The sequence below is a fragment of the Equus asinus genome, chromosome 5 (assembly GCF_041296235.1).
Source record: "Equus asinus isolate D_3611 breed Donkey chromosome 5, EquAss-T2T_v2, whole genome shotgun sequence".
NCBI classification, from domain to species: Eukaryota; Metazoa; Chordata; class Mammalia; order Perissodactyla; family Equidae; genus Equus; species Equus asinus.
In genome coordinates this window covers 42064003-42352360 of record NC_091794.1, presented here as the reverse complement: position 1 = coordinate 42352360, position 288358 = coordinate 42064003, and the positions used below count along the sequence as shown (strand labels likewise).

Genomic DNA, 288358 nt, shown 5'->3' with positions numbered 1-288358 from the left:
AATATGAAAATGATTATAAACATATTTTATGTAAGCTCAGCAAATAAAATTGCACAAGGAAAAGGTAGTGTATGTATGTTTATTATTCATTGCATCACCCTGCAATGTTCTTAGCCAAAAATCTTAGTGTAATTTTGAAGCCCATTAATCAAGACTGAAAATATAATTAAGTAAAAACAGTCAGATTGGCACATTGACCATATTGCTTAAAGATAGGATTAAGGCCCCTGGAATTATTTTCCTAATAAAATACATAATTAGATATTGATCGCTTGGCTAAAACACCAGCTGCAATTTAAGCAGTTATGACCAATTCTGTCAGCTCACTGTGTTACCTTAAATGTTATAACACATAGGACAAGTGCCTGAAAAGCTAGTGATATTTTAATTTCAAAATTATGCTGTAGAGGCTTTTAAGCAAACATTGTCTTTACTTCTGTCTTAAAGCAAATTTAATCTGAGTTGAAAATATATTTGTTTAAGGAAAAATAACAAAGCAAAGGTGATGGTGGAATACAATGATCAACATAAAAAGGTCTTTGAAATTGTTAATGGGAAACGAATTAAAAATGGGTAGAGACTATGAATATAAATTTTAAGAAAGAATGCAAATGATAAATAAATCAAAAAAGAACAGAAATAGTAAATAAACAAATGAAAAATACTGGTTTTCATGATTAATTCAGTTTAACATAAGACATGTTTGCTTAAGGACTAGCAAGGATTTTTCCTAAATGATGATCATGCTGGTAAGTGTAGAATAATCTAGCAAAGGCCAATGCAATGTGTACCAAGTGCTTTACACAGTAACTCAGGTAATCCTCAGAGCCACCCCCTAAATTCAGTGCTGTTATGGGAGGCATTCTAACAATGTTTCACTAAAAAAGAAACTAGGGCCCAACATCATACATACTAGTTGGAAGTAAAGCTGGTATTTGAACCCAAGCTCTCTAGTTCTCCAGTTGTCACTTCCAAACACTATGGTATTGGTGCAATGATATGGACTCATTCATACTCCTCTGGTTTCAGAGAAAACAATACATATTGTGAGCTGAGGACAAGCAAAGAGGGGGAAAGATGGTCTCCATTGATGTCCTCTCCATCTTAACTTCTTCCAAGAAAATATATTTGCTTATTCCACAGCTTGTCCTAGACCAGTGGTAAATATGTTTTCAATGATATTTTTAGAACAATATAACAAAAGTCTTGCCAAGGCTCATAACAGCACTTTCTCGCACGTCAGAAAAACTACTACACAAATATACTGTGGCTGTTCCCAGGTTTAAGGTCAGAAGAACAATCACAAATTAAAGGTACAGATGGGGTTTTTGTGTTGATATACAAGAAAGAAGAGGGACAAGTATTTACTGAGGATCTGCCAAGTTCTAAGAGCCTTATATGTGTTGACTCATACTGACCTCCTAACTCCATGAGGTGAGTTATTATCTCCACTTAAAAGATGATATATTTAGATCATATTGGCTGAGTTATTGAAACTTAACCAAGCTCACACAGCTAGAAAGTGTCATAGCCTGATCTTAACTCAAGTTTATCTGATTCCAAGATCTCTGCACTTCCCAGTAGACAGCATTGCCTCCTATATAAGCAGTTGTTATCTCAAGTTTGATCTCTATATCATGAGGAAGTGGAATTCTTATGTGTGTTGTTAGGAGCTGGGTACAAAATCTGGAGAGTGTGAAAGAAGGAACAAACATGAGAGCAGGAAAGGACACTTGAGCAGAAAAGTGGGAGGACAGCCTGGATAAACACTGGGATCAGGAGCTGGGGCTCACAGTTGATTTTATGCTCTCCTTTAGCATGACATGTGAGGAAAGCAGATTAAAGAGTTGAAGATAAGACACACATTGCCTAAAATTCATCATTAACCTATTGGGAGGCAGCATGGAGTGATCCATATCATGTGAGCCACTCTATGTTTACACCGCTGAAACCTGATGAAAATATGCATCAAAAACACCTATGAAAGAGAATATAGATCAATACCTGGCCACCAGATAGAGCCACAAAGAGGAGCAGGATGCAGAATCTCAGGAAGGGGTAGGACTCCAGCATGTGGTGAGAGATGGCAGCATTAAGAATTTAAACTAATGATGGAAATCCTGCCTAGGCAGTACAGCTGGGAGGTTGACCCAGCCAGCACTCAGTGCCAGATGGCCTGCCATGAGCAGACAGGGTCCCAGGATGGCAAGAACTCAGACCCAGAGGAGCAGAATAAGACCCAGATAGAGGTAAATGAAGTTCCATGCTGATTTTTATGGTTCTCTTAAAGTGCTTTACCAAGCTCTGTCTTTATACAATGAGTGTCTAGACACATCTCTCCCACTAGACTAGAAACTCTTTGAAGGCAGATGCTATGATTTATATATCTTTAAATACCTAGACCCTAACATTACAGATTTTAAATAAACAGTTTATGGAGGATGGATAGATGAATGAAAAGAACTTAATTACGTGAGTTTAATGAAAATCCACTTACTCTAGTTGAGTCACACGAGCCCAGAATAGGCTTAGCAGTCAGGCTGACGTACTGATGAATCACAAGAGTGACCAAACCAGAGCTCCTAAGAGTCTGTTGACAAAGGTCAGAACTGTCCCAAGGGTCCTGCAGGGCTGGGTCCTCAGGTAGGGCTGCTGGGGCCACTGCAGTGGGACAGGAGGGATGTGAAAGCAGGGAGCCAACTGAGTCAACCCAGCATATCGAATTTCACCAGTGCAAAGCATTGCCCTTGACTTTGGACTAACTGGACAAATTGGAGCATGTCCAGAGAAGTCAGGGCAGAGCGGAGAGAGGACAGGTATCCCTGCTGGAGATAGAATTATGAAGAAACCGGGCTGTCTCACTGAAAGAGACAAGAACTCATAGGGACATGACAGCTGACTTCAAGCAGATTTTTTTCTGTATAATATTCTAGGGCAGAACTGAGACCAATGAGTGTAGAATAAGCAGGTTGACTTCACTTGCTAGTAGCGTAGATAAGCCCACGTCAGGGAAATTATGGGAATCATTCTCACCAGACTGGAATTGGTGAGATTGAGATATAGAACCACAGGACCTCCAAGTTCTCTTCTAATCACCTCTTCTGTGCCTCTGAAGTCTCGTGTTTTGAGGAAGCTCATCAAAACCTCAGAAGGACAAAAATCATGCTTAGGAACTGGAGAGAAAACGAGAGGGAGAGAGAGAGAGAGAGCAGTATATGGCACCCAGAGCTGATGTGTCTTTGTGTAGTTTTCAATCTAGAGTCAATATCTATTGGTAATGTTCTCTTTCTAGGCAACACAACCTTCTCAAGGCGTCGTGCTACCTCACTGAAATAACAAGTTGCTGGTTATCATGTCCCTCATGCACTCTTTACCCTAAGGATCCTGAATCACAAATCTCATCCACATAGTAGTCTTGCTTTCACTTTTGAAATATTAACTAATTTGCTTTAATGATCATACTCATTACCCCCTTAGTTCTATGAAATACTGTCATACAAATTAATTAGTTGATCCTCCCATGACAAATATCATCCCCTCTCCCTCAATTTCAAAGCTAATTTTAATTGTCCAGAGTCAGACTGTGAGTCAACAGCAGACCCAAAACGTGAACTTGGAACTCTGACAGTCCAAAATGGACATCCTGCCCTTTAAATGTAAGGATGATGTCGTGTGCCTGCTGACAGCAGGAGATGACTTGGTGACTTTTGTTTTCTTTAGATGATGAAACTGTATAGAATCACCAGCGCTCTCTGACCCAATCGTTCATTCATTCATTTATCCACTATGCTCAGCAAATGCAGGCTCAGCCTACCCCCCCGGAACCCAAAAACCCTTCCCAATATTTTTTTAAAATGGCCAAAATCATAGATTGAAAAGTGGGTAAAAACAGATTTTTCTAAGTGGAGGAGCACCTAGCACATTACTAGATACATTTGACAAAAATGTCTCACTTGAACTACAAGGCCCTGTGCTGACGTTAAATGGGTGAAGATGGAAGACTGAATTAGTTCCCCAGCACATTCTGAATCATTAATAGTGTGAGGACCTTTAAATTGCATGGGATATGAAGTTCTTGAGCTTTAATGGACACAACTTTTCGGTTCAAACTAGTTTTGAATTTTTATTATGTGCTGGGCAAATTTGCATGAGTGTCACTAAATCCCCAAATAACCCATAAGGAATGTACTTTCAAGGAATGCCTGAGACTCCAAGAGGCAACTACCGAACGGCAGAACTCATAGGACTGAAACCCAGGGTTCTGGGGCTTCAAAGGCCGTACTGCCTTCACTTCCCCAAGCAACTCCCCTTTCAACAGGTGAACAACAATTAGGGGATGGATACCCTTCATGAGGTACTTGGGTAAAATGCTGCCTGGTTGTAGCAATTAGTAAGCTTAATTCTGGAGACCCACTGGGAGTGTGCTCAGGGTCTTGGAGCCACACTAGGGGAGGATGTATGCTTGTGCCATCAGCACAGCAGCCAGGTTTTACCAAGGGCTGCAGGAGAGGGTGAGAAGGAGAGTATTCACTTTGTATTGGTCCATAGGAGACCAAGGCATCCAACATCTTTACAGCAATCTACAATCAGAGGGGAGGTGTTTTATTGAACACCTTTGAGTTCTGTAAGGTAGCACGATCCTGTAGAAACAATGAGAGCAGGTCAAGGGGAGCAGCTTCAGCCAGCAGTCAATGAGCTGGGTGTCAGTCAAGCTCTGCTCTGATGGCGACCCGCTGTGAGCTGATCCTCATCCCTATACTGCAGTTTAGCACAGCAGTTCCACTACACTGTGCTTCAGGTTACAAAATGGTCCTAACTGCCTGGGAAGGATCTGACAGCACCTTAAAGTAAATATGAACAATGTGAATAGCACTATACAAACCCTAACGCATTAATTTTCTTTTAATATTTTCAGACACCCTTTGAAAACCAAGGCTTGTTAAGATGCCCGCTCAGGAGGGTCACTGGCATATCCCAGATCTAGACATACATTATACTCTGCGTTGCAGCCCACCCATCTACGTCCAAATATGCAAAGCTCATAACTAAGAATAAGATTTAGTTATCAGTATTTTCCATCTGAATGCATAATTATAAGAGTTGATTAGAAAGTCTCTTTTTAGCTCATTCATATCTCCAGGGTAGACACAGAATTAGGTGACTGTAATTGCAGAGGCTGGAGAAACTGGGAGGATTTGAGTTGGCATATATAAAATGACAAGGAAAAAAAATCCAAAAGGTGTCCAGTCAAATGAGGGTAAGTTTTTGTTCACTTGTTTCTGATTCTCCATTACAGCCCTGGGGGCTCATAAACAAATTTTTACATAGTCTACTTTTTCTCTTTCTCTCCATACATGTATTAGTGTGTTTTGACATAAAGGTGAATTCTCACAAGCCACTATTGATCTCTTAATATGTATTTATTCCTAATGCAATAACTGGCTAGAACATCGGAAGATTATTCCTGAGCCATACAGTGTGAACAAGTTCACATACAGAAACCTAAATCCTGTAAAAATGAAATCTTGACATCTAGAAACTTCTCTCAAGATGCAACTGGAAGAATGAAATGTGGCCCAAGAAGCATAGCAAGTCCTAAGAATGCGGCAGAATTTGACCCCATTTTATTTTTGCTCATACTTTATAGATTAAAATATTATTTTAACTTGAAATAAACAAATACATGTATCTTTCTTATTTCTTCCCATCCCCCCAAAAGATAAGAGCAAAATAAAGTTATCTTTAGTCTGCAGCTGCTACCGGAACCATCAAGAGATAGCACTGGTAAATAATGTAGCCACATAAAAGCTTTGAAGCCCACAAAGATGCTCTTCCTTTGCTAGAGGTGGGGCAGCAGCACTAGGTGAACAAAATGAGAAACAGGAAAGCCCATGATATTCCTAGTGACAGTCTCTGCATGTATCCACGTGAGAAGGTGCTTTGAAATATGAATGCCATTATTTCAGGTTACCCTGTTCACAAAGAAATCATTAATTTGGCAAATACAGATAAGGGTCTACTTCGAATGAGGGAAGCTGTGTTTTAATAGCAATCCGAGCTCGGCAGAAGCAAATACATCTGTCCAGGTAAGTCAGGAAAGGTTTGTTAAAGGAAGTGGTATTTCATTTGAGCTGGGTCATCAAGTTGATGAATGTGGACACTTACTGCAAGCAGAGGGAACAAAAGAAGCAAAGTCTTGAAGACATGCAATCTCATGGCAAACTGAAGTAATGGTTAAAAAAATCCAGTGGGGCTGGAGCATAGGGTACTTACCAGGGATGGGTGGGAGATGGGGCTGGAGGAATATATGGGGTCAGATTGTAAAAGCTCATATAGGAAGCTAAGAAGTTTGAATCTTAACTTAAAGCTGTGGAGAACCATTTGGGGTTTCTACGCAGGCAGGTGACATAATCAGAACAGTGGGAGTTTTATTTTGTTTATTTTATACATTGTATTGAAATATAATATAGACATAGAATAAGTGTACAACTTGTTGGATTTCACAAAGTGAACACAGCCATGTCACCAGCACCCAGGTCAAGAAACACAACATTGCCAGCTCCCCAGAAGACCCCTCCATACTCCCTTCCTGTCATTAATGCACCCCTTCCCCAAAGATAACCATTATCCTGACTTCTAAAACTGTTGATAAATTTTCTCTGGTTCTGCATTTCACATGAATGGAACACACTGGTGTGTGTGCTTTGGCGTTTGGCTTCTGCTCACTGTTATGTTTGTGAAATTCATCCATGTGTGGTAGGCTTCTGCTCACTGTTATGTTTGTGAAATTCATCCATGTGTGGTAAAGTTGGAGTTCATTCGCTCCTGTTGCGGTGCAGTATCCCACTGTATGAGTATACCACAATTTATCAGTTCTACTATTGAGATGGACAGTGGGGCTATGTCCAGATTTGGGCTATTAACAATGTTGTTATGAGCATCTCATACTAGTCTTTGGGTGCAGATGTGTATTCATTTCTGTTGAGTACAGTAGGAGTGGATTTGCTGGGTGGAAGGGCTGCTCTTCACCTTTAGTTGATACTGCTAAACATTTCTCCCAGGACCTGTTCCCATTCACACTCCCACCAGCAGTCTAAGAAGTTCCAGTTGCCCCACATCCTTGCCAACTTCGGTATTGTCTTTTTCATTTTAGCCTTTATCCAGGTATGTGGTAGTATCCTGCAGTGTATTTTGAACAGTGTGACAGCAAAGCAAGACTAGAGGTGGAGGACCAGTTAGAGAACTGTGGAGATAATCCAGTAATGAAGTATTACAGGCGTCAATCCAGGACCATGCCAATAAGAAAGCAAGCGTCCATATTTGTCACCTATCATACACACCCAGTAAAAAGAGCATATGCAATAATATTGAGAGCTTGTATGAAATTTCTCATCATCTCATACATACTTGCATTTTTTTCCTTTCGATAAAATGATTTCCATTTTTATGGGATTCTTAATCCCAAAGTCCTTTCTAATGAAGCCACAGAAATGCAGCCCAGTCCTGGCCAGTTAGCAGAAGAGAGACAACAAAAGGCCTACGTGTGTCTCGGGCTCTGCCTTGTCGGGGGCGGGGTTGGAGGCTGGCCCGGCGGTGCCCCAAGCGCGGCTCTCAGCGGAGGTCCCAGAAGGTGGCGGGGTGCAGGGAGCGCCCCAGAAGCCGGCCTGATCCGCTTTCCCAAGAGGGCGAGAGGGTGTCTGCTCCTGGCTCGCGGTGAGCCCCTTCCGCAGGGCCGCCTGGCAAGGACGAGGGACTCAGAGATGGGTGGCAGGCCAGCCAAGGCACCTGCAAACGTTTAGGAGAGGAGTTTTCATTGTCCTCTGTATAGCTAATTGAACTAATGATCTTCACTTGCTATGGGAACAAAAAGGATTTGGGTTGTGAATTTCAGCCTTCAATCCCAGGTGTTTTAAGACAGTTTTCAGAAAGTTGGCAGGCCATACAATTTAGGGGACCATTTCTGAGGGCAGGGTGTGTGAGGCGTCTGGGAAGCGGTATGCCCATGGCTTGCACCCTTGGCTTCCAGTCCAGAGAGAGGCTGCAGCCCCTCCCAAACGTTCCACACTCCCCCTGCCCCTCCCTCCCTCCGCCTCGGAGGAAACAAGTCCTGCTGAGCAGCTCTCTTGAACACCCACCCACAAACCCTGCATTCCGGAGCATGTCTCTGATGCCAGGCGTCCGGCAGGGTGCGCTTCTTGGGAAGGTCTCAAAGCCAGGCGAGTTGGCGCTGAAATGGTGAAGAAAGTTTATAAGGGAGGTCCTTCCCCACTGAACCATCTTATCGCATTGCAGTGCGTTCTTTTTTTGAGGCAAGTAAAAAGTTCCCCTCTGTCTCTCTCTCTGTCTCTCTTTTTTTTTGGTTAACTTTCTCTTTTAAAAGTCTCTCTCAGCCCATCAATGTGTTTTTAGCCTCCCTTGTGATCCCTAAGTAAGTCGGACTCTGGAGTCTGCACCTTAAATTCTCTAAGTAAAGCATCTTCTTTCTCAAACCCACTGTTTCTTCTTTTAGTCGCATTTCCTATCTCTGCTAACAGCATCATTTATACCACCAGTCATCGGTTCAGAACCTTATGCATCTTTGACTTCTGCTTCTACTCCCACCCTGCCCACACACTAAGTCCTGTCATGTCCACCTCTCACAGCACCCTACTTCTTACTTTCCTACTTCCACCATCCTGGCTCAAGTCCTCTTGCCTGGAACCTTACTAGTCCCCAGCCTGGACGACAGCTCACCTCTACTCACCTCTAGCATCACCGTTCTGATGCATCCCACACTGCACTGAAAGTTCAACCTTTCTCAAGTATATATATCAAGTATATATACTTGTGTGTATGCATACATATATGTATATATGTATATATATCAAGAATATATATACAGCCCTTACTTCCAAATTCTTATATTTTTAAACGTCCAAGGTTATGCAATGTCTGCAGAATAAAATGTAAATTTTTAAATAGGCATTCAAAGCTTTCTGAGTAAACATTCTCCCGCTCCTCCTCATTGGTACTTTGCTGTCTGGTCCAGTAGATTTCAAATTGTATTTTTTGGAACCCCAGTATTTATGGAAATTCTATAGAATCCATGTCAGAGACTAAAGGTAGGGAAGGAGATGCTGAGCAGGTAAGCCCTTGCTCCTAATATCATTATATATATTATATTTTATATTTATATAAATATTTATATTATATTTAATATATAAATTTATTATATTTTCATCTTATATACAAAAGTTCCACTGTTTAAAAGATAGTTATGAGTTTTAAGCCCATTGCTCTCTTGTAACTGAAAACTTTTCTGAGCTCTGAACATTTGATCTTTCTCTTCTATCCTTCTCAACTGGCTGAACTGTCCTTTCAATCTTCCCATGCATTTCAACATTTCCAGATCCAGCGTGCCTTCCAAAACCACCCTAAATGCACATCTCCATCACTAACCCCAGAGAGCCCCTTTCTGCCTCCACCCTGGAGCCAAAGTTCTCTTTTCCACCCTGAGGGAGAGGGCTGAAGGAAAGCTCTGTGCACGTTGACAGGGCCTGTTGATCAGCAGGTTTCCACTGTGGTGCATACATGGACCAGAGACTGTCAGGCTGGCGAACCTCCAAAAGACGAAAAATTACCAAAAAGAGGAAAGACTTCTTTGAGGCACTCTGCCTCTCATTTAGACCTCTCGACCTCCTTCCAGCGAAATTCTCATGTTTCAGCTGAGAGGCAAACCGAGAGGCTGTGGTGAGAAGGCTCGCTCATGTGGCCACTTGGGGGAGACACGCTCAACCAATCACCTGGATTTCTATCCCTACCCAACTTCAGCTCCCCCTACCCACCATTGCCCTCTTGGAGGAGTCACTCCTTGAAAAATGATTCTCACCTTGATTACAAACTTTCCCTGTGTGTGCTCTCAACTCTGGCTCCCTCCACTCATGTATCCAGCAATGTCTCCCACCCACCTTCATCTTCCAGGAATGTACCAAAAACCCTCCCTCTCAGTGTTTGAGCTGAAAGTTCTCAAATTTCACTGAATTCATGTTTTTGGTGCAATAGGTTCAAAGACCCAAGCATTGTTTTGGATTGGGGAAGATATCTGAGGTCCAAATTGGCCAAGAGTCAAGCAAGTTCAACAAGATGAAAAGCATTGGGCAGGAAACTAAATGAAGGGCTAAGAGGAAATGAATCACATCTGAAAGTGTTGGACAAAATTGAAGACAAAGAAAGCAAAAAGCCTCAAACCCAGGTGTTCTGGCTACCGAGACAGTAGCATCAGAAAGAAAAGACAAAGATCTGAGCTTCATGCTAAAATTGAGGCAGCCTGGCCTTAGTCTTTCTTACAGTTCTTCTGGGGATGAGCAATCCTTACCAACATATGTTTAAAGGAAGGCCAGAGCCATATTTACCTATGGTGTGACCCCAAATGTGGTAGCAGCAGGAAGTTCTATAATTCTCATGCTACTTAAATGAAAAAATTATTTCCTTCAGAGGCAACATATGATGTGATTAACTGTGTTCAGATTGTGTTCAGATTTTGCTGAGACTCTTTATACAATTTTGAAAACAATGAGAAAGGCAAAGATATTTTCAACATGCAGCTAAAGTTTTGTCCATACACCCAAACCAATGTGATGGCTTTTACTGGTAGACCCATTGAGGTCAAGGGGGAAAAAATGATCACTTCATTTAGCAAGCATGCACTGGTCAATTAAGTGACCCCTTAAGAAATAGTCAATTCAGTAAAAAAAAAAAAAATGGTTGAAATTGTGTGCATGTGTGTGTGTGTCGGGATGGGTATGTTCTCAACCAAAAGTAGGAAGTATCCATAAAAGAAGAGCTTTTGTTGTCACGGCCACCCATAATGCACCCAGAATGTGCTTGCTCTCTGATTTCTAATGACCCTTGGTCTTGAAAACAACTGAGCAAAGCAAAGATTTGTTTCCATATCTACTCTTAGGAAAGATAATGAAAATAACACAGTCTGGAAAAGATAAAACACTCTGTGAGCATACGTGTATGTGCCTGTCCCATCGAGGGTAGGAAGACACAGAAGCTCAGGAATGAACCACCACCTCTGGGCCCAAAGCGCCTGCAGCCTTTGGGTCTAACTTCATTTCCGTGGAAATGAGGCAGTTCAGCCATGCACAGAAATTAAAGTGTACAGGGAGAAAGTGCTAAACCAAATATGAATTGTAATGAAATCTAAAATGCCAGTGGTTCTATTATTGTGTGCTTTATGTGACCATGAGGCAAAACAGCCCGGGTAATGAGAGGTCACGACGGCTAAAAATCAGAGCACTAATGGCTCTAACCCACTGGTGAGAAGCAGTGAGTTCAATAAAACACAACACTAATGGAAATCACCCCGTCAGGAAAGACTGACATCTGTATTACAGGAAAATGGAGAGAAATAGAGAAACTTTCTCAATCCACCTAAAAATCTATTGTTTCAGCAAATAATGCCTTTTTAAATCAGTTGGGAAATTTCTTCTGCCAGTCCTTGCTTCTAATGCTTCTCCTACCTAGACTCCAATCTTCTAACTTTCCCTTGGGTGAGTGAATCAGCCAGCTATGTCTATCCTGTTCTTAGGAACATTCTTGGAGATGGTGAATAGGACCAACACAGCCATGATGTGAGAGGCCTGTGGTTAAGTAACGTGTAAGGAGACTGATGAGGAAGAAAAGATGGCTCATCAGTTGGGGCCAAGTACTACCTGAGGCTTAAAACTATTCACTCAGCCCCTAAGCCTCCCACCAGAGCCAAAACAAAATTGGGAGAGAACCTCCTTGCTTCTGTACAGCCACTGCTGGAAGATAACCTTTCTTTCAAAGCTGCCTTTTAGTTTTTTTGTTTGGGACTGGTTTTTACCTGTTTTGATAGAAAAGTGGCAATGATAAGGGGAACCCTACTTGTACCACTTTTTCTGTCTAATTAGAGTTCTTACATGATATTCTACACATGTTAAGCACCTCGAAGACCAGGATGGTTTCTTAACTTTTTACAAAATTATCCCTTATAACTCTTAGTATAATGCTCTCCACACAGGAGAAAGATGGTGAATTGAACATGAAACCTTATCATATATCAAAATTTCTGAAAGCTCAGGGAACCGTGCAGGGAACAGGGACTGCACCATGGGTACGTAGGGCAGTGGGCTGTGCAGTGTAGGGGAGAAAGACATTTCCTCTACCCGCTCTGGGTCCTTCTGGCCAGAGAACAAATTAAATCCACATGAGACAGAATAAGAGGAGAAAATTTAAACAAAGCTTTATACCATGTATACATGGGAGAGGCTCAGGCAAACTGAGCAACTCGACACATGGCCGAGGCTGCCTGTTTAAGTATCTCCAGCTGCAGACAAGGAGGAAGTTTGGGGTAGTGATTTCTGGCTTCAAAGCAGGGGAAGGCAACCCACATGGAAATGGAAAAGCAAATGTTTGGTAAATAGAACTTTGATAAGAGTGGGCTTAGCAAGGATCCTCCCAGTCTACAGGAACCCAGTGTTATGTATGATGATGGCCTGTCCTGGGGACAGGCCTTTATTTTAAGTTTCTTTTAGGCAGTTGGGGGGAAAGGTCGAATGTTCTTGCTGAGTCTGAGCCTTTATTGTCTTCAGCTGGAAATAATCCACATACCACAGTGGCACATCTTGGGGCAGCCTGCCCTGAGCCCCATCAGCAGAGTGAGGCTAGAGAAGACTGTAGGGGTCATTCATGGACCCACTTTATTATTCTGAGGGCACCGAGGAAGCACTGGGTTTTAAACAGAAAGGTGTTGATCCCATGGAGACTTAGGAAATCATTTTAGTGGGTGGGATGGCTTGCAGTGGGAAAAGAAAATGAAAGGCAGAGAGCTCAGGTCATCAGTGTAAGTGTCCCTGCCCGCTTTGTTCCCAATGCCAGATAACATGATCTTCCTTTGCCCTCTGGCTGTAGAGATCAATTTCTTTGGTCTCCTGCCTCCTCTTGGCTGGGTATCAGGCTTTGGTTTAGGACTGGGGATCTTAATTTATATTAGAATTCTACAACAATGTTTCCCAACCAGGTGTGGTCAGGAGCGGGGATTATGTTTGGAAGGCGTCACTGAAATTTTCTAGCAAGGAGGTGTCAAACTACATCAGCCACCGGACTGTGCCCCCATTCTCTACTCTCCCACACAGCCTCCACCCCAGAAATTCTGAAGCCTCCTTTGGAGGAGTCTGTGTACTCTCTGCCCGACAAGGGAGGGGTCCCTGCCATGACCAGCTGCATGAATCATGAAAGCACGCCATTCCCCATGGTATGAATGAAGGAGGGAAAAGATTGAGAATCAGTCTGCTAGAATGTGGGCTGATGTTGCTTTGCTCCTGGTTTTTGAAGCCCAGAGAATGATTTATTCCACCTGGGCTTTTTTCCTTCTCCCACTTAGAACACAGCCTTTTAAGATTTGAGGAAGAGGAGTTGAAGAACTGTTATCACTGGTGAACCAGTGGGTGCTATTAAGAGAGGTATTAATCCTTGTTGCCTTGCCTTTCAGTAGCTTGTGAAAACCACAGGGGAGCTACTAGAGTAATTCACAAAACTAATTTGCCTGCTTTGACTAACACTCCATTTGTAAACCAATTCATTTCCTGTTTCTGCTTCTTCTCTCTCATCCTCTGACTAGCACTCACTTTTAGTTTTCCTTTTTGGTATCCCTTCATCTCATAACCTCATCTTTCTCTTTCTCCATCTCTGTTCTTCATGTTACTTGTCTTGGCCTCTTCATCCAATTTACTAGTAACCATTTGAATCAATTACTAATAAATATTAAATAAAACAACAAATGAAATTTCCCTTTATCTATGTGAAAATATCATTCAGACTAAGACTCTAGAAAACTCTGCCTACTTTGAGATAAATTGAATGTGTTCTCATTCTCTCAAGGAATGAATGATTGAATAAGAAATGAGCTTAGTGTTTGCCTCCCTTCATGATTCCACAGATGGCAGAATCCTAGGGGATAGAAGGATTTATTCTCTCTTTTCTTCCTGCCTTCATTTTCTTCTACTCTCTTGTCTCTGCACTTATGTGAATATTTCACCACGTTTTAAAATTTCCTGATTTCCCCTTTCCTTTTCAATTGATCATAATATGTAACTAAAAATATGTATTTCAGCAATTTTAATATATAATGAGTTTTTTTTTTTTTGAGGAAGATTAGCCCTGACCTAACATCCACCACCAATCCTCCTCTTTTTGCTAAGGAAGACTGGCCCTGAGCTAACGTCTATGCCCATCTTCCTCTACTTTATATGTGGGACGCCTGCCACAGCATGGCTTGAGACGCAGTGTGTAAGTTGGTGCCAGGGGTCCAAATTGGTGAACCCTGGGCCACCGAAGCTGAGCGTAGGAACTTAACCACTATGCCACCAGGCCAGCCCCCTATGATGAGGTTTTATATTCAGTACATCATCTTTATCCTGTGTGGAGAGCATTATACTAAGAGTTACAGGGGATAAATTTTTAAAGTGTAGACTTTTGTGGAAGTCTTCTGTGTCCTCTGTAAGATACCGTTTCCCTTCCCAGGCCACCACACTGTCCTATCAAGATTCTTGACATTATTCTAGACCTAGCTCAAGTCACAATCCTCTAGGAAATGTCCCTAATTCTTCAAGTCAGCATTGATCTTTTCTTTCCATTTATTTTCATAGCACTACAGACTTACGTTTTTTATTCCCTGTTTCATCCAATCAGTTCTCCATTCACTCACTGTTATGGACTGAATTGTGTCCCTCCCCGAATTCGTATGGTGAAGCCCTAACTCTCATTGTGACTGTATTTGCAGATGGGACCTTTAAGGAGGTAATTAAGGTTAGATGAGGTTGTAAGGATAGAACCCTAATCCAACAGGACTGATGATCTTAAAAGAAGAGGAAGAAACACCAGGCGTGCAGTCACAGAGAGAAATGGCCATGTGAGCACACAGCAAGAAGGGGCCATCTGCAAGCCACAAAGAAGGGCCTCAGGAAAAACTAAACCTGCTGACACTGATCTTAGACCTCCAGGTTCCAGAACTATGAGAAAATAAATTTCTATTCTTTAAACCTTTTAGTCCATGGTATTTTGTAATGGCAACTCTTTTAGCAGACTAAAATACTTACCAAACTTGTATTGCAAGCCTGCTATGTGTAAGGCCTCTTCATCATGGTCCCTACATAACACAGCCTGCTCTGGGTCAGTTATATTGATGCATGAGGCTTCTCTCTGCCCAAAGGGAAGTTCTTTGTGGACAGGCCCAGCTCGGGGCTGCTCACAGGCCTTCGGTAGAGTAAGGCTTACTCATCTGCTGAATTAAAATCAAACTTTGCTCAAGCTACACATTGGCCCCAGGGACGAGGAAGGCATTTGCAGTTTGACAGATGACATTCCCTTTCCTTAGGGCATATTTCAGCCTCTCCTTGAGCAGTCAGGCTGCACACTTTTGTCTCACATTTTCTGCCTGAGCCCTCCTGACACCTGAACTAAGAAGCTTCTGAGCTCAGGGAATACAGTTCATGATGAGCTTCTGGGCATAGCCATGGCTACTGGATTCGCCACACCACCCAGTCCACCAGGAGCCTGAGAAGGACAATCGTGTTTGTACCCACTGCTTTTCCTCTCATGCACATCCTGCTTTTCTTTGTACTAACACCTCGGTCTGTTTTCACATTTGAAAGAGAAGAAAAGAGAAGCATAAAACTCTCCACCCCCTTTGGCTTTTTACAGTTGACTGCAAAAGATGGTCCAAGTTCAGGAAAATTGATTTCTGCCATTTAAATAATCTAATCTTCACAAACCTCTTAACACCCAAACTAAAACCATTTAAGGCACAGCAAGATAATTAATTTTGAAAATAGTCTCCACAGGGGATCTGCATACCTGTGCCCACATTTTCCATTCGGAGAAAGTATCTAGCTTGTCGTTTTAAGTTTATGGAAAGGTTTACCTCACCAAACATGAATTCTATTTTAATAGGCCTTTCCTTCCACATATTTTACAAATCGATTAACTTAAGTGGTCAAATACTAATTAAAAATGCATTAGGAAGTGGTTTGTATTCAACAGCTTCACTAACGTTCTTGTTGACGTTTTCAAAGCCTGTTGAGTCAGAAAATCAACACCATGGAGTCTAGGTCTCTGCCATAGCCTCAAACACTAGACAGACTCACTGGTGCTGATGGGAACTGCACTGGGAGGAGACAGCTGAGGCAGGAGAAGGGGAGAAGTCATTATCTAAAGGCCAAATGCCACCACAGTCATGGGATGCATAATGACATTTCTGTCAATGATGTTTCAGTCAGCGACGGATTACATATATGACAGTGGTCCCATAAGATCAGTACTATATAGCCAAGGTGTGTAGTATGCTGTGACATCCAGGTTTGTGTGAGTACACACTATGATGTTCACACAACGATGAAATTGCCTAACAATACGTTTCTCAGAATGTGTCCCAGTCGTTAAGTGACTCATGAGTGTATTAGCATTGCAAGCAAATTCAAGATGTGCACGAGCATAGGAATATCCATTCTCCTATTATTCACCTTGACTTTTGTGAATTGAGAGCATTCAATGGAACTGGAGTTAAGACTGAGAAAAACCCTGCCTAGTGAGAACCCCCTGCCCCCTGCAATCCTGCAAACACTGCTCATTCCTAACCTCTCTCTTGCTGCGAAAACCTTCCCCCCTCCTAAGAGCCGGTTTCAATTACATCTGTCCCTAAGGCAGGATTTCTTGCTCTGAGATTCACAGACAGGCCTCTGGAAATCTGTGGATCTCCTGAACTGGCACTGTAGGAACATGCTTCTGGAAAGAGGATGCATAACTTTCTAGAGATCTTTGAAAATATGCATGACCCCAGAAACATCAGCAACAAGAATTATGTTTTCACTCCATTCGATGCCACTCTCTCTCTCTCTGTGCTCCAGTCACACTGGCTCATTGCCTTTCTACAGGTGGACGGTGGCTTCTCCACCTCAAATCTCGGCACATACTGTGTCCTATGCCTAGAATATTCCCCAGCTCCACTGCCTGATTCTCTTACTCCTCCTTTGGTTGTTCGATTAAATGTCATTTTGACTGCCTGCTCCTCCAGACTACTCCTCTTAATAATTTTATTTCAAGGCACTTATCATAGTTTATAATTTAATATCTGTGGAAATAGGTGATGAACATTTGTCTCACATTAGATTGTAAGCACCATAAGGATAGGAAACATGTCTGTCTTCTTCATCATTTTATCAGAACCCAGAACTTTGTATACAACTTAAAATATTTGCTATGTCGATGGAAAATGCATGAAAATAAATGAATTAATGAGTATCCCAAGCCCTACTTTCCATAACTCCTCCTACAACTAAATTGGCTTGTACTGTCCTCTTAATTTTCTGAAATTCTAAATTCTCAAGCACATAGAGAGTGACACCAATCATTTGGGCACTGTTTCTTGTTACTTGGCTATGTCATCTAAGTAAGCCTTGTATACTCAGCTGACCTAAGAGCAATTTGGGACAGAGATGGGTCTTACATTCTTTTCATGGCTCCCATCTCACTTAGCTCAGTGATGAGCACATGTTAGGAAATAATCAGATGTTGTCTAATACCCCGCCGCAAGTCAGCCAACTTTAGCTCAGTCTGTTCCACACTAATCGACAATAATTGATAAGGTGTTAAGTATGTGAACTGCCTCACAGATTGATCATCAGCTCCCTGAGAACCTGAGTCTTCCTTCTCCCCTAGGCAGTATCGGGTGGTGCAGGATGCTCAGCAGATTCAGTCAGTGCTCAGTCAGATTCAGACGATAACGTGCAGAACAGGGTTAGGCAATCAGTAGCTCTTTTCAGCTCCATAAGACCTGAAAAAAATGTATAAATGGGAAAAACTTCAAGACTAATTTGAGTTTTTTAAAATCTCCTTTGCTTTCCATGTGTTGTAACTTTCCCTCTGCAGAAGACTGAAGAAAATCACGCTGATCCACACTGGGCAACCTGAATGGGCATCCATTATGGCTCCTGCCTCCACTTCTTACAGCTGTATTTTGACTGAGTCACTTTATATCACTCCATCCTGATGTCCCAACAACGTTTTCTTCTCAGTTAGAAACCTGCAATATGAACTACAGGGATAGTCCATATCTTTTTCATTTACTTCCCAACTGCTGTTCACCTTTAGGACAAGCCCATACACTTAATCAGACATTAGCCTGACTGATGGGTAAATTTTGGACAGGTTAGGATGGGGAGGATCAAGATGGATTACTGTGCCTGGATGCCCAGAAGCTCAGACAATGGGCATATTTCATAACTCAATCAACAAAGACCTGAAGGCAGCATTTGTCCTGTATCATTATTTATGATCAAGAAAGCAAGAGCAAAATGCATGGAGTTTGTGAACCAGAAGAGATCCTATTTAATATCCTGGAAAGAAACATTATTATAGCAACTATAAAATTGGTATAATTCTTGTGGCTTAGGATGCACCGTGCGTTCAGAGCGAGAATATGGCAATGGTACGCCTCCTTTTGGGAGGTCATGAAATTAAACTGCTTGTCTTTATATTAAGGTTGGCCACAATTCTATCTAGGAGAGCAAATAACAGCAGATATCAAAAATCTCCGGGTAGAACAGTGTGCTCTGTCACAAAGTTGACCTCGTGTAAACCCCTTGTGTTAGTTTGCTGGGGCTGCCATAACAGAATACTAAAGACTAGGTGACTTGAACAGTAGAAATTTATTTTCTCACCGGTCTGAAGAAACTATGGCTGGAAGTCCAAGATCAAAGGGTCAGCAGGTCCGGTCTCTGAGGCCTCTCTCCTTGGGTTTCAGATGACCACCTTCTCACCGTGTCTTCACATGGTCACCCCTCTGTGTGTTGTCTGTGTCCTAATCTCCTCTTCTTATAAGGACACTGGTTATATTGGATTAGTGCCCACCCACACAACCTCCTTTTACCTTAATTACCTCTTTAGGGGACCTGTCTCCAAATGGTCACATTCTGAGACATTAGGGGTTAGAATTTCAACATATGAATTTGAAGGAGACACAGTTCAGCCCATAACACCCTTCTTCCTTGGACTAATGTTATCTCCTCCTAACCCGTCTCTCCACGCTTCCCGTCCTTCTCCCTTCTAAATCAAAGCATGGCCAGAAATCCTTCTTAAACACACTTCTGACCCCATCATCCTCCTGCTTAAAAACTAATTCCAAATTGCCTACAGATTATAGAATAAAGTCCACATTCTAGCTAAACACACAAAACGCTTTCTGTTTCTGGTCTCTTGTGTCTCTTCCATGCCCAAACTAATTGAACCCCTCCCTTTTCTCTATACAGGTCTCTCACTTTACAGCCTGTGGGCCTTTGCTTGCAGGCTTTCTTCTGCCTGGAATGCACTGCTCACCTCCATCTCTACCTCCACCCGAGACACATCTATCCCAACCATTCCCCAGCTATCACCCTCCAGCACTGCTACCATCAGTTCCATCTTTCTAAATTCAAATCCTATTCATTTTTAAGAGGATCCTTAAATCCTTCTTCCTCTAGAAAATATGTCCTGATACCTCCAATAGAAAGCAATCTCTCCTTCTTCTAAACTCCTATTCTAACCAAACTGAAGGCAAGAATATACTATAAAAAGAAATATGTTCTCTTCCCTGGAGACTGGATCTATATTCGTTTCCTGAGGCTACCATAACAAATTACTACAAATTTGGTAGTGTAAGCAACATAAATTTATTCTGTCACAGTTCTGGAGGCCAGAAGTTTGAAATCAAGGTGTTGGCAAGGCTGCGTTCCCTCTCGAGGTGCTAGGGTAGAATTAATTTCCTTCCTCTTCCAACATCTGGTAGCTGTTGGCTTTCTTTGACTTGTGGCCACATCACTCCAATCTCTGCCTCCTCTTCTGCCTGTGTCAAGTCTGCCTCTGCCTTCTTCTCATAAGGACACATGTTGGATTTAGAGTTCACTTGAATAAGCCAGGATTATCTCCTCATCTCGAGATTCTTAATTATATCTGCAAAGACTCTTTTTCCAAATAATGTAACATCACAGATTTTGGGAGTGAGGACGTGGACGTTTCTTTGGGGGGACCACCATCCAACCTGCCAAAGAATTCTCAAGTCTGATCCATCTTTATATCCCCACTGTGTCTAACAGTGTCTTACAGAGTAGATGTGCAACTGATATTTGTGGAATGGATGAATAACAAGTAATCTGTTAGTCCAAGTTTAACTATTGACAGATTGCTGAATGAACGAACTGTTAGTCTGAAAGAATACAATTAGTGGATTGCTTTGGTGTTGCCAAGGTAAAACTTTTAAGCATTGCTGATGCAAAAAAGAAAGGAAAATAATTGGTGGATTTCTGGTATAAACCTCTAAGCCAGATAAATTACTTATTGATAATTTTTAGATCCTTTTAAATTCTTTACTTAGACACTTTTCACTTTTTAATCAAAGAGAATTTTTTGCATGTTTCCATTAAGATTCTCTCTCTGTTTCAGTGTATTCTAAATACTTCACTGCCAGGAGTGCTGAAATGACTGACGGCATTATTCTTATACAAAACAAAATAAAATTGACTCATATTAAGATTTAATTCCATATGTTTGCAAACATTTCTTGAAAATATCAAATTTGTATATTCCTAATAGTAAAGTGTAGATCATTAGTTATTTAAAATATGGCATCATTTTGCATGAAATTGTCATTAATTTTGAAGGCAGAAATTGTAAACAGCATATATTACAGCTTGTAGTAGATATTAAAAAAATAAATAGACCTACTTTTATTTTAGCATATACATTTTTGCAATATAGAAAAGATCTTTTTAAAATAGTACCTTAAGAATAGGCAGAATTTCATACTCAAACTGTATTTCCATGCTACTTTATCTTATTAAATCACATAACAACCCTGAAAAGAAGGTAGAACTCACTTTATTCAAATATCTAGACACTGGCTGGGTTCTTTATAGAATATGGTCTTGTAATGATCAATAAAATCTCTTTTACAGAGAGTAAATATTTATCAGGACCTATAAAGATAGAGAGCTTTTTCTTTCTACAGAGCTTGTTAAAATCCAAGGTCTCTTTATTCTGTTTCAAGATAAAAAGACATGTGACCTAGAAAAAAGCAGTGGAAAGATTTACCTTTGAAATAATTGAATAATGAATTTTAGAGTTGGAAAGAGTCTTAGAAACTCTGTAGGGGTCAGACTGAGTTGAGTCTCAAAGGAGTTAAGCGACTTTTCCAAGGTCACGAGTTCCTGAAGAATCAGGACTAGAAGCCAAGTCTCCTGATTCCCAGCCTTGGAAGGATACAGTGACAGAACTCTGTCATAGACTTTGAGGTGCATCATCAGTATGTCACATGGAGCAACGCGGGTCACCTGATTTTGCAGCTCTTGTGTGTCATTTGGGTTCAGGAAAAGGGAAAACCCAGTGGTGTGCTGGGGGCAGCTGCCACCTCCTGCAGGAGCCACTTATTAGTATCTCTTCTCAGCTGTGTGTTCGTTGACGTCACACTGGTAGTTTGAGTGGCCAAGGTGGCAGAATTCACGCCATGGAAATCAACAAACGATACAGATGACGCCTTTATTGGTGGGGTGAAGTTAGCCAGTTGTTAAACATTTACCAGCATACCACTAGTAAACCCCCTCCCACCCTCCTCAGTACGAACAGTGTTCACCTTTGATTCCCCAGACACACTGGGGAGTGACAGGCCTAAAAATATTATTTTTCATGCTTTCATATTTGAAATTACACGCTAATAACAACATCAGCAACTATTCATTAAATGCTTACAATGTACCAGGCACTATATTTGGGGGTTTACTCTTTAAATAACAGCCCTTGAAGGTGGGTATTCTTCTTGTTCCATTTTACAAATGAGGAAACTGAAACTCAGAGTTGATACATAATTTACCAACTTTTGCTAACAGTAAGTGGAAGAACCAGAATTGCAAACTAGATCTTGCTCCAAAGTTTCTGCTCTGTCCCCAATATCATGCTACCTCTGAACTTAGCTCTGTAAACCATATTCTTTGAAATAACAATATCTACTAGTTACTGTGTCTACTAATGCCAGATGTTGTACTAGGCCATATAGAGACATAAATGATTTTGCAGAGTGGATGATATTATTGTCGTTCATTGTACTGATCAATAAACTGATGATCAGGAAGATGAAGTGATTTGCTCTCGGCCACAAAGACAGAAAGTGGCAGGTGGGATCCACACCAGTCCTGCCCATCACAGACCACTCCTCTTCCCAAGCTGCCTTAAGCAGCCTTGTGAACTGACAGCAACAAAATATGATGACATTTGGTGAATATGACTAAGATGCTATAGTTGTCACCTCTCCCAAAGTGTCGGCTTTTGGTTTTTGTTTTCCATGTCATAGGCAGTTCTGATGGATTTTAGACTCCTGTAACATAGAGGTAGTAACAAGATATGTATCCAGATCTTGAAATAAAGAGCTGAACAGAGTGACTGAGACCATCCCACTTTCAAAACCCAAGCCTCCTAAAAACCATCATTGTCATTGAGAGGCATTTATTTTCACTTGGAATTATCATGAAAGCAAACTTTTTCTTTTGCCCATTTAGAGAAGGCCTCAGTTCTCAGACCAAGAGTCAAAATGATTCTAAAACTCTCAGACTCCCAAACAGCTTTTGAGGTCCAAATTGCATAACCCAATAAAGCAAATGATTTGAGCTAGAATGAAGAGAGAAACTTTATGCTTATTACCTGTTACTGTTTCCTGCCTTACTCTACTCCAAACTTTTTGTTGTTGTTGATATTTTTAAAGTGAATTGAAAGTACCAAATCTAAACAAAATATGATAGAAGATGTCAAAAATGATTGTGGTTGGTAAAAATAAATAAAACTGATGTGACTAGTTAGAACACAAAGAAAGCCCTATCAGATTTAAGCCCAATATAAGGCATTAAGTGTGGACAGTGGAACTCAAATCCACCTCTCTAAACTATTTCAAGCACCTGGACAATTTGCATGCTTGTATTTAGCCCCACATGGTTTCCCAACACTGTGCTAGGTACTAGGGAATGGATGAGAATATGAGGGAAAGAAAACTTTCCATCGTAACATATTACCTATCTACGGAGATAAAGCCAATATCAGTGAAAGCATCACGGAATAATGACACATTAAATGGTATAACCTTGACTCTAAGTGCCTTCATATAAGAGAAGAGATCAGTGTGTGCAGTTGGTGTGGGCTGGAGTGGACTGCAAATGTTTTAGGGAAAAGAAGCAGAAGTAAGAGTGGGCGAGGATAGAGTTTGACTGGGTCTTTCGTGATGAGTGTCATTACATAAAGAGTGAGGAAGCCACTCCAAGTGGAAGAGAAGGCAAAACCAAAATCCTAGATGGGAATGAACCTACTATAGTCTGGGAACATTTCTCAGATGTTCTTTTCAAAGTGATAAATAAATGTAAAGAGAGAACATGGGTCCAATTTGAAGGTCCTTCCTGGCCACTCAGGGGAGCTTGAGCTTAAAGTAGAAGGCATCTGTGACTCATGCCAAGTCTTTGAGAAGGAATAACATGATGGAAGTGGTGATTTAAGAATACTCACCTTCTGCCTCTGCCACCCATGTCTCCACATGGGGGTCTCTCATTGCTTCACTGCAGCTCCTGAGCCAATCTCGGCTGAGTCAGTTCTCAGGAGCTTCAGCAGCTAGAGCAACCATATCCTTGGCCCAATCTATGGAGTTCAGCAACATTTTTCTTCACATCCTTAGTACTTTAACACTGAATTTTCAAATCTTTTCCTAACCTGCCAAAAGATGTGGGTATCTGCTGAAGACTGCTGGGTTCTTGTGTGGCCCTTCATCCTTGGGGTGCCCACTAGCTACGATTCCTAAATGTCTCATTTTGCCTTGTCATTCCCACTCTTCAGAGTTAAAATGATGTTTACCTTACAGCTCTTTTAGTGTCCAAGGCCCTGCAGCTTCTTTTGCTACATCTTGGTGAAGACTGCCTGGACTCACCACCTCTGTACTCCGTCCACCTGCTGGACCCCTGGCCTTTCGACAGCTAATGCCTGTCATATACCTGTATTATGACTACAACCTTTGTGTCCTCTGAAATAGTCCTAGCCTACTTGGCTGTATCTCAACTATTATAGATCACTTTGTCCATCAGGTCTGGAATTCCAGACCATCCCACCTGGAATGCCATTTTGTCACCACGTTAGTCTATTAAACATCTACATATTCGTCTCCCAAATCTTGGCTCAAAAAGCCTTCTCTCTCTCTCTCTCTCTCTCTCTCTCTCTTTCTCTCTCTCTCTCTCTCTCTCATACACACACACACACACACACACACACACACACACAAGCCCTCCAACATAGACTTCTTGTCCTCACTATGCCCTATAAATATTTCCACCGAGTCAAGAAAGGTTGGACTGCAAACTTGTTCAATATCTATCTCTCCCACCAGACCATTCAGCCCCTTGAGGGCCAGGACATGGGAGTCTTCCCTGTGGCCTTGGCATGTCACACAGGTAGAGGCAGAGGGTAGAGGGCAAATGCCTCAGTGGGTGGGTCAGAGTCAAGTCATAGCTCTTTCCTCCTCTCTACCTGCTCTGGATTGATAGCTGAAAACAGTCATAAGATAGAAGAGTTTGTCCCCAGCCTTGTGAAGGAACAAAGGAAAATAGATATTCTGGGGCAGCAGGGGACCACATTTTACACGGTGCATTCCACTCCACTCAGGTGTGAAGGAGCTAAGAAATGGCATGAGACGGTATGTGCTTGCTCCTATGTTAACATTTATCACACTGTATTATAATTTAATCACCTGTCTTCTTATTAGACTGTAGTCTTCATGGGTTTAGAACCATGTCCTATTCATTTCTGTGTTCCCAGACCCATCTCAATACCTAGCCTTAGGAGGGGTCCTGAGCCATCAGTGGCTCTGTGCTGAGGGCCACTCTCCACCTCCTGCCAACATCATGCACTTACTCTCTCCCTCCACCCTCAGAGAATCAAAGGGAGAAGTATCAGGAGGTTTTGAGGGAAGGAGGGCTAGTATGGATTGATGGAAGTGTGCCCCAGAATTGAGATCTGTGCACTCCCTGAGACATAAACTCCAGAGATGGCTGACCTCTTATCTGTAGTCAGCATCTGGAAGCTTATATTTGATTTTAAGAGGGGAACAGCATCTTGCAAAAGAGATCTGCTAACTCCAAAATCCCAAGTTTCCAGTGGCCACAGAGACAGGAGGGTGGCAGAAGGGGAGGGGGCAATCTAAGACGTCGCCTAAAAGAAAAGAATATTTGGCTCATTTCCTGACTTCAACAAACACAAAACTCCATCAGCCTAAAGAAACATTAGAAGTTTATGATGCAGAAATAAGTAGCTTGTGCGTGACGCATTTGCAACTTACAGCAAAGCGGCTATTAGCATGGAATGCTCTCCAATGGATGGGACCAGATTAGACTCCATTGCTACCAGCGAAACAGGGCTCAGGAAAATTGGCAATTGCATGCAAATGGCAAGTGATTAGTATTACCTCTGCTGTTAGACTCTTCCCAAAGGGAAGGTGACAGAGCACTGGTTTGCAATAGACTATTAGAAAAAGCAGACATGTGTCTGGATTGTCTTTGAAAGATGTTGCTTTGTCTCTCTATCTTTCCTTGAATAGTCTTAATTTATTTATTCATTCATTTATTCAGCAACATTAATTGAGCACTTCCTAGTTCCAAGCAAAGTGCTCAGACTTGTAATTTAAAGATAAATAAGAAGACCCTTACCCTCAGGGAGTTTACAGGCTAGTAGGGGAGAAAGGTGAATAAACAACTAAAAATTACAATAATGGAGATATGCTCAGATGCTAGAGAGCAAAAAAGATAGGACCAGCTAAATAAGACTTTGCTTTTTGTTGGTGGGAGCAGGAGTGGAGAAATAAGGAGAACAAACCCGGAAGGTCAGGTTTCCTGGTGGAATCTGTTGTTACGGTGAGTCCTGTAGTGTGCGCAAGGGTTAGCCAGGCGGCGGGAGGTTGGTGCGCCCAGGCATGAAGGTGAGAGAGTGGATGACGCTGCAGGAAAACCACAGCTCTTCAGTTAGGATAGGGGAACAGAGAGGCCTAGGGCAGGGGAGAGGCAGACATGAGCTGGCTCAATAATCCAGTCCAGAGCCTCACTCTGTTGAGATTTTTAATTTTTAACCTAAAGACAAAGGGAGTATTTGATTTATTAATAACTCATTATCAATCTAACTGCCTGAGTGTGGAATTTCTATCTAGGTTATAGTCTATTTTTACTCATTTGCTTTGTTTTTGTTGGGGAGAAGGGAAATGGATAGATAATATTTTTAATCCCTTTAACTATCAGTGATTCTAATCTCATAGACATCAGAGCTGCAAGGGACCTTGAAGATTGTTTAATTCAATCCCTTTATTTTGCAGATGAGGAAACTGATCTCCACAAAGGTTAAATGACTTGTTCAAGGTCACATAAATAATGAAAGCAATAGAAGCCACTTCTCTTTAATTTCAATTCCTTTGAGTATGCGAGAGAAATTTAGGAATGAGCCTGCTTTTCTCAGCGTGCATCACTTCTCAGAAAGCTAACCTCGTCCGTTAAATCTCAGTTTACAAGCTTTCACTTCAGGTGCTGCCCTTTGCCTAAACTCTTCTTCATATTGCAGGGTTATGGTCCCCTTATAGGCCATGAAACATCTCCTTCCTCTCCATACCCTCAACCCCACCCTGCCAGATCTCTGTGGCATATGAAGAGCATGGAAATAAATCCTTGCCCACCGAGGCATGGCTCAAAGGTGCAGTCTGCCAAGATGTTGGCGTGGTGTGGCTATATGCACTTCAGTCCTCATTAAATTATTTTGCTGGTTTTTTTTTTTTTTTTTTTTGAGGGGGATTAGCCCTGAGCTAACATCTGCTGCTAATCCTCCTCTTTTTGCTGAGGAAGACTGGCCCTGAGCTAACATCCGTGCCCATCTTCCTCTACTTTATGCTTGGGATGCCTACCACAGCATGGCGTGCCAAGCGGTGCCACATCCGCACCCAGGATCCGGGCCGGCGAACCCTGGGCCGCCAAAGCGGAACGTGCACGCTTAACCTCTGCACCACCGGGCCAACCCCTATTTTGCTGATTTTTTAAAATAACATTTAAGCAAATGTCTCCGATTTAAACATTCTCTGGAAATATTAGACTAACAGACCCCAGAAGACCTCTGAATCATTTCCAGCACCAGCCAAGGATCTTATCCTTCTCTTTGGCCCTCACGTCTCCAAAACTAGAGATTCAATATTGTAAAAACGCAAACATTTCTTGATCTGGTTTTCCTCATTTCATAACTTTGGGGGCATCCTTACCAGTCCTTGTAAAATTTGGTACTATACGATAGTCATCATTCAAAGTGAGCCAAAATACTTTTCTTTTTATTTCATAAATTATATTTTATGGAAATGATTCAGATAATGGAAAATTTCAACCAGGCTGTCTTCCCTTGACATATCGCATATCAGAACCGTGTTCAATAACGGAGTCTAAAGAAACTCTCCTGATGTTGTGAAAATGTCCTTGTTTCCTTCAAGAAAAGTGACCAGAACTGTAGTATGCACATCGCTCTTAAGACGGTAGCTGTGAACTTAACCCTGAAAAGCTGACCACTGCCTTCACCAAGTGATCCCAGTGAGTGAAGGCTGGAGCAGAGTTAATAGCTATCCATGTTTATGCAGCAACTTGGGTTATTTCTTCAAACTTTACCTAACACATAGCAAGTAATCAAAGAGTGTTTGTAGAATAAATGAAATGAAGAGTAAAAAGGAGACTTGCCAGGCTTGAATTCTCCTGCCACAGAAGTATAGCCTAATCTTACATATGTGTTCCTCTGAGACTGTATTTCTGTACAACATGTCTCTTGAGATCATGGTGTAAAGTTGTTGCCTTGAACTTCTCAGCCATATTCACATCAGATGCAAGAGGCAAAAATCTGTGGGGGCAACTACACAGATGTTGTTTTCAGGTCTGTTGCCCACAGTGGCCCCCCAGGAGAAAATGTGGTGCTGAACGTCAATGTGCTCATGCTCCTCACCACTGAGACTTCCATCCCTGCTTTAAGAAAGTCCTCTGGGGAAAACAACTGCCAGCTCCTTGGATTAGCTAATAAAATGGGGTTCTTTTGAGCTTTTCCTTTTAGGCACTAAGCTTTTCCCTTAGGCACTGTGTTCAAGAAAGCAGGTACTGATTAGGCAGTTACTTTGGAAATGTGACTTCCAAAACTCCCAATGAGGAAATAATCTCTTGCTTGGAAGATGTTACTTTTTTTCCTACTGATGACTGGATTTAAATCTTTAAAGCCAAGATCTAGGCTTTCTACCAAGTTAGAGACTTTCTCAGGTCATCCTAACATTAAAATAATGCAACTGTGCATGGGCATACAGATATATATAATTTAACACAGGATAGCAAGTAATACAATTTAATGCACTATGGAGTACCTGTGTATATTTGTGGAGAGTAGGGGTGGGGTCGGGAAAATGGTGGAGAATGTGGATGAACCATTAGGCTGGTATAAGATCAAAAATGGCCTTGAAAACCTCATAAGGAATTTAGGATTCACTACTCCTGCCTTCATACCTTCCCTGTTCCTTAGTCAGCGTCATCAGAGTGTCTATAGCACTGTATAGCTCTGATTTATTTATGTCTGTCTTTCCCTACTAGACAGTGGTAACAAGAAGGCAGAGCCTATATCTAAGTTGTCTTTTTTTCTCCAGTGCTAGCAAAGTGAGCAAGGTAACATTCCACAAATATTAGATGATGTCATTATTATTGTTGTAAAGTCTCGAAACAATGATTGCTTTTGAATAAAATCAAGAGTGAATGAATGAAGAGTCTGAATATCTGATGGGGTGGGATAGGATTAAGTGTTCCTCATAGTGCTATACGTCATTCTATAAAAATAAGCCAGAAAGAGAAATTTCACTGACCTCAAGCTACTCTGACACTGTAAGTACTTCTCTTCAGTTATTTAGGTGTACAGCAAAATTCCATACAGTAAACAGCATTTGCTCATTGACTTTTACATTAAAATTAGATTAAAATAGGAGTTAATAGATTCTGTTGCATCGCTTATATTAACCACCTCCTGGGGAGTGTCAGTTTGGCAGATTAATCCTATGGGTAAGTGTAAATTTAATCCACGCAATATTCTGAATCGAATTTCACTCCCTATACTGGCATAGGAGTCTCTCCTACCTTATGAAATAAGTGCATAATTTATAGACTCTCTCCCTTAGGAAATGTTTAATTGCCAACTCAAAACAGAAATAGCCAAGTTCTATGACTTTTCCATATTTGGAATTTTTGCCATCTAATAAAAAACTATAATAATAACAATAAGATAATAATGTTACAACCACTTTCAAGCATCTTTTGTGCATCAGGAACTTTGCTAGGTACTATCGAGTAAAATTTATTATTCCTATTTTCCAGATGAGAAAGCTGAGTCTCAAAAAAGTTGAAGTATTTTCCTAAGACCAGCTAGTAAATGATAGAGCGAGAAGTAAATCCCTCAGTCTGTTCTGTTCCAAAGTTTGAACTCTTTTCATTATGGCACTTCCTTTTTTACACACTTTTATGTCCTTTATAACAAAGGGCTCTATTCAAGTCAACAAATGTAGCCAGTATGCCATGTGGGTCAAATCTCAATGAGGATACAGGAAAATACACAGGCCCCCAGCAGAAAGGATCTTGGTATGACCATGATGAGTGAGCTTGTTTGGGGTGATATTATTATGAAGTTATGTGAGCGATTTGGCTAAATTGAATTTAAAAGAGAGCTGAAGTTTGAGAGAAACAAAGAGGCACACAGAAAAAGAACATGGGCTTTCTTTGGTCCTGCTTATAATTTACAAAAGGCAATGATCCCATCAAAAGGAAAAGTAAACAAATCTGCCAGTATGTACAAGACAAACGGCAACCTGAGAATATGTGTTTCATGTGATAAGCTCTAATACACATCCCCTGACAGAGAGTAGGAATTGGGATTGGGGGAAAGGAGAGAGGTGTGTGTTTGTGTGTGTGTGTGCCCGCATGTATGTGTGTGTTTATTTGCGGGGGGCGAGGAGGTGTGTGTTTCCAGCATGTTTACATGGTTAACAGTAAATACAAAGAGGACGTCATCTATGAAAATCATATTAGTTGAGGATTTGAAGCCAGAATCAGCTCTTCATAAATTAAGAAACCCAATCGCGTTAATAAAAATTTCTTACATTTGTCCCAAGTTCTACAGTTTTTCAATATTCCTTCAATTTTCTCATTGCTTTTTACTCATATTTAAATTTCTTCTAAGTAATTTAACCTAAAAAATAATTTTTGACAAAGAAGCAGAAAGTAGGCAAAAAAGCTCAGAACACAAGTTCAAGAAACTTAGATTCAAGTTCTTGCTCCAGGGCTTTCTACATATGTGACCTTGGGAACTTAGCTTAGCCATTCTACCCATCATTTTTATTCTTTCTAAAATGAGGTTATATTGGAGATTGGACTGGAGGTTACCTTTGGGGGAGGGGAGGGAGGGCAAAAGGGGTGATTAGGGTCACATGTGAGGGGATGCACTATAATTAGGGTTCGGGTGGTGAACATGATGTAATGTATACAGAATTCGAAATATGATGTACATCCGAAAAAATAAAAATTAAAAATATAAAATAAAATAAAAATAAATAAAATGAGGTTGTTGTAACGTGTGATAGGCTCCTGATTGATTAAATAAGTGAAAAGATAATCAAACATATTAGATGGCATTTTTCTATCATACAGTACTATACAACATTAAGAAATTATTTTATTTATTATTTAAGATGAGAGACGTTAATCACGCCTAGATTAGAAATATCACTCCCTCATTCAATAAAAGGACTTAAGTGATCCTATAAATCATTCATGGGGATTTCAACTGGGTTTTCCATATCATCAGAACATTAGCCAAAAAGGCAAAAATTAAGTTATAAAAGCAAGTCTCTTATACTGGCACAACACCTTTTAGGAATTCTTCTCCCATCCACTACCCCAAAGAAGCGGGGTGAGGTGGAACTATTTCTAACGAGATTCTTAAAATCTTTATCAAAGAGTCGTCAGAATTTCGATTTAAAAAACATGTTTAATTTTCATTCAGTCTTTAAAGTAATAGGAAAACTTTTAACTGTAAGTTAGCCACTGAAGTTCCTTAGTTTTTAAATGTCTAAATGGAATAAACTTTGAAAGGGAGATAGCGTAGGATGATATTTAAGGCGTACGATTTAAAGGATCTCAAGAAAGCCCCAACTATCCCTCTGTCCTTACCCAAATGTTCTCTCCTATTCTACTAACTTTTTAGTGTCCAGAAGTCATGTTTCATTAAGTATTGTGCTCCACCACAGTCTTAGCATAAATCTTAGCAAAATCTCCAGGAGGGCCTCACATTACAGCTCATTTAGGGGAGCTAGAAAAAGTCAACCAGTCATTTGACAAGGGATGACAATGTATTTTTAACTTGCATTTAATTAATCATTTGGAAATACTGCCCAGAGCCCCATGTTGAAAATGACAGTAAAGCCAGACATTGGTTCTGCGGACACTAGATCCATGCCTGATCCACACTGCCCAGCATGGACATGGGACAAGGGAGTGGTGATGTGCTTGTCAAGTGCTGCTGTCCCTGTTCTGACACTCTTATCTGGCAAGTGAGAACACCTTAGCCCAGACCACCAATGGTTTGCCCAATGCCGCTTGGCCAATCTAGAGGTCAGACAAAGAAATTAAAAGCAAAGAGTATCCAGCTTTTAAAGCTGCCAATGCAGTGCTCTTCTCCTCTAATAGATTCATTCACATCACAATTTGGTTTCATTTTATTACTTTTTACCACGACCGTATGAAAAGGAACACTAAATAGTGAAAAGGAGTGAAGGAAAAAATGGTAAAACGTCTGACGTTTTGGCCAAATGGTTTTGTCTAGACTTGGTTGACCCAATGTCATTTTAACATACTTTATTTCAAAAAGAAGACAATGAAATTCTAAAATACCCTGAACCCTAAGACAGACGTGTAAACTATAGATTCCCATAGAATTTCATATCCTGAAATGATGGAGCAATTTGTGTACGTAATTTAAGTAAATACAGAGAAACGTCCTTATGGCATTTCCTAGACAGCTGATCTATGTGATAAGCCAGAAAATAAGTGAGAAATATTGCATGCCTCTGCTGTGCTGTCAAAAAAGAAACATATGAGAGGAAAGTGTTATGAGCAAAAGAAGGGGAATCCCTGTATCTGCATTTCATAAAAATGGCTTATTATCGATGTACACATAAAGGGCTCCTATCTACCTTCTCTGCATGATTAGGTACATTAGCTGATTTTGCAAGATAGACTCCCATGTCCCATAGATGAGAATTAATTGACTTGTCCTATTTATTTAACAATAGCCATACACTTAATCATCTACAGGCCTGACTCAGAGCTTTTATAAGTGGCACACATTTATTCTGACTAAGAAAATCACAAGTCCTCAGTTTTCAAATAGCACTTTATTTGCCTCCCAGAACCATTCCTAAGACTTGCTAGAAGGAAAAACGGGCCCCTGTGGAGATGTTTGATTCGTGTATTGTATCAACTCTGAGTAATAAGTGACACAGGAAGACAGCCTCTTTAAGTGCTTTTCTAAAGATGATGCCCCATGCTCGGCACACCCAAGCTGGGCACCGGGACAGGACAAATGTTGATGGGTCACCCCAGTACAAGTGCCTTGCTTAATGACCTGAAGGGAGCTTTTACAAGGACAAAAAGTGGATTAACTGGAAGAAAAAAAAACAAATTTTCATATGCAATATGTTACATACAATCTTTTAGCATTTAAGCATAAGCATAGCAAACGCAGCAACATGCCCAACACTAATATTTGTTAATTTGAAATGTCAGCTGAAGAACAAATCACAAATAATATCATAGCTTGGTAGGCTTTTATAGTAAAATATGGGTTTAATCCAGGTTCAGTCACTAACTAGCTGCGTGAGCATAGGGACATCGCTCAACGTCTGTGAGACTATTTTTGCCTCTCTAATACCTACCATGATAAGTAGTTATAAGTGTAGAAATAGTAGAAGTATATAATGTGAGCTCACAATAGGTGCTAAATGAATGGACATTATTGTTACCATTATGGTTGCAATAGGATGCCAGTGTTTGTGTCGTTCCTACAGGATGCGGGGGGGGGGGGGGTGTGTGTTGGTCTTGATAAGGCAGGATCCCTTTATTCTTTTCTTTTCCAGCTCCATGCCTCCTTGAGTTCAATGGAGTCTTTCTTGGCTTTGATCTGACACTGTTCCAGTTCAGCCTTCACAGTTAAGCAATGTTTGACTTCAACTATATAACTGCATTTCTATTTTCAAAAACGTTAGCTGTAGGTATCTTCTCAGACAAAATCTCAGTATAGATCAAAGTAGAGCTGTTCTACGAAGTCTCCTCAACCCCAACTTGCTCTCCTCAGTGTTCTCTACGACCCAGCCAGAACCCCTCGCACTTTTTGAAGTAAGTCCAGTGGTTCTCACCTAAGGTGATAGCAAACCCCCCAGGGACATTGGGAAATGTGTGTGGGCCATTATGACTGAAATGGGTGGAGACGCTTTTGGCAGTGGGCAGGGAACAGGGAAGCCAAACACCTTGCAAAGAGAGGAACACTCTCTCGCCTCAGAGAACTCTCACTCCCCAAATGCCATTGACGCCCCCAGTGAAAAACCTCGGAGCTCTATCTGCTCCTCCTTGTTCTTGCACGAGTTTGTGCATGAGGTAGGTGGATCACTCTGCGCTGCCTTCCACAGAATGCCCTCTGCTCAGCTCTGCTTTAATGTGTATCTCCTTGACTTTGGCCTGGAACAAAAGTCTATCTCCTAGGTCAAGTAGCACCTGTAAGACTCTTGTAGCCTCAAAATGGTGACAGTCATAGCAGGGCCAAGCAAAAGTCTGAGGCTGAGAAAGATTATGTGTCTGTCCCAAGGTCACACACATAAGACAGAGGACCTGGATCTATTAGATTCCAAAGACTATTTTTTCACACTCCAACAAACTGCCCCTCAAGCAAGTGATACTAATCTCCGTGTCATCAACAGGTACTCTATCCTAAACATTATGGAAAATGCAAAATAAAGTGAAGGCACAGTCTCTACTCTCAGGAAGCTCACAGTCTGGTTGGGGCTAGGGACTGCAATTCCAACACCAATTCTGATGTGTGGGTTTTTCCCCCAAACCAAGAAATTCTCTGAGACCAGCCAGGTGCCCTACAATTCAACTCAATTCTGACACTATCTACCTAGAGATAGCATCAAATTTCACAAAAGTTCAGTCTCACGAGACTGCCTGCCCCTACTTCAGGTGCCAATCACAAGTCCAAGTTGTTACCTGTGCTTCTGACCAATGGGCTATAGACTGGAGGTTCCAATGACCCTCTCCCCTTGGGTTTGGTTAATTTGATAGAGCTGTTCACAGAACTCAGAGAAACATTTTACTTACTGGATTATCAGTTCATAATAAAAGAATACAACTCACGAACAGCCAGATGGAAGTGATGCATAGAGCAAGGTATGTGGGAAGGGGCACAGATCTTCCTGTTCTCTGAATGCCCATTCTCTCCAAATTTCTATGTGTTCATCAACCTGGAAGCTCTCCAACCCTGTCCTTTTGGGTTTTTATGGAGGCTTCATTACATAGACATGATTGATTAAGTCATTGACCATTGACAATTGAACTCAATCTCCAGCCACTCTCCTCTGAGGGGTAAGGGGGCTGTCGTACTGAAAGTTCCAATCCCCTAATCACATGATTGGTTCCCCTGGCAACCAGCCCCCATCCTTAGGTGACCTAGGGGCTTTCCAAAGTCATAGCAAAAGACATCTTGGTTCTTTCATCACTTGGGAAATTCCAAAGGTCTCAGGAGCTCTGTGCCAGAAATGGACAAAAACCAAGCATATATACTTCTTATTATAAATCACAATATCACAGGGACATAGACCTTGGAAGCACAAATGCCTGCACAGGAAAACTGCTGTGGCCCGTCAGTTCAGAGGTTGGAGGGATCAGTGAGGGCAGGAAGCATCCAGAGAACTCTAGGACAAGTTCGTATTTTTTTCTACCACAAAGATCATACTTTTTTAGTACAAGGAAAGGGTTGGATTAGAAGGTCAGCAAATTTTTTTCTATAAAAGACCAGATTGTAACTATTTTAGGCTCTGTGGGCTATGCGATCTCCATAGTAACCACTCAACTCTGCCATTAAGCAGTTGAAGCGTAATAACAGCCATTGATTATATGTAAGAAAACAGCCATGGCTGTGTTCCAGTAAAACTTTATTTATAAGAATAGATGGTAGGCTGAATTTGATCTGAAGGCTCTACTTTGTCAATTCTTGGATTAGACTATAGATTTAATTACAAGCCTCTTAGTCTGGCTTTCAAGGCCTTTCCAGTTGGGCTGAAATCTACATTTTTCACTATGTCTATACTCCTCAATAGGTAAAGGATATTAAGGAAGGAGTTCCACTTGAATAAAGCAGTAGAGGCAAGAATGGGAAGGTCATGACCTCCATAGAGAGAAATCAGCTTGACTAGAACAGAGAATGCTGATAAAGAGTAGAGAGAGATTGAAACATAGATTTGAGTCCAACCATGGAGTGCCTTGAGAGCTAGGTTAGGGGATTTGTACCTTAACCTATAGGCAATGGAGAACGCTTTAGACATCTAAGCAGGAAAGATAGAGATTTTTATGCAATTAATATTTTTGAGATCAAGATTTTTCTTTAAACCTTATAGAGGTCAGTAATACTATATTTGTGGTAGATGCGGAGATGCACCGCCCAGATATCCCTTCATGGGAGGAATCATTGTCCAGATGAGGAATGTTGTCTGCAGCCAGCCTTCAGCTGTCAGCTGTCAGCTCTTGCCCTTACTCAGAAAGATGCGTCACCAGAGGCCGAGCCCCTCCCAGCCAGCACACACCTGACGACTGGGTATAAAGGCCTCCCAGAGGGACACTTTTCGATGGGCAGTATTTGTTCCAATGCTCACTGCTAGATGGTCTCTCAGGATTTGTGGGCCCTGCATCATAGTTTAAACTCCTTCTTTGCCCAATGCTGCTTCTTATACCTTTCTCTCATAGGTATACATGTTGTATCCCTTATGGGTTGAATTGTGTCACCTCAAAATTCAAATGTTGAAGCCCTAACCCCCAGTACCTCAGAATATGAACTTATTTGGAAATAGAGTCATTTCTGATATAACTAGTTAAGACGGCGTCATCCCGAAGTAAGGTGGACTTTAATCCAATATGACTGATGGACTTAGAAAAGGAGAAACTTGAACACAGACACACACAGAGGGAGAATGCTATGTGACAATGAAGGCAGAAATTGGGATGATGCTGTTACAAGCCAAGGAATGCCAAAGATTGCCAGCAAACCACCAGAAGCTAGGGGAGACGCCTACAACACATCCTCCCCTCACAGCCTCAGAAGGAGCTCACTCTGCCACACCTTGATCTCGGACTTCCAGCCTCCAGAACTACAAGATGATACATTTTTATTGTCAACCACCCAGTTGGTGGTACTTCATTATGGCAGCCCTAAGAAACTGACACATACCCCAAACTCCATGTGTGTTTACTGCCAGAGAAGCCAACCTGTGACAGTATTATTTTAATAAAAAATTAACCTGAAAATATTAAACAATAATGTGGCATGCCCTGAAGCAAAGAGTAAAAAACAATCTTAAAAAAGGTTTCATATAGACTTTTACATTCATACATCAAGTATAAAACCTTCAAATTATTTTTATTTACATAATAGAAGGTTTGCATGTGTGTGTGTGCTTTTTTTTAAAGAAAATAAGTAAAACAGAAAACAGGGGCTGGAACAGAAGTAGAAAAGCAGCAGCAAAAATGTGGGAGGATTATCAGCAGCATAATAACAATATTTTCCTAAAGTATCAAAAATGTGGGTTAATTTGGTAACAGGAAATTGCTGATCATGCTGAGTATCCGTAATGTAGAGAGAAAGTAAATGTTCCAGATAATAAATTCTGCTTTGGTCTATCTTTAGATAGAAATCATTGTGTTCCAAATTGTTTAATATATTTAAATTATGAACGTTCTACTAAGCTTATTCTGCTAGAGGCAATAGCGAAAGATGCTTTCTTTGTTCTAAAAGATATCCAGATTAAACCCAATGCGGCAAACTTTTTTCCCATAACAAGAGAATGTCTTCAAAAGTTTTATCCATGGCTTGTACTTGCATTTCTATTACACGGCAGTGACAAAGTTTGTTATTACCATGGTACCCTGGTTCCGAAGGCCTGAGTTTACTCTACATCAGCCACACTGATCAAGGGTTAAAGTGGACAGAAAAGCAGGGTGTAGAGTGCAGCAAATTAAATATGACTGTCTGGACTCCATCTCAAGTCAACCTTAAATGAGCATGTGGCCTTGAGTAAGTTACTTCCTCTCCCCAAGTGTCCATTGTCTCATTTGTAAAATTGAGGGTTGAACCAGATTACTTCTAAATTTTGGTGGTGCTAAGATTTTGAAACAGAGGACAATGAGCCAGAAAAGAAAAACAAAACTTGTGCAGGATTTAGGAGAAACCCTTGTAGAGCACTGGTATACAGCTGGAAGCCATGCCCCTCTACAGCCCATCACAAGCACTCATGCTCTGGCGTGAGAAGTCCCACCCTCGGCACACACAGAGTGAACTAGACTGCTGATTTCACAATAGTCACCTCCTCTCATCCTCCTGTGATCATGTTCTCCTCTTTCAAGGGAACATAATGGAAAACACAGAATCCTTTAAATAAAATAGATCTGGACTCATGTAGTACTTTTATGATAAACAAGAGGTTCCTTTGAGAACATAAATTTTGTGAGATTTTTTATCCTTACTGAGAAAAGGAAAATAACAATGTGAATTATATATCAATAAAGAGGATTTAAAAAAACAAAGATGACAATGCCTACCATAGAGGTCACCGTGAAGAGTGGCCACAATAGGTGCAGAAAACCAGTGCTTAGGAGGGACTCAATAAATTGACAGCTACTCTCGTGATAACACATGTTTCTGTGGGCATTTTAGAGTTTGCAATTCTTTCACTAGCAATTGCTTGTTTAATTTCTTCAACAGAATTAATGAGTCTAGAAAGCAAATAATAAAGCTAGGGAGACTTCCAAGAATTTTCCCACAGAGCACATGAAACCATGAAAGTATCTTCTTTCCCCCTCATGCCTCAGCTAATTAGGGAAATAACGAATCTTTGGTAAACACTCCTGGCATCAGATGATATTTCCAAGTATTGTACTATGCCTCCAAATGTCTGTGTAAGTTAATTATCTTCATGAATATTGGTAATTATTTGGAAAGTGTGCTCCTGAATTTACTCATAACATCACTGAGTACTCAATTAGGAGGGCAACAGTCTATTCGCACCCAAAGTGGATCTGAAATAAGTAATTTATCTGCTATATGTGGACCCTAATCTTTTCACAGGGAAATGGGGTGGTTGGTAAGGACTGCAGGTTCATGTTAGTGAAGGATTTGGAGGTCTTTTAAAAATCATTGAGTTTTAGACCTGGAGGAAAATTTAGAAATACAGTAACTTAGTCTACTTCTCATTTTTATTGGAAGTAACTGGCACATAGAGGGGTTAAATGACTTACCCAAGGGCACAGCTTTGCAGTGATGCAACTCAGACTAAAATCTGTATGGCCTAACTTCCAAATTAGTGTCCTTTCCACATACTACCCTGCTTCATCATGACAAAATAAGACAGGAGGAAGGATTGACACATACTTCATGTTTTCGGGCCACATTGAAATCTGGATGTATAATCTTATCATATAAATATTTATATTTCCTTTCTTCCTCACCTGGATCCTAGAGAAAATGAGAACAGACCGGAAGACATAACCATGACCTAAAGAACCACATAGTATCACGGGAAAAACATGAGATTCGGCTCCAAGAGGATATAAACTTAAATGATAGCTCGTTGTAACTTTGAGCTAGTTGCTCAACCCCTATGAACCTCCACTCCCTGTGCTTCCAGTGAAATGGAGATAATACGTGTCTAGAGGGCTTAACAAGGAAGCAGAGATTTAGCAGGTGTTCAGTAAATGTCAATTATTGTTAGTTCTTTTGGTTCCCCAGCATCCACACAAGGCAATGTGAGAGGATTGAGAACATCAGATTGAGAAAAAGCTTGGACTCAGGTCTAACTGCCACCAGCTGCCTGTTAGTTAAGAGAGGCAGGCCTTGCTTTAGTCTCCCCTCCTGTCTGTAAATGGGAGCTAAGTTCTGTTATCTCCACCAGGCTGTGAGCTACTCTGGGGATACTTTTGTTTCCCTACTGCGTTTCCCAGGGGCTGACAAGAATCTCAAGTCAATCCCTGAGTGATGAAAAGAGAAGAACACGAGACAGCCTGGCCCACAGGTGAGTGGTTGAAGTTCCACATGCTCTGCTTTGGCAGCCCAGGTTCGCAGGTTCGGATCCCAGATGCGGACCTGCTTTATTCACCAACCATGTTGTGGTGGTGTCCCACATATAAAAAAGAAGTAGAGGAAGACTGGCACAGATGTTAGCTCAGAGCTAATCTTCCTCAAGCAAAAAAAAGAGGAAGATTGGAAATGGATGTTAGCTCAGGGCCAATCTTCCTCAGCAAAAAAAAAAAGAGAGAGAGAGAGACAAGAACATGAGAGAGACATCCAGAGTGGGGGAGGCCTGCCTGTTCTGTCTCTCCATTCTGTCTCTGGAAGGCTTCTCCAGTAGGCGTTCTCCTAACCACCCTGAACACCCTTACTCTGAGAGGTCAGGAGCTTTATTCTCTTCACTTTGCTCTATTTCCCACACATACACCCTGCACAGAATTCCACAGCCCTCATGTGTGCAATCTCATCTGAAAAAGTCACATTTTCTCAAGAAAACAAAGAAGTTCATGTGCTTATGTAATAAAAATATCTTACTTGTTTACTCACTTCCTCCTCTGTTCCAAGACCCCATATTGCATGCCTTGGTGTGACTTGAAAAAGCTGTTCTCAACGACTCCTCCCCCTGTCATCTCTTCGTTCAAAATACAGCATGACATTGCTAACCAAAAAGACATCTGCCATCTGGCAAAGTCCTATTTTTTACTGTCAAGAAAACCAAAGTATTAATTACCTTAAAATAGTTAACACCTTCTTTTTTTGTTACTGATCTTCTTTTGTAAATTCCTCCAAAATATTATTATTTGTCAGAATCTGTGTCTGCAGGGTATTTGAAACTAAGCGAGGGTCACCCAAACACAAATGGCTGTGGATACGCCTGAAATTTAATTATGACCCAAGTGTTTAAATAAAATAAAAGCCCAAGACAGTGTTTAGAGATTCAGAAAATAAATGATAAACGTGGTGTTGAGATTTACATAGAATGGACTTTCTAACTTCTATGCTGCTATTAGAAAGTCTAAAGAGTGAAGATTTTCAGCTATTTTATGCTTTTCAAGAGATTTGAAAATTTATACCATGAGCACCTTTAAATATTTCTCATCCTAAAAGGTGGAATTTGTTTTTACAAATAAGGATTTGAGTTCTCCAAAACAGTCAAGAAATACTCCTAACAGGATAAACCCTACCTGCTGAAAAATTGTATCTTCAGCTCCTTCATCGTTATCATCACCCTTTATCAAGAATTTACTATGTATCTAAAACAGTTGAAGAGCTTTATATGTAGTAACATTTAATTTTGACAATAACTCTACAAAGGAGATAATGTCAACCTTTTTTCAAAAGTGGGGAAACTGAGGCACAGAACAGATCGTTTCCTGGTCATGAAACTAGGACATTGCAGAGCCATAATTCAGATTCTGATGAGCCTGGCTCTCATCATGACTTTATCCCTCACTCAGGTCTTGATGTCTGTGATTGACAGATAATATCTTCTAGACTCTTAAGAATTCAGCTATAAATTAAATATCCATAATTCATTTGTTAACAAAAGGAACTAATAAAATCATGAAGCCCCATGAAAATCATGACATTTTTCAACAGATAATTAAAACATGATATTAATAAACTTGTTGAGAGTCTCGGGTTTAAAAAAATTAACTAATATGTGCTTTGCAAACTCACTGCTTGGTGGGGAGGCGTCTCTAGCTCTCAGGGGCTGGAGATTTCCTGCCGCTGATGTTTGCCAACACACCAGTCGGTCTGCTTAGGAACACGTTGACAACATTAAAGACAGCTGAAGGTACTCATGGAAAGATAAATATTAAAAATGAGCTGGAGGAAAGGAGGGAGTTTTGTTTTGTTTTAACACATGTCATTAGGCAAACAAATGATGCAGTTTCCTGTTGCTCTGTTTGTTTCTGAAACAAAAATGGTGGTAGATGGAGGGAATCACGTCCCAGAGATCAGCAGCTTCAGAGTCAGGAACAGATCATTAAAATCCTCAACAGGCATCAAATGCTTCACTCAAAGGACAGAAACAGAACAGACAACGCTAGGGTAAAGATTTTTTGCTTCCTTCTGATCAAACTTACCATGAGAAAAGAGATTTACAGAATCAAAAAGACACATTTGTGGATTGCAGCCTTGAAAAATACAAGCGCCGGCTTCACGTTGCTCCTCAGTATTAAACGAATATGTGACAATATGAAAACGTCATCATTCATTAAACTTTTGGATTATTTCAACAAAGGAAGCCTCTTGTAAGTTGTTGAAGGTGGAATTAGGGTACTTCAGGCTGATTCTGGTCACAGACCCTCTAGCATCTAGTCCAAGGCAAAGGATAGTAAATGCTAGAGGTTAGCATGAGGTAATAAAGGACCCTAAAGTTGAAAGGGACTTAGTCTAGCTCTTCTCCTGTCGATGAGCACACGAAAGGCTATGCCTAGTTGTTACTGGGAAAAACTTCCTCATTATAGCTTCATTCTAACCTATTCACATAGATCTTGTACTTATATACTTACCTTCATTCATTCCTTCAATTAATCATTCATTAAATATTTATTGAGCAGCACCACGTGCCAGGGACCCTTCTGGGTAATGAGAATACAAAGATGAACAAGATTTTATCCGTACCTTCAAGCAGCTCACATTCTAATTCTATCCAGTGTGATTAATGAGCCTTTAACAGGAGAATGTACAAGATGCAGCGGAGACAAGCACAAAGGATGTAACTCTCCCCAGGAAGGTCAAAAAGGGCTTCACACAGGAGTGAGGCTTCAGCTGAGACCTGAAGGATGAGGAGCCGCTCAGCAGGCAGACGAAAGGGAACAGGGCTGTCTGGGAAGAGAGTGAGCTTAGACAAGATAGGTGGTGCAAGGCACAGAACCTTTATGAGTAGTAAACTGATGGAATTACTTAGACAAAAGATGATAGGGGCTGAAAATCAGGATGTCCTTAAAATATTTTGAAAACTTTCTAAACAAGTGACAAATAATTTTTTATAAATGGGATTAAGACTGGTGGGGGTCTAGCATTCACCTTTTAGATAACTGCACGCTCCTGCATCAAATTCATCTCCGTGGCTCCCATCAGAAAGAGTAAAAGCCATCTTAACCCTCTGCAAAAGTAATCAGGGTAAGTGTCCTAAGTAAATATTTATAGGTATTTAATCAGAGACAGAATCCTGAGCCGAGAAGACCCCGGGGCTCCCCATGCTAGTCATCCAAAAGCCTGTCCTGTTCTCCCTCTAAGAGGAGTTGCACCTTCGGGTTTGCTCCATGCCACCTTCCTGTCATGCCCTGCTGCACTCAGCTCGCCTTCTAGCTGCAGTGCCGCATTGCTGACTCACAGGCAATCTGATAACTACCCAGAACCTCACTCCCTCTTTCTGCCTCCTCACACACAGGTCCTTCCCCCCATAAATATGGGCACATTTGGGCCTTCTCCCCATCCTGTGTCTACCTCTGCTCCTCGTGAGACAGAACTTTATTGCATCTGTTCCTGATCTCTTTTCTTAATCACCAAGGTCACTTTGAATTCTGAATCTATCTTTTATCAAAGCAATAGAATCCAGTTTATACAATCTTGTCATCGGTACATTTGAATAACTTAATAATCTCATCGAGCTCTTTACTATGTCGTTGACTGAAATGTGACTTACCCTGGTCCCAAGACTTCTTCCTACTGAGCATGTCTTGTTACGTCCCTGGGCTACCATTTATTTTGAGGGACCATTTCTCTGGTTATATTTCCAACCAGATGTTAGAAACATATCTGGGAAATGTGCATGTTCTTAGCTATATTTCCATAAGTGTTGATATTGTGTTACAAAGATAAATTTAAAAACATGACCAAGGTCAAAGGGAATGACATCTACAGGAAGCAAAACTGTCCTCCTGCCCTATATGAGATTAGGTTTTTCTCACAGAGCTTGATCTTGATCAGCAATAACTATAATGCTAACCAGCATTTGTATGGTGCTTTAGAGTGCTAAAAGGACTTTTACATAACTGAAGCTAACAGCAACTCTGTGAGGTAGGTATTATAAGCCCCATTTAATAAATGAGAAACTTGAAGCACACAGAAGTTGAGGGGCTTGCCCTGACTTGCGTGAACAAAGGTCAGAAGTCAGATTTGAAGGCAGGTTCTCATAGGCCAAATCCATATCAATTCCATGGTTCTGGAAAAATGAATTTTATAATAGTTTCCTTGGTTAAAAAGTTAGGGTTACAGCCTGTAATTTCCCATTTAAATCACACTTGTTTCCAGACTTCTATTAATTCTCATTAATTGAGCTAACACCCCATCGACAGCAGGCAACCATTTTAGTGTCCTGGAATGTAAGTCAGCACAGCTTTTTTGAGACAAGAAACATAACCAGAGAATGATCTTTGAAAATAAATGCTAGCCCAGGGATCTGACAAGTGATGTTCAGTAGAATGAAGTCTTGTGACCAGGGTAAGTAATGTTTGAATCAATAACATCTCAAAGAGTTCAGTGAAGAGATCTATAACATTTTTACAAATCTTTCTTTGAGCTTATCTTTACTCCATTGTTGTTTCTACCCTGCCGTCTGCTCTGTCTGCCCCTTTTCAAAGAACTAGTCTGTATTGTTTTATCATGTTCGCTTTTTGGTATGTTGGTCCTAAAACACCAAGGAATTAGGACTGAAAAAAGCCAATACAGGAACGAGATCAAAGTCTGTGGAATTTTTTAAAAAGCACTATTATAGAGCTTGGATCTTTTTTTAAGATGAAAGAAACAAATTAGCCCCCAGTACTTTGATAGGTGTAGCTTGTTGGCATAAAATTTATTTAAGGTCATAGTGAAAACAAATGTCTGCCCTAGGTGATGAAGAAAGCAGCTGAGGGAGTGGACAAAGGCCCTGTGTACCACATTTTCCAGAATAGAGGTAGATAATTCAGTCTCTAAGCTGTTTTTGATTACCCCCAAAAAAGAACACCAGTAATAATGATCAGAAAGAAGGCTTTGGAGGAATTAGCAAAGAAAAGGTAGTGATTGTGGAACTCCCAAATGAAAGTAAAATTTGAAGTTTTCTAAGTCATTCTAGGCTCTGTCAGAGAGATAGTATTTGATCAGTAATCCATCACTTAGTAAATGGAAGGCCAGCAGGCATCAATGGAACTCAGCAGAATATGCAGAGGGAGGAGACGCTGAAGCAACTTCCCAGTAGCCACATGGGTCCATTTGAAGCCAAGTGAATTCTGTGACCTCATATCAAGGAGGCCAAGAGTGAGAAAATCCTTTGGAACTACTCAATAAAGCTCTTATATAGACAGCCTGATTCGGTCGGATGCCTCCTGCATATATGAATACAAGGAGTCCCATTTAGTCTCAGAAAAGAACTAGAGAGAGAGTCAGCAGCCAGTTTTGCAAAAGGATGCTCCAATTATTTATTTGCCTTTCAGTTTTTGTAATCTGCCATATTTCCATCCTTGAGGCATTACTAATGCCTTGATAAGGCCCACAAGGCAAATCACTTTCATCATCTTTTTTAGAGTACTGAATACAGTTTGTGTGACAAATCATTTTTTAAATGGTATTTAAGTGTAAAAAATTAAAAATATCATATGACCTATGGAAGTACACTGACTATGTTAAAATGAGCAGATGCATCTTTAACAACTTTCTTCTGCATATTGCTTTACATTTTATCAAATGCCCTCTTCTGCAGCTCTCACAACACTTTCATGAGGTGGCCATGCCGTCTTAGTTTCTCTATATTACAGATGGGAGAGCTGCATGTACATAACTTTTCCAAGGAGACGTAGTTCAAACATGGCAACCCTGAGACTGAATCCCAGATTTTCCAACCACAAATCCAGTGCTCTTGCCTCTAAACCAGGCTTCTAAAGAAGTATTACTGGAAATTTCTTATTAGGATATTCCCTACCACTGCTTTCCTGTGTTTTTTAAGGACTCACCAGGGTGGGGGTGGAGAGTTGAAACTCTGGCAGCTGATCAGTCAGGCTGTATATCTTTACCGGGCACCTGCTAATTTCTAAGCAGTTGCTAATTGTGCTAATAAGTAAAGTTACAAAGTAAAAGCCATATCTAACCCAATTTCATCCCTCAGTAAAAGAGATGCAAACAGATACAATAAAATGGGTCACTTTTAAAATACGACATGAGTAGAAGAGGAAATCCTAACTCATTCTGGCTGGAGTCAGGCAAGACTTCCCTGAGAACATGGTACTTGAAAAGAGCTTCGAAGATAGAGGAATATCTTTGTACTCCTTTATAACCTGCACAAAGGTTGTTGATTTCCATCTGGTACACTTTACATACCGAAATAAACTGGACAACAGAGTGTAAATTACATAGATTATTAAAAATTTTGCAAGTTGAATTGGGAGAAAGCAATTAAACCTAAGCTAATAACTGCAAAGCATATTAGCGATTTCTCATTCCCCCTGGAGAAGTAACAGCTGGAGCAGATGTTTTGAGGAATGGTCGGTCAAGCCATCAACAGTTCAATAAGTAATGGCCAGACAAATTAAGGGGATAGCAGAGTCATGCTTATAGGAGAACAAGAAAATCCTGCACACCTGAGCTGAGTAAGGATGGCAGATGGCAGAAGCTAGGATGGAAGACAAAAAAAAACTACAGTAAGTGGCAAATTCTAGCAGCTGTAGAATCAAGTTCACCTAGTGAACTCCTCTGAATTCATTCAGGGTCAGTTTCCCCCTAGACAAACCCAGGAATTGCAGTTAAAATACTAAAGTGCATACTCTACAAGCAGTGGTTGTCAAAATGTCCAGTGAGTCATCAGCCAAGGAAAGCACCCTAGCAGGACGCTAGAGGATTTCTATGAAACACCATCTGCAAGGTAAAGACTTCTTCTGGGTCACTGAACAGAGCTTCTGAAACATCTCTTCTGCCCCTACCCTCACCCCCATACTGTCAGCACACAATGGTGAGAACAAAGGAAAACACAAATAATTTAGCAGATACGGATACGCTTGGCAGTTCGTGAAGCAGAAGGCAAGTACAACGCGTTAACAGCATCGTTTGCCAAATATGCACGTGGGTCATAAAACCAAAGAGAATTCATCTACCTGCAAAGAGACAGGTTTTGTCATCATCTTAAGTGGACCTCTCAGCAGGAAGTCACCCCATCACGATTACTAGGGAAAAGAAAACCTAACGAAGCAAGGCAACAGAGGCTATAGTATTCATGGATTTGCTCGTCTCTTCATACGTGAAGAAATGTATACATACATTTCTTCAGTTAACGTTCTTTGCTCGTGTTCTATGTGTCAAGCACAGTACTAGACACTGAGTGTACAAAGGAAAACAGGACCCCATCGCTGTGTTCAAGCAGCCTTTCTCAAGAGAGATATTGGAGAAATACATGGGCATTTGTGGGAAGGTCGGAGCTGAGCATCAAAATGAGATGAAAATGAGAGAAGTGGGAGGAGCAGGCACAGACGCAAAAGAAGGCAGCATGGACAAAAGCAAAGAGGGATGAAACCACATCAAGTGTGGGGGGAACTAGATCTGGATGGATAGTGACCCACATGCAAGTTAGGTGAAGAAAATGAAGCTACAAAAGGTAGGCAAGAGCCACACAAGAATGGTTTCATATGTCAAGAAGCTTGAACTTTTTAAATAGGCCAATGAGAAACCAATAAAGAATTTTAAATTGAGGATCCCTAATTTCTTATTTTAATTGAAATGACTTTGGAGTTTCACATTTAGGATATTTGCTCTTGGATTTTGATAAATAGTCTTTATTATATTTAAGTAGTTTTCTTCTTTTTCTATTTTACTGTACTTAGAATTTTTCTTTTTTTTTTTTTTTGAGGAAGATTAGCCCTGAGCTAACTGCTGCCAATCCTCCTCTTTTTTGCTGAGAAAGGCTGGCCCTGAGCTAACATCCGGGCCCATCTTCGTCTACTTTATATGTGGGACGCCTGCCACAGCATGGCTTGCCAAGCAGTGCCATGTCTGCACCCAGGATCCGAACCAGTGAACACCGGGCTGCCGAAGCGGAACGTGCGCACTTAACCACTGCACCACTGGGCCGCCCCTAGAATTTTATTAGGACTGGCTGTTGACTTTTATCAAATGCCTTTCAACATCTTTCCATAAGATTACATGGCTTTTCTTGTTGAATTTGTTGAAGGCTTATGTTGAGAGATTGATGAGTCTTTCATTTCTTGAATAAATCCTCCTTTGTCACAAAATACTATATTTTGATACATTGCTGTATTTACTTTCTAATATTTTATTTAGAATCATCGAATCCATATTTATCAATGATCCTGATCATTCTTTCCCTCTCTAAACAGTTTTTGTTTCTTTTTTTTTCAGAAATAATTTTATCCCGGTTTAGTACTAAGTTATATTGACTATATCAAATCCAATTGAGTGATGTACTTTTTTTCTCTAATCGGAATTAGAAACAGCTTTAGAATGACTTGTTCTCTAAGGTTTAGATACAATTTCAGCTGTGAACACATTTTTTTTAGGCTTTCTACACATCTGGATATCCAGTCTCTGATGTGATCTCTTCTATGAGGATTAGTTTATCAAAATTTTTGTGTTATATTTGAGCCCACTTTATTGACATATTTCCCCAGCAAATCATCCATTTCATCTAAGTTTTCAAACATTTTCTTTCCTTATGATTATTTTAACCTTCTATATTTACAGTTATAGCTTCTTCATTTATATGTTGCCTATTTTCAGATGCTATGTTTTCCTTAATCAATGCTCATAATAGGTTAATCTATTCCACAGGTTAAGATTTTAAATTTACCTTTTTTTCCGTTTCTTATTTTCTATTTTACTAATTTCTGCTTTTATCTTTGTTAGTTTCTGCTTCTTGCTTTTTAAAATTGCTTCTCTTATTTCTTCAGATGCATACGATTTTCTTTTTCATTTTTCTCCTTTAATAGAAAAGGCATTTAACGCTGTACATTTTCAGAGTAGCAGGTTACAGCATAAGGGGTCTTCCTTTGTAGTTTTCTACATAAGTAATCATTTCTATTTGACTTCCCCTTGACCCAGCGGTAATTCAAGAGTGGGGTTTTTGGTGTTGATTTCTGAGAACCTTTTTTTTGGTCACTTGTGTATATTTTGTTTCTAACTTTCTTAGTAATTGATAGAAGAATGTGGCTCATGAAATTCTAACTTTTAAGAATTTTTAAGATTTTTCTTTATAGCTAAGTACTTTATTATTATTACTTTTATCTTATAATTTTATTCCCTATTTGAAAGATGCAAGCCTTTTAAAAATACTTATTGATCTAAGGCTGCCTGGTGACTCAGCAGTTAAGTTCACACATTCCGCTTCAGCGGCCGGGGGTTCACCAGCTCGGATCCTGAGTGTGGCCCTACGCACCCCTTGCCAAGCCATGCTGTAGCAGGCGTCCCACATGCAAAGTAGAGGAAGATGGGCATGAATGTTAGCTCAGGGCCAGTCTTACTCAACAAAAAGAGGAGGATTGATGGCAGATGTTAGCTCCGGGCTAATCTTCCTCAAAAAAAAATTTTTTTTTAAACTTGTTGATATATGATACTGTTCAGTTCTTCTATAATTTTACTTATGCTTTTGTATAGTCAATGTGTCCATTTCTTAGAGAGCACTGTCACTTGCTTAAAATAATGTCACCTGTTATAATATTTAAAAGTTCTCCTCTGGATTTCTAACAGTTTTTGCTTCATGTACTTGCTGTTCTATATTTTTTATTTGATGGGCAAGTGAATATAAGTTTCTGACTATTATAGCTTTTCAAGAAATTATCATTTTATCATTATATAATGTTTCTTTTTATCCTCTATAATGCCTTTAAATCTAAATATATTGACTTCCATGAATACTGCAACCCCTACATTCTCTTAGCTATTTTCTTTGTACCTTTTTCTACCTCATCATGTTCAAACTTTCTTTATCACTTTGATTTTATTTTTCCATAAATAGTATACACGAGTCGAATTTGTTTTCCAGCCAATGTGACAATTTCAGTCTTTTAAAGGGAAAATTGTGTCTGTCTATTTACAAGTAATGAAATAACCAGTGTGATTAATTTTATGTCTTCCTTTCCACTTTATCTTAATTATTTACTTATGTTATTGTTCCTTCTTTTTTCTTTTTCTTATTTTTGCTAATTTAATCATGCTGTTATCCAGTGTGGTGGATGTTTTTGAATTTTGTTAATTTGGGACTTTACTGTGCTATTCCATTCCATCCATGATTATCTTTTCTTTCCCCACACTCACTCCTTTTAAGCACTAAATATTTTCCCACCAGAACACTCTGTCTCCACAACCAAGACTATATTTCTCATTGCTTGTCCCTTCCCCTGTCCTCCATGATATGAGATTTAAAATATTTGGTCCCCTCCTCCTTTTTCCAAGAAGGAGTCCTTTGTAATGCTTTTACTTATCCTCTCCCAATCTGTTCCAGGCTTTTCTCAGGATTTCTTTTTCAGCATGACCACTCTGCTTCAAGTGTCCTTTTGTTGTTAGTGCCATCAAGTCAATTGAGACTCCTAGAGACCCAGTGTACAGCAGAGCAGAACCCTACCTGGTCTTTTTGCGCCATCCTCTCACTTTCCAGAGCTATATTAGACAATACTCGGCTGCTATTCATAGGGTTTTCATGGCCAATTTTTTCAGAAGTGGGTGGCCAGGTCCTTCTTCCTAGACTTTCTTAGTTTGGAAGCTCCACTGAGACCTGTCCACCATGGGTGACCCTGCTGATATTTGAAATACCAGTGGCATAGCTTTCAGTAACACTCAGCTACCACAATATGACAACTGACAGATGGATGGGGAGGTTCCCTGACCCAGAAAGGAACTTGGGCCGTGGTGGTGAGAGCGCTGAATCTTTAACCACGAGGTTTTACCACGTGGGAGGGCTGGCTTCAAGTGTTCTTACAGAGCGCCTTTCCAGGATATTGCCAGTCAGCCTTTCCCTATCCAATTGTTTGTGTATGTCTGGGCAAGTGTGAATGTGTAAATCAAGTGTCGTTGCTTATCATGTCTTCTCTTCTCTTGTCCTCATTGGTTGGTTGGTTCTTTCCCTAAATATTCATTTAGTAAACAAAGATCTATGCAGGACATGATTTCAAGACAATGATGAGAAAATACTGTAAGTTCTTCCCACAGCAGTTTTTGGGGAAAACAATTTCTTAGTACTCTTTAAAAACTGTTGCCTCCTTTTCAACTTTTCTTTCTACTCCTCTAATACCTGTTTGATTTTCTGGGTTAAATCTCCTAGCCTCTTATCTTTTTCTTACTCTTTATATTTTTGCTCTGTGCTTTAAAATATATCTTGCATTTGATCTTCCATCTTAGCAGTAATCAGCCCAGCCTCTTCAATATCCAATAAAATAGTTTAGCTGGAAAATCTGCATGTAGTGTTCTGTGTGTGTGTGTGTGTGTGTGTGTGTGTGTATGCGTTTTGTCATTTGTCTACTCTGGCAGCACTATTTTGCCGGTTGTTATTCAGTTTGTTTGGAAATATCTTTTTCTCTCTAACTGCTAAATCCCCTTAGGGGTTTGTTACTTTCTTTGTTGGCTGATCAGGGCATCCGTACGATCCTTGGAGAATCCAAGTAATGGCACTCCTGGGCATGTGATCTTTACTCTCAGGGGCCCTTGGTGCAGAAGTAGGCAGAGTGTCAGTCCCCTCGTTGGCACCTGAAAGAAGCCTCCTTGCTTTCAGATACCTTAGTATTCTCCCAGGCTCAGGGGCAGGGAAGAATCAACCCTCATGTTTTGCTGTTTCTCTCTTTCTTAGATTCTATAAAAAAATATTCCAATAAGGAGCTTCCCTAGGAATTCGTACATCCTATGAGTCAAACCTTCCAGGACATGCTATTGTCTTGTCCTCACCCTATCACTTTCAGAAGTCAGTTTCTAAGAATTTAACCATGCCTTGGAGTTTTCTCCACAGGACATCCAACAGAACTTAAGGCCACACCAGCCCAGAGCCATCAGTTAATTGGAGAAAGAAATAGAGCAGAAGGGAGCTGCATTCAGCTTACTATAGTCTTAGAATCTCCTCCTTGTCTATCCATGTTTGCATTTGCTATTGTTTTTGTCAAATGCATCACTTGCTAAATATTACTTTATCATTTATTTTACCATCAAGTAATTTACAAATTATTATCATCATTGTCATTAATAATGAAGTACCAAATAAAATGAGCAATTATTAATATGCAAGTTGCCGTGACAATGTAAGGGAAAGCGAAGGGTTAATCTCAGTCTTTTTAAAACACAAATTTAGCAGCATTGTTGTTGCCTGTGCTGCCTCTTCTTGGTTGAGACATGCGAGGCTGCCACATGTGGCCGTGAATGCTTTCTACTCTACAATTCTGGGGCTACCATTCATTTAGTAGACTTCATAGTGTTTTCTACTTATTGCGACAATTTTCTAGCAGGTGTTCATAAATATCCTGATGAAAGGGTAGTTTTTTTTTCTAATTTTCACAAGCTGCCATCTGGCCATGTCCACAGTTAAGATCTCACCAAATTATCTTCTATTCCATGAGCTTCATCCTCCAAAGGAAATGGAAAAGATAACTTTTTGAACTCAAAGATAATGTCAAGCTGTTTTGAATGGTTTGCTTAATTTTATAATGCGATGCATTATAATAAATCTAACCAAGACTTTTTCTTTTCAGTTGGCAAAATTCTAGGAACTTTTTCTTCAAAAATCGTATGATTGGTTTTTAAATTTCCCTGCAGAAGTGATGGCTTCATGGAATATTTATCCTCTGTTTTCTTGTGCAAGAAAAAGGGCCATTTTCCATCTCCATAACAATAGATCCATATTTTCAATCAACACGGGTGCATTCTACACTTTTTTGATTGACAGCTGCTTCCCATTACATGCTTACTAGACATAGTTGGGTCATGCTATCAACTTGGTTACTATCAAGTGCTTTGTGGGGAGCTTTAAGGATGTCAGTTCTGACATGTCTCAATGATTTCAGGTTATTCTGAATTTCCTTCATTGTCTTGCATATTTTCTGATATTTCAAGCTTGCTTAAAAAGACCTTACTGTTTTTAACTATCAGCCAGTGATCCTAGTTGAAAACATAATTTTAGAATTAGTATACTTTAAAAAAATAAATTATGAATGGCACTAAAACCACACACACACACACACAATTTAAATTACTTCACTGACAGGAATTAAATAAAACACAGACTCGTGTAAATTACATTACAGTGAGTAAGTACAGTTTTGGCAGGATGTTGATCTGATTTGTGTAGGGGAGATTTTTCTGTGTGTCACATCCAAAAATCACCGAATCTTAGAGAAGTAACCAACTTCTTTGCCATAAAACAAGCAACATAGATCTCTTCTAACTTGCCAAGAAATCAGTTGCTCCCACTTTTCTGTATTAGCATCACCCGTTCTGAGGACATGTTCTCTCTTCATTTTGACAAATGCCACAAGAGTTCCCTGAAGACAAAGAAAGTTCCAGATTTCCAATGATTTCCAGTTCATAAAAATATTCTGTTTGTTGAGCTTATCTGAAAAATTCCAGGCTAAGTGATGTGGGAAAAGCAAATCTGTTGAATTATGCTTGTGCTAAAAACTTTACAGAACACAGAAAGCCAAAACTCTTGCCCTCAAAATCTTTAAGCAAATTAATTTTCCAGAAAACACAGGATTTAACTTGTGGATTTGTGTATCTCTGACATACAACAGAATCCCCTGCAAGTAGGATACTCCAGATTTCAAAAGGCATAGTTGGGAAGAACTTCTGCTCTGAGCAAAAGGAACAGCATGAATGGAGGCCTCAGACTTGCTGGTAGTTCTTCACTTTCCCTTTTATGGGAATAAAAACATTTCCATTCCAGGAAACTGAAATAAAAATTCCAACATTAGTAATTCTCTTCCTTTGCCTCCTTTCTGTCCCCTCTTGTTATATGACACCTGACTTCCACCTCAGTCCCGAAAGCAAAAAGAAAGTGAAAAAACCTCTCTGTGTGAAAGAGAGGAAAAAAACATCCCTCTTCCCACCACAATGACTCCCCTGCCATGGCAGGGTCATACCCTACTGGTGGAACTATGAAAATGATACAGCCCTGCAAGAGAGCAACTTAGCAATACATACCAAGGGCCCTTGGAATGTTCAGACATTTCAGGCCAATGATCCAGACATGGAAATCCATCTTAAATAAACATAATCAGAGATGTAAACAAAGACGTATGTAAAAAGATCTTCAGCAAAGCATTATGCTAATGAAAAATAAAAATAACCTGGTTTTTTTTTTCATAAATTAGGGAAGATCTATATGACAAAATATTATGCATCCATTAAAAAAAGATTTGAAGATTTCAAAATAACATGGGAAACATATTGTAATGTTAAGGAGAAAATTAATATATAAAACTACCTACATAGTATAATCCTAGTTTTTTATATTAATAACTATACTATTAATGGAAGTTATCGCGGCCAACCCATGGCCGAGTGGTGAAGTTCAGGCCACGCTTCGGCATTCCCGGGTTTTGCTGGTTCGGATCCTGGGTGTGGACATGGCACTGCTCATAAGGCCACGCTGAGGCGGTGTCCCACATAGCACAGCCAGAGGCACTCACAATTAGAATATACAACTATGTACCAGGGAGCTTTGGGGAGAAGAAGAAGAAAAAAAAAGAGGATTGGCAAGAGATGTTAGCTTAGTTGCCAATCTTTAAAAAAAAAATAATAATAGAAGTTATCTGTGAATTGTGGGATCACAGGAGACTTGTTTATATTTCCTGTATACTCCAACATTTCACTTGTGAGCACGTGTCACTTTTACAATCAGAATTCAGCAGCGTTTTGTTTCTGAGGAGGGGAACAGGACATGCAGTGACGCCACCATCATCTCAAACCTATACCCTCCGTAAAAGTACCATCACAAATATTTCAGTAGACAAATGTATTTGTTGATATCCATTTTGCTGATTCTTTTTCTAAGTAAATCATGGGATGTAGAAATACTTGTTAAGACTTTCCTAGATGTCTAGCATTGAGTAAACACTTAGAAATTCTCCAAGTAAAAAGATGTAATAGATTTCTTAGGATTTTGCTATAGTTTTGTAAAGCAGGCCCTTTTGCAATGAATGTTTACACACTTGCCCGAAAGCATTTTGTCAGAGGGTTCTTCTACCACCTTAGAAAATCCAGCAACATAAAGTAAGCTATTAAAATATACACTGAATCTAAATGCCAATATACATATAAATCTTTGTCCTTTGTACCCAGCCTTGGAGCCTTCTGCATACCGGGGATTTTTTTATTTGTTTTTGTTTTAAGACAGATATCTTTTAATTAACTTATATTGAAAACAGCAGGTGTGGTACCTAATGCAATGTTGTGTAGAAGGGACATGTTACTGCAGCACCATAAGTCATAATAATAACAACCACCAGCGATCATCTTCTCCTCGACTGCACATGGATACGCTGTGCCTGGAGAGCCCCGTTGGTATAGGACATGCCTCCAGTAAACAGGAAGATTGCAGCTAGGCCCCAGCAAGTGGGAGAATCCAAATGAAATGAAATTCCAAAAACTGTCAATGCTCTATTTTATGTTTTATTTTGAAGCTGATTTATGTCCAATAGTCTGACAGTCTTCAGAAGGATGGAAACACAGCCCCAATAAGCTGTCCGCCAAATGCAATGGCTCAGCCAAAGGATGATGGCTTCAGAAAGTTGGTTAAACTAGCTTATGCCAGTGCTTTCTTGGGGGCATTCAGGCAAGGGCTCAGGCACCTCTGCCTGCTGGTGGGAGTGTCACATTAGGGAGGATGTTTCTACTACGCTGAAAATTCAGATAAATTAATTAACATGTATATTGTATTATCCTCTGCGTCCTTCTCTGGCATTTCAACCACACACATACAGAATGGAAACATTGAAACCTGCAGACAGGACTCACTGCTGACAGACGGGGTGGGGGCGGTTCCTGCAGGACTTCCTCTCCTAATTGTTATGAAGATAGAAATGCAACCAAAGAATCCTCGGAGGGAGATGATCCAAATCATGGCCTCCCTAGATGGGTTCGTGCTTAAAGCCCTCAGATCAGAGAGCTTTGTTAAGCGGCCACTATTAGTACAGAATTATATTCAATGTGGATTCTGTAATTAAAAGAATTGTGAAAATCTATAATTTATCTTTTCAAAATGCTTACCAACTCTACCTTAAAAACAAAAAAGCCGCAAAACAAAGAGCCGCAAAGAGAGCCTCTTTTTTTTACCAAGAGGGCTTGCCAGATGGAGAAAAAAATATACTGGTAAACTCCAATTTATTCCGGGTTTTCTTTTACAGTTTTTTAAACATTCTTTTTCTTGTGTTTATATTTCTGCATATTTCTAGGAGAAATATTAGAAGCTAGGGGTAAATTTTCATGAAATAAAAATAACACTGGGGGCCAGCCCATGGCAGAGTGGTTAAATTTCCGTTTGCTCTGGTTCCGTGGCCCGGGTTCACAGGTGCGGATCCCAGGCGCAGACCTGCTCCACTCATCAGCCATGCTGTGAAGGCGTCCCACATACAAAGTAGAGGAAGACTGGCACAGATGTTAACTCAGGGTCAATCTTCCTCGAGCAAAAAAAACAAAAAGAGAAAGATCGACAATGGATGTTAGCTCAGAGCAAATCTTCCTCACGAGAAAAAATTTTTAAAAACACACTGAATTACAGTTACAAGATGTACTTACAAACTATGTAATCTTGGGGAAATTATTTAAGCTCCCTCATTCTCAATTTTCTAGATGGAAGTAGAATTACTAATATTTGCCGTGCCTCCCAATAGCATTGTTCTGAGGATGAAATGTGTGTGTGAATATACTCTGTACATACAAAGTTTTAGAAATCATGAGTTCACTAATCTCTAATGAGAAGGAAAATCTTTATGAAAAGTGATGTAGACCAATGAAACTCGCTTCATTCTGTCTTGGAAATCAGACATCATGCTTTAAATGTCAGATTGTCCTCAACTGTTTTCTTTTAATTACTTTCTAGGGCTAAGACTTCTAATTTGTACTAGAGAATGCCTCTTTTATGGATCTACACTGGGACTGAAGATCACTTCTGAGTGAGCCCGCCTCAGCATTCACAGGAATCTAACAGGAAGGAAGCAGGTTCTAAAGTAACTTTCCTGTTGTTCCTAGAAAAATAGTCACAACAGGGCAAAAGCAGTTCTCTCTGTATTATTCACAGCATAAATTATATGCTCCCAAATATAATTAGCACTTGTATCTGTAACAGATAGCTACACTTTCTGGTTATGTATCTATCAAATTTTCATTTTAATAGTGATGACTCATAATGAAATTATGCATTCATCGTTCCATTCATTAAACTGTTTGACTCGCAGGCTGTGCATGTAAACTGCAAATTCTCTGCATATGTGACCCCATCACTCTCACCCAGGCTCCGGTTCTCAACCTAATATTTGTTAACATACGCAAATTCTTTCCAGAACAAGTTTTTTTTTTTAATGTGCATTCAGACAGCAGATGCTGTTGAAATTGTTATCAAGTTACAGACGCACAGAGTACTCTTGCTGAATGTGTTGGGTAATATAGTTCTGAAATATCACTTCAGTTCCTGCCTTCTGCTGCCCCAAACTTCATCCTCCAGGGAACCATCCAAAAAAGCAATGCTAAGAGTTATTAAATTCCATCCTCAGATCTGCTGTTTTTGAACATGCTTTCAACAAACTCAGCATAGGTTTCTCTCTTGTTGAAGAAGGTATGAGCTCCAAAGACACTTTATTATCTGAAACTCCACTATAGGGGCAGAACTTAAGCAATAGTTATTGGAATGTGAGCCCGAAAGCAAAACCGAAACACTGGAGAAATTCTATCTTGCGTGATTCAACAAGAGAAATTCTTCTCTCTTCCAGCTCCCCCCTCTTTTTCCTACTCATGCCTCCTTTTCTTCCTACTCTTTCTTTCCTCCTCTTCTTTCCTCTTGTACCCCTTTCCTTCTCTTTGAGCATTCATCCCCCTCTTTCTTCCTGCTCAGTAATAACTAGCATTTATTTTAGTATTTCTGTTTACAAAGAGCTTTACTCACCCCTTATCATACACCTTGTCTCACTATCAACGTAGTCTTACAACAGCCATTCCTATCATCCCATTCAACACGAGATGCTCAAATAGGCTAATGGAACCAAGTTTCAAAATCAAGCCTCCCTACTCCAAAGCCTGTGCCCCCTTCTAACACCATGCTACTTCAGGAAACTCTTTGCTTCCTCCCTCTTACATCACTTTTCCTCTTGTTTCTCTCTCTTCAGCTTCTCTTTCTCATTTCCTGCTCCTCCTCCATTATCTCAACAAATCATCCTCCATCCCACCCCCACTCCCATCTGAACATTGCCCTTTCAGGAACCTCCTTCACCCTCAGAGAGGTCAAGCGACCTTTGCTCCACCAGGGACAGAGCCTCCCTAAAGCATCACTAACTATCTCCACCCCAGTCCTGCCCTCTGACTTCATCCCAGGAGCAAAATCTTATCCATTTATCTCTTGTATTATTAGCAGCTGTTTCCTGAGTTAACCACATGTAGGACTGGAGGGAATTATCTAACTGGGGAGCTTTCTGACTTTCTCTCTCTCTTTGTCTCCAAACCATATATGGTGCTGTTCACGGTGTTTAAGTTGTTTGTTTTTAAACACTTCCTTACGTTGGAAAAAATTATTTGGGATATAACAATTTATACTATTATTCTCCTATCATTTTTTTTCTTTCTTTTTTGGTGCACAAGATTGACCCTGAGCTAACATCTGTTGCCAATCTTCCTCTTTTTGCTCAAGGAAGATTGTCACTGAGTTAACATCTGTGCCAATCTTCCTTTATTTTGTGTGTAGGACGCCTCCACAGCATGGCTTGATGAGCAGTTTGTGGGTCCACACCTGGGATCTGAACCCGCAAACCCCAAGCCACTGAAGTGGAGCATGCAAATCCAACTTCTCCACCACAGTCCAGCTGCTCTCCCATCATTTTAAAAAGAGAATAGCATAAATTCTTTTCCTTTGAAATAATCCTTCCATTACAAATTTTTGTATGATATACTTGCCTATAAAAAACAAAATTTTCATAAAATCCTGAAGAATTACCTCCCAACACTTTCATTTTGGAATTTGTGTGCTCTCACTTCAGTGGTGTCAGTTACTCCAATAACAAACTATGAAACTGGGGTCCTAAAGACAATGATTTTGTATTCCCCAGACTCCTTACAACTGTGAAAATTTAATTACTTGGGATGAAATAGTTTCTCATGCCTGATCATGAGGCTAGTGAAAGGCTTTGAATGCAACACAAAAAATTGGTTTTTTTCTATTTGAACAATTGAAAATTTGAAAATTTTTCTCTTAGTCCTATCAACATAATGGGAACAGAATTCTCTTTTCAAATTCAAATTACACTATTTTCTGATTTTGATTTTGCCCCAGGGAAATCACTATAAAGATGCTCATTCAGAACAAAACATGGTTATGGTTTGTGATGCAAGGATATTTTTCCACTAAATCACACTTTACTCCTGAGAAGAAATTGTAACCAGTCAAGTAACAGCTAAAATTCACATACAATCAGAACATATTCAAACCGGCAACCAGGCATTTTTACAAAACAGAGAAAGAAAGGAAAAACAAGGTGTCTTTCTTTTAACAGACATCTAAGCAATTTGATATTCAGTTCTTGCATATAATAAAATAATGGATGCTATGATCATAATAGTATTTCTGGATAACAAAACTGCCAGTAATTGAATAGTGGTGATTTATAATCATTCCCTTTGAGATCTTGTTTTGCAGTAGTTTTTGTTGTTTTTTTGTTAATCACAGATCATTTTCAATTCTATAAGCCAGTATGGTATATTTCTGTCCATATTCCATCTGCTCTCCCTAAGCCCCTCCCCTGGAGCAGACCACTTGGTTCCCATAGTAACTACTACTTAACTGTTGCTCCCAGGGTAGCAGGAAGGGAGAAAGAACAGCAGAAGAAAAGGACTAAATCTGGGTAGTTGGAGCATAACACATTCTCTATGTTACTGTGAGCTCCCAGGAACTTTTTTCTGCTTCCCTATTTGGGAAAGTACTTAGAACTTTTCAGAGTAGCATTTCCAGCCAAGTAATCCCCTCGTCTCTGATCAATGGTAAGAAATTCCTCTTCCATCTTCCATGATCACGACTGTCCAAAGTGGTTCAAGGTAGTGTTCACATCCCCACCCCTTCCACCCACCATTCATTCCTTCCATTGTGACAGTAGTGCATGGCATATTTTGCTTCAAAGTGGAACATAAAGCTTTGTAAATCAGCATGAAATAATGAATGTGCTCATTGATCTGTTCAGTCCATTTGATACCTAATTTCAGACCTTATATAAATGTATACCCTGAATCCTACCTCAGTAATGATGGTGAGAACATTTCCTGTGGGGACTGATTCTCTTGCCTAACTCTAGAGAACGCTCGTTTTTATAACTGGGAGGAGCAGGAGTCCGCTGGGAGTGAGAGAATTATTTGGGGAATCCTAGAGTGTTTATTCTCAACTTCACTTTCCATGTAAAAATATCTATTTGCAAAAGGAATTCTTTCTCCAGTAGTTAAAGAGGATTTGGAAATCTGATCCAGTAGGCAGGGTGGTGTCGATCTTGGTCTCGTAAGGAAGTGTGAGCCCTCTCTCCCTTTTTAATATGAGAATTCGAAAGCAGTGGGGAAGTGATGTTGGACCTATCACAGCATTGCTAACAGACAGCCTATTACAGTATTTAATAAAAACAGAAACAGCATGCCTATCATAGGCTAATAAATCCTATCTCCTGCATGCTTTAAAAACAGTATGAAGCAGCTTTCACGGAGCCTCAGATAACTAATTTCAAGCATGGCTGTCTAGCGTGCCTGTCACTCCTATTGTCCTTCCAAACTCTTTCAGACATTTTGAGCAGGGAGTATTAAAGCTATGAGTTAGCAAGGGTTGTGACATTAATGGTCCAGAAAAGCTTTAGGCACGAGCGGTAATGATGATTACCGGTGGCTATTCGGAGGACTACACTGGATCGCTGTCATTAAAAATTAAGCGTGGCTTTTGAGGAAGATGTGACAACTACCGGAGGTAGGATTTGCATGTAAAACAAAGGAATCTGTTGCTGTTTCGTGCTTTTTGTTTGCTATGTGCCGCGTGGGTCATGAATTGCAGCCAGGTGCAGAGTGAGAAGCAGGAGGGGAGAGAGGGGAGTGGGAGACGGATCTGCTTAGAGCAAAACACAGTGGATAGTATTATGTTTTATGGCAGAAATGCCTCGAGGACAAACTGGCTCCAGTCTCGTAGCCTGCTGAGTGTGCATTCCACGTTGCTTTTCCCGTGGAGTAGAATGCTTAGAGGTCATGGAGAAAACAATTTGCTTCTTACCTATGGTGCCAGCTGGGCTGTTGGTAGGGTTGAGTGAAGACTTTGGTGGGTGGGAGGCATAATGGTCCAAGAAAAATAAAGAAGAGGAAGCTGTTCTTAAGACTTGAAACCTGTTAGATAAATATTTTATTCCCATGGTCAATGTGCTTTGATAGCCAGAGTCTAATTTTTAAAAGGGAAATTGGAAGATTACAATGGATTTCCCTGATAAAAAACTACTTCGGATTTAATCTATTATTAAGGAAACTTGGGTACCTTCGTCCATTTTGCATATTGAAAGGCTGATCCACACTGTCTGTGTTATTGGTTTTCTAAAGCAGAGCAAGAGTTTTAGACTAAAAGAAGGGGCTTTCTCTCTGTTCCTGCTCTTGCTTTTAAACAGCTGCCGGGGCTGCAGATGGAAATGGTGATTCGCTAGAGGTTATGGACTTGGCGTTCCACCTTTTTCTTTTCTTCTTCTTTTTTTAATCAACAGCGTAAAAGCACAATTCTCCTTGAAAGATGAGAGGGGCAGTTGGGTTCCAGAGTCCAGTGGATAATGAGTGAATTTGCAGGGGAAGTTACACTGCTTTGTACTTTATTATGGGATCGGCATAGCTCAGTCAGAAAAGGAAATGTAAGGAAATTATAGACTGAGATTTTTAAAGCAAAAATGCAGTGATCAGAAATCACTGTTTCCCCAACTTGATCTATGGTGCAAGTTTCAGTATTTGTCATTGCATATGACCCTCAATGTGACAGAAACATCGTGAGTGAATTTCTCAGTTCTGTTGCATTATTTCCCTGATGGACTTCACAAACTCCAAAATGTAAAGATCTTGCTTTAAAAGATTTTGAAAAACTCTATGTTCTGATGATTTGGTTATAACAAATGGCAAAGATATGTAGAATAATTGTGTATTTATAAAAGAAGGTAATATTCTTCAAATACATCTAAAATTTCTATATTAATGCAGCATTAACTAGAAATAAAAGTGTAAGACAATTATAGTGTGTTTGTTTTCAGCTTAATACCAGAATTAAGGCTAAGTGAGGCATTTTCTCTTCTCTGATGCATTTGAGTTTGTACATTTGTGAGCTTCAGTGTATACTGCCATTCACATGCAAAGTTGAAATCATTGCCCTATAGTGTGTTCCATCTATGCTTAAAGTTGTATGTCTGTTTTTCCTAATAGTCTGGTGACTATTACGGAACCAGCCCAAACTCTCTTGGCAAGTCTTTATGTGACCAAGAGCGTGTGTTCATGAAGCAACTGTTTGGAATTTCTGATGCAATTAAAGGCTGTGACATAGTTTTCTGCTTCTTTGTGGCCAGTGGAATGTGTGACCTTGACCTTGTAAAGTCTCATTCTCTAGCCAATTGTGCTCACCAGTCAGGAAACCATATATAGAAAGAGAGAGCTTGCAATACACAAACAGAAATATACACATGCACATTTACTTACTGCTCTCAGAAGTTTACCACTGATTATTATTTCTATTGTTTTCATTAATTTCATTTATTCGAAAGGGACTCTCATTGGCTCTGATCTTACCAACATCTTCTGAATCTAATCACATGAAGCATTTATTTCAGAGGCAATCCATGCCATAAAAGTTGTCAACGGGAGAAATTATTTTGCTGTGGTCATGCTCATAACACTTTCCTCGTAAACTAAAACGACTTTTCACAATTTTCGCAGATCTATGGGTAAAGTTCCTATATTAAATCTTAATAGTTGGACTCTCACAACATGGAAAATATAGGGGAAATATGGTAATTTTTTCTTTGTAAGTTATGGGGAAAACCAAAACAAGTAATTCAGTCAAAACTACTTTGTGTCATAAATTAATTTCATTACTTATTTATATTGGTAGATATCAACCAAAGCACTTCCAGATAACCTCTCCTTTCAGTTTCTGTTATGTCCTGTAATAAAAAAACCAACAATTCTCCAGCTATACAGAAAGCCAGTCTGGGATCCACCCTAACACAAAAAATAAGCAAAGATTCATTCGGTCTTGTTTTCTCAGTCCCCATGGATAGCACAGCCATCGTATCAGTCACCAAGACACAAGTCACCAAGTTCAGAGTCATTCTTGTTCTCTTTCTCTCTTACATACACACACAGTCATCATTCTACTTTATTGGTAGATATCAGACCAGACATTTCTCAAACTAATACAATCTTCTCTTTGATCATGTCTCTCCTTTCATCAAAATATGATGAAAACTGAATCTTCAAAAGTATTCCTGCATTCTATCAAACAAAAAAGCAGCTACAGTAATGAATATATCATATAATGCTAATTTTAATATATATGTGTCCATAAAAACACTAGAAAAAGTGCGCCAAAATGTTAGCAGTTATCTCAGTGTGATATTAGTGAAGTTTATTGTTGCAGTTGCCTCTTTTCCCATTATCATACTTTGTAGCACCCCCTGTGTCTTTATCCAAATTCCTAAGTTGTTTGTTGATCCAAGCAAGACGGAGCAGAAAGCCATTCCTCTGTCAGAGCCCCTTCCTCCTTGAGTTTCTTGACACGTCATGAAAAACTTAGCATCATCCTTTCAGAGGATGGCGTCATCCAGTCAGAGACCAACTCCTACCTCTTAACTCAAGTTTCCCAGAAAAGATTGTATGTGTGTCTGTGTGTGTGTGTGATTCTCCTTATTTTATAGATAGAGGATTTTTCAATTTCCTTTGCTGGTTCCTCATTATCTCCTAATTCTTTAAATTTTGGAGTGCTCTATGATGGCTCAACTATAAATCTCTTTTTTTAATCTATACTTACTGCCTAAATGAATCCAATCTAGTCTCAAGGCTTCAGAAACTGTCCCTGCGCAGCTCACAAATTCTAATCCCTAACCTGGACTTTTCCCTACCCTCCATACTTACATTTGCAACTACCTACATGGCATTTCCCTGTAAATATCTTACAGGCATCTCACACTTAACACGTTCAAAATCCAATTTCTGAACCTTCACACAAAATGTCCTCCTCCCATATTTCTCCCCATGTGTGTAAACGGAAACTCCATTCTTCCATTTGCTCAGAAGAAAAATCTAGGAGTCCTTTTTGGATTCTCTCTTCCCTTCACTCGTCACGGAAAACTCCCATTACCTCTATCTTCAAACTGCACCTAGAATTCAATTACTTATTATTCCCACTGCTACAACTCTGGGTAAGTTACCACCAGCTCTCAGATTATTGCAATATTGTCACAATTGATCTATTGCCTCTGTCTCACCCTGTTCCCATACAGACATCCTATTCTATACCCACCACCAGTGGTTATTTCAAAGTTGAAGGTAAATCATAATACCTTCCACTCAGAAGCCTCCAATTTCTTCCCACCTGACTGCAGATAAAAGCCAGATCCTTACAGTAGCCCACAGGCCATGTATGATCAGCCGCCAGGTTCCTCCCTGGCCCCGTCCTCTACCATTCTCCCTTTAGAACTCCATTTCAGCCTCCTGGCTGTTCCACAAACCTGCCACACAATCTCAAACCTCAGGGCCTTTGACTTTGCCGTGCCTGCTTCCCCTACACAGCTACATGACTCAGTTTCTCACTCTCTTCAGGTTTCTGCCAAATGACGCTCTATCAAAGAAGACTTCCCTGAAAGCCATTTTTCAAATCACACCCCCTTGCACAATTCCTATTCCCAGTCCTTGCTTTCTTTTTCTCCATTGCACCAAATTATCCCCCAACGTTTTATATTTTGAGTTTTTGCTGTCCATCTCTCTCCTGCTAGAATGTAAACTCGATGAGAGCAGGGGCTTTGTTTTCTTCCCTGCTGGATCCATAGCACCAACTATCAAGTGAGTGAATAAACTGATGAATACAGGAATCAAATGTTTTTCCCCATCAAAATCCACTGTAGCATTAGGGTCCGAGCATAAGGTTTTTAACTTCAGGGTCAAAGCCCTGTGTCATAACACCCTGTTGATTTTTTCCAAAGAGAACAATACTCAACACCTTGAAGAAAGTCAAGGAGATTTATCAAGATGATTTTCTTTTTTCTCTCTACACAGGAGGGGGAAAAAAATCACACCACTGATTCCAATCTATGTCAAAGCAAATAAAAATTCAATTTGCCTGAATTTTATCTTATCCAAAAGATGACTTCATTTTCAAAAAAACGTCTTCACAGATATATACAAATGACTGTGGACATAGACATGTCCTATATTTTCTCTGCTCTCCCCTGGTGATGAGAGAAGAGATGGCAAAGCCAAGTTGGAAGGTACACTTGAGGTCAATACGCCTTTCTGAGTGTACAAGCCCCAGTAGCCTGTGTGGCAATAGACATCAGCCAATAATAACAAAAAATAATTGTCCTATTCATTTATTGCTCTCAAAATCAGCCTGGTCAGTTTCATGATCTAGTTAACAGTGACCTCTCTACCACTCATAAGGCACATGTTTTCAAATGATTAAAGTATAATAAAATAATCTTATTGTCCAAATTTGGTACAAATAATAATGCCCAATATTTCTAGAATGCCCTATAGTCTAGAGAGGTAATGTGAAGTGAAAATAACACAGCATCTGAGACAATCGCAGGCTTTAGCAATAGATAGACTTGGTCTGCATCTCACCTTCTCTGCTTCCGTGTTTAGTGACTATGGGCAAGTTTTTAAAATCTTACTGAGCCTCAGTTTCCTCACTAGTAATTGGTGACAGTAATACCTACTTCTTTGAGTTGAAGATTAAATGTGATAATATATATCAGTGCATGATTAGAGTACTTGGCACAGAGGAGGTGCTTAAAAAGTAACAGCTTTCTCATTGTCATTTAATCTTCACAGCATATCTGAGTAGCAGATACTATACTTGCCACTGAATAGATAAGAAAACTAAGGTGCAAAGAATTTAATCATTAAAATTGCTCAAGGTCAAAGAACTAGTAAGCTATCGAAATTTACTCTCCCTTCACTCACAAAGGCTCCTGATAAATAGAATGTCAGATTAACCATCTTGAATGTATTTTGTGACTAAAGGCTGCTAGTGATTAGGGGAATGTTTTTTAAGGGAAGATCTGAAGGAAAGATTTTTCTTTCCTCTGTGAACAATGAGAATGACTTATGTATTCCTCCCTCAACAAAACATAGACAAACTGCTGTGAAACAACTTAATTGAGTGCTAATTTACTCATTAATAAAACCTCAATCTCTAGACGTGCAGTATAGTGGAGCATGGGAACACAAGCTTCACAGCCTTGAAGACCCTGGTTTGAATCCCAGTTCCATCCATTATTTAAAACCTGCTGAGGGCCGGCCCGGTGGTGCAACAGTTAAGTTCACATGTTCTGCTTCTTAGTGGCCCAGGGTTGGCCAGTTTGAATCCCAGGTGCGGACATGGCACCGCTTGGCAAAAGCCATGCTGTGGTAGGCGTCCCACATATAAAGTAGAGGAAGATGGGCATGGATGTTAGCTCAGGGCCAGTCTTCCTCAGCAAAAAGAGGAGGATTGGCAGTAGTTAGCTCAGGGCTAATCTTCCTCAACAAACAATTAAAAAATAAAACTTGCTGAGCCTCACTTTCCTCAGCAGAAATGTAGATGGTAATAGTACATCATGCCTTGTGAGGAATAAATGAGATAATCTATGCATAACTGTTAGCACCATGCTTGGCACAAGTTAAGTGCATAATACATATTATCTATCTTCACTTTAACTATTATTAGCTAAGATGAAATTTTAAATATTATGTATATTACAACACTGAGAGTTTGGGTCTAAAGTATCTCCTTTAGTTCTTATTTCCTGGTATTGCATGTCTCTAAATTCATTCCGTAGATTTCATTTAAGAATCATTTAAGCATCAAGGTATCATATGAGAGTTCAAGGTGTTTGAGCATCTAGCCAGCACCAGAAACAGAATTTCCCGAAATGTGTGACATTTGCTCATTTCTTATTAAACCCAAAATGAAAGAGGCAATTCTGAAAAAAAATTGAGAAAATGTCTGCTTTTCTGAGATACTGAACCCAATTTTATATATACAGGTTAAAAGAACTTTGATCGAAGGCCTTTCCTTGGCCTTGTCAGGTTCCAGTCTCAATATTTCCTGTCTTCACTCTCTCTCTGGCTGCGTGGGCTGAATTACGGGTAAACTGACGGGATAAATGCGTCATCATACAACATCAGTGCAGGACGTGCATGAAATTGGCAATTAGCATCATCAATTATTCTAGATTTAACATTACTGATTTAGTCATGCAAAGGAATTCAATTTCATTTAATTGCTCAATAAATTTATCACCTCCAATTAAACTATTGGGAAACTCTCAAATACAAATCGACTACGTAGGCTAAACTTTTCCTTAATCATTTCTGAACTTCATCCTGTACCAAACAACTGCTCAAATTTCAGATTCTTGAAGGTGGTTTGTGTCACTCATGATTGTATTTGTGTGGGTGTTTCTTGTAACATTTTGTCATTTCTCAAATCCACCTCTTTTAAGTGCAACTGGTCCCAACAGTAATATCTCTCTCCAAAAGTGTGGTTATGCCATTGTCATAAAAATGTCACAGATTTTCAAGGTTTGATTTTTTTTCAGTCTTCACAAGATATTGCTGCTTTTTACTCCAAGGATACCCTGTACCTAGTTCTACCATGGCTCTTAGCACACTGTGCTGTGATCTTTGGCTCACTAATTTGCTCCCCTCCTCCCCAATTAAATTGTAAGTCCCTGGAGGTTAAGGACTGGGTCACAATCGGCATGGTATTTCCAGTGCCTAGCAGAGTTCTTGGCAGTAGTTGATGCTCCAAAAGTATTTCTTGAATGAACGAATCAGTGATCTCTATACCAGATTTGTTAGTGTCCAGTTTGACCTAAGGAGAGCAAATGATCAAGTAGACAAATGAATCATGCTCCTCAGAAATGGAGTGGTGGTGGAACTGTTTATAATAAAGCCCTGGACCTGCCGTGTGCTTACTAACTTCTCATTCACCTGTACTCTCACCTCTTTTCTTTATATTCTCAGGCCCATATCACATGCGTTTTGACTGTTTCCCCATCCCTTCCTCTCTACTGTCTGTCCCCAGCTGCTGCCCTATCTTTCTCAAGTATGGTGGAGACTTTCATTCGAAGCCAACTTCGAGTCTGACAGCTTCAGACAGAAAACACCTAACCCCCTCCTCGTCAAAGCCAGGGTGACAGATGAGCCTGGGTGAGAATTTCAGCTCAGGGGGAGGGGAGGGAGTAAATCAGCTGTCAAAATGTCAAGCCTGCCGACTACTTAGGAAAGAAAGAGGAGATGCTTATATTATTAGACTGGAGTACTGTGGCTCACATTTGCCTGCATTTGTACCAAATAGGGACATGTCAGACAAGTCCCACATGCAGGTTCCTTGTCACCTTGGTATTTTCCTGAGTGTGAAATTAAAACTCCAGAATATTCGGGACATGGGAGCTCATTTTCAGTTTTCAACAAATCCATTCAATGAATGAAAAAGAATAGTTAGGCAAGTAGTGAAATATGTAACTAAACTTTAAAGTATAATTTTTAGCCCAGATAATTAGGCTGCAAACTCTTTGAGAGCAGACACTATGTTTTTATAATTCTTTGGTGAATAAAACTGTGTTAAATATATATGATTTTTTTTAAGTAACTTTTTGATTGATATACACTCTCTCCTTCACCCCATTCCCTGAGGGAAAGCCATATTAGAGAAGTCAGGTAAATGTCTTATTATTTACCAGGCTACTTGGCTTGAGATTCAGGGTTCTAGAAACCACACAAATCTTAATTCCACTGAATCTCTTTTGTGCACTATCTTGTAAACAGGACTTTTATGGAAGAGGAAAGAAAGAAGAGCTTGTGAGTTCTGATGTTGTCTGTTTATTCATAGAATCATGTTACTCACAGATGTTTCTGTGATTGGAAATGATTTACAAAACCAATCCACATGGCCTTCTACCAAATAAGAATTCCCTTTGGAACTTTTCTCAAAATAAAGCCCTAACTACACTACTTGTGTCTGGGGAATTCCATTGTACTTTGTGACATAGTTCAGGACTTTATAAATAATGAGTTTCATTTTTCATATTTTTTAAGTCTTTTTTCATTATTAAACTTTTCACTGGAAAGCTGGAAAAGGTCAGACACCTGACTCCATAACTCCTATCCACAAAGGCAAAATATCTTTAAAAGTGAAACTCTTAGAAAGTTCAAATATAGGCAGCAATTCAAATGCAGATCGAGAATCTTTCTTCTTTGCTTGGATGCAGAGGATCATTCCGGCCATGCTGCATAAGGCCCTTTGTGAGAAGGAGAAAGAAGCAGTTCGTAAATCTTGCCCAAGAGATAATTCTTGAATATCTTGAGTTTGGTTTTGTATAAGCGTCTGAAAATTTCTGACCATATGAAAAATTTGTAGCTCCATCAAACTGAACTATAATATCCTCAGAAGAATTGTATCTCTGTAGAAAATCTGGAACCATTGATTATCTTTGGATTTTTTTTTCATTTCCAAGCGTACTCCAAATGATCAAACTAAGAGGAAAAAAAATCAACCTGATATCCAGAAGAAAATAATACCTAACTTTAGAGGCAAAATTGTAACAGGATTGATCCAGTTTCTTCCTCTCTGTGGGGATGATCAATGACTGGTTTAGCTTCGCTTCCTAGTGGTTTCATTTGATCCTGTGTGGTGCTTGGGAACAGCCATGTGGGGTTCTCTGTGTAGACAACTCAAGGTAACTATTTGCTTTAAAAACATAAAAATAGAACAGCACAGGAGTCAATTCTCTGTTGGAATGAATCGAAAGAAAAGTAGAGAGAGAGAGAGAAATAAAGTTCTTATCTAAAAGAGAAGGAAGGCTTAGATAATTTGTTACCACATTTGAGAGAATGTTTTTGGGTGGATAAAAGATAACAATAGCCCTAGGACAGTGAAAATTGGCTAGAAAATGTCTATTACAACATGCTTCTCAATCTTCTAGGCCTATTTCCCCCTTGGCCAGTGGATTTAGCGTCTCCTGAACTGAAACTGAAAAAAAATGGTACACATAAAATAGATGTGCCCTGATTTATATGTCTATAAAAAAATTAGCCTCTTGTGTAATTTTGATTTCAGATGGTGTTTAGCTTGTTTACTGAAAGAAGATTCTTCCCTAGACCTATGAATGTGCTCAGGCAACCATGCTATTAAAAAAAATCTATTCTCCATCCTGCTACCCTTTAATTGATCGGTCTTCATTTCATGTCTGCATTCATTCAATTGTTCATTCATTTATTCAATAAATATTTGTTGAACATCTACTGTGGACTAGGCACTATGATGGGTATTGGGGTTACAGTGTTGAGCCAAATTAGAAATGACCCCATCCTCCCCAACCATGGAGGTTACAGTCCTGGATGAGAAAGGCAGTATTCAAATAGTCACACAAATGAATGTAAAATTATAAACATAATAAGTGCTAAGAGATTATTTAACTGGAGACATTAATGTGGTCAAGGACATCAGGGAAAATTTCATTGAGGAAGAAACGACTGAGAAGCTCCATAAAGAATGTAAAAGTGAAAAAAAAGAGGAGCAAGTGTAAAAGCAGCAGGAATTAGAGGAGAAGCTTTCTAGGCAGAGAAAAAGACGCGCAAAAGCTTGTGTACAGCACCCTCACTTATTCAACATTTATCAAGTGTCCTGCGTGTGTGTGTGTGTGTGTGTGTGTGAGAGAGAGAGAGAGAGAGAGAGAGTTTCCTGCGCATATGGAGCTTACATTCTAGTGGAAAGAAATCAATAACAAAACTAACAAGTGAGATAATAAGGAAGCCTGTTACGGAGAATAGATGGGGCTGCGCCTCTGACAGAGGGCCAGTGTGGCTGGAGGGCAGGGATCAAGCAGCATGTGGTTAAAGATAAGGCTAGAGAGGCAGAAAAGAGCTGGCTAGGTAGGACCTTATAGGTCATGTTAAGGAGTTTGCTTGTTGCTCTATGAGCAACGGAAAGCCACCCAAGATGTTAAGCAAGGGGCTGACGAGACATTTGTGCTTTGCAACAAGTACCTAGGCTACAACATGGTGATCAAAATGGAGAAGAGCAAGAGTGGATGCAGAGAAGCCAGTTGGAAGGCTATTCTAGTAATCCAGATGATGGTTTCTTGGACCAGGCAGCAGCAGGATGGCAGAAAAGTGGGCAGAAGAAGCCATGTTTAGGAAATCTTATCAGAGAGTTGGTGGTGGACTAAATTTGAGAAGACATGGCTTGAATAACTAGATACATGGTGAGATTATGGAACACTGGGCATGACTAGAGTTCCCTTTCACCAAAAAACATTCTGAAATTGTAGTCTATACTTATGCCTGCACTCCCTTGGTCCCTATTCATTTTTTAAGGCACTGGTGTGTGAACCCTGACCACACTGCTTTCCTGTGACTGTCCTCTTCACTCTTTACAAGAATCTCTTTGTCACCCAATTTGGCTTTTTCACAGCCCTCATGACTCTTGATCATTCTACAGTATTTAAAACTATAGATTTTCTCTCTCTCTCCATATATATTTATATATATATTTTTTTTTCCTTGAAACCCTCTCTTCTCTTGATTTGAATTGTGTTTCATTTCCCATGTCCCCTCCTACCTTACAGTTCTTTCCTATCTTTCTTTGCTGGTTCCTCTTTTTCCTTTTCTTATTTTTTTTTTTTGCATGTTTTCAGTAATTGAAAATATCTGTCTGCACTTACATCCCAAACCATCTCTCCAGCTGTGACCTTGCTCCCTAACCCAATTCTACATTACTTTCTACCCAGTAGACATCTTTCTTTGGTTGCCATCTTTACATTTCAAAATTCAGTTGGTAAAACTAAGCTCATGCTAAGACCTATTAAATCCATTCTGCCTCATGTTTCTATTCATTGTGCCACTGATTGCCCAGGTTTTAAAGCTAACAATTGTCTTTGAATCCTCCTCCAACTATGGACTAATTGGCCTGAGTCTTGTTGATCCTTCTTTCAACATATCTTTTGCATATGTGTCTATTCCTCCCAACACAAAAAAAGCCCCTTTATTCTTACACCTTGGTTATTGTGATAGCTTGCTAACCAAACTCCTTGCCTCTAGCCTGATTTTTTGAAAATGCTGTCCTTAAATCACCTGCACAAGAATTACCTGGGGTGCTTTTTAAAAGTGTTAATTCATGTGGCCTGTATTTAATCAGAATCTTTGGGGGTAAGGCATAGAAATTTAACAAACACCCTAGGTAGATCTATCTTCATAAATTTCGAAGAAACCTGCTCTAATCTCTTCCCACCATGTTTTCTTCTACATAGTCCTCCCTAATGAATGGTTCCAAAGCATGACCTTGATCATGGAACTTCCCTCGTCATAGCCTGTATTCACTTAATCAAGCAAAGTCTTCCAGGACTGGACATCGCGATCCTCCAATTTTGGGTGTCGGGATAAATTTCCAGCCTCATCTTTACTCTACCTTCCCTCTCTCACCCTAGGTTACAACTGAACTGTGCCACTTGCCACCCCTCAAACAGACCTATCACATCCTTATGCCTCTGTCCCTTGGCTTAATGCAGTCCTCTCTCCCTTTTATTTTCACCCGTCAAACAAACTTCATCTCTCCTGTGGCCCCTCCTGGGTAAAACTTTCTCTCATCCCTTTCTCATTTTTCCTTTTCCCTCTCCACCCCTCGCCCTCCAGCCTAGACGTGACCTCTCCAGTCTTTGAACTCTAGTGACAAGTTTGACCTTTTTCTACTTACTTATCACATAGTAATACGCATAAATCAGTTTTCTTTTTTTCTCCTTCTACTTACAAATTTCATGAAGAGAGGAACCATATTTTATAAAAAGATGGATTTATGGAATAGAAAGAAAGTTGGCCTGGGTTCAAAATCCATCTAGTGTGTGTCCTTGGCAAAATCATTTAACTTCTCTGAGCTTCGTCTCTATTTGTTAAGTGGGATAGTGTCCTTTACGTTATGGGATTTGGGTCAGAATAAGGTGAGGTGTCTTGTAAAAAGTTGAGCCATGGGAAATTGCTTATCTTCAATTATTTTCTCCTACAGAAATGGAAATTTCATCATACGTAGTAGTCCTCTATATTTTACTACACTTTCCTTTAAAATATTGTTTTGTCCCATACTGTGCTTTGCATCCACTTCATACATCAGCCCCTTGCCCACTAATATATATACAAGAATATAGCAACATTATTACTCTTGGCCTGAGGAAATAATTAGAAAAGAGAGCACCAAGTAGGCAAACTATTAATCTACCCAAGTGCTTACCCTTGACTGTTCCTTTTTCAAAGCAGGTGAACAAACAGCAATTTTAGCAATAAGCTAAAGCAAGCTCTCATTAGGAAATGAGAGAGTTCTGTTAAATAAAGGTCAGTAGGTAAAGTAACAATACTCATTGTCTCTTGTTTATGTTCCATCTGGGCATCATGTAAACTCACTCAAATTTCTCTCCTGAGCATTACCTCACCTAGAGTTTATCCAAATCACATTACACTCCAGCCTGGCTGGGATTCCTTGTCATTCATCAGAACAACAGTGATTTTTTTTCAAATGCAACTTCTAAGAAAAGTAAGCACATTTTGTCTCTTCAGCTATCTTTCTCTAGCCCTGCAATATTAGGAAAAAAACCTCTTGACCAATTAACACAAAGGAAACTCTCAGCTTAAGAAGGTGAGTGTTATACTGTCATATTGGTTAGAAGGTAAATGAGCGAGGAAGGAGTTGATGCTTTTATGTTCTTGTTTAGTGTTAACTCTTCAGACTGATGAGCCCAAGGGACGATTCTTTGTCTATTTCTCCCTTTGTTAAAAAATAATTTATCCCAATAAGGCATTTTGCTAAAAAAGGTCCTCAAGGAGATTACAAATTATTCAGGAATATTATATCAAGTTCCAGGAGTCAGAAGTGAAGCAAATACTATAGGAAAAGTGCACAATACTTTGGGTATTTTAGTAGACAAAGAAAAATTACAAATAAAAGCTAAGAAAAGGACAAAACTCCAAGAAGAAGCATCAGTATTAACAGGGTTCCAATCTCTCATTCACTTGCTGATCTCATTGCTGATCTCTCTCTCTCTCTTTTTTTTTTTTTTTGCCAATTATGCGGCAGTTATGTTATCTTGAGCAAGTTAATGAACACCTCTGTGCCTCAGTTTCCTCCCCCATAAAATGGGGCCATAATACCTGCCACCTAGAGGTTTTGTGTCAGTTCAATGAAATCATGTAACGTTGCTAGCACAGTGCAGTGCAGAGTAGCCTCTCCAGAAAGGGCATCTGTTGTTATTGATGTGGAAGTGAGCAATCACATCAAATGCTACAGAGAGTTCAAAGAGGAAGGGCTTTGGCTTTTGGGATTTGGGATTTTCCTAATTCAATGGTGAAATGGGAGATCATTTTCCAAAACAAGGTAAAGCACCAAAGTCAGTTTCAATGGCCCTAAAGGACTGAGCAGATAGTCAGGAAGCAGATCATTCTTTAAAAGAATTTTTCTCCCCTAAAAGAGAAGTAAGAGTGAGGACTGTTGACAAAGAGCCAGTAAGGAGGCAGGAGTGGTATAGATACTCTTTCCTTGGAGAGGCTGGCCCTGAGGGCATCTGGGCAGTTGATAAACTAGCCTCTTACCTTATTTTGTAGGTTGCACATTTAATTCACAGTGAATTCATCTCCTGTTAGTCTTACAACTGTGTGTGGTAGGCGTCATAGCCCCCATTCTAAGACAGAGAAATTGATGTTCAGAGACATTGAAAGTCCTGCCCCAAGTCTCACAGCAAGTGATGGCAGAGCCAGACTTTCCAGCCAGTTCCTCTGGCTCTAAACTTCGGGCCGTACCACCCGACCTAACTGTGAACAACCCACCACCTCTGCTCCAGAGCCTGCTTCACCAAGACATGGACATTTCTAGAGAGGATTTGGGGGCAAAAACCATAGAGAAATAGCTGTTTGTTTTTGATATGCTCACTGCTAACGAGACCTTAAAAATGTCCACAGTAATACACACCATTTATTGAGCACTTTGTAGATGGCGGGCCCTTACATGACAATATCAGCAGTGGCTTGTGAGTCCTTAGTAAGTTCAAGGCAGAGAGCTAAGCATTTGATATGCATTGTCTCATTTACAGCTCAGAACATCCCCAGGAAATGAGTGCTCCTATTATTCCCATTTTACACTTGAGGAAACTGAGGCTCAGAAAGAGTGATAAGCTTGCCCAAAGTAACACAACTTGTAGGTAGCAAAGCTGGGGTTCAAGCTGAAGATAGCATAACTGCAAAATTTTCAAGCATTGCCTTTGACACCTGCTGGCCATTTGACATATGTCCTGCCCAGGTGCCAACATGCATAGGCCCCAGGTATGCAGGCCTGGACTGTGAAGTTCCAAGAGGATCATGCCTAGAGCTCCAGGAAATGGAGGGGAAGCACATGATTCATGCACAAAGGTCTTGTGGGCATCCAACCCAGGCAATCTGCTTTCCTGCGGATTAGCATCTATCTCTGCTCTCTCTAAACCCCTAATGCATGGTGCTGGCCTTCATCCAGATGCTGACCAAGGTTTACAGATGTGATTCTCAATGGTAACTTTGGAAGAATGATTAACAGCACTCCCACCACTAGCTTCTACACTGAGATGTAGTGAAAGAGAGAGTTCAGCAAAATGTTTGCAACTGATTTCAGATTTTTTCCTTAACATACCATCAAATTGTTTTTCTATTTTTCTGCAGTCTTATCTTTTGAATAACAAAATCAAAAAATGATTCTATTCTTCTGCCACCAATCTCCAAGATAATTCAGGTTGACAATCCATCTCAGATAAAATATAAATTATATCTCAATTCTCCTTGCCTAATGTCTTCCATAACCCTGTATTTATCAGTGGCATTACAAGCTTTATTTTCTCCCCATCCCATTTTCCCCAAATTGGCCTTGATTTCATCAATGTAGTGCGTGGACCACTTTCCTATAAAATCACCCTTCATCAGTTCAGGTAAAATTTGGACTACAGGTCCTTCCATTTCTGTAAGATTTTTTTGTTTTGGTAACTGTTTTAACTCAAGCAAATGTAATAATTATCCTTGCTTTTGCTTTTCTTTAAATTATAGAAATTCAAATATTCTATTTACTCTGAAAATATTGTAATTTGTATTCAACAGCCATAACCTAATAAGTTACACATTTTAAGCCTCACTAGTCTACTATATTTATGAATAAATACCACAGTCAATTCTCACAGACCCATAATGGTGTTCAGATTTCTTTCTTCTTTGCTAGGTAGTACAGAGTTTGACGTTATCCATATTTCAAAGGCATAATAAGGAGCTAAGGGTTTTGTTACTGGTAGTTCTTCAATAAAGATACGTAGAAAAAAACCTGCCTATTATCTAGAATGGATTTTTATCACTGCTTGTCAACAAGCTTCCTCTAAAATGATAATGAATTAGTTCATATTTGCAAAGGCAAATCAATTTTAATAAAACATTAAAATGAAATTCAAACTGAACCTTCACCTGAAACTTGAACTTCTAAATTGGTGTTTATCTAAAGTCAGTTAAGATTTATGACAGATATATAAAATGTGAGGTAGGAAACAGATTTGCTTTATTATCATACCTAAGTGCCATCTGGCACCATGCTAGGACAAAAAAAAAAAATCTGGTTTAGGGTTAGTCTTGGTCTGGATGTGTTTACGAGATTTGATGAAAAAATTTTGAAAGATCAATTACATATAGTCAACATAGACTTTTAGAAATGCCTATTGAAAACAAAATTAAAAAGTATACATATGGGCAAGTCACTTGAATGAAACAAATGATGGGGAATGTGCCCTAGAGACAGAAAGGGACATGACGCTGGCTGAGGATAGTAATGTCACCCAGCACTGAGCATTTTCTTGTCAGCTTCAGAGATTCTTATGGTATTAGGGGAGTGTTCAAATTGGTTCTCCAAAATAAAGCCTTGAGAGAGAATGAGGCTAGGCAGAGAAGAAAGAGTAGATAACTGAAAGAAATCATTGAAAAGGAATATACCAGAGCCAAACTGTTTTATCAAAAATTATTAAAATTAATAAGAGCTAACATTTCTTGATTACTTATTTATGAGTCAGGCACTATGCTATGTCATCTCATCCTGTTGACAAATTTGAGTAGTTTTTTTCTAGATAAGAAAACTAAGGCACAGAGAAGTCCAACAACTTGTCCAAAGTTATACAGTTCTATGTGTTAAGACATTGATTCTGTCTCAGGTGGAGCTGATCCTTATTCCAGAGTCTATGCTCTTAATCATGATTACCAAAAAATTCCAAAGCGCTCTGCATGTACAATAATAACTTTCAGAGCATATGGTTATAGGTAAATTTGGATGAATTTCTAACAGGAATTCAAACCTGAAATATTTATCAGAGTCAAATTTGAAACTACATTTGGTACCAAAGCACCATGCCTATTTATCATCTGCTGTTACAGAATGGACCTTAAGTCACAGTGAGATTTAGAGAGCATATAAACATTTATGTTTAAAAAAAAAAAGTTTTTTCTCTTATCAGGGCCACCTAGAACCTTCTTTAAAAAGACAATTCCTTCCTTTTTCTCTGATGTAGAGTAAGTGGTCCAACTGCAAATCAGTTTAATTCAGTCCTTTTTAACAATTTTGGGCCCCTTTCAAGAGAAAGCACTTATGCTGTTGCTTCCCCTTAAAAACAAAACTCAAATTCACACTATTTCCATAAAATACATATAATTTACATTCAGCATCAGTAGACTAGTAAGATACCAAGGTTGATAAAAAGATTGGAAGACATGCTCCTTTGCTCTCAAGTTGCTTGCAAGCCGGTATTGATTACTACTCAAAAGAAAGTGCTGCTGGCTTCCCAAAAAAATACAGAAGTTGTGTAAAGGACATAAGTTCCTGCCCTCTTCAAGTGTCTTTATCATGAATAGAAGGTGTCTAGGGAGGACCTCACAAGGCTGTCAAACAAATTCCTTCTCAGCAGTTGGCTGATAAGAACAGATGACCAAGGTCAAAGTTCTTGTCATTTTACCTAAGATTTCTTAAAGAAAATGCCTTCAGGATGAAAAGAGAGATGACACAAATGGTGGACTGACAGACCAGAGGAGCTGGCATGTTAGAAGAATGTCCTTACGAACTATAACTGAATGCCCCCAGTGCTACCTGCTGCTCAGGTTGACTCTGCAATAGGAAATTGTAAGAACAATGAGAGTCACAAGAAAGAATAAACGGAACATTTTGCTATTTTTCAGCAAACAGCTCTTCATTATCCACAAAATTTCCCCTAGCTAAGGGTCCTCTTCTCTGGTCCATCAACTCCCAATGTGTGTGCACAGGATGTGATTTAATCTAATGGAATCACACGGTGTTAAGAGCATGAGCTTTTTTTTTTTTTTTTTTTAAAGATTTTATTTTTTCCTTTTTTTCCCCAAAGCCCCCCGGTACATAGTTGTATATTCTTCGTTGTGGATCCTTCTAGTTGTGGCATGTGGGACGCTGCCTCAGCGTGGTTTGATGAGCAGTGCCATGTCCGCGCCCAGGATTCGAACCAACGAAACACTGGGCTGCCTGCAGCGGAGCGCGCAAACTTAACCACTCGGCCATGGGGCCAGCCCCAAGAGCATGAGCTTTTATATCTGGATTTGACCCCTGCTCTTCCATTACCAGCTGTGTCACCTTAGGCAAGTTACTTACTGCTTTCAGTATCAGTTTCTGCATCTATAGAATGGATTCGCATAATACTGACCTTGTAGGTTTGTTGGGAGGTTTGAATGAAATGACACACATAAAATATGTGCTGGTATAATGGGTGATCAAACCAAACTAGTCATGGTTATAAAAGCATTGTCTGTGTTCACAGAGTCCAGTGCCTCCATTACACTTTATGATACATAACCATTTCCATTGTATTGGAGCTGTGTGTATGTGTGTGTGTGTATTTTTGTTTACTCAGATTATAAGTCTGTTGTTCTTAATACTAATGCCACCCAAAAAGAGAGAAAGAGAGATGGTCTCTGATACTAAGGGGTTTACAATAAAGTAATGAAAACTGTACGTGCAGTAATATGTTTAAAAGTAGAATGTACTAAATCTCATACTAGACCTATAAAGTCCTTTAGGACCACCAAGAAAGGGAAGGCTAATTTGGACTGGGAATTTGGAGTGGCGTGATAGAAGACTGGATATTTAATCTATGGCTTAAAACAAGGATTTGGATAAGAATTAAAAGTGAGAAGGAAGAAATAAATGTCTTAAAATTTACAAAGGTAAAATAGACACAACTTGAGGATTCACAGGATATGGGGAGTGAATAAGAGAGAGAAAAGTGAGAGATAACCAGAGTTTTTAAGCGTAGAAAAGTGGAAAGACAGTGTTGGTTGAAATTCAGTAGGAGATCACAGGGAAGGAGCGGAATTGGTAGAAGAGGATGAGCTTGGTTTGGAACATGTTGGATTTGAGGTGGAGGAAAGATGTCCAGATGAGGATGTCTCCTCATGAGGTGTAACTTGAAACTCAGGAAAGGGATACAGATTTCAAGGCCATTTTCATGGATGTGATCATTTAAACTTAGGTGATCACTTTGGGGAAGAGGAAAAACCAAGAATTTGAGAGCAACTGGGATAAAACTGTGAGAAGCAGCTACACTTTGGGTACTTACAGAGATATAATTTTTAAAGGAAACTTTGGGGACCTGGGAAAGAAACCAAGAGAACACAGAATCACAGAAGCCAAGGAAGACAGATTTCACAGAGGCCATGGTGATCAGGGAATGTCAGGCCCTGCAGCCTAGGGATGATGAAGACAGGGGGACTTTGTTGGCTGTGTGGTGACCTCAAAGAAAGCCATTTCAGGACTGACTGGGAGCAGAATGATTGAGAAGGTAAAGTGGGAGGGAAGACGATGCATGCAATCGTAGCTGGAGGGACAAGGGAAGGTGTTTTATTAAGATAACGGAAGGCTGAGCACAGTTGCAGATTGATGGGAAGGAGCCAGTAAAGTGGATTAAAGCTAAGAATAAACAAAAGTTAATTAATGTTTCAAGACCCCAGCGCACCAGTTATCAACCCTTTCTGAACATTAGACTCACCTAGGACCCCGACAATAATACCAATGCCTAGTCCTGATCTGCAGAGATTCTGATTAAACTGTTTGGGGTAGGGCAGGCATCTGTATTATTTATTCTCCCAGGTAATTCTAATGTGTATTCAGGTATAAGAACCACTGGTTTAGAAAAATTGGGCATTGAATTAAGGCCACAATAGAGGGTTGCTTTTGGATGACAAGGGCTCTCTTCTTCCTCTAAGATGGGGGTAGGGTGGGAGAATAAGGAAGGGAGGAATTAAGAACAGAAACATTTTGAAGGAAGACCACTGAAAAAACTCATGATGGCTGGTTTCAGTCTGAGAAAGTAGAAGGTGAGATGGTTAGAATAAAGGGGCAGGAGTGACGTTGAGTCATGGAAGAAACTTAAAACGTCCCAAACAACTCCTAGGATTCCACCAGGGATGAATAAGGTAATTGTCCATTTACTGCTTCGTTCTTTCTATTGTTTTTGGTTGACCACTCCTCGACACAGAGTAGGCATTACGGTTTTTCTTGCTCCTCTAAGGAAAAGAAGAAAAGGAAAATTTATAAACAAGGCAGATCTAGAAGAATGGTAAAGTTATAGAGACTTAGGGAGGACTTTCAGTGGAGGTATTAAGAATGAGAAAATCTGGACTGTGGATCTAGATTTCTGTGAGATAGCTTAGAATTTGCCCATAAAGTCATCTTGGAGAGCACCTCACCCAACTCCTCCCATTTAAATGATGAGTAAACAGGTTCCAAGAGATTTTGTGATTCAACTAGATCAAACACCAAGTTAGCACCACCAAGGTACCTTGAAATAAAGTCCTCTGATTCCCACAGTGCCTGCTGTTGCTGTACACGCTCTGCCTCATGACCTCTGTGGTTGAGGTTCCCTTGAGCAAAAGGGCTGTACATCCTCTGTGAGGATTAATAAGAAAATCCGTAAATTGTTTTTAGCTCATCGCAAGAGAGAAAAAAAATATTCAATTTCTTCTTTATTGCTATTATTATGTGAACCAGATTGAATTTGCTGCGTCTCTTAAGAGTTTCTTATGACTCTCATGAAGTTTCCCATTTTAACCTAAGCCAATTTTAAATTGCCCATAGAATGCACAGATAACTGTAATAATTCAGGTGCCACACTCAGTACATTGCTTTAAATACAACCAAAGGGAAAGAGGAAAACTGGCAAGCCAGGAGAAGCAGCAAGATAAAGCCTGCAAACTGTAAAAAGACCTATTCCAGGTAATTCAGACAGGGCAGGGCATGGTGACAAGCTCAGAGGGTCTCCTGCACTACGTGGCCACAGGACACGGACAGCAGCTTAACCCTCTGGGCCTGGGTTTTTCCATCTATAAAGCGAAATGAATGAACCAGATTACCTCGCACGTTCCCTTCCATTTCTGATTGCCTGTATTTTAAAGGTTGCCATCATCCTCCAAAAACGTATTCTGAAATAGTTTACAACAAACTGCATAGACTATCTCATGGATCTTAGTTCCAGTGTTTAAAATTATAAATAAATTCGTCTCAACTTCAGTTTTCTTATTTGTAAAGTGGAGGAGCAGTGGAGTCAATATTCTCCCCGCTCAGCTCTGTGCTTCGCTGGCCTTTTCTCTGCCTTTGGTTAGCTGCACGAGGCACTAGGCTAGTTGCTGTGTACTTTGCATGGTTGAATGCTCTGCTCCCACATCCCACACAGCCACGGGTGGCGGGGCACTGACCAAGGAGCACTGTATCTTGGTACAAATGCCCCTGGGCACCTTTCTCTTTTCCTTCTTTTCCTTTATTCTATCTGAGTGTACAATACACTCTTGGGTCATCTCAGGAGCCCTGTGGGCATGTTGAAAAGAACTGAGACAGAGAAACAAAACAGAGAGTGATGTGACAGGGTGACATCAGTAAGTGAGGATCTCCCCGACAATTATGTTTCTTTTGCATTCATCCTCTGGAATTGGTAAAGGAATTGATGATGGTTGATACGCAGAAAGAAGCTACAACCAAAGAGAATGATATTGGTTTGGATGTTTCAGAAAATGGCTAGAAGATGGAAAAGTAGAGAATGCAATGTCTCCTGGCTTTGGAACTGTCTGTATGACTGCAAATTCAGGAGCAGAGGGAAATGATAATTTGTGGGATGGCTTTCTTTCAAAGGGAAGTGATTTTTCTTCTCTCAGTTAGATTTAGGGTTGTTTCTTGATTCTTGTGTGTATTTTCTCATATTTCAAAAAATGGCATGGTGTTAATTCACAAGTCTCAGGTTTCAACTCTAATATATTCGAGTTGTGTGATTTTTTTCTCAGCCTTTCAAATTCTCCGTTATTTTACTGTCAGAATTTTCTTCTATTTGATCAATTTTCTGAAAGAAGCTCTGTCTAGACATGCAAACCGAATTGGAGAATGGATACAAACGTCTAGATAACTCTAAGAAAAGTATCTTAATTGGTTGTTTTAGGCAACAAGTCTTTGATCTTTACTAGTATTAATTATCCAAGTACGTGTTTAGATCTCTAATTAATTTTGCATACATATGAAATGTCTCACACAAAGGTATTTACCAATAGTGCTACTTCATAGGAGATTTTCTTCCTCTGCAAACTAGATCATAGTATTTTTAGTGATGAGAAAATATATACAAATTCAAACTGACAGCAATTCACGGATCCCTAATATTCCAATATGCTCTGGTATAAGTCACCCGCTTTGCAAAATGATTATTAATAGCCTGACTGCAAAGTTGTTTAAGAAACATTTCACTTCAAATTAGGCATAATTTTCGTCTTTCAGATTATACAGATGCAGTGTTAAGGCCATTTTCCTTCCCCTTATTCAGTTTTTCCCTATTTAAAAAAGGAAGAAGAAAAAATATATATATATACAATGAGGACCAAAAAACTTGAAAGGAAAAAGACAAAGGAGAAAGGAAGGAAGGAAGGAGGGAGGGAAGGAAGGAGAGACAGATTTGGCAAGTAATTGGTCGGGTCGTTTGAATATCTTAGATCACCAGATAGAATACTTTAAGCCTTTCCAAAATACTTTGTACCATTTGTTTCAAACGTTTTTCTCTGAAGGGCTAATTTATTAGCAACAACAGAGGGTGTTGGAGATAAGGCAGGTGGGAACCCAAGTAATTGACAACCAATCAGGAAGTCTTTGTCTGAGAACCTGAGGGAGTAGGAAGCACTGACAGTCAAAAGGAGGGAGACTTCGATCCGGAGAATACTTCTCACAAGAACAAATAATTCAAAATTAAATTGAAGATAACATCCCAGGGAGGCGATTGCTATCCCCAACTTTACTCTTAAGATTCTTCCTCAAAGCTTGAGACTGTTGTTGTGGGCAAATGGGTCACATTGAGCCACACAAACAGAACTCAATCAATCATCCAGTAGTCAATCAATCAATCAAATCTAGATATTTTAGATCCAAAGCCCAAGTTTTCTTCCCCTAAATGTATTGACATCATTGGTTTTGTTCTCTCTCATGCTTTGAAGAAGCACATTAGCCTTCACTGACATAAAATGATAAAGGTTCTAAACATTAGCTAACATTTTTTAGCACTACGTGTCAGGCACGTCCTAAGTGATGTTTGTTTTGTCTTTTAAAGGAATCTCTGAAATAACCCTATGAAGTAAGTACTACTTTTATCCCCAGATGAGGACACTGACACCTAACTAAAGTTACTTGCCCAAGATACCACAGCTAGTGAAGAATAGAACCAGGATGCACACCCAACACTGCCTGACCTTGAAGTCCACGCCCTTACCCACTACACTACCCTGCCTCCTTAGAGACAATATTGCATTATTCTCCAGATGTTTCTGAATACTCAGAAGCCCTCAACAGAATATTAGTTTCCTGAGGCTAAAAGCCATGCCACATATTGCCTCTGAATCCCCAAAAGTGCCAAGAATAGTGCCAGGCACACAGTAGGTACTTGAAAAATACGTATTGAATTGAATTCATAAGTGAAAATTCTTTGTTCTAATGCTTTATCCTCTCGCTGTGTTATGAAACTGAGTATGAATCCATAAAATTTTAGTCATAAGGATAATGTTATTGGAACAGGAACAAGATGGCATTATGAATAATAGATTTCAATCTATTAAGCACAGAGCTACAGCCACAGTTTAACAGGATAATGCAAGGATTATTATACAATCTTAAGAGATTACTGTAAGTGGCACATGATCCACTTCGCTATCAATAAACACAAAACAATGCTGAGAAACAGGCTGTCTTCTTTATTTGTTTTTACAGGAAAGCTCTATGGAGTTGTGCAACCACTCTAGAGTTAGAATAGCTGAATTCTATTCTTAGTTCCAAAACTAAATGGCTTCATGACTCTCAGCAAAAGCTTGACCTCTTTGGGCCTAAATCTCCTCATGGAGATTTAAAAGTAGGGGAAGATCAGATTAGATGATTTATAAGGTCCTTCTGACTCTAAAATCCCATCATTCTGTAATATCGTTGCATTAGATTTCAGTGTCAGTGTAGCTGGAAATGCTCACTTCGTAATTTTTCACCTTTTGCAAAAGGCTCTGTCAGGAGATCCAAAAGGCACTTTATAGCAAAACTCAGTAGGCAAAGAAATACGGCAGCCTTTTAGCCACAAACTGGGATGCAGCAACTATAGTGTGTGTGTAAGAGGAGACGAAATTCAGTTACCTGCTTTGGTGTAGACAAGGTCAAATCTAAAATAATATCACCAAGACTCACTGTACTTAAAATTAGTGACAGTTCAGGTACAAAAACAGTTTCTAGTAGCTTCACACACAGCACAATTTTATAGACACAGACCTGGGAAGTACCAGTGCTGGCTTCTATGCCTACCTCTCTCCTAACTAGCTGTGCTATCACAGTAATGTGATCCTTCTGGATCTGGGTTTCTCCATCTTTAAGAAGAGAAAGCTGAACTGAATATGTTGTTTAGCTCTAAAACAAGTAATATTATTATGACAGGAAAAAACATGTTTTGGTATTGTGGTCACTTGCTGCCTTCGGTAGAAAGTATTTCCTGATAAACCGAGGCTCTCTTGTTGGGTGAGGAGATGATAGGTGTGCCCACCAGGTCTGGAGAAGCCAGCCCAGGACTAGATTGCTCTGTCTGCATAATTAAGAAAAAGAGACTGAGAAGCCCCAGAGAGAGGATTCCAGGGAAGAAAGCAAGAACTAGCGAAGCTAAGTGCTGGAGCTGAAAGAGGGGACAAGGGGAAAACCTAAGAAATGTAAGGCTAAGGAAAGAGGGATGCTGGGCTTTATCAACCCTCTCTTTTGCCTCCAGTTCTAAGTTGTCAATAAAGTGTACACTCTTCCATAATGCTTTGGTGCAGGTGAATTCCTTATTGTGAAAGTAAAACTCGTTAAATCTAGCTTCAGAGGCTGTGTGGAGGAATGGCTGATGTATGGGTTAAAAAATGCATTGCAAGGAAATGTGCTACAATAGATAAATCTGAATTTGTAACATGGATAGCAAAGTAGAATGAAGGATACCTCTCAACTGGGCCGTGTCCATACCGCATCTAACTTCAGTTCTGGATGTGACACTTCAGCAGGGGTCTCAAACTCAGACACCTTTAGGGGCCATGTTGAGTGAAGCCTGGCCTAAAACAATAGGCACTGATGGAAATTTGGAGCTGGAGAATGCATGCCTTGCTATTCTGAATGTTCTTCATTTTCATTCTAAGAAATTTTTTCTTTTTGTTTTTTCTGTTTTATTTAAAAACAAAACAAATAAAAAAGACATTGTGCCAAGCAAAACACATCTGTGGGCCAGAACCAGCCAGCTTGCAGTCTCTGAAAGAGTCATTAACAAATCAAAGGACGTTCAGAGGAGCGTGGATATGAAATGGTTCACTACTGTGTGGTGTGTGAAACAATTGAATGAATCTGGATGCTTTAATTTGAAGAAGAGTAGCTCCTGAGGAACCTGGTGATTGTCTTCAAAATATTTGAATGCTGTCATACAGAGAAAGCTGTAGAGACGTTTGATCTTCCCTTAAATTGCAGAACTAGAAAAATGAAGTGGCCAGCCGGCAAGGATTAAATGAGTTAATATTTGTAAAGCACCCAGAACAGTGTCTGCACAGAGTGAGCACTGCAGAAGTGTCTATTAAATTAAATAAAATAGACTTGATATTCAGAGTTATTTGAAGCTTAAATGAGTTCTGTGGTGGGTGATGGGAGGGTGAGCACCTCAAAGGGGTGGCTAGGGAATGGTATTCTAATGGATAGAAAGCCCACTTACTCTTGGAGACTACCAGTGTCCAGGCCTGGCTAATTCTCTAAGGTAACTTGTACACTTGGATTCAATTGCATGTTTAGAAAATACACAGAGTGAAAGACGTTTCTCCTCTACTGAATGGTCTTGCGTCACGTCTGACTTCTCAGACAAGACTCATCCCAGCTTCGAGATAGGAAACCACCAAAGCTGTGAATTAATTCCTCATGAAAAATAAAGTATGGGGGAGGTATATACAATTCTAGAAAGTAAAGGTGGTCTCATAGGAAGCTGGGGACTTTGGAAAGGAACTACCAGAGTGCCCCCAGAGTCCTCCAATGAAGCAGTGGATGGTACGGGCATAGTGATGAAGAACATTCAGAATTTAACACCTGCAAATCTCTCAGATCCTCCTTTATGACTTTTTGTCAGACCACGTAGATACAGACACTTTGATGTTGGATCATTCAAAATAGAAATCCATGGCTCAACACTCCAAAATCATGTAAATAAAGAGTCACAACAAGAAGACTGAGAAGACACCGGCAAAGCACTTGTAAAACATTGAAATTCTGATTCAATGAGCACCACGTACCATGAAAGGATAATGACTAATAAAGACAGTAGTGACTAAAACTAACTTTGACTGACTTAAAAAATTCAGTACTGCTATAGGTATGAATCCTGGAGTGCTGAGAACACTGCATAAAATCGAAGAAAATAAAATCTTGCATAAAATAAACAAAATAAAACACTACATAAAATCCAAGAAAATTAGACTACAATATAGCTGCTGCGTTATTGCTTTGTGTAAAGTGGAGCAGTTGGAGAAGTAAAGAGATGGGAACGAAGATTTATCAAGCACCCACTTTTGGTCAGGTACGGTGCTGAATGCTTCACATGCAGTACTTTGTCTAATCCTCACATTAACCTTAAGAAAAAGGTCATTTATCCCCATTTTATACGCAAGAAAATTAGAGCTCAATTTCATAAACTTGTCCAACTCTCATACACTTTTGATGGATTATAAATCAATAAAAACTCTTTGGAGAGTAATTCAGGAGAACCTATCAAAATTTTAAGCAGGAAAATTATTGCCTCCACAATTCCATTTGTAGCTATTTATTCCTCAGAAGGACTTTCACAAGTGTGCAAGGATATTAATTTGTAATATTGAAAATTTGGAGACAATCTAATGGTTCTTCAGTAAAATGAATTATGGTACATCTTTATTCTAGAATACTTGGAATGCAATAAACAGATTGAAGTCGATGAAGTTAAACTCATTCAGAAGGACATCTTAGAAATTTTTTTTTCTGCTTTATCTCCCCAAATCCCCCCCATACATAGTTGTACATCTTAGTTGTAGGTCCCTCTAGTTGTGGCTAGAAATATTTCTGAGTGTAGAGATAAAGACACAAACTATTATACACAGCAAATCAACTTTTTATTATAAAATATACATATATTCATATGTACACAGTAAAAGGTTTGGAATAATACATGCCAAGTGATGGATAGTATTTAGGTCTGGAGAACGAGAGTGAGGAGCTGGCACAGAAGGGACTGTTTTCTTTTTCTATTCTTCTGTATTTTTAAACTGTTTAGAACAGATCTGTGCTGTTCCATTAAAAAAAAGATGGAAAGTCAAATAAAGCCAGAGTCACACAACCAGCCACTGGCAGTCAGGATTCAACACAGTGCTTCCTCCAGAATATACTTCTAAGTTTACAGTTTAAGAATTCTCCCCTTCTGAAATGAGTTTACTCCATCTAGGGTGGAAAATGATGCAAAGCGGAATTACCTGAGAGAAAAAGTGAAAACTTTCCAAGGAAAATCAATTAAAGCATGGATGGAGGCCATGGCAGAAACCATAAATGCATTTTCCTGCCAAAGAATGAATATACACCTCTAGACATGAAGATTTATACAAAACAGTGCTGTGTCACATCAGTTTGTTTTCCCAAGAGCACCATTCTTTACAGCAGTTCCAGCTATTCCATTAAATTACCCCCACAGACAAGGTCAGGTACACAGAGCTATCACTGATTACACCACTTCCACATACGCTAGGTATCAATGCATTTCTATCTCCAAATTTAAACCTTCAGCATCTCCTCTGGCTTTTTTCAGATAATATCATGCTGAAAATCAGGATTCTAGTAAATCACATCCTCACAGTATAAATCCCATGACATGGAAAAGAGTTGGATTTTTAGAAATAGTACAATATTTAACAACATTGTTGATTACAATTATTAATGAGATGCAGAACCCTGAAACAAGGCAACCAGGACACAGTAGAACATGAATATAAAGCGCTCAAAAATATTTACAAAAGTCCGAGGATATTGAGGGTGGACAAATTAAACAGAGTGAGAGTGAATTCTCTCTTTAGAGCAGGGTAAACTCTTACTGGCAGGGGAATATCATGAGAATAAATTGAAACATCCAAAGATGGTTGAACTAGATGCCCTTTAAGGTCTTTCTTTCCCTTATAAGCAGTTCCCTTAAAACATCCAAATAGTAATACATGGGGTTTCTCCAATTAAAATACGTAAGGTTAATTTGTTAAGCCTTATAGTGGTCTATAACCCTCCCAAGGTATAGTCTTGGTCCCAATTTTTTGGTTTAGTAGAAAAAAGAAAGGAAAACAATACTTAAAATATGCAGTTCACTAAAGATATTAATTCTCTACTAGCTATGTGTAGATGTAGGTTCAAATATAAATATTTTTTAAGTCACATCTGGAAAGTTCAATGTCTCAGCATTCAAGCAGGCAGTATGTACCCACATCACACAAATACAGTGCCTGCTTGTAGACACACACACACACAACAAACATGCACACACCTACTTGGCAATTTTAGCTCAGAGAAAAGTCATATAGACTAAAACATACAAGTCATTTAAAAATTTTCTCCAAAACCAAATAAAAACACACAAGTCAGTCAATCTAACTAATACATCCTACCTCCCTCCAAAAAACCACTTTCTCTCGGTTTCCAATTTTGAACCCAATGTCAGAGAAGAGAAAAGTATTGAGAAATTTTTTTTAAAAATCAGGCAAACATTGAAATCCATCCTTTTGCCTTACATTTAGATAAGTGTGTAAAAATCCAGAGAACTCCATATATATGTTGCTCAGGTGGGGATATTTCAGCAAAAATCACTTTACTAAAAATACATTTACAATGCAAATTTAGCAAAAGTTATGAAGCAGCCTTGTGCTTTGAAATGTGTACTCATATTCTACAGAATACCCACCTAATGGCTCCAAAGGAATCATTACAGCAAAATACATTGGTGTTAGTATAATTGAGAAGCATTCATTTAAAGATAAACTTCCCACCTCTCATAGCTCTAGATCCTGAGGATGCATAATAATGAATAATCACATGAATTAATAAGATGTTTTCAAACCTTGCAGCACTTAATGGAAGTAGTTAAATCATTTCCCAACCAGCACATGGTGACTCTCTCAAAGGTGTCCCCAGCATATCACCATTTGGGGTTTCCTCATTCATTCCCATCTTCACCCTTGCCAACATTTGAGGAGAAGTAGAAAGAAAGGTCAATGTAAGTAATCAGAGCTTTTGAGTGTGCATATATGTGAATACATACATACATACATACATATATAGATATAGATATGTATTTGTAGGTCACTTAAGCAAGGTATCATTTACCAGTCAATATCATCTATTTGAAATTTACCTGAGACCTAGAAAATAAGGGGGGAAAGTCCTGAGCAACCAAAAGAACTACCTAAAGTCAGGATTAGGTAGACCACATATGTTAATACATCTAGTGGCTTATAGTAGATAATCAATAAATGATCACTATATTATCATTATCATCATTATTGCCCCACATGGCTACACGAAGAACCTAAGATCACTTATCCTAGAAAATTTCTTAGATTTAAAGCAGCTAAGAAGCAATCAGCTGAAATGGAGAACACTTTTTGCTACAGCCAGGCCTACTTATAACAGCAGAGTTACAGTTAGCATCTTGACAATAAAGGAGAAAATATAGAGAAAATTATAAAAAGCAGACGTAGTTCAAAAGAAAGAGCAGTGTGAGGCCCTTTGCAACAGGACAAATAGTTTCGAGTGTTTGAAGCCAGGGAGAGCAGCATTTAATCTTTGCAAAGCACACACTTTATGATCTTAATGATGACACTGTGCTAAGAATAGCCACTGTGGAGTCAGACAGATCTGAATTCAAACCCCAGCTCTCCCTCCTTGTGGTTTTATGATCTTGGCTGAGTTACTTAACCATTCTGATCCTCAATATACTCCTCTCTTAAATGAGGGTTGTATCTCTTCCATCACAGGAGTAGGTCTAAATGAAATGTTGAATGGAAATGGCTAATAAAGGGCCACCATATGGAGTCCACTTGTAAAATGGTAGCTATATTATTATTACCTTACTTTGCTTAAGAAAAAATAGAAATATATAATGCATTTTTAAAGATCCCTTTCAAACAATTTAATGTTATAAAACATTCATCACTTAAGGGGGTATTTTTCAGTTATCTAGAAAATTAACATATGGAAAGCTTAATTCCCACATTATCCTATCATGAATATGAAGTCTTGCTTTATAATGTAATATATAATCAGACACAGACAGACAAGCAGATACGTAATTATAAGGCAGAAAGAAAGAATAGTGTCTTTTTCTCCCATTTATCTGGATCAAAGCAAGTTCACAAATGTCTCAGACTTAAACGGTTGTTGAATAATTGTTGAAAGTGGACTAGTCACTACACACCTATAAGTGTAACTACACTAGTTTGGAAGTATATTTCTGCTGTTTCTTTCATGATACTTCTCTGTTTACCCATTTGAAATCACAGACGAAATGCGAAACCCTCCAAATACACATTTATAAATGCCAGTGATATCTTGAGCACCCACAATGTAAGAGGAAGGAATTCCTTTTGAAAGAGTACAAAACTTTCTGATGACATTCATGCTATGACCATGGGGATATTCAATCAGTTCAATAGCCAGAGTATTTCATAGCTCTGAAGAGGAATAGTAAAAGGAAAGAGAGAGAAGTATGGAACAACCAGTGGCTCTTCCGAGCTTGAAAGGCACTTGAGGAATACCTACTGAGCTAATAAATAGATTTATCCTGACTGGAATGTACAGAGAAGTCTTTAAGATGATAGATAGATAGATAGATAGATAGATAGATAGATAGATAGATAAAATTAGAACTTGTTTCAAAATAATTGAGTCTCTATTTTTCAGAGGTCTGGATATAAATGACAGAAACACAACTCAAACACATCCATGCAAATATGAAATGTATTGGCTTAGTGGGTAAAAATGTCAGCAGTTGACTTTCTTTGGTAGCCCTAGATCCAGCTGTTCAAAAATGTTCTCTCTTCACTTCTTGGCTCCTTTTCTTTTGGATCGGCTACATATTCCAGAAATTTCTCTCCACCAGCAGCTTCAGACTTACATAGACTTTGCCCTCAGAAAAACAGAGAGGATCTCTCTCCAAACATCCAAATAATTACCTCAACAGAGACTCTAAGTGACCCTACTTGCATTTGACTGGCCCTTCACTGACCATGGTGACCAGTCATAACGGTTAGATGGATAGGGCATTCTTATTTGCCGCCTTCACTCATGTGAGCATATCTGTGGGGGAAAGAGAAGCAGTGCCCTTTGAGTGACAGTCTTACCAGAACCAAAGGTGAGGGAAAGGGGCAATTTCCAAAACAAAAGGATGTAGGAGAGACAAAATGATAGATGCCAACTACAGTTCTCTACTATAATTATTTTCATATCCTTTTTCGGTTCCCCCTTTGAGCCTGCAAAATATTGTAGCCAGTTGTTTACACGCCCCAGACCTCCTCAGGATTTAAGCTTTCTCAGGGTAGGGGATGTGTTTTCCTCACAATGTGAGGCATTGAACGTTGTAGGCACTTGCTAATTTAAGGGCATACAAAAACATTTTGTGAACTATAAAGAATTATACAAATGTTAAGATTTAGGGGGATAGATTTAATTGTATTTGACCTTCTGAGATAGTTAAAAACAGAACTTCTGTCTCAAAATTCAGTGATTCTAGGAGATGATGCAAAACTGTTTCTGGCAATGGCTTCCACATCTATGCTTCCTTCAACTCATATCTTTTTATTGCATGCCTTTTACCTGATTCAATCATAAAAGAGCTAGAGATAAAATGAAAAATCATGTTATTACCTGGAAGTATAACTCCTATAGTACCCATTGCAATATTGTTTCCCTGTTCCTGGCATTGAGCACAACACCTGAAATGTAGCCACATCTGCTTTTTATTTTGTTAGTTATCACATCCAGTTTGTCTGCATCAGCTCTTGCTCCTATAGATGATGCTTCTCTTAATACTCAAAATGAACTGGTTTGTGGTCAATCCTCCCAATATATTTTGAGCCCGCTACAAGTCATCACTATCTTGAAAGTTCAATCTCTCACTTATTTTTCTAAAATTTCATTTCTAAGCTTCTCTCTTAAGGTTTCCTGGTTTTCATGTATTTACAATTATGTTAGGGAGACAAATTATAACTCTCTAAAGGAGGACCATGCTTTACACATCATTTTTTAGTCAGTCACTGTGCTCTGGCACCAAAAAAAGGCCCGTAAAAGTGAATTTTTATTTAGTCTGAGAAAGGAAAGACTGAGTAAAGAAAATGTGAAAATATTTCAAGAAAGATAAGACTAGAAAGTCAAGTCTCATTAAAAGGAACACTACAGCAGTAAAAGTTCAGTGTAATTAAAATATTTCCAAGCTGTCTCTGGACAGTGACCAATAGTAATAATGCCTTTTGCTCTTGCGAAAATAAAAGTTTCCTTTGTGAATAACACAGCATAACAAAGGCTTTATCCCTCAGTTCTTGTCTGCTTAATTCCTAATAACTACTGTGGAAGAAAAAAGCCTGAACACTTGATTCTAGAGCAAAGAGCAAGTGGAAAGAGGAGCAGAAGGCATCAACTACAACAGCAAAAACCTCCTCACAAAGAAATGACTGTCAAGAGAAATATGAAATGTAGCAGTTTTATTTTTTACAAAGAGAGAAGGAAATAAGTAATAAAATCTATGGTTCTGCCAAGAAGAAAAGGATCTTTGATCAAAAAGGTATGCTATCTTACATTACAATTCACACAAAAGTTTTACCTTTATCATCTCAAGAACTATATATTTACCTATATCACTGCAAGTACACATCTACTGGAAGCAGACATTATATTTTTTTATCACTTTGCAGATTGGGAAGCTGAAATTCAGACTTCAAGTGTTTTTCCCAAGAGAGAAAGCTGAACATCTTCTGATTTAAACGTTTTTGCTGTTTCCATAACATCACGTTTGCCTCTGTTGCCCTCCACAAATTAACCATATACTTTTAAAACACCTGAAGCCCTATGTGTTCTTTGAATAAAATCTCTAATTCATTATAATTTCATTTTGTCTACTTGTAGTTGCCACACATGTACATGTCTAGGTTATAGTTTTACTCCTCAATCAATTTTTCTATAGCTCCCCTTTTAATTATCATCATCTAAAGTGTAGATGACACCTAATAATTTACATCATGTTAATTGGAATGAGATATAAATTAAGGTTATGAAATAAAATCTCAATTTTTTCTTATGATAGGTGCTTAATAGTATACTATATAAAAGGAATTGGAAAAGTGTGTTACACAGTGAAATGTGTCATCATTCCTACAGTCAGACAATTTAGATCAAACACAAGTTTTATCATCAATCTGCAGCATGGATGAGAAATAAGGACAGAAGGTAAAATCTATGTAAGTGTGCAAGCATGAAAGTCCTCAATGAGCCTGTATCCTAATTATGAAGACAAGGAAGATCCACTTAAAACATTCTATATGTCTCTCCTTTCATGTTCACCTAAGAAGGGAGGAAATAGCTTCAAAGACACAAGTTCCATTACTTAAACTATTTTTATGATATAGGCTACTCTGAACCTCTCAGTTCAGTACGTTGGACAGCATCTCAGCTTAAAAAAAATACAGAGCCATCTACTGGCCAGGAACCTGAGGAGTCTTGGTACAGTAGCAGTTGGAGTTTCAAATCTTCAGATTCTAAGATGAAGGAGAAAAACAAAATTCTTTGTGATGCTCCTTTTTCTGCAGTCAATTTTTTTTCATCATAGTGAAGTCTATGGATATTCATTTCAGTTCCCTCAAACAGGACACGCCAGTTCGTGCAAAAAAAAAAAAGTGACTGACTAGTTACTCAACAGGGCTCTTCACTTGGGCTCTAATCAGTTCTATATGATCCTGCCATAGTAATTACTTTCCAGATAGAGAGAGCATAAAAAATGGCTAAGCTTTTGAGTTTGCCAGAGTTACAAATGCTTTGAAGTTTCATTGGAAATGCTTTGAAGTTCCAATCCTAGTATTGATAATGTATCTTCCCAAGCAACTTCTAATAATATAACTAAATATTTGGTGACTGAATGTTGAAGGAATAGTTGTAAGTGAGGTGAACTATGTGGATGTGTGAATCTACGTTTTCCCTGTGGATGTAATTTTACAGCCTAATTGAACCACTTAAATGAACAAGTGATATGATTCCACCTGAAATTCTCCTTCCTCTGTCCAAAACCATTTTCACTAAAAATAAAAATAAACCATGTGCACTGACCCATCCACACTTTCTTAGTGTATTTTCCATGTAGCTAGTCCTAGAAAATGTCCAATTTGCTTGGAGAAATAATTGTCATGTAACATTTGTAATGGTAAAATTTTCAACCCAGGTGCCATCATTCATAAAAATAAATTATCACATGTGTACACCAATTTACCTAGTAACAGATCAGAAAGGGCTAAGCCTGGAAATAGTAAGATAGTTTCTGGAGTAGATATTTGTACTTAAGCATTTTGAAGAAAGTTTCTCTAATAATGCTTTACGATCTCTTGCTATTGCTATTCCTCAGGAATATCTCTCTTTGAAAGCATGCATAAATAAGCACTTTTGTACTTAAGACATTATCTCAATGAATTCTCACAGTGACCTTCTAAAATAGTTAAGGCAGGAGTTGGTTATTCCACCTTAAGGATGAACAAATTGAGTTTCAGAGAAATCAATTAACTTTTCAAAGTCACATGACTAATGTGTGCTAGAACTGGGTCTCAAGTCCAGTTCCATGGACTCAAGCCCTATTCTACACCAGTATTCCTCATCTACTTACGGACACACATATCAGACAGATCTCCTCATGAAGATGAATAATAATCCAGTCACCTCTCTTTTCCCATGTGTTCATGTATTCTGCAGTGCATCTTCACTTGACTTTCCCCCTGCTAATGAAGAGAAGATAGGGATAGGCAAGTAGACAGGTATTTAACCATGTGCTTAAACTTGTTTTAGCTAATAACACTTAATTTCTGAACTTTAAAATTGCTACGTATGTGAAAAGAATAATAATAGCGATTGATAGTAAAATATTATTTCTCTTACAATCTTTGCTCTAAAATGCTCCGACAGCTGGTTCTTTGAAAAGATAAACAAATTGACAAACCTTTAGCTAGACTCACCAAGAAAAAAATAGAGAAGTTTCAAATAAATAAAGTCAGAAACAAAAGAGGAGAAATTACAATGGAAACTTCAGAAATGCAAAAGATTATAAGAGAAAATTATGAAAAGCTTTATGCCAACAAATTGGTAATCTAGAAGAAATTGATAAATTCTTAGAGTCATAACCTTCCAGAACTGGATCAAAAGAAATAGAAAATCTGAATAGACCAATCACCAGTAGGGAGATCAAAAAGTAATCCAAACCTCCCAAAAAATAAAAGTCCAGGACCAGACTGCTCCCCTGGTGAATTCTAAGAAAGATTCAAAGAAAACTTAATACCTAGCCTTCTCACACTCTTGCAAAAAGTTGAAGAGGAGGGCAAGCTTCCTAACTCATTCTACAAGGCTAACATTACCCTGATACAAAAACGAGACAAGAACAAGGAAATTACAGGCCAATATCACTGATTAACATTGCTGCAAAAATCCTCAACAAAATATTATCAAATTGAATACAGCAATACATTAAAAAGATCATAGACCATGACCAAGTGGGATTTATTCCACGGATGCAGGGATGGTTCAAAATCCACAAATCAATCAACATGATACACCACATTAACAAATTAAGAATAAAAATCACAAGATCATCTCAATAGACAGAAAGCATTTGACAAGATAGAGCATCCATTTATGATAAAAATTCTGAACAAAATGGGTATAGAAGGAAAGTACCTCAACATAATAAAGGTCATATATGACAAACCTACAGCTAATGTTATACTCAATCAGCAAAAACTGAAAGCTATCCCTGTAAGAACAGAAATCAGACAAGGATGACCACTTTCTCCACTCCTATTTAATATAGTATTGGAAGTCCTAGCCAGAGTAATCAGACAAGAAAAAGAAATAAAAGAGATCCAAATTGGAAAGGAAGAAGTAAAACTGTCACTATTTGCAGATGACATGATTTTATATATAGAAAACCCTAAAGAATCCAACAATAACTTTCAGAAATAATAAATGAATACAGTAAAGTTTCAGGATACTAAATCAACATACAAAAATCAGTTGCACCAGGAAAATGCAAATCCAAACTACAATGAAATATCACCTCACTCTGGTCAGACTGGCTATAATTAACAAGACAGGAAACAATAAGTGTTGGAGAGGATGTGAAGAGAAGGGAACCCTCCTACACTGCTGGTGGGAGTGCAAACTAGTATAGCCAGTATGTAAAACAGTATGGAAATTCCTCAAAAAATTAAGAATAGAACTACCATATGATCCAGCTATTCCATTGCTGGGTATTTATCCAAAGAACATGAAAACACAAATGTGTAAAGATACCTGGACCCCTACGTTCAGCATTATTCTCAACAGCCAAGACTTGGAAACAACCTGAGTGCCCATCAAGGGGGAAGCTGACTACAGTATGATCTCACTCATATATAAGAGATGAAGACAACAGCCATAAACACACACATATATACAGAGATTAGGTTGGTGCTTCCCAGAGGGGAAGGATGAGGGTGGAGGGTGAAAGGAGTCACTGGGAACATGTATGTGGTGACGGATGGTAACAAGTCTTTGGATAGTGAACATGATGTAGTCTACACAGAAATCAAAATATGGTGATGTAGACCTGAAATGTATATAATGTTATAACCCAATGTTACCTCGATAAAAAAATAAATAAATAAAATGCTCTGCCAACACATATCAACTTGAGAAATCATCTCCCTATCCCATCCTTGCCCCCACTGAAGCATCTTTCACATTGTAAAACTCTGGCCTTCTTATTCCATTCTTAAAACCCCCTCAATGACTCCCTATTGCCCTCAAGATAAAGAATAGACTCCTCAAGATGACCTTCCAAGCCATCCATGACACAACTCTCCTTTCCTCTCCCAACTCCTTCTCTTTTCTCTTTCCAGCTAAACTAAACAATTTTGCTATCACCCAGGATAGCCCATATCTTTTTAAGTCAGCTTGCCTTTGCCCATAATCTGCCTTCTTTCTTAAAGATCCTTTTATTCCTTTTCTATCTGAAACTTCTGCTTTTTCTTCAAACCCAGTTCAAGCATCAGTCTATAAAACTCTGAGCGTTGTCCCACTCTTCCACAAAGCGTGCTTGATGACTCTCTTCTTTGCGCATATCTAGATTAGAGTTAACTATTAGGTTCTACTTTGGCACCTACCATGGGATTTTATACTAGTTGTTTGTGGGTCTCCTCCTATGTTTTATCTTATTGCCCCTGTTCCTAGCACGGTACATAGCAAGATATAGCAGGTCCTCAATAAATGTTTACTGAATAATCAGTGAATTCATGAATATCCATCGAACAGAGCAGCTAAGGAAACAGAAATTCATTGATTTTTCTCAAGGGCAGAATGATCCAAAGACCAAATGTTATCTAATCTGGTCCTTCCTATAGCCCATTCTAGCTGATATTAATATAAGATTACCAAGGATCTCAAACACATGACCCCTGTGTATGATAATATGGTTGTTTAGAACCTTAAACCTAGTGAAAATAAAAAGGGAAAATTTATTCATCATACACAAAATTCTAGTGTTCTCTCTCCTGCCCTTGAGCAAAACTTGTAATCTTGTGCATTTTGTTTGTTGGTGTGCTTTTTATCTTCCCTCTTCAGTTCTGCATCTTTAAAATTAAAATAGCAAGATGAAACAAAGGGAAATTCTAGCATTTTTGAGGCAAATGCAGATCCCATGGATAATGACCTTATTCACCCCAGACTCAGTCCTCAGAACACCACTTACATAGTAAGAAAAGACATAGTATGAGAGACTACGATTTTGAAGAATAAAAATCTAAACAAAGGCTAGGAATAACTAAAAGAAGTGAATCTGGAGCTAAGTTTACTGATTTTATAATTGGATGCCTATTTTAAGTGTTCCTTTTGATCATTTATTTAAAAATTTATACAACAACATGGTAGGTTCTCTGGAAACTGTTGTGGATATTGTGTGGGTTATAAAGTAAATATAACAAATATAAATATTTGAGAAAATATTTATATACAAGTATATTTGAGGAAAGAATATTTTAAATAACAAATCCAAAATTTACAATTTAAGGTCTAATTCATTAGTATAGATAAGTGCAGTCAGAGTTCATGGAATTTCTTTACATTGACTTAAAATTAGTTCAATATTTGAACAAAGATTTTATTTAGCAACAAAGTTGTATGAGGCATGATACTAAACACTGTGAGAGATAAAATAAACAGGACTTAGTCTCTGGCTTCTAGACGCTTTGTGTCTAGTAGCAAAGGTAAAGCATTTACACAAATAAAGCTTGTGATGCATATTAAAGGAGGGATCAAAATGATAACCAAGTACATAGTGAAACTCCCCACCTGGAGGAAATCAAGAACCGCTTCATAGAGAGGAATTGCTGCCAGGAACAAATGGCATAATATACATTAAAGCACTCTGCAAACTGTAAAATCCTGTTCCCATGTCAGATGATTTTTTTTCCAAGAGCAGAACGGAACATGTTGCACTCTAAATTAGACATCAACAAGGATGGGTGGATTAGGCACTTTCAGATGTAAAAACAGAGGTCCAGTAAAGGCACAGAAAGTACTAGCTATTATGAGCTATGAAGAATCAACTTACAGACATGTAGAAGCACAAATCCAAGATAGTAAAGAGACCATCTGGTAAGAGTAAGAAATGACAATAAAATGGCTAAGAATCCAACCCCACGGGATTATTTATATGGCAAAAGCCAATATGAAATAAAGGATGTAAAGTCAATTTTAGAAATAAGGGATCATGATTATTACTAGAATAAAGTAGAGTGAAGGGAAAGACATTGAATCCCAAGCCAGATAGGCATCAACTAATCTCAATTTTTGGAAATTGTGAGTAATCCAAAAACACTTACAATATGTACTCATGGTGTTCAATGGAGAGAACATTACCAAGACTGAATTTCACTGGGAAAAAACTTTATATTCATATGTTTATGTCATCTTTGTTAGGAATATTATTTAAAATCAAAATCTCTTCACTTCGTCTTTTATTTAGCCAAACTGCATTATAATTTCTACAACTGTATCTCACAAAAATATAATTTTTTGTCAGGAGGTTTTCCCCAATTAAAGGTTACATTCTCAAGTCCTACTACCTTTGCTACATCACCCAAAGCTCATGTAAAATCAGATAAGTAGCATGACCAAAATGTTTTAATTGCTTTCTTATTATAGGCGTGATTATATAATTACAAGATCGTGGATTGTCAAGTTTTACAAATACAGATGGAAATCGTTCAATAGGTCACTTTTTTCAATTGACCTCTTCCCACATCCATCACTAATTCCTCTTCACAAGTTAATTTGCATTGAGCTTTCCTCTGCAGAATGATCTGTTTTTTCTATATCCATTTTTCTACATCTCCTTTAGACCTTCCAGAAATAGGAGAACTTTGTATATGATTTTGTTTATATGTACATTTATAAGAATTAAACAATAATTTCTCCTGGGAAACAGCATGGTATGGAGAAAGACTGGATTAAATACTACTTTTACCGCTAAATAGTTGAGTGACCATAAGGAAGTTATTTAATTTTTCTGAAATTCAGCTCCTCAATGGTAAAATTCGATTGAAAGAGATGGTATATGCAAAACTTAGGACACAAAATAAGAACTCAATGATCTCAGTCCTTTTTCAAGATGGAATAATTTTCTGTACGTCCAATTGATTATAGGAGGAAGCAGAAATAGTGAGCTTTGAGTTCAGTACAACATATGGCTTAGAACTTTAAATGAACAGTCTTAAAAATACACATTATTTACTTGTTAGATGAAATGGCTACCTAAAAGTTATTAATACATATTAAAATGCATGTTTCAGAAATAAAAAGTTATTATAAAACTTGCTATTATACTTACAAGATAATTGGCTGTTTAAAATATGATCCATTTGCTATTGCATGTCAGAAAGTAATGTAAGCAATTACATTAGTTTATACTAATCATTGGCTAAATCTTATTTTCTCATCTAAACCAGAATTAAGTTATACAAATATAAAAAGGAAACTCAATAATGGTAAGTTTCAGTCTCTTTTTGGCTGAGAATTTATCAAAAACATTATTTAATTTAGTAGTTGGAGATGATATTCTGTGATCATAAATACTCAGTTCAGAAATTTGAGCTATTATTCTCAAATGACTGAGTCATAAAATGTTAAAACAATAATGATTTACCTTTGATTGGATCTTTCACCATGATGACCTCAAGAGGATAGAATTTGGAAGCAAAAGGTACATTTCCTTCTGAAGGCTGAGATTTACTCGCTGTGTAATCCTGGAAAGTTAATTAACCTTTCTGAGGTTCAGAACTCTCGTTTGTAAGAGTGGGAATAATGCCTACCCTACTTTCTTCACAGAGCTACTTTGAAGAACAAATGAGATTTAAAAGCACCAAGAAACTCTGAAAGACTAAAACAGAAAGGAAGGAACCGGGCAGAGTTAGTGGCTCTTTTGAGTTCCCATAGCAGGCTGTTCACTGCACTCCATAGTATTACAATTATCTGCTCTCAAGGCCTGAAAGTAGTAAAAGAACAGGAGGAGAGTAGAAAACTGGGATCTGTGAAGCTCCAGAATCAAACATCTGCCCCCAGCCATCAAGAAAGCATGGGTTGAAATCATTTGTTTCAGCAGAAGCAGTGTTATTTTTGTGATGTTTTGTGATGTCCACCTTCTGCAAAGGAACTAACAAAGGAGATCGATGGGGGACAAACGGCAGCTAGCTGAGAGGCTGTCCTGGCGGATAGGGTTAGCACCTCTGCTTCAAGAAGGCGATGAGAGGGGTGGCTCATGGTTTTCACATTCCAGCCAACAGACAAGTTTAGTGGCTCCAGAATAGCCCACTGTCCACCATAAAAATCCCTGCACAAGAATGGGACATTGGTCCAAGGTTGAGTATTAGAGGATTCTTACATTTCTAGGCTGAGATACACGGGGGAGGCTAGTGGGAGAGTGCAGAGTCTCCTTCGGCGCAGGCAATACTTGCTCTGATGTTACAGGAGAGATCCTGTTCAATCTCTTACACGTTCTCTCTTCCTCCCTCCCTCTCCAAGAACCAAAGTTTGTATAAAAAATCATCCTCACTTCTTGATTTTGGACCCAATAGTCATATTTCTACATTAGTATCAAGTAAACAGGACTGACTCAAATGCAGTCGCTTGATAAAGGGCAAGTTGATTATGACACCTGCTGTTTTCCACTGGCAAAAGATTGTAATACCTCCCTCCATCCGCCTCAGAACACAAACAAACAGAAACCCTCTGAGGCAGAGCCGTTGTTTATATATTGTATTTGTGTGTACCTACCTACAATGGTCTTACTTCTAACAAGGAGTGTGTGTCTGCCAACATTTTCAGATTTAGCAGCAAAGCTCTTCTTGACAGACTAAGAAAGGGGTCCACAGAGGAAAATTCATCATCTGATTAAGGCTTTCAGGCAAATTAAAACTCTCTGGACAGCATCCTCTTTCCTTCACTTAGATTTCAGCGAACAGAAAGTAGATTATCTCTCCAGGCAATTATCAATTCTAAAAGTGCTTGCGGTTTGAAGACTTTGGCAGAACTTGTTGAAAACAGCATCATCATGATACACTTGTACAAACTCTAATTTCAATGGCTCTTTTGTCCCACATGATGCATGATGAAATTTATGAAGGTCTGTTTTCCCCCCTCAGGGTCATTTCTTCTTTTTTTTTTTCCACAGAGCCAATCTGCATCACTTAAGTCCAAACTATTATATTAGCCATCCTTTTCACTAGACTAGAGAACTTCTTTTTAATTGTCCATATCATGGCCACCATGCATCAAAGGTAGGATCATTATTTTCCACTTATTTTCTCTTCTAGAGACCCAAATTCTTGTGGGAGGAGTTTTTAGGGTTGGAAAGAGGAGAGAGTCAGAGACTGGGAGCGGGTTCCATTGTTGGCAATTTGATCTGGGTCTTTGAGTATACAAGGCTGGGACACTGCAGACAATACTGTATTCGGGTTCAGTCTGACTTGTTTTCCTTACAGATGTAGAGTGGACTGACTGGGACTTGATCCAGAAACTTGGGCGTCCGATGAAAGCTGCCTGAATAATTTGGCATTGTTGTTATTAAAGCAATATAATGCTAGTTTTCTGGTGCACGGTGGTCTCACTTAAAACATATATAAACTGCTTTATTAGAGATTATAGCACTATTGGGAGAGAAAGCAAAGTGATCATTTATATGATAATATGTGCTGATAATTTAGGAATGATTCATTCTCATAATGTTCCAACACTGCCACGTAAGTTTATTACTTAGTGCGTATGGTGAAACAGAAGCCCCATCCAGAAAGTAAGGCCTTTTAAAAAACAATCTTTAATTGACTTTTTTTTCTGTATGGTACAGTGCCATATAAAACTTCGATTTTAGGATGTCAGGATTGCCACAACTCCCCTTCCTGCTGTTTCTCTGCTCTGTGCTCTATGCTCTTTGCCTAGTTCACAGAGACTGGGGCGGCTGTCATGGGCGCATTAATGGAGCAAGAGGGGATGTTGTGAAGGGAATTCAAGCTTGGAGTGGGGGATTTGACTACATGAATTCTAAGGTTCTTTCCAGCCATGACTTTCTCCTGTCCGAAACAAGAGGTGGAAATAATTTCCAGCTGCAAACACCAGCAGAGACCCAAATTAAAAAGGAATTTTGCGACATGCCATTGGATGGAAAAAAAAATAGTAATTGTGGTTACAGGTCAAACAGGGAGTCTGAGAGTGGACTATTTTAGTCAACACTTTATTTCAGCTTAAAATAAATCCTGGGTCTTTAAAAGTCAATTTCTGAAGGCAGTCTCTTGGGTTACAATCTTTCTCAGAAGTATATTACTGAAGATGAAAAAAATAATCTCTACTAATAAAATAAGTAGGGCTGATATTAGGTAAAATTGTATAGTGGTTAAAGATCCTACTGTAATTTTTTTCAGCTAGATAGTTAAAGACAAATATATTTTCTTTAAACATTTTTATTTTTAATGTTTTTCTGGTAGCCCAGATAACATATTACCACATGTCCTTTGCATTACCTTTACTAGAGGAAACCATTGCTAACATGTTATTGAATGTTTCTTTGTATTTAAATATATTTTGTGTTAGAGTTTTTAATTTTTTATAGTCAAATGTGACGATCTTTTCCCTTATGGTTTTGGGGTTTGATGTCAAGATTATAAAGTTATTCTCTCATACTTTTTCTAGGACAATGTAGCATTTTGTGTTTAGAATTTAATCTATCTTGAATTTGTTCGGGATGACGAGAGGAATATTCTTTTTATTTTCCTCCAAATGGGTATAATAAAATCGTGTCTTCTTCCTTCACTGATTTGCAATGCCACAGTTCTCATATAAGCATAGCAGCTGGGGTGGAGGGCGTGATCTGCGCCCTATTCTGCTCCATTGGTGTATTTATCTATCCCTCTATTGATACCATGTGGGTGTCAACTTCTTCAGTTTTTGTTGTACTTTTTTCTATCTACCAGGGAAAATCTTGATTTAACCATTTTAAACAGATAACCCCTAGTAAATTTTCCAGCAGAAATGAATTATCCTAGGCTGAGCCAAGGCCTGGAAAGTGTTGGAAATAAAGGGTGGAAGACCACTGGAAACCAAGGATCTTTCTCCCTCGAGAAAGAGAATTCAGTGTGTTGATTAAATTTTCCAGTGAACTTTCTGTCGGAGGTTTCTAGGTGACTCTGCCTGAGCCCACTGGGAGATGGCAGGTGGCAGAGCAGCTGCGGGGAAGATAGTCTTGACCAGATTCACACCCTGCCTTTAAGGAGCTCATAGCCTAGCAGGGAGAGGCTCCGAGATAGGAAAGGAGCTCATTTCAGCTAGGAGTTGAATGAGAGGTTAAAAACCCTGCCACCATCACCTGAGGTAAAAGCAGAAGAATCCTATCATTGAATAATTCATTTAACTAATGGGATAGATAAAAGACCTTCAGGAAACTTTGAGTGGGAAGATGGAAGAAAGTAACTAAAACTCTACCCTAGGAGTATGTTAGCAAACCTCAAAGGAGCTTTTCCATTCACTTCTCACCACATATTCCTCTATGGAAGCAAATTGGTGTTTGTAGAAAGGAGACCTCTGTTAAAATAATGCTCTTTGTTAAATGTTTATTATATACTAGAAACACATACATCGCTATGTAATTTCTATTTTTGAATTTATAATTTTATTTTAATTGTACGTATGTGTGCCAATACATCTTCATTTATTTGTGACAGGCGCCCTGTGAGGTAGCTATTATGATTTTCATTTCACATTTGACACCCTGAGGCTCAGCGACCCAGCATCATCAGACTACTAACAGGACCTTAGGCAATTCCTGCACAACCCTAACCCTCAGGCTCCTCATGGAGAAACATGAGGATCTATTCAAAAGACCTTTGTGGGTAATTTATGAGATAATGCATATAAAACATATAGCACATGGCCTGGCACATAGAAAATGCCCAATAGCTACTAACTGTTCTGGTCACACAACCATTAAGTGGCCAAACAGAGCCTGTGTGAATAAAGTAATTCCCCTCAGGCTCAAACCAAACACTAAATTCGCATTTGGTTGTTGGGGTTTGTTTTAAATCATCTTCTATAGCCTTAAAAAAAAATGATCCTTTAGTAAAAATAAGGGTAAGTTTATCTTAAAAGAAAATTATTTAGGGACTGGCCCTGTGGTCAAGTGGTTAAGTTCACACGCTCTGCTTCTGTGGCCCAGGGTTTTGCCAGTTCGAGTCCTAGGGTTTTGCCAGTTCGAGTCCTGGGCACGGACATGGCACTGCTCATCAAGCCATGCTGAGGCAGTGTCCCACATGCCACAACTAGAAGGACCCACAACTAAAAATACACAACTATGTACCCGGGAGGCTTTGGGAGAGAAAGAAAAAATAAAAATCTTTATTAAAAAAAAAGAAAGTTATTTAAAGTATAAGCTCATTATGAAACAAATGTAGTAAGTTTTCACTCCAACATTTCAACATCACAGCTTTCATTTCCCAAGCCCTCCAGTCAGGTCCATAGCAGGTGTCCAGACCCCAGATTTCTGACTCGAGCACTAAAAATTGCTCTAATTTGCCAGCCTGCTGAACCCACATTCAGACACTGAAAACTGTGCTCATTCAACTGGTTACCACCTCCACAGCCCATGGACAACCTCCACAGACAATCATGGTGGCTCAGAGACAGCCGGCACATCAAAGAGACTCACCCCTCAGCTTTCATTCAGCGAGCCTAGCCAGGGTCCACTAGCATCTGAAAAGGGACTGTGTGAGGCCATCTGGAAGGGCGGTGAACCATTCAGGTCAGAGTTTTACAACCTGGGCCAGAGTAGCCATTTGATAAAGACTTGCTGGTTAATTGATTGAAGTGGCAGGGCCTTGAAAGCTTGGTCTCAGAACTCTATTCTGCCATTGCCTAAAGCAAGAGGCCCAAAGAAAGTCATAACATTTTAAATTGTGCATTGTGAGCTGGGGATCTTTTTATGATCTCCTTATCTAAACCTACAAAGAGATGAGATCAAGTCGGATCTGTTTCCATATCAATACACTAAAAATAACTGCCCCAAAAGTGTGACAGTGAGAGAGGAGGGTTGGCATGAGATTAAAAAGTCATCCCATTGAGATTGAAAAGATTTAACAAAAGAAATTGCATCTAACTATTCTCATTCTTCCTCTTACCCTTCTTCCCTCTCTTTTTTTGGTGCTAGAAGGACATAGAGACCACAGTCAATTGAGAGGAAAGAAGGGTGATTGGGTATTTTCAAGAAGAGTGGGTGAAACAATTTTATTTCTCCATTCGTCACATCCTCTTCTTTTCCCCTTCGTGAACACACTGTTCCATTCAAAAACTGAACATTAGTTTGTTTGACAGTGGATTTGGGAAAGGGAGGAGTTTTTCAAAATTTTCAAATTTCAATTTTCAAAAATGGATGCTTTTTTCTGTTTTGTATTTATAACTTTAGTTTCTGCCATAACATAACATATAACATAATCACATTAAAAAATTTTTTGGAAAATTAAGGGAAAAAAAATCACCCCTTGTCCCACCATTTGGAAATAATAATCGCTGACATGTATTGAGAACTTTCTATGTGCCAGGCACTTCACCAAGAGCTTTATGCCTTAGCTTGTTTAATCCCCAAAAAGCGTTATGAAGTAAGCAGTGTTATTATCTCTTATCCATAGTTGAAACTAAGGCACAGAGTAGTTGAGTAACTTGCCCAGAATCACACTGTTTGTAATTAGTGAAAACAGTATTCAAACCCAGAAGTCCAATTCCAATGCCCATGCCCTCAACCACCTACTTTCATCTAATACTTTTATCACTTTTTGAAATAAAGTTAAAATTATACCACACTTACAGTTTTGGAGCAGGACTAATATATTCTTTTTCTCCCAAACAGGGAGATTTCCTGGACTCTATTTAAATGAAAGAAAAAGCAAGTCTACTAACTTTATTTCAAAGTGCTCTATGATGCTGCATGAGCCACTAAAAACAAAGAACATAAGATAGTGACTGAAAGTGAATTGCTTCACAATTTTGCCAAGGGAACTTGTTAAAAATGGTGCAACCTAGAATGGTAGAGAGGCTAATATCTCAGGAATCACCTTATGATGGGTTTTTATTAAAAGTAATTCTCATCCTCTCACAGTCAATCCTACACATCTGAGAAATGCCAGAGAAAAATCTCAAACTTCCCCACATACAATAAGTCTGCAACGGTTAAAATCAATAAAAATTTGTTTGAGGAGTCAACATATACGTGGGTTTGCCAAAAGGAACAGCTGACTGAAAAGTTTCACACCGCTTGCCTTGAATTGCTCTGATCTCCAGGTTTTCATTGCTTTTCCCTTCTTAAGCACTCATTCTTTTTCTAGAACCATAAACTCTACCCTGGGAGCTTCAGGTCTGCATAAATCAAGAGCTTGTGGCTTCCACTTCCTCCAGAAACGTTCCTCATGCTCAGCCCTGGACCTTCCTGGGGGGAGGTAGCGCTGCCTATCTCTCCTTGATTTCAACCAATTTCCCTAAAGAAACAAACAATGAAGAAGGCAGCACTTAGCCAGCCCTTCTTATGAGTACAAAGAGGCTATGCAGGGCGAGTTATTATAATCTGGTATCTGTCTCAAGGTGAGAGGCAGTTTGGCCTCTGGGGGAAGAGTGCTGGTCCCTGGGCTCTAAGTTTGACTGTAAGGCCCCATCTCTCACCTGCCATAGACAAATGCCTTAACTTCTTTGATCATAGTCACTGCTCTCAAAAATGAAGGCACAGACTCAGTGCTTTCCTGTGAACCCCTGGGGCTGTGATGTAGGAGGTCAGGTCTGCCAGTCAGCAGGTTGAGAAGATCAGGCCCAGCCTTTCCCTACATCCTAGCTTCATTCAGAGCAGCTCTGCTTTCATCTTTTTATATTTGAGCATTCTAAATAAAACTTCATTTGGGAAAAGGATTCTGCAGCTAATTTTTTTTTTTTGTAAAAATGACTGGATTAGATGATTCCTAAAGTCTGTTTCAGTCCTATGCATTTTTTTCATAATAACCCAATTCAAGTTTGTATATTCCACGCAAGGCCAAGAGAGTGTATTCCCCCTCATGTCAGTAGCACACATTGTTTTCCACAGGCCTTTTTTTATTTTTATTTATTTTTCTTTTTGCTTTTACCAGCTATATTTATGGAGGGTCTGAATCGCCTTAATCCCATCAACAGCTGTAGATCATGTTCAGGCTACATAACGTGTGACCTCTCACTCACAGCCCTTGAGCAAAGCATTTCCGAGACATAGTTTGACCACAACAATTTAGACTCTGGGAAACCAAGAGTTTAGCGGAACACAAAGGCAATACTGATCAGCCTCCACCTCCCCCAAAGGACTGAGCACATCTGCTCTCCTAAGGCAGAGGTTCCTTGAGGACACAGATGTCATTTAATGTTTATGTTTATCTCAGACTCTCTTAAGGAATGACATGTATGTGAAATGCATCAAAATTAGGAAAGCTTGATACTTAGGGCACTAGAAAGGGGGAGTTCAATTTGCGATTATCAAGTTCTATTGGCATCAGCCATAAAGGGCTCTGTGATGGCCTCTGTGTATTTTCTATAAAAGGAGATGTTAGTAGAGAAGAATTTTTTTTTAAAGTAGGATCTGTCAGCCTAAAATCTGAGTAATGCTATGGTCCTGGAAGGTCTATATGTTTTGGTAAACTCATTGTTTACACCTGCATGTTTCGTTTCATTTACGTCACCCTCAAACTGTGGCATGTAGACTGTCTATATTAGCATCATGGCAGGAGGTATTTTTGAAAAGTGAAGGTTTCTACTGAATCAGAGTCTCTGCAAGAAGGGCCTGTATTGTTAGCATGCTTTCCATGGCTTCTAATGCCTACCCAAGTCCTTTGCTTTTGTGTGTGTGTGACGCCTTTGCTGTCATATGGCCTCAGAAAACATCACTTATGTGTTCCAAATGTGTTGGCCACCAAAGTTATGAGGTTTGGCAAGTCCCTTCATCATTCAATTTCTTTTTGTAAAGATGAAGTAGTGCCTGTGGGGCCCTGGGGTTGGGGTGGAAGTATTGTAGACATATGTAGATGTATGTAGATGGAGGTGGGTAGATGATCTCTAAGGTCCCGCCAACTGGAACATGCTATTCTTGATGCTATTTGGGTTCACTTAAGCTTGGAGGCCAGAGCAGTTTATTACTTTTAGGTACTTTTCAGTTTGAGCTAATATCCATTAAATGGAACATATTCAACCTGGAGAAACAGAAACTTCTTAAAATATTTATGTACATATTTATGATGTGTGAAATGGAAAATGATACATCTGGGAACAAGTACCATAAATGAAAAAAGCGTCTAATAAAATAAGCTAACCAGTTAGAAGTCATATATCACCTGACTCAGTTCTTCCTAGAGGGGCAATCGAATGAGATCTGTCTTGAAATCCACAGTTAAATATTTACTAGATTACTAGAACATCTAGCCAGAGAATATTGCATCAAAAGATATGATTTGGTCCTTTATGAACCTCTTTTTCATTGACTAAGTTAAGCTTCCTAAACTGTTTTCTAAGTATTTTTTTGAGTCACTGGTCTGAATTTTCCCCACCGATATCTACTCTGAAAGCTTTTATTCTATTGAGTTTGACCAATGCTTATTATTTTTGACCAGTCGTGATTTAATGTCTATAGAGTGTCATGTTCTAATTCCTGATACTGTCTGGATCATCTTCTTCTGTTTCCCATGTCCTTGCTGTGGATTGGGCCTTTAATATCTCTTGCCTGTGCTGTTACGATGTCCTCCCAACAGACCGTCCTACCCCTTTCAATACATCTTCCACTCTGAATTCTAAAATTCAAATCTTATGTTGTTCTTCTGCCTGAAACTTTGTATAGGTTACTTATTACCTATTGGAATAAAGTCCAGCCTCCTGGACATGGCGTGCCAGACCATTCACAAGCTGGCTAAGCCTCTGGGCACAGGCTTACCCCTAAAGACACCGAAATTCCAATTGTGCTAACTTCTTTGAGAGCCCTGACTTCGAAGGTGCTGCTCCCTCCTTCTGGAATGCCTTCCTCCCTCCCTCCTCACATGCCCAATATGCCTGGTATATTTGATAATAGCAGGGAGGCTACTGAGGCAAGAGCAAAGTGAGCAAGGGGAAGAATTTTAGGAGAGAAGGTGGGAGACAGAAAATAGGGCAGATCATGTAGCACCTTATACTCTGAGTGAGATGGAACATCATTGGAAGGATTATAGCAAAAGAGTGACATAAGCTCTTTTGTATTTTAACAGAGAGCTCACTCTGACTGCTGGGGTGAGACTGGCCTGTGGGAGTGGGGACATGTGAGAAGAGCAGAAGCAGAGAGACCAATTAAGAAGAAATTACACTAACCTAAACAAGAAATTAGTGTGGAAACAGTGGAGGTAGTGGGAAGTAACCAGATTCTGGTACATTGTGGAACTAGAGCCAATAGAATTCACTGATGAATTCGTGTAGAGTATGACAAAAGGAAGAAATCAAGGATGACCCTCAAGTTTTGGGTCAGAGCAATTGGAAAAATGGAGTAGCCATTTATTTTAGCAAGAGGAGAACATTTGCAGGGGAGGGTAGCAAATTAGCAGTTCAGTCTTGGGGTGTTGAATTTGAGGTGGCTATTAGATATTCAACTGGGGATGCACTGTAGGCAGTTGGATGTATGAGTCTGGAATTTAAGGGGGAAGTTGCATCTAGAGAAATTAATTTGGAAGTTGTTAACATCTAGGCATTATTTACGAGTATAGATATACAGATGAATGTTAACAGAAAAACTTTAAAAAGTGAGATGAATGAAAGAATTGTACTGATTGAGAGACCAACTTGCAGAGTAAAGTGAATAATACAAAAGTCTTATATCAATATCCTTCAAGGGATTTCATTTTTCACTTTCTTCTCTTATGGAAAACTTGTGGCAACTCTCATTTCCAAGCATACACCCCTAATGAAGTTTTTATTAGGCTATTGTACATACAGTGAATACAAATATCTGTTTGAATATTGAATGACTAGTATCTTCTTATTCTATACCTTAATGGTCTTATATTTGCAAAAATAAACAAAAATCAATACATTAATATGATGAGGCTGTCAAGTTTTAGATGGTTACCATGGCTAAAAGCGGTGTTCAGGCACATTAAAAATTCCTCGTACCCTCACATGATGGTTTTTACAATGTAATTTATCATCCATTATCGCTCTTTGACTTTGAACTTCATGACATCCATATACCAGGCAGATAGGCATTATTATCCCCTATTTAAATTTGAAGAAACTAAGGCTCAGGAGGTAAAGTCATTTATGTGAGCTGATGAATAGACCTTCCTGGCTGGAATCCTGGTAGTCCAACAAGTGCCCCTCCACTTCTGCACGTCACCTTCCTGAGGAACCCAGAGTCTGCCCCATCCTTAGCCACAGTCCAATAAAACTTTCACAGGATAGCAAGCAGCATGTGTCCTTTTCCACTTCGTAGTGAAGACAGAAAATAAATGGGCCTTACTCGATACCATTCAGCAGGTCAGCAACACCACGTATGTCACAGATCTGGGTTTAATCACCAGAAACACCCTCAGGAATGGAATCTTGGGCCTTCCAAAGCAGCACGTGGAGGAGAATGAGGACCCTGAGAATATGTCTGGACTCAACTTCCGCTCAACCACCTTAGCCCTTCGTCAGCCCCTGCCACCTTAATGCTCGGATTTGTGCCCTCAGAATTCCAGGAATACATTTGCTCCCCACTCATATGTGACATCTCTCCATCATTAGCCTCCATCTTGGACACATCCCCTTATAAACTATGTTTCTAAGTCCTACCTGCACACTCTCCTGCATCCTGAAGCAGATGATCTGTTTCCATTTTAATAACCTCTCCTCAACAACAACAGTGCAGAATAAGAACAAATACCACTGACTTTACACTTGCCTCACACTTAGCCTTTGCCCTTGAGATCTAAGCTGCCCAAGAATCCTAACCAGAAAGACATTTTCTATTTTACAAATGAGGAAATAAACTCAGAATGACGTGACCAAACTCCTAAAATCACATAGCTGCTAATAATTGGGAGAATTGAGATATGAATCCACGTCTATATTACTCCAAAGTCCAAGCTCTTTCCTAACTCTGTGCTCCTGCCTCCCCTCATCATGACCCTGCCCCACTCTCCATAAGATGATATCAACATAAGCTAAATTATGGTCTATTTTTCCTCTCTGGATGAAGTTAATTGCTTCTTGTTGCACACTTAAAAGAACCAACAAAATTTTCCATGGTCTTCACCATCTTTTATCCCCGTGTCCCCACTACCAACCCCCTGGGGACTGTCAAAAACTTGTTGGAATTAGTGAAGTCCAGGAATGAACAAGCTATCTACAACAGTGAGATTGAAAGGAAATTCCATGTGTCTAAAAGCCAAAAGATCCAATTTTGTATCAGGCTCCAAATCTGTTTCTCAAACACCTTCCATAAATCAGTACCAAAATCAAAAGATATGATTTGTAAGAGGGCCTCTTGCAGTTAACACATCCATCCCATTGTTTGTTTCAAATCAAATTTTGCATGCGGCCTATGGCTGGAGATGGGAGAAGAGGGTCAGCAGGGTTTCTAAGCTCAGGCTCAGTCTTCACAACTGTGCCTGCCATTACTCTCCACACAGATGCCAGACATCCTGGGGATGCTCATAAAGGAATAGGGTTAGTCACACAGTCTCAGGCTATCTGCCCTAAATAGGCATCATGGGGAGGAGTTTAAGTCACAAGCTGACATTCTTACGCCTCTCGACCATAATGGATTTTTATCACATCATAAAGGAGCTCCTCAGCCAGTTGGAAATCATTGCCTTGCTGAATCAATTATGATTGCAGGGAACTCTAGAATGTGATGTTGATTGTGATGTTAATAGGTACAAAAATACACAATGTGCAGCTCAATAACCATTCCATTAATGTCTAGTTTAAAGTTTATTTCCGATATCATCATTATGAAGGAGAAAATGACCTATAGGACACAGCACTGGGAAAAGCAGAGCTCACTTCTAAGCTCACATCTAAAAGCCACTTGCTTCTCCCCGGCTTCATTCCTCACGAAATGTGCACAACCCTGAGTTTGCACAACCAGGCCTACTGAATAATCAAAGGGAAAGTTTCGACTGGGATGAAATTGGCATGCAAAGCGTGAGAGTGGGGACAAAGTCACATTGTCATTTCCATTACTGATGCAGTGATACAACAAACACAGCATTCACCATGAATTACATTAAGACTCCTGAAGCAGAAATATCAGAGGTGCTCGCGTACCACTGTGTCCGTAATTTCACATAAATATCTCTGAATGATGTGCCGCTCATCATCACTTTCTGGACCGCCATGCGTTGTTTTACATGGTTATGGGCAAGGTATTTAGAAGCTAGTTTTCATCTTTCCCCCTCTGACTGAGCTATACTGATCAAATCTGGCTCTACTGATAGTCTCCTTGGCATCAATTCTCTCTTTTGTGTTGGCTTTGCAATATTCCAAATGTTAAAATTTGGAGGGAGAAAGAATGGCAGGAAAAGCAAATCATGAAGGCTTAACAAGAACTCAGATTTTTAAACTTCTAGAGGGATGGTAGTTTGATGGCAAGGAATCTGGAGCAACACAAGACAACAAACAAGGCATATAGACCTCAAATTTCTAAGTAGAGTCTGACACCAGCCTTAAAATCTCTACAGAGTGCACAGTCACAAGCTCAGATTATCTGACTTTTTAGCTCCTCTCTCTCCATCTGAACCAAGAGAGCAGTTCCAGGTGAAAAAGGGTTTGGTGAGATGAGTTGGGATTTACAGAAGATTCTGGGTTTGAGTCTATTCAAGTGATAACTCCACAGCAGCACTTTTCTGAGATGCAAATTATAGAAAATTGAAGTCTGTAAAGCACTACATAATATGAACTGGTACATAGAGGGAGAGTGATCAGACTGCTTTGGAATCTGATGGATGTTTTGTTTATTCATTCATTTGTTCATTCACTCATTCTTGTAAGGAAACTTACCCCAGGGATACACATCAATAATAAGCCAGACAGTTAGGGAGAGAGAAAAAGACAAAGCTATGATCACAGTAGAGTTTGTTCATTAATCAGAAGAGAGAGGGAGGGAAAGAGGGGTAAGGCAAGGGAGGAATGAAATATGAAAATTGGTGATAATTGAGCTGTGTTTTGAAGGTGGAATGCCAATCTGTCAGGGGATAGAATGGAAAAGTCCAGAGTCAGAGGAAGCAGCCCAAGCAGAAGGAGGAAGGAGTTCGAATACACGTGTGCCCAGGGAACCTTATTTGATGCAAGGTGTGTGGGGCCATGTTGAAGTCAAGCACAATTGGGGAAAGGTCAAATTATGAGGGTCTTGTAGCACGTTAAGGAGTGTGTCCATATTCCTCTAAGTCAGTTGTTCTCAATTCTGGCTGCACATTACACTTGAGGAGTTTCTGAAATATACTCAGACCCTATCCTAAGAGAGTCTACTTATTTAGTTTAGGGAAGATTCTGAAGTGGCAATTTTCAGTTACCAAGGTGCAGCGGGGCTGAGCACCACACTACAGGGACAGAGCTATGCCAAGAATGTTTAAGTGGAGAAATGTCAAGGTCAGTTTTGTGTCTTAGAAAGATAAGTCTAGCAGATGTGTGGAGAATGGATGCAGAGAGGTGGAAAGCAGGTAGAAAACTAACATAGTCTATTAGAATAGTGTGCTTACTAAAACTCTAGGGTTTTACAGAGCTTTAGCAAGGGTTATAAAACATCTGATTTCAATTTATTTTTTAAAACATTTGTTTAATTACTGCTAAAAAGAAGAATTGACCAAAAAAAAATCCTATGTAATATAGATCAAATTTTAACACATCAGCAAGGATTGAATTTATGTCTCCAATTTAATTCAATATTCTCCTGAGATCTTTAACTGGCGAATAGCCTGGAAGTATATGGCAAGCTGTTTAAAAGAAAGAGGCAGGAGGGTGGGGATAAAAAGTCAGCAGGCTACAGAATTTTTATTTTAATATTGTACAACTTAAACAGAACAGACAGTGAATGTTAAGAAGAAACAGACACCCAAGACCCCATTTTTCAAATATTTCTATTCCTCAAACTCATTCTCATGCATTGACTTCTTTTTTTAACGTATATTTATTTTTTTTAAAAAATTGTGGCAAAATGCACATAAGATAAAAGTTATCATTTTAGCCAATTTTAAGTGTACTGTTCACTAGTGTTAAGTATGTTCTCATTGTTGTGCAACCAATCTCCACAACTTTTTCATTTTGCAACTGAAACTCCATTCCCATTAAACAGCTTATCATTTCCTCCTACTCTCAGCCCATGGCAACCAGCAGTCTTTCTGTTTCTATGACTTTGATACTCTGGGTACCTCATAAAAATGAAATCATACAGCAGTTGTCTTCTTGTGACCAGCTTATTTCACTCAACGTAATCTCCTCAAGGTTTATTGATGTTATAGTATGTGTCAGAAACTCCCTTTCTTTTTAAGGCTGAATAATATTCCATTGTAGGTATAGATCAAATTTTTTTTATCTGTTCGTCCATCGATGGACATTTGGGTTGCTCTCTCCCCTCTCAGCTATTGTGAATAGTGGTGCTCTGAACAAGGGTATGCAAGTATCTCTTCAAGACCTTGCTTTCAGTTCTTTGCGATATGTCCCCTGAAGTAGGAGTGCTGGGTCATATGGCAATTCTATTTTTAATTTTCTGAGGAATACATTGACCTTTAATAAGTAAGCTACACATTGGAAAATAAATGCATCCTTATAGAAAGCAGCTTTATCTATTTTATAAAATAGAGTTCTACGTAAGAATTTATTCAGAAAAGTTGGGAGAGGAGGAATCTGCTGTTTTGGAAAGAGAGAGAGAGAGAGAGAGAAAAGGAATGGGGACCACAGGACAGAGATGGTAGGAAAGGAGAGCAGGAGCAGATCAGAGAGGTTAAGAATTGTGTTAAGTTCTCTGGGGCCTCCCTCCCAACCACCACCCTACTTTTTAATGATTGTGATCCTGTGGGGGCTGCTGAGTTGTGTGAAAACAACACAAGACTCTCTGGAGAGCATATCTTGGGGTCAATGTACATCCCTGTCCACAGCTGACTCAGATGGAAAGCTGCTACAAAGATTATAGAGAAGTCAAAAATTGCATTATTTTCCCAGCTCTTCTCAGTTGGGGCCTTCCTTTTAAATCACAGATATAGAAAGTGGACAGAAAGTTGTCTCGTTCTATTTGCCTGGGGGCCTTGTCTCCTCCTCTGATATTCCAAAATTTACAGCACCACCAGTAAATTCTGCATTTCCTAAATTTTACCTTTCAGTAAAGAGCTTCCTATCTGAAGTAGAGAGCTAACGTGGTACTCTCAAACAATTAGTCGGGGTCAGAAAAGAACAAAGGCAACAAAAGGAAACCATTATGCAAATACCCGACCAGTAATTGTCTGCCCTCCTTGAGTAGCCTTGGGAAAGAATGGAGGAAAGGAGCTGCCTTGTAGGGTTTTCTGCCAGACTGAATTATTAGACCTCTTTATAATTAATAACAGGCTTCATAATTTTTCCTCAAAAGGCTTACTGACTATCTTGATATGGTTGGAGGAGGAGGGTGTAAGAAGGATGGATGGAGACAACCCCCTGGTCACCAGTTCAGATGACTTACCTGGTACGGCAGAGGCCTGGAATATAGGGTAAAGTGCAGGTTTGGGGGATTAGAAAAGGTGGCCCATCTGGAGTAGGCACAACCTGGAGCTATAGGGAGCGTGAAGTCAGAGTGAAACAGGCTCAAACCAGAATCGTTCGTCCAAAAATCTTTTTTGTGGATCACCTACTCTGTGCCTGGAATAATCCTGGCTGCTGGGTATGCTTTAGTGAATAGAACAAACATGGTCCAGATCCTCAGGGAGTTTCTAGAGGATGTGACAGGAAAGTGATCAGCAATTATGATAAAGGGGGTCAATGAAAAATAGATGCTGTCACAGAACGCTATGGGATACTTAGGACAAGCCCCTATTTGAGCTCAGGGCATTGGGGGAGGCTCTCCAGAGGAAGTGGCATCTAAGTAGATCCTGAGGGATGAGGAGGAGTCAGCTGGGGGAAGAGGAGGAATGGGTTTCATGTAGAGGAAGCAGCACATACAAAGGCCCCATGGCGGTAAAGAGATTCGCATGGTGGATAAAGGATAGTAGTTCAGTAGGATGAACATGAAGTGAGTCAGGCAATGAGACTGGTGAGGTCCTCACACTTTGGTGAGCACCAAAGCCACCTGGAGGGCTTGTTAAAGCACAGGCAGCTAGGCCCACCCCCCAGAGTTTGTGATGTTTAAGCTCTGGAGTATTTGCATTTCAAACAAGCTCCCAGGTGATGGTTATGCAGTTGGTCCAGGCACTACCTACTAAGAACCACTAATATAGAGAATATAGTGCAGCTAGGATTAGAGGCGGCTGGAGGCACATCCCCCCAGAAGTGGCCGTTGTAGTAAGTGATGGCAGCAGCCTGGACCAGAGGGGTAGCTGGGGTGATGGAGTGGTATGTATCAGAACTGCAGAGCTGACAGTTCTCAATGACTAGCTGCATATTGAGGACAATGGGGTATTCAGAGTGTAGAGCAGAAGGATTGTGTTACTGGCTGAGGCAGGGAAAGAAGGAGGAGCAGATTGGGGGCAGAAAATGGCATTTGAGTCCTGATGGTATTACGTATTAGTCACATAAGTAGAAAATAATAATCAAATGGATATTATTTCAAACGTATGTAAAGTAGGTAATCAAATGTATGTTTTTTAGGAACTAAAGGAAATGGAAAAATAGACTGGAGACATACGTTAAGGTTGACATAGAGATTGAAGCTGTAGAAATAACCCAAAGAAAACGTGTAGATGAGAAAAGAAGCAGCCTTACAACAAAATCCTGAAAGGGAAGGAAAAATTGATAATTTGAGGAATGGGCAAAGAGAAAGCCAAAAAAAGAAGACCGAAACAGTTGATCAGAGAGGCAACCAGAAGTGCCCGAGAAATGCACAGAGTAAAAGAGAGTTTCCAGAAGGAGGGAGCTTTACAAATGCAGAGAGAGGAAAACAAGAGAGAGTCACCACATCCCCCGGCTTTAGAAACAGAAAGTGTTGTGAGCTTGCCGGGGAGGAGTGGGGCCAGGTGCTTTTGCTGAATGATCAGGGGGTAATTGGATGAAGTCCCTGGCTGGTGGGACCGTCCTCCGTGCGGTGGAAATTCTATTGTGAATTGGAAATTCTACTGCTGATTCTCTAGTTTAAGCACTTAATTCCACGTACAGGGACATTTGAAAATGTCATGTCTACAGGAAAGGAAACTCACAGGCTGGTAAGTGAAACTGACGTTGCACATATATTGGTCTGAAAGGGAGATAGAGCCTGTAACACAGTTCAAAGCCCCAGAACGAGAGTTCTCACACCAAGGAGACCCAGAGCCATCTCAAGTCACCGTGGCAGCCTCTTTCTGGAGAAGCTCAGTGGGCTCACTGGACAGCTACAGCTCTGCTCACTTCTTGTCCTTGGGGGGCCTCCTGTTTCTGCTTTTTTTCTCACCGCCTCGTCGCAGCACGCTCTCACCCCTGCCCACCCCTCCCCAGTCATCTCACCCCTGCCCACCCCTCCCCAGTCATCTCAGCCCTCTGGGGCAGAGCAAATGGGATAGCTGTTCCTTGTTAAATGTAAGCACTATTTGGGGGTGAGAGAATTAAACTAGAGGACAAACACGCTGCTGGAGGGAAGTGTGAGAGTACTGGGCGGACAAGACAGACGAAGGCAGATATGATCGAGAGAAATTATAAAATTAATTCCAAAATACGGAAGATAAAGCCACAAACAGAGGATAACTGAATATCATTCTATACAGAAACATGATGAAAGCAGCAAATAAACCTGGAGGATAAACACAGTGTAACCCAGAACCATGAATATTTTATAGCCTACAGCCAGCAGCACTTTGAAATGTCTGAAATCCACATTACTTTCTCCTCATAAGCTAAGTTTGCCCTACTGTTTTAGTTCAAAACTTCAAGTATGATTTTAAATGTTTTATGGATACTTTTTAAACTAAAGAAGTCTAAATGTAATTCGCAAGTTTGACCTGACAAGATTTGATTTTTAAACTTAGAGAAATCCAGAAAATCTCGTTTTAACCATACTTCATTGCATTCTCCTTGCTATGATGAGTGAACAAATCATTCATCTGACTTGTTAGAAACTAACGATATTTATTTTGAAGTTACTTGCCTTATGAGAAAGCCCAGAATCTGGTCCTGTGGCTGGCTAATTTATCTGACACAAAGTAAATCATTTAATCTATCGGTTTCCTAGTATGTAAAATTACTCCATGTAAGGTCCTGGCTAGCCTAAGAATTCTCTAAATATGACACATTATACTGATAACTCTAGCATAATAGCTTATGACCAACAGAATCATAAAGTTGACGAAAGCTTAGTCATTATCAGATTCAACCCACTTGTTTTACTGATCAATAAAAAGAGGCCCTAAGAGATTTAGTGCCTTGCCTACTGTCAAGTAGCTTTTTAGGACCTGATCCAGAGTTGGATTTAGGACCAGTCTATTTCTACAGCAGCATATGGCTCTTACAGAGAGGTGAAGGGGACACTAAGGATTGAACGCAGAAACTCGGCGGTGAGTCAGGGGTAAGGGAAGGGACAGAACAATGGCAAATGGGATGGATTTCTAGAAGAAAGATCTTTTGACCAAGTTCTAAGGAATTTTGAAATAGATGAGGGGAAGTGGATAATAAATTAAGAAATCAACAGACAAGAAGAATTGTGGATGGGCTATATTACAGCATGCTTAAAACTAATGTTTTTGTGTTTAAAATGTCTTCAAACTTCTTCAAACCTCGGGTCACAACAGTGTGCTAACTTCGTGTTTTTAAAGTGTGCAGATTTCAGGACTACAATTAGACCGATGTGTTTCTCATTCTTGGCAATTTTATTTTGGTGGAGAATTTATATATAGGATAGCCAAGGTAGAGAACAAAATAAACACAATTATCACTTCAGATAACATTAGTCCTTCAAAGTCGTGCAGAAAATGTGTGTCTGTGTTATATGTTTCAGGTTTGCTAACTGATTTATCAACAAATGCTGAAGACTAGGAATTCATTCATAATTTCTGAGGTCAAACTAGTGAAGATCTAACACGAGTGGTTTCCTTCTATGCTCTGGTATCTTGTTAACGCAGTCCTTTAAAACCAGATTTTCTTTAAAAGCTTTAATGAAAAGAGTAAATCAAGATGCATGGGATCCATGTTGCGACTCAGCTTGCAGGAATGCCATTTCTGTGATAGTTCTAGGGTTCTCCTTTCAATGAAATTTTAATGTGGATGTGGTAGGAGACCCAGGGAACACGAAGGGAGTAGGAGAGCTTAAAAATATGAGTCTATATTATGAATCATTCTAAACACACAGGAAAATATATATTGAGGAGAAATAAAATTGTAGATTGTCATGGGATATAGAGGCTCAGAGGGAGATAAGAGCAATACAGACAAGATAAGAAAATTAAATTCAAACTTCTAAAGGAAAACAGCAAACAGCATAAATGCTTTGGGGAAAAATTGTACTTCCAAGAGATTTTTAACCCAAGAAGCGTTTTATAGTTTCACCCACAGTCTGGTAAAAATCATTTGATCTGTCAGGACATAGTGTTTAAGTTGAAATGCTAAAAGTGCCTCTTATTCTCTTGTATACGTAGGGTTGGTTTTATAATTCCCATTTCACAGATGGAAAATCAAAGAAGAGAGTAAGCTGTCATGATATGCCTACAGATTTACAACAAGTCATTTGTGAAAATGGAAAATGAGACCTACATATCTTATCTCCCAACCCATTCCTTTCTCACTAGACCAGGCCAGAATGGAAACCAGATGGATAATTCCATTTTCTTTCCTAGAGAGATTTTAGAACTAGATAGACCTCCATCTCTCTCCCTGGGGAAAGGTGGCATGGGGCAGGGGAGCCAGACATATTTTATTTTTTCTGCTTGCTTAGATATTGGCACTCTTTAAGGGGATTTTTATTGAGTGTGTGTTATATTCTAAAAGGAACATAGAGACAAATAAGAATTATCCAAATTACTATGATGCAGAAATAATTATTACTAGCATATTGGAATATTTACTTCTAACAGCTTGTTAGTTTGATTCTAAAAAATTTGTTGTGTGGGTCTGGTCCAGTGGCATAGTGGTTAAGTTCACACACTCCACTTCGGCGGCCTAGGGTTAGCCAGTTTGGATCCTGGGCACAGACGAATGTACCGCTTATCAAGCCATGCTGTGGCAGGCGTCCTACATAGAGGAAGATGGGCATGGATGTTTGCTAAGGGCCAATCTTCCTCAGCAAAAAGAGGAGGATTGGCAGCAGATGTTAGCTCAGGACTAATGTTCCTCAAAAAAAAAACTTTCTGTTATTCTAGAGCAGTGTTATCACCATTTAAAAAAATAATAAATACTTCAAAAAATACAAGGGTGAAAGTTTTAAAATAACCTGAAAGAAAACCCATCATCCAGAAGAAATCAACCTTGACATTAAGAAAATATCATTCCTGATTAATTTCAAATGCATGTATACCTAGAGAAAAAAATGATAGATTTTTAATAAAATTACAGTCATTTTATAGATGGCATTTGTAAGTAAAAATAATAAATTTAATTTTATTTCCTATAAATAAACAAAAATTAGAAAGGAATTTTTAACGAATATCAAATTATGTTCCTACAAGTTCAAATTCTTACTTTTCCACATTTAAAAAAACCCAAATCACCCCAAACTTGAGTGGTGTACATTGAATATGTACAGCTTTTTACATGTCAATCATACTTCAATAAAGTGGTTTGAAAAAAATCAACACTAATAATACAACGTTTTTACTTGCAGCCACCACCATCATCATCATAAATATTGCTATTATTTAGGGCTCATCGTTTTTCAGGTACTGTGCTAAGGTTATCTTTATATGAATTATCTTATTTTACACTCAGAACCCATCTGACCACATATGTGTACTGAACCATCCTCCCTAAAGCTTCTCTAATTTCACCCTATTTCAAGAGGAAGACAGACCAGCTGCATAGCTAACAGGACAGACTGAGGGGGCCTCATTCTTGCATTCAGGGGCCCAGCATGGAAAGTTTTGACACTTTCTCCCACTCTCTTCGTGCCTCCTTCTCACTTATAACTCACAAGTGAGAAATAGGGAGGTTAAGAGAAGGTAATCTGTCTGACTGACAAACAGAAATCTATTTTTCTAAAATTAAAGTTACCAAAAGAAAAACAGAAGGAGTTTTGGAAAAATCTCAGTGCCCCTGTTATTCCTTGATCTTCCTATTGCTTTTTAAAGCCTTTCTCTTACATATTTTGTTCTCCTCTGACTTTGGTCTCAGCTAGAGGAGAGGCAAAGAGAAAAAAAGTGGAATTTGAATTGGGATGTCTCCAAAAGGAAGGGAAGATACCTTTTATTGTATGTGTACTATGTGGCTGGCCCTCTCACACTTATTATTCCCTTTAGATTTATGGCAAGGTAAGAACTATTTTCCCCACTATTTGGATAAGAAATTGGGGCTAGGAAAGATGAATGACTTGTCCAGGAACACACAGCCATAGATGAGTAGAGCTGGGATTAAAACCAGCTGGCCCCATGGCCTAGTGGTTAAGTTTGGCACACTCCACTTCAGTGGCCTGGGTTCAGTTCCCAGGCACGGACCTACACCACTCGTTGTACATGGGTTGCCATGTTGTGGTGGCGACCCATGTACAAAATAGAGGAAGATTGGCAACAGATATTAGCGCAAGGAAAATCTTCCTCAGGAAAAAAAAAGCAAGCTCTGTTTGATCCTAAAGCCTATGTTGTAGAAAGGTTTCTCTAACTACTGGTCAGTGTGAGGAAGCAGTAGCCATCATTGATTCTCTCAGCTAACACTTGTTACACAGCTACCATGTGTCAGACACAGTTTAGGTTCTGAGTATGCAACGTAGAGCATTGTGACCAAGGGGATAGAAACTTAAAGAAATACCCAAAGCACCAAACATGTCACTCTTGGCAAAGAAGGCTGCTGGGTGGAATTATCAAAGATTTATAGACTAAACACCAAGAGGGATGGGAATGCTCTTGGGCTTGCAATCAAGTTGGGAGTAATGGATAAAATAAGACCAACTCTAAGACATTTTATTATGAAGATTTATTAGAGTATGAAAAAACTAGGCCTCAAGGGATTTCTGCATACAACAAGTAAGCTAGAAAAATCTTGGGGCCGGCCTGGGGCATCATGGTTAAGTTTGCACAGTCCACTTCCGTGGCCCAGGGTTCACGGATTTGGGTCCTGGATGCAGATCTAACACCGTTCGTCAAGCCATGCTGTGGTGGCATCCTGCATAAAATAGAGGAAGATTGGCATAGATGTTAGCTCAGCAACAATCTTCCTCAAGCAAAAAGAGGAAGATTGGCACAGATGTTAGCTCAGGGACAATCTCCTTTACAAAAAACGGAAAAAAAAATCTAAATTCAATCCACACTTACATGTGGAAATAGGGACCACAGAAAACATAAGTGGATTTAATCACCATCATCTGCAAACCACATTTTTACTAAAGCTTCCAACCTCCTTCCTTGACCCAACAAATTGCTAAAAACACAAATTTGCATTTCTTGGATAATTTTTACCGAGTCTTAGAGTTGTTTTCTTGCGGGAGAAATGGACACCTGTTGTTTCTTATAGGCAGAAATATGATTTCCTTTAGGGGCAGAAAGAAGTCTTTTATATAAGAGCACCCCCTCCTTCTCTACTATATGCTTTATCTCTCAGCTGAGAGCAGACGAGTCATGGGAAAATTTTCTGGCAAAATAAAAAGAACAATGGTCATCATTTATCGGGCATCCACCATGTCCTAGGTACTGCTGTGAGGGCCTTAATATATGTCTCATTTAATCTTCACAACAACCTTAGGACATAGGCATTCTCACTGACTTTTTTTATGGATAAAGAAACTAAAGCTCCCATAGGGGAATGATTACATATACTATGGTATATTCCTACGCTTGAATATTATGCAGCCCTTAATATTTCCAAATACTTTTTATAGACATGAGATTATAATGAAAGGTGTAAAAGAATTAAGTTCCCAACCTTCACATGTGCAGCTAGAAAAAATATCCCCAAATGCTAACAGTAGCTATATTGTGTAATAGGATTGTGGATTTTTAAAAATACTTTCCCTATGTAGTTTTTAAATGTATACTTTTCTATATGTAGCTTTTTAAATTAAAAAAACAAATTTTTATTTTTGTTATTTTTTTAGAGGAGAAAGTTATATCCAGGAAATACAACCAAAAAGCATTTTAAGGGCAAGGACATAACTTCTGACTGGCATGACCTAGGATGGTTTCAGGGAAAAGATAACATTTGATGCAGACCTTGTTAGATAGCTGGGACTTACACAGGTCAATGAAAGGGGTGAGGACACATTCCGGGCAGAGAAGGGTGGAGCAAGATTGATGAGAGTTTGGGGCATGTGAAAGGAAGTTGTGAGAGAAAAGACCTGGAACAGATAGAAGCCAGTTTAGAAACGCCATTGCATGAATAGTTAAGGAGTTTGGAGTTTGATAGGCAAGGGTAAACTTCTGAAGGTTTTCTGGCAGGCCAGCACCATGATCAAAGGAATGCTTTAGGACCTTAATCTGCCAGGTAATATGCGCAGTTAGTGGAAAATGCAAGAGAGTACAGACAGTAAGAATAATTACAAAGTCACTGAAATAACTTAGCCCTGAGATAATAGGGCTCAAATTAGCATGATGGCAGTGGAAAGGACCAGGGAGGAACAGAGAGAGGAAAAATTCTCCTCCCCAACTCTCCAGCCTCACTCCCACTCCTGCCTGTCCTGCTCCATCCCTTTCTGCCACACTGGCTTCCTCTCTGTTCCTGGCAGGAGCAAAGGCCTTCTTGCCCAGGGTCCTTACACATCCTGCTTCCTCCCCCTTCTCCTTCCAATACCTTTGTTCTTATTTCATCCTTTGGGTCTCAGCTTAAATATTTCTTCAAAGAGCACTGTCCTGCCCCTTCAGCCAGTCTAGACTAGGTCTTCCTGTTTCACTCCCTGAGAGCACCCTGCACTTTTGATTCATTGCACTTATCGTGATCAATAGCTATGAACTAACACTCACTGTGGGTTTTTGATGTCAGTTACTGTGTTAAGTCCTTTATAAGTATTATCTCATCTTATTCTCAAAATAATCCCGTGAAGTAGGTACTAATATTAACCCTATTTTCCAGGTAAGGGAGCTAAATATCAGAGAGGCAATTATCTAGGGAATCTGCGAGTGATGGGGTCACATATCGGGGGTGGTTTGATATAGTGATTATTAGCATAAGCATAGAATCTAGAGCCAGACTGACTGGGATATTTTCTTGGCTCTGCCACTTCCTAGCTGTGAGACCCCTGGATCAAGTTGTTTAATTTCTCTGCATCTCAATTTCTCCATCTGTAAAATGGAATGATATTATTGACTCTCTCACAGAGCTCTTAGGAGGACTGAATGAATTAAATACTTAGAAAAAAACTGGCACGTAGTAAATGTAATATATCTGAAAACTATTATTAGTTGTGTGACGATTTATTTAAAACCTGCTTCCCCAATGTATATGTGACCTGGTGCACCTGGTGGGTGGGAGCAGTCACTCTCAGATTCCAGAGTTAACTCCCTCTCAGATCTTTAGTGTGTGTATCATGAAAAGCTGTGGGTTGCTCTGAAAGAAATGGGCGTGGCTAAGCATTTGACTGTCTTGAGGTGTAACCTGTATTATGGACAAGAAGCCACTGGCAGGACAGAATATGGAGAAACAGAATGGTTTCCTATAGGAAAAGGCGTCAGAAAAGGGTGCATTTTATCTCCCTGTCTGTTTAATCTGTATGCAGCACATGTCATACAAAAAACTAGGCTAGACTTAAGATGAAGGAGGAATGAAAATTGGTGGAAGAAATATCAACAATTGTAGGGGCAGAGTCTGTCTGTAAGAGGTAGAGGTTTTGTTTACCACTATATTGCCAAGTGCCTAGAATAGTACCTGGTCACAGTGGGTGCTTGGTAAATATTTGAATGAGTGAATGAACAAATGAAAAGCTGAGTTCAAAAAGCTTACCACCTAATACCACCATGCACAGAGCACTTTAAAATTTATGATGCATGTTTCCTTATTATTTCGTTCAATTCCAACCACAAACTCAAAGAAGGCAAGAAAGGAACTATTATCCTCATTTTACCTTTGAGAATGTTGAGTCTCAGAAAGTTGTTTGCTCAAGGTCATACAGCTAATAAATGGTAAAGCCAAAAGAAGAATGTAGCTCTCTGATGGCCTGAGCCCCCGGCGTGCCTTAGAGACAACCCAGATGAGAGTCACCGCACGTGGGGTTGAAGCAATCATCATTGACGTGCTCTCCTGAGTTGCCCCAGGTCTGAGCCTACCTCTGCTGTGACTTCTGAAAAGCACTCTAACTGCTACCTCGACTTTGCTCCATATCCTCCTCTGAGGCACATGCTGGGCCCTCCTTGTCCAAGTAGCCCTTGCTGACCCCAATACTCACCCCAAATCTGAGTACAGCATCACAGACCAAGCCTGACACCAACCTAGAGTGCTTTAATTGGCCCACAACAAGGCAGGGCACTGTTTGTTCCTGGTTAGATATGAGAAGAAAGAAATTAAATGAGTTAACTGGGTTACAAGCCAGGTTAATCAGAAGAATGGTGGTCACATTAACACAAATAGTCGATATTGGAGGAACATAGAATGAGTTCAAATTTAGACATGTCAAGTTTGGGACTCCAGTAAGGACTCTAAGTGAACAATGGAAAGCTAGCAATGAGAAGTAAGATTCGCATTTAGGAGAGATGTCAAAATAGAACTGTAGGAATCAGCCATGTTGAAGGAAAGGTTGAAGCCAAAGAACCCAAATCCTGCACAGTATCATTTAGTGCAAGGCTTTCCAAACTGTGTTCCATGCTGTGTTGGTATTCCTTAGAGGGGCATCAGAGAGTCCATTGGGCTTGGGGCGTCAGGCCCTGCTTCAAACAGCATAAGACCACATTTATCTGATTTATACTGAATTGAGTTTGCTAAAAAAAAAAAAAATTGCAGCTAAAAGAAATGTTTGAAGCACTGATTTAGTAGGCATTCTCTCTCCCTGTTCTACTACCAAGGCCTCTTACAGCATCTCCGCCTCCACACAGATAGATCCATGGCAGGGAAAAATCGTTAGCTTGAATTTAGGTCTGGTAGTGAACAAGCACTTGGCACCAGGGACTCTAACTGAATAATATTCAGGTGATTCATGTGTGATTTAGAAAATATTTTGATGTTCTAGTCTGGTTCCAGTTCAATGGATCAGTTACAGATTCAAACTGGTTCACTAGGGTTTAATAAAAAAAAAAATGAAAAACAAAAAAAACTTTCATTTCTCAGTTCAGTAAAAAATAAAAATAATAATGTTTGAACTTGATTTAAAGTTCAGCAAGTTTATGTAATTCATGCCAGTTTTCACTCCTGGTTTGCCTCTGCACCAACTCCTGTTTTGGAAAAGTGCCCTATAGATATCTATAAATCAATCCTGGTGGACTGTATTCAAGGCCTCCATTTAAAGTGATATGTCAGAGCCATCCACGGAGTCTTGCGGGTAAACCCCAGCTGGCCCTTTCCCTGAGTGCTGGCGAGATTTACGTCTAATCTCGTAGGGAGAACACCTGCCCAGAAGCTCTCCTGAGAGAAGGTCCCAGATCACAGGATACCCAAAGGACAATAGCCCCACAGGGATGAGAAATTACATCAGACACAGCTGCCCCCTTCAGAGCCACAAGTTTCACATGGATTAGCATCTACTTATTATTTCTGTCTGGGCCCAATTCCTGGAGCTGTTAGCTCACCCAAAGCCCCTCATCCATCGCAGACTTGAACCAGGCCAGGGCAAATTTAAGCTGCTACAAGCACTCAAGTAAGGGCAGATCCCACCTTTCCATTAATCAAGGCTCAGAGAATTAAAAGAGAAGACAAAACCTGCTTCCAGTGTATCTCTTTCTTTTTACCCCTTTATTGGTTGATACCCAGCCCATGAACAGCTGAATTTTTAGAAAATGTTTCTCATTATTGCCTTGGATTTTTGAAAACACACAAATTCATTTTTGCAGCTGCAAAATGTCTGCACTAAAATGTCTGACTAAAGAAAAAGGCTGAATTCCACGGTGGAAAATGTGTAATGTTGCCTAGAGTTAATTTCTCCATTTTAAACGTACTCGTTGAAACAATGCATTATTTATCCAGTGTGATCCATTTGACCTCTATGTTAGCAATTTACATAATACCTTGAATTTGGGGGCTCTTAGAAGAATTTAAATAGCTTTCCATTTTCTAACCTATACGACCAGGTCTATCAGGAACATAGAGAACAGAGGCTGTCAAAAGGAAGCTGTGCATTATTACAAGGCCTAGAGCAGTGTGAAATAGGGAGAGAATGTAGGGCCTGAAGTCAGTCTTACATTCAAATCCCAATTCTTCACCTACCTGCTAGGTGAACTTGGACAAGTCAGTTGAGTTTTCTGAACCTGCTTCCTCCTCTGCAAAATGAACTGTCATGAGAATTCAAAAAGATACTGTACTTATAGACATGGCACATACAATATGCCCAATACATATTTGTTCACTCTCCTGCCCTTCTCAGATAAATCGGGGATCATCTGTTCATGTCCCTCCGAAGGTATTAACTGCAAAAGGTAGCACCTTGACATGACTTCCCCTACAAAGTGAGACTTGAGTTTATCCTGGGATACCACTGAGGAAAGTGGAAAGCAGTAGAAAATGCTTCTGGAAACTTCTACTGCTGGCAATGTTCACTCAGGCAATACAAAGGATCCTGCCAAAAAAGCAAAGGGGAGGGGACATGGAATCAGAAAGACGTGAATTTGAATACCAGTTCTGCCACTGATTAAATGTCAGGCCTGAACAAGTTATTTAACATTGCTGAGCATTCGTCCGTCATCTATAATGTGAAAATTATAGTAAAGTCTCCCACATACAGTTGTGGGAAGGATTAAATAAAATAATGTAAGTAAAGTGCCTGGCATATGGTAAGCATTCAACAAGTGACCACTATTACCATAACCATGTTATTTTACACTGGCCAGTGGTGAAATACAGATTATAAAAGCAATTTATAAATGCTTATGTCTCCTTTGTGAAGTAATGAAGTACTTTTAACACCATCTTATTGATTGCTTCATTGAGGTTTAAAGAAGGGCGTGAGTTAGCTGGATTATTTAGAAACTTTGAGATTTATTTCATTCTCTACTAAAACTCTTAGTTTCTGAAGTGACCAGAAAGGAAAGCTGAAACTTTATGTTCACTCATTATTGCCTTTATCTTTTGGTTATCTGATAATGTTTTCCCTTAAATGTACAACTACAAAGAAAACACTAAGATAAATTTATACGATGTTATTTCATTAACTTTGTCTCTGAAACAAGCGTGAAGTCTGATTACGCGGCTTTGAATATCCATTTAGGGAGTTAGAATAGAATATCCTAAGAGGCATTTTTATGTCCAGTCCAGAGCTTCACCCCCAGACTGAGGCTGAAACTCCAAACCCCTATTCCTTTTTAAAGGAATTTTCACATTTGTTCTCCCACGTGCATCAGAAAAACATCTCATTTTGACTTATTCACTTTTATAATAACATTCTCCAGGAAACAACTTTTCCCCCCAAATGTTCAGATACATCTTCAACTTTGTCCCTAAAAGGCTTATGTTAAGTTTCTCTCATCAGGGTGACCATTTGATTTACGGCCGCTGGTGAGAAAGAACAGACCTGCAGCTGCTGATTATGCTGCCCTATCTCCACCCGTATTTTATGAGCCTTTTCAACCCTGATTATGCTAATCGGATAACACTGTATTTGAATAAGTTGTTGCTTCTCAAAGACTAAGAAGGATATTACAGAGACAGTACCCAGTGCAATCAAACATTCTGCTCTCGTATTTCAGTCACTGATTTCCCAAAGAAAAGCCAAGAATATAAATTTTGAAAAAGGAAGAAAAGTGAAACTTAAAATCCATAAAATGCTAAAGAGGCCAGTAATGATGCGGAAGCAGCCAGAGTGAATCTTCTGGCCAATGTCCACAAGTGCAAACTAACCATTTAGCTAGTTTTAACTAAGAAAACAGCTTAGCTCTAAATTAACTGTATAAGATCTTGCTCCATATTTTTAACATTTTCCAAATACGTTCAAACCCATACTTCCAACATGAGTGATTTTAGAGCTTGGTTATCACGTGACTCACACAGCAGCTTTCCTCTAGCCCTGCCCCCACCCTTCTTCTAACACCTTCCTCCTTGAACTCTCCTCTCTTGGATTCTCTGCTAATGCTTAATGCAAAAAGGAGGACTGAACATGAGAAGTCAAGAGCACTTGGTTTTCCTCAGTGAATCTAGACTCTATTCCCACTTGATCTGTTAAATAAATATTCTTTGCAAAGGAAACCTAGGAAAGGAAAATTAATAATTTATGGTTTCTGCCAATTAAAGTGCACTTAACTTATCATTTAACTTCCTATAACACAGAACACAAATCGGGGAATAAATGTAGTGAAATACTGGAGAAGTTCAGTTAGCCATCATTTCTGAGATTAGAGAATGGGGTTTGATGATTGTGATTTAGCGATATTCTCAATGGATTATAACCTAAAACTATAGAGAAAATGATGAGCTTTGTTACGTGCCCACTTCAGGGTGTGATTCAAATGAATTGAAGAATACTACTGGGAGATGCGACTGCAAAAGGACCCTCTAGCAGCCGACTCGAATAGTAGACTCTACCACGGGAGGCCATGGTCTGGCTTTCCTTTTAGGGAACACTACATAGTCTCCTGGGATTTGGGGAAAGGGAACATCATATTAGAAAAAAGGGAGATGCTCTAATGCCTAAGTCTTTTAAAGAATTCTAGCTGTGTTGCCCTGGACAGAATACTTCCTACTGTGCCTATGTTTGAACCATTACATTTATATCTAAGAAAACAGACCCAGTTTTAAATTGCTCATGGCCCAAAAGTATGGACTACTTTCACTTAAAAGATCTCAGTCTACTTAAATACTTTCTCCTGACATTATCTCAACAAGACAACATTCACTTCTTTAACTGAAGTAAATTTAATTAATTGAATTTAAGGTGTGTAATGAATATTTTACTTCAGATCACTCCTTTTCTGTAATTTTTTAAATGACGCCTAATTATCTACAACTAGCCCCAAACTCCTTATTCCAAGCCCCAATTAGCTTTCCAAACTTCTCTTCTTTGACTCCTTTCTGGCATGTTTAGTACCAGCCATATTGAATAACTCACTATTCACTATAGAACGGTCCTAAATTTTCCTACATTTGTATGTCTGTTCACACTACTTTCGCTCCGTGGATTTGTTTCTTTATCATAAATAGTGGGTTCTGCAGTATCAAGCATGCAAGGATGAACCAAAAGCAATTCTGTAGGAAAAATTAACAGGAACAGAAGTCATAATCTCACCTGGGATGGAAAGTGGTAAAAGGGCATAACATTTATCAAAAGTCTGAGGGGCTGAGTCAGGTTCAAGGTCAAGACCCTAGGTATGGGGTCTGATTGGCTTAGGGTGAGGATGGGGGGTTGGGGAAGCATAAGAGACACTGAAATCACATTGGGACTCTCTGTCATGAGTCTCAGAGGTCCAGAACAACATAAACAGTGTCCTGCTCTGAGGAATAAGGCTAATAATATTCTAAGATCACAGTCATCTTTGTACTTTGTTATGTAACATTTATTGAGTACCTGCTATGTGAAAAGCTTTGTGCCAGCCGAAGATCAATATTGATCACAAAGATCAATAAGACAAACTCCTTGACATCAAAGAAATCTGCAGTGGACAGAAATAACTTAAGAAGTGAATGAAAGGCCAAAGAGGGGAAGTGGTGAGGTTGGGCTCATGGAAATAACCAAATTATAGTTTCCAAATTGAACCTCTTCATTAAGTTTGGGCCTTTATAGAGTAAGGCAAAATGCTCTGCAGACCTTTGTACCCTCCAAAGGCAACTCTGCATTACAAACCAGTACACAGTAATCAGCATATATGGGTTATGGTTCTGAAAAAACTAGAAAGATAAGACAATGTTGAATATACTCCCAGTGTTACCAGGTATTACCAGCAGATTCACATTATAGTTGTGCTCAAATAGTTCTGAATCTCCAATGCTAAGGCAAGATCTCATCCTATCCCAGTGTCCTCAATATTGCTCCTCTCCTGCCCTTATGTCCATGTATGAATGACACCAAGTCCACTTCTCAGAAGTTGCTTTAAGAGACTCTCTGCTACTATCAAAAATTTTGTTTTCATGTGAGGGCCATGACAAGCAAAGCGGTGTCAAAGGATGACCTGGGTGGGCTTTAGTTCCCTGCCTCCCCAACAATTTCCATCAACACTCTCTAGAACCCACTGCCAACGAAACCTACAATCTAAGTTAAATGTGTGTTTGAACACAAAATCAATTTCAAAATAAGTGTCCTGGCACCCTCTTCAACAAGATTGCCACCCCTAATCTCACCTGTAAAGCCAACATTAATGCCAAGATCATGGAATATTGATATCTATTGATTCCAGTCACAGAGAGAATGACCCGTTCCAAACTCTTTGCTACACTTTGTTACCTGGACCCCAACCAGGCTTAAATTGGTCTGGAATATCACAATTTTTTTTAAACAATTGTGCCAGCTTCTGGTCCTTATAACTACCCTATGGGCTTCAGACACCTGTTTACAGCAAATCTAAGGCAGTGACAGGGTAACAGACATTATGCCATTCCTCCATCCTTGACCTTTCCTCTTCTTTCCTATCTTGAGCTTCCCAGATACAAAACAAAAGCTAGGAAATCTATCAATAGATGCAAATTTATGTGGGTAATGGGGATCTGAGCTTCAAATCTGCCAAGCAATATGTTCCATAACATTAGTGAACTCTGCTCTCAAGGTCGGAAATGCCAGAATAGTTTTTAAGAAAGTCTCCATGAAAGCTTAACCAGCTTTAGTGTTTTAGGAAGCAAATTACATTTATCTGGAAAAGCGAATTTGTGTGGAACACCTTCTTCTTTGGTAACAGTGTGTGAGTCATTATTTATAAGCAAGGAAACAAACCAAAACACAATAAAACTGCACAGCATCCTTAAGACAGAGGAAGTGTTTTCCTCTGTCTCCTGGTGGAAGCTTAACTCTCTAAAGGATTCAGATAACTGAACTCCGAGAAAGGCTGAGACCCTTTCTATTCTTCTTAACAGGGTCCTTGGAGGTGAAAATTACTTTTTACGCACTGCCCAACCCGCTTGGCCATCTTCCCGTTTCAGTTTCATTCCTCTCTGAGGCTGGTAAACCTCTCAGTGCCTTCTGAGATTTCTGGTAAAGATGTCATTCACAGTGGTGCTTCCTGCCTAACACAGGCCAAAAGGGGACTGACAAGTTATTAGTGTTGCCACCCATGGCCAAACTGGGAGAATGGGCTAGAGGACCCAAGCTTCTTAGCCAAAGGACCTTGTATGCATTTTACCCCACGATCTACAACAAGCCAACAAAACTACTCAGCTTCTTCCTGTCCAGATAACATTCTTTGATTCCCTTTTACTGCCCATGTTTAGGTATAAAAAGCACATGGTGGACACTGGCTGGATGGATGGATGAATAATGGCCCCTCACTAGAACCAGGGTATTTAAAGAGTGAGAAAGAGAAACTCTAATCTCAGACGTGCTGTTTGCTGCAATTCAAATTAAAGGGTATGGTGAGGGAAGCTGGGACCAAAGCTATTGACTAAAATTCAATTTATAGATTTTAGCTTCTCTTGACACTCCACTGGCTAACTAATTTGAGTTTTACTAACTGTTAATTGTTTTGATATAATTCTCAATCCATACAAGCATACCCAGCATAATGGATCTAGATGTTAACTCTCTTATGGAGAAAATAGCAATTCTAGCCACAGCTTCAAGTCACGCACGATTTCCAGCTTTGCCTAGAAGATATTTTCCCTTTAAAATAAAAAGAAGGCCTGTTTAGTTTGCATTCACTGCAACAGGTTGACAGTGCAACAGGTAGGGAAGCAGTTTAATTGAAGTTATGAATTATTCTGCGTCATCTGGGAGGCAAGACCATGTTACTCATGCTTTTGCTTCCTTTGGAAACAAAATAGCAGGATGCCTCAGGAAATGTACACATCTCAAAACAGAGGCTCAGGGCCCTGTCTGACTGTTGGGTGTGTCCCTCTGCCTATTGCCATAACAAACAATACCCTACAGCACAAAGAGAGGCTAGATTAAGGGGGAAAGACAACGCATAGAGAGTGCTGCAAAACCTCTCAGATCAAACCAAGACCAAGAATTTGGTCCAGGGATGCAAAACCTGATGCTAGACTCCTCAAAAGTCAAAATGAACAGCTGCCATCTTTCTGATACAGGATCTTAGGGAGAAATGTTTAAGAAGGCAGAATCAGGCAACTGAGATTAAATTTATGGAGCGCCTGTGACTTCACTGGTTTCTATTTATTTGAATGGTGAGCTCTAATGAAAATGCCTTTGAGGGGAAGGTCTTGGTCTCACCAGGCCTGAGGTGAAACAGGACAGATGGAAGCAGTGCAGGGCGCGGTGGCACGAGTCTGAGCCCAATGGAGAGGAAAAGTTTCCGCTCTCCCCCCCATGTGGAATGTACTGAGGCTCCTGGACTGTGGAGATCAAAAGGAATGATGTTTGTTTGGTTGTGTGATTTTTCGGCTTTGGGACACAGCAGGAGACGGCACCCTAGACAAGGCAGTGCTCTTCTGCAGTGGAAAGCCTGGAGGAAGGCCAGCAGTGCCCGGTGGACAAAGGCTTGACTGAGCAAATGCTCAACAGCCTGGGAGATGAGCCAAAATACCTGCTTGAGGAGGGTGCTTTACCGGTATGCTTGAGCTGCGGAAAGGTAAAAGCCAGCACAATTTGGATACAAAATACTGATTTGTTCTGCTCCCTTCCAACAGACTGGTGAGGCCTGAGCACATACACATTACCAAGACAAGTCTCACAGACATGGGATTCTGGTTTTCAATCATTATAATATCCCTTACACAGGTACCTATAAAAAATATATACACACATCCAAAAACACACCTTCCTCACAGTGAGCTCAGTTTTCACACCAGGCAGAGAAAAAAGCAAATGATAGGTTTAGATGTAACTGCAGTGGAACAGCTCTGAGAGGCTTCATTTCACAGATTTCTGTAAATTAGTAGGAATATCATTTGGCATCCTGCAATTCTCCACACCAAGTTCTCATCACTCTCGACACAGCTCTGCCCAGTCTCCTGCATCAAATTCCTTCTTCACTCAGGCTACATGGTCAAGCGAGAGAGCTGAAAAACTTTACATCTAGATGTACATTCTGTGTCTCTCTCACACACCAGTTATTCACCCCTGAGTCCGCATGGCCACATTTAAACGTTTATGTTCTGGCATAAAATTATTTTTCAGCTTAGTATGATTGTAAAGATCACTGTCTGGTAGATGATAAATTACTGTAATTATAAAAATCCAACACTTCAATTATTGCTCATTGCCTACTAATTCATAATCATTAGTACCAAAACAATTGTTACCGCCAGAGTTTCATAATTTTCCTGACATCACTGATCTTGAGACACAGAAAGGATATTCCATCTGCACACCTCATACAGTTTATGGTTTGTTCATTTGTACCAAATTCAGTACTTTTGGACTTCGGGTTTAAAATTAGATACAATAAATAATTCACTGCTGGAGGATTTGATGTGGTTGAAGCTGTGACTCAGATATGACAATAAATAAGAGGCTCATTTCTTTCCAATTCTCCAACTCCAACCCAGAGAGTCACAGCAAATTATTTCTCACACAAAACATCCCTTCAATTTAGATGAATTATGTTTTTCAGGGATATCATTTAAAAATGCAAATAGAGGGACCCATATCCTAAATAATTGCCTTGCAAGATCACTGTGTTGGGGACTTAGAAACATATAATCAGAAAGAAAAACACACTCCCTCAGCCTCTTGGTAACTTCAAGTGTCCAGTGTTCAATCTGTCTTCATGTGGAACAAATATGCAAAATTAGCCCAGTAACTTGAACAGGGCTTCTGGGGCCTCTTTCCAAGAACTATCTTTCTCTATCAGTGGGGTCTCTTCTGAGCGTTGCTTTTTCTGTTCCTGAAATCAGGAGTTTCCTATGACACAAGGGTGGAGAAGTATCTTATGACACAGGGGAGCTTTGATGAGAGGTATCTCATGACACAACAGAACTACAAATACTGGCAGAGAAGTGGTGAGCAGATCCTTTATCAATATCTAATAACCTTTAGAGGCTAATTAATTACAGTGATCTTTAATCTCTTCATTTTTATGATGAAATTACAGAACGAGAAAATTTCTGAGGTCCCACACCATCTGATTCTAATATTCTATGGGTCGGTGAAGGTAAATGATCTAGCACAAGTGAAATGAAGGTCATGCAGGAAGAGGTGCTTTATGAAGAAAACACTGACAAACTCATAGAGAGAAGCTGGGGACACTAGTCAGTCACAACGATGTAGAAGAAACTCAAGGCTCGTAATGAACCCTGCGTGTGGTGGTTATTTTGCATCTATGATATACCATTCCCCCTTTCTAACATCTTACTGGACATTCTCCTTGAAGGTTCTCTAAGATGGACTTTAAACTTATGATGCCCCACGGTGATTTCAGTATTTCTGTCAATCCTGCTTCCCCTACTGTTTCTGTTTCTATCAAGTGTTCCTAGCACCCTCTTAGCTGTACAGACTTCAAACTTATTACACCCCTCTCAGTCCCTGGAAACTCATCCAAATGTGGCTCAATCCTGCCAATTCTACTTCCACAGTCTATTACAGATGTATCCTTTTCACCATCAGCACTTTAGTTCACACCTCATTGTGGATTCCCACAATACCTCATTTACCTCCTCACCCCTTCTCTCTCTCTGGCAGCCAATCTATAAACGGCCACGAGAGTTCTTTCCCAAAGGGCAGGTCAGAGCCTATTATTCTTAAATACATTCAGTTGTACCCCTTAGTCTACACATAAAATTCAAACTCCCCAGACTGCTTTTGATTCCCACAATCTGGTTTCAACCAAACTGTTTTTGTTTATTTCCTTCTAATCTCTTTCACATACACTCCTAACTTACTGAAGTCCATTGTCTTTCCTCTATATTTTTCCTGTTTTTATTCCCCTCCATTGCCTTCACCATTATCTCTACATGTCTAAATCTACTCTTGTGTCAAGGCACCAATCAAATGCCACCTCTTCTCTGAAGCTTTTCCCCATCCTCCTGCTGGAAGTAATCTTTTCTACCTCCCAAACACTGATGGTGTTTAATCGACACCTCTCTTATGGCACTTCTCACTTTTTACGTTGAAATATTTCTTTAAAAAATGCTCATGACAAGAATGAAAACTCCTTGAGTAACGAATGGAGTGCCTTGTAAATTTTATGGTGCCATTCCATATATAGATTTAAGTTATTGAATATCTTATTAGACGAGACAGATATGAATAAATTACATTTCAGCCGGAAAGTATATTTGAAAGAATATATGAATTAGAGGGGTGGTTAAATGGGCTGTTCTCGTATAGACTAACAAATTGTTGCAGAACCCCTTCCATAGAAGCCTTGTAAAATAGCATTAGCCCGTCATTTATTTATGGTCCTTCCAAGATTCAAGTTGCTGGTTAGATGGTCTTTTGACATCTGTGAATCCAAGAAGCATCTTAAAATATTGCACATTGTTTAGGACAGAAGCAAGGTCGTGTTAGAACAATTCTAGCTGATTGTGTATTGATCTTTTATTATGTATCATGTAATATATTACATGCTTTTCATTAATTATCTTAATTCTCACAGTAATTTGATGAGGTCGTATGATTTTTCACTATTTTTCAGGTGGGAAGATTGAGACACAGATATAGTTAATAAATTGTCCAGGGTTAAACAACTAATAAATGGAAATCCCAGAAAGTAAACCAAAGTAACTTGACTCTAGAATTTACCCACTTTACCCTTGTACTACCCTGCCTCTGGTAGAGAAGAAAGAATATTGACCTTGAAGTTAGATAAGCGTTTGCTTCTTTCTCTGCTGTTTACTATTAGTTGTGTGATCTTGAACAAATTACTCGTCCTATCTGAGACTCACTTCATTACCTATAAAATGGTTAAAATAAGGTATTATTTTAACACCTACCTGGCAGAGTTCTTAACAGAAATAAATAAAATAATATCTCTATAACCCAACCTGAGGCTCCTCACCCTCAGGAGTACGTTTCCACTTCAGGAAAAAGATGCTTTTCTCAACCTGATCCTAAGTTGTCCATTCTCCTCCTACATGTTCTTTCCTATACTTTCACTGTCCTCGAGTCATCACTAATATCAAAGGCCTCCTGGAACATTAAAAAAATGGGACCCATTCTAGCATATCCACACCTATGTCCACCAATTAGCTCTATAAAACATGAGAAGGACATTTGAAATGTAAGGTTTTCTTTATTTTTTGGTCAAATTCTTGGTTTGTGTGCCCTTAAGAACATCCTCCTATTATTTCTGTATAGAATGAGGGATGGAATCAGAGAGCAGTATGAGGATGTATTAACCTCATGGCTAAAAGCAGGAGAGGAAAAGTCCTGCAGTTATATATTTAAGCGTCTAGTACAAAACCTGACGCAGAACAGATGTTGCATAAATATCAGTTGTCTTTCCTTGCTCCAGAAGGAAAATGGTGTCATGAAATACTGAAATGTTAAAAAGGAAAAAAACAAAAGCCCTCACGCTCTCGTGGACTATCTATCACAACTTGCTACAATCCAATGAAATGGGCACAAGATACAACCTCTATTGATAAGTCTCAATGCCTTGAAAGCTTTCCTCCTTTTCTTATACGTATGTTTGAAAACTCATTTGGATTAAAAAAAATAGTATTACCCACAACCAAAAATTAATTCCCAACTCACAGAGCCAAAATTCTCATTTTTTAATAAAGACCAACATGTCAATTTTTCTTTCATGAATTGTGCTTTGGATGTTGTACCTGAAAACTCACCACCAAAGCCACAGCCACCTACATTTTCTCCTACGTTTTCTCCCAGAAGTTTTATAGCTTTGTGTTTTGCATTTAGATCTACGATCTATTTTGAGTTGATTTTTGTGAAAGATGTAAAATCTTTGTCTAGGTTTGTTTGCTTGCTTGCTTGTTTGCTTGCATGTGGATGTCCGATTGGTCCAGCACCATTTGTTGAAAAGACTGTCTTTTGTCCATTGAATTGTCTTTGCTCCTTTGTGAAAGAGCAGCTGACTACATTTGTTTAGGTATACTTCTGGGCTCTCGGTTGTGTTCCATTGCCGATGTATGTATCATTTCACCAATATGTTCCACACTGTCTTGATTACTTTAACTTTATAGTCAGTCTCAAAGTCAGGCAGTATGAGTCCTGTTCTTCTTTAGTATTGTGTTAGTGACTCTAGGCCTTTGTCTTTCCACGTAAACTTTATAATCAGTTTGTCAATATCCGCAAAATAGCTTAGAGGGATTATGTTAAACCTGAAAATCAAGTTGGGAAGAACTGACATCTTAACCATATCTAGTCTTCTAATCCATGAATATGGAATATCTCTATTAATGTAGATTTTCTTTCATTTCTTTCATCAGAGTTTTGTGGTTTTCCATATATAGATCCTGTGCGTATTTTGTTGGATTTATACCTAAGAATTACTCTTTTTGGTACAATATTAAATAATATTATTTTCCTTTAATTTCAAATTCCATTTGTTTATTGCTGGTGTATAGGAAAGCAATTGACTTTTGTATATTAACCTTGTATCTTGTGATAACTAATCACTTATTAGTTCTAAGAGTTTTTTTAATGAGTTTTTTGGGGTTTTCTGCATAGACAATCATATAATCTCTGAAGAAATAAAATTTTATTTCTTCTTTCTGAAACTGTATTCCTTTTATTTGTTTTTCATGTCTTAACTTTAATAACTAGGACTTTCAGAACAATGTGAAGTAGAAGTGGTGAGAGAAAATTCTTCCCTTGTTCCTGATCTTAGGGGGAAAGAATTCAGTTTCTCACCATTAAGTATGTTAACTGTAGGTTTTCTGTACCTGTTCATTATCAAGTTGAGAAAGTTCCCCTCTAACAGTAGTTTGTTGAGAGTTTTTATCATGAATGGAAAGATCTCATTTTTAAAGACTCCAACTTTTCTTTTAACTTTTATTTTTCATCTCTACATGCTTCCAAATTGTGCTTACTTACCCATTTTATTTTTATACCCTTGGTTCCTAAAATGGTATAATTAAGCCATCTGGAGATTTTTATAAGACTTCATAAATAGCCAGGATTTTGCCCCCAGGTAAAATAAATTACTGTAATCATGTCTAATAACACACAATAGTTTATTCTAAGTATCTCTAAGATTGGTTTGGGGAAAAACAATCAAGATAGAGCTTCTGTTTCTTATAACATAACTTTCAGCAAGTGGATGCTGTAGACATGCATACATGGGATGCCTTGACATGGATATTGTGAGTCAAATGATGAGAATGGTGTCCAAGTAAAAAAGCAAAGATTTCTCCTTTTCTAAGAAGGATTTGCTTATCTATGAGAAATAGCAGTTTAATAAGATGAATGTAGAATGAAGATCAGAGTTCTAGCCAGGTTCATTCATTAAGTAGTTGTGTAATCTTGGGCAAGTCATCTGACATCTCTCCAGTTCTGTGGTCTCATTTGTCAAGTGCAATGACAATAATAACCACCACCACCACTGTGTGCTCCCCATCTACTTCACAGTATTAATTCAGAGCTAAACAGGATGATAGATGTGAAACTGCTTTTTTTGTAATTTTCAAGCACAACAAAAATGAAAAGCATTATTATTATTAGAACTGCAAATTAGAAAGAAGGATTCTGACATTCTCTCATCAGATTTTTACACTTAAACTCCATCATTGAGGCAATTACATTTTCTGGGATTTCAAGCTTTTAGTTGAAATTCATTGCTAGAGTAAAACCCATGTGGGGTGATCACAACACTAAAGGCTGAAGTTTTCAAACATAGCACCAATTTCCAGTCTGGCCCGATCACACTGGCATGAAAATAACACTGTTGTGTCAGTTTGACTTATTTAATCCACTTCTTCACCAGTCAAATGAGGTAACTGGTCATTTAGAGGGGCTCTTGATGGTGGGTTTGAATCAGAAAGTGAGAATATTTAGCTGTTCTAAATGGTGTGGAAATAACCAGCTTCAGCTTTCCCCACTCGTGCAAGATATTTCACACAGCAAGTTATTTGCAGAGTCAGTTATCCCTTCACATGGCTAATGCTGAGCTCCAACCATGTGTCAGGTACCATGCAGGACATATAAAGCCAAAAGAAAAGGTCCCCGCCATACAAACATACCATGAAATACAACTCAGCAACAAAAAGAAAAAAACGATTGCAGGCAACAATCTGGATGAACCTCAAGGAAATTGTGCTGAGTGAAAAAAGCCAATCTCAAAAAGATGTCTACTGCATGATTTCATGAAAAAACATTCACGAAGTAACATTCATGAAATAACATAATTATAGAGATGGAGAATGGAATAGTGGTTGCCAGGGGTTAGGGATGAGAGCGGAGGGGTTGGAAGTGACTATAAAGAGGTCACATGAGATGATGGTACAATTAAGTTTCCTGATTAGCGTGGTGGTTACACAAAGTTAAACATGTGACAAAGCTGTATAGTGCTATATAAACACACACACCCACAAGTGCATGTATAGCTGATGAACCTGAATAAGCTCTAGGGACTGTGTCAGTGTCAATTTCTTGATTTTTATATTGTACCATAGCTGTGTAAAATGCTAACATTAGCAGAGACTGCGGGAAAGGTGTGCAGGACTTCCCTGTACATTTGTTTGCAACTTTCTATGAATCTATAATTATTTCAAAACATAAAGTTCAAAAAAGACAAGTTCCCCATAGAATGTACAGCATCAAGAGTGAACCATAATGTAAACCATGGACTTTGGGCAATCTAGGTGCAGCAATTGACACAAATGTACCACTCTGGTGGGGAATGTTGATATTGGGGGAGGCTCTGTATGTGTGGGGATAGAGGATATATGGGAAATCACTGTACCTTCCCCTCAATTTTGCTCTGACCCTAAAACTGCTCTAAGAAAAAGTCTTAACTAAAAAAGTCAAAAGAATAATATTTCATCACATATGAAAATTATATGAAATTTAAATGTCAGTGTCCTTAATAAAGTTTTATTGGAACACACACACACAGAGAAAAGAGATGAGGTCCCTTCCCTCCAGGAGCTAAAAGTCAGATCTCTTTGATCTCCCCAACCTGTAGGAACCAATAGGTTCTAGTCACAGAAATACCTCAAATTTCAGTCCCTCCAGCCTGACCTTCCCAGGATCTTACCCTTTTATTGTTGGGATCCTTCAGGGGTCTCTCACATGTGCCGCCTCCTCCCCCCTCAATCTCCATTGCTCACTGAATCACCACTGCCTTATTTCTCAAACTGTCTATGAAAATGCTGAGTCGTTTTTTAATACCTTCATCCCTGAAGAGCTCAGACCTCATCCATGGAGCTACTAGAGGAATAGGCAATGTCTTCTCCATCCCTCTTCACACTGCACACCTTTAGACATCCAAACAATAGCCTTCTCACAGACCACGTCCCCCAGGACAAACCAGCACGGGAAATATATCCCTAAGGGTCCGCCAGTTCCACCACTTCACCAGCCATGTCTGGTTGTCAGGAGTCATTTAGAGTCCTATAACAACGATAAGGTCCAATGTGTGAATAAAGTACTTAACCAGAGTACCTAATCAGGGAAGGCTTCCAAGAAGCTAGTGTTCGACTGAGACTTCAAAGTAAAGGAGAAACTCTAGGGAGAAAGAAGGAAAGAGACAATTCCAGGCAAAAGAAACCTGTGTACAAAGACACTGAGAAAGCACATCGTAGAATGATTAGTGGCTCACTATTGGAATACTGATGTTTGGGGGTGGGGGCAGGTGGCAGAGACGAAGACTGGCACCCAGCACTGATGATTTCCAAGGCTCATGTCCTGTGACTGAGAAACATGCTCAGACACAACTCCATGAGAAACACTGTGCTCTGTCACACCTAGGGCTTACATCCATTCTGAGGCACCTAGAACCCAAGCTGTCCAGCTTGGCAGGCTGTCCTCAGCACTGGAGTGGCAGTGTGATGATTGAGGCCAAGAAAGGGCTGCTTTTGCCCCAGTGCACTCACTGGCCATCCTTAAGCTAAATGTAATGTGTGTGTGTATGTGCGTGTGTGCATCACCAGCTTCTGCTCTCTGACTTATGTCAGTTTCTGCTGTAGACCCACCCTTCCTTTTGCACCCTGTCCAAAGCCGTGAGGCAGAGTGGAGGGCAAACGTGGTGTTACAGAAGCACTGGACTTGGAACCAGACGATCATAGTAGGAGTCAAAGTTTCACATCCCTGACAAGCTACGTGCACCTAGCAAGGTCATTTTATTGAGCTTTAGTTTACTTACCATAAAATGGGGATAAGAATCCACTATACAGAGCTCTTGTTAAATTAAATGGAGAAATATATGTAAAAATGCCTTTCACGGGCCTTCAGACCTAAGAGATATGTTCTTGTTTTTTATGCTTTGGCTTTCTGTTTCTAATGGTAGTTCCCCTCCCTGTTCAAAATCCAAGATGTTCGTGTGTTCTCTCACCACTGTTCACATTTGGAATTCTCCTAATGCAAACCCCTGGGAGGACAATTTTAGTGCCCTGTGTTTCTTTGGAAGGAGAAGGAAAGACCAGTAGAGGGAGGTGAATTGAAACCAAGAACGAAAGGCAGCCAGCGAAGGGACAATATCAAGCCAGCTACCTCTTCAGGTCACTGATGTAGAATCCTACCAGGAAAGCCCTAGAAGCCAGTGTAGAAGGGCACTTCAGAGAAAGTGGTATTTTTTATCCAGTCACTGGTTAGGGGTGCTGCTGGTGGAGCATAATGTCACTTCTTAATGGAACTTCTGTCCTGCTGAGCAGGCCTGAGAAAGCCCACAGGCGAGACACATAGTTACTCATGGCAGACAATTGGAAGTCATACACTGAGATGGTGAGGAAGAGAATAAGGGTGAAGCACCAAGATTGAATGAGTCTGAGAAACACAGAGGTGTCAAGATGACCAAAAGTCTCAGTGCGTACATTTACCTTTCAACAGAAGAAAATGTATTACCTATTTAACAAATAGCAGGATTTCTGGCACCACTTGGGAGGGGGCAGATGTTTTATGGGGTCCTCCTGGAACGATATAATGAGAACATATTTTTTCCAGATAGAAGTAAGGCAGGCCTCCATCTCTGGCATCCATCTGCATGCACTAACCTGCATCCAAAGTTATGACTTTCAAAAAAGAGTCTCTGATGTGAACACAAGAAAATGTAGTTAGTATCACAAAAGGAGACAGTGTCCAGAGAAGTGGATCTGGGAACATTTGCTTCCTGAGGGCATCTGTCTCCCTGCCTAGCTGATAGTCCTGGAGAGACAGTTTCAGGATCACAGGCAAATACAACAGCTGTAAGGCAGAGTCCAAGGCACGCTACCACCTGCACTGGGCTCTGGAAACAGGCAAGGATTTGGCAAGGGCTCAATGTCTGTGACACAGGTTGCAATGAATAATGAGGCACATTAATTTGTTTCTTCCAAATTATAAAGCTTGGTTTAACTCCTGGCTTCATATTGGCCCAGACTTAGCATAAGTTTGCTATGCAGGCCAGAAAAGAGTAGGCTGAGTCTCCAAGGGGCAAATGGCATCTGTTCCTCTGACTTAAAAGAGGGTAAAAAGGAAACAGTTTCAAGATGTTGGGTGTAGCCCAGGGCAAACAGGAAAAGGATCTGCTACTGTGGATGCTGCTGAAGTCGCTCCTTCCAGGCCAGCGAATCTGAGGGTTAGTCAGATAGGACTGCAGACGAGAGGGTGGTGGAGCGCTCTCTGGCATCAATCTCCCAAACCACAACTCCAGATAGTAAGTTAATAGGGTGTCGTACTGTTAATAAACTTGGTCTGGCCATGGTGACAGAGTTCATTAGAGAATATTTATCCTCCACTCAAGCAGGAGAAAAATGACTTCAATAAAAACTATGCCAGCTCCACAGATACATGATCTTTATTAAAAAGCATTTTCAGTAGTAGAATTCATTACATATTCACATAATTAATCTGGATCCACCTCTCCATATGTATTATTGTTGGATAAATTCTAGTAAACTTTAAGGAAAATAAATACGTTCTTACAGCTATATTGTAATTGAAAATAGACGTAATAAAGAAGACAATTATAAAGTGTGTTTATATTGTGATTTTGTGGGGTCGATTTTTAATCTCTCCAGATCAAAGTAAAGAACCAACCTGCCTTCTGATGAATCGTCCTGGGTTGCACGTACATTGATGCAGGCAGAAGGAGAAGCGAAAGGGAGAAGATTCTTCCCAGGCAGCTGAAGTTTATTACTTGTGTGCTTTTTCCATCTTTTCCTTTTTATATTCTAGAAATACACTCAAGGCAAAATTTAGAGACCAAAGTGAATGAGGAAAAAGAGCATAGCTGCTTTCTATCAGGATCTGGCAATGTCTTGTAGTTCGAAGACCTGCAGAATCGAAACAACGTGAGTTAAAATCCTAGTGCCACCTCGTATAAGCATAGAAAAGTTACTTGAACTCTCTGAACCCAAATTTCATCATCTACAAAACATGAATAAGAAGGCTACATCACAGCATTTTGAGGATTAATTGAGAATATATGCTACTCATCTATAACATATTATGTACTTAAAAATAGTTAAGTAGGGGCTGGCCCGGTGGCATACCGGTTAAGTTCGCACACTCCACTTTGGCAGCCCGGGATTTGCAGGTTCGGATGCTGGGTGTAGACCTCTTATCAAGCCGTGCTGTGGCAGGTGTCTCACATACAAAATAGAGAAAGAACGGCACAGATGTTAGCTCAGGGCCAATCTTCTTCAGCAAAAAGAGGATTGGCAGCAGATATTAGCTCAGGGCTAATCTTCCTCAAAAAACAAAAGGGTTAACTGGCCTTTACTTCATGTTATTTTGAATAACCAAGTCAGGTTTTTTCATTTATTTAAAAAAATCTTTATTGAACATCTACCATGGGCCAGTCATAATGTTTTAGGTTCTGGGGATACAGAAATGAACAATATGGGCATGATCCTGACTGCCTTAAAGTAAAAAAGATAGTCATTGAACAAATACTTACTAGTAATTCATGAAAAATAAGGGTTTTGTTTCAAGCAAAACGAATAAAGCCATAGTGATTTATTATTATTTTCAAGCAGGAGTATCAGTAATGCTTCAATATAATAATGTATAAAAATAATCTCTAAAAATAAGTTAGAGATCTACGTATTCTTGAAATATCCATAGTATTGTTGTTCATATTTGATCTATATAAAAAGCAGCATTTTATAAATAAGTTGTTTCTTTGTCCTCTTAACACTGTTTTTGAGTGAAGTATTCCTGTTTCATATAAACCTCACTTCCAAGCTCTGCTTAGTGCTCTACAGTATGCATAGATCACATTTTATTTATCTGTTCTCCTAGCCGTAGGCGCCTAAATTGCTTTACCTCCTTGCTACTATAAGCAATTTGGCAAATAAACATCGCCACACATATATTCTTATGAATCTATTGAAGAGTTTTTTGGTATGTATATATATCCAGACATCTGATTTTGCGTACTTAATGTCACTGATAGATTTTTGTATCATTTTCCAATTCCCCGTCTCCTTGCTAAAGCATGGCATTATTTGATGTGCTGATATTTGTTATGTGACAGATGGAGAGTGGTATTTCCTTGTTTTTTAAATTTGCATTTCTCTAATTTTTATATTGTTCATATCTTAGTATGATTATTAGGTTAATTATATCCTTCAGTTTGTGGCACATAGATATCTCATCCTCTAAATAATATTGTTGTCCATTTTTCTATTAGGTTTCCTGCCATTTCTTACTGATTTATAATTACCAGCATGTATGGTTTAGATGTTAGTATTCTTTGTTTTACACTTTGCAAATAACTTCTCTCAGTTTGTCATCTTCTGATAGTTTTACCTATGCTTTCTTTCATTGAATATAATCTATGTTTTGATGTAATTAAATCTTTCACCTTTGCCCTTTATGTTTTAAGGTCTTTTGGTCTTGTTCCAGAAATTCTTCCCCATATAGAAATTACAGATATTCTCAAACATCACCTTCCATTTTCTTTATATTTTTACTATTCTCATTTAGAATTTATTTTAATTAGAGACATTTTACATATGAAGTGAAGTAGGGATCAACTTTTTTTCCATATGATGAGTCAATTCTCACAACACTATCTGTAAAATTCTCTCTTTTATCCACTGGTTTGTGAAGTTGTTTATAATATACAACTGTGGCCTTATTAATATGCTTTAAATATTTAAATTTAATAATGTTATATGTTTAGTATTGAGTAAGAAAATTCCCCTCTTTGCTCTTTTTTTTCCCTCCTTTAATTATTGTAGCTACTTCTGGACCTTTAGTTGTCTATACATTGTTTAGAATTAATTTGTCAAGTTTCCCTTCAAAATTCTTCTGGTATTTTAATTGAATTTACACCAATAAATTAATTCAGAGATTATTGAACCTTGAGGCTTTAGGTTACATATCTAGCCAATTCTCTTTCTTTTTAGGTCAATGTTAGCATTTGATACATTTCCAAAAATTTGTCAGTTTCATTTCATTCAAATTTATTAGCATCAATGATTCACTGTTTTTTATTATATTTTTAATTTATTTTTTACTGTGTCTATTTTCCTTATTTCATTCTGTATTTCAAGTATTTTCACTTATCTTTTTAATTAGTCTTGCCATTGATTGATTTCTCTTGTTTGTCTTTTCAAAGAAGGAAATTTTGGTTTGATTTATACACACTTATAAAATACTTTAGACTGAAGAGCAGTAAAAGCATCTCATGCCAACATATGAAGGATATGGTTAAAATAGCATTTATGGGAAAATTTATAGTTTTCAATATATTTATCACAAAACAAGAAGGACCAAAAATTTGAACTGAACGTTCAGTTCAAGTGAGCAATAGAGCAAACCCAAAGAAATAAGAGGAAAGAAATAGTAAAATTAATGGCAAAAATCAATGAGAGAGAGAAAAAAAAAAAATAGCCAAAATTGACAATTTATGCTTTTTAAAGTGCTGTTACATAGATGACATCTCTTGGGGCTTGACTTTACACTGTAGACTAGTACATAAGCTAAAAAAAAAAAAAAGCTGGGATTTTTGTTGTTTGCTTTCATTGTTTTGTTATTGAAATGTTGAGAGTTTTGGTAAGAAAAACCATAGAGGCAAAGATATTTAAATTAGCAAACAGTAAAGTGGAGCTTTGTTACTGTCCTTACTGAAAGATGGTATAGCACGCTTGTTTAAAAGGACAAGCTCCACATTCAGCCCGAATAGGTTCAATGTTTGGCTCCACCACTTCCTTGCTATGTGATCTCAGGCTCTCTAAGCCTCAGTTTCCTCATTTGCAACATGGGGAGCATAATGGTTTCAGCCTCAGAGAGCAGTCATAAGAATTAAATGAGATAAAATAAAGTATATAATGTGCTTAGCATAATGCTCAGTAAATGTTAGCTCTCTCTGTGTCTGGGTCTTAGTAAACTGTATTATATTTAAATACCCTCTTCAAATGGAGAAGAAAATCTTGGATAAACTAAGAATGCATGCTTGAGTATTAATTTTAATTCTCCCATAAATGTGATAGTACTGTGTAAATAAGAATATACCCAAATCCAGACTTAACGTGGCAGAAGCCAGCTTCAAACCACAGGTGAGAAATTCAATGACAAAGAGCTCATGCAGAATGGTCTCTGTGTTTCATCTGCTAGAAGTAGCCAGTGGAATGGAAATAAGGCATCACAGCTCTAGCCCAGATGAAGTGCTCAGAAACTGAAAGAGAAAGCTTTTTACAGTGACTGGAAAAGCTCTACACACCTACCAGGGCAGTGTAGACCCTCCTGGGGTTGATTGCCCTTTGAGCTTTTTCAATCTTTTCTACAGAGGATTCTCAGGAAAAGACAGAAGGTGATGGAGAGAAAGTGTGGGCAGTGAGACAGCCCCACAGAAGTGAGGACAGTGCTGTTACTTCCTCATCTGAGGAGTGGGGTTTCCAGAGAGGCTGGGAGGGTCCAGGCCTCAGTGTAAGCTAAGAATGCCCCCCTGGGCCCTCAGTCCTGGGAACCACACTTCCAAAGCAGTGCCTCGGACCTCCAAGGCTTTCCCCAGAGCCCCATGCTGGAAGGTTATTTTTGTAAAGCACGAGAGCTTCCCAGCCTTTCTGAATTTCACAGCCTGCCATTAGAATTCACTTTCCTCACAGGGAAAATGGGAGGGCTGCATCCCAGGAGCCGCCAGCCCCCTTTATCTGGAGATGGAATGGTAATGGAACCAAGTGGGACTGGTACCTTCTCCATAAAGGAGGCCCACAAGAGGCATATTGTTACGTTTTCGGAAATGACCACAATTTGTCTCATATCCAGACATGCAAATATGCTGTAAACATGATAAAAGCAGGCTTACATGTAAACATGACCTCGAAAGTACCAACTAAGACCCCAGTTATGTTACATTAATATAACTGGGAGTCTGTGTTTAATTTCTTCTGAGATATCTTCACAGTCTGCTAAACACAAATGGAACTCTATTTCTAACAACTACAGTCCAGCGAGAATGAAAGCTACGAGTTTCCAGAAATGATTCTCCAGGAACAGGCAGTTTCTTTTCTTTAGTAGGTTAATAAGCATTAATGCTAATGAATGCTGAATTGAAATGATATTCCTTTAAAGTGGAAGTTATCACCTGAGAATTCATCTTGAATAACGGCATTATAGCATATGTCAGGAAGGTGTTAATCAGTCTAATAGAAAAGGTGACAGGATGTTCTTGCAACCATCTTAAGGAATGCTGTACTCATCTCAGCCCATATTCTAAGTCTTCTGTGTGAAGTTTAAATAGCGTACATCAAAATGATTAAAATGCACCTTCCTTGGAGTAAAGGAGACAATAGCAGGCGCCACTAAAGAAAAACAAGGGACTCAATGAAACCCAAATGCAGAGTGGGTCTCTCAGAGTTTCATTGGTTGAGCACCTACTGTCTGCTGGCCCTCTGCTGCTTGCTCGCTAGCTGCTATCTATCTCTCAGTCCCTCAGTTGTCACTACATTCCTGCAAAATGCAGAAAAAGAAACCTCTCAGGGTGGAAGCAACTTACACAAGGCCACACAGCCAGGACATGGCAGAGGCCCTTACTGATTCCAGAGCCCATATGTCTTCCTTCCTGCTATGCTGCCCCAAAAAAGGGCTTGCTCTGCACAGGACAGGCCCCTGAATTCATTTGTCCAGGTTCCTGGTGTTCACACCTAATTGCTCTGCATCCTTTGTAAAATGTAAGGGTTTGTCGTTAGATGCTGGTTCTCAGTCCTCCCAGGTTGGATTCAAACTCTCTTGTTCTCAGCCTAGAGCTTGGCTTTTGGAAGTAGACTGACTTGGGAACAAACCTCACCTCTGCCCCTATGTGACACTGGTCAAGCTATGTCATCTCTCTAAGCCTTCGGTTTTCACCTGTGAGGTGGGGATAGTAACATCTACTTCACAGGAATCCATTTTAAAACAAGGTAACTTAGCACATAGCGAGTTTTCCATCAATGAATGAAGGCTGCCGTCATGCCTGTGGCCTGTCATCAGTTCTCCTTTTGCTCCATAATTAATGTTTTGTTCCACACTCTCCCAAGTGTCTGACCTTGGCCTGGCCCCCTTTTACCATCACTTCCATCTTGGAACTGGCACTTTGGAACCCCATCATGCATGGGAAGAGTCCAGGAAAGAGAAATAAGGAAAGCAAAGGGAGAAGATGGGAGGAGAGACAGCCAATTGGCTCCAAAACTTAAGATCTCGTCAAAAAGATGCCATTTTCCAAGCCTATTTCTCAAACTTCCAAAGTGTGCACTTTAAATAACAGGTTTTGCTCATAATACCAAAGGTTGGTCCAGTAAACTTCTAGTCTTTTCATCACTAAGGGGTTTAAGTCAAAGCTGCCTGTTCATGAGTGATAATTGGACCTTCATTATTGAATCAGTGTACATTTATCACTTCTTTATACCCTTCTCCCCTATTCCCTAGCATCCAACCAGAAAATTCACCTTACTAATTAGTACTCCAAGACTTAGCTCCTACGCTGATCCATTTCTCCCATCGTTTTCCCTTTCCTCTGAACATCTGTGTCACGTTCTCCAGTAATGGTTTAAAAGCTGAATTTCTTCACTGATTAATGGATGTATGGTTGGTTGCCTCCCAATCTAGATGGAATGCATGCCAGCCAATGAAAAGGAAGCCCATGGGTCCATGCCTTTTGCTTTCGTTACTTCGCTCCAAGCCTCCTGTAGGTACTGCCATAGAGTGCACATAGTATATGACTCAGTAAATGATTCCCAAAATAATAATTAACTTAAAAGACTGCTCAGACGACTATACCAAAAGGTTACAATATGCCCAGAATATCTTCTCACTAAGTCTGGCATGCACAGTGTTGAGTAAAGAGGAATCTCATGCTTGGCAGACAACTCCCACCCCATCAACATTGTGAAGTTGCATTGTGACCATCAAATTGGTTCTTCAGGCAGGTGCCTCAGCTTGGGCCTCAAGAGAAAGCAAATAGTGAAGTCAAGGGGTACTCAAAAGACACTCATTTCCTTCTGGCCCCTCATCTTGCTAAAGGAGCTTTGCAAAGCAATAGGCTAAGGATGTTTTTAACATTTCAGATAGCAGTCAGTTCAGCTGTGAAGCACTCACTTTGGCACTCTGTGCATGTTTCCAGAATGGAGGCCAGATCCGATGTGACAACTGCCAGGTGAAAATCACAGAAGCATAATATTATGCAATTTGATTTCAAGGCAGAATGTTTTAAATCCTCAGGTTGCCAGCCAGACAAAACATCTGTGAAGAACAAACCCACATTTAGACATGGAGGTCCCTCACCTTTAAATATTTGGATGAACGTTATGAACTCTGAAAGTTAAAACTCTCAACATGTTCCTACAGACAATAATTCTTCAAAGTTCAAATTTCTCCTAGTAGTAATATTAGTCAAATTTGACATAAATTTCATAGAACCTTAAAATATGAGCGCTGGGATATCCACAAGATATTATTAGGTGAAACTCCCTCTGTTTACACTAAGGAAATTGAAACGTAGAGGAGTACCTGACTTGTCCTAGCTCACCCAGTTAGCTAATATCAGAGCTAAGATGTGGCCCCAGAGTTGATCGATCCCTATGCTCCACAGGTCAGCTTACCTGTACGCTTAAATTCATAATGGAAACCACACGTGCTTTGTGACAGAGCTACTCAACTTGTCTTGAAATGAGTAATTCCTATTTCATTGGGAAGTTATGTTAATTAAATGATATAGTGTATGTAGCACAGGGCCCATCATGGTACTTTATAAATGATAACTGTTGCTATGATCATTATCATTACTGTTATTGTTATTATCCAACCTGCCCTCTAAACCTCACACAATCTCCTACCCAATCATGAGTGAGCCTAGCTGTGTTTTTAGGAGACCCCCTTCCTAGCAGTGAATGGAACCTGCATTGATGTTCCCACAATTAACGAGGGTTCCAATAGGTATAGTGTGAGTCCCTGAGCACTAGTCTCTACACCAAGCTGCAGCCTTCCCCTCTCGCCTACAGCATGGGAACCTCACGGCCAAGTAGAAAGAGCATAGGTTTTGAATCAAACAGTTCTGGATCTTAATCCAGTTCTGCCACTTATTACATGGTTGACCTTGGATTAATTACTTAATTTTATTGAGTCTCATTTTTCTCCTTTCTTAAGAGAAGAGAATAGTGCCTACATTGCAGGGCTTGAGAGAAGATTAAATAAAATAATGTGTGCAAAATGTTCACTACAGTAGCTGACAATTGTAGGCACTCAATAAAATCATCATTATTTTTATTACTGTGAACATTCCTTATCCCTGTAATAAGACTTCTATCTTGGGTTCTGAACTATTAGCGTCGGGACTGGATCTCCAACATGAGGCCCAGTCCACTTGGCCGGGACCAAGCTCTCTCCAGAGCCCTTCACCAAGATGGACTGTGTGGAACTAGGAAATAGCTATCCACTTGACTCTGTGCATCACAAAATCTTAGAGATTCTAGCCACCATGTCTCTCACAGCTGACAAGACTCTCTCTTCTTGGCCAACACAGTAGTAACAGTTTGTCTTAGTCTGTTTGGCATGCTATAACAAAATACCAGAGACCAGGTGGCTTATAAATAACAGAAAGTTATTTCTCACAGTTCTGGAAGCTGGAAGTCTGAGATCAGGATGCCAGCATGGTCAGGTGAAGGCATTCTTCCAGGTTGCAGACTTCTCATTGTGTCCTCACATGGCAGAAGGATCTGGGGAGCTCCCGGAAGCCTCTTTTAATCATGAGGGCAGAGCCTTCCTGATCTAATCATCTCCCAAAGACCCCAACTAATATTATCACTTTACGGGGTAAGTTTCAACACACGAATTTTGGGGGTACACATAGACCATAGCACAGTTATTATCTACTCAGTCTCAGGTTAAATGTTAAATATCTTTCACACATAATCACTAAATCTCTAATAGAGCCCATGAGCTGATTTGATGAATCCCATTTTACAGATGAGTAAACTTAGACTCAGAGAGGTTAAAATGACTTGCTCAGGGTCACCAAGATAGTCCTGGCAGGGCCAAGACTCCAAAGGCTGCTCACTTGTCATCAGGCCCTGTTACATCTTGTACAGGGTGCCTGACACTCCGAGATCAAGTCCCACCCAGTCCCAGAATCTTGTGCTCCCTATATTGAGGCCCCCACGAGATCCATTATGATGATTCCTCAAATAGATCCTTTCATCTCCTTCTGACAGTATTACATTGTCCCCTCAAGGTGTTATGAACTCGCATTACTCTGCACCTACATTGACAATCTTTTTCTGTAAAGAGCCAGACACTAAATATTTTAGGCTTTGTGGGCTATACAGCCTCTATTGCAGCCACTCTACTCTGCCACTGTAGAGTACAAGCAAATATAGACAATACGTAGACAAATGAGCATGGGTGTGTTCCAGTAAATCTTCACTTACAAAAACAAGCAGCTGGCTGGATTTGGCCCATAGGCTGTAATTTGCCAACCCCTGCCCTCTGTGCTTGCTACTCAAAGTATGGTCTGTGGACCATAAGCACCATCATCATCTAGGAGGTTGCTGGAAATGCAGAGTCTCAGATCTCACCCCAAATCTACTAAATGAGAATCTGACCTTCCAGAAGATTCCCCAGATAATACACGTACACAGTAAAATTTGAGAAGCTCTGCTCCATATGTCTTCAACTCATTGAATAACTCCTACGGTCCAAGCACTATTCCAGGTGCAATATATACCTGATCTATAATCCTCACAATGTGGCAAGGTGACTGCTATTATCCCATTTTACAGATGAGAAAAAAAAAGTTCAGAGAAATTAAATAGATCAAGATAACAGAAGGCATTGAGATTTAGCTAAAAATTATGTAATCTGTTTTGATGCTCATCTCAGAAATGGTATGACCAAGGTCACATAGAATATTTCAAAGGCACTAACTCTGAATTTGAATAAATATATTTTCATGATTATGAGCACGGGTGTTTTTATTCTAAAGGATTGAAAGTGTTATATAGTCACAGAAATAAACTTCCTGTCTCATAAATAACCCCAAAAATAGAATACCATTTGCCAAACTATTCCCTTCATATACTAAACATTTACTCAACTTTATCTCACATCATAAACTCTTCAAAGGGCCATGTCATTACTTAGGCAGTATTTTATGTATTTTTATATTTATTCTCTTTTTTTGATACCTCTTCAAAGTTTTTAAAAAGGATTTGAGGTAATTTAGAGACACATAAAATACAAGATAAAAAATGAAATAAATAATGATGTAGATTGATTATTGAGGGCTATAAAATATGCCCAAGGATGAGGGCCATATCCAAAATGCACACCATAAAGTCCTATACATTTTCCATGACATTTTACTAAAAAAGTGTAATCAGAGCTTTATCATCTGTTACACAATGCAAAAAGATCAAACTTGGAAAATGCTTATCAAGCATATCATTTAATTTCTATTTGTTCACCTATAAAAAGTAGATAATAGTATCTCAGAGAAATTCTATCAAATAAGAAGCATAAAAACGTTGTATTATTTCACTGCAAATTGTAATGACCTTTTAATCATTATAATAGTTACTGATATAAAATATAATATTGTCAAATTAACATTTATTGGCCACTTATTCTGCTAAGATCTCTAAATGGATTATCTCACTTGATCTTCCCAATACACCTAAATTACTAAAATTTGCCACATTTGGAAGCAATAAAATGGATCTAAGAGAAATTAAGGAGCTTGGTCTTTCAGAGTATCAGGTAGCTATTGCTGTGTACAACACCACTCCAAAACATAGTGGTTTAAAAAATAATAATCACTTATTTGTTCCCAATTCTTTGGTTCAGCAATTTGGGCTGGGCTCAGCTAGGATGGTTCATCTCTGCTCCATTGGGTGTTGGCTGGGCTCGCTTATGTATGTACGAGCGCTGGGACCGCAAGGGCTCTCTCTCCATGTGGTCTCTCATCTCCAAGGAGACTAGCCCGGAATTCTTCACTTGGTGGCAAAAGGATTCTGAGTAAGCAGCAACAGAGAGAAAGCATCAATGAATAATCACTCTTCATGCTTCTGTTTGTGTCATAAATTCTAGTGTCCCAAGCCTAGGGTCAATATAGGAGAGAACTCAACAAAGGTATGTATGCAAGAGTCATGATTCCTTGAAAGTCGTTATTGTAATAAGCTGTCTTACCTGGCATATAAATGAGTGTTCCAAGTGTGAGCCTAAGACCTTGCAAATTCAGGTCCCATGCTCTTAACCCCTCCACTACATTTGCCTTGAAGAAAATTTTCCCTAATATTTTCTAGACGATGTCAGTTTCTCTTTTAATTCTTAAGCTGCTACCTTCTGAAACAGTGAAGTCATTGCTGATCTCATCTCCAAATGACTTCTTTCTGACTTAGAACGACCATGAACTTCATTGTAAATCTAACAAAGTACAAATTAAAGATAGATTATTTTTCATTCCTTAAGTCATTCATACTATTAGAAAGATTGGACATTACAAAATTGCTTTCTAGGAACCTACATGATACCAAAAGTAGCATCAATGCATTGAAAGATAGCACTCGTATCTCACTTTGTATAACACTTAAACTGCCAATACAGGACTTTCAGAGTCAAAGTGCATTTGGGCTTTGCCCAGAGGCATCTGGGAATGCTAGTGATGAGGGAGAAGGGTGAAGGTTGGAAAGCCTCTCTGGAGACAGGGTATGGAGAACTTCATATGCCAGAGTAAGGAGTTGGGGGACTTTAATGGGAGCATAGAATGGATAACATGATCAGATTGGCATTTTAGGAAGACCTCTCCGGCAACAGAAGAGAAGGTGGATTGGAGTGCAAAGAGACAAGTAGGAAGAGCAATTGAGAGGCTTTTCCAGTAGTCTGGGTGAAAGGCTGTAAAAACTCAAGTCCAAGTGACAGAGGGGATGGATCTGAAGCCAAACATGGCCTGCACTCCTTTTGCTACAGGATGTATTTTTCCCTTTCATCAAGCATGGCTGGATAATAGAATACAGTAGTAGGAGCAGGGGTGGGATATGAAGACTGATTTGCTCTGTAACTCTTAGGGACCCTTTGTACCCAGAGGACTGAGAAAGACCTCCTCGTATCCTAAGACTTATTTCCTCTACTGCCCTTAATACAAATCTTCCACAGTTCGAAAAAAAAGAAATTGCATTGTCGTGTAAACAATAGTGTCATCCTTCTTGGAGAAAATAGTGGATGAAAATTAACATAGCATTAGATTAAGCTCTATTAGTATAATTATACAATGTATGTCCTAAAGAGATATGTCACACAGAGAATCATTATTGTCACAAAGGAGAATCTATACAAAAGAACAAAGGAAATAATTTTAATAAAACATTTTGCCCTGAGCAAGAAATATGCTTCATGTATCATACATGAGAAAGGATAGTTGTTTGATAGAAAATGAAACTGTGACCTTGCTATAAGAGTGTTCATTACCTAATGCCACCAAAAGTAAATTAATGGACTCCCAAAAGGTGTTAAATTCATTCTGCTTTGTGGCATTTGTTTGCTGACAGAGGAATCTTTTCATGTGCTTATTTAAACAAAGAGCTTCAAGGAATTCTCAGCGACCTTTCAGGTTTCACCAAAGGGCATTTCTCACAGAAAGGATTCATCCGAGGGGGCAGTCACACCTTTGAAAGAGTTTATTAACGAGGAAAGAGGGGTTTGTGTGCCACCTGCAAATTCAACAATTTGTGCTTTCAAATATAGCAATAGGTATTTTATTTTAGATTTCTCTAATCAAATTCAACATTTATTTAAAAAAAAAAAAAGCTGAGTTGTGAGTTGGCAACCCAGCAAATGAACTGATTCCTTTAAAGGCTTGATTTGCACTCCATCAAGTCTGAACTCCTTATGTGACATTAAAGCTCTTTATTATATAATGTCTCCTTATCTTGTTTCCTGTCATTCAAAGCCACATACCTTTATGCTGTTTAACTTATCTTCACAAGCCACTTTACAGTTTATAAATTGCCTTTATGTCTCATTAGGTGTTCTCAATGACCTTGAGATGAGGCAGAACAAGTATTAGTATTATCATTTGACATAGGAGCAATTTTAGCTTCAAAGTATCTAAGTGACTCATTTAACATCAGGAACTTATCCGAGGGCTAGCAATAGAGCAGCAAACACGACAGGGGAAGTTCTTGCCCTCAGGGAGTTTGTCTTCTAGAGCGAGAGGATACATAAATATACGAATCAATAAATATGTAATATAATGTCAAGAGAATAATAAATGGCAAGACTGAGACCACAAAAGTCATCTGTCTCAGATCTGAGCTTTTCTTAGCATCTTTCCATCACTACAAATACTCTACAGTGGCTGTCCTAGGACAGAATTCCCCAATAAACCTTTCTAGTATGACTCCAGCTAATCCTACTGGCCCCTGGAGCAGCTGTGTAGACCTCTAGACTTTAGTCCTCCTTGTCTATTCGATGTAAATGTTCATGTGTCATTGGGGACCTGCAGACCAGGGAAGTCCATGTCAATGTTCCAGAAAGGTAATCTAAAAACGTGGCTTGTGGACACAAGAGAATGGCAATTACTAGGCACCTGCATGGTTCACTGAGAAGCCAGACAAGCCGAATCAACACTACTCACATTTGCAACAAGGTCATGAAAGAGATAAGTGAAGATGAAGCTAAATGTACTCTGTCTACATTTTAAGAGCCACCTCAAACCCTTTTTGAAGAATCAGTTTGGCCATAAGCACATAAATAAAAATTTCATGGAGACCCTTGGTGAAATAAACATATAAACAAAACATCTTTGGGGAGAAATGTGGTCTGCAGGGCAATATATTCGGGTCATTTAAAATTAGCTAAATAAACCCACCTAAAAATCATGGTCCATTGCTCAACTCACAGGAGGGCTGCACAGAGAAGGCTTCAATCCTTGATCGTGGTCAGTATTTTCAACAATTATTTAAATGAGAATGTCAAAATACTGATAAAACTCACTTATGAAAAGAAGGCTGAAGAGACTTGATCAGAATCTTACTTCTCTTCTAAGTGGAGGCTGTCACTCAGTACCAAAACATATATTAAATGCCCACCATGAAAGACACTGGGAACAATGCTGAGGCAAGGCACAATTCCTGCCCTCCAGGGGGTCCTGTGAGCAGCCACTGCTGTCTCACTACTGTCCCCATTGCCATCCTGTCATGGGCTGAATAATATCCTCTCCAAAATTCATATGCTGAAATTCCAGCCCCCAGGACCTCAGAGTGACTGCATTTGGGGACAGGATCATTAAAGAAGTAATTAAGTTAAAATGAGGTCCTCAGGGTGAGCCCTAATCCAATTTGGTGTCCTTATAAGAGGAAATTGGGACACAGAAGGAAGACCATGTGAAGACACAGGTGGAAGGTCATCTACAAGCCAAAGAGAAAGGCCTTAGAAGAAACCCACCCTGCTGACACCTTGATTTCAGGCTTCTTGCTTCCAGAATTGTGAGAAAATAAGTTTCTCGCACTGTTTAAGCCCCACAGTCTGTAGTACTTCACTATGGCAGCCCTAGCAGACTAACAAACCTCCATCAGAACCTCTCCCCTCCCAGGCCGCTGTCCCCGAAACCCCACTCCTGAGCATCAGCTTTCCTGCCCAAACTTCCATTCTTTTCCCATCCCCAGGGTTTCTGCTCCCCCAGGCTCATGGAGCAGGAGCTTCCAGGAGAGTAATTGCTACAAGGATTGTCAAGGAAGAAGGGTCTTCTTTCACTCTGAGAGCTTTTAAGAAAGAATGTAACTGTTTTCATATAAAAACCATATTCTACATGGATCAGTCATGCTGGGTTCAAGTGACTTATAAACAGCCATAGAATAACTCATTCATAAGATGAAGATCTTCCTTTGAATTTGCAAACTCAGTTGTCTATTCATTCACCGAACATTGATTTACTGAACCCTTGCTCTGCACCAAGCCCTCTGCGAGTCCTTTCCACATTTATCACTTCAGAGAAGGAAGTGTGGGGGCATGTCAAGAGGAGCTGAGGGCATAAGGACAAGCAGAGCATTCCAGGAAAAGGCAGTTGTTGCTCAGAGGGTCAAAGGCACGGAAAGGTCCATAGTGTCTTCAGCAAAGAGAAGGAAGTTTGCTGTGGCTGGAGTAAAATGTGTATTGAATACAGGATCAGGAAGTGAAGGCAAGAGATACATTTGGGTGGAATATAAGGGCCTTTTCTGCCACACTAAGGAGTTTTGGACCCCATGCTGTACATAATGGAGAATCTGCAGATGTTTTTAAGAAACAACTAGATATGCGATCATCTTTAGAATTATAACTTCAGCAGAAGTGAAGTTAGATGGGGGTAGAGAAGGAGAAGTGTCAGGGGGCTGAGTTCAAAAGTTCTTTAAAGACCTGAAATAATGAATCTCATTACTCACGAGGTCCTGAAGTTATGAATCTGCACTTCAATCTAATTGTAAGTCTCCAGTGTGTGCGTCCAAATCACAGCTCCTACATATATATATATGTGCGGACATTGCATACTGGTGAGATGACCTAAATTGAATTCACTTCATCAGCACTAAAAATAAAGCCATTATTACTTTTAGTAACTTACTGCAATTTCCCATATCTTCTGTTCTTCAATAGCAAGTGATCATAACATTAAATGGTTTATATATTACCGTGATAATAATAATAAAAAAAAAACGCTTAAGACTTTACAAAACAGCACACTTCCGTTACCAAATCTCAGGGGCAGAAGGTTCAGTTCTTCATCAATAATGAAGCTCTCATCTGGAGAGGTCCAATTCCTAAAAAGACATTTGCACAGCTTGGTGGGGCTTTTTCTCTCTCTCCTGCTTTTTATAAAAAGAAAGGAGGAACCGGGAAGAAATCTAAATCAAATGGAAAATTAAAGCCAAGCCAAAAATAAAATAAAAATCCTCAATGATTTCTGTAGTGGATAGGGTGAGTGGTGTAATGGGAAAAAAGGAAATCACACGGCTGGTAGGAAACACCGCTTTCAAACATAAATGAAGATGTATGGGCACGTGACCCACAGGGGAATTCAGACTGCTTCCTATTTTATAAACAGCAGCTGCCACCTTTTGTTGCATTCCTAAAATAGCTTGCGCATTAACAGAGGAGAACAGACAAGTGAAGTGTGTCACAGCAGACTTCGGCAATGAAAATAATTAACCTTCAACAAAAAGAGAGAGGAGGGGAGGGGAAGAGGGGGGAGTGTGGGGGTTGTGAAGGTAAAAAGTAGGAACATTAAACCAGGAATCCTAGCGCAGGCTGAGGGACTGCAGTGATCATGTGTGGGTGGAACTTAGTCATGGGGACAATATCGTAATTCCACAAATGTTCGTTGAGCCCTCGCTGTGTGCAAGACATTGTGCTAAATTCTACACGTGATTCAAAGATGAATGAGAGTCAAGCCCTGCCTTCCAGGGACTTATCATTTAGGAGGAGTGATTACACAGGAATATCAACACCTTTAATGCCAGGCAGGATATGAGATATGTCATGAAACATAAAACTACAGGCCTCTGGGAGTCAGGAGTCAAAAAGGAAACCCTTGGATTATTTGGAAAAGTATCATGGATGGAGTCACGTTTGAGTTCTTTCCCACTTGAGGGATGAGTAGGATTTTAATAGGTACAGAAGAAAAAGAAGATGAGCAGTAGAGGGAGGCGATGTCCCAAGCCGAGGGTAAAGCATGAAAAAGCAGCAGACCCAGAAATGAGGGAAAGAGAGCAGATGTAGATACATCCAAGAAAGGTTTTATTTGTAGGCAGCCAGGTAGGTTTTTGCTGATTCTTCTAAACTAGGGGAAAAAATTATTGATTTGAGGGAGAAGAGTGGAAGTTGAGCTTTCCCACTAAAAAGCTAAGGATATAAAATGAGAATTACCATCCTCCTGCATCTGCACTCACAGGAGCCAGAAGCATCACCACTGCCAATACATACTCATTTGGCAAAGAAAACGAAAATGCATCTTCCAGAGACTCTCAAAGCAACCTCTAACCATTTTGTCCCCATAGCAATCCTCAGGGGTAGGGTAATTCTTTGATGGTAGGGAGAAGGACTGTCCTGTGCATTGTAAGACGTTTAGCAGCATTCCTGAGCTCTACCCACTAGACACCATTAACACCAGTTGTGACAATCAAAGAGCTTCTGGAAGGGAGTGGAGACAAAAGGCGTGAGCAGTATTAAATAAAATAAACAAAAGAAAAGTTTAAAACTGGAAGACTCCTTAGAGATATGATGATAATATTAACAACCACCACCAACATTTTTAGTGCTATGCATCAGTGTTCTAAGGTCTTTATTGTATTGATGTTACATATTGATGTTACATGGATTTAAAATTAGATGAATAAACCGTAAACAATGGCCCGTTGTTCGACTCATGGAAGGGCTGCACAACAATCCTTATAAACTGGGTACATTATTATCCTAATTTTACAAGTGATAAAGTTGAGAACCAAAGTCATGCAGTTCTTGCATTTTGAATCCAGTATTTGAACCACGTCATCTGACTCCTAGCCAAAAGGCTTAAGTACTCCGTTGTATTGCTTCCACTGTTAAGCAGCTAATTTGCTAATTCTGCTAAGGAGGAAGCTGAGGTTTGGGGGGTGATGTGATTTGCCCAAGGTCATCTACTTGTTAGTAACTGCTCTGTGGCTAAAATCTAGGTCTTGTGACTCACATTTCAGATGTTTTTCTAACGCCTACACAGTACACTAGAGATGCACATAAAGGAGATTGCTTCCTCCTCTCTGGAGACCTGGGTGTGAGAGATGCTGGAGCACGTGACAGGTGACAGTGGAATTGCCTCTGGAACAGAAAGCAGCTGCAGATTCAATCTGATGCCTGCATTAAACGAACTGACTCCTGAAAGTTATCCCGCCATGCACACATGTACACGTACAAACACACAGGCTACAAGAAAACAGAGTACTTGTTTGACGTTGGTTTGAAACTGTAGAAATCTAAAGATATCTAGAGGAAATCAAAACACCTATTTCCTTCCCAAAAATCTTCCAGGCTCATTGAAAGAAAAAGTTTCTTTTAAAGTTTCCAATTCAGAGTAATTCCACTAAAATTCCAACCTAAAATACCAGAAGAGGCACTTTTCAGCTGCTTTGAGGGCTGACACAAGATGTTTTGACTCTTCCTTAATTGTGCAACCTTGTGGCATTCGGAAAGAGAAAGAAGGTCCGAACACACCACCACTGCCCAACCTCCAGAGAGGCCGTCTGCCCACACATGACAGGTGCTCCTGTCTGCTAAGCAGAGAAAATGAGCAGTCTAGACTCATTAGCTAAGCCCCCAGCGTCTCAGAGCAGCGAGCTCTGAGCTTAGGGAGAAAAATACAGGATACAGACAGAAGGTGAAATTGATGTTCCACACCACAGTTTTCTGGTCAATCAAAAGGATGGGGGGCTTAATGAGGAGCAGGAAAAGACTACACGGTATGAGAGAGTGTGCATTTTAGCCCACTTCACCCTGCTCTGGGACCGTCCTGGTTTCCCTGAAAACAAAGAGCCTAAGAGCAGTTCTTTAATTGTGCCTTTGTGTGAAAGAGTAGTTTCTGTGCTTGTCAATGAGCATTTATCATATCTATGCGCTCTGGTTTAACCAACATGTGGTACAATAATGCAATCACGGACAACACATGCAGGAACCGGCGACACTTCTCAGTTCATTGGGAAGCTGTGGAGACAGAGACACTGCATTTCCTGGGCTGCATGTACAGAGGCGTGCATACCTTTAGCTAACAAAGCTCATGAAGTGCTCTACTGACATAAAAAAGAATTATTCTTTCATCATCTCTCACTGGGCCTGTTACCGGATCACTGGAGACCAGAGAGTCAGGTTGCTCCCAATTCCCTTTTCCTCTAAAGGACTGTAGCACAGTGCTGGCTGATGTGGAAGCATGCCATTCTTGAAATAACCCGGTCAAACATGAAGTCTGATTGCCTTCATGCATCAGAAGTTAAAATTTACTATGCATTTTCTATGAGCCAGGACTAAACGAGCAATTTACAGATAAAACCTTATCTCACCAACTCCCGACTACACGTCCCAATAAGGGGGTGTTATTGTTGTCCCCATTTTACAGATGAAGAAGTGGGATTAAGTGTCTTTCCAGGGGTATGTGGCTAATAAGAGGCAACTGGGATCAGAACCCAGGTGCGTCAGACTTCAGAATCAGTGTTCTTAAGCGCTGTGTGCTACACATAACAAATGTCTGTTGAGCACCTGTAGAGGCACCGTGGCAGCTTCTGAGGTTAGCTACGAGTAACAATATCACCTTTGCCTTAAAGCGCTTGTGGGGGGTTGGGAAAGCAGATAAGTCAAAGGATGACTACTAGCCTAGAGGGATGTAAAGTTTGCTTAGTAAAGTTCAGAGGTGAGGCCCCTAACATACAGGAGGGTCTGTGCTAACATTGGTTTCATGATTTCATACACCCATAGGGAAATGCCATAGTGAACTACATTTGATTTGTGCATGCTAAGGAAGCTGACAGTGTATCCTCAACTAATGCTTTCAATATCTTTACCTAAGTTCGGGGAATTCTTCAAATTCTTAATGACTTCATTATTCACACTGATGGGTCTTCTAAAAGGCTGCCCTTTCAGTCTCTGAAACTCCTCTTCTCCAATGATATTGTCCACCTTCCTATCTCAGCCAGTCACTCCCAGGGTCATACCTCCAGAATTGTCCTTACCAAAACCTGCAACATGTCCATATCTAAATTTGAAGCATCTCACTCTGACCACCGCCTCCTGTCTCTCTGGCTCATTTCCTCTTGTGCCTTGCCAAAAACCACTGACAGCACCAAGATCTACAATCCACTGATCATACCACCCTTTCTTTGTCTCTCACCTCCCTCATGTCCTTATTTCACCTTCTCTCTTACCCAGCTTACAGTCCACAACCAATTATTTTTTATCATTCCTTTGCATGCATCTTCAATTCCCTTGCCCCTCTCATACTTTGTCACACTCACTTGGCAAAACTTCAGCCCTGGTTAAATTCAGCTCTCCACTTATTCTGCAATTGTGCCCATGCAATTGAATATGGCTGGAAACAAGTCTATAATAATGCAAAATAGTCTCACTTTTTATTCATGACCCTAAATTTCAAGTAGGTCTAAAGGAAAATATATTTCCCTCATCTATTGCCAAATGTAGTGTTTTTCAATTTTGTATCTTCCGATTTCCCACATCTCCACTCCATTCTCCCATATCTTCACTCTCAGCTGATGATCTCAGTTCCTACATCACTAAAGAGACAGGGACAATCATAGGAGAACTCCTTCACACTCCCACCATCACACTCAGCCATCTACCAGCATCTGTGTTCATAAGTCCTGCCTTCCCTCCTCTTACTACAGATGAACTGTCCAAGCTCCCAGGGGAGAGCAACACTTCGTTTGCGCACTAGATTCCATGCCCACCCAAAATAGTGCTCCAACGCTGCATCATTAAATCTTTCTTCTCTGTGGAGCCTTTACCATCAACCTAAAGGCAGGTTACTAGTCCCCAATCCTTCAAGAATCTTTTCTTGATTCCACTTCCCTACAGGAACTGCCCAATTTTTCTACTTTTCTTTACTCTAAAGTTCCTTTAAAAGTCTATCTATACTCAATCCAATTCTTCTCTTCCTTAAGAAGGAAACTTCTTAAGTTCACTTCAGTTAGACTTTTGCCCACATAACTCCATCCATTGTTTTTATCAAGTTTACCCAAACCTCTATTTGTTCGATCAAAATATCAGTTCTCAGGCCTCACTTTGTTTACGTCTCAGAAACATTTGACACAGCTGATTTTTATCCCTCCCTCCTTTCTTTGCTCGCTTCAGAACATCACGCACTGCTGATTTTCTTTTTACTCCACTGGCCACTCTTTCTCAGTCTCCTTTGTTTACTCCTCATCTCTCCCGCCTCCTCTTTTCTCTTTCTACACCCACTCCCTAGATGACTTAAACTAATGTCATAGCTATAAACATCTTTTATAAGCTCACAACTCCTTATATTTCTACCCTGGACTCCACATTCACAGATCCAACTTCCTACTCAACATCTCCACTTGGCTATCTAATTTATATCTTTATAATTAGCATTTTAAGTTGAATACCTTACTTTGTTCCAAATGTATTTCACCCACACTCATTTCTTCTCAATCAACGGTCACTTCTCAGTTGCTGAAGCAGCTGAGGATAAGGATACTCTAGGAGGTATCCTTAACTCCTCTCTCTCATTCCCTACATCTAATCCATCAGCAAGTCTGATTGATCTTATGTTCAAACACAGCCAGAATCTGACACCACCAATTCCACCACACTAATGAAAACTGCCTTCATCTCTCATCTCAATTATTGCAGGTCTCCCTGCTTCTACCTTCCTCCCACTACAGTCTATTCCCAATGGAGCAGAGTGACCCTGTTAAAAGGCAAGTCAGCTCATGACCCTCCCCTTCTCAAAACCTACCTCTCTCAGGATAGAAACCAGAGTTCTTACAGTGGCCTCCGGGGCCCTTCACAAACTGGCCACCACAACCTGACATCATCTATGACTCCTCCTTGCTCAGTCCAGTTCAGCCACAATGGCCTCCCTGCTAATCTTGGAGCAAGGTGGGATGCTCCAGCCTCAGGGCCTTTTTCATCTGCTGCTTTCTTTGCTTGGAATGCTCTTCTCCCAGAATTTCATGCAGCTCACTCTCATGTTCTTAATAAGACTCTCCGACCACAATAATTATAATTGCAACTCCTGCGCTTCCCATCCTCCTTTTCTATCTAATGTTTCCCTAGGACACTTATTATCTTCAAATACAATATGTAATTTCTGTATTTCCTTTACTCATTGTTACAACAGAAGGGAAGTGTCAGGAGGAAAGAGATTTGCATTGTTTTGAGTCCTCAGCACCATGGGTCTGGCACGTGGTAGGTATTCAGGAAATATTTCTTAAATGTTGAATGAAGAATGATATAATTTCACAATAAGATTTTGATTCATTTTTAATTCACTCATCAACATGTCCTATTATAAAAGCTACTAGTATTTAAAAGCCTAATGAGCCGTTTAATAAGCATTGGGAAAATCCTGGTGTATTTAAATCACTGAGTAGTAAATGCCAGCCAAGACTTCTAGAACCTGATGAAGTTTAAAATAATGGAGTTTATTCCTCTAAGTTGCATCGAGCTAGGTACCACTACCATGTTTCTGAGGGCACTCCAAGAAGGCCAAGGTGAAGTTAAGTTTAGAAGAAAGAACTGTCAGTTTCCCACAGGGACTGAGTTCTGTCGATGTCAGAACTTCTGACACACCTGCTCGGGGCAGACTCAGGACAAAACCTGAGCAAGTGCAAGCGTGGGTAAGTAAAGACCGCACGTCAGCATCTGAGCTTTTTCCTTAGGTGTTTTTTTAAAAAAGTGTTTGCTTTGATAAATATAGAGAATCTTTGATCTGTGTTCACATGTTTTCTTGGAAAAGCATATCTAAAAGTAGAACTATCTACTCTACTCCAGACCCTTTCTGGGGACAGGAGAATGGACTCAGTTTTAAGCATCCCATGAATAATAAAAGCCAGGGTATAAATCAGAGAGTCCACAGCATCATTACAAAATGAGGACTGATATTGAAACCTTCAGATCCAGGGGATGGAGGAGTTTCTGGTCCCCTGTCTGTCAGGTAGGAGCACCTCCATGTGGAATAACCATAACAATCATTATACCAACCATTTATTCACCACATATTATATGTCAGGTCTGTTAGGTACTTTATATACATTATCTCATAAATGTTCAAAACACTAATATTTTATCCCCATTCTAAAGATGAGAATACTGAGGCTCAGAAAGGATTATTAACTGCCTGAACTCACCCAGCCAGTAGTCAAACTCAAGTCTCTTTGCCCCCAGGCCCATGTTAATGCTCCTAAACCAGGCTGAAGCAGAGATTTGGAGAAAGCACACAGGCCTGGGGAGGGGAGCAGGTTAGTGTAAGCAGGCTGGCCTCATGGCAGGGCTCAGGCCCTAGTAAGGAACTAGAAGCCACCCAGGACACAAATCCAACCTGAGAGCCTAGACACACTCATAGGTATGAGAGACAAGATTAGCTCAGTGGGCACAAATGATGAGGGTTTCACACCAGGCTGCGGGCTGCAGTCCAATTGTTGGCAGACAGAGAGGTGGACAGACGATAGAGACCCAGACACACAGAGAGGGATAGTGCAGGGAGATTAACAGGAGGGCTCCTTCATTGCTCTCCTTTCTCCCCAATATCCAAATTCTGCCCTCACATCCTCTTTACCCATCCGGTTTTCTCCTCCAGCTGCCACCATTGTCTCCAAGCTCACCTTACTGCCTCTGCAAAAGGAGAGTGCTGGCATGTTGGGTTTGGTTGCACCACCTCCCTCCTCCTGAGGAGACCCCTCAGTCCCCCGCCACTGCCACCCCAATCTCATCAAATATCCCACCCTAAGCTCCAAGTTTTTCATTGGCACCCAGGTAACAATAACCCATCCTGAGGCAGAACATAACCCGCTTGGGGGTAAAGTAACTTCTCCCAGCAAAAGTTCTGAAGGCAACCTTGGGGCCTGACACACTGTCCCAGGTAGCGGAATCAAGATGCCCATACTCCAAGAAATGTTCTCATGTTTTGCCTGACACTCACTTATTCCAGACCTTTCCATGCCAGAGAAAGATAATAGCTCCCATTTGTTTAGCATTTTACAGGATTCAAAACACTTTCAGCAGCATTATATCACTGACTCCTCCCAAGAGTGCTGGAGGCATAAAATCATCCCCCACATCAGATGAAGAAACAGAGATTCAGAGAAGGCAAGTGGCCTGCCCTGGGCCGCAGAGTTGGTCAGCCTCAGGCAGTGCTCAGAGTCCAGAGCCAACTGCCCTCTTCACCACAGCCAAAAAAGAGAGTGACTCAACCTGCCAGAGAAGAGAAGGTGTCTTTAGCCTAACTTCCATTTCCTCATAACATAACCTCTGCCCCCGTCAATATAAGTAAAACTCAATTAAACAAAACAGTTGCCAGGGCTCTGGAAATGTGAAGTCAAATGCTCTCATGTTGAGATCAGTTCACAGGAGGCCTTTTGGCTCAGGGATTTCTCTCCACCGTCCACTTATTTGTAATTTTATGAATGATATTGCTTTTCCTGTGAAAAACACTGGAAGCCATAAGAAGAACAATTATACAAAGGACAACTTTAGACTTCGAACAACGGAACAAATCAGAGGAATGAGGACAACAGGCAGGACAAAAGACAGAAGGCATGGGAAGGGGCTCACACACTGAAACCTGACCAGCAGGAAACCAGGGCATGACTCGGCCTTCTCTCTTTCAGGGTAGCCCCTGTGTTGGCCCAGATCAATCACCACACTCCCCTCTCCCCTCCCCTGCCCTTGGCCCTGCTTGTTTTCTCTTCCCACCAGCAGCTTTGTGCTTTGTTTCCCAGCCTCCTCCTGACACTCCTGGCCTGTAGTCTGTACACCACGTAGAGAGAACCAGAGTTTATAAGAAGTTAGGCAAAAAGACATAGAAAGAGGAAGAAGGTAGCAGAAAGGAGGAAAACCTGGTAATATTATTTAAGAAAACCAGAACAGAACTTCTTTTTGTTTATCTTCCTGGAATGTGGCAGCCTGATGGGAATGGCTGATCAAAAGGGAGCTGCTTTGGGAGATATTTTGTGCAGGCTGATCACTTCATTTCTGACATATGCCTGCAACACACAGAGTCACCAGTATATGAAGACTCAGAAGACCTCCTCAGCTGGGGATTCTTCTGACTGCCTGGACCAGAAAGAGAAAGGGCAGAAAGACAGGAAAATGTTTTCGTTTTCTATGTGAGCAGTGGAGAGGAGACCAACATGTCCTGGAATAATGTGGGGACATGTAGTGACCTGGTGCTGGCATGATTGTGACCTTCTCATCACCTTACAGGGCTTAATTTAAATGGGACCTATTGACCTTTCCTGACTCTCTTTCTAAAATAGATCCTTCCATTATTCTCTGTCACAGTACCTTGTTTACAGTTTTGTTAACACTTAACAATAAGCTGTAACTGTTTTGTTCACTGATCAGTTTGTTTGTTGACTGCATCCCCTGAAAGACGTAATCTACATGAACATGTCTACTTCCATTACTAATGCGAGATGTTCTTAAGTAAGGGCTCAATTTATATCAGTGAAATGAATGAATGAACAATAAAATCTTTAAGACAGTGTGATTTTCAGTAGATATTCCATAAACACAAGTTTTCCTCTTTAGCCTATAGTCTATTGGTGTGTATGGACACATAGAAATATTATACACAAGGCAGACTGAGTGGCATGCTGATTTAGATACCAAAGGGGAAAAAAAAGCAGGTGGTAAAGATTCTGTTCAAGGAGGTCTCAGGGACTAGAGAGGCCACATGCACACTTCAGGATTTCTGGAAACAGAGGGAACTTATGCTCAATCTATGCCCACCTTCTCTGCCGTCTTTGACCTCCAGGGTTGACAGTTAAAATATAGATGACCAAAAGCTAGAACAAATGGGCTGAGAAGTACCTACAAAGATTTGAAAACTCCCTAGATACAGTAAAAGCCGGGCTGTACTCACCATTCCTAGGCTCTCATCATTTTATTTAGGTGCATGTTTCCCTCATTTTTTCCAACAAGAAGTTGAGGCAGGGTGGCTTAAAATGCCCCCATTCACAAGATGCTCTGTCCTTGGAAATGTTACCTAAAGACCCATTTCAGGCCTCTTCCCCCAAGCAGTTGGAGGAGAGCATAGAGTGTGACCTTGGCATATGACAGTGGGGGAGGATGGATAGGATCCGCCTCAGACTGCAGGAGACCCCGAGGAGCCCTAAAGCATCCCCCTACGCACAAATTAGCAGCCAATTGTTTCTGCCTCCCACTCCCTCTTTTTCTGGAATGAGACTGCACATCTTCCATAATCCCAATAAAGTTGAAGCAAAGCCTGTGGGAGACAGATAAGGTTAGAGGGAGCTGGAGATGGCAGAAAGGCTGTGCCTTTTCTTTTAATCTGACTCTACCAGCGCCTGCCTAGTGAGGCCCCAGAGGTCTCTTTAAGGCCTGTCTGGCTGGAAGCACACTTATTCCAGGACTGCTTACGTCCTCCTGCTGTGCTGACAGCTTCTACACCTCCTAGCTCGCTGTCTGGAGGCTGGCTGTCATTCTCTTGCACTGTTCTTGATCCAAACCTTTTTTTTCTTTAGTTTTGAAGAGTTTGTTTTGTTTTGTTTTTATCATTTGGGGAATGGAAAAGACAGAAAAATAGCAACACAACTAAAATACTTCATATTACTGAAAAAAGAAATATTAAAATCAAATTCTAATACCAGGAATTTCTAAATTCTCTTTTTGGCTCTTGAAGCTACTGAGGTCACGTCTCTGATGTCTCTCACCACGGCTCTCTACTGCATTTATGTACATCTACTCCAGGCATCCAGAGGGACAGCACTCTCCTGGTTTCACCCACTCCTCATTAAACTCCCTCATCAGTGACCCATCCTTTAATTCTCACCTCTCTATTCTCTCAGCAAGGAGTGTTCCAGAGAAGAAAGAAATAATAGACTTGGAGTTTAAAGACTTTGTGGGACTACCTCTTATGAAGGGACCCCAGATGCCTTCAACACAGGCCCCTGAAGAACACCTGAAGTGTCTGGAGGGGTGTCACTGAAAGATTTTTAGGCTCCCTCTGTGTTCCTTCACAATAGGATTGGGCCAATCAGTAGAAGCTGCTGGAGGCAAATTTGGACTGTTCTAACAGTCAGAGCTCCCAGCTGCCCCACAAGACAACACTTGTCACCAAAGATGTTCAAGAGCTTTCTAGAGCTGAGGTTCCTGAGCCTAGACACCTGCTGCAATCACCGGGAAGTTTTAAAAAATATACAGATGTCTGGACCCTACTCCAGACCCACGGAATCAGACTCTGGGAGTTGGAGGCAAGAGCACATAACTTTGTATGAGAGAACATAGATTTAAGGACATCTCTCACACTTACTAACAGAGTTACTAAAACTCAGAGCTTTGGTTTTCTCATTAGTAAAATAGGGCTCAGAGACCAACTTTACAGAGTTGCTGTAAGACATAACAGTTAGTTATATGTGCTCAATAAATGTTACTGACTCAGTCAATGGTATTCACATTCAGGTGCTATTAGGAAGGAGTCAGAAGCCTGACATCTGTGGATTTAACAATGGACCCAAGAAACAATGGTCCTATATCTCTCCAACCCAGTAACAGCTAATGAATGGATTTTCAAGTCAGGTATAGCCCTTTACAATTCATGAGGCATACTCATATACATTGCCTCATTCAGATTTTGGTCCTCACAACAGCCATGAAGAGATAATGTTATGCCAACTTCACAGAGAAGAAAACTGAACGCTAGAAGTTTGAGTAGCTTGTACAATGTCATCCTGCCAGTTATCCAAAGATCCTGGGTGTAAAAGAGCGTACACCTCCTAACTCCTAGTCAGGTACCATTATTTTCACTACCCCAAGCTTTGTTACCATTCAACTGTTTCAGAGGTCTTTTTCTTGCCTTCCCAAGTAGACAAGAGACTAGAGACTATATTTACGGTTATCTTTGCCTCCTATCCTGCTAGACATTGTCTTGCATACAGTGAGAGCCCAATAAATGTATGTTATTGGGATGACTCCATGGAATGGGTTTTGGAGAGAGTAGAGCTTTTTCATCAGCATAATCCTTAACTTGGGACTTGGGACTTTCTCTCACCTCGCTCTGTATCTCCAGTGCTCTTGATGTAAGGTTTACTTACATCTCCTTTTTCTTAACCATTTGCACTGGTCTCTTCTCAAGTCCTGAAAATTTTTCTGTTGCAGTGTTTTCTAGATGTCCCCCATCCCCACAGTCACGTCCCCAGTTGTCTTGCCACTCTTCTCCACCTCCCTAGTTAAGTGGAAGGACTGGAGCAGATCTGAGTTTGAATCTGCAATCTTCCCTCCCTAGGTTAAGTAATTTGGGGCAATTTACTTCGCATTTCTAAACCTCAATTTTCTCATCTGTGAAGTAGAAAGAATACTTACAAACCAAGGTTGATTTGAGAATTAAGAGGGATAATGGACTAGTATGCCTGGCAGATAGTCTATGCACAATAATTGTTATCCGAGCCAGTCCTGATGGCCTATTGGTTAAAGTTCAGCACTCTCACTCCTCTGGTGGCCTGGGTTCATTTCCCAGTCATGGAACCACACCACCCATCTGTCTGTTGCCATGCTGTGGCAGCAGCTCACATAGAAGAACCAGAAGGACTTACAAGTAGGATATACAACTATGCACTGGGGCTTTGGGGAGGAAAAAAAATAATAATGATAATTATTATTGGTTATATCCTCCCTCCCTCTAGTGTCTTCTCCCTACAAAGATTTCTAAGCTGCAATAGTCACAATTACAGAATCTTCAAGTATAATTTTCATTTTATTCAATTATCTGCTCAGCTGTTTTCTTCAGCATTTCCTAAGCAATATTCTGCTCAAAGTCAAACTCCATGTCAACACTGTCCAATAGAAGTATACTGCAGGCCACAAATGTGAGGTTTGTATGTAATTTTAAATTTTCTGGTAGCCACATTAAAACAAAGTAAAAAGAAACAGCTGTGATTAATTTTGATGGTTTATTTTCTTTAACCCAATATGTCTAAAATGTTATATCATGTAAAAATTATTAATGAAATATTTAGTCTTCTTTTCTGTACTAAGTATTCAAACTCAGATGTATATTTTACACTTACAGCACATCTCAATTCAGACTAGCCGCGTTTCAAAGGCTCAATAGCCATATGTGGCAGGTGGCTATCATATTGGACAGCACAGCCTAGATCTCAGTTTAACCTTCACCCACCAACTGCTTCTCTTTGCTAATGATCCTGATTTCCAGTGTTATCAAACACTGATCAAACACACTCATCTGCTACATTCTCCCTTTCTTGCTTAAGTAAATACATAAATCCTTCACCCATCTGGAAGGCCCTCCCTCCTTCTTCTCATGCTCTTCTCCTTCAGAACATTGACTGCTGAACACTCCCCCAGAGAAGGTGCCTCTGCCTAATTCCACCTGGGTATGGGGTCGCAGACTGAGAAGAGAAGTCGTTGGTAACAAGCTAGAGTGATCTTGGGGAAGAGGAAAGGGTGTGAAGTGAAGCAGGCCTGGGTTTGCGTTCACGCCCAAGCTCTGCCACTGACCGCCCTTGATAGAAAGGAGTGGGTTGGGGCTAGGACAAGTAGCTGTCAGTATTTGAAAAGCTCATGAAATAGGCCACAATTAGCGATAATGATCCTCTAGTTTAGCCCAAGGAAGCCATACTTGAGATGGCTCCATTTATGGATCTTTCATAGACCCCATGGGGTGACTATCGTCTGTGACACTGACACATAGGGTTAGCACTACAATATCACCCTGTGAGCATTCCGACCATCAAAAGGCAGCAAGAGAGCAAGACATCTATTGCTCATCCTTGCCAAATCAGCCAGCTACATCAACACTGACTCGCTTTTTAAATTAAGGAATTAATATTTAATACTTTAGTCAGATTGTTTTTGCATAACATAGCCACATTGCTTTGCAGGGCTACTGGCTTGCAGGCAGAATGATTTTGTCATGAGATTATTAACCCCAGATCTGAGCAGTTTTTATCCCCTCACTATGAAGTTTATCAATAATATCCCCAAAGTCTAGCAAGTGCTGCCTCTTTTAAACAGTATCAATCTGAAGGAAGAAGCAACGATAGGTACAAAGCGGGAGAAGAAGATTTAGTTAAGCATTTAATAGTCCAGTCAATATTTTCTAAGTAAATTATCTTTTACCCTTTTAAATTAGAGATGAGTGCCAGCAAGTTGCAAATTAAAGTGGAAACTGGTTAATTAAAGTGGAAACTCCCTCAGGCTTTGTGAAAAAGCACTGAGTACCACAACCCCACGTCCTTGTGAGATTATGATTATGATACACTGTTTAAAAACATCATTTTTAAAACCCATAAATCTAACTAGTGCTCTTCCATAACCCATTCCCAACCATTTCATTGTGTTAGAAAGAGAGAGACCCTGATGCTCCCACATTTTTGCAAATAGGAAACTGTCCTTTTAATAATGCCATTTTAGGGATGCGTGTCCTAGGTCCCTATGTGTATGTGGTGTACAACTTTTAGTTTCTTCATCATTAATTGAAATAACTTTCCCAAAACACACATCATCAAAGAAAAAAAGCTAGTTACCAAGGAGACTCCCTGACGAATCAGAGCGTGATATTTGGACGTACCAATCTGCTTAGTTCAAGAAACCTTGTATTTAAATGAGGAACAAATTGTATCTCAACCAACTATGGATCGTGAATTTCTACTGGCAAGAAGTAAAGACAGCTTTAATTTATTTTTTTAACCATGAAAGAAAATTAGCAAGTACCTCTCATATGGAATCTGTGAACAGATTTAGACAGGTGGGGAACATCTCTTGAGCATGCTCGATTTAGGAAAACAAACACCATCCAAGGACAAAGTGGCCCAGTGGAAATGACTAAGGATAACCCCGAAGAGCCCTGCATTTCCAGCCAGGAATCTGCATGAGGATGCTCTTAGAAATGGGAACTAAGGAAATCTCTACATCTTTGGCTGCAGCCGTAACATTTTCCAAAATAAAGGCATTGCCACTAAAAGAAGGTTGACTCCTGATTCACCTCTGCATGACAAGAGTGAACTGCATGGAAAATTCGGAAAGTCAGACCAGATTTTTTGGTTCATGGCCAGATAAAAGGAAGATTAACGTTCATATCCCAAAGTTTCTTCATTGATGCTCATCATATTTTTGTAACATGCCTTGGTGTGTTTGCCCGTCTGGAGTTTCTACATGGCTGCACAACGGGAATCAAGTAGCTATTACTAAAGGAAAGCTTTGCAAAGATAACAAGAGACAAGGCACATAGCCAGAGGAATGCTGAAGTCTCCTCTTCTTGTGGGAATTAGAATACCGCCCAGGACTTGTGGGTAAAACAATTAGTGGAGGCGGTGCACAGAACTCTGCCGGGTGGAGAGGAAGTTTCAAAAACTGTGCGAGTAACCAGGAGTTTGTAAAACACAGCGGGATGCAGAACCTCAATTCGTATTATTTATTTTTACTTTTATGACTGCTATTTTTGTTCCTGAGCAGTCAACAGAGAATATTAGGAAAAAGACTACAGTTTTGAAAATGTCAGTACTTGGATTAAATTATTTCCGCCTTGTCTGAAAATACCTTTAAAATTTGAGTGAAGAAAAAGAAAGGGAAAAATTACCAAATCCTTGGAAACGGAAGATTTCTATAAATTGCATATTTTTAAATCGGCTTTCTTCCTAAAGGTGAAACTACAGAGGAATATAATTGGAAGGAAAAATACCTTTGCCTGACACAGTTGAAATCTCCTTCCTGAGAACTTCAGGTCCACTGTTGCTAAGGTAACTCAACCGATTAAAGTTTGCATAATATTCCTGAACTTATTAACGAAATATGGAGGGGAGGGAGGAAGAGATTAAGTTTAGGGTGAGAAAAATTAGGAGTCAAAAATTAAGTGGACTACCACAACTTTTCCTTCGTTTTTCACATTCCACATAAGAATTCTAAGGGCCTAGCAGTTTCAAAACGATAAAGAAACTAATGAGATTCTGAGTGCCTAGGTGAAAGATATTTTATAGGACAATAATTTGAGGTTTAGACTTATGACATAAATTTTACTACTTCATGTCTAGAATAAATAAAGCTGGTGGCAGCAGTTGTAGCCTGAATTTTTAAAATTCAAGTATATAATCATATTTTTCCGACAACTTTGTGAAATTTATCTTCCAGTCTTATTGATCTGTATCACCTCGGGCTTCAAATTAAGTGAGAACACAGTAAATAACTGTTATTTTAATGAAAAAGAACAAAGATGATGATGAATTTATGGTGGGAAGAACACACAGAAATAGAACTCGTACAGCACAAAAACCAATGAATGCGTTAACTCTGGGACTGAAAACTCCCTAACAATGCATTTTTATTCATAAGTGGTTCCGTTACACCGGGAAGGTACACATCTCAGAGATCTGTAACGGTATTGTCCTGTGTGCAATTCCACGGACAATAAAAGGAGAAGCAAAAAAGTCACCTAAAGATGGAATTTGGAATATTTAATTTTTCTTTTTACTATTGAACTTCTAGCCCAAATTTCATGTCTTTGTAGATTTATTTATTTATATTTGATAGTCTTTGATTCTTGTGGAAGGGACAAGAGAAAGTTGTCGAATATGAGAAAGAGTAAGACTGGAGTAAATATGGTGAACTCTCTTCATATTCCTACCAAAAAATGTGAATGCCAATGTATATCAGCTTTGCTATCACTGCATATTCTTATTTGAAGAGCAAATGTTTCAATGTCTTTTACATATAAAGTAAAATATTCTGTAAGAATTAAAAATACCAGAAACAGAGAAAAGGAACTTTAAACTCATCATCAGCTTTGGCTTAAGTCAAAGAAAAGTCTTCAGAGCGTTATTATGTGGTATAAAATTTTAAATGAAGTAACATTCAGAAAACCCTAAGACTATAAAGAAAATCGTGATGGCTGCATATTATAGTGCAAATTTCTATTGTTATAGCTCATTTGTGACATTCTCTCCTCCAAAATGGTAGTAAAAAAACAAATATAGATTGACTTGATAATGGCGAGCATCTTGGTAATCACAGATTTTTAAGAATATTATTTTTCTCTGATTTTATTGTGCTTTGAGTAGTGTTCTGAGATGATATGTTTTACCAGTATTGTAATAACATCTTGCATTTGTATAATATTTTAGAAGCAGTAGAACATAGCCATCCAAATCATCTTATTTGATACACAAATACTCTGAGAAATACTTCTTTCCCCCTTCCTTTGTCTGAAGAAGGCAATATAGACTGAATGGTTAGGTGTCTATCCAAGGTCTTAAAGCTAGTGAGTAGTGGGACTGCAACTTGAACTTGAGTCTTCTCGCTTCAGTCGTATGCTTCTGCCGTCACGTCACAATATCCCCATTAAAAAGATGAAATAGGGGCCGGCCCAGTGGTGCAGAGGCTAAGTTCACACGTTCCACTTCAGCCTCTGGGGGTTCACCAGTTCAGATCCCGGGTGCGGACATGGCACCGCTTGGCAAGCCATGCTGTGGCAGGCGTCCCACATATAAAGTAGAGGAAGATGGGCACAGATGTTAGCTCAGGGCCAGTCTTCCTCAGCAAAAAGAAGAGGATTAGCAGCAGATGCTAGCTCAGGGCTAATCTTCCTAAAAAAAAAAAAAAAAATGAAATATTATTGCTAAATCTTCCTATGGAAACCTCATCAAAGGAAAAGAGGATACATCAAGAGCTCCAGCAGTGGTTGAACCATTAGTTTGTATGTAGCTGGACTTCATAAAGAAAACTCACATGTTGAAATAAGTTTGAAATATCTATTTATTAAAACACTTCCATTCTTCATTGCTTTCTTATAGGTTGTTGCACTTGTTATTTTTAAAGTATTAGACTTAACTAAACTAGGTTTCTATGAATAACAGAAGTGGAAATGTCTCTTCATTGGCGGACAATAGAGAAAGACCCTATTGTAAGAGTGGTGAGCACATGTTACTTAAAATGTAGTGTGATTGACATGTTGTGCACATTTAGGTTATGCAAATTTGAAATCATGTGATATAGAAAATATTAATGAAGTCACTTTATAGACAAAATTTTCCATAATGAAAATCTGTATTTTTTAAAAATCTAGAACCACACAATTTCAAAGTTAGCAAATCAAGTGAATTATAAGCTGTATTATGCTGTCACCAAATGGCATCAATAATTGGTATCCTTTGCTAGAATCACATGAACCATATTGTTGCACGTATTAAAACTTCAGAAGATAATTCTGGTGACTATTTTGCTGTTATTTTAACACAGTGTTCTGATTATATACTACTTCTTTTATATACTATAACAAAGTTTCTAATCATTAATCAAATCATGGTGCTAGTGAAAAAAACAAGCCCTTAAAATAAATCACTTTGGAAGAAAAGTTAGATAAGCTAAAACACTTTAAAGAAGGCCAAAGAAGTACCAAGAAACAATGAGCTGCTGATTTAGGAGAGAGATCTCTAAAAATAATAGATAATTCTGCATCCAGATACCTAAAAGCATCTCTGAATGAGGAGGAGGGGAAGGAGAATAGAAAGAGGAGAAGAAAACAAAAAAGAAGAGGAAGAGATGGAGGAGGGAAATTAAGAGGAATAATAAGAGAGGAGGAGGAAAAGAAGAAGAAAGGAACAGAGGAGGACAGAGAAGAAAGATGAGGTGAGGGAGGAATTGCCACAATGGTGTAGATTTCTGTGCTCTTACAATGAGTTCTCCTTCTTTACACTTATTAATTTGGGGAAATAAGTCTTGGATTATCCAAGTTATATACCATGAAAGCTTTAAGAACATACCACTTACATAAATTATGATTTCCCTTAATAAAATAATGAGCTCAGATTCAGTGTTATGGATACTTCCCGCATCGGAAGATCCTCACGTGGTAGACTCAAGATTGGAGCAAAGCTTAAAGTTCATCAGCTTCGCCCAACTTTCAGGCAGTAGTTGAAATCTCCTCTGAAACGTACCCCAAAGGCAACCAAAGTGATCCAGAGATCTATAGGTCTATTAAAGCCTTTGAGTTTGCAAAGTACTTTCATGCGCGTAATCTCATTCAATCTTCACAATAATTTTGTGCAGACATAATTATATTAATTTTTACAATGGGAAAACTAAAGCTCTAAGAGTTCATATTGCTGCCTTATGGATATAACACTGGCTAGAAAAAGACCAGGTCTTCTGACACACGATTCAGTACTTGTCTCCTATCAACTAAATAATTCCTCTTCACTGTCAAAAACATTTATCAAATTTCTTTAAAATTCCATTTGTGCCCAAACACTTAATAAGTAGACAAATATTTTGGAAAGTGTATGGACAAGCTCTCTTCCAGCTTACCATCTCCTAACCAGGACAGTTAGTTAAATCAGCTGAGCTCTGGAACTTAGATTCCTTGAAAGAACTTATCGAGCCATATAGTGCTCGCCCAATGCCCTCCTTTCTCAAAAAGGAAACAGAGGTCCAAAGAAGTGAAGAAAGTTTCTCTGTGTCATCACATGGCTATTTCCTTACAGAACATAAGAATTCGAAATATTCTTCCATATCTAATGGGACAGATTTAGGAAGATATCTGAGAACATACTTCCAGCTAACAGTATGCAAGAAAGAGCTCATTTCTTTTTCCAACCCATCCTCAACCACAACATCCTCTTGATGAGTAGTGTTAAAAAAAGAAACCCAAGAAATTTTTGATGTTTTTAAAATACTTCTAAAATAGAGGTTTAAAGCTGTAGAGAGTTTGCCTGGTTGAGTGTGAAACTGAGCCCCACTGAGCCGTACTAAAGGAGCCAAAGGTCCTCCCCGATAGGATTTTACTGTGACAGCCAGTCTAAGCTCACTTAATTAAGGCTGCTTACATTCTAGGTGGATTTTTTCAAAGCAAAAATAGATCTAGTCTGATGATTTTTTTTTAATTCTAATAGCATTCGCTTCTACATAAGTACCAGTGCTAAAAACTGTTAATTAAGGGATATGAACCAAGTCTGAGCCCATCACTGTCAAATCTCTGTTCAAGGAGGCAGATGGAGTTAAGGTGCACACACCACACATTCTTTCCCCATTGAAAGTACCTAGTCCCAGTGCCTGATATAAAGTGAGTGCTTAGTTGTTTTTTTCCTTTATTCTTGTTTACATGGCTTTAATCCTAGTGAGTTCCTCCAACTTTATCATCTTTTTAAGGTATATAACATACATACATATATATAGACATAGACAGTTATAGATATAAGACTAGTTGATAGGGATGACTATGTACTTGCAGACTAAAGAAGAGGAGGTAGACAAATAAGAAGAAAGGGATGAAGATTAGTTATATAGTTAATTATACATGTCGACTTATTCCTTTAAAGTTTTAAGATAGCCAAGAGGAATAAGGAACAGATGATTAAAATTAACAGAAAAGAAAGAAGAAAAAAAATGAGGAAAACAAAAAGGGAAAAAGGACCAGAAAACAAAAAAAAGAGAAAATGACCATGAGGTCTGACCAACAATATTAATAACCACTTATTATGGGACTCTGATTTGCGAGGTACTGAATAGTTTACATTCTTATGTCGAACAGATATTCGTACTCTCATTTTGCAGAAAAGGGAGCTGGAGTTGAGAACAGGACCACAGAGCTGGAATGTTTTTGGAGTTGAGATTTGCTCACATGCTTTCCACCATTCTATTATTCCTACAGTTTTTAGGAAAACAAAGAGGGAATGGCTAGGAAAAAACAATAAATAAATAAAAGAGAAAAAACAGAGAGATGTTTAGTTCCACATTAGTGCCTCTTTGGTTATTTGGTTATTTGACATAGAAACCCCAGTAAGTCCCTCTCAGATGCCCAGGAAAAAGAAAAAAAGTAGCCATTCAAGTCTGTTACTCACCTCGAAATTTATGAAGAATACAAAGGTCTTAATCACAGGGGGAAAAAACATGTTATTCTTTAACTAATGTTACTCAGCTAATATTGGGCCAAAATTGCGGGAAAATATATATAGCATAAGTGAGCCATGGAAACGTTGAGGGCCACGTGAATGTATAAGCATTCTCCGTAGGCCTTGTTCGTGTAAACATGTGTCTCCTTACGTGAGTGTGTACACCTTGGCTCTTCCATGTGGACCATTGCTGGCTACAGACTCGAGCTCTTTCTAAATATTGAATAATTCAAAAGGAATTAATCTGTGAGTAATTTCAAGCATTTATTATAAGGTGTTAAAATGAGGAGGGCCGGCCCCATAGCCGAGTAGTTAAGTTCGTGCACTCAGCTTCAGTTGCCCAGGGTTTCGCCAGTTTGGATCCTGGGCGTGGACATGGCACCACTCATCAAGCCATGCTGAGGTGGTGTCCCACGTAGCACAAGCAGAGGCACTCACAACTAGAACATACAACTATGCACTGGGAGGCTTTGGGGAGAAGAAGAAGAAAAAAGAAAAAAAGAAGATTGGCGACAGATGTTGGCTCAGGTGGTAATCTTTAAAAAAAAAAAAATGAGGACTAGGGTGGTTTGAATGATGGCATAAATCAACATAATTCCCAGAGTTTTAAGCCCAAAGAATATTCAGGAGGCTGGTCTAAGGTGCATTTCTTTAGCACTAAAGGAAATGCTCTCTTTTATAGACCAATGAACACCATGCCCTGGAGAAGAGAGTCCTCTCAATTTATAATGCTGGAATTTGAGAAATACAGCTTTAGTAATTGATGTGGTGCTTTTATGTTTAGATCATTTTACTTAAAGTCTCCACCCTCCATGGAAAACAATTAAATTTCAAGTGCCATGGTAAAAAATGACAGGCCCTATGTTTAATTTGCTGTGTAAATGACACTCTCAAACAAACCTTCTCTGATAGTTCAAAACAGTGGTGGCAGTCCCCAGGGAGAGAGGTGCCCTAGTAAGAGAGAGTCTTTCCCTGTTTTATGCCATTTGTAAAATATTTTGGGCATCACTTCCTGCACACATTCCAAGCTGAGAAACATACTGTGTGTGTGAAGGCTATCTAGACCAGAGCTGTCCAATACGATAGTCATTAGACACCGGAGGCTAAATTAATTTAATTTAATTTGAAATTCTTTAGCCTAGTCTCACTAGCCGTATTCCAAGTGCTCCATTTGAGCATATGTGGCTAGTGGCTACTGTACCCATCAGTAGAGGGTTATAGAACATTTCCGTCCTTGCAGAAAAATTCTCTTGGACAGTTCTGCTCTAAACAAATATCCCCCTCTACAAAGGCAAAAACTTTTTTTAAAGATACCTTGTTGGAAGAGAGTACAAGCAAGAAATCACTTTTCCTCCTCTCCTGCAATTTAAGAACGTGAGACTCAAAAGGTTAACTGGCTTTCTCAAGGTCATAACACTAGCTAATGAGAGAACCACGACTCAAGTCCACTTGCATCATGCTCAGTCCCAGCCCATCCACAGGACCTCTTAATTTAAGGCTAGGAATAAATGGCACATCTGTGTGGCCACAGTATTTTTCAACCACTGTCAGTTCCTGACTTCCATAAAATGAAATTTCACAAGTCTCCAACCTCTTCCATTTCTATTCTTACCTCTCTGAGTACCAACCACCACCACCCTTTCCCTCTCTTCAAACTCCAATCCAAATTAGCACAAATTCTCCTTTGACCTCCTCTCCAAAGTCCTCTAAGCCAAAAACCCAAGCCCTTTCCCCTAAGTCCGTGGCAGGTCTCAGAGGAACCCCATGCCTTAACCCCAACCCTCAAACTGAGATGCTAATCCAACCATCTCTGGGGAACCTGTTCCTTGACTACATCCTTATCCAGCCCCTCTGGTGTCATCACCCAAATCTTGAGCAGACACCTACCCTGAGTCCCTGGCCCTTCCACCCAGCAGTACCCATGTAGGGTGGTTCCTTGGACATATTCCTAGGTGGCCGCTTCTTGTTCTGAACAGCAAAGATGAGAATGAGTCATAGGCCCATGACAGCCATGCTGTCGCTGTGCAGCAGCTTCTTGGGGGTGGGAGATATTATTCAGCCATCAGCAGGGACCTGTCAGTAATCAGGTCGGACTTGTCCCTCAAGCCTTTCCATGGGCTGGGCCCTGCCTCGCTGAGAACCGGTGGCAGGTACTATGAATTGTAGATAGCTATTTCGTTGTCTACTTTCAAGTAATATAAATGAGAGAGTGGGTTTTACTTTCATAAAATTTATGATTACAAAAATATTCAAGATAGAGTTTAATCACACAGGAAAAAAGATCTGAAAATGAATTCCACATACACACACCCACATACGCACACACTCCAGAAGGGTTATGACATGTGTATTTGGGGAAAGACCAAAAAAAGAACGCTTTTTATAGTTGTCTATAATAATCCTTTTTATTTTCCTAACAAGACGTTTTTTCATTATTACTCATTCCTATGCTTGTTGAACTGTTATTTAGATTCGGCATATCTGAAATAATTATAGTTAAATGGAAACACCAAAATCAGAGTCAAAGCCATGTCCTCCAGGAAACAGAATGCCAAGTACCCTGGAATCAACATTAAGAGGAATAGAGAACCCATTCTCTTCTTCCGAAAAGAGTTTACAGAGCAAAACAGACACAGAAGCAAAGGGGCAGGAGTACAAACGTGGAAGATATACTTCGGCCTTAGTTCTGCCAACCTCTGCCCCCACCACCCTCACATCAGATCGCAGGAGACACCTTTAAGTGTTTAGGGAGGCGGGAAAGCTTTGGCCTGTCAGATTTCACAGTCAGTTGCCAGAGGCTGAATGTGAACACCTACTCCAAGGCAGACGCTGATCAACCCCCATATTTCCTAGCCCCTCCCTGCCTTTGGGATCAGCAGCCATAGGCAGGAGGCATTAGCCAAGTTCTCAAATCACTAGCTACTTGATCTTCAGTGAAATACTTACGGTATGGGAGATTCAGTGTTTTTATCTGCAACAAGATCGTGACAATTGCAAGCTCATCAGACTTTTTCTTTTTTTTTTGGTGAGGAAGACCAGCCCTGAGCTTTGCCAATCCTCCACTTTTTGCTTGAGGAAGATTGTCACTGAGCCAACATCTGTGCCAATCCTCCTCCACTTTGTATGTGAGACGCCACCACAGCACAGCTTTACCAGCGGTGTGTGGGTCCATGCCAGGGATCTGAACCTGCGAACCCCAGGCTGTTGAAGCGGAGTGCGTGAAACCAAACACTACGCCACTGGACCAGCCCAAGCTCATAGGATTTTTTAGTAATTAAATGAGATAATGTATGCAAAGTGCCTGGCACAGAGTAGGACTTCTCCAAACAACAGCTGTTGTACCTTTTTGTGAATAAATGCTCCCTCTGTATGGTAAGGCGACACTAGCAACAGTCACCAACCTGTCATTTTGGGTGCACAGAAACAACCACATTTAGAAAGTCTACAATATTTCCAGATGAGTGCGGACAAAATTTGACTAGACACAGGTCTACTCTTGTCCCTCTTGTCTTTCTAAGCTCACAGCCTTCCACTCTCAATCCAGGCCAGCACTACTGTGCCCTCAGGAACTTCAAGAAAGGAGGAAGGTGTTCTTCTCTGGCTTGTGGTCGCTATGCCAGGCCCAAACTTCTTCCCTTGAAGAATAAGGACAGATCTCTGTGCAGCCCCATGCTCAACCCAGCTCTAAAAGCTACTAGCTCCCCCACCTTCCCAACCCCTAGTCCTCTGCACTTCCACACCACGTCCACACCAGTGCTTCTGTGCCCCCAAGAGGCTCCAGGCTCCCCTCCACCAAAAAGCCCTCATAGTTAGCTTGACTTATTTAGCATATCAGCACAAAACACAGCCATTGGACTACCACAGGGCGGCATACCTGTTTTTTTCTATTTGCGGGTGGAGACACAAGGAGAAAGGCCTGAGGGAGAATGTGAATGGCAAATGGTACTGATTTCTAGGGCACAGTTTCAGGGTCTCTGGTACAAAGTGATAGCTTACAGCTGAGTTGAGGGGAACAGGGGCATCTGCCACTTACTAGCCATGAGATTCTGGATAAACTAGTAAACTTTTTGATCCTTGGTTTCCTCATCTGTGTAATGGAGATAAAAGTACCTCTTAGGGTTGTTGGGTTGATTAAATGAGGGGATAAATTAAAGGCACTTGACCCAGTGCTTGGCACGTAGTAAGTTCCAAATAAATGATAGCAGTTACTGTCAGTATTAGTATGACTGCTAGTACTACCCCCTGGAAAGCCCGAGGAATTGCTCCTATTGCCCTTCTACTCTGAAATGCTCTTGGCAGAGTAGAATAACGAGGAGAAGAACTTCCTGGCTCCTCTCAGATATTTGTGTCAATTTGAAAGTAGATATGATCAGTATCAACACTTGGCTACACACTGAAATCATCCAAGAGCTTTAAAAAATCCTGATGCTCAGGTTCTATGCCTGATACCAATCTATACGCCCAGAATCTCTGGGAGGGGAACCCAGACATGAGTCATTTTTAAGTGATTCTAATGTATGGCCAAGTGTGAGAATCATTGTTCTGGCACCAGCCTTCTGAAGTAGTGATTAAGTTCTTGTGCTCTCTTTAGCGGCCTGGGGTTTGCCAGTTCAGATCCTGGGTGCGGACCTACACACTGTTCATCAAGCCATGCTGTGGCAGGCTCCCACACAGCAGAACTAGAAGGACATACAACTGGGATATACAACTATGTACTGGGGCTTTGGGGAGGAAAAAAAAAAGAGGAAGATTGGCAATAGATGTTAGCTCAGGGCCAATCTTCCTCACCAAAAAAAAAGAATCATAGTTCCAATGACTGTCTCAGGAGGGTAACACATTTACTGGAGCTTCTACAGCCTTCTGTTTATACCTTTATTATCATACTTTCCCCCTTCTAAGTAATTACTTTTAAGTGTGCTCCAGTGAATGCCTGCTCCCCCATGAGACTACTCAAGGCCAGGGACCATGATTTATTCATCTTTTGAACTCCATTGGCAGTGATATACAATGATAATGATGATGGTAGCCAACTTCCGTGGAGCACTAACCCTCTGTGACTGGCATTGGGCTACGCTCTTTACAAATATTGTCTCACTTAATTCTCACAACAACCTATAGTGTAAAATACTATTGTTAGCCTCGTTTTACACCTGAGAAAGTTGAGGCACTGACAGGTGAAGAAACTTGCTTGAACAGTTAGTCTGACTCCAAAGCCTAAACTCTTTTCCACTGAGTTATAGAAACGACTGTCTCACATGTGGACTTGGATGAGCATTGACCAAAAAAAATAACAGTGACAATAGTATCACCCGCAATTTATTGAGAGCTCCCTCTGTACCATGAGCTATGTTGATACTTGTACCCACTTTATTTCATTTAATTCTCACCCCAAAAAAAGAGAGAAATCTACAAGGCAGGTTCTGTTATTATCCCCTTTTATGAAGAGGAAATTGAAACTTGGTAAGAGGTTACACAATTTCAAATGAGGCCATTCGAGTGAGGTAGGGATTTGAATTCAAGTGTGTCTGATTTCTGTCTCTTAATTACCAAATAATGCTGCATGTATTCGCTAACTCACCAATGGATGAATGAAAGAGCAAATGAATGAATGATGAACAATCTTCTCAAGTCTTTTTCTATCCTTGCCTTCTTTATCAACATTCTCAGCAAGCACTCGGGTTTATAAGAAGCTTAACTCCTCTTACAGGTTAGAAGAAGAAAAAATAGCCGTCTACTAGCTCTATTTGCGGGAGGAGAGAGGGGAAATCAACATGAAGGAAATGAGTCTGCAAACTCCCAAAGATTTGGAACTGAAGCCAGTTTGTTAGTTTGCGAATGAAAGCGCTGTCTCTGCTTTTCACTACTGTGTTCGTGCCTTTAAAATTTAAAGGAGAGGCTTAACATCTGCTGTGTGTATTGGAAAATCAGGAGGGCTGCGAACACTACACAGAAGATGTACTGGGTGTTTTCAAATGTTTCCAGTTGCTAGGCAACACACTTCCTGCTTTCCAGGCACTTCAGCGAAAGTCACCTGGGCTTCAGCTCTGAGGAAGTCTTGAATTAAACTTCCAGCCTTCCACTGTGACACACAAACTGTTGCAACAGAACCACCGAAGAGGACATTTGATTTCATACAGATTTTCTGAGACAGGTCCCTGGCAACAGTCACTGTCAGTGCTGAATCAATAGCAAGAGATGGGTAACACAATGTGATTTTTTTAGAAACTCAGTTTTTTATACAGTAAGACTCCCTAACTCTATAAAACATCAGAAAAGGCACTTCTGAAGTAGTAAAAAGTACAAATTACAGAATATTTTAAAGAATAGAATTTTGTTCATTCAGTTAAGTTCAGTAGCTTCAAATGAACTAGCAGAGTTGCCAAGTAGACACTCCATTTTAGTGGAAAGTGCGAATTTTTTTTTTTAATTAAGGCACCAGTTTAGGTAATTCTGGTACTTGTTTACCAGTCTCTCCAGGATCTTATGTGTACCATTCATTTAAGCAATTCCATGTAGACCTTGTTTCATCTCCACTACAATTCTGGAAGAAAAATATTTCCACCATTTTTCCAGATAAAGTAACTGAGATTATGGGGATGAGATCCCTGTCTGGAATTCATAGTTAAGTTCCAAACTCTTTCAGGGCAGCCCGGGATGCAAAGCAATTTCTGCCATGTGCTTAAATCCCAGCTTACTCATACCTACCTTTCCTGATCCCTGAAGCCTGCCCGGGCCACACTGTCCAATCCAGCCACCTGGGCCCCAGTCTGTGCCTTCTGGTTTAGATCCCCAGCCCTGGAAGGTGGCCCTCAGGGACCTGAAGTAATATAAACCAAAAATACCACTGGCACATAGTGTATGAACTGAATGCCTCCTGCAAGCCGTAGGAGGAAGAAAGCCCTCCGACTCAGCGGGACAAGGCTTTCCTAGAGCCCTGGACTACGAATTACACTTACTTCTGAGCTCTCATTTCTTCCTCTCCTCATCTCAATCCCTTAACCACTCACACCCACATTGAGGGAGGAGATGCCCACAGTCAGGGACTTTGGAGAAAACCTTGTAAGAGGACAAAATTCTCAGGTGCCTCATTCAAAACCTTAATAATCCCAAATTCTAGATTTGCATGCCAACTAGAGGGAAGCAGACTGTGTTTCTCTCTTGCTTATAGAGGGCATTCACTGGGCCCAAGGCCTGGAGGCAAGGTTGTTTTTAGAAGGTTCGTAACTCAAATAGAGGTGTGTGGTTTTGTGTGTGTGTGTGGTGTGCACAGGTGCACACGCAGAGGGAAGGAACAAAGAAAACCCATTTTATATATAAAAGCCATTCAAAACATTCAATTTATTCCTGGTACTACACAGGGTAAGGGACAGAGTTTGAAAGTTTTCAGTCTTCCCTGAGGATCTTGTTAATTTTAATATTAGCCCTCCTTGTAACATTGATGTTATAATTCAGCCTCCTATGTTTCTGATAAGGCCCTGGCCTTCAAATGCTTCCTCTGTTACATCCATTATGCACTCATTCATTTATTCAACCCATATTTGATATCTGTTGAATGCCTACCATGCTCAAGGAGCTGGAAACATAGTAAGGAACTGAACGGCCATGGGCCCTGCCCCCAAGGAGATTGCTGTCAAGGGGACATTAATTGAGCACTTATTATATTCCAAGAACTGTGCTAATCCCTTTACATCGTTAGCTTATTAAGAGTTCATTGCCTTCAATCCTCACAACTACCATGTGAAGTAGATATTATGACTAATTCCTTTTTACAGAAGAGAAAACTGAGTCTCTGAGAGGTGAGGAAATGACACTTGCCAATTGTGAGGCAAAATTCAAACCCTGGTCTTCCAGAGCACAAATACTTCACCACCGTGCCATAATGCCTCTATTTCAATTGTGCACACTTGCATATATTTTAATTGTGAAGATTAAACACCATAATACAAGTAAAACTCTTACCATTGTGCCTGGCATTTAGTCTGTCATAGTTATTTTTATTCTCTCATCCTGTACAGAGAGAACCCAGCTAATCCTGAGCTCCCAGAACTTCCATCACAGCGAAGTCCCCTTGATAAGTCCCAGACAGTCTCTTTCTTGTCCTGGCCCTACCTCTGCCCTGGAAATAGATTCCCAACTATCCTCTAAGAACCCAGAGGCCAGACTTTGTCGTTCCTCATAAGAAACCTGGTGCATGGGCTCTGGAAGACCTTGTCCTCGTTCAGAGAAGCCCAGAGGAGGTCCCCACTCCAGCAGCCTCTTCAGATTTAGAGCATGCAAAACCTTTCCCTGTGGTTCACTGGGGACAGTGTCCCCCAAAGTCCTAGAATTTGTTCATAAAACTTTAACATGCATCAGAATTCCCTAGAGTTTTTTTAAATGCAGACCTCCATGCCTAACCTCTGAAGATTCTATTTTGGTAAGGTTGGGGGGGCGGGCAGGATGTGAGCATTCCATCAGGCATTCCATGGACTTCAGGACTTCGTATGCAAGTTGTTGGAAGATCACAGAATTAGAACCAGCTTCAGGATTAGCTTCACCTGGGGCTGCAAGGACTGTCTCAGCCAGTAAAGCCCGTTCCCCCAGTGAGCTCAGTTCCTCTCCAAAGAGCCAGAAAAGGTTGAGTCCCCAGAAAAGGCTGGAAGTTCCACTTCACATTAAGAATAGGCCCAGCATCACTCCACTATCATCTCTGGCCAGTCAGAAGACATAGAGCTAAAATAAAGTTTTCCATAATACTTGCCATTTACTGAGACTTTTCTATGCGCCAGGCTTGGTTTAATGGAGAAAGTACTGGTTTGGGAATAAGATGACCTTTCAAATCACATTATATTGCCTTAGGCAAATTATTTAATTTCTCGAAAACTCTGATTCCACATCTGTAAAGTGGGAAGTGTAAAATGCAGTGTTATCACAGGGATTAACTAAGATCAGTTATCTGGTCTATGGTGACATGCAGCAAATGTTGCTTCCCTCAGTTCCACCCTCTCTCCATCAGACAAGATGTTTGCTAACGTCACTGTGACTTGTGACTAGGGAGTTTTCAGATAGTCTGTGTTTTCTACCTTGATGTTGTGAGTGTAATCCTTCTATTGTGCCACCTAAGTTTTAGCATGTCCCCACCTTAGAGTCCTTATTCAAACAAGGAGATTAACAGTATATCTGCTAGCTCCGTGTCATTTTTCCCCAATAGAAAATAATAAGATTAACATATTTATTAGGGAGCCTAACCACCTAGATGCTTTAATCTGTAGACATTATGTATAATGGGTAGAACTTGGGACTGATTAAAAATTCACTTGTTATTTTGGAAAGCTATCCTAAGAGCCTCTGTGAATATTACTCAATTAATAATGCACACAGTCTAATAGCAGGGGGCTGCAGTGATGCGAATGCATGTGGGTGTTATATTGACTCAACAAACATTTATTAAATGTTTCCGGGGGCCCAGCCACTGGCCCAGGTGCTGAAGACATCACATTGAACAAGGCAGACAAGGACTTTGCTCTCACGGCACTTCAACCTGGTGAGAAAATACTACTAACGATAGCTGGCATTTATTAAGTGCATCCTATACGTGAGGCACTGCAATATTAATTGTTTCACATCCATGTTATTTTCTTAAGAATCCCATAGGTATTAGCTGCTTTTATTATCTCCATGTTACAGGTGGGGAATCTAAAGCACAGAGAGGTTAAGTAACTTGCTCAAGGTCACACACATGATAAATATCAGAGCCAGGATTCAGATGGACCCCAGAGATTTCTGTCTCAGCCACTCTGCAAACTGCCTCTTTACATAATCTGGAGTTTAAAGTGGTATTTATATTATTTAAAGAGATTTTATATTTTGTCCTATGAGCCTCATAACACATCTGTGAGTTAGGAATAGCAAGTGGTAAAAACTGTCATTTTTGAGACTAAAACCAAACAGAAAGGTAAAGCAGCTGTGGACCGGGAGGGAGTGGACCCAAGAACTCGTATTTTTGATACTTTTTGTCTTTCGTATTCCTTTTACTATGTACATACACATGTGTCCTGTTGGAAACAGGGGGAAGATTGTTCGGATATGAAGTGAGCCGAGTGATCTAGACAAGGCTCAGTCTCCTCGCTGCAGAATCAGGGTGAAATTGTGGCCTTGGGAGGGTTACTGTGAGGACTGACTCAAATAAAGCATAGACAGTGACTGGCCTATAATGACGACTCTGTGAATGTTAGAACCTCTTCATCTTGTGGTTCTAAATCTATTTTTTATTCTTTCATTCTGGTTATGGGCAAATACTCAGAGAAACTGCATCTCATTCCTGAGAAATTTCTGAAGCTAAATCACTGTTAATTATAAAATCACGATATAAAATCGGCTCTATAAAGCTGGTCCACATGAATGTTTAATGGGCATACAAAATAAGAAAATAATATTGTAGCTGAAAATGAAGAAAACGACTTACCTACTCCTGAAGTCACCTGCTCTTAGAGCAAAAATAGTTCTTAGAGATTCTTTAGAGATCTGGCCCAACTAATCTAGAAACCAAAACACAGACAGGAATTGCCTTACCCAGAGTTCCACATGCAGTTGGGGGCAACATATTTGGGACCAAACTCCTACTCTGTCATCCTCCTGCCCCCCACCCTACCCCCAAACCCCCAATCTCCACCCCACTCTCATCCACATGATCTCTGCCACATAGAATGGCTTCTCCAAAGCTCTCAGCAGTCCCCTATACTGCCACCTGAGGAGCCATGCTCTGAGACCGCCTTCATGCAAAGCTGCCTTTAGGTGGACTCTCTTGGTACAGTTTAGTGGAAGGAGACCCTTTGATGTGTGTTGGTGGCAAACTGGCCCCAGTACACAGAGGACAAGGAGAGACTGAAGAAAGAGGAGGACCACTCCAGATCAGTAGGTGGCAGGTTTAATAAGCAAGGGAACCTACAAGGTTTGTCTTGCGTGGCCACAAGATGAGTAGATCTCTGCCACCTGCCCCGCCAGAATCTTAAAAGTTTATATGGAGGCCTTAACTGGGTTCAGTTACACACACAGTCCAGACGGTCTCAACAACACACTACTATCTCAAGGTGACGTCCTTGAAATGGGTCTGGCTCTGGGAATGGCAGGCAGAATGCACATTCCAAGGACGGGGTTGGGGGGTGAAGGGAGTTGAAGAGCCTCCAATTGTCCGAGTCCAACTCAAGGGTCACTTGGCGGTCACATCCTCTTGATGACCTCCTCCACAGTGTGGTCCGGAAACAACCACCATTATAAAAATTTCAGCCCTGTGGGGCAAACCTGTAGAGAAGTTCCCAAGTAAGAGAAGCCCCAGAAGGCACAAATCTCCGATCATTAACCTTGTGGAAGAAGTATTTGTCTGTATTGTCTTATTAGAGTCTGCTCATTTTTTTACAGAAAATAGAAATTCCCCTTACCTATGAAAATCTTATAATTATTTCGTTAAACTCTCAAGATCGCCACACATTTTTCTATTGTCCCTGAAAAATGGAACCCTTCAGAAAAATAGCTATGAGCCAGAAAAACTGGGTATTAATTTTCCAAGAAAAAGATTTCCTGATTATGATTAAATTGCATGTCCCTTCCTTAGTAAAACACACAGACACACACACAAACACACAGTTGAAAATACCAGAAACGACCTTTCTTCTTCACTGCTTTTAGACTTATCCTATATTTCACATTTCAACAGTCCCTCAGCAAATATTCCTTAGGATCTGCCAGTATTTGGTCCTATATGCTGGACATAAGCTACAGTTCTTGCCTGGAAGGGTTAATTGGGGAGACAGACCCTCAAACAGGTCTATTACATGTTCTCCCCTAGACTCTAGAGGACGGGCACAGTGTAGTGGGGCCAGTGAAAGGAACAGCTATCTCTTCCGGAGACAATCGGGGAAGGCTTCACAGAGGAAGTGACTTTGAACTCAGTCTTGAAAGCCCATTGGGAATTTGCTGAGTGAAGACTTGGGTGGCTCTAGGGACAGAGGGAAGAGCATGTGTACAGATGTAGTCTCGGAAGAAAGCACGATGTGGTTATGAGTGGTGAGGAGGAACGGTGGGCAGGAGTGAGGGTGCAAGTTTCGAAAGGTAGGTTGCAATGATATTGAGAAGGATCTGGTGGGTCAAGCAAGACAGTTAGCACTTGTTAACCTGTAGGTGGGCCGTTTTGCTCCAGTGGGGGTTTTTAAGCAGCAATGACCAGTTAAGGTCCATTTTGGTAAAATCTAATGTTTGTCAGCATGTGATAAAGCCTTTGCACTTGAGGCTGGGCCCCTCTCTGAGACTGAGGAGAGATTGGTTAAGGAAATTAGAGCTGAACCAAAGTCTTCTGTCCAGAAATAATGCATCTGCTGCTTTCTGAAGCACTTCATCCCTGACTCTGAAATTCTGTACGTCTGCCCTGGCGTTTCTGTAGCACCAAAGAGAAAAGATATATATTTGACCACTTTGTTTATTTTGGAGGTAAATTACAGAGAGATTTTGAAGGTTCCAGCCTACTTTTTTCAGTTTGAGGATTTAAAAAGAGAGAGTTTGGAGCTCATTTGAATAATGGCTTGTGTTCCCAAGAGCTTTGTGCTTTGGTAAGCAATGTTGGCTGATTATTGCCTCATGCTTTTCTGAAACAGCTGCCTGTCTCCTTTTAGAGCTCTATTCTAGGGGGACTGCGAGAGCCACAGAAGAGAATTTAACTCCTGAACACTCAGTTCATTTGGGAAGAAGAGATATGAAAGAACAGTGGTTCAGTTTTGTTTGTTTCAGAAAGTCGGTGATTGTGTGAGGCAAACAGTGAAAGTTTGTTTCTGTGAACTCAAATGGGACTTTCGTGTGAGCCATGCCTCTGAAGTCCACCTTCTCGATATTTTGATGCCGGTCTGCCTGTGTCTTTGAGCTAATGTTGCGTTCAGGTAGGATTCAGCATTTATTTGAAAGAAGGACAAGCTAAGGCCTGCATCACTGGGCTGTCTTTCTGTTTTCTGAGTCCTACTATCAACCTAGTTTATTTGGAAACCACACCATGCTACTATGGCTGGATTTCTATCCAATCAGGAACTGCCTTTTGCTCATTTGGCAATTATTTATTAAACAGTCTGTGCTCTTGGCATTTCTTAGATGCTATGTGTATTTTATCAGTGGCGTTTGTTTTCCTACCCCCTCTGGTTGTAATTACGTGATTTAACTAAAGGCCCTTGGCTTAGTGAGCTTCCCTTTCATGGTAGCATGACAATGAAGCAGAACTGCCCAGGACCTGGGTGAACACAAATCAATTTTTCAGGAAGCAGGTCACAGATCTACAGTGGTCCCGTGGCCCTCTTGAGGTCCGTATAGAGAGGCTGGAATTACCCGCCCCTCCCCCAGGCTGTATGACTGTTCTCTGTCAGTGCTTCCCTCCTGTGAGGTAGCTGTCCTCATTGTCAGTTGTTCCCAACTGAATACACACAGCTCTCTCACCAGAGTTTACAATTCAGCCAGCTCCCAATGGTTCTTCTGAATTAACCACAGACTGCTCGTTCCCAAGGGACAGAGCAGAGCGTTCTGCAGTTGGACCTCACAGACGTCAGCAGTGATCTTGGCTTCTCTTCCACATCCGATATTTCTGACATTTCTGAATGCCTAGATAATGCACATAATAACATTAATAATACCAAATATTTACTGAGCATTTATTTTCTTATAATTTCCTCTCTGGTAGGTGTTGTTATATTACAGTGTCCTGTGTTGAGGTCAAAGAAAAAAAAAACCTTACCAAGTACCTGAGATTTTTGTATCTCTCTCTCTGTCTCTCTCTCTAGATGGCTAGCTAATCTAACTAATTTTCCCTCAAGGAAGCAAACTTTTCCCCTCAAAAGTTAGGAAAGTTTCCTTATCAGTTCCCTGACCCTAAGTCAGAAGGTCAACATCGGAGCGAGTTTGGGCACCAAATGACTGTGCTACCCAAGGAAATGTATTTCCTCTTGCTGGGCCTCAGTTTCCAGGTATGAGACCAGAAGGGGCATAGGATTAGATGAGGTCTAAGTTGGAATATAGTGCAAGATTCCTTAAGGCCACGTATCGAGTTGGGACAGAGCTGGGGCTTAGAACAAAGCCTGGGTTCTTTCCCCTGCCCCACAGCACCTGAGAAAGCTCTTCAACAAGCACTTCAGTCTGATTTTCTTTCTCTGTATCATTTAGGCATTTTTCTGACCTAACCAAATATCTTGTCCCACAGACACCATAGGGACACAAATCTCCTCCCATTTCATTCTAAACTCATAGTCATGGATTTGGGCTCCTGCATGATATGAGACCTATTCCTTGAGGGAGGCAGCCAGGCCCCCAGGTGGTGGTGAGATGGTGTCCAACTGGAGCTTTGGACCTCCAGCAGGAGGAGTGGGTCCTGGACTGACAGCTCTCCCAGCCTCCAGCCCAGCCCCAGGACCTTCATAAGCGTCACCACACCAGGCTGGGCCTAATCAGTTCTCTCCGGATTAGGGCTGCTCACGGAACACAGTGTATGACAGCTTAGCCCAGTGTCTTGCATTTTCAACACTTGCTTTATTCTTTCCTTTATGATTACAGAGTGTCAACACTCTTTCTCCTTTCAGCATACCACATCCTGCACGGGAGGCTGGCATTGTTCCGAGCAGGCCAAAGTCATGAGCTTTTTCTCACTAGAGTCTCTTAACCACAAGGGAGTTGCAGGATCTTTGAACATTTCTGTGGGCTCCATTTCAAGATCCTTCTCTTCAGGCTATGGCGAGGCCACATTTGACCTTGAGCCCCAGTGAACAGGTAGGGAGGGTCTAGCTTAATGACTTCCAGGTGACAGCTTATGTGACTCCACTCTGGGCCTCTGAGCCACTTCAGAAGCGATTAACCCTGCTCTCAGAGGGCAGGGGGCAGCATTTGGCTTCACTATATTCCTTCTTCAAACTGGATTTCTTTTTCTTCTTGACTTTTTTTGCTTCCAAATCCAGTTTTCTCCAGTGGCGTGGGAATGCATATGATTTTCAAGTGGAACAAGTTCACGATTTTTATGTTTCCTCCTGTTCAACATCAAAAAACCATTGTAAACTAGAGACATACAGCAGATTTGTCAGCTTCTACAACCTTTATGTCCAAATAATTCCCTTTTTTTCTTTTTTTTTGGTGAGGAAGATTGGCCTTGAGCTAACATCTGTGCCAATCTTCCTCTATTTTCTGTGTGGGATGCCACCACAGCATGGCTTGATGAGTGGTGTGCAAGTCCGTGCCCAGGATCTGAACCTATGAATCCAGGCCACAAAAGCAGAATGCGTGAACTTAACCACTACACCAACAGGCCAGCCCCCCAAATATTTCTTTTTTTCCCTCATGTTTTAAAATCATCATACAGTACAATTGACTTTTTTTTTTTTTTGGTGTTTTGTTCTATGAATTTCAACACGTTTAGATTCGTGTAACCACAACCACAAACAAGATAGAGTTTTCTCAACCTCGTCCATCCTGATACTTAACTCCTCCCCCACCTTCAGCTTCTGGCAACCACTGTCCTACGGTTTCATCTTTCCAGGATGATGTAAAACAGAATCATAAGGTGTGTAATCTTTTGAGTCTGGCTTATTTCATTCAGCACAATGCCTTTGAGATTCATTCATATGGTATGTATAAATAGTTTGCTCCTTTTTATTGCTGAGTAGTGTTCCATTGTATGGAGGTACAATAGTTGTTTATTAATTTATTCCTAGAGGGATGTTTGGGTGGTTTCCAGTTTATGGCAATTATAAATAATCGGCTGTACACATTGTGTATAGGTTTTTGTGTGAGCAAAAGTTTTCATTTTTCTGAAATAAACGCCCTGGAATACAATTATTATGGGATATAGTAAGTGTTTGTTTGACTTATAAGGAACTGCCATACTATGGGAAAGAGTGACTGTATTCCCACCAACAATGTACAAGAGTTCCAGTTTTTCGCATCCTTTCAAACACTGAGTATCAACTGGCAGAATGTTTCAATTTTAGCCATTTTAATAAATGTGAAGTCCTCTCTTATCTTGGTTTACTTCACATTTCCCAAATGGCTAATTATACTGAATATCTTTTCATGTGCTAATTTTCCTTCTTTGTGTCTACTTTGGTCAAGTATCTGTTCAAGCCTTTTGCTTTCTCCATTGAATTATCTGTATTTTTGTAAAAACTCAGTTGACTATATTTGTGTGAATCAATTTCTGGACTCTCTATTCAGTTCCATCTATCTATGTGTCTGTCCTTTCACCAGCACCACACTGTCTTGATTACCATAGCTTCATGGTAAGTCTTAAAATCAGTAGTATAATTCCTCTAATTTTGTTTTTCATAATTGTTTTGACTATTCTAATTCCGTTACCTTTCCATAAAAACATTTAGAATCAGACTGTCTACATCTTTAAGATATTCTTCCAGGATTTTGATTGGAATTACACTAAATTTGTGTATCAATTTGGGGATAATTGACATCTTTACTATGTTGAGTCTTCTAATTCATGAACACAGTGTGTCTCTCCATTTATTTGTGTCTTCTTTCATTTCTTTCATCAACGTTTTGTAGTTTTCAGCATACAGAATAGGTATGTGTTATTTAGAAGAGTGTATTTAATTTCCAAGTTTTTGGAGATTTTCCTGATCGCTTTCTGGTATTGATCTCTAGTTTAATTCTATTATGGTCAGAGAACATACTTTGCATTATTTCAATTCCTTTCAACTTGCTAAGGCTTCTTTTGGCTCAGAATATGGTCTATATTGGTGAATTTTCCATGTGTACTTAAAAAAGAACATTTCAAGTGTCATCATTGGGTGGAATGTTCTATAAATTTCAATTGGATCGAGTTGATTGATAATGTTGTTTGGGTCTTTTATGTTCTTATTGATTTCCTGCCTCCTATTTCCATGGATTACTGAGAGAGAAATTTTGAAATCTCTAACTATAATTGTGGATTTATCTATTTAGTTATATCAGTTGTTGCTTCACGTATTTTGAACTTTGGTGTTTAAGTGCATAACATTTAGAACTGTTATTTCTTCTTAGTGAATTGACTCTTTTATTATGATATATTGCACTACTCTTTATCTCTGGTAATTTACTCTGCTCAGAAGTCTACATTATCAGATATTAATATAGCCACCCCAGTTTTCTTTTGATTAGTGTCTGCATGGCATATCATTTCCCACTCTTTTACTTTTAACCTACCTATATCATTTTGTCTGAAGTGAGTTTCTTATAGACAGCATATAGTTGGTTCACTTTTTTAATCCATCCTGACAATCTCTGTCTTTAGTTGGTGTATTTACAACATTTGCATTTAATATAATCATGGTGAATTTGAGTCTGCCATTTTATTATTTGTTTTCTGTGTGTTTCCTCTATTTTTTATTCCTTGTCCATTCCTTGACTTCTTCTGAGTTATTTAAACATCTTTAGTGTTTAATTTTAATTTATCTAAAGTGTTTTTTACTATATCGCAGTGTTGTTTTTTTAGTGGCTGTTCTAGGGATTACAGTATATACACAACTTTTTTCTCTCTCTCTTTTCTTTTTTGGTGAGGAAGATTGGCCCTGAGCTAACATCTGTTGCCAATCTTCCTCTTTTTGCTTGAGGAAGATTGTTCCTGAGCTAACATGTGTGCCAGTCTTTGTCTATTTTTTATATGTGTGACACCACCACAGCGTGGCTTGATGAACAGTGTGTAGGTCCACACCCAGGATCTGAACCCACAAACCCCAGGCCACTGAAGCGGAGTGCACGAACTTAACCACTATGCCACCAGGCCAGCCCTATCATATATACACTTACCTTTTTGTAGTCTATATAGAATCAATATTCCACCACCTCAAGCAGAATGTAAAGATCTCACAACCATGTAGGTCTCTTTATCCTTCCCCTTTATAATTGCACTCACTGCAAACCTCATATGACAATGTTTTCATTTTTGCTTTCAAGTATCAAACATTTAAGCTCAGGAGAAGAATAGTATACTATATTTACCATTTTTGTTGCTCCTTCCTCATTCCTGATGTTCCAAGTTTCTTTCTGGTATCATTTCTCTTCTATTCAAAGAATTTCCTTTTCTGATTCTATTAGAGCAGGTCTGCTGGCAACAAATTCTTTTGGTTTTCTTTTGACTGAAAATGCTTTTATTTCACCTTCATTTCTGAAGGATATTTTTGTGGGTCATAGAATTCTGGCTTCATAGGGTTTGTTTTCCTTCAAATATTTCTTCAGATATTCTTTAATATATGCTGCATCTGAAGAACATTGAGATTGCTTTTATAGACCAGAGTCTGCTCCCTTTTGTCTTCTGATGATAAGAAGATAGATGATGAAATAGACATTCAAATATAGTATTTATTTGCACTTCTACATTTGCCCTCAAGATTTCAAAGTAGAAAAGCTGCAATAGCAAACATAAAATACTCACTTATGATAATACAAGATTTGAGCCAACATAGCTCAAGATTATAGCCTGTGACTATTTTCATCAATTGGTCTTTCTCCCACAATTAACTGAAAAGACATATCATCTCTCTTATTACAGTTCCAGTTCTCCTTTCACTTCATTTTTCCATCCTGTTGCGATCACACCTTCATCATTGCCCTAGCTAGAGACCACTAGTTTGCAAGTTAAAACCAAACAATCTTCATTAATAATATCTACCATCTGCCTCCCTCATCAGGCTGCTAATTAAACAAGAATTAATAAGCGAATGAGAGCAAAACTCTTGGCTATTTAGGTATTTATTGAAGTAACAGGAAATAGTCATATGCCTTTTTGAAAGACCAAGGGAATATCAATTCTAGCTTTCATTATATCTGGAATCTATATGCTGACCTCAGTACATATTTCCCCCATCGAAGCTGAGGTTCCCATCTCTCCTTGAATCCTTTCCCATCATCTCTTCCCTTCTCCTGTTCACCTTGAGAATTTCAGTTCGGTGGTTAAGACTCAAATCAAATTTCACCTTCTTTAGGAGGCTTTCCTTCACTTCCTCTTTTCCCACTGTGGTAGACAGAATAGTAGCCCCTGTAAATGTCCCTAATCCCAGGAAGCTGAAAATATGTTACTTTACATGGCAAAGGGAACTATGCAGACGTGATTAAGTTAATGACCTTGAGATGTGGAGATTATCCTGGACTATTCAGATTGGCCCAATCTAATCACATGAGTCCTTAAAAGTGGAGAACCTTTTCTGGCTGCAGTCAGAGAGCAACATGACTAAGGAAGGAGAGTCAGAAGGATGCAACGTTGCTGGCTTTAAAGATGAAGGAAGGGGCCATGAGCCAACAAATGTGGGCAACTTCTAGAAGCCGGAGGAAAACAAGGAAGCGGTTCTTCCCTAGAGCCTTCAGAAAGGAATGCAGCCCTGCCAACAGCTTGAATTTGGCTCAGTGACACCTGTGTCAGACTTGGTATCGTCTGCTTACTGGTCTGCTTCTTACAATAGACTGAGAGCTTTGAAAGCAGGTATAAGTTTTATGTGGGAATGTGGTTATCCATGAATTCACTCATTCATCACACAAAACAGCTATTGAGTCATCACTTCACACTCGGCACTGGGACAGGCTCTGATAATGACAATGCAGAGTAACGTTGCTCTTTCATTCCAATCGGTCTCTTGCCTGTGATTTTTCATTAAAGAAATGAACAAGGATCAGGCATAATAAAGATGGGTGACTTCACCCAGACATGGATCCTAATAGCATTCATATCTTTAGATCTGGCAGTCAAAGGACATTAAAGACATATTTGTATCCGCAAAATCTTTCCAGTGAATCAGAGGTTATTTTGGGAAATATGATGGGCCAAGGAGAAGGGAGAGAAGCTTCAGAAAGGAAATGCAATTGCTTATTTTTCACACAGAGTGTCAGGCAGGAGGCATCAAGCAATGTTACCCATGACACCATCAGACAGATGACTGTTTCTAAGCCAAGTTATGAATCATGCTAGTGCTGTCTGTTTAAGAAGCAAAAGAGATGAGATCGACTTTGGGATGAATTTGTGTGCTTGTCAGCTCTTTGTAAGAGGCACCTAACAGTCACCTCTGTCAGCATCAGGTCTGGGAGGGTTCAGCTCTCTCATCCACTTTCTCCCTCTACACCTGCTGCCCTTTTTACAATAGGAGGATACCTGCCTCCCCCCCTCCACCCCCACCCCCCATTGCAATTATGCTCTTCGAAGTGACAATTCCTATAGGGACACACTCTACCTTAAAAAGGGAAATAGTATATACACTTCAGAGATACACTTGGTATCTCTCCCTCTATTAAACTGAGAAACTCTCCACTCCTGGAAGGCTACCTGGGAATGCAATTCCTATTTCATTATTTGCCCCCATCTCATTCTCCTGCAGGTTTCTCTAATCTCCTGTTCTCAGCACTGAGAATCAAGAGATTCAGTGTTGGTCTGTAAGTGCGTATATAGACCTGGTTAACTCTTTAGAAGAGAGGTTTGTGTGTTACTCTGGCCTATCACATAATTTTCCAAAATGAAATGTAGGACAAACAAACAAACAAGGAAGGTATCTATTGGGTGCCAGGTTAGAAACTCTTGCACAAACATAGTGAAAGGACACAAATTCTAGACAGGTTTGTTAACCAAGGGGATGCTAAGACATAAGGAAGGAAAAAGAAAATGATTCCTCAGTACTGTATGTTTATTGAAACTGACCAAAATGTGGCACAGAGTAAGTGAGTGAGTCAGGCCAAATATATCATGGTGTCTAGATCTCATCAACTCCTCCTGGGCTGTGTTTCATGTACCATCCAATCAATTTGATCCCAGCTCGCAGTATTGATTAGGAAGATGGCTGAAATGATTGTATCTTCCAGAGCCAGATTTAGCAGCTGCAAGCAGACTGAAATCTGGTCAGGTATATTTTATTAATTCTCTATCTTCTTCTATTTTCTTTTTGTTTGTTTGTTTAATCTCCAGCACTACCCAAAATCTTGAAATCCCTTATCTCTTTCAGCCATTCTCTTTCTGGGTTTTTGTCCTGACTTTTATATTTCACGTGGTAAGATTTTCAATTAGCCCAGTGCTGGGCTGAAGTCAGCCAGGTCAAATGTTCCTTCAGAAAATTCTTTTCCTAATAAATAGACTGATAAAATGACCACTCTTGCCAGAATATTACATTTTTAAATCCCATTTCCAGGCATATTTTACACTTTTCTTCATCCCAGCTTGTTAACATATGTATTTCAACAAACTGTGGAGATCGTCTTTAAATGGTAGTCATTCCCCTACACTTCCTGGAAGACAGTTTGGTTTTTCTGTCTTCAAAATTTTGCCTCTTGTGCCATGTAGCAATCATAATAGGCTAGATTATGCTGCAATTAAAAAAAAAAATCTAGCAGCCAGCCCAGTGGTGTAGTGATTAAGTTCGTTCGCTCCTCTTTGGTGGCCCAAGGCTTGCAGGTTCAGATCCCAGGTGCAGACCTACATACCATTCATCAAGCCATGCTGTGGTGGCATCCCACATACAGAATAGAGCAAGACTGGCACAGATGTTAGCTCAAGGACAATCCTCCTCACCAAAAAAAAAATCTAAGTAGCTTAAAACAACAGGGATTTATTCCTCGATCATGCTACATGTCCATTGCTGATTGAGAGGGAGGATCTCATTCTAGTCACTTGGAGGGGGACCCAGGCTGACAAATAAGCCACCATTTCACCATCACAGTGGAAAAGAGACCTCTAGAGCGTCTCACACTGACACACATCTAAATGCTCTAGCCCGGTGTGGCACACATCACTCCCATTCACAATTTACTGGCTTCAACCAACCACCAGGAAATGAGGAAGTACAATTCTACCATTCCCAATAAGATAGAGACTGAAAGTAATTGACAACAGTAATGACATCACGTGCTGCTATAAAAATTTGTGCTTTGATGTTACCACTGATCCATGAATTATCAAATTGCATAACTTGCCCATTGTACAGATAGTTATTATCATAATACTCTACTAGCCATGTTAGATAATTGCATGTATTGTCAGAATACATCGCTATGTTTCTGTTTTCTCACGTTTGAACCGCTTCTCTCTTTCTCCATGGTCTCTACCATCCCCTCCCCATGCATCCACATCCCCTCTCATCTAATCCTCAATTACTCCAACAGGGTACTAAGTGGTCTCCTTGTTTCCACCCTTGCTCTCCAAAGGCCATTTCTTCACATAACTCGCAGAGTGTTTCTTTTTAAAATGTAAATCAAATCAAGTCTTCTGGTTAAGATCTTCCAATTTCTTCCCATTGAACAATAAAATACAAACTCTTTGCCGTGGCCTATGAGATCTCCACCCTGCCCACCTCTTCAGCTTCACCTGATACCCTTTCTCCTTGCCCACTCTGCTCCAGCCGCAATGGCCTTCTTTTTGAGTCTCAAATAAGCCAAGCCGATTCCTGCATCAGAACTTTTGCATTAACCCTTCCCTCTGCGTGGAGTCCTCTCTCCCCAATTCTTCACATGGCTGCCACCACTTGCCATTCAGGTGTTATATTAATGCACCATCTACAGAGATGCTGTCCCTGATCACACAATCTAAAATAGTACCCCCTCCAATCACTCTCTTTTCTTCATTCATTTAACAAATATTTCAATGTCAGCTATGCACCAGACACTATTTTAAATACTTAGGTATATTTATGAACAAAACAAACAAGTATGCCTACTCCATTGAGGGGACACATACAATATAGAATAAATATATTAAATAAGTTATATGTTTTATTAAAAGGTAGGTAGGAAGGAAGGAAGGAAGGGAGGAAAACAGAGCAGGGCAGGCACTTGAATAGGTTCTACCCGCCAAAGACAGACAATATTGAGCACCACTGTGTTTAAATCCTGCCACTTCCACATGATTTTACTTCAGGATAATCCAAGTTTGTGATTAAACTTTAAGGGGAAGTTTCTCTCTATAAAAGTATTTCAGCAAATCAAAGTAGGAATGATAAAATTAGAGTATCACCATTTTGCAACATTTTGGTCTGGATAATTCTTTCTTGCGGGGGACTGTTTTATGCAATGTGCAGTATTTAGCAGCTCCCCTGGCTCTGCTCACCAGATGTTGGTAATTGTCTCCAGACACTGCCAAATGTTCCCTGGGAGAAAAAATCGCCCTGCTTGAGAACCACTGATCTGGGAAATGAGCGTCAATGGCTGTTTACATGACAAAATGAGAGACAAACAGACTTAACGTGCTCTCTGATGGAAGTACAAAACACAACCCACAGCCTGATCTTGCCAAAAAATAAAAATAAATAAAGCCTGAAACTGATTAAGCCTGTAGCCCTAGCAATATACAGGAAGTACGGGGGACAAAGGACCACAGTAAATAGCACCAGAAGAACAATCAGCAAAATCCAAACCAAGGGAAACAAACGATCCGTCCTTCAACAAAGGATTGCAAGGTGAAAAAAGAGAAAGAAAAAGAGAGAGAAGCAGAGAGGGAATCTATAGTTTAAAAAAGACTTTGCAAAAATTGGGGAAATTCAACAATGACCAGATATTTGGTGACAACTAAGTAATTATTGAAATTTTGGTGCAATAATAATATTATGATTTTTTTTAAAAGAATCTCTTTCTGTTAGAGATGGATACTAAAACACACTCAATCTTCATTCTTTGCAGATTCCACATTTGCAATTTCTCCTACTCACTAAAATTTATTTGTAACCCCAAGTCAGTACACACAATGCTTTTGTAGTCATTGTGGACATGTGCAGAGTGGTGAAATATTTGAGTGTCTTGACACAGAAGCTCCCAAGTGAAGTTGAACAAGGTAATGGTCTGCCTTCTTGTTTCAGCTCAAGTAAACACGTGTTCTTTCATGGTTTATTTAGTGCCACATTTTTCACATTTTTGTACTTTTTGTTTGGTGATTTTGTTATTTAAAATGGCCCCCAAGTGTAGCCCTGTAGTGATGTCTGGTGTTCCCAAGCACAAGAAGGCTGTGATGTGCCTTATAGAGAAAGCACGTGTGTCAGATAAGCTTTGTTCAGTCACAAGTCATAATGCCGTGGGCCATGAGTTCAACGTCCGTGAATCAGCAACATATGTTAAATAAGATGCCTTTAAATAGAAATACATAAACACGATTATATATTGATCAGTTGACAAAAATGTTGTGACCAGAGTCTTGTAGAATCCTGACCCTGTATTTCTCCTAGGAGCAATAGTTCAGTATTTGCTAATTCAGTGTTCACAGCAACTTTATAGAACGTAACAACCAGCAATAATGAGAATTGACTCTCTAACAAATGTAGTCATATGATTTTGAGTTTGCTTCAAAACAACCTGGGGTAAGGAGTAGTAGGTAAGGGTAGGTGAAACAAATTGGCCAGAGTTGATAACTGTCGAAATTGAGTGATGATATTTTGGGTTTCGCTATACTCTACGCTTGTATATGTCTGAAATTTTCTATAATAAAAAGTTATAAAAATAGAGCAAGAATAAAAATAGGGATTTGGGGACCCAGGCATCAGAAGTTTACAATTTTAGTTAAGATGGTCAGGATAGGTCTTGCTGAGAAGGTGCTATTTCAGAAAGAGGTGAGAAAGTTAACCATATAGAGAACTGGAATAATAGCAATCTAAGCAGAAAAGACAGTCAATGCAAAGGCCCTGAGGCAAGGCATATCTTATATCTTCAAAGCACTGCAAGGAAATCAGTGTGACTGGAGTAGCGTGAACAGGAGGAAATGATGTCAGAGAGGAAATAAGGAGCCAAATCACACTGGGCCTTATTGGTCTTAGTAAGAGCTTTAACTTTTTCTTCTGGGTTGGTAGTCAATGGAGGGTTTTGGGAAGAAGAGGGATACGATCTAACTTAAATTTTTAAACGATCATTTTGTTTCTGCTGAGTCTAGGCTCTGGACTGTAAGGAATCTGGAATGAAAGCAAAGAGACCCATACCACTGTGGTAATCCAAGTAAGAAACGATGATAGCTGGGGCCAGGAGCGGTAGTGGTGGAAGTAGTAAGAAATAGTTGACTCTAGGTATATTTTGAAAGTAGAGCCGATAGGATGTCCTGCCTAATTGAGCATAAGATATGAGAGAAAGAAAGGATCAAGATTTTGGACCTCAGCAACTACGAGGAAGGCATTTTTAATAACTCACATGGGGAAGAATATTTGAAAATAGTAGTGTATCCACCATCAGACATGATTCCATTATGTCCAGTAAAATGATTATATGAGTATGAATAAAATCTGCCCTTTGTTTGGTGTCTGCTACATACTTGGCACATTTCACACACCTGGTTTAATACTCATGACATACCTGAGGCTCAGAGGGGCCAAGAGGCTTGTCCTGGGACACAGGCAAGTGAATGACAGAGCTCGGCTGCAAACCCAATATTTCCTCTGGACACCAAACAAAGGCCTTTTCCAGAACAGCATATTTACTTGAAAATTAGTTAAGTACGGCAAAGAAGATAACTTTCAATTAATAAAAGCACTTAAACAGAAATATCTATCTCATGCCATATAAAAGGAATCAATAATGTTGTTTAAAATAGTTTATTTATAAGAGGTAACCACCTAAAGGTCACGGGTGTTCGATTTGGATCTGAAAAGGGCCTGCTTCTCAGTTCTGCGCTTGTTTTGCTAGACTGAGACTCCCTCATTCACGCCCACTCGGGCTTTCTCATCAAAGAACAGCCTGTACTCTCCCTTCTGGATCTGCCGTTCTGCAGCTAAAGACGAATGTCTTAAGACCAAGCCCCACGAGCAGCAGGAACACCAGACACCACACCAGAGGCTCGTTCGCCTCTGCCCACGCAGTAACGCGTTTGACGGATGGCCCTGGATGACACGCATCACCGGTGCCAGCTTTCGGAAGAAGCGCTTCGAAAGGAGCCTCTTGGATACACAGAGTCCGCCGCTTCCTGGCGGACTAACCTCAGTTGTCAAGAATAAGTTGAAAAGTCAGGCAGAGGAATTATACTAACAAAGTATTTTTTTTTTAAACGAACTAACCAAGAAGGTTTAATATTTTAAATTAGTTGCAGTACTGGTGCCAAACAATGCTCTGTGATGCGTGAAAGTCCCCGCCCAGGTAATTGTAAAAGAAGTCTGTGGAATAATCACGGGAAGGTGATCTAGCAGCGTCATTAAAGAACGGCAGAAGCTGAAGACCAGGACCCAGTTTATTCCCCTCCCCTCCTACCCCCCCCCCCCCCCCGCCCCAAATCTGTAACAGACATGGTTAGAGTAGCGTTACGGCCAGTTTTAACTCCACCTCTTTCCCTGAATCAGGCCGCTAATGGTTCTAAGGGTGCATTTCAGAATGCAAGGGACTAAAAAAGCTTTTCTTTACACTTTAATGAAGTACAGCCTGAACAATTTCAGTTTAGGTCCCAAATTCGCTCGTCACTACTTTCTAGGAAATATTCCTACAGTCATTATACCACATTGTTAACGGGGACAAAAATGAGGCTAATAAATGACAAATTTAAAGTTTGTCTATGATATAAAATATTCAGTCAACAGTCATTCGCTGCATAAATCCCACGTGTCAGGCATATTGTGGACACCTAGGAAACAAACATGAATAAGACATGGATCCTGCCCTCAGGAAGCTTCCAAAGTAATAATGGAAAGAGAAAAAAATGCAATTTAATATGAAAAAAATTGTAATGGATTTGAGCATAGTGGCCTAAGGGGGCTGCACGTAAAAGGTGAGTCAGGGAGGTAATGTCACTAAAGATAGCTTGAAGATGACAAGATTACTTAGGATTAGATTAAAATTCTTCAGGGTGGCCCCATGGCCCAGTGGTTAGGTTCCCACGCTCTGGTTGGGCAGCCCAGGGTTTCCCTGGTTGGGATCCTGGGCATGGACATGGCACCGCTCATCAGGCCATGCTGAAGTGGCATCCCACATAGCACAACCAGAGGCACTCACAACTGGAATATACAACTAGGTGCTGGGGGGCTTTGGAAAGAAGAAGGAAAAAAAAAAGAAGATTGGAAAAAGGTGTAGGCTCAGGGGCCAATCTTAAAAAAAAAAAAATAGATTAAAATTCTTCTATTAAGTGGACCCGCAATGCCTTGCCTCTTGCTAATGAAACCCAAGATATTCACTTTGAAGAGAACTGTGTAATATGAAATATTAGCATTTGCTGACAACATTGATATTTAGTAAAAACTCAAGTAAGTGCCAATAACTCAAGTAAGTGTTTATTGACTGAACGCTGCAAATTGGCAATAGCGTCTCCCCACCAAGAGATCAGAGGACATTGGTGTTTCCGCTGATCTGTGAAAGTCGGCATATTTGCCCACTGACAAACCACTGACATTAACTCTTGAGTGTTAATCTCCGCTCCCCCGGAATTTCTCCCCCTCCACCATTCCTTGTCTCGATAAATGACACAACCGCCACCCAAGGCAGAAACCCAGGAGTAATCCTGACACTCTGTCACCCTCACTCCTTGTCTCTAATCCCACAACAAGCCTGCTCTCCGACTTCACTCCTGCACTCTGTCCCAGCCACCAGCACCTCCAACATTACAACCTGTCCACATCCACTGTTGGCCCTCCTCCAGCAATCTGTTCTACTTTAAAATATCAGCAAGACTGATGTTCTCAAAATTTAAATCTGATCTTGTCGCTCCCTTGCCTAAAACTGTTACTAATTCCCTATTGCTTTCAGAATACTGTCCAAGATCCTAAACATGGCCCCAATGTCCTGTGTGATCTGGCAGCTCCAGGTTGTACTGCTCTCCTTCATTGCTTGAGCTCTAACCCACTGGTATTCTCCAACTTCTCCCAATAAGCCAAACTTCCTCCTGCCTCAGGGCCTTTGCACATCCTCTCTCCTCTGCCTAGAACTCTCCTACCCCACCCCCAGACCCCGTTTAGAACTCAAGTCAAATTTCACTTCCTGAGAACAGCTTTCTCTGGCTCTCCGTAGTAGATCTGCCCTTCCTAGCCCCTAATCCCCACCGCCCTCTGTTATGCCCTCTCACACTCTCAGCACTTTTCCTTCACTGGAATGTAAACTCCTAAGGGCAGAGCCTGTCTGGATTATCCACCAATTACAGCTTCTAATGACAGATTTTGTGATTATTTGTCTAATGTCTGTTCCTCCTCCTCACCAGACTGTAAGCGTCATGAGTCAGGGACCATTTCTAGCCCGTGGTATGTCTACAATAAATATTTACTAAACCACTCTCTCTCTCAGTATATAGAAGATGAGGAAAGTCCATGGCAAGGTGACATATTTTAATAAAAATACACAATTTCTAGTAATCAATTGGTAGGTAGTTATGAAAAAGTCATGAGATGGATGGTATATGTGTGTGGGGGGGGTCTCTAGATTGGAGAAATATCCTTAGCTAAAAGAAAAAAATGCGTGTAAGCCTGCATTTTGGGGGAGGAGACAGATAGAAGTGGAGGATTCAGAAGAACTGAGGGCCACTCGCTTCTATAACCTTTGGACGATGTGACTTTAGGTGACTTCACTTAGCCTTACAATTACCTTCCTTATCTATAAAACTGGAAATAAAAACACTTTCCTGCCTACGTCCTGTGACATGTTCAAGGAGAGACATCTACAAAAGTAAGGGGCCAATATCATATAGCCGTGGAAATAAAGTCTTATTTCCACTGTTTAAATATTTCAAAAAATTCGCCTCTGGAGACAACTCCAGATGTTTGGGGTTTTTTTTTCAACTTGCAGAGCTAAATGAATTGTCCAGTTGGACAGTCTGGGTCTGACCAAATTTCCCGGTGAATTCCCAAGGCTGCGGAAGCTCCTGGTAGGGCCAGTGCCGCTTCACAGGACGTTACCCTTCTTTGCATTCAAGAGTGATTGGTGCCTGTAGTTTCTGAAGGTGGGAAGGTGGCTAAGCGAAATCTTTCTGACCTCCAAATTGATGCATCCTTTGGAAAGCAGTGTGCTGTGGAAACAAAGTCAAGAGGAAGAAGTAGCCCTTAAAAAGAAGTCCCAAATTCAAATACTTACAGGTGCAGGCAGATAACTGAAAGGTCAGAGGCAGCCTGGGGGAGGGAACAAAGACACTATAGCATCCTAGAGATGAGGGGAACACATAAACTATCGTCCAAACCAAAGAGAAGGGGATGCTCTCATTAATTATGCTAAGGTGATAGGCATAAAACCGGCTGTCCCAGGCAAACCAGGACAGGTGGCCACCCTGATTAGGCAGCGTGACTGTTTGGCTCCAGTTAATGTGGAAACACCAACAACTATTGACAGGTCTTCTCATTTTTCAAGAGAGTCCAGAAATTTAGGTTTCTATATAAAATTTTCTAATTTTAAACGGTGGCAACCAATGTTCTTTTTAACACTGAGTATACCACACAAAGCACATATTAAGGCAGCCAGCTTTTAAGGTCTTTTAAGGCCAGTTTAATGACCTCTGTCTTTAAGGATTTTCTTCGTCATTATTCACCACCATCACCATCAGCAGGACTATTGTTCTCCAAAGAGATGTGTGTCTGTACCACCTTCTGCTGCAGAGAGAGAATCTGTGAACACATTAATGAGCACACATGTGCTGAGCACCCATCATCTGCCCAACAGGTGCTCTCACATTTATGATGTCATTTAAGCCACCCAACATATGAGGTAGGGATCCTTACTACCCTCCACTTTACAGGAGAAAAATTAGAGGCTCAATGTAACAAAGTGATTTAATTTTTAAACAGCAGACCTGGAATGCAAAGTCATTGATTCTTCACAAGTAACAGGTTTAGAGAAATTTAAAAGGGTAAAAAGCCGAAGGCAAGGAAAGAGAGTAGCATTAAAGCAAAAAGAAAGGAGTGAAAGAGAAACAATATTGACTGTCTGGCATATAAGAAGGTCTCAGTATTTGCTGAATGAATGGATGAACGTGTCTGTGAATTTGTGGTTGTGGTGTTGGCATCTGTTGCGTGAAAGAGAGTGTATTTGCGGTTAGACACACCTGTATTTGGACATCACCTTCACCGTGTACCGGAATGTCAATTTTGGTAGATATTTAACCTTTCCAACCTCAGTCCCTCACCTACAAAATGGACATGACATCTACTTAGAGGACTCTTTTTAAGCAATAATTGGAACAACATGTGTAAAACAACTAGCACAGTGTGGGGCACATAGTAAAAACCCAGTGGAGGTTTGCTTCCTCCCAGCCCTCTTGGGAAGAAAGAAAGACATTCCTTGTTTTTCTTTTCCCATTGATTTTATTAGTCTTCTACAAGGGCCTCTTACCCTCATCAAATTTGTCCCTATCCCTTTCCTCCCCTTAACTGACACTGGTTTGTCCCTAACAACAGGGCTTCCTCTCTGCTCCTCCCATGAAGGGTCTTCTCCCTACAGTCCTTGGCCTCTGGGCTGGGGTAAAGGGCAAAGATGTTGATAGTCTCTGGGCTTCCCATTGCCGATTTCGGATGAAGGGTCTACACCCTTCATTCAACTATGAGACTCAAGTCTTTCAAAAGTCAGCCTGTATCCTCTTCATGTTGGTCAGACCACCAGACTAGCGTGCAGTCCGGCTGACAGCACACCATCAGTACGTGCCTGCTGAGTGAATGAACTTCCCTTGTAACTTATTTAAATCCCTCTCTTGTAAATCCCAACTCTGCATCTAATGAAGGACCATAGGCTAGATTTAGAGTTGTCCAGTAATTGTAGAGAAGTTCAGCATTGTTGGGTAATAAGCACCTGTCCAGTGCTTAAGATTATTATGTGGAAGAATAAACGTAAGTTTTAACAAATTCATCTTTCTGAATTATTGTAGATGCACTGATTTATGGATATAATGGGCAGATAAAAAGAGTCTAACCAGCTGTTAATATCCATCATAAAAATACATTTGACTAAGGAATCATGGCTTTGAAAGTCATAGAAAATCTTATAAAGACAATTTCACTGTCAGTACGTATTTCATGGAGTACAGCCGTTAAAACTACTGTGCGATAAATGATTAGGGAAACCAGGTACAGTCATTTAGGAAGATCAAATGCTACTCACATTCATAAAACCTCTAATGAAATAGCACACTCTTCCAATAAGGCAGGGGCCTATATCAGATGGGCTCCACACCTGCACACCCAGGTCTCGGCTAGAGTAAAATCTCTCTGATCTGATGCTCACTCCATGCTTGTGGGGTCATGACTGTGGCAAAGTAAATAACTCTAACGACGTTGGACGCTCCTCAGAATTTACTTCCATTTGGCCCCTAACACATCATTACCCAACCTATAGAAATAATGATCATTCTTTGGTCAAGGTGAAAAAGCAAAATTTTAAAGGTCTGATTTGTTTAGATTGTTTGACACTGGGTCAGAGATGCAAATAAAGCCCCATTAGGGCAAGTCTGTCACCAGCATAATTAACATCTTCTGAGTTGAAACCTGAGGCTCTTCTCTCTGCCTCCCTGCACAGCAACAAGGCAGTTTATTGGAGAGCCCTTGGCGACAGAGCAAGTGGAGGTATAATGGGGACTGACAAAAAAATACCCAAAGTGACATAGGAAGACAAACACACCTGCAGTACAAGCATATGGCTGGGGATGGGGGAATCCCGAACAGGGTTTTGAGTTGATGGCTTCATACACCTGGAAATGTTGTTTCAATATGGCTGTGGGGCACCATTTCCCACCACTGTGGTCTCGCGTATGCTGGCCAAGAAGTATCCAGCCTCTGTCCTGGCAGAGGGGGCCTGGGTGGCTGGGCGGAAGGTGCCAGGCCTCCTCCAGGTGTGTCTCACAGCCCTGCATGGTTTTCAAGTCTGGGGCTGTTACAAGGAACCGCATCTTGAGGGAACACTAGGGCTAAGCCTGGTCTGCAAAAGGAGTGGGATTCCTAGAGGAAAACTCAAGAGAAGAAAGAAAGCACTTAACATTTGACACTGTGTGCTCCATGGCAATGCAGCAGAGTGTGCAGAAAGGGAGTCCAGGGGGCCTGTGGCCACGTCAGGCGCAAGGGTCCCCCTGCTCAGCACACACCCTCTCCCCAAAGTTCTAGCCCTTGCTAAGAAGTTATGTGTTTAAATACATTAGAATAACAAAGCAACACTAGAAACTGCAAACATAAATTTATATTTCTAAGTTTCATCAAGACAAAAACAAAAAAATAAAGTACGACGGTAACCTGTAGCAGCCACATCAGATATCAGATTATATCAAATCCCCCACCCCACCCCCACAGCCCCTCCCCGTCTCCTCCTTAGGGCCCCATCCTCCAAGGTTCCAGAGGCTCCGAAATTCTCAGAACAGCCAAGCTTTCTCATCTTCTGAATTTTCCCCAAGAAAAAGCAAACACAGACTCTCAAGTGCTGCTACAACCGGCGCAAATCCCCAGGCTCCTGCTGTGTTGACAAAATCCTGCAGGCGCAAATGGACTCAGGGGAAAGAGCCCTGGTTACTGTAATTCTTTACCAGTGACATTGTCCAGTCTCTGCATCGTGCATATCACAAAGTTCCTCAGACAGGAGAGTGTTCCGATAGCAAACTGTTTCAGCCACTGTGGGGAGAAGGGCACACAAACACAAAAGCCTGCACAGGGATACAGCCGCAAAGGTTGACTTTCCATCTACTTGTCTCTTGGGAGCTCATGGCTCTATAAACTTCAGCATTAAATTTTAAGCATTTAATGCAGGAGGATCAAGGGGGAAGCCAGAGAAGTGTTCAGATTCATCCACGGCTGGTCTTGCTATGAATTTTCACCCAGAGAAAGAGGGGCATTGCTTGAAGAGAAGGCAACATTGGTCAGAATGTAAAACATCTATTTCTGGAAATTTGCGAAATGATGTCATTAACAGATTTTAGTTTAGAGTGTACAGACATGTGACCCTCAAGAAGGTCAATATTCATGAGACTATGATTTGCTGTAGTGATAGAAGTTAAATCTTACTTTAACTACCAGCAGAGATGGAAAGAGACTATGCTCTCTTTAAAATTACTATGGTTAGGATGAAATACACTTAATATAGCAAGTTAATAACACAGTATTTCACATTAAATGAAGCTATAATGGGTCTTTTATAGTTAGGCATTGTGCCTGATAAATTGTTGACATGATAAATATAGAATAATAACCTGAAATGTCTTCTTGCTCTCTTACTCCTTCAAGTAAAAGAAATCTGAACCACTTAGTTTTATGTCTATAATACAAGTTCTCAGTTTTCTAGCAGAAGGTTATTTTTTATAACTGTGTAGACTAGTACATGAGGAATTTGTCTTTGAAAGAAAGAGAATAGTGATATCAATCATTAGAAGAAAGTAATGGCACTTTACCTTTGTTTACTGCTGCACGGTTTTTCATTCTTCATTCAGTGAGCAGTTCAGGACCCTCCGCTAAGTGCTGTGCTGTGTTAGGTGGATGGTGGTGACGAAAACAAAGCAAACCCTGTTTCCATGGAACAAAAACCTCTCAAACATCCTACATGAGAGGGCTGGTACCATTGGCTCAGTCTCATCAATTCCTCTTTTCTGTTGTTGTTATGCTTGGACCGGAGGCTCCCTGTGGCCTTCTCATGAAAGGGGCTACTTCTTGGAAGGACACACAAGGATCTCGTGGCATTCCAAGAACAGGAAAAGGCATGGTCAGGCTTCCTAGGACCTGTAATTAGACCCAGGGCAGCCATAAATCTCCTCGGGCTGATTTTGCCATTCTTTACATCAATTGTCAGCCATCTCTAGGACTCAGCCACTCTCTACTTCTCTGCTCTGCTTCCCTCTTGCTGGGACACATCAGCCACAGAGAGGCAGTAGAAAGTAGTGGTCAACAAGCAAACTCTAGAGCCAAAAAGCCCAGGTTTAAGTGCCAGCTCTGCTACCTACTAGCTGTGTGACCATAAAGAGGTTACTTAACCTCTCTGTGCCTTAGTTTCCTCATCTATAAAGGGGAGATACTGATAGAACCTACTCATAAAGCTGTTGAAAGATTCACTGACATAAATCATATAAAGCACTTCATATGGTACTTCTCAGGCAGTAAAATTTATGACAACAAACACTGATGTAGGATTTAGTGAAGTGCCAAGCACTTTAAGGATTTTCCATGTATTAATTCATGTACTCTTCACAACAACTCTATGATGAAAGTACTGTCATTGTCTTCATTTTGCTGAAAGGAAACCAGAGCCTTAGAAAAGTTAAACAAATTGCTGAAGATCATACAGCTGATAGGAATCCACAAAGTCCAACCCCTGTGGTCTTCATGACTGTGCGAACGTCAAAACTGGCTTAGTCTCGCCCTTGGATCTGTAAATCTTTTCTCCAACTCAGCGTTGCCTGATTGCAGCCCTCCTGTACTAAGGAGAGAGAAAATTTTCATAGCTCTATCCATGCACAGTCCTCATCAGTTCAAACATTGCCAGATGCCATTTTGGGGAGGGGGGGGGAGCTTGGGAGATGCTAAGACTCCCACAATAATCTGCAAAAATTCAAAGTTTAGGAAAGAAAAATGGTGGCTTGAGTGGGAGGAGGGAATTGCACACTCTGGGATACAATCCTTTTTCCGCTTCTCAGTAGAGGGTTTATATATACTAATTGATTCTCCATGAAGAGATTGGACCTTGATCTGTACCCTTCCTTCCCAGCCTATGGGAAATATTCTGAGCTTTATGCTTTTAACAGTTTTGGATTAATGTCCACAAACAGAAGTGAGCGATTGAAAATTGAGAATGGAGCATCACACTGGAAATTACCTTCAGACACAAAACCATTCCTTAGTTATCCTGAGGCCTTGTATCTTGGTGACACCATGTCCATCATGTTGAAATATTGACTGAGATTGGCCTTTGCTAGGAGAGGCGAGACAAGTGCTTATACTCAAGAAATTCAAGAGACCTATCTCTTACTGACAAGTAATAATGATTGCAGCAAACCAAGAAGATCTCAATTTAACAAATAAGTGATTCCTGATAATCTCAGGGGGAGCAACAGGAACTTTATTAATGGTTTTCCTAATGGTTGAATCCTGTTTATCAAATTACCCCCATAGATAGTGTGGTCTAATGGAAAAAGCATGGCCCAAGAGTCTGACAAACCTTAGTTCAAATCCTTCCATTGTCATTAACTTCCTTTCTCTTTCTGAGCTTTAGCTTCTTTACCTGTAACAATGGGAATGTTAATACCTATCACACAGTTGTCATGAAGAATGCATATGATATGCTAGAATGCCCGCAGAGAAAAAGAAAATAAAGGTTATTTCTTTCCTTCCTTCAGTTGTGAAAAACTCTTTATAAAACAAATTTCCACTACAACAGGACAATTTGGCATCCATGATCATTATATGTGATCTCAAATTGTAACACCTAGCACAGAGCTACAAGCAGCTTGTCCTAAGAGAATTTATACAATAACAATTCTAACCCAACTTATTCAAAAGCTTATTACAACTTTCCTTTGAACCTTCCTACTTTTTCAATAAAAGAAGTGAGGATGTTTCTAAACAATTGTCTGCCAGTTGCGAGTAAAAATGTCGTCTAGATACTGTTGTGTGCCATCTGGTCATTTTGTACCCAGCACATCCACCTCTCGCTCCTCAGCACAGCTCTGTGGAGGGAGGAGGCTGAAGTCTTTGAAGATCTGATGCTGGCACTCACTAAGAATGTTCGTAATTTGCATCTAGGAAATGCTTAAAGCCATAAACCTGCGTAATTAACTAAGTTGGCATTGCTTAAAGTTCTGAGTGCCGAGAATTAATTAAAGGCAGCATTTCAAGTGTTTGCAAGGGGTAAATTAGGGTGAAATTGTGACAGCCGAGTTGAACAGATTGGAATATAGACGTGTCAGGGCAGAGATGTCTGAGAAGTGTCCCTAACCTCTGGGAAAGCTGATTAAATTTATCATCTCAGCATTTTCTTCTGCCTTAAATTTGGTGATGACATCCAGAGGAACTATGTAGATAGCGGCTCTTCCCCATGGACATTGACATGAAAATCACAGTAGATCTACTGAAGAGCTTCCTCTGAATATGGCATGTGTCTTTGAGAGCCAGTGGACCTTGGAAAGTCCCAGGACACGGGTTTTAAGAAGTGCCCAAACAAATATTAGCTGTTAAACTCTTAAATGCCAGTCAATCAACTAACGTGTATTAAAGACCTAGTATTATTGGGTGGGGGCGCAGGGGCACAAAGAGCAGATTAGATATATTCTTATCAAAGGATATGTCGGGAGACAGTCTGCACTAAATTGATAGTGAGAGATACATCCAGTAACCACTTTTAGACCTCAGAGGTGGGAACTCTTACTCATTGCTGAGCAAGTCACTTGGAAAAGAGGTCAAATGGGAATTAAAATAATCCACTCACTTTGCCATTAAGATATCATGCTCTTATTAGTCGATGACCTCCAAAAAGAAAAATTGGTTGGGAAAATAAGACATGGAGACTTAGGAATCTTAAGAAGGAAAGGAAAAGGAGATAGAGTTTTGGTGTTGCTTTTTCCAAGAAAGAACATAAGGCATGTGATTATGATGTAATCTCATGGTATTATTCCAATCTGTGGCAGCCATCTACAAAAGACCCACTTCTCGGTCAGCTCAGCTTCTGAACACTCTCCCCTGTCAAGGGCAATAGAACGGCCAATCAGACATTTTAATTTGAAAGGGAAATCCAACAGTGCTTTATTCCGGGGCCTGGTACATGAAGAAATTTCCCCACAAACTTTGCCCCCCACTACCCTCATCCCCTCAATTTGAGCTTCAGGAGTCACTGTGGAGGCTCACTTTGTCATTCAGCACACACTGCCCAGAAGGACTCAGACAGACTTCCACACCCACGCAGACCTTAGAGTCAGGTCTTCCAGTACGATCCTGATTCTACACAGCTCTTCAGACAGTGGGAGTTTACAGGTCTCCTGCTTGGCAGAGCCTCATTAGGTAATGAGAGAGGGAGCAGTTCTGAAGAGATTAATAGTCAGTGATTCCCCAGGGTAACTTCCTCATCAACTCCAGCAGAGACAAATTAATTTCCTGCCTCTTGTAATGCTCATGTTCTTTCAAATTCTGCCCGCATCCACCGTGGCACTGTCCTTCCAAAGGATCTACTTGCATTTAAGGGGAGAGTAGATCCATCTGCAGCAGGATAGAAAAGCATTCCCAGCTCTGCTGCTTAGAAGCCCAGGCTAGTATTGCATGACTGATGTGGAACAACTCATGTAAATTGTGGTTTTTTTGCCTACCAGGAACTTGGAGGCCATTCACTTATTCACCATTCATTGAGTCCACAAATATTTATTCATTGCCTACAATGCTTCAGGCATGGTACTCTGCAAGAGTAAGGCTTTCTTCTATGTCGCAGGAAGACCAAAGCAAGAGGACACAAAGAATTAGTTTAGTGACAAATAGATAAAATAATAATAATAATAATATCTTCAGAAGTAAAAGCATTTACAGGGCACTATTAAATATATTATCTATTCTAGAGCAACTGGAGACATGGTGGAGGAACCTGAAGGTACAATGGGGAACGCGAGAAGAGGAGTGTTGTTTTGGAGAGTATTCGAGAATTAAACTGCACATGTGTTGTATTATGGAGACAATCAGTCCCTGAGACTGGATGGCTCAGGCCAAGTCTCCGTTACATACATTTATGTGCCAAGGAGTCAAACCATAAAGCTAACCAATCAACTGATACCGCTCTTGAGTTTCTACATGCATCTAATGCTTTGTAGATGTTACTTCTCTTAGCCCTCACAGCAAATCATTGGAAGTAGGAATCAGAGTTAATAGCTTTCTTTTGGTCCCCTATGCAAGGATGTTAACAAGTAGAAGCAAATTTAAAGTCAACTAAAGCCCCAAATACGGAAGCTAGCTCATACTGTAAATGGTCACTGCCTGCCAAAAGCCTACAGTCTATATGGGGAGATGAGCCCTACACATTTAAAGCTAAAAGTACAGGATAACTATACTAGGTAGTGTGTAGCTACAGAGATGAATTAATTTTTTTTAAGTTCAAGGAACTTCCACATACTATGAAAAAGGCATATTAACTACCCTATAATATAAAACAAAATAAGTGTCGGAAGAGAACCATAAACATAGAGTTGCTAGAAATAGCAATGAATTGTAGCTTGGGGTAATCAGGAAATGACACTTGAGCTTACCTTGAAGAAGATGAAATATTTTAACAGGTGGAGAAGGAAAGGAATTTTTCAAGAAGGCAGGACATGTGTCCCGGGGAGAGGGGAGCATATGATCCATTTCAGGAATAGTAAGCAGTCCGGTGTGGCTACAGTGGAGGGGATTAATAAGGAAGTATGAAGGGAGACGATATCTAAAGAACAGGTTGGTGCCCAATTGTAGAATGTTCACCGTGTGAAGAAGTCTCTGGTCTATCTTGGAGGCAATTAGGTGCCATTAATGGTTTTTAACGGGGAGGGATATTATACAATGTGCATTTCATAAACATAAATTAAAGAATGGAAAACTGGGAGAAAGATGGAAAAAATATAGATCATAACCTGGGATGCCAGTGGTGTAATCTGAGATACTGAAGTTAATGGCCTTCAGGGTAGAAGGGAGGGGTTATCTTTGAGAAATATTTAAGTGGACAAGATTTAACCACAAAGTGAAGGAGGGGAGAAACTGAAGATGAGGCTATGTCGTCTAGCTTAGGTACTGGAAAGCATATATTGAGGGCAAAGATAAAGTCAGTGGAGAATTAGTTTCGGGTACAAAAAATAAACTCATACATAGTCTTTTGGGGAAGAGATCATAGTGGGCTGAGCCAGTAATCAAATGTCACCCAGAATTGGCCTAAATGCCATGGTGCCATGGGTAAGGTCAAGAAATCAGGGTCTTGTTTTTCTAGTTCTCCTACAGCTGAACTTGCATTTTGTACTAAATTTGCTCGACTCTGATCAGGCGCTTGCTTCCTAACTGTTCAAAAGTAGAACGCTGAGATTTCTTTTCCCCAAAATGCTGTAGAATGTCAATTGTAATCCTGTAGCAACAGTTATGTCTGTAGCAAAAGTAGTAGTAATGACTTAAATTTATGAAGGGCTTTACACTTTTTAAAACATTTTAACACTCATCCCACATTCATTCAACAGCCCACCACAGGAAGTAACCATGGTGATTAGAGTGTGTGCTCTGAAAGTTGGGCTGACTGTTTCAGGCTCTCCCACACACTCACTGTGTGACCCTAGGCAGGCTACTTAATGCCTCTGTGCCATTTTCTCATCTCATCTATTAAATGTGTATAATAATAGGGTTGTGATGACTGAGTGAGTTAATTTATGGACAGCATTTCAAAGAATGCCTGCCATTACTAAATGTTTGCATATTGTCATTATTTTCCATAGGGTATGCTACGAGCACTTTGAGGTAGCCAAGGGGGTTTTAAAGGCAGAGACTCCATCATGAAGGAATTTAGAAGTTATTGGGAGAAAATCAGATGGAATATAGGTAATCTGTATTATTTTTTAAAGTAAATCTTCAGGAACTCGGTTATTTATCTTTGTACCTGATTCCACTACTCACCCCCCTCCCCACCACCTGTAACCCCTAAAGTACTTAGAATAGTACCTGGAATAAAGCGGGCACACCTGGTAAATGTTTGCTAATGTATTTATTACATTGTGTCCCAAGAGAGATGCTAATAAATGCGAGGAGAATTCGAAAAGAATGATTACCCTTTTGACGACCAAAAAAGAGGCAGCATTTGTGCTGTGCTCAGATGAGTAAGTGAGATTTGATGTTTTGTCATTTGTCCCCACAACAACAGTTGGGGAACATAGATAGAATACATTCTATAATCTGCCGTTTACAGATGACACGTTGCTATGATGAATCATGAAGGTGAAGTGACTCGCCCAAGGTCATTCCACCACACAGTAACATCACTCGGTCAGAAATGGAGAATGCCCAGCTTCTGGGCCAGTTCCATCTGTTTGGGCCTGCACAGACTCCGCAGCTTCAGGGGCAGCCTTTTTAGCATGTTTGGCCCTCGTTCTGTGTATGGGCTGTAAACTGACTAGAGTTCCTCTCCCACAGCCTCTGAGTAAATGGCCATTGCATACCCAGCTTTGCATCTGCTTTGCAGCCATCACTAGTGATGAAATTAAAGCCCAGTGCAGAGCAGATGGACCATTTCCCCTTCTAACTGGCACACATTAGACTCCCCCTGCATCCAGGAGATGCTAATGCCAGCAGCGGGGGAAAGGAAGCATGACCAGCAGCTCCAAGAGCACCATTGCCGCATCAGACAATGTCAGTAACTCCTCCATCTGGGCTGCAGTGACAGGAGACGTGCCTGGGCACCTGCAAGGCAGGAGCACCCAATAACTGCTCCCTGAAAGAACCTGACATTTAGAAAATAGAAAGGCTTCAAAATAGTCATTCTGATAAATATCATATTGTTAACGTCCTCACGCTTATTTTATAGTTTGGCATCCTGTTTCTTCTCCACTGCATATTGCAGGTGGCAAGCACCGACGTCTTTTCGATTTGGACCCCCTAAAAGTTATGTTTGAATTTTTGTTTAAAGCTTAATGTTGAATGGGAAAATGCATCTTAGTATCTTAGAAATATTTTGTCTTTTTGGTTGAGGTCATTTTAATAAAAAAAAATCAAAACTCTTCAACCCTAGTTGGATTACAGCCAGCTTTTTGTATCAAGCAGGTAAAACAAACTGTTAGTGTTATTGCTGTGCTGTTTTTGTTTTGCCCAAACTGTTTCAAAAATTAATTTCCATCTACGACACAACCTTCTTCCAAGTTTCACCCAACATGGTTGTCAAAGCTAGAAGAACTCCTCAACATTAGCTTCAAGCCTAATGTATGATATTTCAAAATTTTAGTTGCAGTTGATTCTAGGTGGTAATTTTTCTTTCTTCCCTTTTTGTTTCTTTGTACCTAACAGTATATGCTAAATTTTCTTCTATAACAAGGAAACAAATTTAAGGAAAAGAGAGAAACAAAAGTACTGGCAGAAAAGTATACAGGAGTTGAGCAAAGACGGGTATAGAGAGATAAGGCTTTGAAATGCGCTAATGTGCTATGCTGATTTAAATAAAAAATATAATCTCTAAATAAAAATGATTATAAGCCAACACTTCCTTAGAGATAAGTAATAAGTATAAAAAATATGCAAATATTGCTCATCAAAAAAGATGTTTATAAAAAAGATACCTAGGGTTTGCTTTTTTTTTTTTTTACTGCTTATACCATTTTCTGGTCAACATATCATCCAATAACTTGATGTACTAATAAGGATGTGCACCAGTTGAAATTCTGGGCTTCAGAGCCTTGGCATTAGGACATTGGATGATTTCTTTAATGCTTTGAATTCAATGAAAATGGGAAGATGTGAGACCTTCAAGGTAGCATACCTTTAATTACTCAGATACTTAAGTTGAGATATGGGCAGTTTCTCTGGCTCTGCATTAGCTCTGAGTCTGAATGAGCTTTAACGTACTTCCAAAGAAAACCTTCGAGCTTGGACAAAGAAGCTGGAAACAAATCATGGTGAGTGATACTCTTTGATCCTATTCCTTGCCTCTATGATATCAGTGTTTTAAGACCATTTCTTCTGGTGCCAGAGTACTATCACATATTCTGCTCAGGCCACCAGCTAAAATAAGCAGTAGAAGTTCAATGTTATGTTTTTAAAAACATAGAGGAAATAAAATAATACTCATCTTATGCAATGCCGTTTCCCCATAAATCTTTCTTAACAGATATTATTTACCTGAATCAACATTTCTTTATAAGCTATCCGTATCCTATTAGTTCTAGTTTTGATTCTGCATAACAAAAGATAGCTCTTCGTGTGTAAAAGAGAGCTGCAGTATGGCAAATATAGCCAATGTGGCTTATCATTTTTACCTTTAAGTGCCCATTATAGACCACCTGTGTCACTGACCTGCTAAAGTAATCTGGTTCGTTTGAAGAGTAGGAATTGTTACAGCAGCACATCACAATGACCAGTTACACGTCCCTTATGTTCATGCATTCATTCAACAAGTCTTCTTACTGAGAGCCTACTAGGTGCTGGGAAATGTACCAAACACTAGAGGAAAGTTGTAAAAAACATAAGCAAGATCCCTAGCACCATGCTTTGACTCTCCAGTTGAGAGGGATGCACAATAAACAATCAAACACACAAGTAATTTCAGTTGTGAGAAGGACTGTAAAGAAAAATTTTAATGGTAGAAAGTAATTGGGAAAAAGATAAAAAGCTAGTTGGACACTTAGAAAGGGTGGTGATTCAAAACCTCCCTGGGGATATGATATTGAGCTGAACACGAAAAGATGAGAAGGAGTCAGCCAAGACAAGAGCTGGGAGCAGAGCATTCCAGGAAGAGGGAACAGTATGTGCAAAGGCCCTGAGGAGACTTGGTATGTCCAGTATAGCTGGATGGAGAAAAAGAGTAGGATATAATAATGTTAGAGAGACCACATGAGGCCTATAGAGAGTTCAAATTTCTAGAGCAATAGAAATACGTTAGCAGATTTAAAGCAAAGAAAGGCCTAGTCTAATTTCCCCTTTTCAAATACTCTCTAACTGCCATAAGGTGTATATGGCAAGGGGAAAATCAAAGAAGCAGAGACACCAGTAATGAGGCTATTACTGAGGTACAGATGGGAGAAATGTTGGTAGCTTAAACTAGGTTGTAGTAGCAGTAACAAAGAGAGGAGAACTGGTTAGGGAGATTTATTAGAGACAGAAGCAATAGAAGGTGGAGATTATCTAGATGTGGGAAAGCATGGTGAAGTTGAGAAAGAAATCTAAAGTTATTCTTAAATGTTTGGCTTGAGAAACTGGAGCCTGGAGTTCAGGAGGTAAGACGAGAGATAGAAATGTGCGGGTCACTTCGCTTTAGATATTTAAAGCCATGGTACTGGATGAGGCCATCTAGAAAGCAGAGACAAAGAAGAGAAGTCACTTCAACATTTGGAAAACAGGTAGACAGAGTAGGCACCTGAGGAGACTGAGAAGAAACAATTAGAGAGCTGGAAGGAAAACCAAGAAAGAGTGGTGTGATGGAATCCAAAAGAGGGGAGTTGCTCGGGAACTAAGTAGAGAACCACACTGGACGCTGATAAGAGTTCAGGTGAATTTAGGATAAAGCCCTGTCCTTTGGATCTGGCACCTTAGAAGTCATTATTGACCTTAACAAGAAGTTTTACTGAGAGATAGGAATTAACATCAGATAGGAACATAGGAAGATTGAATAAGTAATGAGTAAGAGGTACCCAAATCATTTGAAAAGTTCTGCTATGAAGATAAGCAGAAAAATAAGAAGGTAACTAATAGGAGATGCAGGATCAAGGAAAACATTTTTGGTTTATATTTTTAATATGGATGATCTAGGAACCTGTTAATTGGAGTCATCAAGGAAAGGGGAGGAGAGAGAGAGAATAATTGAAGGAGAGAAATCTTTGTGAAGATAGGAGGATAAAAGAAAAGATTTTGGATGGGAAAAGATTTTCCATGAGGAAAAACAAGAAAGGTAAAAAACAGATGCCAGCAGATGTATAGATGTATAGATCTGTGGTGGAAAAGGCAAGATCATCAGTTAAGGAACTGGAAACTTGGGGAGGCTTGACAAGGGAGGTGAAGATATGAATTAATTATTTCAAAGAGAGAGAAATTGAACTCACTAGGGAACTGTAGGTGGTGGTTAAATGCCATTTGAGATTTACAGTCATTGTTTAATGTGAAACCAGTGAGTCACACTTTGTGATTTTCTTCAGTAAAGTTTGGCTGCCACTGTACAGGAACAGAAAAGATGGATGGTTGTTTTCACCCCAGACTGGGGTTTAATCCAACAAATACAATGAAGGGAAAGTGAGGCAGAGGAGTTCAGGGTGTCTTCAAGGGAGGGATATAGTGAAAGACCATGAAATCAATTTAGGTAAGGACAGAAGTAAAGAAAGGAGGGGAGAGGTTGATGGATAATGAAAAGAGGAAGTGTCACTGGGTTGTCACTCAATAAGATCAAAAAATTATTGCAGAGAGAATCTTGGAATAAAGAAGCTTTGAAACAGTGTTTGTTGACAGAGGAGTAGGATGCTCAAAACCAAGATTTCTGAGACGGTGTAGTTACTGGTGATGATAAAATTTAGGGTGTGATCATGGGAGTCAGCAGCTGAAGTGGAGAGGAAGACTAGATCGCATCTTTTGATCCTCAGCAATTTCTTGTAAGGGAATCAAGCCAAAAATGCCACTGTGGAGTGGTGGAACAAATTTTCGATTTAGAAGTGGTAGACTATGGGCCAAGTTATACTTCTGCCATTCTCTAATGACATGACTTGGAAAATCCCTTAGTGCTTCAGTTTCCTCATCTGAAAAGTGGGAACTAATAATAAATAAGTCAACACTCACAAGGTTATTGTCATTTTTAAACAGAGTGGCATGTAGCAAACTCGTTTTAAACTAGGAAACCACTATAAAATACAAGTCATGATTAGGATTATTTTATAGGTAAGGAAACCAAAGTTCAAGAAAAGTAAATGATCAAGGTTAAACAATAAACGAAGAAGCCCAAATTAAAATCCTATTATTTGATTCATAGGCCAGTGCTCTTTCCATCACACCATTTACCATTTTGCCAAACACAAACTCTAACTCCCATTTGTTAAAAACAATGATTTTGCATATTTCAGTTTGTGCAAATAAACTCATTATAACAAGAAGCATGTGGTACACTGAATTATAGACTGATTTTTTATGAATTGTCACCCAAAAATCATGCATCCTTAGTACCCTTGCATTTCAACTTTTTACCTCCTGGGGTCAAGGAATGAGGCTCAGAACAACTAATTATTTTGAGTATTAACGCCCAATGCAGATCATCGTAAGAGTGATATGAATGCAAAAGCAATCCACATTATGAAAACTGGGAGTTTCTCTGGGTTTGTATTACCCAGAGTGGCATGAATATATTGGAACTTAACTTTAATACTAAAAAGAAAAAGGAATAAAATCTCTCTCCTGGCCCAGAGCATTGTATTGGCCACAGGATAAAATGGAATTTGAAGCAAAGGGTGTTTAAAGAGTTATTTAACTCACTCAGATAACCAAACTAGCATAAGTAAACTGTTATACTTCACGCGACCCTATGAAAACCAATCAATGAGAACAATAAGCTAAATTTAGAACAGCGAGAAAAAGAAATAGCACATTTATCGTTCTCCTTTCACGTCTGGAATGAATAATGTTGTACAGGAATCCTGACTAAATTACAGTGAGAACACATCCAGCTAAAGTGTACCCTACTGCTCACAAGTTATACTTTGATAATCAGGTAATGGTGGTTGTGCTCTTTTGTCAAGTAGGCACCAAAACACAATTAACCATCCCAGAGTGTGAGACGGGGCATCGACCCCTAGAGTCCACTCTTTCTTTCCTAAAGGGCACTGTTGTGGCTGTCACACTCTATATGTGTGTTATCATCTGCACACTAGGAAGAGAAGCCTGTCGTCTGCCAACTACTCCAGCCGCCCTCCATAAGAGATGGGGTGAGAGGAGACCTCTCACAGCCTTGCTCATTTTCTGTTTTACAAAACAAAACCGCCTCCCATTTCTTGTTGACTTCACATTCTGCCTTCTTTCTATTTTTCTAAAGGGAGCGTGAGAGGAGATAAGAAAAGGACATTTACTTTAGGAAACATAATTCAGTTTGCCTCCTACAGAAACTGTCACCAATTCTCCTCCCACAACCCCACCCACTTCCTCTTCAGCAAATATCAGTCAGGCCTCTAGATCAGTTCTGCTACAGTCTGTTTGGTTGTGTGTGTTTGTGTGTGTACATGCGTGTGTGTGTGTGTGTGTGTGTGTGTTTGGGGGACAAGGCTGAAACTGTATCCTTCCTGGTTTTGTACGAGGCAATGATTTCGTTAATCACTTGTCTGTCCCCTAGTCCCCAGAACTCCTCAAAAATTGCTCTTCTAGAGCTTCTCTCTGTTTAGCAAACCGTCAATCCCATCTCTGCGCCCCTCACGTTGAACTGAATGCCCTTTCTCCTACTTCTACTGAGAAGATGGCAAGTCTAAGACACAAAAACTATCCTCTTTTCTTCTCCAAATATTCTATTCTCCACCTTCCCCTGTCCCCATCTCCCACCTCCATTCTTCATCTAAGATTTTCTTTCTTCTCCAACACACCATGCCTACAATACACCTAGTGCTTTTCTTCCTCTCCACACCTACCTCTGTACATCTCCGCTCCTCTCTGCCTCTCCAAGTTTTAATGGAACATAAATATTCATCTCAAATCTCACCCCCTATATAAAATCTTCTCTCACCTCCCCAGAAAAAAAAAGAGACAGCTCCCTCTTCCAGATTCCTATGAAAAATATTTTTCATACAAGTAATTTGGCAATTAATTTAACTGCCATATGACAACTGCACAATTATTTTGAATTGTCGTTTTATTTTCATATTTTATTTAATTTAATTTTTTTATTTTCACGTTTTGTTATTTTATTTCTGCCATCTGTCTCCACGTTACAAAAATAAACACAAACCAAACTCTTAAAAAGTAACTATTTGTGTAAAACTCTTGAAGAAATGCCAAGGGGAGGAACTTATACAAGGAGCCAGTGCCTCCAGCATGGTCTTCATCCAGCTACAACTCTGCATATGGGAGTAGGGGTTAGGTCTTGTTTGCAGATTTAGGTTCAGGTGCCGCAGCTGTGCCTGCTGTTCCCCACCCGCCTTCTCTCGCTCCTCATCCACAAAATCTCAGGCAAGACAACCTGACCTCTATAACCCCTTGCCTGAGGTTGTATGCAGGCTGGTGTCTCTTTAGCCCTGAGATGGAGCACTCCTTATCCGCACCCACACTCCATGTTGGACCAATCCATTGGACAGAACTTTTGTCCAGACTCTTTCTCCTTTGATCGTTTGCATCACCACCAGCTAAGGGTCCACATTTGATTTAACTGATGGCCAGTCTTACTCTTGCAGATAGGAATTTAAGTACAGGCAGACTCCCCCAGGACAATTTATTCAAAAATTCTTTTGGCAACTCTTTATTAAGCATCTGCTCTGCCCCTGGCCCTCAAACCTTGATTCCTAGGCCATCTGCTTCCCCACTACAGCGGCAGCCTCTCTCCTAAACTCAGTTTCCCCTAATCCCCTAGTTGCCTTAGTTAATGAGTTTCTGCCTGAGCCTGCTTCCTCTTTCTCTCCACCAACTCCGGGAGACTGAGCTCATCACACACGTCCCAGCCCACGACACTTCCATCTTGCAAATTGCAGCACCCTCAAGAATTTTAAAGCCATGAAATCTTCAGAGTGGTTTGAAGACTACACGCTGCACTCTAAACAGTGATTTGAAATCGAAGAAGAAGGAATACATAAATGGCTTGAAAACAATGCATATTCAGTATGTTTTTGTTTTCTGTAATATACATTATTGGAAGCAAAACTTGACAAGATTTTCTTGGCTGGCAAGTCTAGTCAGAAAACTATGAAAATCACTGTGGGAAGCACGGATTTTAAAAGTTCAAGAGGCATTGCTCTCAGGACACTGCTTTGCCCTTTCACTTCCCTAAAGGAGCCCTGCCTTGACCAGGGAGAGGCAATGAGCATTTACTCCTCAGGCAGTAGATTTGCATTTTCTCCTCACTTCCCTGACCTGTGTGTTAATTCCCCTCCACATAAACAACAAGAATAAAAAAAAAAAAAAAAAAAACCATCTCTAGTTCACAGAGCAAATAAAAAACTGAGCCAGACTTATCAATTCAGTGTTCCTAATTTTCACTCAGTTCTCTTATTTTTGCACAAGTGAAGACTGAAAGGGAAGGACGCCCAGTGATGTACTAACATTGAACAGCAAAGTGACAGCAATATCCAAAGTTACCCAGAGGGACTGTCTAATGTTCAAAGTAAAGCAAACCCAACAAACACCATCCGATCCCTCCCTAAGGAAGAAATCGTTACATTTACACGATCTCTGAACATTAAACAGACCCACAGGAGACACAGGGTCATGCTGAAATGTAGCCTGCCGCTGGCAGTGCAAAGCCTCCTTCAGTTTTCCAAATGTGCTTTCCTTAACTGACCTTATCAATTTAGCTTTTCACCTCTGGTATGTATGGTCTCTAATTTGCCTTGAATTCATTGGAACCATTTGATTTTTTGACCATTATGTTCCCATTACAGTATATATCATGTAAATGCATTTGCAGGTTCACTAGGAGTGCAGAATGCTTGCACTGCTTAGTGAAAGTATGTTTTATCATGTCTTATGGTTTCCCTGCATGACCAGTTCTTACTCCAGTTCAGGGTGAGATGGGAAAGATCAGCGCCTCCCCGCTGGGGTGGGGTAGAAATGAGATTGACCCAGCCGAAGACCCTGAAAGGTGGTGAAGTCTGTACAAGGCATGAGACCCAGAATGTAGTGAAAATAAAAACTATGAAGAGGGGCCGGCCCAGTGGCGCAGCTGTTAAGTACGCACATTCCACTTCTCAGCAGCCCGGGGTTCCCCAGTTCGGATCCCGAGTGTGGACATGGCACCACTTGGCACACCATGCTGTGGTAGGCGTCCCACACATAAAGTAGAGGAAGATGGGCATAGATGTTAGCTCAGGGCCAGGCTTCCTCAGCAAAAAGAGGAGGACTGGCAGTAGTTAGCTCAGGGATAAACTTCCTCAAAAAAAAACCAAAAAACTATGAAGAGATGCAACAAACCCAATCGATGGGATATCCCAAAAAGCGAAAAAAGCATATGAATTGCAAATCCACAGTTAACAATGATACTCAGAAGTCCAGGCAGGGAGGCAGAAAGTACCGAAACACTTAATTTAGTAAAAATGTTGATTCTCCCCAAGTTCATTCAAAAACTCAGAGAAATTCCAATCAAAATCCTAAAATTTTTAAAACATAAAGTTGACAAGCTGTTTCTAAAGTTTAACTGGAAGAATAAATGCCAAGAATAGCAAAGAAACTTTTGGTGGAAAAAAAATGATAGACTAATTCTCTCATATATTAAGATGTGACATAAAGCTACAATAATCAAACCTTTGTTGATGCCAGGATAAGAAAATTAGATAAACGAACCAGGCTATAAGTTAGAATTAGATCCATGTATTATATAGGAATTTAGTCTCTGCTAAAGTTAGCATTTAACAAGAAAACAGCTGTCCATAACTCAATTGGTCGGTTAAACAATTTATTGTCCAAATCAGGACAATTTGAGAGAGAAAGTAAGTAGCAATAGGATATTGGAACAACAGACAAAAACTAGACTGTCCTATACAAATCTGAATATAAGTTTATGTAGTTATAGATAGAGTTGCCCCTGCATAATTATCAATAGCTCCCTGCTTCACTCTCAAAGGTGTTCCAGTTTGGGCACTAAATTCTAAGGCTACCATAGTTAGAGGGTCCTGGTCACCAGGCAGGTATGCAAGAACCAAGCTCCACAAGAGAGGCTGTGACAAGAAGGCAGCTCCCCAATTCTCGGAGAGGATCAGTAGATAATATTTAGGTTACATCTATAGGAATTTGGGGTAGCAATCAAGGCCGAAATCTAGTTTTAATGATTTAGAAACACAAGACAAAAAGCATTAAGGTTACCTTGATATTGAGTGCAAAATTCTGATCAGAGGGGCTGCCTCCAATCTGGAGTGGTCAGACGGGAGAGACCAAGTGTGGCATTGTGTAGGGGCCAAGAACCAGACAAGGCCTGGCCAGTTTTTACTTAACTACTTTTATTTACTTTATAGGTGTAGCAAAATTTTAGCAAAATTTTTGAGACAGATTGGCCATTATTTTTACCAACATAAAAAAACAAATCACCATAAAATGGTTCGCAGGGAAAAAGTTCCTGAGGTTAAAATATGATAAAATATGTGAAAGTGTTGCAGAGGGCTGCCAAGCACTCCTGTGGTGTTCATACACATTTTATGATCAATGAAATTTACATAAAACATTTATTGCTTGCTATTTTACGTGCATTATCTCATTTAACCACAGCCACCAGTCCAAGTAGGTTTTATTCGTTTCATCTAATAGAGGAGGATGAGGCTTCCGGGAAAGATTCCTCATACCCTTGCTAAATGGCAGAGTCAGAGCAAGGTCTGTTTGGCTCTTAGACTTTACACCTTGTTAGTACCAGAATTACTTTTTGGGTAAATGAATAGAGAGGCCTATAAACACAGAGTAAGTCCAACACACACTTACTCTGGGAAAAACAATTGCACAAAATCTAGTCAGAGATTTTAAGAGCATACATACTCATTAGATTATAATTATCTGTTTGCTTGATAATTTACCTGTGTTTACCTGATAACAGCAACATCACGTATTAATCTTAGACTCATCCTTACCTCCTCTTTTTCTCACACACGCTGCAATCAACTCTCAGTAAATCCTGTTGGCTCTACCTTCAAAATATATTCAGCACCTCCACGGCTACCATACTGCTCACAAGGCCATCACCTCTTGTCTTGACTATTTCTACATCCTCAAAACAGGACTCCCTGCGTCAAACCCTGTCATCTGCAGTCTATTCTCAACACATCAGCCTGAGTGAGTCCAGTAACATCTACATTGCTCATGTCCCTCCAGTGCTCAAAATCCTGCAGTGATGCCCTATTTCACTCAGAGCAAAAGACAAGTCCAGACCATCGCCTCCTGGCCCCTTTGGGACCTGGCTGCCTCTGACTTTCTAACTCACCTCCAACCGCTTGCACCTGACTCACTTTGCTACATTAACACTCACCTCCTTGCCGTTCCTCAAAAACGATAAGTACATGATCACCTCGGCATCTTTACACTTGCTGTTCTCCTGCCTTCGTGTGAAATCTCTTACCTCCTAACCGCTGGCTTAATCCTTTACCACGTCAAGTCTTCATCAAAGCTTCAGTTTATCAGTGAGGCTTCCCTGGCTGCTGTATATGAATTACCAATTCCCTCCTCCCTCAGCATCACCCACCCCACCCTGTACAACATTCTCCAAGACACTAATCACCAACCGACATGATATATGTACAGTCTTATTTGTCTTTATCTCTTTATTCCCACTTGAATGTATTAGGTTGAACCATATGAAGTTGCCATTTGCATAGGTCAAAAATGGTCAAGTATCTACAACTTCATATGGTTTAATTTAGTAGCTTTATGAGGATCTGTTTCATTCTCTGCTAAATTTCCTGATGCAGATAACAACGCCTTGCGTATAACAGGTGCTCAATAAATACTTGTTGGAAAAACAGCTTATTTGAGGCAAGTTTTAAAGAACTAGAGCATACAGGACTAGTCAGGTATAACTGGTAGTGATCACTTTCCATGTCAGCTCAGTTTTGGACTCGGTTAGCATCTTAGGTACCCAATCAGGGAGTCAATCTGACCTGAACTCCCCTCATGGTTTCTTTGGAACTCAAAGCCAGTGGCAGCCACACCACTTGCCTCTGTCACTTCAAAGACTTCAATGCTCTGAGCTCTGTTGACAGTTTCAGAAAGAGAAGGTATCCTTGATATTTTGCTGCTGATTCTCCTTATTCTGTACTTGCAAAAGCAAAAGCTGGCATAGGCCAGGGCATCTTAGGGCCCCAGGCAAACTTCCAGATCAACCAGGCGTGACTGCTCTTCTGAGTTGGGAATAGGAACAAGGAGAAAATGCCTATCATCCTCCCTTTCTGCTCCCTTTGCTCAAGGTTTAGAGCTTCCTGATTTCCAGTCTTAAGACTTACTAAACACATTGAATTTCCTATTCCTTATTCTCTGGCGATTTACTCCTCTCCTACTGCTTTCCTACTAATCAATATGACCTTTACATTTTGCATGGGTGATTACTTCTTTATAGCAGTAAATGCTCAATAATCTCAGGTCTGCTTTTCCCCCCCTTTTTGAATCTGAGTCCAGAATATAATCAAATAGGCCTCACCCTTTGTTCAGCCAAATGTCTTTTTAACGGAACAGGACACTCAGAACACAATCGTTACTGGAACGCAGTGCGTGTCTTAGAAATTACCACATATACAAGTGCGCTGCCTCTTCCTCCTCACGCTTGCCACTAACCCGTACTCCAGATCAATGTCCCTTTGGGGACTCTAGAAATTCACCAAGAGCATTCTTTGAAAAATGTATGATACCTCATCTTCTTTTACTGAAATAATTGCCCTACTGCATGAGGTCAGGCAGTGTGCATTCACGGGTTCTCATTTACAGACAGAAAGCCATTACATCTCCATTTCAGCCACAGAGCAAGTGTTCAGTGTGCCTCTATTCAAAAACATTAACTTAACTATTTTTAGGACAAGGGTCTCTGCTTCGGTTACAGTCCTAGCCTTCATTGCTACACTTTTCTCCAGTCTGAGCCTTGGGAAGATATAACATAAAAGAAACAAGGATGAGCAGGATGAGACAGATCTGTAGAGCCCTTGCTGTGTCTGTCCTAGTCCATTCAGGCTACTATAACAGAATACCCCAGACTGGGTGGCTGATAAACAACAGAAATTTATTTCTTACAGTTCCAGAGGCTGGAAGTCCAAGATCAAGGTGCCAGCAGATTCAGCATCTGGTGAGGGCCCACTTCCTGATTCATAGATGAGTCGTCTTTTCACTGTGTCCTCACATAGCAGAAGGGTCGTGGGAGCTCTCTGGGGTCTCTTTTATAGAGGCAGTAATCCCAGTCGTGAGGGTTCCACCCTATGATCTGATCACCTCCCGAAGGCCTCACCTCCAAATATCATCATCTTGGGGATTAGAATTTTAACTTATGAATTTTAGGGGACACAAACCTTCAGTGCATAACAATGCCCCAGGCCCCTGTTCCATAGATCCCCTTGTTTCCATCTCATAGTCTTGAAGAATTGGGTATATCTGGAAGGGCTGAGCCAGAAAAGACCTGGGATTCAGGGAATCAGATGGTCTAAGATAGTGGCTCAGTGAGAAGTTACACAGAGAGGACTCTGATCCATTGTGGGACTGAGTCCTCTGCTCTCATTCATATTTCAGGAGAGATGTGGGCCTGCCAGGCCAGGCCTGTGTCACTGACACTAGGAAAAGCACATCCTAAGAGGACCCAGCTATGGACTGGAATGGAGACAAGAGTGATAGACGTGTTAAGGAACTTCCTTTTTCTCCATTCGAGCTTGAAACAACTCTACCATCCTTATCTCCCCCATTGTCATTGAGGATATATCCAAAATGAACAGACAGTAGGGACAATAGCTCAAAACTATACCAACAGTTTATATGTCATTTAAAAACTTAGGGCAATTTTAAAGGTCTAATGTTGTGTGTTCCTTCTATCCAGCATCTCAGCATTTTTCTTGTCTCTTTTACCTTAATTTTGACTAGAAGCTCTTCTGCAAGGTAGGAAAAGATTCCAACTTCCAGAGGCCACCAGGCCTCCCAGAACCATCCTCATATAAATGCAAGTATAGAACCACTTTCTGAATCAGGTTCACTTTTGATGCCATAGAATATTTGCAGCCTGATTCCAGAAATGCATCCAAAGTTTAGAGACATACTGTAGCATCTTCGGCTTTCTGGAGCAAGAACTAATATGCAATTCACACAAGAAAAGTGGGCTATTAAAAATGGTCAGCAGGGGGGCCGGCCCAGTGGAGTAGTGGTTAAGTTCACGTGCTCAAGTTCGGCAGCCCAGGGTTCTCTGGTTCAGATCCTGGGCACAGACCTATACAACGCTCATCAAGCTATGCTGTGGCAGCGGTCCCACATAGAAGAACTAGAAGGACTTACGACTAGGGTATACAACGTGCTGGGGCTTTGGGGAGGAAGAAAAAAAAGAGGAAGATTGGCGACAGATGTTAGCTCAGGGCCAATCTTCCTCACCAAAAAGCACATCTTTAAGAAAAAAAAATAGCAGTTCATCAATTAATATTTGTTGCCAATTCACCAAGTTCATTGTTGTGCTTAAGTATTCACCTTCTTTTAAGACTTCCTATATTACTAATACTGGCCGAAAACAGGGAATTAATCCCTCACATCTGGTGCAGTATCTGGTAGCTAGTATGTTTCTAACAAATACTTTGTAAATGAATTCATCAATAAATGAGAAGCCCACAGAAACTTTTTAAAAGGTAAAGACAAGAATACTTTTTTTAGAGACTGGTTGAGGAGGAATGACGTAGCACTTATATTCTAGACAGAATAGACCTTTGACTCTTCTTTTACTAGAACCTAAATTTCCTGTATTTTCACACTAAAAGTATTAGATTCTTAAAATAGGAATTCTTCTTTTTGAGAGATAATCACTTACCATCGTCAGACATACCGTTTATACGAAACGGCCACCCTGCTAGAGTATTTGGGAAACATTTGAAATGATGAATATGGCTCTTGTCAAACATGTTATTCCTTATGCAAATGCAAATTCATTTATAACTGACAAGACAATACAGAAAATTAGCATCATTTTGCTTGAGTTTTGACACAGGAAGACATCAAGGGCCGCTCAGGGACTTTATCCTCGGGAGCTCCGAAGAACAAAAGCCAAACTGCGCATGCTGTACACACCTGGACTTTCCTTCTTAATTCCTGAACACGGCCACTGCCTGCAGCCCTATCCCCTGGATGTTTCGCTTGGCTTTTTCTTTATCCTTCCCAGCCACTCTCCGTCTTCCCCCATAACTCCACCCACCCCACTCCTGCCCCAAAGCACTGCTCCTTTTCCTATATTCCCCACTGCCGTTAATGTCACCACCATCCACACAGTCCCCAAAGAAAAACCTGGAAATCCTTTTTAAATCCTCTTTCCATCATCTTTTCTCCCTTTAATCCAGTCACCAAGTCCTGACTGCACACCTTCCAAACACTGCCCGGATCTCTTCATTCTTTGTCATCTCCACTTCCTTCAGATCTTGCTTGAATTATGGCCATCGCCATCTAATTCCCTGCTTCTCGTTTCATCCTGCTCTAATTTATCTTCAACACTACCTTCAGAGTAATTTTTTTTTTTTTTCTTAAGATTGGCACCTGGGCTAACAACTGTGGCCAATCTTTTTTTTTTTTTTCTGCTCCATCTCCCCAAACGCCCCCTGTACATAGTTGTATATCTTAGTTGCAGGTCCTTCTAGTTGTGGGATGTGGGACGCCGCCTCAACTTGGCCTGACGAGCGGTGCCATGTCCGCGCCCAGGATCGGAACCCTGGGCCGCTGCAGCGGAGTGCACAAACTTAACCACTCGGCCACGGAGCCGGCCCCCAGAGTAATATTTTAAATATGTGAATATGATCATGTGGCTTTCTCCCTACTTAAAGGTGTGTGATGGATTTCAAACTAAAAAGTTTTTTAAAATGCACAATAGGACTCTATCGTCTTCAAGATAAAACCTGGGACCTCCACATGGCCTTTTCAAGGCAGGAGTGGAACTTCTGGATCTAAATCCTGACTTTCAATTCCCTGTATGTACCATGACCAACATGGTACATACCAGCCAGCAATGTTAACGCAATCTCAGGATACAGAAATAGAAGGAGGTGATAGTTTTGCCATCCTCAACTCTGATCAGATGACACTAGAAGTACTATATTCAGAAAAATAGAATTGTACAGTATTTAAGAGTAGACTCAAATGTAGGCTCCTGGGGTTCATATCCCAGCTCCTCTAATTACCAGCTCTCTGACTTTGGGCAAGTTATTTAATGTCCCTATGCTTTAGTTTTCTCATTAGTAAGATAGAAATGATAAGAGTACCTGTCTTGTAGAGATTGTGTGGCAATTAAATTAATTAAAATATATACAGCACTATTAAATAATAAATTTTACTATTATTATGCCTATGATACTTTAGCGGAGACTTTAACGATTCCAGTTCAAATTATAGAAACATTTTCCATCAAATAGAAATGTCCAAAAGTGGAAAGTTGTCTCCAAAGAAAGTGGGTTCCCTACCACAAGAGTTGTTTAATCAATAGCTGGATAACTCCTTGTTTACAGTATTCCAGAGAGATTGAAGCATCAGATACAGGGGAGAAGAATAACTTCTAAGGGTCTTATGAGTCTCAGATAACAAAGAGCTTAACCTATCAGTTAACAGGAAATGTTCAGAGTGATTGATTATTTTTGGTAAAATCTGTAAAGCATAAATATTTATGTTACTGTAAAGCATAAATATTTATGTTACTAACTAACACCAGCTTAAGTTGATTTCTCCTCTAGTTTCCCTCAATAAACTTGTTGACCCAGTGCTGTGTAAACTCTAAATCTAGGATATACCACAGAATCTGAAACAATCTTCCTGCCTCCATGATTCATGATGGACAATTCTAGCCAAATGTCCTCAAGTGGCATCTATCCCTGGCTATTGCGGCTGCATTTCCTTTTGTTTCTTACAGAAGTTCCTTGAAAAAAACAATTACCATTTTCCTTCTTTACAATTTGCTTGCATTGTTTATTTTCATTGATTGACGTGTTTTGAAAGCAATATGGTGAAAGGAAGTTTGAGAAGAGCTTTACTTTGACCTTATGCATCAGTTTAAATAAGGTGACAAAGTTCAGAAACAAAACAAAAAAAATGGGTCATCTTTTGACCTGATATGATTGAAGCTTTGCAATAAATCCATTAGGAAGAGCTACTCAGTTGAGTTCCTTTTATGTGCCAGTAATAATTCCATTTTAACAATAAAGAAACAGACCAAAGCATGCTTAATTGCCAACTCAAAGACACATGGTCAATAAGGTAGAAGGCAGAGAGTCACACACAGTGACCAGTAAAGATGGAATGCACTTGCTTCCAAGCCTGTCTCACTTGTGCCGTGACCCACCCTTCATTTGTTCCAGGCTCACTCCGTGCATCATAGAGCCAAGCTTGTCTCAAATCTTGAGAGTAGGGGAAGCATGTGTGTCATTCTCCACGGTCCTGAACCATCTTTCACCCTTGGGAACATGATGAGGCCAGTCTTTGAATCTGAATATAATCCTTGATGTTAGAATTTGTACTTGCACTTCACTCTTTGACCTGGATTTGTCTGCTGATTCTGGACTAGCTAGTTAGAATGTTCCTCCCTGAAGCTCAAATACTCTCGAACCCAACTCCTGGCACCTGCCACTAGACTCTCCCTTACCAACACCACCACAAGAGGGGTTTTGTAGTTTAATCATCACTTTCTCAGCTGGAGTGACAAGGCACATTGTGCTGTGATTAGTTATGAAGGGCACACATTAAAGCTGATGAATAACTGGAAGTCTATGCTGCAGCCTGAACCTCAGGACCAGGGAATGCCCGTGGAGTGGAGTGTAAGGGAATATGTGTCATGAAGGCGAAAGGATTAAGAATCACTGATTTAATATTGATTAAATATTTTTTATTTTATATTGATTTTATGTTGATGCTTAAGAAGAAAAAGGAAAATGCAATGATGAATTTCACTGCACCAAGTATCGAGTCCTCCTAGACTTGGTTTCCACAGCTCTTCATACTCCAGCTACACAACGTGGACCCTCCACTTCAAGAAGCTCCAAATGCCCACCCAATCCCTGCATACTATGCTCACTGATGTGCGCCTATTTGACTGTCCTTCTCAGAAAGTCTTCCAAACATTCTTCATCTTCTTTGGCTATCAATTTCTACCTCCTGCAAAAAGCCCTCTCTAAAGTTCACACTTATTTCACCCTCCTTCAAGTATAGCACTTGGAACCTGTGAAATCTTTCTGGGGTTTACCTACAGAAAATAGAAAGCCATTGACAGATGTTAAGCAGGGAAGTAATCTGACTAAATGTATGATTTAGAAAAAATAATCCTAGAACAATTGTACTAGAATAGATGAAGATTAAAAACAGAAAAGAACATGACGTTTTCTTTCACGGTCAGTAAATGAGAATCCAAATAAAATGCACACATCACAATTGGTCAATAATGTCTTTCAAGTTTCAATTAATCTAGAGATTTTTTTCTCTATGTTGTCTTTGCAATTTATTTATTAAAGACTCCAGGGCATCTGTCCTGTGCAGTTTCTCACGGTCTCAATTTTGCTGATTGCCTCCCCACAGGACTTTGTAACATGTTCTTCGTCTTCTTTATTTTCTATAAATTGTTCATTGGATCTAGAGGATTGATCAGATTCAGGTTTGGTTTTTGTTGGAAGACTAATTCATAATGGATATTATGCTTGTCTCTCTTTTTTGATGACAATCGTTGATGATTAAGGTTAGGTCCATAAGCTCCTTAGGAGTTGAAAGCAGTGATAGCCTAATTCCAATATCCCATCCTCATTATTTAGGTGAAATATTTCTGTAAAGAGAAACTTTGCTTCACCTGCTATTTGGTTTTAGTTAACATAGGAAATGTAGGGTAGATGATTGATTCTTTCCCTATGCTTATCAGTTTTCAGTATAAGAAGTTGGTTCCCTAGCATCTTCTAATGGTGATCACTTAGGTTTTTTTGAGTAATACTGTGAAATCATGAGTTAAACATATTTGCTATATTTTCATCCGTTTTAGTTGTTATCCTGATTGATTCTTAAACTGTCCTATCTTTGTTCCATCTTCAGGTTGGTCCCTGAGTCCTTTTGAAATGACCCTGAGAGTCTTCGATAGATGCCTTGCTATCTGATGTGATTTATCTTACGTATTTCCTGTCCCAGATCTAGAACCAGCCTTTTCCCTAAGAAATCGTCCTTTCTTTCAGGAACAGCGCTAGCAAAATGCAACTTGGGAATGAAATGAGGGATTGGATGGTCCTCGTGAATGTGATGACAGATGGATTTAGGCTGAAAAATGGCTGAAGGTCAAGGATGTCTGTGACATACACTACTTTGTAGTAATATTAATCAAATAATCGTATTACAATTTGAAGTGGCTATTTTGACACAGCTATATCAATACATCCTGTTGTAAGGCAAGTCAACCAGTCAGGAGGCTATTTGAGTAAGCCAGGACAGGCAGCATGATAAGCACTGGCGTCAAACTGACCTGGGTTTAAATCTCAGATCTGCCACTTACAAAGTTGCATGACCTTGGGAAATTACTTAACCTCTCTAAGCCTCAGCTTCCTCCTTCATAAAATGGAGCAGTAATAACACCTACCTGATAGGGTTGTCAACGTAATGTCTATAAAACACAGGGCCCATCACATGGCAAGTACTCAAGAAATGAAAGTAGTGATTATTTTTGACATGTGGTTTGTTTTGGTTTTGGTTTTTTTGCAGAGAAAGACCTGCCCTGAGCTAATAACATCTGTTGCCAATATTCCTTTTTTTTTTCTCTCTCTCTAAAGCCCCCAAGTACATGGTTGTATATCCTAGTTGTAAGTCCTTCTAGTTCTTCTGCGTGAGCCACCACCACAGCATGGCAACTGACAGACAGGTGATGCGGTTCCGCAACCAGGAAACAAACCCAGGCTGCTGAAGCAGTGAGAGCACCAAACTTTAACCACTAGGACATCAGGGCTGGTTCTTGATGTTTTATTGTTGCTGCAAAATTTGATATAGTGATAGAGGGTAGGTTCTGAAACAGTCCAAAACTCTAGCCATTGTCCAGATGTGGCTATGGAGCACTTCCAATGTGGTTAATCTGCACTGCTACATAAGTGTAAAACACACACTCAACTTCAAAGCCTTAGTTTAAAAAAAGTGTAAATTACGGTGTTAATAATTTTTATTTTTATTACATGTTGAAATGATATTTGGGGTATATTAGGTTAAATAAAATATATTATTATAATTAATCTCTCCGGTTTATTTTTATTCTTTTTAATGTGAATACTAGAAAATTTTAAAATTACATATGTGGTTCACATTATACTTCTATTGGACAGTGGTTCTCTAGAGATAGTCAGGAAGATATTATATCCAAGAGTTTAGTGACTGAGTGGATGACGTGAGAGGAACAGGAAGATCACCTCTTTCTTTCATCTCTATGCATCCAATATCTAATATGAAGCACTTTAAATAAGTGCTTCTCAATGGATTGGCATCCATTTTTTTAAGAAAACACGTCGTCTGCTTTACCCTACTTGAGAAGGGGCAGTTCTTCTGGCTCCTGATAGCAGATATTGGTCAAAATAACCAACATGTTACATTTACATTGTAAATGTATATTTGCATTTACATTAAATTTACATTGATTGGTACCTATCAAGTTCCAAACACTTAACATCTATTCTCATTTAAAACTAAAACAATTGGTGGAGGTAGATGGTACAGCTTTCATTTTTATAGATAAGAAAAGTGAGATTCACAGAGGTTAATTAACTCATCCCAGGTCACAGAGCATGAAGGAATGAAAGGGAGAGGTAAAAGTGACCCCATCTGCCTCCTTGATCCGTGCTACCTCTTTCCACATTGAGTGACAATTTGGGGATAGACATGTGGGTTGAAGAGTAAATAAGATTCCAAATTCTGTCAGTCTCTCCTCTTCTTAGGTAGTTTCTCTCAGTTCCTTAGGTTCTTAGTCCCTAATGTAGAACCCAGGATCCTAGGGCTACCAAATGTAGGAGATGCGAGCTCTTTAAGCAAGCTATTCCAAAGAATGTCATATTATTTATAGGGCTGCCTCAGCAACTGAATCATCATCACATTAGCTGTTTTCCAGACAATTGTGAAAACATGGGTTTAAAAAAATGACTAAATGTCTAATTTAATATTTCTCAGGAGTCTTTCACCATAGAATCCAAACAGTTTGAATTGGTTTTTCTTTGATCTGTAGCCATCAAAAAAAGCGTCACTACTCCTGTTGCTGGTTTGGGTTTTTTTCTTGTATCTTTAAGTACAACCCTTTCTACTAGGTCAAGGCAGGATTTAGAATTTAAAATTTCTTTTGCCTGCTTAGTTCCTTTGCATTGTGAAGATCTGCTTTTACAATTAGACCCACTTGGCTTTTAGATAAAGCCTTAAAAAGACTATCCAAGGAAACCAAAAAACACCAAGTCTCAATAATGGCATACGGCCTAGAATACCTCTCATATCTCTTCCACCTTTAAAATGCTAATATTCAATGATTTTTTTGAATTCTGTCTCAAATCCCATCAGTCAGGATAACGGTCTTAATTTGGCATATTATGTATATTAGGATATATAAAGAAATAAATAGCTATGTATAAATAAATAATTGCCTATAATGTCAACTTCATTATTTTAATTAATCCTCACAACAAATTTTGAAGGGTGCATTAATATTCCCACTTTTTAGATAAGGATATTGAGACTCAGAGAATTTAATTAACTCACATCCAATATAATATTGATAGCAAAAGGGCAGAAATGGAGCTTGAATTCAGTTTTCTCTGCTCTCAGAGCTCTTGGTTTCTTACCACTATTCCACTTGGCTGTAAAAGACATGGATAAACCAAAGGAATCTTTCTCCTGTTGGCAAAAAGAAAGGACTGGGCAATTCAGTTGGAGGCTAAGAATACTGACTTCAGCATGCTGGTTTCCTCCAGGGGTAGAATTTTACACATATTATCAGTAATCAGTTCCGAGCGACTACTGGAAGAGGCTATGTACAAATTTAATTACAGTTCACCATTGGACAGAGTAGGACCTACGGACCATATTTTCTTGCCCTCAAATATCTCCCTCACCAATCTGCCATAGCACCTAAAATTTCTACTCTCACAGCTCCCCCTTGGGATAGAGCGGTGGTTTAACAGTTGAGTTAGAGATGGGGCTCTGTGGGTAGGCAGCACACGGAATGAGAGAAGTTAGGTAGAAGAACCTGGTTGGAATCCTGACAACAAAACAAGGCTTGTGCCCAAGATGTCCACTCTGTAGCTATATCCGTATCTATAGAAATACTCTTCAAGGGTCATTGGGGGGGCTTTCATTTTGCCTTCCCATTTGGCGCTTGCTTACTCTCTCTTCCCTCTACTTTACTAGATTCCCATGAGCAATACTGAACACTTCATTTAAGAAATCAATAGAATGTAAAATAGACAGAAATTATATCTAACCACTGACAAATTAGAAGTCAAATAAGTCATAGGAACAACCCTCAATTGCAATTTTCTAAAGCAGAAAAAATAAAATTTTCAGATGAAAGGAAACTTAGACTCATCTCTCTCAATTCCCTCATGCTATGAATGAGGAATAGGAACCCAGGAGGCAGAAGGGCCCCAATTACAGACGCGTCATCAGCAGAGCTAGTGCTGCTTGCATGGCTTACTCCTTCTTCACTCTTCCTCCATGAAAAATTAAAGATCACGTTTATGAATGTGTACAGAATACATTTAACTGTGTGAACTTTCACATAGACTCTATTTATCTTCCAAATCCAATACATATTTCACCCATTCCTAAGTGGTGATAATGATAGCACAGATTTAATTCTTCCCATATTGTACTTTTCATATACTAACTCACATATGTTACATATAATGTCATATATACTCATAGATTAACACAGATCTATATTAACTTGGATATATTCATGTTATATATGTATTATGTACTGATATATACATCATTATTACATACAATTATGGTATAGTGGCATTATTACATATAATCTACGTATAGATAATAGTATCACAAAGCATACCACATATATTAACTCAACCTTCACAAAAACTCTATGAGGTATATACTATTATTATCATCCCCATTTTACAGAAGAGAGAAGAGAGGTGGAAAAGTGTTAGTAACTTTCCCAAGGTCACAGATAATAAGGAGCAAAGCCTGAGCTGGGGCCCACCCGTCATGCTGTTACCACTAGGCTATACTTTCTTGCCTTTTTCTCTTTTCTCAAATTTTCCTACCATCCCTCATTTTCCCTCTAACTCTGATGCGGTGAAGAATGTGGTGGTACATATCAAAGAAATAAATTGAATGTTGCCCCCATCATTTAGCACTGTTATTTCTTTGACATGGAGTTTGGGACTTGGTTTGCCTAGCAAAACTGTATAGGTTGAGAGAGTATGGGTTTTGGAGTTGTACAGGCTTGCATTGAAATTCTGGCTTCACCACTTAAGTAGCTATGTGACCTGAGATAATTTACTTACCTTTCTGAGTATCAGTTCACTCTTCTAGTAAAAAGAGAGAGCTCTCATAAGTGTAACTGTCAGAATTAAACGAAAGGATGCATATAAAGGCATTATTTATATAGGTATAGAGAAGTACCTCATACCTTTATGGTTTTTATTGTCATTTCTAGTTCTTCTCTATAAAAAGCTCTTATTATGGTTTGCCTCCCATGATTTTCAACTGAAATAGAAGCAAGAATCAAACCACATTCACTGAGAAGAGATGGATGGTTTCAGCATAAATCTGTCATTCATACCAATCTAGGAGGCACACGTGAGTTATGAGCAGGTTTTCTCACACAAGCTGTGTATGTGTGATGCCCAATGGAGTGAATGTTTAACAATTAAACAGGTTTTAAATATGTAGCATGGAAGAAATCAAACTGAACATCAGTTGTGATTATCCACTTGAAAAGCTCATTAAGAAATGAATTATGGAATAGTGGACTAATTAAGACCATGTAGAAGTGGGTTTTCCATTTCTGCATAAAACTTCTTTTAAAAAATGAATCAAGCAGAAGGACTTGATGTGTTGGTATGGCCAATTTGGAAAAAAAAAAAATTGTCTGCTATTTCCTCCAAATGGAGAAAAGTAACATTTACTGAGAGCCTCGTCAATGCCATACATTATTTCAAATCATCTGCATGGCGATTCTTTACGATATCTGTTATTACTCTGATTTTCTTGATGAAGAAAATGAGGCTTAGGGAAGTTTAACAATGTGTTTAGGTTACATAATTACCACATTGTGGAGCTAGGATTTCAACCTGAAACTTATTTCAAAGTTCTTTCAACTAAGCCCGGAGATAGTTACTTCTGATAGATGTGATGACTGTACATGTGATGCGAAACTAATTACATTATTTATGAACGTGCATAACAATCTTGTGTTAAAGACCCCCATCCACATTCGTCTGACCAGTCTATCTCCTCCTCGCCATAAGACGAGGGTCATGCATGTTGTGTTTGCTAACATATCCCCAACACCCAGTTCGGTGCCTGACACACAGACATATCTTCAATAAATACTTGTTGAAGGAAGAAATTAAGTAACTAAAAAGTAGAGTTGAGCTCCGTAGTCATTCTTTTACAGGTGTCAACACTGAGGAAAAAAGGAGTGTTTTGCCTGCAGTTATGCAATTAATCAGTGACAGAGTGAAGATTAGAGGCCCAGAGCCTTGGAATTGCTGAGCTCAATGAGCTAAGTCAGCAGCAAGCTAAAGGATGGGTACGTTATCTAACTTGAGCTGTGTCAGTCCAAAACAGAAGCCAAATACACCATGATTACCTGAGCAACAATTGGTTCACATATATGAGAGGGGTCACAAGTGACTCCCACACCCACCAGCCAGAGGAGTCCGCCCATGGTCAACCCAGCTATTGAAAAGCAGCCTGCAATAAAAATTCAGAGAATCCACTGTCTCTAATTTGATTCTTCTAAAACAGGCCATAGCATCCAGCGGTACACTTCTTTACTTCTATAACTGAGCAGCAAACGGAGCTGTTCACTCAGTCTTCCAGGCCTCAAATGGGGAAGAAAGGTCTTTTACATTCTTGTTATATGAAGTATTTCCAAGAGACTTTTCAGTAGAACTTGCTAGTCTCCCCAAATGATACTAACATTTAAGGGGTCGATAGAGAAATAGGAGCGCAAAAAAGAAATGGAAGGAGCAGCTAGTGAGTGAGAAAGAGAACCAAGGGAGAATTGTCCTGTAAGTCAAATTTGTAAAGCGTTTTTAGAAGAAAATGACGAATGATATCAAATTCAGCAACTGAGAGTTTAAATAAGATGTGGAGAGACAAGCGACTATTGAATATACCCACTGGGAAGTCATAGCCCCCTTAGAAAGGGCGGTTCCGGGATAGTGCAAACATCAACTTGTTATTCTGACTCCTCCGTGGTCTATGCACACCTTAGAAGGAGAAACGGGGGGCTTGGTGCCCAGAGCACCCAGTACAATGTCTGGCGCATAGAAGGTACTTTATAAATTTTGTCAAATGGACACCTGGACGAATTAACTGAAAAATGTGTAGTCATTGATTTTGGAAGAAAACATCCCAGAGACTTTTAAAACTGCTCTTAATAAGAAGTACCAATGTTTTCTAAATTAAATCACTAGGTCTAAAATTATCACCCCACATTCAGCTTCTCCCTCCAAAGGCCCTGAAGCCAAAACAACTCCTATGGAGAACGTATAATTTGCCGTCTGCAGAGATAAAGTCTCCCCTGGTTAGAAGCATTCCTAAATTCCTGTGCTTAAAGTGACCTTTTAAGTTGCCGCTGTGATGTCGTTAGTATTACAATTTTACACAAGATTAGACGTGTAATTATGTGTTAAATAGTTCCACTGCCTCCTGCTTGCTGCTGAATAAAGAAGAGTGCATTAAGGGTCCCCCATATGCATAGCTCAAGGCCACTGACATTGGAAATCCGCATCCGCTCTGCTCTTTCTGCGCCTGGTATCCTGCTCGTCCTTGCAGCCGTCACCTAGAGGCCTCAGCACTGGCAGGAAGTAAGCCACTGCACAGAGTAGCATTCATAGAACTGTTACCCTCCAGTGGAAGCTTCTAGAGGCAGGAGGAGTCTCCACAAAGAATTCAACTTAAATGAAATCAGACCCTGAGAGTCTGCAGCAGCGTTTCTCACCTCGGCTGCACATCAGAGTCACCTCAGCAGCTTTTTAAAAAAATACCAATGCCAGGGACCCACCCTGAGAGATTCTCACTGGTCTGGCTTGAGACCCAGGCACCCGTATTTTAGAAGGTCCCCCAGATGATTGTAATGTGTGGCCAGAGTTCAGGGGCACCGTCTTTATGCTTCTCTTGCTCAGGATGGGTATCAGCACTTAACGTGAAGGAGGAAGTATTACAGATTTTATTATCTCAGTGTCTCAGGAAACTGTTTTTCTTCTATTGAGTGCCACTGACCCACAGGAAAAAAAAATCGATAATTTCAATGTATAAGTACAAAGCCACTTGATTGAAGTTTTTTTACAAAAAAATAAAATCCAATCCATTTGCTTTTAAAATTAATAACAGGGGGTTAAAGAAGCACACTAATGTTTAGAATGTGCCTACTATGTGCCTTGACCTGCTTTAGGTATTTTTGCATCTATTACCTCATTAACCTTCCAAGTAACGCAGACAGGCAAGTGTTATTCCCAGTTTTACAGCTGAGAAAACTAAGAGATGCAGCGAGGTTAAACTGATTCATCCAAAGTCCCACGGTTGGTAAGCAGTGATGCCAGGAGGCAGACAAACAAGGAGGTCCCAGCTGGCTGTCCTGCTCATCTTTTTTTCTTTGTTTTTTTTTTGAGGAAGATTGGCCCTGAGCTAACTGCTGCCAATCCTCCTCTTTTCGTTGAGGAAGACTGGCACTGAGCTAACATCCGTGCCCATCCTCCTCTTCTTTATATGTGGGACGCCTACCACAGCATGGCTTGCCAAGCGGTGCCATGTCCGCACCCGGGATCTGAACCGGTGAACCCCGGCAGCCAAAAAGCAGAACATGCGAACTTAACTGCTACACCACCAGGCTGGCCCCTGCTCATCTTTTCATTAGGCCATTGCTGCCCTTTCTAAAGGAAACCTGACTGATAACTCAGCAAGTAATAGAAACTTTCCGTCCAAGTCAATGAAAGAGGCAGAGGGAGCAGGACAATCAGAAGGAAAGAGAGGAGGTGGAGCGGGAAGAAGGAACAACATCCCCAGCAAAGGGAAGGACCAGAAAGAGACGTTGGCTCCACCCACAGTAGGGAGCCACACACAGGAGACCAAAGTCAGTACCAATGGTCATGTTTTCCAGGAGATACTTAGATGGTCAAAAACACACATCAAACACAACCAGTGTGTCACTGTGTGTCCTGCATTGTGCCAAAAACATGAATAGGACACAGCCCTGTGCTGGAATGCCCACAGCCTAGCAGGGCATCCAGGATAAATTACGTCCTGCTCTAACAGCAGCGAGTACCAAGAATCGGGAGCAGAGCTGAGGAAGCAGCTCGTGTGGGTCAGAGAAGAGGTGACATCTGAGATGGCCTTGGAAACAGAGGAATTCATTCACCAGGCAGGGATGGGAGGCAGAGAGAAAGCAGGAACTGAGTCACAGAGGTAGAAACCCATGAGATGTGTGCTCAAGAAATCGAAAGGGACCCTTTATAAATTCCTGAGACAAAGAACTTGTTACATTCTCACGGACTCCGTGCTTTCATACAAGACTGAGATTATGTCTCTTAGGGCTTCTGGTTTCAGACCATACTCATCTGCAGTCATATAGTCAGGGCTTTGCCAGGTTCATCCCAATTCCTGGGTCATTTCACGATGGAATTAGATCCAGGTTCCCTCCCTCTGCCCACAGGCCTGTGCAGCCACTACCACAGATCTCTGTTTCATGCTAGGATTCCACATTACAAAGTTTTATAAAGTGCATTTTGTCTCTATATCACTTTCCTAAACACAATTCAAATGAGTTGTTCCCTGTCTTATAAAGTGAGCGGAGTCGAGGCAATTTCTTAAGGAGTTCAGGAGGGCTGCCTTCGAGCTAAGCCAGTCTCCAAACCAGCCTCCATTTACATATTCTGCTGTTTCTTTGAAGCCTGGAATTGTTTTCAACTTCCACAGAACCTTTATGCTGTTGTCCTTAAAGCAGCTACTCCTTTTCATTTTAATTAACACCAAACTTAGCAGGTTTAAATAACAGTTCGTCTTTATGAAAGAAAACTGGAGTGGAGAAAGTCCAAATCCACTTACTAGAGTAACCTGAGGAGTCATTAAGTCCTTTCCAACAAGCTTCAGACAGTTAATTAGAATAAATATATCTTTCATCTCTCCCTTTCTGTATCCCCTTAAAACAACAGAGCAAGGGTGAAAAGCTGGAATAATGACACACAGTCTGAAAAGTATCCTAAGTATATTGAAATCACTGCAGCTCATGTCACTTTGAATGATTTCAAAGCATTTTTATGTGTTTGTATATGTACATGGAATGTCTACTAAATGCTGGCTAGTAACCAGCAACAGGACAGGAGCTCAGTAATTTATTGCTTTACCTTAACTCAGAATGTGCCACTTTTCTTTGTCTGTTCCACGTCCCCAACGCTTTAGGAGAGGCTAAAGGGATCAGAAGATTCCACCAGACTCAATGTTGAAATAACATCCTGAAAGTTTAAGCCAATCCTCATTCTTATGAAGTAGTTCATTCAACTTAGATTAAAATCATGCTTACTTCCTGAAGGCTGACTGGTTTTAATAATGGATTTAATCTCCATTCTATTTGATATGTTTTAAAAATGTCCAAAAAGGAAGATAAATAACTTGAAAACTCCTAGACACAAGTCATTTAAAAAGCTGGCAAATTCAACTTCTAAATCTTTCTAAAATTGTCTAGGGCATCCATTCAAGGGTATCCTTTCATTCTCACTATTTATCGTGGAGACCACGGCTGGAAGAATGACTTCTTGCATCTGTACTGGTTCCCAAACACCTGCTACCTCCATGGCCTCTGTTCCTTCTCTCTCTGACACTGACCCAAGGGTTACAGAAGGAGATCTGTTCCCAGACTTGTTTCCAGAAAGCCAGGGCACAATGACTTCAAATATGCTTAGATTCATTCTTCAATTAACTGAATCACAAAACTTTGGAGCTGAGAGGGATCTTAGAGGTTATCTGTTTCAAACTTTCCATGTTACAGAATAAAAACAACGAAGCCCCAGAAAAGTTAAGTGACTTTCTCAAGGCCACACACCTAGTTAGTGACGAAACTGGGCCTATAACCAACCACTGACCCTGAGCACATGCTCTGAGCCCTTGCTGCTCAGTGCTTCCTGCAGACAGACCTTCAATATCAGCGTCACCTGAGAGCTTGTTAGAAACGCAGAACCTTAGGCCCCACCCCAGACCCGCTGAATCAGAATCTGCATTGTTCCAAGATCCCCAAGTACTTTGTCTGCACTTTACGGTTTGAGAATCTCTGGGCTCCACCATCATGTGTCTTTCTCCGAACAGTATGAGAATTGGAGGCCAGCAGACATAGGTTTTCTAAATATAAACAAATATGTGAGTCTCCTGGAGGCATCGTTTGTCATCTGGAAATAATAGCACTATGCACCTTGCAGAGTTTTCATAATATAAGCAATAACATAGTTATGCTTATTATCTCATGATAGACGCAGAGATAATAAATGCCAAGTGCCTGGCGTCTAGTAGCTCATAGAGTATAGACTAGCTAATATCACATCCAGTTTCATGCTTACCATGAATATTGTGCTCGACCGAAAGGAAAGCCGTGAGTGACCATGCATCCCTGAAGGACTCACCTTCCTTCTTTCTTTTATTCTATTTGTTTTGTGGTTTTTTTTTTAGATTGGCACCTGAACTAACATCTGTTGCCGATCTTCTTTTTTCTTCTTCTTCTTCTTCTCCCCAAAGCCTCCGAGTACATGGTTGTATACTCTAGTTGTGTGTGCCTCTGACTGTGTCATGTGGGATGCCACCTCAGCGTGGCCTGATGAGCGGTCCCATGTCCCTGCCCAGGATCTGAACTGGCGAAAGCCTGATCCACAGAAGTGGAGTACATGAACTTAACCACTTGGCCACGGGCCGGCCCCTGTTCTATTTGTTAAACACCGTTTTAACTTTTATATGTGATTAAGAGTTCTACGATAATTCATGTTTCTAACTCCCTAGAAAATGATTATTATGTAGAAAATAAATAATAATAGCTAACTACTCTGGTTCCTAGAAACCTGGCCTCTAGGAGCCAGAGAGTAGCTGCCACCACCGCAGCTGTGATTTTCTCAGACAGAGACTCAGCCGCCATGGGACAAACTCACAGCTTCGGCAACAGTAGAGTGTATTTAAAAAATGAAGTTTTGCCACCAACATGTCACATCTGTCAGCATTAAGGAAAAAGAAAGGAGAAATAGAATTTTGGTAGCCAAATCTGAACCAAAATTTTGGGAAAATATAGTGTACTACAGAGTGTGAAACCATACCAAAATTATATTTTTGGAGAAGAGATTTCACAGGGAATATGAAATGAACATCAATTAGAAAGCCATGTTTCCCTAAGGCAGTGGCTGTCAACCCTAGCTGTGCATTAGAAACAACTAAGAGGCTTTTAAAAAATTGAGTGCACATTTCTGAGGGAGGGACCATGCTTGCATGTTTTTCAAAAGATTCCCAGTTGATTTTATTGTGCAGCCAGTGTTGAGAACTGCTGCCCTATAGCAACAGAAACCTGGTCTTATTTGAGAGTCAACCCACTGAGAGCTATTGGTTGCTGTTGATATAGAGTTCCCAAACTCAAAGTAATGGATTTAACTTCCGTGTGTACCTCTTCTAGGTCTTTTCGCCATCCCTCTAGAAATTCCACCATAAAGAAAGGAGCCCCTGGACCACCATCCTCTAAGATGTTTATATGGACCAGTGGCCGGACCTCTTCATCTTACAGACACGATGAGAAAAGGTAAATCACTGGGACTCTGGGGACTTTTCAGAACCATTTAACCTAGCTACCTGGAGAGGATGCCGCGGGGAAAGCATTAGGCAACTGAGCTTTATGTCGTGCAACTGTTAATATGGGATGGGCTAGGCATTGAGGGAGTAGGGTTTCTGACACTTTGTCCTTCCTCCCCCTTGCACTCTTCACGCTCACTCCCACCACATAACTTTCCAAAGCCTGTTCTGTCAGAAAAGTCCTTCACACAGGCACACACACGCCCAGTCATCACTTAGCTAACTTCAGATAGCCACTCAGTCAGAACCTCCCTCCAGCCTCTGGACCAGCACACGCTTTGTGTTTTACTCCCCATCAAATTTGCAGCACCTATCGCTGTACTTGGCACATAGTAAATGCTCAGTAAATACTGAACTGAAGTGATGAAAATTGCATTTCTAGGCACTGGACATATGGCAGGAAAGGAAAGTAGAAACTATGAGAGGGTGAGAAGAGGATGGACAGATCCATGGAGACCTCAAAGTCCTTGGAAGAACAGCCTGGGGTAGGAAAGAAATGGGGAAATAAGAAGAAAAATAAAAGGTCAAAGGCAGTGTTACTAAAAGACAAAATTATAAATATGCAGCTCAATCCAACTGTCCCACTGGGTTTAGGGAGTAAATGCATTCATAAAATGCTCTGGCCAATTTTAAACATTTGGTTTCTCTCCATTTGTTTCCTTCTTCTGCGTCTCTCTCTTTCTCATTGACCTTGTACTATGACTTGGGTTTGGTGAAGCTAAATTTTAAACACAACTGCCTGTACTAGCACATTGCAGCTTAAGCAAGGCTCACCTGCCTGCAGAGTCTGATAGAAATCAGGACTGATAAATTGTGCTGGGCACAAGAAGAGGAATCTGAGGGAGGTTTACTTGAATGTAGTTTTGGGAGCTGGTAGTTTTATTTTTCTTTTTAAAATCTGTATTTCCCTACAGATAAAGTCCTTTGAAAAATTTCTGAAAGCAAAATTGTTCTTCACAATAATTATATATTAGAGCAGAAATTTGGAAGTAACTTTAGTATTCACAATAGATCTCTGTTAAATAGATCACGGGACGTAATATATCACTTAGCACTTAAAAATGCTTTGGCACAATATTAGCTGAAAAATCAAGTTGAAAAATTGCATACAAACTATGATTGCAGGCACAAAAACATATGCATTGGGAAAAGCCAGGAAGGAAAGTATGTTTTTACTTCTCTATTTTCCAAATGTTTTGTATATGTTATTTTATCTTAATTATGGAAAAAATAATGATATGATGTTTACATAAAATTACAGCCTGTAAGGCAACCAGTGTTTGAACAAAGTCCCAGTGTTCATCATGACACAAGCAGATGAACTGAAAATGTACTATCTGTGCTGATCTCTAGGTTTTCACAGGCATTTTCTGTTCTTTCTTTCTTGCTGAGGAAGATTTGCCCTTAGCTAACATCTGCTGCCAGTCTTCCTCTATTTTATGTGTGGGTCACCACCACAGCATGGCCGCTGATGAGTGGTGTAGGTCTGTGCCAGGACACTGAAACTGGACCACTGAAGTGGGGTATGCTGAACTTAACCACTAGGCCACAGGGCTGGACCCCTCACATGCTTTTTCTTAATGCATAACCAAGTTGTGGTTTTTTTGTTTTTGTGTATGTGTGTGAGGAAGATCAGCCCTGAGCTAACATCTGTTGCCAATCTTCCTCTTTTGGCTTGAGGAAGAATGTCGCTGAGCTAACATGTGTGCCAGTCTTTCTCTATTTTATGTGGGATGACAAGTGGTGCTAGGTCCGTGCCTGGGGTCCGCATCTGTGAACCCTGGGCCACCAAGGTGAAGTGCGTGAACTTAACCACTACACCACCAGGCCAGACCCCTCAAGTTATTTTTTATCTGCTTCCAAGTCAACTAAGCTAAACCGTCTTTCAGCAAGATGGTTACTGTAAGACTAAAATTTCATGTGTTGCTTCAAAATTTCACAGTTTGTATGTCGTCTTCTCATTTCCTCAAAAAAAAAAAAAAAAGGTCCACTGGTCCACTGCCAGTGATGGTGCAGAACAGCTGAGATTTTGCTGCCCTGTAGCAATACTGTGACTGTCAATGGCCAGCCCTCCTAAGATTTTGAAGCCTTCATCACAGCAGGTGAAGGTGATGTATTTGCTTCACATCCTATTTATTCTCATCAAATAACTTAATTAAATACATTTTGATATGTATATATTTTTTGCAGATACAGGGATTAACATTTAAGAAGTAATTACTGTGAACTACATGTTTTACGTTAAACGTTCTCTTTTCATTTAAAAGATAGGAATTATTATGCCCATTTTACAGATGGGGAAGCTGAGGCTCAGAGATTTTTAAAAACTTCCAAGAGTCCAACAACTAGCCAGTGATGGAATCAGGATTTGAACCCAAGGTCATACTCTCTCCCCTGCACCCCATGGCTTACATAGGCTCTTGTCAAACATGAGATATTTGCACAGCAGTGAACAGCCAAGCCCACAAGAGGAAAATTGAGTTAAGATAGAGCTGAAAATTGCATGTCAAAGGACATAATAAACATGTGAATACGATATTTTGGCAATATTTGTGGAGTTAAAGGGAGCAAATAATTAGCTTCATATTCTGCACCAATAAGATTCCATGAAACTCTTAAATTACTACTTTGCTTTTTTTATTTTCAAAGTAGGATTCCAGTAACTATGAGATTTAAAATAATTAAAACATTGACTATAAGTAAATATAGTTTTCAGCAAACTTTATTTATGCCATGGGGATGCCAAGGCTTATGAAATCAATCTACACGGCTTTGTACTACAAAGACAAAGACAAATGGAAAAAAAGCCAACAAATACAGCAATAGAATCTGCCACTCTGCCAGTATCTTTAGTTTGATGTTGGTTCATTCGTCTGTACCTCTTCCTTGACCACATCTTCATCTTCACTGCCTAACTCACAGACTCTCATAGGAGAAGACAGATGTTAAAACTGGGTTTGAACAGCATCTATTGCTCTGCTGAAGATGCTCTTGGTGGTACTCGTGGTGATAATGAAGGTGATGGTAGCTAATATTGAATCTAGATAATTAAGGTCCTCAAGTTAATTATTTGGAAATAAATTAACTAGGTTGTCTGGCAGGACTGCCCAGAACTGCTGGTAATTGTTCCGCCCTCAGTTTCTTCTCATTCTGCTGACCTGCCCTCTGTGTGTTCGGCTTCTCCAGCTGTCCTCCTGCAGCAGTCCCTGAGGCGGGGAGCCAAAAGTCCTCAGCTCCACTCCACACTGCCTCTTCCCAAGTCTTGTCAGGATATTGGCTTCCCTGGGATTCCTCAAGAGGTGAAACATTGGGAAATAGCTTGAGGAGAGGCCAAGCAACTGAGTGGAAGGAAAAGTCCACCAAAAATTCTGAAAACAAATGTTTTATAGTTCAAGGGAAATTGAAGTCAATTTTACATTTTTTTCATTCTTTTAATTCAAACCAGCCCTTTTTCTGGTCTCATCCGCTATATGCAAAACACTGATTTCCATCCTTATCCTCCATTTCACACACACACACACAATATGAAGGAAAATGTTTTCTTCTCTGAAAACCTTCTTTGGTAGGTGAGCTTACTCTAATCTTTAAATTGCAGGTGCCAAAATAAGACAATAGGCACAATCACTAATTTAGGATTTAAAGAAGAGAGAGGTTATTGGCCAAGGACATTACAGCTGAATGTGGAGCAAATATTCTTTGGATTGCTTTTATTACATATCGAACTCATACAAAGGAATATTAATCACATGTTAACATCCAAAGAATGATGATATCATAAACATCTGAGTGACCTTCATTGAGCTTAAGAAATAAAACAATCAGAATTCTTGAAGCCCTTGAGGAGGCTTCCCTAACAGCATCCTCCTGCCTATCCCAGCCCCCACTCAGAGAAAACCACCATCCTGAATTTTGTGATTATCATTCTCTTGCTTTTTTCTTCACCAATTTGTCCCATTTGAATCCTAAAACAATATATTATTTACTTCTGAATGTCTGAAGACTTTATATAAATGGAATCATACCATATGAATTGTTCTGCGACTTGCTTTTTTCACCAAACATTGCGTTCCTAAGATTTATCAGTGCTGATGTAACTATAGCTCGTTTTCTCTGATGTGTAGTATGGCGTCATATAAATATACAATCGTGCTGCATGACAATATTCTGGTCCATGACAGACCACATAGGCAATGGTGGTCCCATAAGATAAGTACCTTATAGCCTGGGTGTGTAGTAGGCTTTACCATCTAGGTTTGTGTAAGTACACTTTATGATATTCATACAACAAAGAAATTGCCTAACGATGCATTTCTCAGAACTATTCTCATTGGTAAGCGACTCATGACTGTACTACCATTTATTCATCCAATCTACTGCTAGCAGACATTGCATTATCTCCAGTTATTTTTATACCAACTATGCTGCTATAATACTTCTTGTTGGTGTCGCCTGTACACATGTAAAAACATTTCTTAGGATATATTCCTAACTTGGGAATGGTTGGTTCAAACCTATGTCCAGCTTCTGCTTTACCAGGTAATGCCATTGTTTTCCAAAGCAGCCGTGGATGTGACTCCATTGGTCTACAGCCTTCCCTAGACTTTTCAGATCTTTAATTTTCATCAATCCACAGGATATTGTGCTTTCAATTCCCATTTCTCAGATTGGTAAGAAGATTGAGCCTATTTCCCCAGCCCTTTTCTGTGAAGTGCCTGTTCAAATATGTGGACCATTTTTCTACTGGCTTGTCTTTCTCTTATTGATTTGTAGGAATTCTTTAGAAAAGTCTCTATTAACCTTTGTCTGTTTATTGTGTGCAAATAGCTTCTCCCAGTTTACTTGTTTTCACTTTCTTTATGATGCCTTTTCATGTACATATGTTCTTGATTTTAATGTGTTCTAAGTTAGCAATTTTTTGAACATTTTGAAATCCCTTCCTACTCTAAGTCCAAAAGGATATGCTCTCATACAGTTTCCTTAATAGATTGTAGCTTTGCCTTTCACAATTAACTGTTTAATCATCTGGAGTTGACTTTTGTGTGTAGTGTCAAATAGGCATCCAATTTTTTTTTCTATATGGATAACCAATTGCCCCAGCACCTTTTGGATAGTTTATCCTTCCTCAATGATCTGAAAGCACACCTGTCACATATTAGGTTTCCATATATGCACGGATATGTTTCTGGATCTCTAATCTGTCCCACTGGTCAATTTTGTCTCAGAAACCCCACACTTGAGCTTGCAAACTCGCATTATGATACATCTAGATATCTGACAGGACAAGTCACCCGCTTGTTCTTTTGTAATCAGGAGTGTATTTGCTGTTCTTGGACTTACGCACGTCCATACACATTTTAGAATCAGCTTGTCAAGTCACACTGCCCCACTTCCCAAAACAACTCCTGGGAATTTTTACTGAAATTTTATGAAATCTATTAATTAATTTCTGGTAAATTCACATCTTTATGTCTTTCTCTGAATCTGATTAATCTCTACATTGTCTTCCCTAGTATCTCCCAAAGTTTTATAATTTCTCCAAAGAGAACTTGCACATAGTTCTTTAGATTTAGTCCTAAATACTTTCTTTTTTTAATTTTTAAATTACATTTTCCTCTTTTGCAGGTAGATGAAAGGCAAATGGTATATCAACTTTTGTTTAAACTATGCTGAGTTTTCTTATTAATTGTAATAATTTATCTGTAGATTCTTTTGTATTTTCTTCATAATTATATCATTGGTGGATAATATATTTTTGTTTCTTCTTTATCAGCAAATATACCATTGATTTACTTTTTCTTGCCTTATTATACTAGCTGGTAAATCATGAATAAAACAGGTGACAGCAAACATCTTTTCTTTGTTCCTCCTCATAAAGCGGATTCTTCAAACATTTCACCATTAGGTATCAAGTTTACTATAGGTGTTTGCTCTAAATCATTTATCACATTAGGGATGTTCCTATCTATTTCTATTTTTATAAGAGCTTCTATCATGAATGGACGTTAAATTTTATCAAATATGTTCTCAACATGTATTCTATTATCATATGATTATAACCCTTTAATGTATTTATGTAATATGTTATATTAATAGATAATCAAATGATGATCAACACTGTATTCCTGGGACAGCCTTAACTTGATCATGATGTATTTTCATTTTTATATATTGCTAAGTTTAGTGAGCTGACTTGTTTTTTAAATTTTTGCATTTATGTTTATGAGTGAAATTGGCCTGTAATTTCAGGTTTTGTGTCGTCTGATTTCATTTTGGTATCAAAATTTACTAACCTTATAAATAGGTTGAGTAGCATTCTGTCTATTTTTATAACCTGGAATGACTTGTATGATATAGGTCAAACTCACCTATAAATCATCAGAGCCTGGTATTTCCAATAAGATGATATTTTTAATTTATGATTCAACTTTTTAGTGATTTAGAACTACTTGGATTTTCTAGTTATTTCTGAATCAGTCTCAGTGAGTTATATATTTGTAAGAATTTGCTGTGTATTGCAGTAGGTTATAAATTTCAAAGTTTTCACATCTTGCTATAAAGTGTTTTAAATATCCTCTGTTATCCTTCTTATCCATTCTTTATCTGCACTTACGTTTTTTTAATTTCTGATATTTATTTGGGCCTTCTGTATTTTTTTCTTGATTAGTCTTGTCAGAGGTTTGTCTATGTCATCAGTCTTTTCAAAATTAACATTTGAATTAATTGACCCTTTAATATAGTTTATTTTGTATTTCATTTATTTCTGCTCATGTTTATTATTTCCTTCCTTATATTTTTGTTTAGTATATTCTGTTAATCCTTTTATAACTCCCTGAGTTGGATGTTGAGCACATTAATTTTCAGGCTTTCTTCTTATCTAATCTAAGCATTTAAGATTATATATTTCTAAATACATATTGCTTTAGCTGCAACCCACTAGTTGCTCTATAGTGTTTTTCTTATTCAGTTATAAATATGTCCTAATTTATCATGTTTTATTTGACGACCCATGAGTTTTTTGGACCTATATTTTTATTTCCATAGATAAAGTCATTCTAGTTATTTTTTTGTTATTTATTTCTACCATTGTTGCACTAGACCCAAATAATGTGGCCCATGAAAGATAATACTTCTCAAAAGCTCTTTAGGTTATAAGGACACCCTAACTTATTTGAATGATTCACATAATTTTCTGTTCTATATTTTTCACTAAAGACTTTTATCAAATTTAATATGCTAATAGATCAGGTAAAAATAAATAAGAATTAGAAATTAATACATCATTGGGAAATTGTGTGACCTGATAAGTTAAAGGCAGGACTAAAATGAATTAGCTCCTACTTTTATTTCCATAATTTTGTTCTCATCCTTAGTCTCTTATCCATAAAATGTTATTACAAGACTTCCTAGGAAGTCCTGTGTATTAATAAGTTGACAATAATAATACTAGGTTCACGGACAAAATCCCTCATGTTAATGACTGTACTAAGTAAGTACGACTGTTGCTTGTTCCCGAACTCAAAAGCACATTCCTCCCAAGGGAATATACACTTTAAAAGACTGAAAACAGAATAACAATTAATCAGATTGGACCATATTAGTATATACTTACTAGCTCAAGGAAAGATTATGAAATCTGGAAATAATAGAAGATGAGGCTAACATACAAAGAAGCACATCTCAAAAACATGGAAGGCTTTAGTGGACAGAAGACAGAACAATGGCTGTTTTGATCAGTGCTCTGCCATATGAGATAAGAGGTTGAGTGTTCCTGGAGTAGAAATCCGTAGCAACTCTGCTCATGTCAGCTCAGCACTCAGCAATCCATTGCCCCACAGATTCACTCTCTTAGGATCTAAGAGAAGGCACTTTTCTTTGAAGTCTAGAAACTAGAGCTCTCAGGGCTTGGAAAGCTTGAAGATTTGCTAGCAGGAATACTAAATTTGTTGGTGGCAGAGTCCCATGGTCACTGATAGGAAGAGAGAAGCCAGGAGTCTATTCTATCGGTGGTTCCCTGATTTGTTTGGTTTCAGTTGGCCATTTAGCCTCCCTGTGCTGCCTACCTCACAGTCCAATCACATTGTAGCTATTTCTAGCCCACACAAAAGGAATATATTTTGTGAGCCTAAGAAACGCAAGAGACTGAGCCTGCAAAGATGAATGTGGTCTGGCTCTAACTCTTGAGCCAGTATTCATTGGGCCAGAGTGGCATAAATATAAACTTTCAGTATGTTAAGTATCATGTGTAAGTTTCTGAGAGGTCTCGCCCAGGTAATTTCAGATATAGATAATTCTTCGGTTCTCATTCACATCTTCCCTACTTCGCTTTCCTATGCCCTCCAGCGCCCCCTCACCTCTCTGACAGCTTCAGGACCCCTTGCAGACCTGTCTCCCTGCCCTCTTTGTATTCTAGTACCCTTGCTGTCTTTTGTTTCTCTGATTACCTAGAGAGTCTCATTAAAACCCAGTTTTAATTGTTATTTCTGGACACAAATGATGCCCTGATCATCTCCTCTGCCACTGCTTTTTTTCAACCCCTCTTTATCTAACACTTCAAACACTGAGAGAGTTTCAGAATAAGTCTCTTTCCCTCCAGATGTAAGCCCTTCTTAATAACCGAGCACACTAAGATGAATGATCTTTCTAAAGTTCAAATGAAATCATGTCACTCCATTGCTTAAATTCTTTTAGTGGTTGCTCTAACTTCAGAAGACACACGAGATCCTTTATCTCTGGCCACTGCGTATCTAACCAGCTCTCTGCCTGCCATCCACTACCCACCAGACCCTGGAATCCAACCACAGTCAACTTCCCCTATTCTCTCACAATCTGCCTGGATACCCTACCCCTGCTCCGGTTTTGCTCACCGGAGGGTCACTTCAGTCTGTCACAGGACCTTTAGCCACTGCCACCGAAACCAAGTTATGGCCTCCAACTGGAAGGCTTCTAAACCATCTTCACGCTAATAAATCATAGCCCTGGGTCAACTTATCTATGAATAATCTGCTGAATGCCCGTTTCAAGGAATTCCCAGTACAGTGATAGACAATTTGTCTGAAGCCAATTTGCCAAAGAATTGATTTGCCAGACAATCATTTTGATAAATTTATCAAATTTAGCTATATACCAAAAACTTTGTATGATTATTGTAACCCTACATGGTTCTATGGGTTAATAGGAACTAAAAAGGCTGCAGGGGGCCCAGAGTTAGGGCCTTTATATTCTCCCTCTCCGTCTCTCAGTCTCTGCAGCCATTGTCCCTCTATCTCTCTGCCCTTCCGTCCTTCCCTCCCTGTGTCCCAGACACCCTCGGCCTCCAGTCTCCCCTTCCTTCTGTCCCTTGGTCTCTCCCCACTGCCTCTGCCTCAGCCATGCCCTGCTCTCTCTGTTTCCTAGCTTCCCTTCCTCTCTGCCCCTGGGTTTCCCCCTGTCTAGGATCAGCAGGCCAGACTGTGCATGATGAAGATTCAACTTCTCCCCCAACAGAGAGTCCCACCATTCTTACCCAGATCCCTGTTATTGCAATAACAGGACCAGAGCAGAGACAAATTAAATAATTTATAAAATAATGTTATAAGGACCAAAAAAAACTGTAAAATAAAACTTAACAGAGTCTTCCAAAAGCTGAGAAAAATTCCCATCCAAAATCAATTACCGTAACCTTATGAATAGTTAAAAGGAACAAATTTTGCTTAATTGAGAAAGTTGACAAACCTATCAAAGTAGTCATAATGTGAAATTTGCCACAAGAATCTCAGAGATGCTAAAATGTTAGCAAAACCGCAGATGACTCTAAAAAGGATTTGAAAAGATCAATATAAACTGAAAGTCTCACATATGAAATGCTAAATTTTTGTTATATCTATTAGAAGAATATATTCACACAAATAGTCAAGAAAGAGATCTATGAATATATTCATAAGGATATGTTTATAAAGAGACTAAGCCTCCCTAGGAAACTTAGCTTTTAAAAAAAAATGAAATAGATCTTAAATACTGCTAAAAAGAATATATTTATAAGAAGAATATACTCTATGATTAAGTGTATTTTTAAAATATAGTCTTAAAATATTCATCAGAAAAATGTATTCATATTCATTTACTAGACTTAGAATAATACTCCTTAAAATAATTCTTTGTTAAATCTGTAAATGTGATAAAGTGGGCAAATTATTCATCTAGCAAAGTGATCCTTCAATGAATCAGTGAATTGGCTAATTTTGGTGAATTAGCCATTCAGTAACTACTCCTTTGGCAGACTGGCCCCCAGCATATTGACTGGCTTCCCTCTTGTACTCCTCTCTAATCAGTCTTATTGCGATGCTCTCTCAGGACGACGTCTTATTCAATTTGTACCCCCAGAACTTATCAGCATGTTTCATCTTATGAAGATGTAAAAATGGTGACAAATGAATAAACAAGTGAATTAATAAATGACCTTTACCCTGCCTTAACCTGAATACTTTTCTCCCAGCTGGCTAACTACCAAGGGAAACTGAATTTAAATGAGTGAAGGTCAAGGAGAAAAATCTTCCCTGCACATTTTACTTTTTATATCTATGTTTGTATATACATAGTCTCATAAGTAATTTTCTTATGAACTACAGGCTGAGTCCTAATATCAAACTTAGAGAAACTATCTAGATATGGAGCTTGAAATAAAATTGTATCGTGTTGACTATTGCTGGGGGGAGAAGAGGAAGCTTTATTGGACAATTGAGATCTTGTTTTATGCAAGATATTTTGTTATACTTGGATTTGCCTTCTGGATTTATTAATAATTCCAGTTCTGCAAAAGGATTTGGGCAGAATGTTCTCTGTATGTGTAGTAAAGATAGTAGTTAAGACTATCTACTATTCACTGTTGTCAACATGTATAAATGTTGACTGGTATCCACCATATTGATTCATAGTTCACCATGAAGCCAAGGCTGCCTCAACAGAGCTTAAACATACTGCCTTGTCCGGACACACCAAGGCTAGATCTGCCTCAAACTTACAAATCCAAATTCTTGCTCTATACCTACTCTTGGACACCCCACATATTCGAAACTGAATTTGTAGTCATGCCCCAGACTCATTCTTGTTCCTGAGATCTCTACTTCAGTGAACTATACTGGCGTTCGTTCCCTTATTTCTCTCCCTGCCCCCTTTTAAGTAGATTCATAGAGAATAGACACAAAGATCCAAAGGGAGATGAAATGTCAGCTCTGTTAGTAGTGGCACAATAACCCCCAAAGTACAAGCCTTCCTAGTATGCAGGATGGTGTTTAGGCCTGAGGCCCAAAATATAGCATCATGCTCTTTCCCCTAGCATTGAAGACAACTTGGCATGGGAGGGCCCACCTAACTTATAACTTGGTCTCAGGCTGTGGACACTCCCTTCCCCAACTGGGGCTTACTACCTGGAGATAGGAAGGCCAAGGCACAGGAAGCCTAAACAAAGGCAAATCCAAAAGAATGGGAAAAAAATGTGCCATGCATGAGCAGTGATCTTCAAACTCACCCAAGAGATAGACCTGGCCCCTGACTATCAGGATCTGGCCCCTCCCACCAATCAGATTAGTTGCTCCTCCACCTGAGCTCAGGACACTCTGTTTGTGGAGGAGAGAATCTATAAATGCACAATCAGCCTCTCCCTTCTTAGCCAGGGCAGCAAAATTCCCCTCTTTAGAATCCTGAACAGTAGGGGAATAAGGACCCCTGCTTTAACCCTCTCTACCATTTTCCCAATCATCCAAGCCGAGTACTTGGGCATAATTCTAAACCGCATCCTTTTTCTCATTTCCTCATCATCCCCTATGTCCTGTCAATCACCAAATCGTGAAGTTTCATCTCCTGGATATTTCTCCATACATCCTTTTCTTTCCTTCTATCCTACCTAGATCCTTGGTCCAGCCCTCATCGTCCTTTGCCAACACTACAGTAATAATCTCCTAATCCTTCTTTCTGATTTTAGTCTTGTTCCGTTTCTAATCTAATCTTCACACTGCAGCCAGAGTGACCACTCTGAAACTTAGTTCTGATCCTATTACCCCCTGACAGCTTCCCATTAACTACAGGATGAAGGCCAAGTTCTTTAAATGACTTACAAAACCCTTCATGACCTGCTACCTTTCCAAACTCATGTGCTCCATCTCCCCTGTCTCATATTCATCCCAGGAATATTAAAATGCTTGTAATTTCTGCCAGTCACCATGCAGTTGCAAATGTCCATCCCTTTGTTCACATGATTCCTTATGTCTGAAATATTCTTGACTCCTTGTCTCATTTGGTTAACTCTGATTCAACCTTAAAGATTCTGTTTAAGGCATTACTCCTCCAGGAAGCCTTCCCTAACCTCAACCCTTGCTCCCGTCCTGCTCCCTCGGGCTGAAAAATTATTCCTCTTCTGTACTCTCTCTGTGAATAGCTCCCTCACTGAATTTACTACCTTATGTTGATATTTTTCTTCATCTCTGTCTTCCTATTGGTTAGAGGCCATATACCCAGTAACGAGACGTTACCAGCACTCAAGATAATTTGTGGACTTAAACTGAACTCTTTGTTCTTCCAAATCATTAATTTATTCTTAGTTTATTCATTAATTCAGTAGTAATTTATTGATGGATTTCACCCCACTCACCCAATTCCATTTTGCTGAGTACTATTCCAATTTCCCAGATGCCTTTGGCCTGTGTGGAAACCAACCATTTCCCCTCTTCTCTACACATTTCAGAGCATATGAAGAACATTTGTTAACTATTTCCAAATTGTGATTTGTTTTTAAATTACCCACTTGAATCATTTTTATATGCTTCTTGTCCTGGTGACATAACTGACTGATTACACCACATCTCTTTTATGGGTGTAGCCTGACATAAGTGATGCGGTGTGACAGCCTAAAACTCTGCAACTGTGAGACTATTGCTCCCTCCTTGCTGACTTCTATCTGCAGAAAATGTAAATCTCAATGGCAGCCATCAGAATTAAATACATTTTGATAAATAATAGCAAAGGAACATCAGACTATTATTTTCCAGCAGGTCTTGGAAGCCGCTCAGACTCAGCCTGTCTCTTCCTGTTTCAGAAGTCTTCCTGCCCACTGTCTTCAGCTGCTCATGGGCACTGACTTTTTTTTTTCATTCAAGTTTAAAGAGCTCTGATACAATCTTACATTTCCCAAGAAAATCTCAGAAAAGAATAGGAATATTTAGACGGTTGGATGGTGGCCAACATATGGAAGTCCAAAGCAGGGCGGGCCAGCTAGACCAGGGGCATTGGGTTTGGGAGCTGGAGAATAATGAAAGGTTTGGGCTCTCAGGGCTTCTGGCAATGAGGATAATGAGCGGCAAAGGGTGAGTGAGGGCGGGATGGAGCCAGGAAGGACACGTCATGATGTGGACCAAAGGCCTCAATTTAGCTATGATTCTCCTACCACAATGGGTCCACTCCTCAAGAAAAGAGTAAGATTTGTATAAACTACCTCAGGAAGAGAACTTTAAAATAATAATAATAACAGTAAGCTAATTGGTTAGTTTTATTCTCTAATAACTAGATCAATAAATACTCAAATCTAAAACCTTTTGGAAATATGTTAAGTACATACATGCTCTCACATCTCTATAGGGAATCAAAATATTTAACAAGCAGCCCAGAAGGAACCAGGCAGCCAGAATGGATGCCAGCCATAAACAGTAATAAGGCCATCCTGGAGCAGACAGCTAATTAGAAGCCCTGAATATACGCACAACTGCAGAAATAACAGGCCTCTCTTCCCTCCCCTGCAAGTTCTGGACTGGAGTCTACTCTGGTTTCTTTTCCAAGCAACAAGAATGACTAGTGATAAAAATTTAAAAGGAAAATCTGAAGTTATTCTTGCGTATATTGGCTTTTTGCCTGAAGCTAAAAAAAGAGGCATAAGAGTTTCTTTCTCCATTTTCAGCTTTCTATTTGTCCTCCTCTCTGTTCCCAGGCCCTAAGGGCCAGCAACTCCCCCGCTTCACACTCCGGCGATCCAAAGCTCCTTTCTCAAAATAGAAACGGACCGCCACCCCGCGCCGCTCCTTGGTCGCCTGCCTTGCCAGAATCCTTGAGCATTGCCCTTTCTCCCCATACTTTTCACTCTCTCCAAGTATCCTGCAACTTCTTACTCTTCTGCCTTCTCCTCCAGATCTTGCTTCAAATCCGACCCTCCACTCATAAGCTTTCTACATGATTCATTTTCTTGCCATTCTGTCCTTTAAAAAGTCTTTGGAGACTAGCAGCAATTTTAAAGGATGTTCTGACGCTCATGTCGTGGAGCCGTAGCTCCCCACTCCATTTTTTCAATGGGAGCATTTGTAAATACCTTATGTCAGTCATTCTCCTGGACGATTTACTTTTGTCACCTCATTTAACCATTACAATGCAGTTAAACATTATTTACTCCTTGCAGGAAACCAGGAATCAGAAAGGCTGAGGACCCTGTTTTGATCACACAGGTAGTAAGCAGTGAAATCAGGTTTTGAACGCAGGCGGCAGTTGGACTCCAATCTCATGGCTTTTCTTACCCTATGTTGCTGCTTTAAAGTAAAAAACAAAAATACTAATAAAACTCTCCAAAGTCATGTAGTCTGGGCGTGATTTGAATGACATTTTTCCAAACTCACTCAAGTGTTTACACATATAAGAAAAGAAGCCTGGGTCACCACACTGCGTCTTCACGTCGCTTATAAATCTCAAGCCAACAGATCCTTAAGCAATCCTAAGCTTGAGAAAAAAATGTTAACCAAAATAAGCTCTGTCTGTTACTACTGAGGAAAAATAAGGTATTAAGTTGATAGATTCCTGATGTATGTTGCCATTTATTTGAATTAATGCTCCACTATGTATTCAGAGAGTATAAAAAGATCAATGATCATCAGCTGGGGGTTAAATGGCAGAGGCAGCAAATCCAAAGCATTATTTTAAGGGTTGTGGGGGTTGCTTTCTTTCTGTAGATTTAGAGAGAAGGGAAAAATATTTACAGCTGACTGGGCCCCAAGTAAAGAAGGAGGACTTGTTTCTGCTCAAGATTGGTACACGTGCGTGTGTGTGTGTGTGTGTGTGTTGGGAGGCAATGGTCACATGGTGGGATTCAGGCACACTCAGGCAGGTTTGGAGGGCTACTCTAGGCATCTCTGCCCTAGGAAGGCATGGCCAGAGACTTACCCACTCTCTCGGGGCGTGTTGATTAACTGTGAACTTCATGTAAGACTATATTATTTTCAACCTCAGAAATATTTACCAAAAAATCAGAGACCACGACCTCCTGGACAAAAGAAAAACTGTCACAGCACTGAAAGCAGGAGAGGACCGGGCCATTCTCCTAGGACTGGCCATGATGGTGTGCTCCATCATGATGTACTTTCTGCTGGGGATCACACTCCTGCGCTCATACATGCAGAGGTAAGGCCATTGGGTGGTCGGGGTAATGTCGTTCATCTCCGCCTTCTCCCTACCCCCCCATAGCTTATCAGCCCTGAGGTCCTCTTCCTCACCTTCTTTCCCAGTAAGAATTTTGAGCAGGGCCTGGCATATACTATTTTTAAATAACGTTATCTAATAAAAAGGATAAAAATATCTGTATACATAAACTGTCTACTATGTGCCAGGGACTTTCCATACATTACTTGTTTAATTCTCACAACTACTCTATAAAGTAAGTATGAATATACTCATTATAAAAGTGGCAAAACTGAGGCTCAAAGTAGATATAATTTGCCCAATGTCACACAGCTCTAGCATGTGGCAGAGATATGATAAGATGAGGACTCTAATTCCAGAGTCCCCATTCTTGCCTCTTCACACCTCTATCTGTCCTCCACCATATTCCTTTTCCACCTCATCCCACTCTTCCATCACCCCACACATCAGTGGTTCTCAACTGTACATTTAAACTTCCTGAGAAACTTTTAAAAATGCTGATGCCCAGGCCCCACCACCATTATCCCAGAAGGTCAGATTTAATTGGTCTGCAGTGGGACCCAGGCATCAGTAGCCTCAAAAGTTCCCCAGCTGATTCTAATATGCTGTCAAGACTGAGAAACACTGCTATGCACTAACTTTTAAAAATAACCAATTCTGAACCTCTTTCATTTTCATATTTGACCCAGGTTTACTGAATAGACAGGGAGACAATTGAATACTGAGATAGCCAGTGTATTCCCCCTGAGAAAGCCACATGAAAAATCCCCACGGCACTTCTAGCTGACTGTTGTCCATCAATTTGGACGCTTTGAGCACAGGAGAGCCCAGCATTGCTGTAACTAATGCGGAAAGTCTCACAGTGGCTCAGCTTATAGAAAGAGGCCCTTTCAAATGAAAAATTGAGATTTCAATCCAAAAGAGAATCAAACCATTTTGTGGCATTCATTTCTCCACCTAAATTAATACTTTCATGTTAGAAGCAAAATCTAGCTGAAATACAGTAATTTGCTAAAATTAAGGCGTCATCTTTCCCGCCTGTGGCTGCTCCGTTCTGTGTCTCTGATGCTTTCAGCTGTGCTCCCTCTCAATGAAAGCGCTGATGCCTCAGGCCCTGAGTGCTCACTGATTCCAAAACCACTTTCAGATCCTCACATCTGCTTAGAACCATCTAAGACATTTTCTCTCCTTGTATAGGCAAAATCTGACCACCCTTGTCCCAGGAAAATACAATTTGCCACAGTAGAGGGGGTCAGGGCTAGGATCCGGCCTCTAGCAGAAAACTGGACATGAAAAGGGGGGCCCTGTCAACACGTGTCCAGCCAAAGGAAGGGTATTAATTTGCAAAGAAGACGTGCTGTTTTCCGATCACTATGGTAATCAGCTTATACCCGGAAGCAGAGCGCTGATTGCTGGTGTGTTAATTCCTAATCACAAATGTCACTCTTGATCATAAAATTATAAGTATTTTAGAATGAAAGTCTGGCCAATGGGCAGCTGGAGTTTGTTTTTGGTTTGGGTTTTTTTTTTTTAAATCTTTCTAGTTCTGAGGTCCCAGGGCACTGATGTGAACCCATTAGTCTGCATAGAAGGGCCCCTTTTCCACTGTGTTTATGGGGAGGCAGTGCATACACCCGGATGAGCCTGAGTCTTAAAGAAATATACGATTGGGTGGAATCACAGTTTCCATAACTTACTAAGTGTGTGTCCTTGTGTGTTACTTGATTTCTCCGACCCTCAGTTCATTCACCTTTAAAAGGAATTAATACCCAACTTGTAGAGTTGTCGGGAGGACAAAAGAAGATAATGTATGTACATTACCAATTAGGGTGAAGAGGTCACGCAACAAGTGATCTTAGTATAAACAAAAGATGGAGTTAGCTTTTCTCCCTTATTAGAAAGACCTTAAAGAAATATATCACTCTCCTTCCATCTGTCAAGTTGGACCTCCAGCCCCTCCACACATTTGCCATCTTCTCTCCCCTTCTCCCTTACACCCTCTCTGTGCACACACTGGGCTGGCGTGGGGATTGGGATGAAGAGAGTTCAGAGCAGACTTGGTGACTGGGGTGCAGCAGGAAGTTGCTTACAATACAGAAATACAGGGTGAGTGCAGGTGGCGATGTAAAAAGCTCCCTTATGCTTACAGTGAATTTGATCAGGAGAACATCTAACTTAAGCCTTGGAGATTATACTACTCTATATCCAATGGAAGTCTGAAAAAGCTCTCAGGTGCCAGGCAAAGTTTGTCTGTGTTTGTATTGTAATTTGCCAAAAGCTTCTCTATTCACAGGCATAAACTTTTACAAAGAGATTGTGTCATAGATTTGGAAAAGATGCTACAAGTTAAGAAGCTGGCAAGTGATTGTCCGATTGCACCTTCCTTGCTGTTAGCATTTGGACTTGTGTTACTCTCCCCCTCTCTCCGTAGTGTGTGGACTGAAGAGTCTCAATGCACCTTGCTGAATGTGTCCATCACGGAAACGTTTAATTGCTCCTTCAGCTGTGGTCCAGACTGCTGGAAACTGTCTCAGTACCCCTGCCTCCAGGTATACGTGAACCTGACTTCTTCAGGCGAAAAGCTCCTTCTCTACCACACTGAAGAGACGATGAAAATCAATCAGAAGGTAGGAGCTGGGGCACGCTGCATCTCCTTCACCCCCGCAGACTCCTGCCCCCAGCTCGTCTCTCCCTCTGAAGTTCCCCTGGGCCAGCGTTTCAAAGGAGAATGCCACTAGGAAGCAGGCCCTGCCTCGTCCCTGCACAGAACTCACTATCTGACTCTTGCTTGGGAAACATTTGTTTTCTGTCCAAGTATGGACAAATCACTCCCCCACTTTGTGGTAGTGCAAACTTAGCCTTTACTTCCATTTAGCAGGTAAACATTATATCCTATTTATACACAATAGGCTGAGTGTTTTAAAGCAAATGTGCAGCTTAGTCAGAGTCGTACAAGCCAAAAAACCAAGTATTCATCATATACCAGGGAGCCATGAGGTAAAACTGTCTTTTGCTTTTCCATGGTCACTGTCACTCAGTTCTAGGACCTTGGGGATGTAACTTAATCTCTCTGAGCCTCAGCTTCCTTTTCTGTAAAAAGGTAAACAGTGGCCATCTTGCAAAGTCATTGTGCAGATCAGAGCAGAGGATATAAAGTGCTGGCACAGGGAGACTGTCAACCTGATGTCACGGTGTGTGTCCTGTGTGTCTTTCTTCCTATATGTAATGTTCACAGAGGCTGAATTTGCCAGCACTGATACATTCAAATCCAGACGGTGGATGCTCAACAAATATATGATATTAAAGCTGTACATAGAGTTCATATTTATAAGGTCTGCGATGACCAGTAAGGTCATCCAACCTGCCGTTATCAATTTTTGGATAAATATATTGAGTTTTGGATTCATGATAGCAATATAGATGGCCAGAGTACTCTCATATGCCAAGACGACCTGATGTCACTCTCCAATAGGACAATTAGCCCTCATTACCAGATACAACTCCTGTGAACTCTAGCCTTTCTTGTAAGAAAGTTTTCTTTTCATTACAATTATCAGCACTTAAATGACATAGATTATATGTATTGAAAAAATTCAGTAGCTTCAGAGTTCGATACTAGAATAGGATTTGTTTTGTGATATATTGACACAAAGGAGGGGAATCTACCATGCATTTTGGTTACAATAACTTAAAAAAATTCTTGCAAATATCTCTGTGGACTCAACGTAATGAGTATTTCAGAGAATGTTGTTTGAAAATGTCTGCACTGATTTCCTTTCGTTTGTGGTAACCACAAACAGCACCAGATCTAACCCTGTTCTGCAAATATACAAAGCTTAGCTCCCCCACAAAGTGTTTGTTTTCCAAGATCTTCCCTCAAGTCAGATTTTTAAATTGAAGCTGACCTGTAATGATGAATGCCTATAAAACTCTCAAATCTCCATGGAATTGGAAATAGGCCAAAGTTGAATAGGCACCAAAAAGTGGGATAGACTTCCATTTCCTTGTTTTGACATTTTCTCACTAGGCCCTGTGAATGCATTATTTAGGCTATAAACAGAGAGTGAAGCTACCATATAAAGTCTCAGTTAAAAATTTAGGACCAGTATCTTGTCTACTGTCAGACTACCAGGTCATTGTTTGGTTTATTTGCTCCATTATCTTGTTTTTAACTGTGAATTACAGCACACATACAGGAACATGAAAGAAAGGGAAAAAGTAAAGCTTAGGCATTTGTTACAGAGATCCCCCAAGTAATCACCACAAGGGTAAAAAAATAGACACTTCCCATATAGTAAAAACACCCTTCACATCCCCCCCAATAACTATAGGCTCTGGCCCCTGCCAAAGGTGACAACCATCTTGACTATTATTCCAGTTACTTTCTTATCTTTCTTCATAGTTTTATTACCTAAGCATGTATTCTTAGACACTATATTTTAGTTTTGCCTGGTTTTTAAACATTATATAAATAGAATCATACAGACTATTTCCTCTTGTGTCTAACTTCCTTCACACAACCCTATGTTTGTTAGAAGTCATTCCATTTGGTGGTAGTTCATTCATTTTTGTTACTGTATCATATCCCATTGTATGAATATGCTAATTTATTTATTCATTCAGCTGTTGATGGACATTTTGAGTTCTCTACAGTTTGAGGCTATTACAAATAATTCTGCCTTAAATAAATATTCTTGCATATGTCTTTTGGTACACTAGCACACACACTTCTGTCGGGTATAAAGCTGAGAATGGAATATCTACATCATAGGGTACACATATCTTAAAGTTTAGTAGATAACAGCAAATTGTTTTCCAAAATGCCTGTACCAATTCACACTCCCACCAACTCTGTGGGTATGAGAGTTTGCATGGCTCCAAATCCTCATCAGCACTTAGTATCATCTGTAATTTTAATTTTAGCTAATGTGATATTTCCTTGTGGTTCAGATGACTAATGTCATCAAATGCCTTTTTTATTTATTTATCGGCCATTTGGATATCCTCTTTTGTATAATGTCTGTTCAAGTCCTTTGTCTATTTTTCTATTGAATTCTTTCTTCTTAGTATTCATTATAGGATTTCTTTAAATCTAGAAACGAACCTCTGTTAGATATATGTATTACAAAATCTTCTCCCATTATGTAACCTTTTCACTCTCTTAATGACGTCTTTGAAGGACAGAAGTTTCTAATTTAAATGTAGCCAAATATTGTCAATCTTTTTCTTTCTTGCTTGCTTTTTTGTAGTGTTTGGTTGTCCTGTTTAAAAAGTCTTCATCTACCCTGAAGTCATGAAATTATTCTCCTAAATTATCTTCTAGAAGCATTATTGTTCCTTCTTTCACAGTTAGAATACAATCTATCTAAAATTGATTTTTATGTAGGAGTCAACTTTCTGGGTTTCTTTTTTTTTTCATATGGACAGCCATTTACCCAAGTCCATTTATAAAAAGACCACTCTGTCCCCATTGGATTATTTTTATAACCCCATTTCTCTTTTTCTTGAAAGTTATCTGTTCTGTCACTGTTGTTTTAATGTTTAGCCTAGAGATTACAGCTTGCAATCTTGACTAGTCAAGGACATTAAAACATTTTTAACCCCACTCAGTCTCTTCTCTATTTATATATTACTGTCATTTTTTTCTGTACATACTTTAAGCTCATGTAGACATTGTTATTGTTTTTGTATACAGTAGATATTAATTTATATGTGTCCCCATGATTTTCCATTTTCATTATTCTTCACTTCTTCCTTTATCTCTGGTCTCCCATCTGGGATCGTTTTTCTACTGCCTGAAGAACATTCTTTAATTAGTATTTATTTAGTGCAATATCTGCTCTAAAGAATTCCCTCAGCTTTCATTTGTCTGAAAATATTTGTATTTCATTTTCATTCTTGAAGGATACATTCAAAGAGTATAAAATTCTGAGTTGGCTGTTATTTTGTTTCTGCACATTGAAAACATCCCATTCTTCTGGTGAGCATTGTTGCTATTTAGAACTCAGATCTCTCTAATTGCTGCTTCCTTGAGGTAATCTTTGTCTATGCTAAAAATTGTTTTCTTTGGTTTTCTGCAGTTTAACTATTATGTGCCAAAGTACCCATTTATTTTTATTTAGCTTGCTTACTGTTCCCAGGGTTTCTCTCTGCTCCTTGATGTTCTTTGTCAGTTTTAGGAAGTTCTTCAGTCATTATTGCATCAAATACTGCCTCTGCTCTCATTTTCTCCTACTCCTCCTTTTTCAACTCCAATTGGCCATATGTTGGGTTTTCTCATTGCATCCCCTGTACGCCTTACTCTCTCTTTTGTATTTTCCCTCCCTTTGTGTCTCTGTGCTTCATTCTGGATAGTGACCTATCTTCTAACTCACAATTATTTCCTCAGCTCTGGCAAATCCACTGTTAAATGCATCATTGAGTTTTTAATTTCTCTGATCATATTTTTCATTTCTAGAATATGCATTTGGGTCTTATTTTATAACTCTAGTTTCCTGAAATATTCTAATTCTCATCTTCTAAATCTTTCAACACAAAAAGCAAAATTATGTTTATTTTAAAATTTATTTTGATGACTTCAATATCTGAAGCCCCATGTGCCTCTTCTATTTTTTTCTCCTCTTATTTGTTTTCATGTTGTCTTATATCTGGCACGTTTTTATTAGATTTCAGAAATGATATTTGCAAAATTATTTATAAAAATAACTTTAAGCCCAGGATGATGTCATCTTTTCCAAAAATTATTTCCATTTTCTTCTATCAGACCCCTGGGTACACCAGCCATTCATGATCACCTTATGCTGACCTCCAAAACTGAGATATTCAGATCAGAGCTGAAGTCCTTGTGGGCATCTGTTTACTTTAGGCCGACCATTAGTCCTATGATGTGGCCCTTAAGATTCTCAACCCAAAGTGAACAGGGGAGTCATCAGGGCCCCCACTTTATAGGCCCTCAATTATAATTCCTGCCCCTAGCCCTGCAAGGCTGTCAAAAATACCATTCAGCCTTCTAGGCTCTCAGCCCCTTTCTAGAGTCAGCAGATGCTCCAGAGGAAAGGCAGCACCAACCACTGGGCTCACCCTCCTGACACAGTAGTTCTTCACTCTCTGGGTAGCTGTCCTCTGCCTTTAATCAGAAGTATAGACATTAAAAATACAGTTATCTCCATGTCAGAAGGCCATTAAACCATGATCCTAAGGCAGCATGAGGAATATTTATGATATTCCTGGGAGAAAAAATTAAAATAATCTCTATGTTGATCTCTCCTTCTTGTTACCCTCCCCCAAGCTCAGCAAAAATAATAGTCTTCCCTGTAGTTACTAAAAAATGGGTATAGTTTTGTTGAGATACATAAAGAACCACTGGCAATGTGTGATCTGAGACAACAGGAGACAGAAGGATTTCAATCAAGCTGTCTTCTTTGTACAAAATATCCAAAGGATTTTATTTTTAAATTTTCACACTCTCTCATATGTTCTTTTTCTTTAGCCTTTAGACCCAGTGCCCAAGCTCTTGTCAACATTACAACTGAAGCTGCTTAAGCTGATAAGCTGGCATGCTTTTGTGGAGCAATTGGCAGACGAACAGTCTCTAGGAGCCGCAAGTGGGCTCAAGGGCCCCTGCGTCCCTTGGCCACAAGGCTGTCACTGGAATCATAAGCAGTGGCTAATGATTAATTCACTACAGTTGTTGAATTTTTCAATGCTCATCTCCTTTGGGAGTTTAAAAGCTCATTTACCCACCAGGGATTCTCAAATCATGCCCATCTGGTTTGGGGATGGATTTAACATGAAGTTTGGTGAAAAATAAGAAAATATATCCATTTTTTGATATGTGGTATAATACCATATATATGGTATTTTATACATAACTGTCATGGAGAAGATGGCTATTTTTGGTGGAGAATAAGTTCTATAAATTAGACAATTATTTACAAACCCAAACTCAGCATGATTTTGTCACCCATCTGAAGCCTTATGGATTCCCTAAATCCAGAGAATATACATATCTAGACCAGGGTTTATCAGCCTCAGCACTATTGACATTTGGGGTGGGATAATTCTTTGTTGTTGGGGTGGACTGTCCTGTACATTGTAAGAGGTTTAGCAGCATCCCTGGCCTCCACCCACTAGATGCCAACATCCCCCTCTCTCCAGTTGTGACAGTGCAGAACAACTGCTCTCAATTTTATTTAGCTTTGGGCTTGGATGCTGTGAGCTTCTGGAATTCTAAGCAAAGCTTGTAAGCAGGGAATTTCTCTGCACAGCATTGGTAGGACAAGGGAAAAGGGAAGAAAATAAAGTGAAGTTGAGAATCTGGATGGGAAATAAGACCCAACATTTATTAAGTGTCTATTATGTGCCCAGCACTATGCTAAGAACTTTAGAAAAATCATCTCATTTAATCCTAACTAAAACCCTACTCCTAAAATAATAATAACCAAATTTTATCAAGAGCTTACAATGTGCCAAGAACTGTATAAAACTAAATATTTCACATTAACTCGCTTACTTAATTACAGCAGCAATCCCACGTATTAGGCACCACTATTATCTCCACTTCACAATAATGAAGCTGAGCTCAGAAAATGAAATAATTTTCCCAGTCATGCCTTCACTAACTAATTATGCCTGAATTAAAATCAAAGTCTCTTTACCTCATCATGCTATCTCTTAGAGAGAAAAACATTACAGCACCCTCTTGAGAGAATAAAGATAAGAGCTCTGAAAAATCTAAGTTCTATGAAATATTTATCCTTCTGATGGTATATTTAGTGAACAAGTGAGGATCTATGCCATTCTATCATATTCCAAGAGGTTCTTAGGATCAAGTAAAGGCCATGAGCAAGGAATAGAATTATCTGTGATCCAGAAGGAAGGTCATGGTTGTGTATTCAGCAATGGTTTACACAGAGTAGATATTAAACAGATAGTAGTACACCCTGAAAAGGGGCAAAAAAACATGACCAGAAATTTGACATATGACATCCCCCTAATTAGCACCTTAAATTTATAGGGATATTTATTAGACATTTGCTGAAACTGCCTATGGACCAGATATTCAGAAATGCTATTGTGATTGACAAACTTTAGTCACCATCACCAAAACTGAATTCTTGGATGGCTAAGGGCATCTTTTGCAGAAATGAAGTGAAGAATGTGCTTGGAAGGAGCTTACACTGAGCATCAAGAAGAAAAGAATAGAGAATGTACATATTCCTTTCCAGTGACCAAGAAAGAGGATCATGATGAAGGGAAGGTCAGATTAGATATCTGACTTACTCTAGGCCTAATTGGATACATCATGGATGTGGGGCTCCATGGTTTAAGCTATTCTGCATATTGACTAATCTGAAGGCTCCAGACAGCTTCTATTTCATTAGTGGATTTCATAGGTCTTTTAAGCATCTTCTCTGCTCCAAATCAAGTAGAAATACCATAAGAAATGTGAAAGCTCTGGGAAACACAGAAAAGGAAATTTCTCTGGAGGAACCTGTGTCTCAATACTGAAAGAAACTATAGTTCAGAGCAGATCGTGAATACTGTTTTCCTACCAAACATTTCAAACAGTCCCACTTGCCAAAATCAAGAGGACACTTAGAAGTGCAAACAAGTCTAAACTAAATTTTATGGGATTCACTTTTTTAAAAAGTGGTTTTAAAGAGCAGGAAGTCTCAAAAGGGAAAAAAATAATATCTCAATTTACCCTTTCATTTCCTCTGTCCATTACTAATATTCAAGAACTCAAAAGTTCAAAATATACTTGTGTGCCAGAGGAACCCAGGGCTGCCAGCTGGTGATCTCTACCTTCTTTGAATATAGGAGTTACATTTTCTTCTCTAGCGCAGAACACAAAGCGTGGCACATCACACCTGCTTAATAAACTTGTGCACAATATTTATTGTTTGACGACACAAGAAAAAGTTTCATCTGACTTTGGAACCATGAATATTTATGTTTCACATGACCAATGTTTTTATTTTGTTTTTATCTCATGGACATCGTGGACTAGGATACTCTAAGGAGTTCTGAGAGCAAATTTGCAGCCCACTTCTCTGAAGGGTATAATCTTTACTGAAAGCCTTTTTTAGCCTCATTCCTGATCTCGTTTCATCACCCTACTCTTGGTTTGTATTCTCTTCCTGTTCTCTCTAAAAGAATATCTTATATTGCTTATGTTTTCGATGCCTATATCTAGCACACTACCTGGCACATTAAAGACAACAAATAGTGATTGGATTTCATGAAACTTCTAACCTCTGAAATGATACCTCCCTTTTTACAAAAGAACAAATGAAGAACAAGCTCTTCCCCTAGGTTATCCTGAGAATTGGTAGCTCCCTTCCTACCATCATAAGGAAGAGGCTGCTGATCAGTGAGGTTATTCAGCCAAACACCCCCCTCCCACTGGCCCCACTCACCCCCACATCTTTTATTTTTAGGATGAAGGACTGTCACTTTTTGCTTCACGCATGCCTAGCGAAGCATGCCTAAGCAAAGCCCAACAGGTAGTTTCTCAAAACTTCTGTCCATCATGAGAATAAAAATAACTCTATTGATGTAAAAGACTCTGGAAGTGAGGTTAAGAAAAGAAAATTTTCAGTCACTTTCCAAAGAATTGGAGAGAAGATGCAATTGCTGGATCTTCGTTGACGTGTAAGGGAAAGGACAGTCAAGAGAAGCTGACAGGACCCAGGTTTCCTCGGCTGGGAGAGGAAAGGTCATGCCTTGGGGACACCTCTGTGGTTTTCAATACTAAAGAGAACTTAAGGGATTTGGGAAAGCAGAAAGATTTATTAACAAAATTTAGGATTAAGAAGACAGATGTGAGTCTAAATCTGCTGAATGGCTCTCTCAGAGGACTGCTAGGTTTATATATTCATATGTTAAGGCACAAAAGAGAGAAAGGCCTATAGCCTTGGTAAAAAATATGAACATATTTTGATGAGTACCTAAGCATCTTGTGTACATAAAATTATTATTCATATCTTCCTTTATGATATACATCATGCAGAGTCTAAAAGTTAATTCTTTCCTATTCCACACCTCCCACGAAAAAAAAAGAATGATCTAAAAATGCTGGGATTTTTATCTTTTCGATCTATATTACATTTTTCCAACTAAGTGTAGATCACTTAGTAAAGTTTCCATTTGTGGAAATGTATTCTGTGTCTTCTAAACCAATCATATAAAATTATCCTCCGAACACGTGACGACATCATGAGATCACTAAATCATCACCCCAAATTCACACCAGCCTCAGAAAGACACAGTTGGAGCCACAGAAACAGAAAACTAGAATCCTAATGTAGGATTCAGCACGTCAAATCTCCTCCGACACAAAAGCAAGGAACGTGAGAGACAAGAGCCATCGAACAGGACTGCTCCTGTAAAAACCATATAATTAGTAATTTTGCCCTCCTCAGAGGTTTCATAGTTTAGTATGTGGCACTTGGTTAAAGACTTTAGAAGATCATGCAGGCAAATGTGATATTCCAATAGGAAACTATGTTAATGAAAATTTATTGAGGCTTTATGCATATTCATCATTTAATCCTCACACGAACCCTGCTAGGAAGCCTTTATTAACCCCTTTATAAATAAATGTCTTATATAGAAATTACATATATAATTTTATATAAATATTATAAATAAAGAAGTTGATCCTGAGGAGCCAAGTAACTTGCTTACAGAAACACAGTAACACAGTAACCAGATCTCCAGAACATGAGTCAGGGGCTGGGTACGCTACTTCATACATTCTCATTGTCACAAAAGAAGGACCCATCAATAATAAAACAGAATGAATGACTGACATATGGTAGAGTTTTCAGGGATCAGCAGCAGTCTAAAATGGGAGCCAGCTTCTGTGTCGAAAGGTGGCAGGTGGCAAGGTTAGGAGAAGCTAAAAATACAAGGGGAGAGGAATCTTTTCTCCACTAGCAATGAGGAGTTGCACTTTGATGTGCCACTGGCCCCGGAGACCCTAGTCCAATCACGTATAGAACATGGCTCACCTGGCAGGTCCAAATGTGCATATTTGAGTCACTGATGGCTTGAAAGTTTAATAAGCAGCTCCTGCATTACAACCTTGCTAGACAGTCTCAAAAGTAATTTATATCTCATTTTATTTGGAAGAATCTTACCTAGTGACAGAATTATTGCCATTTGGCTGACAAACGTTTCTTCCAAAAATTTTAAAAGCCAAATCAATTCACAAGAGCATAAGAAAAAAAAAAAAAACTCCATTTTTAATGGAGTGCTATTTTTACTGAGATCATTTCAATAACTTAGCAGTGTTAGCCACTGAAACTACTACTATAAACTATCTCAGCACAAAAATATACAGAAGCTGGATGCATTTGTAATCGAAATTGGCTCTGTTTGAATTCAGCCACAAATGGCTTGTCTGTGATTCTTTTTTTAATGCTTCGATTCAAAAAACATTTTTAAAAAATTTTAAAGACACGATCTGGGCAGCTTTGAATAAGGATAGAAATAAAGGCATTCCCTTACTGCCTATGATCCAAAAGGCATCCAACTGCTAGAAAATTTGCTTCCTGGCAGTCATAGGTTGATTTTTGTACTAAATTATGATCACTGAGAAAGTCTGCTTTCTTGGAGATACTTTCAGACCCTTAATGTTGTGCTAGTACCAGGCCTTTGCTGAACTCACATTTATGAGTGCACTCACATTTATTCTTAGCTGATCAAACCTGAAGGTGTCAACCAGTCCTTGCCATGAGAACATTACCTTAAGCTTGGTTTATGATAAATGCCAGCATGCTCATCCCCTATTCTTAACTAATCAAAGAATCTTCCTAATGTTTATAGCCAAATAATCTAATGATCACAGCAGACCCAAAAAAGCAAGGTGCCAGTTTACCCACTAGAAAAGTCAGGGAAAGAGTAATCCAAACATACCGGACTAGCAAACGCATTCTGTTTCTTTCATATTTTCTTCCTGTGAAATCTACAAGTCTAAACTGTCCTGGAATTCCAGGATCCTAACTCAAAGCTCCCATCAATGCACCTCAAAATTCACCAACAACCCACCTCATCTGTGTCTCTGCATACAGTCTTGTGAGCTGTGCACTGCACAACCCTAGGAGTACCGGTCACATGGTAAAAGTCATAGATGTGAATATTTATAATCACAACTTATCAATTGGTAATAGAAGTAAAATGTGTAGGGGTTTTTTTTTCATAAAATCAATGTATTATGACAATGTTTCAATAGAAAATAATGCTGTTTTGAAAAGAGGATATAGTTTTCTAATTCACACTGAAAATTATACAGATTAGTGGTGATCTTGTCACAAGCCAATTTAATTCAGATAAATCAGTTAAATCAATCATTTGATAATGTGTATAACAAGGGACAGGGATTTTTTTCCTATTGGGAGGCACTTTGCCATAGAGATGAGAAAGAGTTAAACAAGGACCTGCACATCTCCCAGAAACGTGACTTAAATCCCTTTTTTTTAAATTTTAAAAACTCAGATTTGGGGGCCAGCCCCATGGTGTAGTGGTTAAGTTCAGGGTGTTCTGCTTCGAAAGCCTGGATTCTCAGGTTTGGATCCCGGGGCTGGATGTACACCATTCGTCAGCCGTGCTGTGCCAGTGACCTACATAAAATAGAGGAAGATTGGCACCAATGTTAGCTCAGGGTGTATCTTCCTCAGCAAAAATATAAAAAGAAAAAGGAAAAAGTTAGATTTATTGTCATATCAGTTTTGTCAGTGCCCATTTAGAAACCAAGGGAAGGTCACAGAGATTTCGTCTCTCCAGAGACTGCTTTTTAAATTAGGAAAAATGTGTTCAAAAATATGTCCAATAAATAATAAGAAGAAAAACTACAAAGTTCTTTAATTCCACCTGTATCCAGAGAAGAGAGAAGGGAAGGAGAAAGGAGGACAAAAAGAGGAAATAGAGGGGAAAATATAAAGCGAAGTGAGGAATAGGGGCAGGGCAGGGAAGGAAAAGAGAGATACAAAGAAAGAACTCAAAGGATATAAGCATGTAGCAAGAAAAGAGAGACATATAGAAGAGATATCGCAAGAAAGAAGAGAGGTGAAAAGATAAAGGAAAGTTATTTTAAGTTCTCAGATCGGTGCTGGTTGAAGAGTAAACTGACTTGGTTCTGTTGTATTTTTCCTTGGTTTATGGAAAAAGTTACTTTGTCATGCTAACTGGGCATAAACCATTCATCACAGCTCTTTACTTATTCAGTATCCCTATACTTTCCCAATCCTTTTTCAGCAACTGTCCAGGGATATAGCTGTTTTCTTGAATACAGTAGCAAGGTGACCAAGGTGACTTGGCTGCACAAATTAAGCCAAGCCAAGAAGATAAGAGTAAACTGCTTTCCCTGAGAGAACTGGTAGCTTTTGATATTACGGGGACAGCTGAGGACAGATAAAAGACAGGCTGACACTCTGATTCCATGGAAAAGTATGCTCAGTAGGGAATAATTATAACTCACCATGCTTCATTGTGGTGGAAAGAATCCACTGGAGTCACTCAACTGTAATCAATATGTAAACTATATATGGGTGAGCTATCAAAGTACATCTTGGTCAGATACCTAAAAATATTTTTTAAATCAATGTGTGAGTTCTTAGGGTTCCTGGAGGCACTAGCTTGAATATGAAAAAGAATAATCATCATGGTTATTTCACAGATGATTAAGTTGGCCTCCAGACCTCATCCCCTCCTAGTACCAGGCACATGCACACACACACAGACAGAGTATGTTCTGCTGACAGTTTATCTTGTTTTCTACAGTGCTCCTATATACCTAAGTGTGGAAAAAATTTTGAAGAATCCATGTCCCTGGTGAATGTTGTCATGGAAAATTTCAGGAAGTACCAACACTTCTCCTGCTATTCTGACCCAGAAGGAAACCAGAAGAGCGTCATCCTAACCAAACTCTACAGTTCCAACGTGCTGTTCCATTCACTCTTCTGGCCAACTTGTATGATGGCTGGGGGCGTGGCGATCGTTGCCATGGTGAAACTCACACAGTACCTCTCCCTGCTCTGTGAGAGGATCCAACGGATCAATAGATAAAAGCAAAATGGATGAGATCATTTTCTTTAAAGCTCAAATACTGTTTTCTTTCATTCTTCACCAAAGAACCTTAAGTTTGTAATGTGCAGTCTGTTATGAGTTCCTTAATATATTCTTATATGTAGAGCAATAATGCAAAAGCTGTCCTATATGCAAACATGATGTCTTTATTATTCAGGAGAAGAAATAAGTGTTTTGTGTTGGTTGTTTCATAATCTTGTTTCAATGCTGGAATTAGAACTTCCTTCTCTCGTTCCGCCAAAATAGGGCTCAGTTATTCATTTGCCAAGCTTTGTGGAGGAATGTAGACAATATCAATGTGATAAGGTCTGTGTTCTGAGTTTTCAGATCTCTTGAAGACATTTCTGCAATATTGTTCATCATCCATTGTTTACTAAAGCTACAGCCAAAAATATTTTTTCTTTTCCTACTCTAAAACTGAGCCCTGTAGCAAGTGAAGGGACCAGATTTCCAAACTAAAGGATGTCACACATTTTCCTTGTATTTCTACCATATCACTGTAAAAAAGGAGGGAAATCTGACCAGCTATTTTTCTTTTATTACTTTCTATTCATAATTCTAGATTTTTTAACTGATTTCCGAAAAAAATAAGCTGTTTTCATTAACAATTCTGTAATCTCTTCTTGTGATTTAAATAGAAACTGAACAGAGCCCTTTTCCATGTAAGACCCTGCTACTGTGTGAGGAGACAACATTTAGAAGGAGTTTCATTACCTGTGAACTGACTGAATGTTGAGTAGATGCTCCATTACAATCCAGGAAAGTCTATGTTAGTAAGAGATTTGTGGGAAAATCTTTATTCCATTTCAATTGAACTGTTAGGTGGTAAATCTAAGATCCCATTTGCTGGTCAATTCTGGTAGACTGATTTCAATGGGTAAATCTATTGTGGCGAATGAACGTGTTGGAATATTGCTCTTTGGGAATTTGTGTTTGAGTTAATGATTGTATAGTCTCTCTTTCTGAAAAGCGCCCCCTGTCGGGATTTTAAAGCTATGTGCACAGAGTATTTGTCTCCTCTACATGTTTTATTTTTCTATTTACAATAATTCCCTTTTTAGTTGCTAGATTTTATACACAGAATAGACCTTTTTTCCTAACACACACTTGAACTGAATAACAGATTTAAAGGAAGCCTTTGTTCACATTGCCATTCGCTTATTGTATTTGGGGGGAAGAAGGAGGGATTGGTTTTAAACAAAAACATTCCATCTTTTATTTAACATCAATATCAAGAGGAGAAGACAAACATCTAACTTTCTCATCTATATTTAAGTACCTTTTTGTAAATGTACTATCAAAGTTTTCTAGGTATTGCAAAATTTTACAAACCATATTTGTGGAATGAATGGTGAAACTAATCTGATGAAATGGAAATGATTCTGCAATATTGTAATTCATAGTTTGACTTTTCATAAGCAAATAAATCCCTAGGGTATAATCAAGACTTCAAACGTGTAATTAAAATTTAAAAAGAAAATTCATTACATCAGCAGGATCTGAACACCTCTTGCATTCGAAGCTGACAAGCCCACGATAGTCCAAAAACATATGACTCACTATCGTTAAAAGTATTTAAAGAGATTATAAAGAAAGTTCCTTTTCTTAACATCCAAACACATACAGACAATATTATGAATATTTGGAAAATATGATGGAAGACTCTATTCCTACTCCACCTTAAAAACATAATCCTGAAGACAATAGAGAAATCTCCGTGACTTGTGGAGCTGAAAATCTGCAATCTTTAATGTTCTTTGGGCTTCCCTTCAAGTGATTCAAGTATGAAACATATGCAAGTGAAATTACTAGATGAGTTATTTTTTTATTTTCCTCTGGATTTTTAATTAAAAATTCCCAACTGATATTTCAGATAAGAATGTAGAAATCACAAAATAATGACACCAGAAAGAAGCTAACTAGTGCCTTCTTGAATTTTAATAAAGCAACAGCCCCTTCAAGTAATTTAAATGTATACACACTTAAACACTCATTGTTAAAGGAGAAAGAACTACTACTAATAATAACGTTTTCAATGCCTTCCACGCGTTAACTAATTTACCCTTTATAACAACCCTCACAGAGACAGCTCTACTGTTATCCCATCCTACGGATGAGAATGTGAGGCTCAGAGATGTTAAGTAACTTCCCCAAGGTTACAAGGAACTGAGAAAATACCCAGGCTGTAGCTTTCCCATTATGATCACCATTTCCACGGCTTTGGGTTCTTTTAGATAACACTGAGGGATGCTGAGGTTTGGAAGGGATTTTAGGGGTGAAGAAGAAAGAGCGCTGAATTGAAAGTTAAAAGGTTTCATTTAAGACATGGTAACTAGGTGACTTAGGCTTCTCAATTCATCTCTTGACTTCTTTGACCGTAAAATTAGGATGAGAGGCCAGCTGACTGTTAAGGTTCCTTTTTAACACTAAGCTTTCACTCCTAGGTGTATAGAAGGAAGAATGAATACCATTGTCCAGCCTTCATAGCACAGATCTAGTTCTCAAATAGAATCTACACGTGTTAGTCCATGGATTAAAAAACAGCCTTCCTGCTGATACTCCCCATAATCCACGTGCCTCTTCTTTAGGACCCAAAGCTTTATTTATACCTGCCAGAAGCACAGCTCTGAGCCTCCGCATCATTCAACAGGGATGATTTCCCACACAGAATATCTGCTTCCAAATCACTTTCATTATCCAATTGGCACATCACATCCAAAACTTTATTGATTTCAAATTCCCTGAGTTGTAATTATATTAAAAACCAGAAAATGGTAAATATACCAATGATTGTCTGCAAATAGCTATAATAAAAAATACGATCCTGTAGAAACCACTGGTGAAATGCTGACTGATCAGAATGGTGATGTAGGCAATCACAAAATACCTCTCATGTAGACCACATGACATTTAAGTTTCCAGCATGTTACTCTTTTCTCATTGCTGCAAATGACCTAAAAAGTGACTATGCATGGCATTTATATAACAAATATTATTTTCAATATGTCAAGCCGTAAACATCTTACCACATTCCAGTGGATGAAACACCTTGACATTGTAATCATTCCATTGACATTAACAGAGAGATCTGGAGAAAAGCAAAATATGAGCAACTGACTCAAGTGGGTTAAAACAACAGTTTTAAAGGAATTGTTTGCTATTCGCAGACATAATTAAATTTCCTCCCCTCTCCTACAAAAATACTGAAATGAACAATGCTTGAGCAGATAAGGTAATTCTCATTGTCCTGGTGGGGAAGAGGAGGTGATTAAAGGGTGGACATTGTTCCTTTTCTTCTCAACCTCGACTTTTTCCCCTTTCCCCTTGTAAAACAATTCAGCAAGAATAATCTCACAGTTCTGTAGTAACCACTCCAATGTGTGTACCACGTGGGAAATCTGACCCAAGAAACAAAGTTTCAGAACTCTCCGGAAAAATTCGTCAGGGTGTCGAGTATGGAAGGACTGAGCAGACACCTTTTAAGTTGAATCTGTTCCATTCTTACATATTTGAAGCAACTGTAAGGAATAATACAAAGTGTACAACACTGCCTTCTCTCTTAAGAATGAACTGGTACTCTACTAGAAGGGTCGAGACAACACCCATGAAAAAAATAGAGAACAGTTAGGTCTCAAACCCACATCAGTGGTGAAAATATCTACCGAGGGTTGATATGAGGCTTAACTGGGACATATATGTATAATGCCTAGCACTCTACATAGCATATAATAGATGCTTACTGAACAGTGATTATCACAATTAGTAGTAAAATGAAGAAATAGTATTGATAGTATTAATATAACCACTAGCAGTATACAGTGTCTTGGAGCTAGAATAGCTCTAAAATGTCGTTTTGCCCAAAATTCACACCAATTCATAAGTCCCTTTGACAACATCCTTCAGGGAGATCGTCTAGTGACAGGGACAGTGACCACTTGAATCCTGCCAGCGATAGACTAGGTTAATAAGACAATGCTAGAATGTTTTCCCAATATCAGTTTGAAGCTTGCCTCCCTGTTATGTCTACCCACTAAATCCACACAAAATCAGATCAATACTGCTGTCACTAACTTGTTCTATTAGTGTTATTCTATTCAAAAATGGAGGAGGGGATGGGGAAAGAGAAACTTCCATTTTTTAAGAATATAAGATGACAGAAAATAACCCATTCAGCCAGAATTATGACATAAATGAAAATTTATAAAGGTAGCATAAATGACATCAATTTTAAAAAGTTAACAATACACTCATTAGAACCTAAACATTCCTGGATGAATTAAATTGATGAGCTAGCTAAATCCTCTGACGCTCATGTGAATTTTAATCCTGCACCACCTCTCAAGCACGATCTGGCCTTCTGAAAGGTAACACTCTCTGAAATTCCACAGTACGTTCTTCTTTGACTTTATGACAACCAGACTAAATTGTCTGACTAGGTAAGCAGATTACTTAGGAGCATAAACGTGTTCCTAATAAAATGTTGCTACAATCATGTCGTGGGTTTGGCTTGGCTAAGGTACCATTCTCCCGTGCAATGCCAAGGAAGTGGAAGGAAATGTCAATCTGTGAATTCCGGTAGTGACTCTATGAACAAGTGTTTCATTTAGGTAGGAAGAGAAGTTGTTCTCTCTAACAACATAATCACTTAATCATGGCTTCCAGAACTGTTCTTTAGCCAAGTTCTTCTAAAACAAATTTAATTCTGAAGCCCTTGCAAGTTTGCAACTTGTAATACAACTTATGACCAACATAGTGTGATATCAGGCCGTGGAGAAGCCTTCAAGGTCCTCTATGCAATCCCACCACCTGTTAGCACTCTTAGCAGTACCAGAAACTCCTTAAGGTAGGAGTCACAACTTCTCTTCATAAAAATCTCTCTCTCTTTCTCTTTCTTTCTCACCCCCCCAGCGTCTCTCTCTCTCTCTCTCTCTCTCTCTCTGTGTCTCTCTCTCTGTGTCTCTCTCCACAGCTCGTCTGTTTTCTTCTCTTGGCCGCATTCTTAATCTCCAGACTCCAGCAAAGATCACCCCCAGCAGCTACATATTCACAAAATCCCTGTGTCCATAATCACAAAAGGAGAGAAACCCAGCATTCCTGTCAGTCCTCAAAAACACCAGTTCTTTTTGTACCACTTGTCCACTACTAGGCCCAACCTCTTGTTGATGGAGTCAGGGCACATTATTTGCAGCTCCACTAAGTCGGGGTCAAATAAATCCCCAAAGGAAAACCAGTGTGTGTTAAAGAAGAAAGGATGGGAGGCTGGGCAAGGAAAACCACAGATGTCCACCACAGGCAACTGGGAAAACTCAGACCAAATTCTTCTGCCCATGTAGAGTTTGGCAGTAGGAGAAAAAGTGCCACACATATGGGGAGAAAAACCAGTGTTAGAGAGAGGGTAAAGGAGCAAAAAGAACCAGTGCTCAGAATTTACTTTGCAATTTTTCTATGACTCCCTCAGTTATAAAATTTAAAAGAAAAAAATCATTTCTGATTTTCAGTCAGTGAGAGATGCAGGAATATTTTGATCTTGGCAGGAGACAAGAGGTTCCGTCAGGGGCAACTGCTATCACATTAAGAGGAAAGAGTTGATAGGAAACAGAAACTAGTTTAAAAGAAAGAAGAGGAGTGATAATATATGGAGAAAAGAGACTGGGAATTAGAAAATCTAATTTAAGCAACTAGTGCTGTTCAT

At 39.8% G+C, this 288358-nt stretch overlaps 1 protein-coding gene and 1 long non-coding RNA gene across 10 annotated transcripts; one reads left to right on the top strand and one right to left on the bottom strand.

The window, feature by feature from the left end:
- Positions 1 to 59938: 59938 nt before the first annotated feature.
- On the top strand, positions 59939 to 283735 carry KCNMB2 (potassium calcium-activated channel subfamily M regulatory beta subunit 2). 9 transcript variants are annotated; one of them, XM_070509403.1, is made up of 7 exons: positions 60092 to 60571; positions 102426 to 102531; positions 145953 to 146068; positions 251978 to 252100; positions 267385 to 267555; positions 270005 to 270200; positions 282361 to 283735. In XM_070509403.1, the coding sequence occupies exons 3-7, from the start codon at positions 145989 to 145991 to the stop codon at positions 282643 to 282645; spliced, it is 855 nt and encodes a 284-aa protein (XP_070365504.1). In that variant the 5' UTR covers positions 60092 to 60571; positions 102426 to 102531; positions 145953 to 145988; the 3' UTR covers positions 282646 to 283735. The 9 variants fall into 9 exon arrangements, with proteins under 9 accessions (XP_014693854.1, XP_070365504.1, XP_070365505.1 ...); XM_070509407.1 differs by lacking the exons at positions 102426 to 102531; positions 145953 to 146068 and adding exons at positions 176567 to 176662; positions 252533 to 252635 and having other exon boundaries at positions 60296 to 60571; XM_070509408.1 differs by lacking the exon at positions 145953 to 146068 and adding an exon at positions 176567 to 176662 and having other exon boundaries at positions 60309 to 60571.
- Positions 177951 to 195415, bottom strand: LOC123285983 (uncharacterized). The gene is made up of 3 exons (XR_006528105.2): positions 195254 to 195415; positions 192249 to 192321; positions 177951 to 178501 (listed from the first exon to the last, which is right to left on the bottom strand). It is a non-coding gene; the product is annotated as an uncharacterized lncRNA (long non-coding RNA).
- Positions 283736 to 288358: the final 4623 nt, after the last annotated feature.

Excerpts from the sequence above, each read along its gene's own strand:
- KCNMB2 (XM_070509403.1), top strand. The coding sequence starts at position 145,989 with ATGAGGAAAAAGAGCATAGCTGCTTTCTATCAGGATCTGGCAATGTCT. Across the intron at positions 252,101-267,384 it reads TACAGACACGATGAGAAAAG|AAATATTTACCAAAAAATCA; the intron begins GTAAATCACTGG and ends TTTCAACCTCAG. Across the intron at positions 270,201-282,360 it reads CGATGAAAATCAATCAGAAG|TGCTCCTATATACCTAAGTG; the intron begins GTAGGAGCTGGG and ends TGTTTTCTACAG.